The following is a 243,793-nucleotide window of genomic DNA, read 5'->3' on the forward strand; positions in this document are numbered from 1 at the left end:
TCCCGTTTAGAACGGGCTGCAGCAAGACACTTCTGCTGCTGGCCTTCCAGCCGACAGCCCGAGTGCCTCTGAGGGCCGAGGGCAGGGACTGAGCAAATGCTTTGCAAGGAGCCCAGCACTGGCTACACAGAGCGGCCACACTCTTCTTCTTCTCTTCAGCGCTTTCCTTGCGCTGCCATTTCCCCTCGGGCTCCCTACATCTTGACTCCCTTAGAACGAGCTCTGCCTTTGCAGCTGCCTTCAAGGCTTGCTAGTGCTCCCACAGGCCCCAAGGGGATGGAAAGGTGTCCCTAAAGGCAGTTGGGACTCAAACAGCCAGCCCCGAGTCCTCATTCCAGACCTAGGAATAGGCCTAGCAGGAACCAGATCCCAGCACTGAGCTTGCTCAATGCTGCTATTTGATCTTTAGAACCAGATCGGTTTTGGAAGACCTACCAAGCACATCACCTTTGTCACCAATGGATTGGTCAACAACCTCAACTCCTACGGAGCAACCATTGCCGCTATGTGCAGCGGACTCACCACCTACATGGCTTACGAAGTTCGTGGTGAGTGCAAGCATGGGCATTCTGAGTGTTACTGACCTGGCCTTTTCTCCTCCTGGTGAATGACCAAGGCACAATTGCTGCTCTTGCACCTTGAGGTGCACACAAACCAAGGGCTGCAGCAGTTGCACAAAGGGTTTGGCATCTCTGCAGATCAGGACTGCAACAGGGTGGTGTCACAGCCCCCAGAAATGACCCAAACCAAACCCTTACAGCTGCTTTCCACAAAGCTTAAGGGGGCTTAGATTTGGGCCCGGAGTGTTTCAACCCACGCTGAGCTCCCCTGTAATGCCCAGACAAGAAAATGGGTCATTCTAAGAACCGCTGTCCTTCAGGTCAGAGCTTGCTGACGAGGGTGATCCAGGCAGCCACCAAACCCCGGTGCTTCACAACACTAAGCCAAGGGGCTTCAATCCCTCGAGGTTTTTCTCAGTGGCAGCAGTTGCATTCCCCAGGGCTTTAATGACCTGCACTTGGTAGGATTCTTGCAGAACGTCACAGCCCATATGCCTGGGCCCGTGAACTGCCAGCAGCCTCACCGTGTAATGCCCAGCCATCGGCATTCCCAGGAGCGAGTGCCATAGAGCCCCGATTTCCGCACGGGAAATGCCAAAGGGGTTTCAAGAGCACGTCTTTGTGGGCATTCCTTGCTGAGCCACAGAGCTGGTGCTCTTTGGGCTCTCCAAGGGAATCTGTCCCTCATACAGCTCAAACATTCCTAGTGCAGCAATCCTTCAGAACCTGCCTGGCTCTGAGCAACACCAGCACCCTCCTGCAGAAAGGCAACCAAGGTCTTTCAGCTCATGGGGTTTTGTCTTTTCTTTTCTAGCTTTCCAAGGACCCCAGGTGAACTTGGCATCATGCATTACCCTCGATGTCCTGAGAGTTGTTGAGCTGAAGTACTGCAATGGCAATGGCAATGGCAATTGGAATGGTGGTTGGAATGACAATTGGACTGGCGGTTGGCAAGGCAATTGGACGGGCGGATGGAATGGCAATTGGACTGGACCTTTCCCGGTGAGAAAACCTTAGCCCTTACCTTTCTTGAATCAAATGGGGGGGCTCCAGAGCTGCTGCCCAAAGCCAAGCCTGATGGCCTTCTGGCCTGGCATCTCCTCTTTCGAGAGCTTCCTGCTCAAGGGTGCAGATGCTGAAACAGAGCCGTGGGTCAGCAGAGGCTTCCATCCAAGACCTTGAGCCAGGCTTTACTGCGGCCAGTGGTCTTGCATGCATCAACCTCCGAAGGAACCAGATGACAGCTGTCAGATGCAGCAATGATTCACTGAATGCTTGAAAAGAATTCTTAGGGCCTTTGCCCAACAGCACAGCCTTGATTCTGGCTCCTTTGGAAAAGAATGAGGGCAGTGCCGGCACTGTCCTGGGGCCAGCATTTCTTCTAGTGTAGCAGGGATTTTTCTAAAGCTTTGGGGACATCACCGTCTCCCTTCAAAGGCCAAACGTCTTCTTTCCCTTGGCTTTTCAGTCTCAGCAGATTCCCGGCATCCCAGGCAACAACACGCAAGTCATCATTGGTGGCCAGTCCCAAATTGTGATCATCAACAGGCAATGGCGTGTGGCAGTCATTGAACAAAACAGCATCAGCGGGTCCTGGAAAACCATCTGGAACTACAACACGGTGAGTGGCAGGGGGGCTGCTCGTTCACAAAGCGGACGAGGAGACTGGCTCCTGCTCCAGCTGGCCCAGGAACGGGACTTGTTTCTGTATTCTGAATGACTGGAGTCCACGATGTGGGGTAGAAACTCTCAGCATTTGTTACGGTTTCCATCCCGACTTCATCCCAATGATAACAGTTGGAAAATGTAAATTTTGAGTGCTCAATGACTTGATTTTACAGGGCGTCATTGCAACCAAAGTCACGCAACAGAACGCCTGCTACATTTCCGTCATGAACAGAAACCAGATGCCCCGCTTTGATAATCTGGCCCGCCTGGCACAAGAGAGCAGGGTAAGATTCCTAAGGAGTAGCAGCTTCCTGGCCCTGGGGATCAGCAGGCCGCTCCTTCATGTGCTTTTTCTTTATGGAAACGATTAGGTTGTCACTAGTGGCAGGGTTTCCTTTCTCTCAACAGTAGTGTAGATTGGAAATTTGTTGTAGGAATGCTTTGCTAAAAGAAGAAAGGGGCTGCATCGTTCCCTCCCCCAGCTCCGCTTTCTCTGAGAACCTTGAGAGGGCGTGTGAGGGAACACCGGCAGCCAGGGAATTGGGCCAGGCCACAAAGCACTCCAGGAGGAAAAGAGAGTGGCAATTCCTTTGAAACAACGCCGCGAGAGCCGTTCAGAAAGACTCGTCCCGCTAGAGCAGCCAGGGCTCTCAGAGAGGTCTTAAGCACCACCTGCAAATAGTCCGAGAGCAAATGGATCTGCCCGGGCTTGCTGCTGCCCTCTTTGGCTCCCGTTTAGAACGGGCTGCAGCAAGACACTTCTGCTGCTGGCCTTCCAGCCGACAGCCCGAGTGCCTCTGAGGGCCGAGGGCAGGGACTGAGCAAATGCTTTGCAAGGAGCCCAGCACTGGCTACACAGAGCGGCCACACTCCTCTTCTTCTCTTCAGCGCTTTCCTTGCGCTGCCACTTCCCCTCGGGCTCCCTGCACCTTGACTCCCTTAGAACGAGCTCTGCCTTTGCAGCTGCCTTCAAGGCTTGCTAGTGCTCCCACAGGCCCCAAGGGGATGGAAAGGTGTCCCTAAAGGCAGTTGGGACTCAAACAGCCAGCCTCGAGTCCTCATTCCAGACCTAGGAATAGGCCTAGCAGGAACCAGATCCCAGCACTGAGCTTGCTCAATGCTGCTATTTGATCTTTAGAACCTGATCGGTTTTGGAAGACCTACCAAGCACATCACCTTTGTCACCAATGGATTGGTCAACAACCTCAACTCCTACGGAGCAACCATTGCCGCTATGTGCAGCGGACTCACCACCTACATGGCTTACGAAGTTCGCGGTGAGTGCAAGCATGGGCATTCTGAGTGTTACTGACCTGGCCTTTTCTCCTCCTGGCGAATGACCAAGGCACAATTGCTGCTCTTGCACCTTGAGGTGCACACAAACCAAGGGCTGCAGCAGTTGCACAAAGGGTTTGGCATCTCTGCAGATCAGGACTGCAACAGGGTGGTGTCACAGCCCCCAGAAATGACCCAAACCAAACCCTTACAGCTGCTTTCCACAAAGCTTAAGGGGGCTTAGATTTGGGCCCGGAGTGTTTCAACCCACACTGAGCTCCCCTGTAATGCCCAGACAAGAAAATGGGTCATTCTAAGAACCGCTGTCCTTCAGGTCAGAGCTTGCTGACGAGGGTGATCCAGGCAGCCACCAAACCCCGGTGCTTCACAACACTAAGCCAAGGGGCTTCAATCCCTCGAGGTTTTTCTCAGTGGCAGCAGTTGCATTCCCCAGGGCTTTAATGACCTGCACTTGGTAGGATTCTTGCAGAACGTCACAGTCCATATGCCTGGGCCCGTGAACTGCCAGCAGCCTCACCGTGTAATGCCCAGCCATCGGCATTCCCAGGAGCGAGTGCCATAGAGCCCCGATTTCCGCACGGGAAATGCCAAAGGGGTTTCAAGAGCACGTCTTTGTGGGCATTCCTTGCTGAGCCACAGAGCTGGTGCTCTTTGGGCTCTCCAAGGGAAGCTGTCCCTCATACAGCTCAAACATTCCTAGTGCAGCAATCCTTCAGAACCTGCCTGGCTCTGAGCAACACCAGCACCCTCCTGCAGAAAGGCAACCAAGGTCTTTCAGCTCATGGGGTTTTGTCTTTTCTTTTCTAGCTTTCCAAGGACCCCAGGTGAACTTGGCATCATGCATTACCCTCGATGTCCTGAGAGTTGTTGAGCTGAAGTACTGCAATGGCAATGGCAATGGCAATTGGAATGGTGGTTGGAATGACAATTGGACTGGCGGTTGGCAAGGCAATTGGACTGGTGGATGGAATGGCAATTGGACTGGACCTTTCCCGGTGAGAAAACCTTAGCCCTTACCTTTCTTGAATCAAATGGGGGGGCTCCAGAGCTGCTGCCCAAAGCCAAGCCTGATGGCCTTCTGGCCTGGCATCTCCTCTTTCGAGAGCTTCCTGCTCAAGGGTGCAGATGCTGAAACAGAGCCGTGGGTCAGCAGAGGCTTCCATCCAAGACCTTGAGCCAGGCTTTACTGCGGCCAGTGGTCTTGCACGCATCAACCTCCGAAGGCACCAGATGACAGCTGTCAGATGCAGCAATGATTCACTGAATGCTTGAAAAGAATTCTTAGGGCCTTTGCCCAACAGCACAGCCTTGATTCTGGATCCTTTGGAAAAGAAAGAGGGCAGTGCCGGCACTGTCCTGGGGCCAGCACTTCTTCTAGTGTAGCAGGGATTTTTCTAAAGCTTTGGGGACATCACTGTCTCCCTTCAAAGGCCAAACATCTTCTTTCCCTTGGCTTTTCAGTCTCAGCAGATTCCCGGCATCCCAGGCAACATCCCAGGCAACAACACACAAGTCATCATTGGTGGCCAGTCCCAAATTGTGATCATCAACAGGCAATGGCGTGTGGCAGTCATTGAGCAAAACAGCATCAGCGGGTCCTGGAAAACCATCTGGAACTACAACACGGTGAGTGGCAGGGGGGCTGCTCGTTCACAAAGCGGACGAGGAGACTGGCTCCTGCTCCAGCTGGCCCAGGAACGGGACTTGTTTCTGTATTCTGAATGATTGGAGTCCACGATGTGGGGTAGAAACTCTCAGCATTTGTTACGGTTTCCATCCCGACTTCATCCCAATGATAACAGTTGGAAAATGTAAATTTTGAGTGCTCAATGACTTGATTTTACAGGGCGTCATTGCAACCAAAGTCACGCAACAGAACGCCTGCTACATTTCCGTCATGAACAGATACGAGATGCCCAGCTTTGATAATCTGGCCCGCCTGGCACAAGAGAGCAGGGTAAGATTCCTAAGGAGTAGCAGCTTCCTGACCCTGGGGATCAGCAGGCCGCTCCTTCATGTGCTTTTTCTTTATGGAAACGATTAGGTTGTCACTAGTGGCAGGGTTTCCTTTCTCTCAACAGTAGTGTAGATTGGAAATTTGTTGTAGGAATGCTTTGCCAAAAGAAGAAAGGGGCTGCATCGTTCCCTCCCCCAGCTCCGCTTTCTCTGAGAACCTTGAGAGGGCGTGTGAGGGAACACCAGCAGCCAGGGAATTGGGCCAGGCCACAAAGCACTCCAGGAGGAAAAGAGAGTGGCAATTCCTTTGAAACAACGCCGCGAGAGCCGTTCAGAAAGACTCGTCCCGCTAGAGCAGCCAGGGCTCTCAGAGAGGTCTTAAGCACCACCTGCAAATAGTCCGAGAGCAAATGGATCTGCCCGGGCTTGCTGCTGCCCTCTTTGGCTCCCGTTTAGAACGGGCTGCAGCAAGACACTTCTGCTGCTGGCCTTCCAGCCGACAGCCCGAGTGCCTCTGAGGGCCGAGGGCAGGGACTGAGCAAATGCTTTGCAAGGAGCCCAGCACTGGCTACACAGAGTGGCCACACTCCTCTTCTTCTCTTCAGCGCTTTCCTTGCGCTGCCATTTCCCCTCAGGCTCCCTACACCTTGACTCCCTTAGAACGAGCTCTGCCTTTGCAGCTGCCTTCAAGGCTTGCTAGTGCTACCACAGGCCCCAAGGGGATGGAAAGGTGTCCCTAAAGGCAGTTGGGACTCAAACAGCCAGCCCCGAGTCCTCATTCCAGACCTAGGAATAGGCCTAGCAGGAACCAGATCCCAGCACTGAGCTTGCTCAATGCTGCTATTTGATCTTTAGAACCTGATCGGTTTTGGAAGACCTACCAAGCACATCACCTTTGTCACCAATGGATTGGTCAACAACCTCAACTCCTACGGAGCAACCATTGCCACTATGTGCAGCGGACTCACCACCTACATGGCTTACGAAGTTCACGGTGAGTGAAAGCCTGGGCATTCTGAGTGTTACTGACCTGGCTTTTTCTCCTCCTGGTGAATGACCAAGGCACAATTGCTGCTCTTGCACCTTGAGGTGCACACAAACCAAGGGCTGCAGCAGTTGCACAAAGGGTTTGGCATCTCTGCAGATCAGGACTGCAACAGGGTGGTGTCACAGCCCCCAGAAATGACCCAAACCAAACCCTTACAGCTGCTTTCCACAAAGCTTAAGGGGGCTTAGATTTGGGCCCAGAGTGTTTCAACCCACACTGAGCTCCCCTGTAATGCCCAGACAAGAAAATGGGTCATTCTAAGAACCGCTGTCCTTCAGGTCAGAGCTTGCTGACGAGGGTGATCCAGGCAGCCACCAAACCCCGGTGCTTCACAACACTAAGCCAAGGGGCTTCAATCCCTCGAGGTTTTTCTCAGTGGCAGCAGTCGCATTCCCCAGGGCTTTAATGACCTGCACTTGGTAGGATTCTTGCAGAACGTCACAGCCCATATGCCTGGGCCCGTGAACTGCCAGCAGCCTCACCGTGTAATGCCCAGCCATCGGCATTCCCAGGAGCGAGTGCCATAGAGCCCCGATTTCCGCACGGGAAATGCCAAAGGGGTTTCAAGAGCACGTCTTTGTGGGCATTCCTTGCTGAGCCACAGAGCTGGTGCTCTTTGGGCTCTCCAAGGGAAGCTGTCCCTCATACAGCTCAAACATTCCTAGTGCAGCAATCCTTCAGAACCTGCCTGGCTCTGAGCAACACCAGCACCCTCCTGCAGAAAGGCAACCAAGGTCTTTCAGCTCATGGGGTTTTGTCTTTTCTTTTCTAGCTTTCCAAGGACCCCAGGTGAACTTGGCATCATGCATTACCCTCGATGTCCTGAGAGTTGTTGAGCTGAAGTACTGCAATGGCAATGGCAATGGCAATTGGAATGGTGGTTGGAATGACAATTGGACTGGCGGTTGGCAAGGCAATTGGACTGGCGGATGGAATGGCAATTGGACTGGACCTTTCCCGGTGAGAAAACCTTAGCCCTTACCTTTCTTGAATCAAATGGGGGGGCTCCAGAGCTGCTGCCCAAAGCCAAGCCTGATGGCCTTCTGGCCTGGCATCTCCTCTTTCGAGAGCTTCCTGCTCAAGGGTGCAGATGCTGAAACAGAGCCGTGGGTCAGCAGAGGCTTCCATCCAAGACCTTGAGCCAGGCTTTACTGCGGCCAGTGGTCTTGCACGCATCAACCTCCGAAGGCACCAGATGACAGCTGTCAGATGCAGCAATGATTCACTGAATGCTTGAAAAGAATTCTTAGGGCCTTTGCCCAACAGCACAGCCTTGATTCTGGCTCCTTTGGAAAAGAATGAGGGCAGTGCCGGCACTGTCCTGGGGCCAGCATTTCTTCTAGTGTAGCAGGGATTTTTCTAAAGCTTTGGGGACATCACCGTCTCCCTTCAAAGGCCAAACGTCTTCTTTCCCTTGGCTTTTCAGTCTCAGCAGATTCCCGGCATCCCAGGCAACAACACGCAAGTCATCATTGGTGGCCAGTCCCAAATTGTGATCATCAACAGGCAATGGCGTGTGGCAGTCATTGAACAAAACAGCATCAGCGGCTCCTGGAAAACCATCTGGAACTACAACACGGTGAGTGGCAGGGGGGCTGCTCGTTCACAAAGCGGACGAGGAGACTGGCTCCTGCTCCAGCTGGCCCAGGAACGGGACTTGTTTCTGTATTCTGAATGACTGGAGTCCACGATGTGGGGTAGAAACTCTCAGCATTTGTTACGGTTTCCATCCCGACTTCATCCCAATGATAACAGTTGGAAAATGTAAATTTTGAGTGCTCAATGACTTGATTTTACAGGGCGTCATTGCAACCAAAGTCACGCAACAGAACGCCTGCTACATTTCCGTCATGAACAGAAACCAGATGCCCCGCTTTGATAATCTGGCCCGCCTGGCACAAGAGAGCAGGGTAAGATTCCTAAGGAGTAGCAGCTTCCTGGCCCTGGGGATCAGCGGGCCGTTTCTTCATGTGCTTTTTCTTTATGGAAACGATTAGGTTGTCACTAGTGGCAGGGTTTCCTTTCTCTCAACAGTAGTGTGGATTGGAAATTTGTTGTAGGAATGCTTTGCTAAAAGAAGAAAGGGGCTGCATCGTTCCCTCCCCCAGCTCCGCTTTCTCTGAGAACCTTGAGAGGGCGTGCGAGGGAACACCGGCAGCCAGGGAATTGGGCCAGGCCACAAAGCACTCCAGGAGGAAAAGAGAGTGGCAATTCCTTTGAAACAACGCCGCGAGAGCCGTTCAGAAAGACTCGTCCCGCTAGAGCAGCCAGGGCTCTCAGAGAGGTCTTAAGCACCACCTGCAAATAGTCCGAGAGCAAATGGATCTGCCCGGGCTTGCTGCTGCCCTCTTTGGCTCCCGTTTAGAACGGGCTGCAGCAAGACACTTCTGCTGCTGGCCTTCCAGCCGACAGCCCGAGTGCCTCTGAGGGCCGAGGGCAGGGACTGAGCAAATGCTTTGCAAGGAGCCCAGCACTGGCTACACAGAGCGGCCACACTCCTCTTCTCCTCTTCAGCACTTTCCTTGCGCTGCCACTTCCCCTCGGGCTCCCTACATCTTGACTCCCTTAGAACGAGCTCTGCCTTTGCAGCTGCCTTCAAGGCTTGCTAGTGCTCCCACAGGCCCCAAGGGGATGGAAAGGTGTCCCTAAAGGCAGTTGGGACTCAAACAGCCAGCCCCGAGTCCTCATTCCAGACCTAGGAATAGGCCTAGCAGGAACCAGATCCCAGCACTGAGCTTGCTCAATGCTGCTATTTGATCTTTAGAACCTGATCGGTTTTGGAAGACCTACCAAGCACATCACCTTTGTCACCAATGGATTGGTCAACAACCTCAACTCCTACGGAGCAACCATTGCCGCTATGTGCAGCGGACTCACCACCTACATGGCTTACGAAGTTCACGGTGAGTGCAAGCATGGGCATTCTGAGTGTTACTGACCTGGCCTTTTCTCCTCCTGGCGAATGACCAAGGCACAATTGCTGCTCTTGCACCTTGAGGTGCACACAAACCAAAGGCTGCAGCAGTTGCACAAAGGGTTTGGCATCTCTGCAGATCAGGACTGCAACAGGGTGGTGTCACAGCCCCCAGAAATGACCCAAACCAAACCCTTACAGCTGCTTTCCACAAAGCTTAAGGGGGCTTAGATTTGGGCCCGGAGTGTTTCAACCCACACTGAGCTCCCCTGTAATGCCCAGTCAAGAAAATGGGTCATTCTAAGAACCGCTGTCCTTCAGGTCAGAGCTTGCTGACGAGGGTGATCCAGGCAGCCACCAAACCCGGTGCTTCACAACACTAAGCCAAGGGGCTTCAATCCCTCAAGGTTTTTCTCAGTGGCAGCAGTTGCATTCCCCAGGGCTTTAATGACCTGCACTTGGTAGGATTCTTGCAGAACGTCACAGCCCATATGCCTGGGCCCGTGAACTGCCAGCAGCCTCACCGTGTAATGCCCAGCCATCGGCATTCCCAGGAGCGAGTGCCATAGAGCCCCGATTTCCGCACGGGAAATGCCAAAGGGGTTTCAAGAGCACGTCTTTGTGGGCATTCCTTGCTGAGCCACAGAGCTGGTGCTCTTTGGGCTCTCCAAGGGAAGCTGTCCCTCATACAGCTCAAACATTCCTAGTGCAGCAATCCTTCAGAACCTGCCTGGCTCTGAGCAACACCAGCACCCTCCTGCAGAAAGGCAACCAAGGTCTTTCAGCTCATGGGGTTTTGTCTTTTCTTTTCTAGCTTTCCAAGGACCCCAGGTGAACTTGGCATCATGCATTACCCTCGATGTCCTGAGAGTTGTTGAGCTGAAGTACTGCAATGGCAATGGCAATGGCAATTGGAATGGTGGTTGGAATGACAATTGGACTGGCGGTTGGCAAGGCAATTGGACTGGTGGATGGAATGGCAATTGGACTGGACCTTTCCCGGTGAGAAAACCTTAGCCCTTACCTTTCTTGAATCAAATGGGGGGGCTCCAGAGCTGCTGCCCAAAGCCAAGCCTGATGGCCTTCTGGCCTGGCATCTCCTCTTTCGAGAGCTTCCTGCTCAAGGGTGCAGATGCTGAAACAGAGCCGTGGGTCAGCAGAGGCTTCCATCCAAGACCTTGAGCCAGGCTTTACTGCGGCCAGTGGTCTTGCACGCATCAACCTCCGAAGGCACCAGATGACAGCTGTCAGATGCAGCAATGATTCACTGAATGCTTGAAAAGAATTCTTAGGGCCTTTGCCCAACAGCACAGCCTTGATTCTGGATCCTTTGGAAAAGAAAGAGGGCAGTGCCGGCACTGTCCTGGGGCCAGCACTTCTATTGTAGCAGGGATTTTTCTAAAGCTTTGGGGACATCACTGTCTCCCTTCAAAGGCCAAACATCTTCTTTCCCTTGGCTTTTCAGTCTCAGCAGATTCCCGGCATCCCAGGCAACATCCCAGGCAACAACACACAAGTCATCATTGGTGGCCAGTCCCAAATTGTGATCATCAACAGGCAATGGCGTGTGGCAGTCATTGAGCAAAACAGCATCAGCGGGTCCTGGAAAACCATCTGGAACTACAACACGGTGAGTGGCAGGGGGGCTGCTCGTTCACAAAGCGGACGAGGAGACTGGCTCCTGCTCCAGCTGGCCCAGGAACGGGACTTGTTTCTGTATTCTGAATGATTGGAGTCCACGATGTGGGGTAGAAACTCTCAGCATTTGTTACGGTTTCCATCCCGACTTCATCCCAATGATAACAGTTGGAAAATGTAAATTTTGAGTGCTCAATGACTTGATTTTACAGGGCGTCATTGCAACCAAAGTCACGCAACAGAACGCCTGCTACATTTCCGTCATGAACAGATACGAGATGCCCAGCTTTGATAATCTGGCCCGCCTGGCACAAGAGAGCAGGGTAAGATTCCTAAGGAGTAGCAGCTTCCTGACCCTGGGGATCAGCAGGCCGCTCCTTCATGTGCTTTTTCTTTATGGAAACGATTAGGTTGTCACTAGTGGCAGGGTTTCCTTTCTCTCAACAGTAGTGTAGATTGGAAATTTGTTGTAGGAATGCTTTGCCAAAAGAAGAAAGGGGCTGCATCGTTCCCTCCCCCAGCTCCGCTTTCTCTGAGAACCTTGAGAGGGCGTGTGAGGGAACACCAGCAGCCAGGGAATTGGGCCAGGCCACAAAGCACTCCAGGAGGAAAAGAGAGTGGCAATTCCTTTGAAACAACGCCGCGAGAGCCGTTCAGAAAGACTCGTCCCGCTAGAGCAGCCAGGGCTCTCAGAGAGGTCTTAAGCACCACCTGCAAATAGTCCGAGAGCAAATGGATCTGCCCGGGCTTGCTGCTGCCCTCTTTGGCTCCCGTTTAGAACGGGCTGCAGCAAGACACTTCTGCTGCTGGCCTTCCAGCCGACAGCCCGAGTGCCTCTGAGGGCCGAGGGCAGGGACTGAGCAAATGCTTTGCAAGGAGCCCAGCACTGGCTACACAGAGTGGCCACACTCCTCTTCTTCTCTTCAGCGCTTTCCTTGCGCTGCCATTTCCCCTCAGGCTCCCTACACCTTGACTCCCTTAGAACGAGCTCTGCCTTTGCAGCTGCCTTCAAGGCTTGCTAGTGCTACCACAGGCCCCAAGGGGATGGAAAGGTGTCCCTAAAGGCAGTTGGGACTCAAACAGCCAGCCCCGAGTCCTCATTCCAGACCTAGGAATAGGCCTAGCAGGAACCAGATCCCAGCACTGAGCTTGCTCAATGCTGCTATTTGATCTTTAGAACCTGATCGGTTTTGGAAGACCTACCAAGCACATCACCTTTGTCACCAATGGATTGGTCAACAACCTCAACTCCTACGGAGCAACCATTGCCACTATGTGCAGCGGACTCACCACCTACATGGCTTACGAAGTTCACGGTGAGTGAAAGCCTGGGCATTCTGAGTGTTACTGACCTGGCTTTTTCTCCTCCTGGTGAATGACCAAGGCACAATTGCTGCTCTTGCACCTTGAGGTGCACACAAACCAAGGGCTGCAGCAGTTGCACAAAGGGTTTGGCATCTCTGCAGATCAGGACTGCAACAGGGTGGTGTCACAGCCCCCAGAAATGACCCAAACCAAACCCTTACAGCTGCTTTCCACAAAGCTTAAGGGGGCTTAGATTTGGGCCCAGAGTGTTTCAACCCACACTGAGCTCCCCTGTAATGCCCAGACAAGAAAATGGGTCATTCTAAGAACCGCTGTCCTTCAGGTCAGAGCTTGCTGACGAGGGTGATCCAGGCAGCCACCAAACCCCGGTGCTTCACAACACTAAGCCAAGGGGCTTCAATCCCTCGAGGTTTTTCTCAGTGGCAGCAGTCGCATTCCCCAGGGCTTTAATGACCTGCACTTGGTAGGATTCTTGCAGAACGTCACAGCCCATATGCCTGGGCCCGTGAACTGCCAGCAGCCTCACCGTGTAATGCCCAGCCATCGGCATTCCCAGGAGCGAGTGCCATAGAGCCCCGATTTCCGCACGGGAAATGCCAAAGGGGTTTCAAGAGCACGTCTTTGTGGGCATTCCTTGCTGAGCCACAGAGCTGGTGCTCTTTGGGCTCTCCAAGGGAAGCTGTCCCTCATACAGCTCAAACATTCCTAGTGCAGCAATCCTTCAGAACCTGCCTGGCTCTGAGCAACACCAGCACCCTCCTGCAGAAAGGCAACCAAGGTCTTTCAGCTCATGGGGTTTTGTCTTTTCTTTTCTAGCTTTCCAAGGACCCCAGGTGAACTTGGCATCATGCATTACCCTCGATGTCCTGAGAGTTGTTGAGCTGAAGTACTGCAATGGCAATGGCAATGGCAATTGGAATGGTGGTTGGAATGACAATTGGACTGGCGGTTGGCAAGGCAATTGGACTGGCGGATGGAATGGCAATTGGACTGGACCTTTCCCGGTGAGAAAACCTTAGCCCTTACCTTTCTTGAATCAAATGGGGGGGCTCCAGAGCTGCTGCCCAAAGCCAAGCCTGATGGCCTTCTGGCCTGGCATCTCCTCTTTCGAGAGCTTCCTGCTCAAGGGTGCAGATGCTGAAACAGAGCCGTGGGTCAGCAGAGGCTTCCATCCAAGACCTTGAGCCAGGCTTTACTGCGGCCAGTGGTCTTGCACGCATCAACCTCCGAAGGCACCAGATGACAGCTGTCAGATGCAGCAATGATTCACTGAATGCTTGAAAAGAATTCTTAGGGCCTTTGCCCAACAGCACAGCCTTGATTCTGGCTCCTTTGGAAAAGAATGAGGGCAGTGCCGGCACTGTCCTGGGGCCAGCATTTCTTCTAGTGTAGCAGGGATTTTTCTAAAGCTTTGGGGACATCACCGTCTCCCTTCAAAGGCCAAACGTCTTCTTTCCCTTGGCTTTTCAGTCTCAGCAGATTCCCGGCATCCCAGGCAACAACACGCAAGTCATCATTGGTGGCCAGTCCCAAATTGTGATCATCAACAGGCAATGGCGTGTGGCAGTCATTGAACAAAACAGCATCAGCGGCTCCTGGAAAACCATCTGGAACTACAACACGGTGAGTGGCAGGGGGGCTGCTCGTTCACAAAGCGGACGAGGAGACTGGCTCCTGCTCCAGCTGGCCCAGGAACGGGACTTGTTTCTGTATTCTGAATGACTGGAGTCCACGATGTGGGGTAGAAACTCTCAGCATTTGTTACGGTTTCCATCCCGACTTCATCCCAATGATAACAGTTGGAAAATGTAAATTTTGAGTGCTCAATGACTTGATTTTACAGGGCGTCATTGCAACCAAAGTCACGCAACAGAACGCCTGCTACATTTCCGTCATGAACAGAAACCAGATGCCCCGCTTTGATAATCTGGCCCGCCTGGCACAAGAGAGCAGGGTAAGATTCCTAAGGAGTAGCAGCTTCCTGGCCCTGGGGATCAGCGGGCCGTTTCTTCATGTGCTTTTTCTTTATGGAAACGATTAGGTTGTCACTAGTGGCAGGGTTTCCTTTCTCTCAACAGTAGTGTGGATTGGAAATTTGTTGTAGGAATGCTTTGCTAAAAGAAGAAAGGGGCTGCATCGTTCCCTCCCCCAGCTCCGCTTTCTCTGAGAACCTTGAGAGGGCGTGCGAGGGAACACCGGCAGCCAGGGAATTGGGCCAGGCCACAAAGCACTCCAGGAGGAAAAGAGAGTGGCAATTCCTTTGAAACAACGCCGCGAGAGCCGTTCAGAAAGACTCGTCCCGCTAGAGCAGCCAGGGCTCTCAGAGAGGTCTTAAGCACCACCTGCAAATAGTCCGAGAGCAAATGGATCTGCCCGGGCTTGCTGCTGCCCTCTTTGGCTCCCGTTTAGAACGGGCTGCAGCAAGACACTTCTGCTGCTGGCCTTCCAGCCGACAGCCCGAGTGCCTCTGAGGGCCGAGGGCAGGGACTGAGCAAATGCTTTGCAAGGAGCCCAGCACTGGCTACACAGAGCGGCCACACTCCTCTTCTCCTCTTCAGCACTTTCCTTGCGCTGCCACTTCCCCTCGGGCTCCCTACATCTTGACTCCCTTAGAACGAGCTCTGCCTTTGCAGCTGCCTTCAAGGCTTGCTAGTGCTCCCACAGGCCCCAAGGGGATGGAAAGGTGTCCCTAAAGGCAGTTGGGACTCAAACAGCCAGCCCCGAGTCCTCATTCCAGACCTAGGAATAGGCCTAGCAGGAACCAGATCCCAGCACTGAGCTTGCTCAATGCTGCTATTTGATCTTTAGAACCTGATCGGTTTTGGAAGACCTACCAAGCACATCACCTTTGTCACCAATGGATTGGTCAACAACCTCAACTCCTACGGAGCAACCATTGCCGCTATGTGCAGCGGACTCACCACCTACATGGCTTACGAAGTTCACGGTGAGTGCAAGCATGGGCATTCTGAGTGTTACTGACCTGGCCTTTTCTCCTCCTGGCGAATGACCAAGGCACAATTGCTGCTCTTGCACCTTGAGGTGCACACAAACCAAAGGCTGCAGCAGTTGCACAAAGGGTTTGGCATCTCTGCAGATCAGGACTGCAACAGGGTGGTGTCACAGCCCCCAGAAATGACCCAAACCAAACCCTTACAGCTGCTTTCCACAAAGCTTAAGGGGGCTTAGATTTGGGCCCGGAGTGTTTCAACCCACACTGAGCTCCCCTGTAATGCCCAGTCAAGAAAATGGGTCATTCTAAGAACCGCTGTCCTTCAGGTCAGAGCTTGCTGACGAGGGTGATCCAGGCAGCCACCAAACCCGGTGCTTCACAACACTAAGCCAAGGGGCTTCAATCCCTCAAGGTTTTTCTCAGTGGCAGCAGTTGCATTCCCCAGGGCTTTAATGACCTGCACTTGGTAGGATTCTTGCAGAACGTCACAGCCCATATGCCTGGGCCCGTGAACTGCCAGCAGCCTCACCGTGTAATGCCCAGCCATCGGCATTCCCAGGAGCGAGTGCCATAGAGCCCCGATTTCCGCACGGGAAATGCCAAAGGGGTTTCAAGAGCACGTCTTTGTGGGCATTCCTTGCTGAGCCACAGAGCTGGTGCTCTTTGGGCTCTCCAAGGGAAGCTGTCCCTCATACAGCTCAAACATTCCTAGTGCAGCAATCCTTCAGAACCTGCCTGGCTCTGAGCAACACCAGCACCCTCCTGCAGAAAGGCAACCAAGGTCTTTCAGCTCATGGGGTTTTGTCTTTTCTTTTCTAGCTTTCCAAGGACCCCAGGTGAACTTGGCATCATGCATTACCCTCGATGTCCTGAGAGTTGTTGAGCTGAAGTACTGCAATGGCAATGGCAATGGCAATTGGAATGGTGGTTGGAATGACAATTGGACTGGCGGTTGGCAAGGCAATTGGACTGGTGGATGGAATGGCAATTGGACTGGACCTTTCCCGGTGAGAAAACCTTAGCCCTTACCTTTCTTGAATCAAATGGGGGGGCTCCAGAGCTGCTGCCCAAAGCCAAGCCTGATGCCCTTCTGGCCTGGCATCTCCTCTTTCGAGAGCTTCCTGCTCAAGGGTGCAGATGCTGAAACAGAGCCGTGGGTCAGCAGAGGCTTCCATCCAAGACCTTGAGCCAGGCTTTACTGCGGCCAGTGGTCTTGCACGCATCAACCTCCGAAGGCACCAGATGACAGCTGTCAGATGCAGCAATGATTCACTGAATGCTTGAAAAGAATTCTTAGGGCCTTTGCCCAACAGCACAGCCTTGATTCTGGCTCCTTTGGAAAAGAAAGAGGGCAGTGCCGGCACTGTCCTGGGGCCAGCACTTCTTCTAGTGTAGCAGGGATTTTTCTAAAGCTTTGGGGACATCACTGTCTCCCTTCAAAGGCCAAACATCTTCTTTCCCTTGGCTTTTCAGTCTCAGCAGATTCCCGGCATCCCAGGCAACATCCCAGGCAACAACACACAAGTCATCATTGGTGGCCAGTCCCAAATTGTGATCATCAACAGGCAATGGCGTGTGGCAGTCATTGAGCAAAACAGCATCAGCGGGTCCTGGAAAACCATCTGGAACTACAACACGGTGAGTGGCAGGGGGGCTGCTCGTTCACAAAGCGGACGAGGAGACTGGCTCCTGCTCCAGCTGGCCCAGGAACGGGACTTGTTTCTGTATTCTGAATGATTGGAGTCCACGATGTGGGGTAGAAACTCTCAGCATTTGTTACGGTTTCCATCCCGACTTCATCCCAATGATAACAGTTGGAAAATGTAAATTTTGAGTGCTCAATGACTTGATTTTACAGGGCGTCATTGCAACCAAAGTCACGCAACAGAACGCCTGCTACATTTCCGTCATGAACAGATACGAGATGCCCAGCTTTGATAATCTGGCCCGCCTGGCACAAGAGAGCAGGGTAAGATTCCTAAGGAGTAGCAGCTTCCTGGCCCTGGGGATCAGCGGGCCGTTTCTTCATGTGCTTTTTCTTTATGGAAACGATTAGGTTGTCACTAGTGGCAGGGTTTCCTTTCTCTCAACAGTAGTGTAGATTGGAAATTTGTTGTAGGAATGCTTTGCCAAAAGAAGAAAGGGGCTGCATCGTTCCCTCCCCCAGCTCCGCTTTCTCTGAGAACCTTGAGAGGGCGTGTGAGGGAACACCAGCAGCCAGGGAATTGGGCCAGGCCACAAAGCACTCCAGGAGGAAAAGAGAGTGGCAATTCCTTTGAAACAACGCCGCGAGAGCCGTTCAGAAAGACTCGTCCCGCTAGAGCAGCCAGGGCTCTCAGAGAGGTCTTAAGCACCACCTGCAAATAGTCCGAGAGCAAATGGATCTGCCCGGGCTTGCTGCTGCCCTCTTTGGCTCCCGTTTAGAACGGGCTGCAGCAAGACACTTCTGCTGCTGGCCTTCCAGCCGACAGCCCGAGTGCCTCTGAGGGCCGAGGGCAGGGACTGAGCAAATGCTTTGCAAGGAGCCCAGCACTGGCTACACAGAGCGGCCACACTCTTCTTCTTCTCTTCAGCGCTTTCCTTGCGCTGCCATTTCCCCTCGGGCTCCCTACATCTTGACTCCCTTAGAACGAGCTCTGCCTTTGCAGCTGCCTTCAAGGCTTGCTAGTGCTCCCACAGGCCCCAAGGGGATGGAAAGGTGTCCCTAAAGGCAGTTGGGACTCAAACAGCCAGCCCCGAGTCCTCATTCCAGACCTAGGAATAGGCCTAGCAGGAACCAGATCCCAGCACTGAGCTTGCTCAATGCTGCTATTTGATCTTTAGAACCAGATCGGTTTTGGAAGACCTACCAAGCACATCACCTTTGTCACCAATGGATTGGTCAACAACCTCAACTCCTACGGAGCAACCATTGCCGCTATGTGCAGCGGACTCACCACCTACATGGCTTACGAAGTTCGTGGTGAGTGCAAGCATGGGCATTCTGAGTGTTACTGACCTGGCCTTTTCTCCTCCTGGTGAATGACCAAGGCACAATTGCTGCTCTTGCACCTTGAGGTGCACACAAACCAAGGGCTGCAGCAGTTGCACAAAGGGTTTGGCATCTCTGCAGATCAGGACTGCAACAGGGTGGTGTCACAGCCCCCAGAAATGACCCAAACCAAACCCTTACAGCTGCTTTCCACAAAGCTTAAGGGGGCTTAGATTTGGGCCCGGAGTGTTTCAACCCACGCTGAGCTCCCCTGTAATGCCCAGACAAGAAAATGGGTCATTCTAAGAACCGCTGTCCTTCAGGTCAGAGCTTGCTGACGAGGGTGATCCAGGCAGCCACCAAACCCCGGTGCTTCACAACACTAAGCCAAGGGGCTTCAATCCCTCGAGGTTTTTCTCAGTGGCAGCAGTTGCATTCCCCAGGGCTTTAATGACCTGCACTTGGTAGGATTCTTGCAGAACGTCACAGCCCATATGCCTGGGCCCGTGAACTGCCAGCAGCCTCACCGTGTAATGCCCAGCCATCGGCATTCCCAGGAGCGAGTGCCATAGAGCCCCGATTTCCGCACGGGAAATGCCAAAGGGGTTTCAAGAGCACGTCTTTGTGGGCATTCCTTGCTGAGCCACAGAGCTGGTGCTCTTTGGGCTCTCCAAGGGAATCTGTCCCTCATACAGCTCAAACATTCCTAGTGCAGCAATCCTTCAGAACCTGCCTGGCTCTGAGCAACACCAGCACCCTCCTGCAGAAAGGCAACCAAGGTCTTTCAGCTCATGGGGTTTTGTCTTTTCTTTTCTAGCTTTCCAAGGACCCCAGGTGAACTTGGCATCATGCATTACCCTCGATGTCCTGAGAGTTGTTGAGCTGAAGTACTGCAATGGCAATGGCAATGGCAATTGGAATGGTGGTTGGAATGACAATTGGACTGGCGGTTGGCAAGGCAATTGGACGGGCGGATGGAATGGCAATTGGACTGGACCTTTCCCGGTGAGAAAACCTTAGCCCTTACCTTTCTTGAATCAAATGGGGGGGCTCCAGAGCTGCTGCCCAAAGCCAAGCCTGATGGCCTTCTGGCCTGGCATCTCCTCTTTCGAGAGCTTCCTGCTCAAGGGTGCAGATGCTGAAACAGAGCCGTGGGTCAGCAGAGGCTTCCATCCAAGACCTTGAGCCAGGCTTTACTGCGGCCAGTGGTCTTGCATGCATCAACCTCCGAAGGAACCAGATGACAGCTGTCAGATGCAGCAATGATTCACTGAATGCTTGAAAAGAATTCTTAGGGCCTTTGCCCAACAGCACAGCCTTGATTCTGGCTCCTTTGGAAAAGAATGAGGGCAGTGCCGGCACTGTCCTGGGGCCAGCATTTCTTCTAGTGTAGCAGGGATTTTTCTAAAGCTTTGGGGACATCACCGTCTCCCTTCAAAGGCCAAACGTCTTCTTTCCCTTGGCTTTTCAGTCTCAGCAGATTCCCGGCATCCCAGGCAACAACACGCAAGTCATCATTGGTGGCCAGTCCCAAATTGTGATCATCAACAGGCAATGGCGTGTGGCAGTCATTGAACAAAACAGCATCAGCGGGTCCTGGAAAACCATCTGGAACTACAACACGGTGAGTGGCAGGGGGGCTGCTCGTTCACAAAGCGGACGAGGAGACTGGCTCCTGCTCCAGCTGGCCCAGGAACGGGACTTGTTTCTGTATTCTGAATGACTGGAGTCCACGATGTGGGGTAGAAACTCTCAGCATTTGTTACGGTTTCCATCCCGACTTCATCCCAATGATAACAGTTGGAAAATGTAAATTTTGAGTGCTCAATGACTTGATTTTACAGGGCGTCATTGCAACCAAAGTCACGCAACAGAACGCCTGCTACATTTCCGTCATGAACAGAAACCAGATGCCCCGCTTTGATAATCTGGCCCGCCTGGCACAAGAGAGCAGGGTAAGATTCCTAAGGAGTAGCAGCTTCCTGGCCCTGGGGATCAGCAGGCCGCTCCTTCATGTGCTTTTTCTTTATGGAAACGATTAGGTTGTCACTAGTGGCAGGGTTTCCTTTCTCTCAACAGTAGTGTAGATTGGAAATTTGTTGTAGGAATGCTTTGCTAAAAGAAGAAAGGGGCTGCATCGTTCCCTCCCCCAGCTCCGCTTTCTCTGAGAACCTTGAGAGGGCGTGTGAGGGAACACCGGCAGCCAGGGAATTGGGCCAGGCCACAAAGCACTCCAGGAGGAAAAGAGAGTGGCAATTCCTTTGAAACAACGCCGCGAGAGCCGTTCAGAAAGACTCGTCCCGCTAGAGCAGCCAGGGCTCTCAGAGAGGTCTTAAGCACCACCTGCAAATAGTCCGAGAGCAAATGGATCTGCCCGGGCTTGCTGCTGCCCTCTTTGGCTCCCGTTTAGAACGGGCTGCAGCAAGACACTTCTGCTGCTGGCCTTCCAGCCGACAGCCCGAGTGCCTCTGAGGGCCGAGGGCAGGGACTGAGCAAATGCTTTGCAAGGAGCCCAGCACTGGCTACACAGAGCGGCCACACTCTTCTTCTTCTCTTCAGCGCTTTCCTTGCGCTGCCATTTCCCCTCGGGCTCCCTACATCTTGACTCCCTTAGAACGAGCTCTGCCTTTGCAGCTGCCTTCAAGGCTTGCTAGTGCTCCCACAGGCCCCAAGGGGATGGAAAGGTGTCCCTAAAGGCAGTTGGGACTCAAACAGCCAGCCCCGAGTCCTCATTCCAGACCTAGGAATAGGCCTAGCAGGAACCAGATCCCAGCACTGAGCTTGCTCAATGCTGCTATTTGATCTTTAGAACCAGATCGGTTTTGGAAGACCTACCAAGCACATCACCTTTGTCACCAATGGATTGGTCAACAACCTCAACTCCTACGGAGCAACCATTGCCGCTATGTGCAGCGGACTCACCACCTACATGGCTTACGAAGTTCGTGGTGAGTGCAAGCATGGGCATTCTGAGTGTTACTGACCTGGCCTTTTCTCCTCCTGGTGAATGACCAAGGCACAATTGCTGCTCTTGCACCTTGAGGTGCACACAAACCAAGGGCTGCAGCAGTTGCACAAAGGGTTTGGCATCTCTGCAGATCAGGACTGCAACAGGGTGGTGTCACAGCCCCCAGAAATGACCCAAACCAAACCCTTACAGCTGCTTTCCACAAAGCTTAAGGGGGCTTAGATTTGGGCCCGGAGTGTTTCAACCCACGCTGAGCTCCCCTGTAATGCCCAGACAAGAAAATGGGTCATTCTAAGAACCGCTGTCCTTCAGGTCAGAGCTTGCTGACGAGGGTGATCCAGGCAGCCACCAAACCCCGGTGCTTCACAACACTAAGCCAAGGGGCTTCAATCCCTCGAGGTTTTTCTCAGTGGCAGCAGTTGCATTCCCCAGGGCTTTAATGACCTGCACTTGGTAGGATTCTTGCAGAACGTCACAGCCCATATGCCTGGGCCCGTGAACTGCCAGCAGCCTCACCGTGTAATGCCCAGCCATCGGCATTCCCAGGAGCGAGTGCCATAGAGCCCCGATTTCCGCACGGGAAATGCCAAAGGGGTTTCAAGAGCACGTCTTTGTGGGCATTCCTTGCTGAGCCACAGAGCTGGTGCTCTTTGGGCTCTCCAAGGGAATCTGTCCCTCATACAGCTCAAACATTCCTAGTGCAGCAATCCTTCAGAACCTGCCTGGCTCTGAGCAACACCAGCACCCTCCTGCAGAAAGGCAACCAAGGTCTTTCAGCTCATGGGGTTTTGTCTTTTCTTTTCTAGCTTTCCAAGGACCCCAGGTGAACTTGGCATCATGCATTACCCTCGATGTCCTGAGAGTTGTTGAGCTGAAGTACTGCAATGGCAATGGCAATGGCAATTGGAATGGTGGTTGGAATGACAATTGGACTGGCGGTTGGCAAGGCAATTGGACGGGCGGATGGAATGGCAATTGGACTGGACCTTTCCCGGTGAGAAAACCTTAGCCCTTACCTTTCTTGAATCAAATGGGGGGGCTCCAGAGCTGCTGCCCAAAGCCAAGCCTGATGGCCTTCTGGCCTGGCATCTCCTCTTTCGAGAGCTTCCTGCTCAAGGGTGCAGATGCTGAAACAGAGCCGTGGGTCAGCAGAGGCTTCCATCCAAGACCTTGAGCCAGGCTTTACTGCGGCCAGTGGTCTTGCATGCATCAACCTCCGAAGGAACCAGATGACAGCTGTCAGATGCAGCAATGATTCACTGAATGCTTGAAAAGAATTCTTAGGGCCTTTGCCCAACAGCACAGCCTTGATTCTGGCTCCTTTGGAAAAGAATGAGGGCAGTGCCGGCACTGTCCTGGGGCCAGCATTTCTTCTAGTGTAGCAGGGATTTTTCTAAAGCTTTGGGGACATCACCGTCTCCCTTCAAAGGCCAAACGTCTTCTTTCCCTTGGCTTTTCAGTCTCAGCAGATTCCCGGCATCCCAGGCAACAACACGCAAGTCATCATTGGTGGCCAGTCCCAAATTGTGATCATCAACAGGCAATGGCGTGTGGCAGTCATTGAACAAAACAGCATCAGCGGGTCCTGGAAAACCATCTGGAACTACAACACGGTGAGTGGCAGGGGGGCTGCTCGTTCACAAAGCGGACGAGGAGACTGGCTCCTGCTCCAGCTGGCCCAGGAACGGGACTTGTTTCTGTATTCTGAATGACTGGAGTCCACGATGTGGGGTAGAAACTCTCAGCATTTGTTACGGTTTCCATCCCGACTTCATCCCAATGATAACAGTTGGAAAATGTAAATTTTGAGTGCTCAATGACTTGATTTTACAGGGCGTCATTGCAACCAAAGTCACGCAACAGAACGCCTGCTACATTTCCGTCATGAACAGAAACCAGATGCCCCGCTTTGATAATCTGGCCCGCCTGGCACAAGAGAGCAGGGTAAGATTCCTAAGGAGTAGCAGCTTCCTGGCCCTGGGGATCAGCAGGCCGCTCCTTCATGTGCTTTTTCTTTATGGAAACGATTAGGTTGTCACTAGTGGCAGGGTTTCCTTTCTCTCAACAGTAGTGTAGATTGGAAATTTGTTGTAGGAATGCTTTGCTAAAAGAAGAAAGGGGCTGCATCGTTCCCTCCCCCAGCTCCGCTTTCTCTGAGAACCTTGAGAGGGCGTGTGAGGGAACACCGGCAGCCAGGGAATTGGGCCAGGCCACAAAGCACTCCAGGAGGAAAAGAGAGTGGCAATTCCTTTGAAACAACGCCGCGAGAGCCGTTCAGAAAGACTCGTCCCGCTAGAGCAGCCAGGGCTCTCAGAGAGGTCTTAAGCACCACCTGCAAATAGTCCGAGAGCAAATGGATCTGCCCGGGCTTGCTGCTGCCCTCTTTGGCTCCCGTTTAGAACGGGCTGCAGCAAGACACTTCTGCTGCTGGCCTTCCAGCCGACAGCCCGAGTGCCTCTGAGGGCCGAGGGCAGGGACTGAGCAAATGCTTTGCAAGGAGCCCAGCACTGGCTACACAGAGCGGCCACACTCCTCTTCTTCTCTTCAGCGCTTTCCTTGCGCTGCCACTTCCCCTCGGGCTCCCTGCACCTTGACTCCCTTAGAACGAGCTCTGCCTTTGCAGCTGCCTTCAAGGCTTGCTAGTGCTCCCACAGGCCCCAAGGGGATGGAAAGGTGTCCCTAAAGGCAGTTGGGACTCAAACAGCCAGCCTCGAGTCCTCATTCCAGACCTAGGAATAGGCCTAGCAGGAACCAGATCCCAGCACTGAGCTTGCTCAATGCTGCTATTTGATCTTTAGAACCTGATCGGTTTTGGAAGACCTACCAAGCACATCACCTTTGTCACCAATGGATTGGTCAACAACCTCAACTCCTACGGAGCAACCATTGCCGCTATGTGCAGCGGACTCACCACCTACATGGCTTACGAAGTTCGCGGTGAGTGCAAGCATGGGCATTCTGAGTGTTACTGACCTGGCCTTTTCTCCTCCTGGCGAATGACCAAGGCACAATTGCTGCTCTTGCACCTTGAGGTGCACACAAACCAAGGGCTGCAGCAGTTGCACAAAGGGTTTGGCATCTCTGCAGATCAGGACTGCAACAGGGTGGTGTCACAGCCCCCAGAAATGACCCAAACCAAACCCTTACAGCTGCTTTCCACAAAGCTTAAGGGGGCTTAGATTTGGGCCCGGAGTGTTTCAACCCACACTGAGCTCCCCTGTAATGCCCAGACAAGAAAATGGGTCATTCTAAGAACCGCTGTCCTTCAGGTCAGAGCTTGCTGACGAGGGTGATCCAGGCAGCCACCAAACCCCGGTGCTTCACAACACTAAGCCAAGGGGCTTCAATCCCTCGAGGTTTTTCTCAGTGGCAGCAGTTGCATTCCCCAGGGCTTTAATGACCTGCACTTGGTAGGATTCTTGCAGAACGTCACAGTCCATATGCCTGGGCCCGTGAACTGCCAGCAGCCTCACCGTGTAATGCCCAGCCATCGGCATTCCCAGGAGCGAGTGCCATAGAGCCCCGATTTCCGCACGGGAAATGCCAAAGGGGTTTCAAGAGCACGTCTTTGTGGGCATTCCTTGCTGAGCCACAGAGCTGGTGCTCTTTGGGCTCTCCAAGGGAAGCTGTCCCTCATACAGCTCAAACATTCCTAGTGCAGCAATCCTTCAGAACCTGCCTGGCTCTGAGCAACACCAGCACCCTCCTGCAGAAAGGCAACCAAGGTCTTTCAGCTCATGGGGTTTTGTCTTTTCTTTTCTAGCTTTCCAAGGACCCCAGGTGAACTTGGCATCATGCATTACCCTCGATGTCCTGAGAGTTGTTGAGCTGAAGTACTGCAATGGCAATGGCAATGGCAATTGGAATGGTGGTTGGAATGACAATTGGACTGGCGGTTGGCAAGGCAATTGGACTGGTGGATGGAATGGCAATTGGACTGGACCTTTCCCGGTGAGAAAACCTTAGCCCTTACCTTTCTTGAATCAAATGGGGGGGCTCCAGAGCTGCTGCCCAAAGCCAAGCCTGATGGCCTTCTGGCCTGGCATCTCCTCTTTCGAGAGCTTCCTGCTCAAGGGTGCAGATGCTGAAACAGAGCCGTGGGTCAGCAGAGGCTTCCATCCAAGACCTTGAGCCAGGCTTTACTGCGGCCAGTGGTCTTGCACGCATCAACCTCCGAAGGCACCAGATGACAGCTGTCAGATGCAGCAATGATTCACTGAATGCTTGAAAAGAATTCTTAGGGCCTTTGCCCAACAGCACAGCCTTGATTCTGGATCCTTTGGAAAAGAAAGAGGGCAGTGCCGGCACTGTCCTGGGGCCAGCACTTCTATTGTAGCAGGGATTTTTCTAAAGCTTTGGGGACATCACTGTCTCCCTTCAAAGGCCAAACATCTTCTTTCCCTTGGCTTTTCAGTCTCAGCAGATTCCCGGCATCCCAGGCAACATCCCAGGCAACAACACACAAGTCATCGTTGGTGGCCAGTCCCAAATTGTGATCATCAACAGGCAATGGCGTGTGGCAGTCATTGAGCAAAACAGCATCAGCGGGTCCTGGAAAACCATCTGGAACTACAACACGGTGAGTGGCAGGGGGGCTGCTCGTTCACAAAGCGGACGAGGAGACTGGCTCCTGCTCCAGCTGGCCCAGGAACGGGACTTGTTTCTGTATTCTGAATGATTGGAGTCCACGATGTGGGGTAGAAACTCTCAGCATTTGTTACGGTTTCCATCCCGACTTCATCCCAATGATAACAGTTGGAAAATGTAAATTTTGAGTGCTCAATGACTTGATTTTACAGGGCGTCATTGCAACCAAAGTCACGCAACAGAACGCCTGCTACATTTCCGTCATGAACAGATACGAGATGCCCAGCTTTGATAATCTGGCCCGCCTGGCACAAGAGAGCAGGGTAAGATTCCTAAGGAGTAGCAGCTTCCTGACCCTGGGGATCAGCAGGCCGCTCCTTCATGTGCTTTTTCTTTATGGAAACGATTAGGTTGTCACTAGTGGCAGGGTTTCCTTTCTCTCAACAGTAGTGTAGATTGGAAATTTGTTGTAGGAATGCTTTGCCAAAAGAAGAAAGGGGCTGCATCGTTCCCTCCCCCAGCTCCGCTTTCTCTGAGAACCTTGAGAGGGCGTGTGAGGGAACACCAGCAGCCAGGGAATTGGGCCAGGCCACAAAGCACTCCAGGAGGAAAAGAGAGTGGCAATTCCTTTGAAACAACGCCGCGAGAGCCGTTCAGAAAGACTCGTCCCGCTAGAGCAGCCAGGGCTCTCAGAGAGGTCTTAAGCACCACCTGCAAATAGTCCGAGAGCAAATGGATCTGCCCGGGCTTGCTGCTGCCCTCTTTGGCTCCCGTTTAGAACGGGCTGCAGCAAGACACTTCTGCTGCTGGCCTTCCAGCCGACAGCCCGAGTGCCTCTGAGGGCCGAGGGCAGGGACTGAGCAAATGCTTTGCAAGGAGCCCAGCACTGGCTACACAGAGTGGCCACACTCCTCTTCTTCTCTTCAGCGCTTTCCTTGCGCTGCCATTTCCCCTCAGGCTCCCTACACCTTGACTCCCTTAGAACGAGCTCTGCCTTTGCAGCTGCCTTCAAGGCTTGCTAGTGCTACCACAGGCCCCAAGGGGATGGAAAGGTGTCCCTAAAGGCAGTTGGGACTCAAACAGCCAGCCCCGAGTCCTCATTCCAGACCTAGGAATAGGCCTAGCAGGAACCAGATCCCAGCACTGAGCTTGCTCAATGCTGCTATTTGATCTTTAGAACCTGATCGGTTTTGGAAGACCTACCAAGCACATCACCTTTGTCACCAATGGATTGGTCAACAACCTCAACTCCTACGGAGCAACCATTGCCACTATGTGCAGCGGACTCACCACCTACATGGCTTACGAAGTTCACGGTGAGTGAAAGCCTGGGCATTCTGAGTGTTACTGACCTGGCTTTTTCTCCTCCTGGTGAATGACCAAGGCACAATTGCTGCTCTTGCACCTTGAGGTGCACACAAACCAAGGGCTGCAGCAGTTGCACAAAGGGTTTGGCATCTCTGCAGATCAGGACTGCAACAGGGTGGTGTCACAGCCCCCAGAAATGACCCAAACCAAACCCTTACAGCTGCTTTCCACAAAGCTTAAGGGGGCTTAGATTTGGGCCCAGAGTGTTTCAACCCACACTGAGCTCCCCTGTAATGCCCAGACAAGAAAATGGGTCATTCTAAGAACCGCTGTCCTTCAGGTCAGAGCTTGCTGACGAGGGTGATCCAGGCAGCCACCAAACCCCGGTGCTTCACAACACTAAGCCAAGGGGCTTCAATCCCTCGAGGTTTTTCTCAGTGGCAGCAGTCGCATTCCCCAGGGCTTTAATGACCTGCACTTGGTAGGATTCTTGCAGAACGTCACAGCCCATATGCCTGGGCCCGTGAACTGCCAGCAGCCTCACCGTGTAATGCCCAGCCATCGGCATTCCCAGGAGCGAGTGCCATAGAGCCCCGATTTCCGCACGGGAAATGCCAAAGGGGTTTCAAGAGCACGTCTTTGTGGGCATTCCTTGCTGAGCCACAGAGCTGGTGCTCTTTGGGCTCTCCAAGGGAAGCTGTCCCTCATACAGCTCAAACATTCCTAGTGCAGCAATCCTTCAGAACCTGCCTGGCTCTGAGCAACACCAGCACCCTCCTGCAGAAAGGCAACCAAGGTCTTTCAGCTCATGGGGTTTTGTCTTTTCTTTTCTAGCTTTCCAAGGACCCCAGGTGAACTTGGCATCATGCATTACCCTCGATGTCCTGAGAGTTGTTGAGCTGAAGTACTGCAATGGCAATGGCAATGGCAATTGGAATGGTGGTTGGAATGACAATTGGACTGGCGGTTGGCAAGGCAATTGGACTGGCGGATGGAATGGCAATTGGACTGGACCTTTCCCGGTGAGAAAACCTTAGCCCTTACCTTTCTTGAATCAAATGGGGGGGCTCCAGAGCTGCTGCCCAAAGCCAAGCCTGATGGCCTTCTGGCCTGGCATCTCCTCTTTCGAGAGCTTCCTGCTCAAGGGTGCAGATGCTGAAACAGAGCCGTGGGTCAGCAGAGGCTTCCATCCAAGACCTTGAGCCAGGCTTTACTGCGGCCAGTGGTCTTGCACGCATCAACCTCCGAAGGCACCAGATGACAGCTGTCAGATGCAGCAATGATTCACTGAATGCTTGAAAAGAATTCTTAGGGCCTTTGCCCAACAGCACAGCCTTGATTCTGGCTCCTTTGGAAAAGAATGAGGGCAGTGCCGGCACTGTCCTGGGGCCAGCATTTCTTCTAGTGTAGCAGGGATTTTTCTAAAGCTTTGGGGACATCACCGTCTCCCTTCAAAGGCCAAACGTCTTCTTTCCCTTGGCTTTTCAGTCTCAGCAGATTCCCGGCATCCCAGGCAACAACACGCAAGTCATCATTGGTGGCCAGTCCCAAATTGTGATCATCAACAGGCAATGGCGTGTGGCAGTCATTGAACAAAACAGCATCAGCGGCTCCTGGAAAACCATCTGGAACTACAACACGGTGAGTGGCAGGGGGGCTGCTCGTTCACAAAGCGGACGAGGAGACTGGCTCCTGCTCCAGCTGGCCCAGGAACGGGACTTGTTTCTGTATTCTGAATGACTGGAGTCCACGATGTGGGGTAGAAACTCTCAGCATTTGTTACGGTTTCCATCCCGACTTCATCCCAATGATAACAGTTGGAAAATGTAAATTTTGAGTGCTCAATGACTTGATTTTACAGGGCGTCATTGCAACCAAAGTCACGCAACAGAACGCCTGCTACATTTCCGTCATGAACAGAAACCAGATGCCCCGCTTTGATAATCTGGCCCGCCTGGCACAAGAGAGCAGGGTAAGATTCCTAAGGAGTAGCAGCTTCCTGGCCCTGGGGATCAGCGGGCCGTTTCTTCATGTGCTTTTTCTTTATGGAAACGATTAGGTTGTCACTAGTGGCAGGGTTTCCTTTCTCTCAACAGTAGTGTAGATTGGAAATTTGTTGTAGGAATGCTTTGCTAAAAGAAGAAAGGGGCTGCATCGTTCCCTCCCCCAGCTCCGCTTTCTCTGAGAACCTTGAGAGGGCGTGTGAGGGAACACCGGCAGCCAGGGAATTGGGCCAGGCCACAAAGCACTCCAGGAGGAAAAGAGAGTGGCAATTCCTTTGAAACAACGCCGCGAGAGCCGTTCAGAAAGACTCGTCCCGCTAGAGCAGCCAGGGCTCTCAGAGAGGTCTTAAGCACCACCTGCAAATAGTCCGAGAGCAAATGGATCTGCCCGGGCTTGCTGCTGCCCTCTTTGGCTCCCGTTTAGAACGGGCTGCAGCAAGACACTTCTGCTGCTGGCCTTCCAGCCGACAGCCCGAGTGCCTCTGAGGGCCGAGGGCAGGGACTGAGCAAATGCTTTGCAAGGAGCCCAGCACTGGCTACACAGAGCGGCCACACTCCTCTTCTTCTCTTCAGCGCTTTCCTTGCGCTGCCACTTCCCCTCGGGCTCCCTGCACCTTGACTCCCTTAGAACGAGCTCTGCCTTTGCAGCTGCCTTCAAGGCTTGCTAGTGCTCCCACAGGCCCCAAGGGGATGGAAAGGTGTCCCTAAAGGCAGTTGGGACTCAAACAGCCAGCCTCGAGTCCTCATTCCAGACCTAGGAATAGGCCTAGCAGGAACCAGATCCCAGCACTGAGCTTGCTCAATGCTGCTATTTGATCTTTAGAACCTGATCGGTTTTGGAAGACCTACCAAGCACATCACCTTTGTCACCAATGGATTGGTCAACAACCTCAACTCCTACGGAGCAACCATTGCCACTATGTGCAGCGGACTCACCACCTACATGGCTTACGAAGTTCGCGGTGAGTGCAAGCATGGGCATTCTGAGTGTTACTGACCTGGCCTTTTCTCCTCCTGGCGAATGACCAAGGCACAATTGCTGCTCTTGCACCTTGAGGTGCACACAAACCAAGGGCTGCAGCAGTTGCACAAAGGGTTTGGCATCTCTGCAGATCAGGACTGCAACAGGGTGGTGTCACAGCCCCCAGAAATGACCCAAACCAAACCCTTACAGCTGCTTTCCACAAAGCTTAAGGGGGCTTAGATTTGGGCCCGGAGTGTTTCAACCCACACTGAGCTCCCCTGTAATGCCCAGACAAGAAAATGGGTCATTCTAAGAACCGCTGTCCTTCAGGTCAGAGCTTGCTGACGAGGGTGATCCAGGCAGCCACCAAACCCCGGTGCTTCACAACACTAAGCCAAGGGGCTTCAATCCCTCGAGGTTTTTCTCAGTGGCAGCAGTTGCATTCCCCAGGGCTTTAATGACCTGCACTTGGTAGGATTCTTGCAGAACGTCACAGTCCATATGCCTGGGCCCGTGAACTGCCAGCAGCCTCACCGTGTAATGCCCAGCCATCGGCATTCCCAGGAGCGAGTGCCATAGAGCCCCGATTTCCGCACGGGAAATGCCAAAGGGGTTTCAAGAGCACGTCTTTGTGGGCATTCCTTGCTGAGCCACAGAGCTGGTGCTCTTTGGGCTCTCCAAGGGAATCTGTCCCTCATACAGCTCAAACATTCCTAGTGCAGCAATCCTTCAGAACCTGCCTGGCTCTGAGCAACACCAGCACCCTCCTGCAGAAAGGCAACCAAGGTCTTTCAGCTCATGGGGTTTTGTCTTTTCTTTTCTAGCTTTCCAAGGACCCCAGGTGAACTTGGCATCATGCATTACCCTCGATGTCCTGAGAGTTGTTGAGCTGAAGTACTGCAATGGCAATGGCAATGGCAATTGGAATGGTGGTTGGAATGACAATTGGACTGGCGGTTGGCAAGGCAATTGGACTGGTGGATGGAATGGCAATTGGACTGGACCTTTCCCGGTGAGAAAACCTTAGCCCTTACCTTTCTTGAATCAAATGGGGGGGCTCCAGAGCTGCTGCCCAAAGCCAAGCCTGATGGCCTTCTGGCCTGGCATCTCCTCTTTCGAGAGCTTCCTGCTCAAGGGTGCAGATGCTGAAACAGAGCCGTGGGTCAGCAGAGGCTTCCATCCAAGACCTTGAGCCAGGCTTTACTGCGGCCAGTGGTCTTGCACGCATCAACCTCCGAAGGCACCAGATGACAGCTGTCAGATGCAGCAATGATTCACTGAATGCTTGAAAAGAATTCTTAGGGCCTTTGCCCAACAGCACAGCCTTGATTCTGGATCCTTTGGAAAAGAAAGAGGGCAGTGCCGGCACTGTCCTGGGGCCAGCACTTCTATTGTAGCAGGGATTTTTCTAAAGCTTTGGGGACATCACTGTCTCCCTTCAAAGGCCAAACATCTTCTTTCCCTTGGCTTTTCAGTCTCAGCAGATTCCCGGCATCCCAGGCAACATCCCAGGCAACAACACACAAGTCATCATTGGTGGCCAGTCCCAAATTGTGATCATCAACAGGCAATGGCGTGTGGCAGTCATTGAGCAAAACAGCATCAGCGGGTCCTGGAAAACCATCTGGAACTACAACACGGTGAGTGGCAGGGGGGCTGCTCGTTCACAAAGCGGACGAGGAGACTGGCTCCTGCTCCAGCTGGCCCAGGAACGGGACTTGTTTCTGTATTCTGAATGATTGGAGTCCACGATGTGGGGTAGAAACTCTCAGCATTTGTTACGGTTTCCATCCCGACTTCATCCCAATGATAACAGTTGGAAAATGTAAATTTTGAGTGCTCAATGACTTGATTTTACAGGGCGTCATTGCAACCAAAGTCACGCAACAGAACGCCTGCTACATTTCCGTCATGAACAGATACGAGATGCCCAGCTTTGATAATCTGGCCCGCCTGGCACAAGAGAGCAGGGTAAGATTCCTAAGGAGTAGCAGCTTCCTGACCCTGGGGATCAGCAGGCCGCTCCTTCATGTGCTTTTTCTTTATGGAAACGATTAGGTTGTCACTAGTGGCAGGGTTTCCTTTCTCTCAACAGTAGTGTAGATTGGAAATTTGTTGTAGGAATGCTTTGCCAAAAGAAGAAAGGGGCTGCATCGTTCCCTCCCCCAGCTCCGCTTTCTCTGAGAACCTTGAGAGGGCGTGTGAGGGAACACCAGCAGCCAGGGAATTGGGCCAGGCCACAAAGCACTCCAGGAGGAAAAGAGAGTGGCAATTCCTTTGAAACAACGCCGCGAGAGCCGTTCAGAAAGACTCGTCCCGCTAGAGCAGCCAGGGCTCTCAGAGAGGTCTTAAGCACCACCTGCAAATAGTCCGAGAGCAAATGGATCTGCCCGGGCTTGCTGCTGCCCTCTTTGGCTCCCGTTTAGAACGGGCTGCAGCAAGACACTTCTGCTGCTGGCCTTCCAGCCGACAGCCCGAGTGCCTCTGAGGGCCGAGGGCAGGGACTGAGCAAATGCTTTGCAAGGAGCCCAGCACTGGCTACACAGAGTGGCCACACTCCTCTTCTTCTCTTCAGCGCTTTCCTTGCGCTGCCATTTCCCCTCAGGCTCCCTACACCTTGACTCCCTTAGAACGAGCTCTGCCTTTGCAGCTGCCTTCAAGGCTTGCTAGTGCTCCCACAGGCCCCAAGGGGATGGAAAGGTGTCCCTAAAGGCAGTTGGGACTCAAACAGCCAGCCCCGAGTCCTCATTCCAGACCTAGGAATAGGCCTAGCAGGAACCAGATCCCAGCACTGAGCTTGCTCAATGCTGCTATTTGATCTTTAGAACCTGATCGGTTTTGGAAGACCTACCAAGCACATCACCTTTGTCACCAATGGATTGGTCAACAACCTCAACTCCTACGGAGCAACCATTGCCACTATGTGCAGCGGACTCACCACCTACATGGCTTACGAAGTTCACGGTGAGTGAAAGCCTGGGCATTCTGAGTGTTACTGACCTGGCTTTTTCTCCTCCTGGTGAATGACCAAGGCACAATTGCTGCTCTTGCACCTTGAGGTGCACACAAACCAAGGGCTGCAGCAGTTGCACAAAGGGTTTGGCATCTCTGCAGATCAGGACTGCAACAGGGTGGTGTCACAGCCCCCAGAAATGACCCAAACCAAACCCTTACAGCTGCTTTCCACAAAGCTTAAGGGGGCTTAGATTTGGGCCCAGAGTGTTTCAACCCACACTGAGCTCCCCTGTAATGCCCAGACAAGAAAATGGGTCATTCTAAGAACCGCTGTCCTTCAGGTCAGAGCTTGCTGACGAGGGTGATCCAGGCAGCCACCAAACCCCGGTGCTTCACAACACTAAGCCAAGGGGCTTCAATCCCTCGAGGTTTTTCTCAGTGGCAGCAGTCGCATTCCCCAGGGCTTTAATGACCTGCACTTGGTAGGATTCTTGCAGAACGTCACAGCCCATATGCCTGGGCCCGTGAACTGCCAGCAGCCTCACCGTGTAATGCCCAGCCATCGGCATTCCCAGGAGCGAGTGCCATAGAGCCCCGATTTCCGCACGGGAAATGCCAAAGGGGTTTCAAGAGCACGTCTTTGTGGGCATTCCTTGCTGAGCCACAGAGCTGGTGCTCTTTGGGCTCTCCAAGGGAAGCTGTCCCTCATACAGCTCAAACATTCCTAGTGCAGCAATCCTTCAGAACCTGCCTGGCTCTGAGCAACACCAGCACCCTCCTGCAGAAAGGCAACCAAGGTCTTTCAGCTCATGGGGTTTTGTCTTTTCTTTTCTAGCTTTCCAAGGACCCCAGGTGAACTTGGCATCATGCATTACCCTCGATGTCCTGAGAGTTGTTGAGCTGAAGTACTGCAATGGCAATGGCAATGGCAATTGGAATGGTGGTTGGAATGACAATTGGACTGGCGGTTGGCAAGGCAATTGGACTGGCGGATGGAATGGCAATTGGACTGGACCTTTCCCGGTGAGAAAACCTTAGCCCTTACCTTTCTTGAATCAAATGGGGGGGCTCCAGAGCTGCTGCCCAAAGCCAAGCCTGATGGCCTTCTGGCCTGGCATCTCCTCTTTCGAGAGCTTCCTGCTCAAGGGTGCAGATGCTGAAACAGAGCCGTGGGTCAGCAGAGGCTTCCATCCAAGACCTTGAGCCAGGCTTTACTGCGGCCAGTGGTCTTGCACGCATCAACCTCCGAAGGCACCAGATGACAGCTGTCAGATGCAGCAATGATTCACTGAATGCTTGAAAAGAATTCTTAGGGCCTTTGCCCAACAGCACAGCCTTGATTCTGGATCCTTTGGAAAAGAAAGAGGGCAGTGCCGGCACTGTCCTGGGGCCAGCACTTCTTCTAGTGTAGCAGGGATTTTTCTAAAGCTTTGGGGACATCACTGTCTCCCTTCAAAGGCCAAACATCTTCTTTCCCTTGGCTTTTCAGTCTCAGCAGATTCCCGGCATCCCAGGCAACATCCCAGGCAACAACACACAAGTCATCATTGGTGGCCAGTCCCAAATTGTGATCATCAACAGGCAATGGCGTGTGGCAGTCATTGAGCAAAACAGCATCAGCGGGTCCTGGAAAACCATCTGGAACTACAACACGGTGAGTGGCAGGGGGGCTGCTCGTTCACAAAGCGGACGAGGAGACTGGCTCCTGCTCCAGCTGGCCCAGGAACGGGACTTGTTTCTGTATTCTGAATGATTGGAGTCCACGATGTGGGGTAGAAACTCTCAGCATTTGTTACGGTTTCCATCCCGGCTTCATCCCAATGATAACAGTTGGAAAATGTAAATTTTGAGTGCTCAATGACTTGATTTTACAGGGCGTCATTGCAACCAAAGTCACGCAACAGAACGCCTGCTACATTTCCGTCATGAACAGATACGAGATGCCCAGCTTTGATAATCTGGCCCGCCTGGCACAAGAGAGCAGGGTAAGATTCCTAAGGAGTAGCAGCTTCCTGGCCCTGGGGATCAGCGGGCCGTTTCTTCATGTGCTTTTTCTTTATGGAAACGATTAGGTTGTCACTAGTGGCAGGGTTTCCTTTCTCTCAACAGTAGTGTAGATTGGAAATTTGTTGTAGGAATGCTTTGCTAAAAGAAGAAAGGGGCTGCATCGTTCCCTCCCCCAGCTCCGCTTTCTCTGAGAACCTTGAGAGGGCGTGTGAGGGAACACCAGCAGCCAGGGAATTGGGCCAGGCCACAAAGCACTCCAGGAGGAAAAGAGAGTGGCAATTCCTTTGAAACAACGCCGCGAGAGCCGTTCAGAAAGACTCGTCCCGCTAGAGCAGCCAGGGCTCTCAGAGAGGTCTTAAGCACCACCTGCAAATAGTCCGAGAGCAAATGGATCTGCCCGGGCTTGCTGCTGCCCTCTTTGGCTCCCGTTTAGAACGGGCTGCAGCAAGACACTTCTGCTGCTGGCCTTCCAGCCGACAGCCCGAGTGCCTCTGAGGGCCGAGGGCAGGGACTGAGCAAATGCTTTGCAAGGAGCCCAGCACTGGCTACACAGAGCGGCCACACTCCTCTTCAGCGCTTTCCTTGCGCTGCCACTTCCCCTCGGGCTCCCTGCACCTTGACTCCCTTAGAACGAGCTCTGCCTTTGCAGCTGCCTTCAAGGCTTGCTAGTGCTCCCACAGGCCCCAAGGGGATGGAAAGGTGTCCCTAAAGGCAGTTGGGACTCAAACAGCCAGCCCCGAGTCCTCATTCCAGACCTAGGAATAGGCCTAGCAGGAACCAGATCCCAGCACTGAGCTTGCTCAATGCTGCTATTTGATCTTTAGAACCTGATCGGTTTTGGAAGACCTACCAAGCACATCACCTTTGTCACCAATGGATTGGTCAACAACCTCAACTCCTACGGAGCAACCATTGCCACTATGTGCAGCGGACTCACCACCTACATGGCTTACGAAGTTCACGGTGAGTGCAAGCATGGGCATTCTGAGTGTTACTGACCTGGCCTTTTCCCCTCTTGGCGAATGACCAAGGCACAATTGCTGCTCTTGCACCTTGAGGTGCACACAAACCAAGGGCTGCAGCAGTTGCACAAAGGGTTTGGCATCTCTGCAGATCAGGACTGCAACAGGGTGGTGTCACAGCCCCCAGAAATGACCCAAACCAAACCCTTACAGCTGCTTTCCATAAAGCTTAAGGGGGCTTAGATTTGGGCCCGGAGTGTTTCAACCCACACTGAGCTCCCCTGTAATGCCCAGACAAGAAAATGGGTCATTCTAAGAACCGCTGTCCTTCAGGTCAGAGCTTGCTGACGAGGGTGATCCAGGCAGCCACCAAACCCCGGTGCTTCACAACACTAAGCCAAGGGGCTTCAATCCCTCGAGGTTTTTCTCAGTGGCAGCAGTCGCATTCCCCAGGGCTTTAATGACCTGCACTTGGTAGGATTCTTGCAGAACGTCACAGCCCATATGCCTGGGCCCGTGAACTGCCAGCAGCCTCACCGTGTAATGCCCAGCCATCGGCATTCCCAGGAGCGAGTGCCATAGAGCCCCGATTTCCGCACGGGAAATGCCAAAGGGGTTTCAAGAGCACGTCTTTGTGGGCATTCCTTGCTGAGCCACAGAGCTGGTGCTCTTTGGGCTCTCCAAGGGAATCTGTCCCTCATACAGCTCAAACATTCCTAGTGCAGCAATCCTTCAGAACCTGCCTGGCTCTGAGCAACACCAGCACCCTCCTGCAGAAAGGCAACCAAGGTCTTTCAGCTCATGGGGTTTTGTCTTTTCTTTTCTAGCTTTCCAAGGACCCCAGGTGAACTTGGCATCATGCATTACCCTCGATGTCCTGAGAGTTGTTGAGCTGAAGTACTGCAATGGCAATGGCAATGGCAATTGGAATGGTGGTTGGAATGACAATTGGACTGGCGGTTGGCAAGGCAATTGGACTGGCGGATGGAATGGCAATTGGACTGGACCTTTCCCGGTGAGAAAACCTTAGCCCTTACCTTTCTTGAATCAAATGGGGGGGCTCCAGAGCTGCTGCCCAAAGCCAAGCCTGATGGCCTTCTGGCCTGGCATCTCCTCTTTTGAGAGCTTCCTGCTCAAGGGTGCAGATGCTGAAACAGAGCCGTGGGTCAGCAGAGGCTTCCATCCAAGACCTTGAGCCAGGCTTTACTGCGGCCAGTGGTCTTGCACGCATCAACCTCCGAAGGCACCAGATGACAGCTGTCAGATGCAGCAATGATTCACTGAATGCTTGAAAAGAATTCTTAGGGCCTTTGCCCAACAGCACAGCCTTGATTCTGGATCCTTTGGAAAAGAAAGAGGGCAGTGCCGGCACTGTCCTGGGGCCAGCACTTCTTCTATTGTAGCAGGGATTTTTCTGAAGCTTTGGGGACATCACCGTCTCCCTTCAAAGGCCAAACGTCTTCTTTCTCTTGGCTTTTCAGTCTCAGCAGATTCCCGGCATCCCAGGCAACAACACGCAAGTCATCCTTGGTGGCCAGTCCCAAATTGTGATCATCAACAGGCAATGGCGTGTGGCAGTCATTGAGCAAAACAGCATCAGCGGCTCCTGGAAAACCATCTGGAACTACAACACGGTGAGTGGCAGGGGGGCTGCTCGTTCACAAAGCGGACGAGGAGACTGGCTCCTGCTCCAGCTGGCCCAGGAACGGGACTTGTTTCTGTATTCTGAATGATTGGAGTCCACGATGTGGGGTAGAAACTCTCAGCATTTGTTACGGTTTCCATCCCGACTTCATCCCAATGATAACAGTTGGAAAATGTAAATTTTGAGTGCTCAATGACTTGATTTTACAGGGCGTCATTGCAACCAAAGTCACGCAACAGAACGCCTGCTACATTTCCGTCATGAACAGATACGAGATGCCCAGCTTTGATAATCTGGCCCGCCTGGCACAAGAGAGCAGGGTAAGATTCCTAAGGAGTAGCAGCTTCCTGACCCTGGGGATCAGCAGGCCGCTCCTTCATGTGCTTTTTCTTTATGGAAACGATTAGGTTGTCACTAGTGGCAGGGTTTCCTTTCTCTCAACAGTAGTGTAGATTGGAAATTTGTTGTAGGAATGCTTTGCCAAAAGAAGAAAGGGGCTGCATCGTTCCCTCCCCCAGCTCCGCTTTCTCTGAGAACCTTGAGAGGGCGTGTGAGGGAACACCAGCAGCCAGGGAATTGGGCCAGGCCACAAAGCACTCCAGGAGGAAAAGAGAGTGGCAATTCCTTTGAAACAACGCCGCGAGAGCCGTTCAGAAAGACTCGTCCCGCTAGAGCAGCCAGGGCTCTCAGAGAGGTCTTAAGCACCACCTGCAAATAGTCCGAGAGCAAATGGATCTGCCCGGGCTTGCTGCTGCCCTCTTTGGCTCCCGTTTAGAACGGGCTGCAGCAAGACACTTCTGCTGCTGGCCTTCCAGCCGACAGCCCGAGTGCCTCTGAGGGCCGAGGGCAGGGACTGAGCAAATGCTTTGCAAGGAGCCCAGCACTGGCTACACAGAGTGGCCACACTCCTCTTCTTCTCTTCAGCGCTTTCCTTGCGCTGCCATTTCCCCTCAGGCTCCCTACACCTTGACTCCCTTAGAACGAGCTCTGCCTTTGCAGCTGCCTTCAAGGCTTGCTAGTGCTCCCACAGGCCCCAAGGGGATGGAAAGGTGTCCCTAAAGGCAGTTGGGACTCAAACAGCCAGCCCCGAGTCCTCATTCCAGACCTAGGAATAGGCCTAGCAGGAACCAGATCCCAGCACTGAGCTTGCTCAATGCTGCTATTTGATCTTTAGAACCTGATCGGTTTTGGAAGACCTACCAAGCACATCACCTTTGTCACCAATGGATTGGTCAACAACCTCAACTCCTACGGAGCAACCATTGCCGCTATGTGCAGCGGACTCACCACCTACATGGCTTACGAAGTTCACGGTGAGTGAAAGCCTGGGCATTCTGAGTGTTACTGACCTGGCTTTTTCTCCTCCTGGTGAATGACCAAGGCACAATTGCTGCTCTTGCACCTTGAGGTGCACACAAACCAAGGGCTGCAGCAGTTGCACAAAGGGTTTGGCATCTCTGCAGATCAGGACTGCAACAGGGTGGTGTCACAGCCCCCAGAAATGACCCAAACCAAACCCTTACAGCTGCTTTCCATAAAGCTTAAGGGGGCTTAGATTTGGGCCCGGAGTGTTTCAACCCACACTGAGCTCCCCTGTAATGCCCAGACAAGAAAATGGGTCATTCTAAGAACCGCTGTCCTTCAGGTCAGAGCTTGCTGACGAGGGTGATCCAGGCAGCCACCAAACCCCGGTGCTTCACAACACTAAGCCAAGGGGCTTCAATCCCTCGAGGTTTTTCTCAGTGGCAGCAGTCGCATTCCCCAGGGCTTTAATGACCTGCACTTGGTAGGATTCTTGCAGAACGTCACAGCCCATATGCCTGGGCCCGTGAACTGCCAGCAGCCTCACCGTGTAATGCCCAGCCATCGGCATTCCCAGGAGCGAGTGCCATAGAGCCCCGATTTCCGCACGGGAAATGCCAAAGGGGTTTCAAGAGCACGTCTTTGTGGGCATTCCTTGCTGAGCCACAGAGCTGGTGCTCTTTGGGCTCTCCAAGGGAATCTGTCCCTCATACAGCTCAAACATTCCTAGTGCAGCAATCCTTCAGAACCTGCCTGGCTCTGAGCAACACCAGCACCCTCCTGCAGAAAGGCAACCAAGGTCTTTCAGCTCATGGGGTTTTGTCTTTTCTTTTCTAGCTTTCCAAGGACCCCAGGTGAACTTGGCATCATGCATTACCCTCGATGTCCTGAGAGTTGTTGAGCTGAAGTACTGCAATGGCAATGGCAATGGCAATTGGAATGGTGGTTGGAATGACAATTGGACTGGCGGTTGGCAAGGCAATTGGACTGGTGGATGGAATGGCAATTGGACTGGACCTTTCCCGGTGAGAAAACCTTAGCCCTTACCTTTCTTGAATCAAATGGGGGGGCTCCAGAGCTGCTGCCCAAAGCCAAGCCTGATGGCCTTCTGGCCTGGCATCTCCTCTTTCGAGAGCTTCCTGCTCAAGGGTGCAGATGCTGAAACAGAGCCGTGGGTCAGCAGAGGCTTCCATCCAAGACCTTGAGCCAGGCTTTACTGCGGCCAGTGGTCTTGCACGCATCAACCTCCGAAGGCACCAGATGACAGCTGTCAGATGCAGCAATGATTCACTGAATGCTTGAAAAGAATTCTTAGGGCCTTTGCCCAACAGCACAGCCTTGATTCTGGCTCCTTTGGAAAAGAAAGAGGGCAGTGCCGGCACTGTCCTGGGGCCAGCACTTCTATTGTAGCAGGGATTTTTCTAAAGCTTTGGGGACATCACTGTCTCCCTTCAAAGGCCAAACATCTTCTTTCCCTTGGCTTTTCAGTCTCAGCAGATTCCCGGCATCCCAGGCAACATCCCAGGCAACAACACACAAGTCATCATTGGTGGCCAGTCCCAAATTGTGATCATCAACAGGCAATGGCGTGTGGCAGTCATTGAGCAAAACAGCATCAGCGGGTCCTGGAAAACCATCTGGAACTACAACACGGTGAGTGGCAGGGGGGCTGCTCGTTCACAAAGCGGACGAGGAGACTGGCTCCTGCTCCAGCTGGCCCAGGAACGGGACTTGTTTCTGTATTCTGAATGATTGGAGTCCACGATGTGGGGTAGAAACTCTCAGCATTTGTTACGGTTTCCATCCCGACTTCATCCCAATGATAACAGTTGGAAAATGTAAATTTTGAGTGCTCAATGACTTGATTTTACAGGGCGTCATTGCAACCAAAGTCACGCAACAGAACGCCTGCTACATTTCCGTCATGAACAGATACGAGATGCCCAGCTTTGATAATCTGGCCCGCCTGGCACAAGAGAGCAGGGTAAGATTCCTAAGGAGTAGCAGCTTCCTGACCCTGGGGATCAGCAGGCCGCTCCTTCATGTGCTTTTTCTTTATGGAAACGATTAGGTTGTCACTAGTGGCAGGGTTTCCTTTCTCTCAACAGTAGTGTAGATTGGAAATTTGTTGTAGGAATGCTTTGCCAAAAGAAGAAAGGGGCTGCATCGTTCCCTCCCCCAGCTCCGCTTTCTCTGAGAACCTTGAGAGGGCGTGTGAGGGAACACCAGCAGCCAGGGAATTGGGCCAGGCCACAAAGCACTCCAGGAGGAAAAGAGAGTGGCAATTCCTTTGAAACAACGCCGCGAGAGCCGTTCAGAAAGACTCGTCCCGCTAGAGCAGCCAGGGCTCTCAGAGAGGTCTTAAGCACCACCTGCAAATAGTCCGAGAGCAAATGGATCTGCCCGGGCTTGCTGCTGCCCTCTTTGGCTCCCGTTTAGAACGGGCTGCAGCAAGACACTTCTGCTGCTGGCCTTCCAGCCGACAGCCCGAGTGCCTCTGAGGGCCGAGGGCAGGGACTGAGCAAATGCTTTGCAAGGAGCCCAGCACTGGCTACACAGAGTGGCCACACTCCTCTTCTTCTCTTCAGCGCTTTCCTTGCGCTGCCATTTCCCCTCAGGCTCCCTACACCTTGACTCCCTTAGAACGAGCTCTGCCTTTGCAGCTGCCTTCAAGGCTTGCTAGTGCTCCCACAGGCCCCAAGGGGATGGAAAGGTGTCCCTAAAGGCAGTTGGGACTCAAACAGCCAGCCCCGAGTCCTCATTCCAGACCTAGGAATAGGCCTAGCAGGAACCAGATCCCAGCACTGAGCTTGCTCAATGCTGCTATTTGATCTTTAGAACCTGATCGGTTTTGGAAGACCTACCAAGCACATCACCTTTGTCACCAATGGATTGGTCAACAACCTCAACTCCTACGGAGCAACCATTGCCACTATGTGCAGCGGACTCACCACCTACATGGCTTACGAAGTTCACGGTGAGTGAAAGCCTGGGCATTCTGAGTGTTACTGACCTGGCTTTTTCTCCTCCTGGTGAATGACCAAGGCACAATTGCTGCTCTTGCACCTTGAGGTGCACACAAACCAAGGGCTGCAGCAGTTGCACAAAGGGTTTGGCATCTCTGCAGATCAGGACTGCAACAGGGTGGTGTCACAGCCCCCAGAAATGACCCAAACCAAACCCTTACAGCTGCTTTCCACAAAGCTTAAGGGGGCTTAGATTTGGGCCCAGAGTGTTTCAACCCACACTGAGCTCCCCTGTAATGCCCAGACAAGAAAATGGGTCATTCTAAGAACCGCTGTCCTTCAGGTCAGAGCTTGCTGACGAGGGTGATCCAGGCAGCCACCAAACCCCGGTGCTTCACAACACTAAGCCAAGGGGCTTCAATCCCTCGAGGTTTTTCTCAGTGGCAGCAGTCGCATTCCCCAGGGCTTTAATGACCTGCACTTGGTAGGATTCTTGCAGAACGTCACAGCCCATATGCCTGGGCCCGTGAACTGCCAGCAGCCTCACCGTGTAATGCCCAGCCATCGGCATTCCCAGGAGCGAGTGCCATAGAGCCCCGATTTCCGCACGGGAAATGCCAAAGGGGTTTCAAGAGCACGTCTTTGTGGGCATTCCTTGCTGAGCCACAGAGCTGGTGCTCTTTGGGCTCTCCAAGGGAAGCTGTCCCTCATACAGCTCAAACATTCCTAGTGCAGCAATCCTTCAGAACCTGCCTGGCTCTGAGCAACACCAGCACCCTCCTGCAGAAAGGCAACCAAGGTCTTTCAGCTCATGGGGTTTTGTCTTTTCTTTTCTAGCTTTCCAAGGACCCCAGGTGAACTTGGCATCATGCATTACCCTCGATGTCCTGAGAGTTGTTGAGCTGAAGTACTGCAATGGCAATGGCAATGGCAATTGGAATGGTGGTTGGAATGACAATTGGACTGGCGGTTGGCAAGGCAATTGGACTGGCGGATGGAATGGCAATTGGACTGGACCTTTCCCGGTGAGAAAACCTTAGCCCTTACCTTTCTTGAATCAAATGGGGGGGCTCCAGAGCTGCTGCCCAAAGCCAAGCCTGATGGCCTTCTGGCCTGGCATCTCCTCTTTCGAGAGCTTCCTGCTCAAGGGTGCAGATGCTGAAACAGAGCCGTGGGTCAGCAGAGGCTTCCATCCAAGACCTTGAGCCAGGCTTTACTGCGGCCAGTGGTCTTGCACGCATCAACCTCCGAAGGCACCAGATGACAGCTGTCAGATGCAGCAATGATTCACTGAATGCTTGAAAAGAATTCTTAGGGCCTTTGCCCAACAGCACAGCCTTGATTCTGGATCCTTTGGAAAAGAAAGAGGGCAGTGCCGGCACTGTCCTGGGGCCAGCACTTCTTCTATTGTAGCAGGGATTTTTCTGAAGCTTTGGGGACATCACCGTCTCCCTTCAAAGGCCAAACGTCTTCTTTCTCTTGGCTTTTCAGTCTCAGCAGATTCCCGGCATCCCAGGCAACAACACGCAAGTCATCCTTGGTGGCCAGTCCCAAATTGTGATCATCAACAGGCAATGGCGTGTGGCAGTCATTGAGCAAAACAGCATCAGCGGGTCCTGGAAAACCATCTGGAACTACAACACGGTGAGTGGCAGGGGGGCTGCTCGTTCACAAAGCGGACGAGGAGACTGGCTCCTGCTCCAGCTGGCCCAGGAACGGGACTTGTTTCTGTATTCTGAATGATTGGAGTCCACGATGTGGGGTAGAAACTCTCAGCATTTGTTACGGTTTCCATCCCGACTTCATCCCAATGATAACAGTTGGAAAATGTAAATTTTGAGTGCTCAATGACTTGATTTTACAGGGCGTCATTGCAACCAAAGTCACGCAACAGAACGCCTGCTACATTTCCGTCATGAACAGATACGAGATGCCCAGCTTTGATAATCTGGCCCGCCTGGCACAAGAGAGCAGGGTAAGATTCCTAAGGAGTAGCAGCTTCCTGACCCTGGGGATCAGCAGGCCGCTCCTTCATGTGCTTTTTCTTTATGGAAACGATTAGGTTGTCACTAGTGGCAGGGTTTCCTTTCTCTCAACAGTAGTGTAGATTGGAAATTTGTTGTAGGAATGCTTTGCCAAAAGAAGAAAGGGGCTGCATCGTTCCCTCCCCCAGCTCCGCTTTCTCTGAGAACCTTGAGAGGGCGTGTGAGGGAACACCAGCAGCCAGGGAATTGGGCCAGGCCACAAAGCACTCCAGGAGGAAAAGAGAGTGGCAATTCCTTTGAAACAACGCCGCGAGAGCCGTTCAGAAAGACTCGTCCCGCTAGAGCAGCCAGGGCTCTCAGAGAGGTCTTAAGCACCACCTGCAAATAGTCCGAGAGCAAATGGATCTGCCCGGGCTTGCTGCTGCCCTCTTTGGCTCCCGTTTAGAACGGGCTGCAGCAAGACACTTCTGCTGCTGGCCTTCCAGCCGACAGCCCGAGTGCCTCTGAGGGCCGAGGGCAGGGACTGAGCAAATGCTTTGCAAGGAGCCCAGCACTGGCTACACAGAGTGGCCACACTCCTCTTCTTCTCTTCAGCGCTTTCCTTGCGCTGCCATTTCCCCTCAGGCTCCCTACACCTTGACTCCCTTAGAACGAGCTCTGCCTTTGCAGCTGCCTTCAAGGCTTGCTAGTGCTCCCACAGGCCCCAAGGGGATGGAAAGGTGTCCCTAAAGGCAGTTGGGACTCAAACAGCCAGCCCCGAGTCCTCATTCCAGACCTAGGAATAGGCCTAGCAGGAACCAGATCCCAGCACTGAGCTTGCTCAATGCTGCTATTTGATCTTTAGAACCTGATCGGTTTTGGAAGACCTACCAAGCACATCACCTTTGTCACCAATGGATTGGTCAACAACCTCAACTCCTACGGAGCAACCATTGCCGCTATGTGCAGCGGACTCACCACCTACATGGCTTACGAAGTTCACGGTGAGTGAAAGCCTGGGCATTCTGAGTGTTACTGACCTGGCTTTTTCTCCTCCTGGTGAATGACCAAGGCACAATTGCTGCTCTTGCACCTTGAGGTGCACACAAACCAAGGGCTGCAGCAGTTGCACAAAGGGTTTGGCATCTCTGCAGATCAGGACTGCAACAGGGTGGTGTCACAGCCCCCAGAAATGACCCAAACCAAACCCTTACAGCTGCTTTCCATAAAGCTTAAGGGGGCTTAGATTTGGGCCCGGAGTGTTTCAACCCACACTGAGCTCCCCTGTAATGCCCAGACAAGAAAATGGGTCATTCTAAGAACCGCTGTCCTTCAGGTCAGAGCTTGCTGACGAGGGTGATCCAGGCAGCCACCAAACCCCGGTGCTTCACAACACTAAGCCAAGGGGCTTCAATCCCTCGAGGTTTTTCTCAGTGGCAGCAGTCGCATTCCCCAGGGCTTTAATGACCTGCACTTGGTAGGATTCTTGCAGAACGTCACAGCCCATATGCCTGGGCCCGTGAACTGCCAGCAGCCTCACCGTGTAATGCCCAGCCATCGGCATTCCCAGGAGCGAGTGCCATAGAGCCCCGATTTCCGCACGGGAAATGCCAAAGGGGTTTCAAGAGCACGTCTTTGTGGGCATTCCTTGCTGAGCCACAGAGCTGGTGCTCTTTGGGCTCTCCAAGGGAATCTGTCCCTCATACAGCTCAAACATTCCTAGTGCAGCAATCCTTCAGAACCTGCCTGGCTCTGAGCAACACCAGCACCCTCCTGCAGAAAGGCAACCAAGGTCTTTCAGCTCATGGGGTTTTGTCTTTTCTTTTCTAGCTTTCCAAGGACCCCAGGTGAACTTGGCATCATGCATTACCCTCGATGTCCTGAGAGTTGTTGAGCTGAAGTACTGCAATGGCAATGGCAATGGCAATTGGAATGGTGGTTGGAATGACAATTGGACTGGCGGTTGGCAAGGCAATTGGACTGGCGGATGGAATGGCAATTGGACTGGACCTTTCCCGGTGAGAAAACCTTAGCCCTTACCTTTCTTGAATCAAATGGGGGGGCTCCAGAGCTGCTGCCCAAAGCCAAGCCTGATGGCCTTCTGGCCTGGCATCTCCTCTTTCGAGAGCTTCCTGCTCAAGGGTGCAGATGCTGAAACAGAGCCGTGGGTCAGCAGAGGCTTCCATCCAAGACCTTGAGCCAGGCTTTACTGCGGCCAGTGGTCTTGCACGCATCAACCTCCGAAGGCACCAGATGACAGCTGTCAGATGCAGCAATGATTCACTGAATGCTTGAAAAGAATTCTTAGGGCCTTTGCCCAACAGCACAGCCTTGATTCTGGCTCCTTTGGAAAAGAAAGAGGGCAGTGCCGGCACTGTCCTGGGGCAGCACTTCTATTGTAGCAGGGATTTTTCTAAAGCTTTGGGGACATCACTGTCTCCCTTCAAAGGCCAAACATCTTCTTTCCCTTGGCTTTTCAGTCTCAGCAGATTCCCGGCATCCCAGGCAACATCCCAGGCAACAACACACAAGTCATCATTGGTGGCCAGTCCCAAATTGTGATCATCAACAGGCAATGGCGTGTGGCAGTCATTGAGCAAAACAGCATCAGCGGGTCCTGGAAAACCATCTGGAACTACAACACGGTGAGTGGCAGGGGGGCTGCTCGTTCACAAAGCGGACGAGGAGACTGGCTCCTGCTCCAGCTGGCCCAGGAACGGGACTTGTTTCTGTATTCTGAATGATTGGAGTCCACGATGTGGGGTAGAAACTCTCAGCATTTGTTACAGTTTCCATCCCGACTTCATCCCAATGATAACAGTTGGAAAATGTAAATTTTGAGTGCTCAATGACTTGATTTTACAGGGCGTCATTGCAACCAAAGTCACGCAACAGAACGCCTGCTACATTTCCGTCATGAACAGATACGAGATGCCCAGCTTTGATAATCTGGCCCGCCTGGCACAAGAGAGCAGGGTAAGATTCCTAAGGAGTAGCAGCTTCCTGGCCCTGGGGATCAGTGGGCCGTTTCTTCATGTGCTTTTTCTTTATGGAAACGATTAGGTTGTCACTAGTGGCAGGGTTTCCTTTCTCTCAACAGTAGTGTAGATTGGAAATTTGTTGTAGGAATGCTTTGCTAAAAGAAGAAAGGGGCTGCATCGTTCCCTCCCCCAGCTCCGCTTTCTCTGAGAACCTTGAGAGGGCGTGTGAGGGAACACCAGCAGCCAGGGAATTGGGCCAGGCCACAAAGCACTCCAGGAGGAAAAGAGAGTGGCAATTCCTTTGAAACAACGCCGCGAGAGCCGTTCAGAAAGACTCATCCCGCTAGAGCAGCCAGGGCTCTCAGAGAGGTCTTAAGCACCACCTGCAAATAGTCCGAGAGCAAATGGATCTGCCCAGGCTTGCTGCTGCCCTCTTTGGCTCCCGTTTAGAACGGGCTGCAGCAAGACACTTCTGCTGCTGGCCTTCCAGCCGACAGCCCGAGTGCCTCTGAGGGCCGAGGGCAGGGACTGAGCAAATGCTTTGCAAGGAGCCCAGCACTGGCTACACAGAGCGGCCACACTCCTCTTCTCCTCTTCAGCGCTTTCCTTGCGCTGCCACTTCCCCTCGGGCTCCCTGCATCTTGACTCCCTTAGAACGAGCTCTGCCTTTGCAGCTGCCTTCAAGGCTTGCTAGTGCTCCCACAGGCCCCAAGGGGATGGAAAGGTGTCCCTAAAGGCAGTTGGGACTCAAACAGCCAGCCCCGAGTCCTCATTCCAGACCTAGGAATAGGCCTAGCAGGAACCAGATCCCAGCACTGAGCTTGCTCAATGCTGCTATTTGATCTTTAGAACCTGATCGGTTTTGGAAGACCTACCAAGCACATCACCTTTGTCACCAATGGATTGGTCAACAACCTCAACTCCTACGGAGCAACCATTGCCGCTATGTGCAGCGGACTCACCACCTACATGGCTTACGAAGTTCGCGGTGAGTGCAAGCATGGGCATTCTGAGTGTTACTGACCTGGCCTTTTCTCCTCCTGGTGAATGACCAAGGCACAATTGCTGCTCTTGCACCTTGAGGTGCACACAAACCAAGGGCTGCAGCAGTTGCACAAAGGGTTTGGCATCTCTGCAGATCAGGACTGCAACAGGGTGGTGTCACAGCCCCCAGAAATGACCCAAACCAAACCCTTACAGCTGCTTTCCACAAAGCTTAAGGGGGCTTAGATTTGGGCCCAGAGTGTTTCAACCCACACTGAGCTCCCCTGTAATGCCCAGACAAGAAAATGGGTCATTCTAAGAACCGCTGTCCTTCAGGTCAGAGCTTGCTGGTGAGGGTGATCCAGGCAGCCACCAAACCCCGGTGCTTCACAACACTAAGCCAAGGGGCTTCAATCCCTCGAGGTTTTTCTCAGTGGCAGCAGTTGCATTCCCCAGGGCTTTAATGACCTGCACTTGGTAGGATTCTTGCAGAACGTCACAGCCCATATGCCTGGGCCCGTGAACTGCCAGCAGCCTCACCGTGTAATGCCCAGCCATCGGCATTCCCAGGAGCGAGTGCCATAGAGCCCCGATTTCCGCACGGGAAATGCCAAAGGGGTTTCAAGAGCACGTCTTTGTGGGCATTCCTTGCTGAGCCACAGAGCTGGTGCTCTTTGGGCTCTCCAAGGGAAGCTGTCCCTCATACAGCTCAAACATTCCTAGTGCAGCAATCCTTCAGAACCTGCCTGGCTCTGAGCAACACCAGCACCCTCCTGCAGAAAGGCAACCAAGGTCTTTCAGCTCATGGGGTTTTGTCTTTTCTAGCTTTCCAAGGACCCCAGGTGAACTTGGCATCATGCATTACCCTCGATGTCCTGAGAGTTGTTGAGCTGAAGTACTGCAATGGCAATGGCAATGGCAATTGGAATGGTGGTTGGAATGACAATTGGACTGGCGATTGGCAAGGCAATTGGACTGGCGGATGGAATGGCAATTGGACTGGACCTTTCCCGGTGAGAAAACCTTAGCCCTTACCTTTCTTGAATCAAATGGGGGGGCTCCAGAGCTGCTGCCCAAAGCCAAGCCTGATGCCCTTCTGGCCTGGCATCTCCTCTTTCGAGAGCTTCCTGCTCAAGGGTGCAGATGCTGAAACAGAGCCGTGGGTCAGCAGAGGTTTCCATCCAAGACCTTGAGCCAGGCTTTACTGCGGCCAGTGGTCTTGCACGCATCAACCTCCGAAGGCACCAGATGACAGCTGTCAGATGCAGCAATGATTCACTGAATGCTTGAAAAGAATTCTTAGGGCCTTTGCCCAACAGCACAGCCTTGATTCTGGGTCCTTTGGAAAAGAAAGAGGGCAGTGCCGGCACTGTCCTGGGGCCAGCACTTCTTCTATTGTAGCAGGGATTTTTCTAAAGCTTTGGGGACATCACCGTCTCCCTTCAAAGGCCAAACGTCTTCTTTCCCTTGGCTTTTCAGTCTCAGCAGATTCCCGGCATCCCAGGCAACAACACGCAAGTCATCCTTGGTGGCCAGTCCCAAATTGTGATCATCAACAGGCAATGGCGTGTGGCAGTCATTGAGCAAAACAGCATCAGCGGCTCCTGGAAAACCATCTGGAACTACAACACGGTGAGTGGCAGGGGGGCTGCTCGTTCACAAAGCGGACGAGGAGACTGGCTCCTGCTCCAGCTGGCCCAGGAACGGGACTTGTTTCTGTATTCTGAATGATTGGAGTCCACGATGTGGGGTAGAAACTCTCAGCATTTGTTACAGTTTCCATCCCGACTTCATCCCAATGATAACAGTTGGAAAATGTAAATTTTGAGTGCTCAATGACTTGATTTTACAGGGCGTCATTGCAACCAAAGTCACGCAACAGAACGCCTGCTACATTTCCGTCATGAACAGATACGAGATGCCCAGCTTTGATAATCTGGCCCGCCTGGCACAAGAGAGCAGGGTAAGATTCCTAAGGAGTAGCAGCTTCCTGGCCCTGGGGATCAGCGGGCCGTTTCTTCATGTGCTTTTTCTTTATGGAAACGATTAGGTTGTCACTAGTGGCAGGGTTTCCTTTCTCTCAACAGTAGTGTAGATTGGAAATTTGTTGTAGGAATGCTTTGCTAAAAGAAGAAAGGGGCTGCATCGTTCCCTCCCCCAGCTCCGCTTTCTCTGAGAACCTTGAGAGGGCGTGTGAGGGAACACCAGCAGCCAGGGAATTGGGCCAGGCCACAAAGCACTCCAGGAGGAAAAGAGAGTGGCAATTCCTTTGAAACAACGCCGCGAGAGCCGTTCAGAAAGACTCGTCCCGCTAGAGCAGCCAGGGCTCTCAGAGAGGTCTTAAGCACCACCTGCAAATAGTCCGAGAGCAAATGGATCTGCCCGGGCTTGCTGCTGCCCTCTTTGGCTCCCGTTTAGAACGGGCTGCAGCAAGACACTTCTGCCGCCGGCCTTCCAGCCGACAGCCCGAGTGCCTCTGAGGGCCGAGGGCAGGGACTGAGCAAATGCTTTGCAAGGAGCCCAGCACTGGCTACACAGAGTGGCCACACTCCTCTTCTCCTCTTCAGCGCTTTCCTTGCGCTGCCACTTCCCCTCGGGCTCCCTGCACCTTGACTCCCTTAGAACGAGCTCTGCCTTTGCAGCTGCCTTCAAGGCTTGCTAGTGCTCCCACAGGCCCCAAGGGGATGGAAAGGTGTCCCTAAAGGCAGTTGGGACTCAAACAGCCAGCCCCGAGTCCTCATTCCAGACCTAGGAATAGGCCTAGCAGGAACCAGATCCCAGCACTGAGCTTGCTCAATGCTGCTATTTGATCTTTAGAACCTGATCGGTTTTGGAAGACCTACCAAGCACATCACCTTTGTCACCAATGGATTGGTCAACAACCTCAACTCCTACGGAGCAACCATTGCCACTATGTGCAGCGGACTCACCACCTACATGGCTTACGAAGTTCACGGTGAGTGCAAGCATGGGCATTCTGAGTGTTACTGACCTGGCCTTTTCTCCTCTTGGCGAATGACCAAGGCACAATTGCTGCTCTTGCACCTTGAGGTGCACACAAACCAAGGGCTGCAGCAGTTGCACAAAGGGTTTGGCATCTCTGCAGATCAGGACTGCAACAGGGTGGTGTCACAGCCCCCAGAAATGACCCAAACCAAACCCTTACAGCTGCTTTCCACAAAGCTTAAGGGGGCTTAGATTTGGGCCCGGAGTGTTTCAACCCACACTGAGCTCCCCTGTAATGCCCAGTCAAGAAAATGGGTCATTCTAAGAACCGCTGTCCTTCAGGTCAGAGCTTGCTGACAAGGGTGATCCAGGCAGCCACCAAACCCCGGTGCTTCACAACACTAAGCCAAGGGGCTTCAATCCCTCGAGGTTTTTCTCAGTGGCAGCAGTTGCATTCCCCAGGGCTTTAATGACCTGCACTTGGTAGGATTCTTGCAGAACATCACAGCCCATATGCCTGGGCCCGTGAACTGCCAGCAGCCTCACCGTGTAATGCCCAGCCATCGGCATTCCCAGGAGCGAGTGCCATAGAGCCCCGATTTCCGCACAGGAAATGCCAAAGGGGTTTCAAGAGCACGTCTTTGTGGGCATTCCTTGCTGAGCCACAGAGCTGGTGCTCTTTGGGCTCTCCAAGGGAAGCTGTCCCTCATACAGCTCAAACATTCCTAGTGCAGCAATCCTTCAGAACCTGCCTGGCTCTGAGCAACACCAGCACCCTCCTGCAGAAAGGCAACCAAGGTCTTTCAGCTCATGGGGTTTTGTCTTTTCTTTTCTAGCTTTCCAAGGACCCCAGGTGAACTTGGCATCATGCATTACCCTCGATGTCCTGAGAGTTGTTGAGCTGAAGTACTGCAATGGCAATGGCAATGGCAATTGGAATGGTGGTTGGAATGACAATTGGACTGGCGGTTGGCAAGGCAATTGGACTGGCGGATGGAATGGCAATTGGACTGGACCTTTCCCGGTGAGAAAACCTTAGCCCTTACCTTTCTTGAATCAAATGGGGGGGCTCCAGAGCTGCTGCCCAAAGCCAAGCCTGATGCCCTTCTGGCCTGGCATCTCCTCTTTTGAGAGCTTCCTGCTCGAGGGTGCAGATGCTGAAACAGAGCCGTGGGTCAGCAGAGGTTTCCATCCAAGACCTTGAGCCAAGCTTTACTGCGGCCAGTGGTCTTGCACGCATCAACCTCCGAAGGCACCAGATGACAGCTGTCAGATGCAGCAATGATTCACTGAATGCTTGAAAAGAATTCTTAGGGCCTTTGCCCAACACCACAGGTTTTATTTTGGTTTTTTTTGAAAATGTTTGTCCATCATTTGAAAATATATCTCCACTGCCATCTCTCCCTGGACTCTAGCACTTGTTATTTTTTTGCAGGGATTTAAAGTAAATATTTGGTCTTTGAACTAGCTACTTTCATGGTCTTAAAATATTTTATGTGGTTTTCTAATCTCAGCAGACGGATAACAACCAGCAAATCATTACTGGCGGAGATTCCCAAATCTCCATCTCTGGTGGGAGCTCTCACATCTCCATCTCTGGTGTCTCACAAAGCATGAATATCAACAGTCAAACACAAGAGGCAATTTTTGAGCAAAAGAGCAACCATTTGTCCTGGAAAACCATCTGGAACTACAACACGGTGAGTGGCAGGGAGGGTGCTTGTTCAAAAAGTATATGAGGAGACTGGCTCCTGGTACAGCTGACTTAGGGACAGGGCTTGCTCTCCTTATCCTAAAGTGTGGAGTCCATGATATGGGGTAGAAACTGTTGGCGTTTGTTATTGTTTCAATCCAAACTTTATTCCAGTGTTAACAGGTGGAAAAAATTGAATTGTGAGTGCTCAATAATTTTATTTTTCAGGGTGTCATTGCAACAAAAGTGATGCAAGAGAGAACCTGCTACATTTCCATCATGAACAGGAGTGAGATGCCCACCTTTGCTGCAGTTGTCAGAGTGGCTGCAGAGAAGAGGGTAAGAATTTAATGGAGGAATTATTAGGAATGTTGCACAGTATTTGAAAGGAAACAGGTGTGGAAGACTGTTCTTTTCAAAGCCTTTTAAACTATCAGGTGTTTAGAGGTGATTGAGATCACACTGTTTATATGCACTTCAATTTATTTTGAATTATATTCTATTTTAAAAGTTTCAAAAATAAGAATATTTTCTTTAAGATGCTTTTAGTGAAGGTTTCTCATGTTTAATTAATGTTGTAGATATCCTGGGTAATTTTTATGTTGTTTGCAATGAGTATTTATACTGATCTCTTGTTAATACTCTCTGATGACCCAAGAGTGCAGATTTGTCCTTGCATGCTAAAAAAATTAATTTCTTTGGGTGAGGTGTATTTGATTAAGAACAAATATGCCAATAACCTGGAAAATTTACAATCATCTCTCAAAACCTTTTCAAATAACTAAGTACCATGTTAACATGAACTCTGCCCACTAAATTAGCACAGACATTTTAAAAATTATATCATCATTTAGCATACTCACCATTGGTAGGCACTGGCTTCCACTGAAGACTCAGAACTGAGTCCTTAAAAAAATCAAGGCTTTAAAGAGCAAGAACACCGAGAAGGGAGAAGAAAACCATTAGTCTTATCAGTGAAAGCATAAGCAAAAATATTCAGCTTTAGCTGTAGTTCGTGGCTTCCAAGTCCTAAAGTGCATCCTCCTGAAGCTAACCTCAACTCCTTGCTCCCCAGTGAGAAGGAAGCACTGTGCACTCAGCTTTCAAAAACCCTTTCATCACAGTCTACGATTCTGAAAGCCTATATAAGTAACAATCACAGCCTCACTGCCAACCCTGTCCAAACACTGGAGATCAGCGGGCCGTTTCTTCATGTGCTTTTTCTTTATGGAAACGATTAGGTTGTCACTAGTGGCAGGGTTTCCTTTCTCTCAACAGTAGTGTAGATTGGAAATTTGTTGTAGGAATGCTTTGCCAAAAGAAGAAAGGGGCTGCATCGTTCCCTCCCCCAGCTCCGCTTTCTCTGAGAACCTTGAGCTCTGCAGCTTGCTGGACAAACCCTTGCTCTGAGGAGCCCTTCCCAGGGCCCTAATTCTCTTGGCATGCCAAGATCTCTAAATCCTTTGCAGACTTTTCAGTACCAAACTGCATTGGTCAGCTCAGAACTTGGCCTTGCAGCTGCGCTTGGCCAGACTCCCTTTTCTTTGGGGCGCGAGAGAGCGTCTCCCTATTCCACAGCCTTTCTCCCACATTCCTGCGAGGAGCCACAACAGGAGGCCTGTGGCCCTAGCTGAGGAAGGAGCTAGAGATCAGAGGGAAGCTGAGGGCGTGCGAGGGAACACCAGCAGCCAGGGAATTGGGCCAGGCCACAAAGCACTCCAGGAGGAAAAGAGAGTGGCAATTCCTTTGAAACAACGCCGCGAGAGCCGTTCAGAAAGACTCGTCCCGCTAGAGCAGCCAGGGCTCTCAGAGAGGTCTTAAGCACCACCTGCAAATAGTCCGAGAGCAAATGGATCTGCCCGGGCTTGCTGCTGCCCTCTTTGGCTCCCGTTTAGAACGGGCTGCAGCAAGACACTTCTGCTGCTGGCCTTCCAGCCAACAGCCCGAGTGCCTCTGAGGGCCGAGGGCAGGGACTGAGCAAATGCTTTGCAAGGAGCCCAGCACTGGCTACACAGAGCGGCCACACTCCTCTTCTCCTCTTCAGCGCTTTCCTTGTGCTGCCACTTCCCCTCAGGCTCCCTGCATCTTGACTCCCTTAGAACGAGCTCTGCCTTTGCAGCTGCCTTCAAGGCTTGCTAGTGCTCCCACAGGCCCCAAGGGGATGGAAAGGTGTCCCTAAAGGCAGTTGGGACTCAAACAGCCAGCCCCGAGTCCTCATTCCAGACCTAGGAATAGGCCTAGCAGGAACCAGATCCCAGCACTGAGCTTGCTCAATGCTGCTATTTGATCTTTAGAACCTGATCGGTTTTGGAAGACCTACCAAGCACATCACCTTTGTCACCAATGGATTGGTCAACAACCTCAACTCCTACGGAGCAACCATTGCCACTATGTGCAGCGGACTCACCACCTACATGGCTTACGAAGTTCACGGTGAGTGCAAGCATGGGCATTCTGAGTGTTACTGACCTGGCTTTTTCTCCTCTTGGCTAATGACCAAGGCACAATTGCTGCTCTTGCACCTTGAGGTGCACACAAACCAAGGGCTGCAGCAGTTGCACAAAGGGTTTGGTATCTCTGCAGATCAGGACTGAAACAACATTGAGACACAGCCGCCAAAAATTACCTGATCTATATCGTTACTACCTCTTTCTGTGAAATTTAAGGTGGCTTAACTCAATGCCTAGGATTTTACACACTGACATCCTCTGCAATGTCTACGCTAAGAGAAAGAGTAGCTCTAAGCACCATTGTTCTCTCATTTCTGTATTATAGACCCAGTGTTGTCTCATGACTTCAATAATATCCTTCGTCTATTAAATTATTTCTATACAGCAATTATGGACAACCTAGTTCACTTCAAGTAACAAAAATGAGCTCCTCTCGATACCTAAGAATATCTTACCCATGAACTAATTGTAATTTTTTTGTTTGTTTTTTTAAAGGACCCCAATACAATCAACAATCATGCATTGCACTTGATGTCTTGAGACTTGTAGAGCTGAAGTACTGCCGTGGCAATGGACAGGTCTGAAAACTTTACCTTTCTTGAACCAAGATCCAGCCGTCTGAGCTGCCGCCCAAAGCCAACCCTCATGCCATTCCTCCCTGACATCTTCTCTTTCAAGAGTTTTGTTCTTCATGGTTCTGATGCTGAAACAAATAATTCGTTGACTAGAGCGTTCAATTAAAAACCTTTTGCATAGATCATCTCTGGCTTGTTTCTCATTACTATACCCCTCAATCATCTTTGAAACTTCCATGGCAATATTTTGATTGTCTCCCTTCTGCCCCATTTGAGCCCTTCAAAAGCTCTTTTCATCACCAGTTCTCAACACAGGGCACACCCAGAGAGCTGCACGAGCCCCAGGGTGCTTTGCAAACAAGGCATTCACAGTTGGGACCTTCCTTCCTCGTTCAGGGGAAGATGCCTCACATTAAAAATCTTGATTCAGGGGGCACAAAAGGCAGAGGGAAAGAAGTGCAAAGCAGTGAATTTGCCTTTTTTAGGGGAAGGAGAGTCTGTAGAATTTACCATGACGTTCTTAGAGAGCCCTCTATTTTCCAGTGCATAGCAAGGACTGGCTACAGGGCATCACGTTGAACACTGAAGTGGATGAAAATGTGCTCCAAAGATGCATACACAGTATAAACACAACTGTTGATCCCTTGAGACAGTGCAAGATTCCAAGTCATCTCCTCCCAAATGCCTCTAGTTCAGCCATGAACATGAAAAATCAAAAGATTTCTTCCATTTTTGCTGCCAGGAACATGTCTCTTTCCTGACAGCATAGTCCAGATTCTCTCTTATCAGAATCTCCCAATGTCCAGGTACATGAATTGGACACAAATCAATCTAGGAATACACTCGTGTTTCTGCTGAGCTAACAAGAGCACTTGGCAAAATGTCAATCCCCATCTACTGTGACCCAATACCTAACTTGTATTCACTTTTTGTGAATTTGTGAATTTTATTCACAAAACTCACTTTTTGGGGGTTTTTTTGAGTTTGTTCGGTGGTTTTGTTTTTGGTTTTTTTTGGTTGTTGTTGTTTCTGTTGATTTTTTGAGCAAGTGGGACTTGAGGGATGCAATTATCTTGGACTCTTGCCACCCAAGAAGAATTTTCTCCTCCTCAATCATTCCGTAGATTCCTGAACTCAAATTTTTAAAATTGTCAAGCCATTGTCATAGAGAAAAATCAAGGAGACTGAGAATTAATCCCAAACAATTGACAGTTGAGAATTTTACAGGGAAATTAGAATATAATTTTATTTTTTAGCAAGGCATGGTCCCTGTTTCTCAGAATTTTAGAATCAAGATTATTTCCTCTTCTCTAACAAAAATGGAAGGATGCCCCAGGTTATTGAGGTGAATAAAAATCTGTCTTTAGTACCAATACTAGCCACACAACATCCCTCAGTTTCTGATACCCTCTCACTGGCCCCACAGGCTTTATTCTATAGCAGGTTGCAAGGATGCAGAGTTCACTAAGGCACCTCTCAGGCAAAGGTATCTGAATTCTCAAAGTGGGCCTTGTGCTTTCCATCCTTTAGATCTCTCAAACCTCCTGAAGCCTCTCCATCCTTTCCTCAAATAAAATCACTTTTTCCTCAGCTGTTACACTTGCAGGCAGGTTGATTGTATCAGGGAAGTCAGCATGAAATGGAATGTTAGAAATGTGCAGAACAATTAATATGGTGTTCCAGTTAGAGCAAAGCAATGTTTATTTCCACACAAAATGAAATTTCTCAGGTTTTTTTAAAAGGTCAAACATTTTTAAATACATCCTAGGTTATCCTGATGAAACATTATTAAGCTACAGAAGTACTCTTAACTTATAAAATTGCCAGAAGAATTTGACCCATTATTTGACACTGTCATCCACTAAAAACCAGGTAAACAGGAGAACCCTGAGCATCAAGTGAAAAGTAAAATTGCAGCATTTCAGTTCAAGTCTGATTAACAAACAGAAATTTAAACATGTAAAGGAGAAGGATTCAATCAAGTCACGTTGAGATGGTATGATCACAATAAAGTCTCATGGTGGCTCATGGGTTTCTTCTCCAGATACTTTTCATAAATATTTACTTTATCAGGGAGTCAGCAAGTAGTGGGGAGAAAAGGTAAAGAGTGAAGCAACACCTCTAAAAACCAACATAACTCTCCATGCTCCCACTTGCACTTGGGTGGCCATGCCATGCTCTAGATAAAGGCAGGGTGACATAGCCTAGAAAACTGTGGCTCAAGGGCAGAATGAATCACATTCCACGGTTAAAAAACCCCCTCAAGCTCCAGCTTCAAGGATGCAACCAGAAATAATTTCATCAGGTTTACTCTTGCTAGACAGCAAGGAAAAGCACATGAACATGTGTGTGCACAGAACAAAACAGTAATTTGAGGGAAGGTGAAATCTGCAATGTTTCTTACCCTTGGGAGGTTGCTGCACAGTGCTACAAGAATTTACTATGGAAACAGAATGCCTTGAGCAGAGCTTTAAAGAGGACACAGAGACAAACTTGTACTGGAAAGAAAACAGGGTCTTATGCAGACAAAGCCCCATTCCCTGCCCTTTTCCCTGGCTATTCTACTGCTGTCACTAGTTCCGTAAGCTGTGCTCAATGTCAAGTGCCTGAGCTGGGCGTTCGCCACACAAACTGCTCAAGCGCTCAGCAGCTGATGGAAGATGTGGAGGTTCAGGGTTCCCAGAGTGATGCATTTCTGTAATGGCCAAGTTGGCTCTAACTGGTGCAAGACAGGGACAAAACTGCTTTCCAACTCATTGCTAATGACACTGCAGGGAGGAGGATTGTACAGCTTGGTTTCTCTTGCCTTTCTTGAGGAGGGCTCAATCAATGGAATTTCCAGAGGCTATAAGAAGATTTTCTAACATAAGACTTTCATGTGTATTTGGCATCTTGGAGGCTAAGGATGTAACCAGTCTCCATTTGGCATCCACAAATCAGTCCCATTAGAAGAACTGTAAATCTTTCCCCTTGGTAATTTATCACTTTCATTCACCGTATTTGACACCTTGAGCAAAGTACGAAGTGGATGTGAAACAGATGAAAAGCCGAGTGCTCCGCTCACAGTGCTGGCAGACTGCTGCACCTCCTCAGCACTCACGGAGCCCCAGCAAGGCCCCAGGCAGGAGCAGAAGGACACAGTGTGGCCCTGAGCAGCACAAGTGAGAACTGGGCCTCCCCTTCCCAAAGAAAGCAAGATCCCCTGGCTTTTGCAGGAACAGCTGCAGCAATGATCCTCAGCAGTGGATGGCACAGGAGAAGAGTGTTCAGAGACATCAGCTCCGAGCGACACCGAGTCCCCGTCGCGCCGTTCTGGCAAGGCAGAGGAAGCTTTAGTGTGCAAACCCACCCTGACCTGCAGCCAAGGGCACAGTCAGCACACGGGGACTGGCAGAACTGCTCTCAAATACAAAGCGCTTTGGGAGTTGGCAAGTGAGCTCCTCTGGGAGTGCTGCTCCTGGAACCTGGAGCAGGCACAGGGAAAAAGCAAATCCAAATTACCACAGGCTCCTGGGCCATGGCTCTGTGTAGCACTGTCAAAGTCAGAGAAAGATTAAAATCGACTTCCTAAGAGGCAGGTGACAGAAAGTGCCCCATGTCACTGCTCCTCCCTCACACGTGTTTTGCTACCTCTAGTTTATGGGCCCTTTCTCAAATCAGCCCTTAGTCCATAATCAGCTGCTACTCTCCTGAAGGAGCTCTGGGAAGATTCTGAAGATTCTCAGGGCCATGTCTGACAACCAGAAAGCAGATGCTGAATGAGCTCGGAAAGGAAGGTCAGCAGAAGAACTCAGCAATTCCTACGGTTTAGAGCCAACCTTGTGATCTCCCAGGACTCACTGAACATTTTTAACACAGCAAGATTAGCACCTCCCTTGGTCTGAACAGTGGTTTTGGTTATAGGTACGGCTTCAGGCTGAGTCCTTTGCCACATCGGCACAAAGCGTCACTACAAGTTTACTGGCAATCTGTGCTCTGCTTCTGGTGATCATTTTGTTCCATGTAAAAGTTACTGTTAAATACATTGAGCTTAGCATGACCAGTTTTCTTTCAGTTCCCTGTATGCAATGAATTCAATCAGGCTGGTATCAAAGCCTGCTCTTATCAGAGCACTTCCCCAGGAAACTCGTCATGCTTCTGTGAACACAGGGCACCTGCCAATAAGGTAAACCCATTTTCAGGTTTAACTTTGGGATATTATGTATAAAAAGTAAGAGTACACATCAATTACCAGCAGAGCTGGCCTGGCCTACCATCCAAATGGAGTTCCCTGTAAGTACACCTATCACTTTCCCACAAAACTCTTAAGGCTGGGCAGCTTTTAAACGGTTTTGAGCTTTTCCTGGCACTGAGTGAACTCTTCGGGATTTCTGTAGGGCTCGCAGAGTGAAAATGCCAAAGGGGTGGGGACTGCAGGGGTGGAATCTCCCTTTTGGCAGGGATGGAACTCCACATGCCTACTCAAACGGGAAAGAGAGAAGTGCTCTGTTCCAGGGGTGGCACACACACGGGAGGCGTCCACAGGACAATATTCTCTCCTTCACGACTCAGAGGCAAATCAGCAGTCTCAGCAAGTCACATAAAGTTAGGGCTCAGCTGTTTGCTGAGAGCATAGGAGAACCGTGAGACATGAGAGACTCAGGTGCAGGATGGTGACACCGGGATATTTACAGCAGCCTGAAACTGGTGCAGGAAAAATTCCCAAGCATTACTTTCAAATACTCTGAGTTGGATTGGGACCTTTTCCATAAAAATCCTCCTTTGCAGCAGGTGAAATTTGGGACTGATTCAATGTACAAGGGATTCAAAAGAATAATTGTTCACAATAGCTATCCCAAAAGAATTTTTCCTCATAACAATTGGAAATCTCTCCAAAAGGTATCACCGGTAGTTCAGACAAACATGAGCAACAGCAAGCTCATGAGCTGCTGAAGCTCTGTAAAGGGGTAACAAATGTTTGGTGTCCCAATTTTCTGAACAGAAGTGCTTGTGCCTCCCCTTAGACTCAGTCCTGTGTTCGGAGGATGAGATCACTATGAGGATGCTGAGGTTCCTCTGCTGCTGTGTTCCAAGTACAGAGCTGGACTGTGCACCCATGTTCTAACTCCTCACAACAGGTGTACATGGACATTTCTCAGACCTGCTCCCTGTCTGAAATCAAAAGCTCGGCATGAAAAGCTCACTCTCAAAAGCAAATACTTCAGAGTACCTTCTTCCAAGGAGTTACTGAATTGGGGCTGGGCAAGTTTTAGAACCCACTGTTTCAACAACCTTCTTGCCTGAGCAAGGTGCACTGCTGGGGCTAAGAGCCATTTCTATGCATGTGTTCTCTAAGCTCATCAACAAATAATTCTCCCGCATATTTAAATCCTCTTCAGCTGGACCCCACTGCAGAAAGTGCTGAGCCTCTACACAAAGTAAATGGGAAGTCAAAATTATTTTAAGACAGCAAATAATTTGATGCAAGATAAGCAGCATGATGTTCAAGTGTTTTGAATTTCCAATGTTCATTTCAGATTGTGATTGCTTCTCTTCTTGGAGTTTTCCTGGCTCCTGCTCTTGCTGACCACGTAAGTATAGAGCTACACACAGCTACTCACTGCTGCCACAAGAACTACTGGCTTTAGCTCTCACCTCTGAGAAATCTATTTCTGGAAGTGAAGCTGCGTTTTTAAGTTTGATATTTAGAAGAAAACTTCTTTTTAATTTTTCTATGATAATGAAGAAATTATTTCCATGCTTGATGTATCAAGGGAAAAAGACAGTTACCATACATGGAATCAGGAAAGTCTGTCCTGAGATGAGCATAAACACTGAAAATAATGATGTGGAGAGAAACAAATATTAACGTGATCGATCTGACCACAAAATACAGTAGAATACTGTAAGTAATCTGGCACCAGCAAGATCCTGCTGGGGAAAGAACAGTAAGGGATTATTTTGATTACTTAAAAAGTAAAGGCTTCCCAGTCTTCATTCTGAGCCAAGAAATTTTCTCCCCTTTAATCTGATCTCCAAGAGCAATAATTTCCCAAAACATGGCTACTAGAGCTAATGCTTTATTGAGTGAAACGCTACTGGGAATCCAGGAAGCCAAATCCTTACCTCTTTTCATCTTTTCCAAAAATCAGAACATGGAGGAAAACTTTAATGGGCAGCCCAGTGAAAACTCAAACCACTCTGACACCAGGGTCAGCACCAACCCAAAGGAGGGGTCTGAGGCCTGGAAAACCATCTGGGACTTCAAGACTGTAAGTAACTGCCACCATGGCACAAGAAAAACGGCAAAAGGGACACAAGTTTTCTAAAAACCACCAAAGCAGCAACAAAACTGCATCATATTTTAGAGGAGATGCTTGAAAACGTGCTCCTTCAGCCTCAGGACTGCTTCTGCTGTCCTGCGTGCTGCGCTGAGCTTTTCAGCAGCAAATTCCTTCACCTGCCCTCAGCAGGAGGACACATCATACACGTGGCATTCCTGGAGGAGGCAATTTACCTTTTAACAAAGTCTCTCGTCAGCCTCCATGACACATTTACCTAAACAATATAATTGAAAGGACAATATTTCTCTTTCCCTAGGACTATTTGCACTGTAGAAAGCCTTTCTTTTAACCAGTGCCTCTCTCCAGCAACCACTTCTCTTTCCCTGTGTACTGTTTGCAACAAAAAGGGTTCTTTGTTTAATTTTAATAGGGCTACGTTGCAACCAAAGTGTTCTCAAAGAACACCTGCATCATTGCTACAACCAGCAAGAGATTTTGGTTTGGCAAACGCTTTCCTACACCACCTCAAGGAGACAAGGTAGGATGGTGGTTGAAAGTGGGGCAAAAGCTGACTGTCAGTGAAAAGCACTTGTTCCTACACACACAGGAGAAAAGGCTCCAAGAACTGAAGAGAACCTTCTCAGCAGGGCTGAGTTCCTGTAAAAGTTCCTTCTAAAGTTGCACTGCCCAGGAATAACCCCTTCCCCGTTTCCAAAGAAGTGTGTACGAGTTCTGAACTCCAGTTTTGGTTTTCCTAAATGCTGCTTTCTGCGTTTGTTTCTTTGATGCTCAGGGACTTGGGCCTTACCAATTGCCACCCAGAGAGAATCGCTTCATTATCTCGAGGAACAGACTCCAAAGCTTGCGCCCATATGGAAAACGCATCCAAGCCCTGTGCAGAGGAATTCCCTCCTACCTGGCTTATCCAGCTCCTGGTGAGTCTGCTACTGACAGCCTCTGTGTTCCAAAATAAACAAGTGCTCGCAGCACGCGTTTAGAATGATGCAGCTCAGTGTTTAAGTGACTTTTTCTGGTACATTTCCAACACTAAGTTGAAAAAATTTCCGCTACAATGTTCTCCTATTTTCTCAGTCTAAATCTAATCAGTTCTTCTTTCAAGATCAAACTTCTTATCAGGCTCAAACTTCTTAGAGCAAGATATTTCATGCTTGAAAGTTAAGATAAAGTAACTGCCTATTACTGTGCTGTAGCCTCTAGATTAACCATTTTAAATAAGGTGAACTTAAGTCTGGATTTACAGAGATCGGCATAACTGAGCTATTTTTATATTAATGTCTTACCAACACACTAAGAATTGCAATGTTTTACTTTAAAAATAAGCATTGCCATGCAATATGGCAAACTGCACATGGACAGATGTACTATTTACTCCGACCAACCCAGAAATCAAGCTGAAAATAACAGAATTGAGAAGGGTATTAAATACAGTCTTGAGCTGAAAACAGATGCTATTTAAGAATGTTTCATAAAGATTTAACACAGGAAGCAAAGAAGCATACCCTAAACAACTGCAAGTTGGAAATTTGAAAGAGCCAAATTATAGTTAGGCTGAAAGTAAAGCAAAAAAAGTCTGAGCCTACTTTCTTCATCTAACTCGCTTTCTTCAGTAACTCGCTCTGTCTGGAAAACACCACATCTTCACCTTCCCTCCTCGCTCAGGGGCCCTTTCCTTGCTGTTTGAAAGGAGTTACTCTAAGAGACACTTTACCCACTCAGGAACACCCCAGGGTTACTCTAAGGAAAGGACATAGCAGCCTGCTCTCTTCAGGAAAAGCCTTTTGGGGACTCTAGGGGTCAACTGACATAAAAACCAAAAGCAAAACTGCACCCAAGAAATTTTTAGCGCCTCCAAAGAAAAGCAACCGTAGGGTTGCAGTATTTAAACAAAAGTTCCCATCTGACTTGCCTGGGGTTTCTGGAGAGACTCTCCTCTCCTTTTCCAACTTGACATTGCATTTTCCCTGAGACCACACAGGCGCAGCCCTCTTCCCTGATCCTGTTGGGAGGCACTGGGAATGTCTGTCTGGGGGCTGTGGAGCCCTGTCACAGATGATGATCCCACGCGCCCCCAGGCAGCCGGGATGTGACCTGAGCAGAGCCTGTGGTGCAGATCTCGCAGCCCCGCGGTCACTGCACAGCACAAGAGCCCGGCAGCCTCGCAAACAAACAGGGACAGCCGCTGTCCACTCCAACCAGAGCCTCCCTGGCCTCCATGCAGGGCACAGCAGGGCACAGCTGCTCCTGGCAAGGGACAATGCCTGCTGCAATACGGTCCCGCTCAAAGCCAGAATTCCAACAGGAGAGCAAAATACCGTCTGCAAGGTCCAGCTGCTTGCAAAACTGCTATAACGTCACAGATACAGATTCCTGTTTTTATTAAAATATTACACATTGTAATGCTTAATACATCTCCAACCTTTATTTCATGAAAAGCCTTAATTCACCAAGTGTCCTACAGAAACATTTCAAACTTTACACAAAACGTGGAAATAGCACTGAACCAATGAAGCAAAGTAGTTGCTCTTTCCAGACCCAGGGAATGCACTTGCAATATGACAGCCTGGAAGGTTGCTTGCTCTAACTGGGATGTCGTTACATTTAACAGTGTTCAGTAGTCAAATTGAAATTGATTCAGGTTTTGATTGATCAAGAAGAAAACCAGATTGAAAAAGAGATTTCTAAATAGGGACACGAAAGCAAAGACTCCTGTGAACCTCAGAAGACATCAACACTGTAACTCTCAAAATATCCATTTAAGGACAGAGGTATAGAAGTATTCGTAACAGTGCAGAAGATTGGAATTGCTTACCTTGCCAGAAAAGATCTTTCTCAACAACGAGGGTGAGGCCTGAGCTTCATTTAATTTTAAATTGTGAGCACAACCCATAAGCATTCCATATCAGTATAAGAAAGTGGCAGGATTTTATTCAAAGTCCTGTTTTTCTGCTCATCCTACAGCAGACAGAATATGAAGAGAAAAAACACCTGAAAAACATAAGTGCAAGAGGGACTTCAGTATAATTAAAATGCCATCACACAATCTAATGTGTTTGAATACCGTCATGTATTTTAAGACAAATTCGAGATGTTGAAAGAACCTGATTTTGGAGGGAATTTTTTTTTTTACACAAAATAGATATTCTGATTGAAGACATCACTAGCAGGCCTAATACCGGTCTTGAGGGTAAAAACTGCCTCAAGAACTGTAAATTAATCAAGCTGCAATGGCATAAATGTGCCAGGGCTGCTCTGCCGAGACCGCTGAGGCACCTTCGCCTCAGCGGGGCTTTCCCGCCCTTTTTCCGCCCGTCCGTGTTCCCCCCCTCCCCCGCCGCCTCAGCGGGGCTTTCCCGCTCTTTTCCGCTCCCCTCACGGCCCGGCGGCACCTCGCCCTCGCTCCCTCCGGCCCTTGCAAGCCGTCACACACCTCAGCAAAAGCACGATCGTTTATTCCTTCAGCAAAGGGCGAATTCCTCCCGGGCAGCACAGGAGCTTTCTCGGTGTTTCTCGTCAGGCACCAGTGAGGGAGGGAGAGCGCCGTCCGCCCCTCACAAATCCACAGCGGTGCTGCTGCTCGTAAAGCAACCAGGAATGTAATGCCCGTTTGGTGTAGCGGGACGTATCAAAAATGTCGCTTCGGGCTTGCAGTTTCAAAAAGTGAAACTGATACTAGAATTCAATGTCATATTGCACGTGCAACAACGTTTAGACCTTAATTTTATCTATAAACCCCCACACCTAGCCATACTGCCTTTTAAAACAAGCTGCTGGATTGCAGCTGAAAAGTAGTTTCCATGCCATAAAGCCAGGTTGCTCACAGAATGAAACTGAAAATTTGGCATTGGGCTGTGAAGACAGTCTCAAGGAGAAGCCAGGAGGAACAGCTGAGGGCATTTGGTGTGTTCAGCTGGAGGAGACTGGGGGGAGACCTCACTGGGCTCTTCAACATCCTCCCAAAACACAGCAAAGAAGCAGTTCTGATCTCTGCTCTCTGTGACCAGTGACAGGACCTGAGGGAATGGCTGGAGCTGTGTCAGGGGAGGGTTAGGCTGGATATCAGGGTGGTCCCTGAGGGTGGTCAGGTACTGACCAGGCTCCCCAGGGAATGGGCATGGCCCTAAGGCTGCCAGAGCTCCAGGAGCATTTGGACAGTGCTCCCAGGCATAGTGTGGGATTGTTGGGGTGTCTGTGCAGGGCCCAGAGTCGGACTGGATGATCCTTGTGGGTCCCTTCCCACTTAGAAGATTCCAATATTCAATGACATTAAAAAAAGTATTCAAAACCTCCCTCTTAAGTATTTCCTGTGTCAATAAGTATTTATATCACTTCAGAAAATAAACTGTTGCTACCTAAAATAACAAAGAGACCTCCACAGACTTACCCATATGTATGCAACATTTCAGCTTGAACTGGAGTTAAAGCTGGCCAGAACTGTGGGGGACGATAATTTTTTTTTTTTTTTCAAATGTATCAGTGGCAAAATGTCCAGCCCACTGTTGGATAAACACATCACACAATAGGTGAACAACTGGCTCAGTGGCTAGGCACAAAGGTCTGTAGTGAATGGGGTGATATCATGCTGGCACTGGTCCCTAGTGGGGTTCCACAGGGCTCCATCCTCGGTGTCATGCTTTTCAAGACCTTAATAAATTACTTGGGTGCAGGACTGGAAGGGATGCTGAGCACGTTTGCAGATGATACAAAATGGGGAGGAGCAGTTGACTCCCTCAAAGTCAGGGAGGCCCTGCAGAGGGACCTCAATAAATTAGAGGGGTGGTCCATCACCAACCATATGAAGTTCAACAGGACAAAGTGCCCGATTTTGCACCTGGGGTGGGGTAACCCTGGATATACATGCAGAATGAAGAAATGAGATGCTGGAAAGCAGTGCTGCACCAGGGGACCTGGGTGTCCTGGTCAACGCAAAGTTGAATATGAGTCAGCACTGCCCTGGCAGGCAGGAGGGACATCTGTGTCCTGGGGGGCATCAGGCACAGCATCGCCAACCGGTCAAGGCAGGGGATTGTCCCGCTCTGCTCTGCACTGGGGTGGCCTCACCTTGAACATTTTGTGCAGTTTTGATCACTGCAATATAAGGGAGATATTAAGCTATTAGAGAACCTCCAAAGGAGCGCAGCAGAGATGGTGAAAGGTCTTGAGGGGAAGCCATGTGAGGAGCGGCTGAGGGCACTTGGTGTGTTCAGCAGGAAGAGACTGAGGGGAGATGTCATTGCAGTTAAAACTTTTTTGTGAGGGAAAGAGGAGGGGCAGACACTGATCTCTTGTCTTGGTGACCAGTGACAGGACCCGAGAAAATAATGTGAAATTGTGTCAGGGGTGGTTTAGGTTGGATATAAAAAAAAGGTTCTTCACCCAAAGGGTGGTTGGGAGCTGGAACAGGTTCCCCAGAAAAGTGGTCACAGCACCAATCCTGATGGAGCTCAAGGAGTGTTTGGACAATGCTCCCAGGTACAGGGCAGGACTCCTGGGGATTGTTCTTGTGCAGGCCCAGGAGTTGGACTCGATCCTCTTGGGTCCTCTGTGATTCTGTGATTCTTGTAAAACAGTTTTCAGTGGCCGTGTTGTACATGGAGCATGTATTTTGGTGGGTGCTATGGTTACAAAGAACATAGAGTGCATTTTGGAAAGTGCAGAGGTTTTTATTTATTCAGACTAATTAAAAGTGGGGGTTTTTGTTTGTTTAAAGCCAAGGCTATATCTGATTGTAAGTTTGATGTGAAGTTTCAGAAGTAATTAGTACACGTCAGAAAGTTACTATAAAGCACATTTAATTTTTTATTAGAAATGGAGCCTTATCTGATAATTATTAGGTCAAAATTTGCAGAAGTACAATCCCCATATTTATCAAGTAGCTACAGCAGGAAATAATTTTCAGTGACATGCAGCAGGGATACAAATGGCAAAATAATTTTATTGCAACATTCAGCCCTTCCACACCTAATTCTGAAAACATATAAAAGGTGGGAGGTTCACATTGCTCTTTCTACCTGCAGGAGCGTCAGCTCTGCAGTCAGGATGAATCTCCCTGTAAGTATGCATGCTTTTCTTCCTTATAAACTGAAACTTTGATCCAAACCCATTCCTTTATCCCTCAGAAGTGCTTCTGCCTCTCTAGAGCACAAAGGCTTTCTCTGGGGACATTTTGCTCCTCCAGAATGAGAGCTCAGCCCCTGTTCCCCAAAGGAGCTGAGGAGGTAAGGATCTTTTCACAGCTTGCCTGTACATGATTCAGAAAGCAGGAAGCCTAATCCATGTCCATCATTGTCAACGCTTTTGCACAACTGGAGCACTGCACTAGTGGATCAACCCCTTCCCTGTAATGCCAGAGCACAAGAAATGGAAAAGCTTTCTCCTCACTCTTGTAAAATACCTGTGTGTGCCTGCACAGGTCTGAGAAAAAACTGCAGATTCAGCTCTTGAAAGAGCAAGTGGGAAATGTGTCTCCTGTGCAGCACCCTGGGGTAAAGCAAGGGTGACTCCCTTTTAGGGCACTGTTGCAATGCCAGGATGAAAGGAGGACCCTTAAACATCAGATTAGGAAAAGGGAAGGAGGATTCTCATGACCGGATTTGTCAGCCAGAGCTGCAGGTACACTTTTGTATTTGATTTTCATTCCAGATTTTGACTGCAGTCCTTCTTGGACTTGTCCTGACTCCAGCCCTTGCTGATTACGTGAGTACAGTGACCAATTTCCACATGAATGGCTGCTCTTTCTATGTTCCCCGCTTCATGAGATGTCCTTTTTCTTTCTCCAACCCTTTGGAGGAAACATATTAAAATCTTCTTTGACAGATGAAACTCTGGCACTCTCTGTGGGGTAGAACTTATTCTAGCCTAGCAAAAATTTTTATAAAAATTTTAGGAGATCACTGACTAGTTTGAAATCTAAAAACGTCTTATTTTTTAATTGATTCTCAGCAAAAAATTGAAAGCCAGCAACTCATACTTGGGGTAACAACCAAGTTCCCCATCACTAGTGGCTAATCCCAGATTGTGATGGCACTTACCAGAGAGGAGCACTTCCACTGTAGCAGGGATTTTCTAAAACTTTGGGGACATCACTGACTCCCTTCAAACACTAAACATCTTCTTTCCCTTGGCTTTTCAGTCTCAGCAGAAGGGTAACAACTGCCATGTCTCTGGCGGTTGTGTTTTCCAAAATCTGACCCTCAGCAGTCAAACACGTGTGGTGGTTATCGAGCAAAGGAGTGAACAATTTTCATGGAAAACCATCTGGAACTACAACACGGTGAGTGGCAGGGGGGCTGCTCGTTCACAAAGTGGACGAGGAGACTGGCTGCTGGTAGAGCTGGGACCAGGAACGGGGCTTGTTTCCTTGTTCTGACCATCCTGAGTCCACGATTTTTGGTAGCAACGCTTGACCATTCATTCCTGTTTGAAAAAAGAGTTTTCTCCAATCCGAATGGTTGGAAAACTGAAATGCAAATGGTCAATAACTTGATTTTACAGGGCATCATTGCAACCAAATTGATGCAAGAGAGAACTTGCTACATTTCCATCATGAACAGAAATGAGATGCCTAGCTTTGAAAATCTAGCCCAGCTGGCTTCAAAGAAAACGGTAAGATACAAAATCAGAAGTAGCCGAAAATATTTTACCGTAGTTGATGTTAATTCTGTGCCTGAGATAGTGCTATTTTCCAAAATTTCTTAACTGATAGGTAAAGGGAAAAAAAAATTAGTGGTGACATTTTGATTATATTTCAGGTACACCATTTCAAACCTTTAAAAAAGTACAAAATCCTCATTCACATGCCTTACGTGCAGGTTCAGCATGTTGACTCAAAGGGCCCCCAGGGAATTAAAGGGTGTCCCTGAAGGCAGTTGGGACTCAAACACCCAACAACGAGTCCTCATTCCAGACCTAGGAATAGGCCTAGCAGGAACCAGATCCCGGTACTGAGCTTGCTCAATGCTGCTATTTGATCTTTAGAACCAGGTCGGTTTTGGAAGACCTACCAAGCACATCACCTTTGTCACCAATGGATTGGTCAACAACCTCAGGTCTTATGGAGCAGACGTCTTCTCTATGTGCAGCGGACTCACCACCTACATGGCTTACGAAGTTCACGGTGAGTGCAAGCATGGGAATTGTGTCTCTAAGTGAGCAGGTATTTGTTTCCCTTAGGGAACGACCAAGGCACAATTGCTGTTCTTGCACCTTGAGTGGGAAAGAAACCAAGGGCCGCAGCAGTTGCACAAAGGGTTCAGCATCGCCGCAGATCAGGACTGGAACCGGGTGGTTTCACAGCTGCCGTATCAGACCTGAAACAAGCTCTTACAGGTCCTTTTCGGGAACCTTAAGGAGGTTTAAATTTGGACCCAGAGTTTTGGCCCACATTGAGCTCCTCTGTATTGCCCAGGCAGAGAAAAAGTGTTGCCCTAAGAACCGCTGTCCTTCAGGTCAGAGCTTGCTGACGAGTGTGATCCAGGCAGCCACCAAACCCCGGTGCTTCACAACACTAAGCCAAGGGGCTTCAATCCCTTCAGGTTTCTCTCAGTGGCAGCAGTCGCATTTCCCAGGGCTTTAATGACCTGCACTTGGTAGGATTCTTGCAGAACGTCACAGCCCATATGCCTGGGCCCATGAACTGCCAGCAGCCTCACCGTGTAATGCCCAGCCATCGGCATTCCCAGGAGCGAGTGCCATAGAGCCCCGATTTCCGCACGGGAAATGCCAAAGGGGTTTCAAGAGCACGTCTTTGTGGGCATTCCTTGCTGAGCCACAGAGCTGGTGCTCTTTGGGCTCTCCAAGGGAAGCTGTCCCTCATACAGCTCAAACATTCCTAGTGCAGCAATCCTTCAGAACCTGCCTGGCTCTGAGCAACACCAGCACCCTCCTGTAGAAAGGCAACCACGGTCTTTCAGCTCATGGGGTTTTGTCTTTTCTTTTCTAGCTTTCCAAGGACCCCAGGTGAACTTGGGATCATGCATTACCCTCCATGTCCTTAGTGTTGTGGATCTGAAGTACTGCAATGGCAATGGGCAGGTGAGAAAACCTTAGCCCTTACCTTTCTTGAACCAAATGGGGGGGCTCCAGAGCTGCTGCCCAAAGCCAAGCCTGATGCCCTTCTGGCCTGGCATCTCCTCTTTTGAGAGCTTCCTGCTCGAGGGTGCAGATGCTGAAACAGAGCTGTGGGTCAGCAGAGGTTTCCATCCAAGACCTTGAGCCAGGCTTTACTGCGGCCAGTGGTCTTGCACGCATCAACCTCCGAAAGAACCAGATGACAGCTGTCAGATGCAGCAATGATTCACTGAATGCTTGAAAAGAATTCTTAGGGCCTTTGCCCAACAGCACAGCCTTGATTCTGGCTCCTTTGGAAAAGAATGAGGGCAGTGCCGGCACTGTCCTGGGGCCAGCACTTCTTCTATTGTAGCAGGGATTTTTCTAAAGCTTTGGGGACATCACTGTCTCCCTTCAAAGGCCAAACGTCTTCTTTCCCTTGGCTTTTCAGTCTCAGCAGATTCCCGGCATCCCAGGCAACATCCCAGGCAACAACACACAAGTCATCATTGGTGGCCAGTCCCAAATTGTGACCATCAACAGGCAATGGCATGTGGCAATCATTGAGCAAAACAGCATCAGCGGGTCCTGGAAAACCATCTGGAACTACAACACGGTGAGTGGCAGGAGGGCTGCTCGTTCACAAAGCGGACGAGGAGACTGGCTCCTGCTCCAGCTGGCCCAGGAACGGGACTTGTTTCTGTATTCTGACCGTCTTGAGTCCATGATTTTTGGTAGAAACTCTGGGCATTCGTTCCTGTTTGAATAATGGGTTTTGTCCAATCCCAAGGGTTGAAAGAGTGAAGTGCGAGTTCTCAATAACTTGATTTTACAGGGCGTCATTGCAACCAAAGTCACGCAACAGAACGCCTGCTACATTTCCATCATGAACAGAAGTGAGATGCCCAGCTTCAATAATCTGGCCCGCCTGGCACAAGAGAGCAGGGTAAGATTCCCAAGGAATAGCAGTGTCTTGACCCTGAAGTTCATTGGGCTGTTTCTTCATGTGGTTTTATCTTCTGGAGAGAATGAGGTTTTCACAAGTGGCAGGATTTTCTTTCTCTCAACAGTAGTGGGGCTAGAGAATTCTTCATAGGAATCCTTTGCTGAAAGAAAACAGGGGCTGCACCATTCCTTCCCTCAGCTCCGCTTTTTCTGAGAACCTTGAGCTCCGCAGGTTTCTGACAAACCCTTTCTCTGAGAAGCCCTTCAAGGGCCCTAATTCTCTTACATGCCAAGACCTCAAAGTCCCTCACAGACTATTCAGTACCAAACTGCATTGGTCAGCTCAGAACTTTGCATTGCTGCTGCACTTGGCCCGACTCAGTTTCCCTATGGGGCACAGGAGAGCGTCTCCCTCTTCCCCAGCCTTTCCCCTAGGGAATAGGCCTAGCAGGAACCAGATCCCGGTACTGAGCTTGCTCAATGCTGCTATTTGATCTTTAGAACCAGATCGGTTTTGGAAGACCTACCAAGCACATCACCTTTGTCACCAATGGATTGGTCAACAACCTCAGGTCTTATGGAGCAGACGTCTTCTCTATGTGCAGCGGACTCACCACCTACATGGCTTACGAGGTTCACGGTGAGTGCAAGCATGGGAATTGTGTCTCTAAGTGAGCAGGTATTTGTTTCCCTTAGGGAACGACCAAGGCACAATTGCTGTTCTTGCACCTTGAGTGGGAAAGAAACCAAGGGCCGCAGCAGTTGCACAAAGGGTTCGGCATCGCCGCAGATCAGGACTGGAACCGGGTGGTGTCACAGCTGCCGTATCTGACCTGAAACAAGCTCTTACAGGTCCTTTCCGGGAACCTTAAGGAGGTTTAAATTTGGACCCAGAGTTTTGGCCCACATTGAGCTCCTCTGTATTGCCCAGGCAGAGAAAAAGGGTTGCCCTAAGAACTGCTGTCCTTCAGGTCAGAGCTTGCTGACGAGGGTGATCCAGGCAGCCACCAAACCCCAGTGCTTCACAACACTAAGTCAAGGGGCTTCAATCCCTTCAGGTTTCTCTCAGGGGCAACTGTTGCATTCCCCAGGGCTTTAATGACCAGCACGTGGTAGGATTCTTGCAGAACATCACAGCCCATATGCCTGGGCCCATGAACTGCCAGCAGCCTCACCGTGTAATGCCCAGCCATCGGCATTCCCAGGAGCGAGTGCCATAGAGCCCCGATTTCCGCACGGGAAATGCCAAAGGGGTTTCAAGAGCACGTCTTTGTGGGCATTCCTTGCTGAGCCACAGAGCTGGTGCTCTTTGGGCTCTCCAAGGGAAGCTGTCCCTCATACAGCTCAAACATTCCTTGTGCAGCAATCCTTCAGAACCTGCCTGGCTCTGAGCAACACCAGCACCCTCCTGTAGAAAGGCAACCAAGGTCTTTCAGCTCATGGGGTTTTGTCTTTTCTTTTCTAGCTTTCCAAGGACCCCAGGTGAACTTGGGATCATGCATTACCCTCCATGTCCTTAGTGTTGTGGATCTGAAGTACTGCAATGGCAATGGGCAGGTGAGAAAACCTTAGCCCTTACCTTTCTTGAACCAAATGGGGGGGCTCCAGAGCTGCTGCCCAAAGCCAAGCCTGATGGCCTTCTGGCCTGGCATCTCCTCTTTTGAGAGCTTCCTGCTCGAGGGTGCAGATGCTGAAACAGAGCTGTGGGTCAGCAGAGGTTTCATCCAAGACCTTGAGCCAGGCTTTACTGTGACCAGTGGTCTTGCACGCATCAACCTCCGAAGGCACCAGATGACAGCTGTCAGATGCAGCAATGATTCACTGAATGCTTGAAAAGAATTCTTAGGGCCTTTGCCCAACAGCACAGCCTTGATTCTGGCTCCTTTGGAAAAGAATGAGGGCAGTGCCGGCACTGTCCTGGGGCCAGCACTTCTTCTATTGTAGCAGGGATTTTTCTAAAGCTTTGGGGACATCACTGTCTCTCTTTCAAACACTAAACATCTTCTTTCCCTTGGCTTTTCAGTCTCAGCAGATTCCCGGCATCCCAGGCAACATCCCAGGCAACAACACACAAGTCATCATTGGTGGCCAGTCCCAAATTGTGACCATCAACAGGCAATGGCATGTGGCAATCATTGAGCAAAACAGCATCAGCGGCTCCTGGAAAACCATCTGGAACTACAACACGGTGAGTGGCAGGGGGGCTGCTCGTTCACAAAGCGGACGAGGAGACTGGCTCCTGCTCCAGCTGGCCCAGGAACGGGACTTGTTTCTGTATTCTGACCGTCTTGAGTCCATGATTTTTGGTAGAAACTCTGGGCATTCGTTCCTGTTTGAATAATGGGTTTTGTCCAATCCCAAGGGTTGAAAGAGTGAAGTGCGAGTTCTCAATAACTTGATTTTACAGGGCGTCATTGCAACCAAAGTCACGCAACAGAACGCCTGCTACATTTCCATCATGAACAGAAGTGAGATGCCCAGCTTCAATAATCTGGCCCGCCTGGCACAAGAGAGCAGGGTAAGATTCCCAAGGAATAGCAGTGTCTTGACCCTGAAGTTCATTGGGCTGTTTCTTCATGTGGTTTTATCTTCTGGAGAGAATGAGGTTTTCACAAGTGGCAGGATTTTCTTTCTCTCAACAGTAGTGGGGCTAGAGAATTCTTCATAGGAATCCTTTGCTGAAAGAAAACAGGGGCTGCACCATTCCTTCCCTCAGCTCCGCTTTTTCTGAGAACCTTGAGCTCCGCAGGTTTCTGACAAACCCTTTCTCTGAGAAGCCCTTCAAGGGCCCTAATTCTCTTACATGCCAAGACCTCAAAGTCCCTCACAGACTATTCAGTACCAAACTGCATTGGTCAGCTCAGAACTTTGCATTGCTGCTGCACTTGGCCCGACTCAGTTTCCCTATGGGGCACAGGAGAGCGTCTCCCTCTTCCCCAGCCTTTCCCCTAGGGAATAGGCCTAGCAGGAACCAGATCCCGGTACTGAGCTTGCTCAATGCTGCTATTTGATCTTTAGAACCAGATCGGTTTTGGAAGACCTACCAAGCACATCACCTTTGTCACCAATGGATTGGTCAACAACCTCAGGTCTTATGGAGCAGACGTCTTCTCTATGTGCAGCGGACTCACCACCTACATGGCTTACGAAGTTCACGGTGAGTGCAAGCATGGGAATTGTGTCTCTAAGTGAGCAGGTATTTGTTTCCCTTAGGGAATGACCAAGGCACAATTGCTGTTCTTGCACCTTGAGTGGGAAAGAAACCAAGGGCCGCAGCAGTTGCACAAAGGGTTCGGCATCGCCGCAGATCAGGACTGGAACCGGGTGGTGTCACAGCTGCCGTATCTGACCTGAAACAAGCTCTTACAGGTCCTTTCCGGGAACCTTAAGGAGGTTTAAATTTGGACCCAGAGTTTTGGCCCACATTGAGCTCCTCTGTATTGCCCAGGCAGAGAAAAAGGGTTGCCCTAAGAACTGCTGTCCTTCAGGTCAGAGCTTGCTGACGAGGGTGATCCAGGCAGCCACCAAACCCCGGTGCTTCACAACACTAAGCCAAGGGGCTTCAATCCCTCGAGGCTTCTCTCAGGGGCAACTGTTGCATTCCCCAGGGCTTTAATGACCTGCACTTGGTAGGATTCTTGCAGAACATCACAGCCCATATGCCTGGGCCCGTGAACTGCCAGCAGCCTCACCGTGTAATGCCCAGCCATCGGCATTCCCAGGAGCGAGTGCCATAGAGCCCTGATTTCCGCACGGGAAATGCCAAAGGGGTTTCAAGAGCACGTCTTTGTGGGCATTCCTTGCTGAGCCACAGAGCTGGTGCTCTTTGGGCTCTCCAAGGGAAGCTGTCCCTCATACAGCTCAAACATTCCTTGTGCAGCAATCCTTCAGAACCTGCCTGGCTCTGAGCAACACCAGCACCCTCCTGCAGAAAGGCAACCAAGGTCTTTCAGCTCATGGGATTTTGTCTTTTCTTTTCTAGCTTTCCAAGGACCCCAGGTGAACTTGGGATCATGCATTACCCTCCATGTCCTTAGTGTTGTGGATCTGAAGTACTGCAATGGCAATGGGCAGGTGAGAAAACCTTAGCCCTTACCTTTCTTGAACCAAATGGGGGGGCTCCAGAGCTGCTGCCCAAAGCCAAGCCTGATGCCCTTCTGGCCTGGCATCTCCTCTTTTGAGAGCTTCCTGCTCGAGGGTGCAGATGCTGAAACAGAGCCGTGGGTCAGCAGAGGTTTCCATCCAAGACCTTGAGCCAGGCTTTACTGCGGCCAGTGGTCTCGCACGCATCAACCTCCGAAGGCACCAGATGACAGCTGTCAGATGCAGCAATGATTCACTGAATGCTTGAAAAGAATTCTTAGGGCCTTTGCCCAACAGCACAGCCTTGATTCTGGCTCCTTTGGAAAAGAATGAGGGCAGTGCCGGCACTGTCCTGGGGCCAGCACTTCTTCTATTGTAGCAGGGATTTTTCTAAAGCTTTGGGGACATCACTGTCTCTCTTTCAAACACTAAACATCTTCTTTCCCTTGGCTTTTCAGTCTCAGCAGATTCCCGGCATCCCAGGCAACATCCCAGGCAACAACACACAAGTCATCATTGGTGGCCAGTCCCAAATTGTGACCATCAACAGGCAATGGCATGTGGCAATCATTGAGCAAAACAGCATCAGCGGCTCCTGGAAAACCATCTGGAACTACAACACGGTGAGTGGCAGGGGGGCTGCTCGTTCACAAAGCGGACGAGGAGACTGGCTCCTGCTCCAGCTGGCCCAGGAACGGGACTTGTTTCTGTATTCTGACCGTCTTGAGTCCATGATTTTTGGTAGAAACTCTGGGCATTCGTTCCTGTTTGAATAATGGGTTTTGTCCAATCCCAAGGGTTGAAAGAGTGAAGTGCGAGTTCTCAATAACTTGATTTTACAGGGCGTCATTGCAACCAAAGTCACGCAACAGAACGCCTGCTACATTTCCATCATGAACAGAAGTGAGATGCCCAGCTTCAATAATCTGGCCCGCCTGGCACAAGAGAGCAGGGTAAGATTCCCAAGGAATAGCAGTGTCTTGACCCTGAAGTTCATTGGGCTGTTTCTTCATGTGGTTTTATCTTCTGGAGAGAATGAGGTTTTCACAAGTGGCAGGATTTTCTTTCTCTCAACAGTAGTGGGGCTAGAGAATTCTTCATAGGAATCCTTTGCTGAAAGAAAACAGGGGCTGCACCATTCCTTCCCTCAGCTCCGCTTTTTCTGAGAACCTTGAGCTCCGCAGGTTTCTGACAAACCCTTTCTCTGAGAAGCCCTTCAAGGGCCCTAATTCTCTTACATGCCAAGACCTCAAAGTCCCTCACAGACTATTCAGTACCAAACTGCATTGGTCAGCTCAGAACTTTGCATTGCTGCTGCACTTGGCCCGACTCAGTTTCCCTATGGGGCACAGGAGAGCGTCTCCCTCTTCCCCAGCCTTTCCCCTAGGGAATAGGCCTAGCAGGAACCAGATCCCGGTACTGAGCTTGCTCAATGCTGCTATTTGATCTTTAGAACCAGATCGGTTTTGGAAGACCTACCAAGCACATCACCTTTGTCACCAATGGATTGGTCAACAACCTCAGGTCTTATGGAGCAGACGTCTTCTCTATGTGCAGCGGACTCACCACCTACATGGCTTACGAAGTTCACGGTGAGTGCAAGCATGGGAATTGTGTCTCTAAGTGAGCAGGTATTTGTTTCCCTTAGGGAATGACCAAGGCACAATTGCTGTTCTTGCACCTTGAGTGGGAAAGAAACCAAGGGCCGCAGCAGTTGCACAAAGGGTTCGGCATCGCCGCAGATCAGGACTGGAACCGGGTGGTGTCACAGCTGCCGTATCTGACCTGAAACAAGCTCTTACAGGTCCTTTCCGGGAACCTTAAGGAGGTTTAAATTTGGACCCAGAGTTTTGGCCCACATTGAGCTCCTCTGTATTGCCCAGGCAGAGAAAAAGGGTTGCCCTAAGAACTGCTGTCCTTCAGGTCAGAGCTTGCTGACGAGTGTGATCCAGGCAGCCACCAAACCCCGGTGCTTCACAACACTAAGTCAAGGGGCTTCAATCCCTTCAGGTTTCTCTCAGGGGCAACGATTGCATTCCCCAGGGCTTTAATGACCTGCACTTGGTAGGATTCTTGCAGAACATCACAGCCCATATGCCTGGGCCCGTGAACTGCCAGCAGCCTCACCGTGTAATGCCCAGCCATCGGCATTCCCAGGAGCGAGTGCCATAGAGCCCCGATTTCCGCACGGGAAATGCCAAAGGGGTTTCAAGAGCACGTCTTTGTGGGCATTCCTTGCTGAGCCACAGAGCTGGTGCTCTTTGGGCTCTCCAAGGGAAGCTGTCCCTCATACAGCTCAAACATTCCTTGTGCAGCAATCCTTCAGAACCTGCCTGGCTCTGAGCAACACCAGCACCCTCCTATAGAAAGGCAACCACGGTCTTTCAGCTCATGGGGTTTTGTCTTTTCTTTTCTAGCTTTCCAAGGACCCCAGGTGAACTTGGGATCATGCATTACCCTCCATGTCCTTAGTGTTGTGGATCTGAAGTACTGCAATGGCAATGGGCAGGTGAGAAAACCTTAGCCCTTACCTTTCTTGAACCAAATGGGGGGGCTCCAGAGCTGCTGCCCAAAGCCAAGCCTGATGCCCTTCTGGCCTGGCATCTCCTCTTTTGAGAGCTTCCTGCTCGAGGGTGCAGATGCTGAAACAGAGCTGTGGGTCAGCAGAGGTTTCCATCCAAGACCTTGAGCCAAGCTTTACTGTGACCAGTGGTCTCGCACGCATCAACCTCCGAAGGCACCAGATGACAGCTGTCAGATGCAGCAATGATTCACTGAATGCTTGAAAAGAATTCTTAGGGCCTTTGCCCAACAGCACAGCCTTGATTCTGGGTCCTTTGGAAAAGAATGAGGGCAGTGCCGGCACTGTCCTGGGGCCAGCACTTCTTCTATTGTAGCAGGGATTTTTCTAAAGCTTTGGGGACATCACTGTCTCCCTTCAAAGGCCAAACGTCTTCTTTCCCTTGGCTTTTCAGTCTCAGCAGATTCCCGGCATCCCAGGCAACATCCCAGGCAACAACACACAAGTCATCATTGGTGGCCAGTCCCAAATTGTGACCATCAACAGGCAATGGCATGTGGCAATCATTGAGCAAAACAGCATCAGCGGGTCCTGGAAAACCATCTGGAACTACAACACGGTGAGTGGCAGGAGGGCTGCTCGTTCACAAAGCGGACGAGGAGACTGGCTCCTGCTCCAGCTGGCCCAGGAACGGGACTTGTTTCTGTATTCTGACCGTCTTGAGTCCATGATTTTTGGTAGAAACTCTGGGCATTCGTTCCTGTTTGAATAATGGGTTTTGTCCAATCCCAAGGGTTGAAAGAGTGAAGTGCGAGTTCTCAATAACTTGATTTTACAGGGCGTCATTGCAACCAAAGTCACGCAACAGAACGCCTGCTACATTTCCATCATGAACAGAAGTGAGATGCCCGGCTTCAATAATCTGGCCCGCCTGGCACAAGAGAGCAGGGTAAGATTCCCAAGGAATAGCAGTGTCTTGACCCTGAAGTTCATTGGGCTGTTTCTTCATGTGGTTTTATCTTCTGGAGAGAATGAGGTTTTCACAAGTGGCAGGATTTTCTTTCTCTCAACAGTAGTGGGGCTAGAGAATTCTTCATAGGAATCCTTTGCTGAAAGAAAACAGGGGCTGCACCATTCCTTCCCTCAGCTCCGCTTTTTCTGAGAACCTTGAGCTCCGCAGGTTTCTGACAAACCCTTTCTCTGAGAAGCCCTTCAAGGGCCCTAATTCTCTTACATGCCAAGACCTCAAAGTCCCTCACAGACTATTCAGTACCAAACTGCATTGGTCAGCTCAGAACTTTGCATTGCTGCTGCACTTGGCCCGACTCAGTTTCCCTATGGGGCACAGGAGAGCGTCTCCCTCTTCCCCAGCCTTTCCCCTAGGGAATAGGCCTAGCAGGAACCAGATCCCGGTACTGAGCTTGCTCAATGCTGCTATTTGATCTTTAGAACCAGATCGGTTTTGGAAGACCTACCAAGCACATCACCTTTGTCACCAATGGATTGGTCAACAACCTCAGGTCTTATGGAGCAGACGTCTTCTCTATGTGCAGCGGACTCACCACCTACATGGCTTACGAGGTTCACGGTGAGTGCAAGCATGGGAATTGTGTCTCTAAGTGAGCAGGTATTTGTTTCCCTTAGGGAACGACCAAGGCACAATTGCTGTTCTTGCACCTTGAGTGGGAAAGAAACCAAGGGCCGCAGCAGTTGCACAAAGGGTTCGGCATCGCCGCAGATCAGGACTGGAACCGGGTGGTGTCACAGCTGCCGTATCTGACCTGAAACAAGCTCTTACAGGTCCTTTCCGGGAACCTTAAGGAGGTTTAAATTTGGACCCAGAGTTTTGGCCCACATTGAGCTCCTCTGTATTGCCCAGGCAGAGAAAAAGGGTTGCCCTAAGAACCGCTGTCCTTCAGGTCAGAGCTTGCTGACGAGTGTGATCCAGGCAGCCACCAAACCCCGGTGCTTCACAACACTAAGTCAAGGGGCTTCAATCCCTTCAGGTTTCTCTCAGGGGCAACGATTGCATTCCCCAGGGCTTTAATGACCTGCACTTGGTAGGATTCTTGCAGAACATCACAGCCCATATGCCTGGGCCCGTGAACTGCCAGCAGCCTCACCGTGTAATGCCCAGCCATCGGCATTCCCAGGAGCGAGTGCCATAGAGCCCCGATTTCCGCACGGGAAATGCCAAAGGGGTTTCAAGAGCACGTCTTTGTGGGCATTCCTTGCTGAGCCACAGAGCTGGTGCTCTTTGGGCTCTCCAAGGGAAGCTGTCCCTCATACAGCTCAAACATTCCTTGTGCAGCAATCCTTCAGAACCTGCCTGGCTCTGAGCAACACCAGCACCCTCCTATAGAAAGGCAACCACGGTCTTTCAGCTCATGGGGTTTTGTCTTTTCTTTTCTAGCTTTCCAAGGACCCCAGGTGAACTTGGGATCATGCATTACCCTCCATGTCCTTAGTGTTGTGGATCTGAAGTACTGCAATGGCAATGGGCAGGTGAGAAAACCTTAGCCCTTACCTTTCTTGAACCAAATGGGGGGGCTCCAGAGCTGCTGCCCAAAGCCAAGCCTGATGCCCTTCTGGCCTGGCATCTCCTCTTTTGAGAGCTTCCTGCTCGAGGGTGCAGATGCTGAAACAGAGCTGTGGGTCAGCAGAGGTTTCCATCCAAGACCTTGAGCCAAGCTTTACTGTGACCAGTGGTCTCGCACGCATCAACCTCCGAAGGCACCAGATGACAGCTGTCAGATGCAGCAATGATTCACTGAATGCTTGAAAAGAATTCTTAGGGCCTTTGCCCAACAGCACAGCCTTGATTCTGGCTCCTTTGGAAAAGAATGAGGGCAGTGCCGGCACTGTCCTGGGGCCAGCACTTCTTCTATTGTAGCAGGGATTTTTCTAAAGCTTTGGGGACATCACTGTCTCCCTTCAAAGGCCAAACGTCTTCTTTCCCTTGGCTTTTCAGTCTCAGCAGATTCCCGGCATCCCAGGCAACATCCCAGGCAACAACACACAAGTCATCATTGGTGGCCAGTCCCAAATTGTGACCATCAACAGGCAATGGCATGTGGCAATCATTGAGCAAAACAGCATCAGCGGGTCCTGGAAAACCATCTGGAACTACAACACGGTGAGTGGCAGGAGGGCTGCTCGTTCACAAAGCGGACGAGGAGACTGGCTCCTGCTCCAGCTGGCCCAGGAACGGGACTTGTTTCTGTATTCTGACCGTCTTGAGTCCATGATTTTTGGTAGAAACTCTGGGCATTCGTTCCTGTTTGAATAATGGGTTTTGTCCAATCCCAAGGGTTGAAAGAGTGAAGTGCGAGTTCTCAATAACTTGATTTTACAGGGCGTCATTGCAACCAAAGTCACGCAACAGAACGCCTGCTACATTTCCATCATGAACAGAAGTGAGATGCCCGGCTTCAATAATCTGGCCCGCCTGGCACAAGAGAGCAGGGTAAGATTCCCAAGGAATAGCAGTGTCTTGACCCTGAAGTTCATTGGGCTGTTTCTTCATGTGGTTTTATCTTCTGGAGAGAATGAGGTTTTCACAAGTGGCAGGATTTTCTTTCTCTCAACAGTAGTGGGGCTAGAGAATTCTTCATAGGAATCCTTTGCTGAAAGAAAACAGGGGCTGCACCATTCCTTCCCTCAGCTCCGCTTTTTCTGAGAACCTTGAGCTCCGCAGGTTTCTGACAAACCCTTTCTCTGAGAAGCCCTTCAAGGGCCCTAATTCTCTTACATGCCAAGACCTCAAAGTCCCTCACAGACTATTCAGTACCAAACTGCATTGGTCAGCTCAGAACTTTGCATTGCTGCTGCACTTGGCCCGACTCAGTTTCCCTATGGGGCACAGGAGAGCGTCTCCCTCTTCCCCAGCCTTTCCCCTAGGGAATAGGCCTAGCAGGAACCAGATCCCGGTACTGAGCTTGCTCAATGCTGCTATTTGATCTTTAGAACCAGATCGGTTTTGGAAGACCTACCAAGCACATCACCTTTGTCACCAATGGATTGGTCAACAACCTCAGGTCTTATGGAGCAGACGTCTTCTCTATGTGCAGCGGACTCACCACCTACATGGCTTACGAGGTTCACGGTGAGTGCAAGCATGGGAATTGTGTCTCTAAGTGAGCAGGTATTTGTTTCCCTTAGGGAACGACCAAGGCACAATTGCTGTTCTTGCACCTTGAGTGGGAAAGAAACCAAGGGCCGCAGCAGTTGCACAAAGGGTTCGGCATCGCCGCAGATCAGGACTGGAACCGGGTGGTGTCACAGCTGCCGTATCTGACCTGAAACAAGCTCTTACAGGTCCTTTCCGGGAACCTTAAGGAGGTTTAAATTTGGACCCAGAGTTCTGGCCCACATTGAGCTCCTCTGTATTGCCCAGGCAGAGAAAAAGGGTTGCCCTAAGAACCGCTGTCCTTCAGGTCAGAGCTTGCTGACGAGTGTGATCCAGGCAGCCACCAAACCCCGGTGCTTCACAACACTAAGCCAAGGGCTTCGATCCCTTCAGGTTTCTCTCAGGGGCAACGATCGCATTCCCCAGGGCTTTAATGACCTGCACTTGGTAGGATTCTTGCAGAACGTCACAGCCCATATGCCTGGGCCTGTGAACTGCCAGCAGCCTCACCGTGTAATGCCCAGCCATCGGCATTCCCAGGAGCGAGTGCCATAGAGCCCCGATTTCCGCACGGGAAATGCCAAAGGGGTTTCAAGAGCACGTCTTTGTGGGCATTCCTTGCTGAGCCACAGAGCTGGTGCTCTTTGGGCTCTCCAAGGGAAGCTGTCCCTCATACAGCTCAAACATTCCTAGTGCAGCAATCCTTCAGAACCTGCCTGGCTCTGAGCAACACCAGCACCCTCCTGTAGAAAGGCAACCACGGTCTTTCAGCTCATGGGGTTTTGTCTTTTCTTTTCTAGCTTTCCAAGGACCCCAGGTGAACTTGGGATCATGCATTACCCTCCATGTCCTTAGTGTTGTGGATCTGAAGTACTGCAATGGCAATGGGCAGGTGAGAAAACCTTAGCCCTTACCTTTCTTGAACCAAATGGTGGGGCTCCAGAGCTGCTGCCCAAAGCCAAGCCTGATGCCCTTCTGGCCTGGCATCTCCTCTTTTGAGAGCTTCCTGCTCGAGGGTGCAGATGCTGAAACAGAGCTGTGGGTCAGCAGAGGTTTCCATCCAAGACCTTGAGCCAAGCTTTACTGTGACCAGTGGTCTCGCACGCATCAACCTCCGAAGGCACCAGATGACAGCTGTCAGATGCAGCAATGATTCACTGAATGCTTGAAAAGAATTCTTAGGGCCTTTGCCCAACAGCACAGCCTTGATTCTGGGTCCTTTGGAAAAGAATGAGGGCAGTGCCGGCACTGTCCTGGGGCCAGCACTTCTTCTATTGTAGCAGGGATTTTTCTAAAGCTTTGGGGACATCACTGTCTCCCTTCAAAGGCCAAACGTCTTCTTTCCCTTGGCTTTTCAGTCTCAGCAGATTCCCGGCATCCCAGGCAACATCCCAGGCAACAACACACAAGTCATCATTGGTGGCCAGTCCCAAATTGTGACCATCAACAGGCAATGGCATGTGGCAATCATTGAGCAAAACAGCATCAGCGGGTCCTGGAAAACCATCTGGAACTACAACACGGTGAGTGGCAGGGGGGCTGCTCATTCACAAAGCGGACGAGGAGACTGGCTCCTGCTCCAGCTGGCCCAGGAACGGGGCTTGTTTCTGTATTCTGACCGTCTTGAGTCCATGATTTTTGGTAGAAACTCTGGGCATTCGTTCCTGTTTGAATAATGGGTTTTGTCCAATCCCAAGGGTTGAAAGAGTGAAGTGCGAGTTCTCAATAACTTGATTTTACAGGGCGTCATTGCAACCAAAGTCACGCAACAGAACGCCTGCTACATTTCCATCATGAACAGAAGTGAGATGCCCGGCTTCAATAATCTGGCCCGCCTGGCACAAGAGAGCAGGGTAAGATTCCCAAGGAATAGCAGTGTCTTGACCCTGAAGTTCATTGGGCTGTTTCTTCATGTGGTTTTATCTTCTGGAGAGAATGAGGTTTTCACAAGTGGCAGGATTTTCTTTCTCTCAACAGTAGTGGGGCTAGAGAATTCTTCATAGGAATCCTTTGCTGAAAGAAAACAGGGGCTGCACCATTCCTTCCCTCAGCTCCGCTTTTTCTGAGAACCTTGAGCTCCGCAGGTTTCTGACAAACCCTTTCTCTGAGAAGCCCTTCAAGGGCCCTAATTCTCTTACATGCCAAGACCTCAAAGTCCCTCACAGACTATTCAGTACCAAACTGCATTGGTCAGCTCAGAACTTTGCATTGCTGCTGCACTTGGCCCGACTCAGTTTCCCTATGGGGCACAGGAGAGCGTCTCCCTCTTCCCCAGCCTTTCCCCTAGGGAATAGGCCTAGCAGGAACCAGATCCCGGTACTGAGCTTGCTCAATGCTGCTATTTGATCTTTAGAACCAGGTCGGTTTTGGAAGACCTACCAAGCACATCACCTTTGTCACCAATGGATTGGTCAACAACCTCAGGTCTTATGGAGCAGACGTCTTCTCTATGTGCAGCGGACTCACCACCTACATGGCTTACGAAGTTCACGGTGAGTGCAAGCATGGGAATTGTGTCTCTAAGTGAGCAGGTATTTGTTTCCCTTAGGGAACGACCAAGGCACAATTGCTGTTCTTGCACCTTGAGTGGGAAAGAAACCAAGGGCCGCAGCAGTTGCACAAAGGGTTCGGCATCGCCGCAGATCAGGACTGGAACCGGGTGGTGTCACAGCTGCCGTATCTGACCTGAAACAAGCTCTTACAGGTCCTTTCCGGGAACCTTAAGGAGGTTTAAATTTGGACCCAGAGTTCTGGCCCACATTGAGCTCCTCTGTATTGCCCAGGCAGAGAAAAAGGGTTGCCCTAAGAACCGCTGTCCTTCAGGTCAGAGCTTGCTGACGAGTGTGATCCAGGCAGCCACCAAACCCCGGTGCTTCAGAACACTAAGCCAAGGGCTTCGATCCCTTCAGGTTTCTCTCAGGGGCAACGATCGCATTCCCCAGGGCTTTAATGACCTGCACTTGGTAGGATTCTTGCAGAACGTCACAGCCCATATGCCTGGGCCTGTGAACTGCCAGCAGCCTCACCGTGTAATGCCCAGCCATCGGCATTCCCAGGAGCGAGTGCCATAGAGCCCCGATTTCCGCACGGGAAATGCCAAAGGGGTTTCAAGAGCACATCTTTGTGGGCATTCCTTGCTGAGCCACAGAGCTGGTGCTCTTTGGGCTCTCCAAGGGAAGCTGTCCCTCATACAGCTCAAACATTCCTAGTGCAGCAATCCTTCAGAACCTGCCTGGCTCTGAGCAACACCAGCACCCTCCTGTAGAAAGGCAACCACGGTCTTTCAGCTCATGGGGTTTTGTCTTTTCTTTTCTAGCTTTCCAAGGACCCCAGGTGAACTTGGGATCATGCATTACCCTCCATGTCCTTAGTGTTGTGGATCTGAAGTACTGCAATGGCAATGGGCAGGTGAGAAAACCTTAGCCCTTACCTTTCTTGAACCAAATGGGGGGGCTCCAGAGCTGCTGCCCAAAGCCAAGCCTGATGCCCTTCTGGCCTGGCATCTCCTCTTTTGAGAGCTTCCTGCTCGAGGGTGCAGATGCTGAAACAGAGCTGTGGGTCAGCAGAGGTTTCCATCCAAGACCTTGAGCCAAGCTTTACTGCGACCAGTGGTCTCGCACGCATCAACCTCCGAAGGCACCAGATGACAGCTGTCAGATGCAGCAATGATTCACTGAATGCTTGAAAAGAATTCTTAGGGCCTTTGCCCAACAGCACAGCCTTGATTCTGGCTCCTTTGGAAAAGAATGAGGGCAGTGCCAGCACTGTCCTGGGGCCAGCACTTCTTCTATTGTAGCAGGGATTTTTCTAAAGCTTTGGGGACATCACTGTCTCCCTTCAAAGGCCAAACGTCTTCTTTCCCTTGGCTTTTCAGTCTCAGCAGATTCCCGGCATCCCAGGCAACATCCCAGGCAACAACACACAAGTCATCATTGGTGGCCAGTCCCAAATTGTGACCATCAACAGGCAATGGCATGTGGCAATCATTGAGCAAAACAGCATCAGCGGCTCCTGGAAAACCATCTGGAACTACAACACGGTGAGTGGCAGGAGGGCTGCTCGTTCACAAAGCGGACGAGGAGACTGGCTCCTGCTCCAGCTGGCCCAGGAACGGGACTTGTTTCTGTATTCTGACCGTCTTGAGTCCATGATTTTTGGTAGAAACTCTGGGCATTCGTTCCTGTTTGAATAATGGGTTTTGTCCAATCCCAAGGGTTGAAAGAGTGAAGTGCGAGTTCTCAATAACTTGATTTTACAGGGCGTCATTGCAACCAAAGTCACGCAACAGAACGCCTGCTACATTTCCATCATGAACAGAAGTGAGATGCCCAGCTTCAATAATCTGGCCCGCCTGGCACAAGAGAGCAGGGTAAGATTCCCAAGGAATAGCAGTGTCTTGACCCTGAAGTTCATTGGGCTGTTTCTTCATGTGGTTTTATCTTCTGGAGAGAATGAGGTTTTCACAAGTGGCAGGATTTTCTTTCTCTCAACAGTAGTGGGGCTAGAGAATTCTTCATAGGAATCCTTTGCTGAAAGAAAACAGGGGCTGCACCATTCCTTCCCTCAGCTCCGCTTTTTCTGAGAACCTTGAGCTCCGCAGGTTTCTGACAAACCCTTTCTCTGAGAAGCCCTTCAAGGGCCCTAATTCTCTTACATGCCAAGACCTCAAAGTCCCTCACAGACTATTCAGTACCAAACTGCATTGGTCAGCTCAGAACTTTGCATTGCTGCTGCACTTGGCCCGACTCAGTTTCCCTATGGGGCACAGGAGAGCGTCTCCCTCTTCCCCAGCCTTTCCCCTAGGGAATAGGCCTAGCAGGAACCAGATCCCGGTACTGAGCTTGCTCAATGCTGCTATTTGATCTTTAGAACCAGGTCGGTTTTGGAAGACCTACCAAGCACATCACCTTTGTCACCAATGGATTGGTCAACAACCTCAGGTCTTATGGAGCAGACGTCTTCTCTATGTGCAGCGGACTCACCACCTACATGGCTTACGAAGTTCACGGTGAGTGCAAGCATGGGAATTGTGTCTCTAAGTGAGCAGGTATTTGTTTCCCTTAGGGAACGACCAAGGCACAATTGCTGTTCTTGCACCTTGAGTGGGAAAGAAACCAAGGGCCGCAGCAGTTGCACAAAGGGTTCGGCATCGCCGCAGATCAGGACTGGAACCGGGTGGTGTCACAGCTGCCGTATCTGACCTGAAACAAGCTCTTACAGGTCCTTTCCGGGAACCTTAAGGAGGTTTAAATTTGGACCCAGAGTTCTGGCCCACATTGAGCTCCTCTGTATTGCCCAGGCAGAGAAAAAGGGTTGCCCTAAGAACCGCTGTCCTTCAGGTCAGAGCTTGCTGACGAGTGTGATCCAGGCAGCCACCAAACCCCGGTGCTTCACAACACTAAGCCAAGGGCTTCGATCCCTTCAGGTTTCTCTCAGGGGCAACGATCGCATTCCCCAGGGCTTTAATGACCTGCACTTGGTAGGATTCTTGCAGAACGTCACAGCCCATATGCCTGGGCCTGTGAACTGCCAGCAGCCTCACCGTGTAATGCCCAGCCATCGGCATTCCCAGGAGCGAGTGCCATAGAGCCCCGATTTCCGCACGGGAAATGCCAAAGGGGTTTCAAGAGCACGTCTTTGTGGGCATTCCTTGCTGAGCCACAGAGCTGGTGCTCTTTGGGCTCTCCAAGGGAAGCTGTCCCTCATACAGCTCAAACATTCCTAGTGCAGCAATCCTTCAGAACCTGCCTGGCTCTGAGCAACACCAGCACCCTCCTGTAGAAAGGCAACCACGGTCTTTCAGCTCATGGGGTTTTGTCTTTTCTTTTCTAGCTTTCCAAGGACCCCAGGTGAACTTGGGATCATGCATTACCCTCCATGTCCTTAGTGTTGTGGATCTGAAGTACTGCAATGGCAATGGGCAGGTGAGAAAACCTTAGCCCTTACCTTTCTTGAACCAAATGGTGGGGCTCCAGAGCTGCTGCCCAAAGCCAAGCCTGATGCCCTTCTGGCCTGGCATCTCCTCTTTTGAGAGCTTCCTGCTCGAGGGTGCAGATGCTGAAACAGAGCTGTGGGTCAGCAGAGGTTTCCATCCAAGACCTTGAGCCAAGCTTTACTGTGACCAGTGGTCTCGCACGCATCAACCTCCGAAGGCACCAGATGACAGCTGTCAGATGCAGCAATGATTCACTGAATGCTTGAAAAGAATTCTTAGGGCCTTTGCCCAACAGCACAGCCTTGATTCTGGCTCCTTTGGAAAAGAATGAGGGCAGTGCCGGCACTGTCCTGGGGCCAGCACTTCTTCTATTGTAGCAGGGATTTTTCTAAAGCTTTGGGGACATCACTGTCTCCCTTCAAAGGCCAAACGTCTTCTTTCCCTTGGCTTTTCAGTCTCAGCAGATTCCCGGCATCCCAGGCAACATCCCAGGCAACAACACACAAGTCATCATTGGTGGCCAGTCCCAAATTGTGACCATCAACAGGCAATGGCATGTGGCAATCATTGAGCAAAACAGCATCAGCGGGTCCTGGAAAACCATCTGGAACTACAACACGGTGAGTGGCAGGGGGGCTGCTCATTCACAAAGCGGACGAGGAGACTGGCTCCTGCTCCAGCTGGCCCAGGAACGGGGCTTGTTTCTGTATTCTGACCGTCTTGAGTCCATGATTTTTGGTAGAAACTCTGGGCATTCGTTCCTGTTTGAATAATGGGTTTTGTCCAATCCCAAGGGTTGAAAGAGTGAAGTGCGAGTTCTCAATAACTTGATTTTACAGGGCGTCATTGCAACCAAAGTCACGCAACAGAACGCCTGCTACATTTCCATCATGAACAGAAGTGAGATGCCCGGCTTCAATAATCTGGCCCGCCTGGCACAAGAGAGCAGGGTAAGATTCCCAAGGAATAGCAGTGTCTTGACCCTGAAGTTCATTGGGCTGTTTCTTCATGTGGTTTTATCTTCTGGAGAGAATGAGGTTTTCACAAGTGGCAGGATTTTCTTTCTCTCAACAGTAGTGGGGCTAGAGAATTCTTCATAGGAATCCTTTGCTGAAAGAAAACAGGGGCTGCACCATTCCTTCCCTCAGCTCCGCTTTTTCTGAGAACCTTGAGCTCCGCAGGTTTCTGACAAACCCTTTCTCTGAGAAGCCCTTCAAGGGCCCTAATTCTCTTACATGCCAAGACCTCAAAGTCCCTCACAGACTATTCAGTACCAAACTGCATTGGTCAGCTCAGAACTTTGCATTGCTGCTGCACTTGGCCCGACTCAGTTTCCCTATGGGGCACAGGAGAGCGTCTCCCTCTTCCCCAGCCTTTCCCCTAGGGAATAGGCCTAGCAGGAACCAGATCCCGGTACTGAGCTTGCTCAATGCTGCTATTTGATCTTTAGAACCAGGTCGGTTTTGGAAGACCTACCAAGCACATCACCTTTGTCACCAATGGATTGGTCAACAACCTCAGGTCTTATGGAGCAGACGTCTTCTCTATGTGCAGCGGACTCACCACCTACATGGCTTACGAAGTTCACGGTGAGTGCAAGCATGGGAATTGTGTCTCTAAGTGAGCAGGTATTTGTTTCCCTTAGGGAACGACCAAGGCACAATTGCTGTTCTTGCACCTTGAGTGGGAAAGAAACCAAGGGCCGCAGCAGTTGCACAAAGGGTTCAGCATCGCCGCAGATCAGGACTGGAACCGGGTGGTGTCACAGCTGCCGTATCTGACCTGAAACAAGCTCTTACAGGTCCTTTCCGGGAACCTTAAGGAGGTTTAAATTTGGACCCAGAGTTTTGGCCCACATTGAGCTCCTCTGTATTGCCCAGGCAGAGAAAAAGGGTTGCCCTAAGAACCGCTGTCCTTCAGGTCAGAGCTTGCTGACGAGGGTGATCCAGGCAGCCACCAAACCCCGGTGCTTCACAACACTAAGCCAAGGGCTTCGATCTCTTCAGGTTTCTCTCAGGGGCAACGATCGCATTCCCCAGGGCTTTAATGACCTGCACTTGGTAGGATTCTTGCAGAACGTCACAGCCCATATGCCTGGGCCCGTGAACTGCCAGCAGCCTCACCGTGTAATGCCCAGCCATCGGCATTCCCAGGAGCGAGTGCCATAGAGCCCCGATTTCCACACGGGAAATGCCAAAGGGGTTTCAAGAGCACGTCTTTGTGGGCATTCCTTGCTGAGCCACAGAGCTGGTGCTCTTTGGGCTCTCCAAGGGAAGCTGTCCCTCATACAGCTCAAACATTCCTAGTGCAGCAATCCTTCAGAACCTGCCTGGCTCTGAGCAACACCAGCACCCTCCTGCAGAAAGGCAACCAAGGTCTTTCAGCTCATGGGATTTTGTCTTTTCTTTTCTAGCTTTCCAAGGACCCCAGGTGAACTTGGGATCATGCATTACCCTCCATGTCCTTAGTGTTGTGGATCTGAAGTACTGCAATGGCAATGGGCAGGTGAGAAAACCTTAGCCCTTACCTTTCTTGAACCAAATGGGGGGGCTCCAGAGCTGCTGCCCAAAGCCAAGCCTGATGCCCTTCTGGCCTGGCATCTCCTCTTTTGAGAGCTTCCTGCTCGAGGGTGCAGATGCTGAAACAGAGCTGTGGGTCAGCAGAGGTTTCCATCCAAGACCTTGAGCCAAGCTTTACTGTGACCAGTGGTCTTGCACGCATCAACCTCCGAAGGCACCAGATGACAGCTGTCAGATGCAGCAATGATTCACTGAATGCTTGAAAAGAATTCTTAGGGCCTTTGCCCAACAGCACAGCCTTGATTCTGGCTCCTTTGGAAAAGAATGAGGGCAGTGCCAGCACTGTCCTGGGGCCAGCACTTCTTCTATTGTAGCAGGGATTTTTCTAAAGCTTTGGGGACATCACTGTCTCTCTTTCAAACACTAAACATCTTCTTTCCCTTGGCTTTTCAGTCTCAGCAGATTCCCGGCATCCCAGGCAACATCCCAGGCAACAACACACAAGTCATCATTGGTGGCCAGTCCCAAATTGTGACCATCAACAGGCAATGGCATGTGGCAATCATTGAGCAAAACAGCATCAGCGGCTCCTGGAAAACCATCTGGAACTACAACACGGTGAGTGGCAGGGGGGCTGCTCGTTCACAAAGCGGACGAGGAGACTGGCTCCTGCTCCAGCTGGCCCAGGAACGGGGCTTGTTTCTGTATTCTGACCGTCTTGAGTCCATGATTTTTGGTAGAAACTCTGGGCATTCGTTCCTGTTTGAATAATGGGTTTTGTCCAATCCCAAGGGTTGAAAGAGTGAAGTGCGAGTTCTCAATAACTTGATTTTACAGGGCGTCATTGCAACCAAAGTCACGCAACAGAACGCCTGCTACATTTCCATCATGAACAGAAGTGAGATGCCCAGCTTCAATAATCTGGCCCGCCTGGCACAAGAGAGCAGGGTAAGATTCCCAAGGAATAGCAGTGTCTTGACCCTGAAGTTCATTGGGCTGTTTCTTCATGTGGTTTTATCTTCTGGAGAGAATGAGGTTTTCACAAGTGGCAGGATTTTCTTTCTCTCAACAGTAGTGGGGCTAGAGAATTCTTCATAGGAATCCTTTGCTGAAAGAAAACAGGGGCTGCACCATTCCTTCCCTCAGCTCCGCTTTTTCTGAGAACCTTGAGCTCCGCAGGTTTCTGACAAACCCTTTCTCTGAGAAGCCCTTCAAGGGCCCTAATTCTCTTACATGCCAAGACCTCAAAGTCCCTCACAGACTATTCAGTACCAAACTGCATTGGTCAGCTCAGAACTTTGCATTGCTGCTGCACTTGGCCCGACTCAGTTTCCCTATGGGGCACAGGAGAGCGTCTCCCTCTTCCCCAGCCTTTCCCCTAGGGAATAGGCCTAGCAGGAACCAGATCCCGGTACTGAGCTTGCTCAATGCTGCTATTTGATCTTTAGAACCAGGTCGGTTTTGGAAGACCTACCAAGCACATCACCTTTGTCACCAATGGATTGGTCAACAACCTCAGGTCTTATGGAGCAGACGTCTTCTCTATGTGCAGCGGACTCACCACCTACATGGCTTACGAAGTTCACGGTGAGTGCAAGCATGGGAATTGTGTCTCTAAGTGAGCAGGTATTTGTTTCCCTTAGGGAATGATCAAGGCACAATTGCTGTTCTTGCACCTTGAGTGGGAAAGAAACCAAGGGCCGCAGCAGTTGCACAAAGGGTTCAGCATCGCCGCAGATCAAGACTGGAACCGGGTGGTGTCACAGCTGCCGTATCTGACCTGAAACAAGCTCTTACAGGTGCTTTCCAGGAACCTTAAGGAGGTTTAAATTTGGACCCAGAGTTTTGGCCCACATTGAGCTCCTCTGTATTGCCCAGTCAAGAAAATGGGTCATTCTAAGAACCGCTGTCCTTCAGGTCAGAGCTTGCTGACGAGTGTGATCCAGGCAGCCACCAAACCCCGGTGCTTCACAACACTAAGCCAAGGGCTTCGATCCCTTCAGGTTTCTCTCAGGGGCAACGATCGCATTCCCCAGGGCTTTAATGACCTGCACTTGGTAGGATTCTTGCAGAACGTCACAGCCCATATGCCTGGGCCTGTGAACTGCCAGCAGCCTCACCGTGTAATGCCCAGCCATCGGCATTCCCAGGAGCGAGTGCCATAGAGCCCCGATTTCCGCACGGGAAATGCCAAAGGGGTTTCAAGAGCACGTCTTTGTGGGCATTCCTTGCTGAGCCACAGAGCTGGTGCTCTTTGGGCTCTCCAAGGGAATCTGTCCCTCATACAGCTCAAACATTCCTAGTGCAGCAATCCTTCAGAACCTGCCTGGCTCTGAGCAACACCAGCACCCTCCTGCAGAAAGGCAACCACGGTCTTTCAGCTCATGGGGTTTTGTCTTTTCTTTTCTAGCTTTCCAAGGACCCCAGGTGAACTTGGGATCATGCATTACCCTCGATGTCCTGAGAGTTGTTGAGCTGAAGTACTGCAATGGCAATGGGCAGGTGAGAAAACCTTAGCCCTTACCTTTCTTGAACCAAATGGGGGGGCTCCAGAGCTGCTGCCCAAAGCCAAGCCTGATGCCCTTCTGGCCTGGCATCTCCTCTTTTGAGAGCTTCCTGCTCGAGGGTGCAGATGCTGAAACAGAGCCGTGGGTCAGCAGAGGTTTCCATCCAAGACCTTGAGCCAGGCTTTACTGTGACCAGTGGTCTTGCACGCATCAACCTCCGAAGGCACCAGATGACAGCTGTCAGATGCAGCAATGATTCACTGAATGCTTGAAAAGAATTCTTAGGGCCTTTGCCCAACAGCACAGCCTTGATTCTGGCTCCTTTGGAAAAGAATGAGGGCAGTGCCAGCACTGTCCTGGGGCCAGCACTTCTTCTATTGTAGCAGGGATTTTTCTAAAGCTTTGGGGACATCACTGTCTCTCTTTCAAACACTAAACATCTTCTTTCCCTTGGCTTTTCAGTCTCAGCAGACGGATAACAACTGCCATGTCTCTGGCGGTGGTATTTTCCAAAATCTGACCCTCAGCAGTCAAACACGTGTGGTGGTTATCGAGCAAAGGAGCGAACAATTTTCATGGAAAACCATCTGGAACTACAACACGGTGAGTGGCAGGGGGGCTGCTCGTTCACAAAGTGAATGAAGAGACTGGCTGCTGGTAGAGCTGGGACAAGGAACGGGGCTTGTTTCTGTATTCTTACCATTCTGAGTCCATGATTTGAGGTCAAAACTCTCAGCATTTGTTACTCTTTTTATCCAGATTTTATCCCGTCTTTTTAGGTGAAAATCCGAACTGTGTGCTTTAATAACTTTATTTTACAGGGCATCATTGCAACCAAAGTGGTGCAAGAGAGAACTTGCTACATTTCTACCATGAACAAAAATGAGATGCCAAGCTTTGATGCTCTCGTCAGATTGGCTTCAGAGAATAGGGTAAGAGTCACAGTCAGCAGTTGCTTGGAATATTGTACTGTATTTGATATTCATTTTTTTGTCTGAAACACTTCTATTTTCAAAACCCTCTTAATCAACTGCTTAATTAAAAGCCTTTTTAATGGCCATTTCCATTGATATTTTCAGTGATATTTTTCAGTTACATCATTGGACAGCTTTCAAAACTTACCATATCCTCGTTGGGATGCCTTTAGTGCAGGTTAATCATGTGAATCCAAGTCCCAGATTACCTAGATTATTTTCACAATGATTTACATCATTATTTCGATTGACTTTTTATACTAACTTAGTAACCAAGAGTTTAGATTCTGTGCTCAGTACATTTCATAAAGTCCCATTCTCAAAGTCTAGAAAATCTAATAAGGGAAGAAAAAGTGTTTCAGTTTTCTTGAATAATATTTTAGTAAGCTTTCAATCTTTTTGAAGAAAACTATGCATCATGTTTCTTTAGTTCAGCCCACCAAATTAGCACAGACATCATAAAAATGATCTCAGCATTCAGCATATTCACCTTTGCTAAACACCGGCTTCCCTTGAAATCTGAGAACTGAGTCCTTAAAAAAATCCAAAGTTTAAATAGCAGGAAGACCTGTAGGGCAGAAAGAAATCAGCAAGACACTTCTGCTGCTGGCCTTCCAGCCGACAGCCCGAGTGCCTCTGAGGGCCGAGGGCAGGGACTGAGCAAATGCTTTGCAAGGAGCCCAGCACTGGCTACACAGAGCGGCCACACTCCTCTTCTCCTCTTCAGCGCTTTCCTTGCGCTGCCACTTCCCCTCGGGCTCCCTGCACCTTGACTCCCTTAGAACGAGCTCTGCCTTTGCAGCTGCCTTCAAGGCTTGCTAGTGCTCCCACAGGCCCCAAGGGGATGGAAAGGTGTCCCTAAAGGCAGTTGGGACTCAAACAGTCAGCCCTGAGTCCTCATTCCAGACCTAGGAATAGGCCTAGCAGGAACCAGATCCCGGTACTGAGCTTGCTCAATGCTGCTATTTGATCTTTAGAACCAGATCGGTTTTGGAAGACCTACCAAGCACATCACCTTTGTCACCAATGGATTGGTCAACAACCTCAGGTCTTATGGAGCAGACGTCTTCTCTATGTGCAGTGGACTCACCACCTACATGGCTTACGAAGTTCACAGTGAGTGCAAGCAAAGGAATTGTGTCTCTAAGTGACCTGGCATTCGTTTCTCTTGGAGCATGATTAAAGTACAATTGCTGTTCTTGCACCTTGAGATTGACAGAAACTAAGCAACAGACATGCATCCTTGTAGAAGAGCAGGCACTGTTATGGAGATGTGTATAAATCTGCTGAGATGCTGCCAGTTTCTTAATCATAGAAGTTCTTTTATTCAGCTCAAAAACTATATTTGTTTGAAATATATTCAAATAATTCCTTTACTCTGAGGAGTTAATCCTGAAGCACCATCAAAGTATTCTGAGCCTTTCTCCAAGCTGATTGTCTCCTACCCTCTTTGGGAAAACGCTCTACAGCTGAGGCTCCAAATGTTGCATTCTGGCATAGCAGCATTTCCACCTCACTGCTTGCTTTGCTTTAAACTTGCTTTTAAGGTGAAAGGGCTCAATGTGATTGAAAAGGCGAGTGCAATGTGCCAGGTATTAAGGGCTGTCAACAGACAGCTGCACAGAGCACTCAACAGCATCTAAGCCAGTGCCTTTCTTTTTTTTCTTCTTTTTTTTTCTTTTTTCTTTTTAATGTTGTTTGTATAGGACCCCAACTGAATCAGGGATCATGTGTTTCACTTGATGTCCTCAAACTCGTGGACCTGAATTATTGTGGTGGCAGTATCAAGGCCTGAAAACCTTACCTTTCTTCAATCAAGTACAGAGGCTCCAGAGCTGCTCCCAAGGCAAACCCTGATACCATTCTTCCCTCACATCTCCATTTAGAGATGTTCTTGGGGATTTAGATGCTGACACAGATGAACTGGTAACCATATCTTTCAAATAAAGTCCTTCATTATGGATTAACTCCAGCTTGTTGGTTGTTATTCTACCCTTTTTCATCTATGAACATCTCCAGAAAAATATTTTTATTATCTCCCTTCTGCCCCATTTAAGCCCTTCAAATGCCAGCTCTCAATACAGGGCACACCCAGAGAGCTGGGCAAGTCCCAGGGTGTGTGCAGTACAAACAAGGCATTCACAGTTGGGACCTTCCTTCCGCATTCAGGGGAAGATGCCTCACATTAAAAATCTTGATTCAGGGGGCACAAAAGGCAGAAGGAAAGAAGTGCAAAGCAGTGAATTTGCCTTTTTTAGGGGAAGAGGAGCCTCCTTTGTGGGATTTACAGAGTTGTTCTGTTCCTAAAATAGGACAAGGTGGGGATTCCTGTTGCTCAAATCTTTACAATCAAGACTGAGTATTCCCTCTTCTCTAACAAAAATGGAAGGATGCCCCAGGTTATCCAGGTGAATACAAATCTGTCTTTAGTACCAATACCAGCCATACAACATCCCTCAGTTTCTGGCATACTCTGACTGGCCCCACAGGCTTTATTCTATAGCAGGTTGCAAGGATGCAGAGCTCACTGAGGCACCTCCCAGGCAAAGGTATCTGAACTACCTGGCTGAGCCCACATCAGTCCCAGAAGTGAAGAGACAAGCAGGAGTTTGTTGCTGCCAATCTCCTTCCTTCCTCATGTTACACAAGTTATTTTAATTCCCCCAGTCCATCAGCAATTTATCACTTTCATTCACCGTATTTGACACCTTGAGCAAAGTACGAAGTGGATGTGAAACAGATGAAAAGCCGAGTGCTCCGCTCACAGTGCTGGCAGACTGCTGCACCTCCTCAGCACTCACGGAGCCCCAGCAAGGCCCCAGGCAGGAGCAGAAGGACACAGTGTGGCCCTGAGCAGCACAAGTGAGAACTGGGCCTCCCCTTCCCAAAGAAAGCAAGATCCCCTGGCTTTTGCAGGAACAGCTGCAGCAATGATCCTCAGCAGTGGATGGCACAGGAGAAGAGTGTTCAGAGACATCAGCTCCGAGCGACACCGAGTCCCCGTCGCGCCGTTCTGGCAAGGCAGAGGAAGCTTTAGTGTGCAAACCCACCCTGACCTGCAGCCAAGGGCACAGTCAGCACACGGGGACTGGCAGAACTGCTCTCAAATACAAAGCGCTTTGGGAGTTGGCAAGTGAGCTCCTCTGGGAGTGCTGCTCCTGGAACCTGGAGCAGGCACAGGGAAAAAGCAAATCCAAATTACCACAGGCTCCTGGGCCATGGCTCTGTGTAGCACTGTCAAAGTCAGAGAAAGATTAAAATCGACTTCCTAAGAGGCAGGTGACAGAAAGTGCCCCATGTCACTGCTCCTCCCTCACACGTGTTTTGCTACCTCTAGTTTATGGGCCCTTTCTCAAATCAGCCCTTAGTCCATAATCAGCTGCTACTCTCCTGAAGGAGCTCTGGGAAGATTCTGAAGATTCTCAGGGCCATGTCTGACAACCAGAAAGCAGATGCTGAATGAGCTCGGAAAGGAAGGTCAGCAGAAGAACTCAGCAATTCCTACGGTTTAGAGCCAACCTTGTGATCTCCCAGGACTCACTGAACATTTTTAACACAGCAAGATTAGCACCTCCCTTGGTCTGAACAGTGGTTTTGGTTATAGGTACGGCTTCAGGCTGAGTCCTTTGCCACATCGGCACAAAGCGTCACTACAAGTTTACTGGCAATCTGTGCTCTGCTTCTGGTGATCATTTTGTTCCATGTAAAAGTTACTGTTAAATACATTGAGCTTAGCATGACCAGTTTTCTTTCAGTTCCCTGTATGCAATGAATTCAATCAGGCTGGTATCAAAGCCTGCTCTTATCAGAGCACTTCCCCAGGAAACTCGTCATGCTTCTGTGAACACAGGGCACCTGCCAATAAGGTAAACCCATTTTCAGGTTTAACTTTGGGATATTATGTATAAAAAGTAAGAGTACACATCAATTACCAGCAGAGCTGGCCTGACCTACCATCCAAATGGAGTTCCCTGTAAGTACACCTATCACTTTCCCACAAAACTCTTAAGGCTGGGCAGCTTTTAAACGGTTTTGAGCTTTTCCTGGCACTGAGTGAACTCTTCGGGATTTCTGTAGGGCTCGCAGAGTGAAAATGCCAAAGGGGTGGGGACTGCAGGGGTGGAATCTCCCTTTTGGCAGGGATGGAACTCCACATGCCTACTCAAACGGGAAAGAGAGAAGTGCTCTGTTCCAGGGGTGGCACACACACGGGAGGCGTCCACAGGACAATATTCTCTCCTTCACGACTCAGAGGCAAATCAGCAGTCTCAGCAAGTCACATAAAGTTAGGGCTCAGCTGTTTGCTGAGAGCATAGGAGAACCGTGAGACATGAGAGACTCAGGTGCACTCAGATCTTTTTCATCAAAATCCTTTAAAATGAAAGTTTGGACCAATTCTATGTTCATGGAAATGCATCCAAGATAATAATTTTTCACAATAGTTATCACAAATGAATTTTTCATCATAACAAATAATTCTCCTGCACATTTAAATCCTCTTCAGCTGCATCCCACTGCAGAAAGTGCTGAGCCTGTACACAAAGTAAACTGGAAGTCAGAATTACTTTAAGACAGAGAATAACTTGATGGAAGATAAGCAGTCACGATGTTAAAACGTTGTGAATTTCAAATACTCCTTTCAGATTGTGATTGCTTCTCGGTGGTTTCCTGGCTCCAGCTCTTGCTAACAGGGTGTTGTGAATGAGTGGTTTCAGTCACTTAAAGAATCACCATGAAAGGTATTGGTAAAAGAAGGTTTTAACATGAATTTGTGAAAGTACAGGTTAACAGAGTTCAATGGCAAGGTTTAGTCTATTGTTTACTGCAGGGATGAAACCTGCAGGGGAAAGTCAAATTAAAGTCACTTTAGAATGGCATACACAGAGTCCAGGGGTACAAAGGGTGAGGGTGCAAAGGGTTTAAGAGTATTTAATCATTGACTCATTTACAAGGTGATTCAATAGGGTTTACTACAGTTACAACAAAGACTAAAATATAGATCCAAGATAGCAACATTCATACCCTAATCACTCCTCATGTACACACAGAGGCCCAGAGCTGTCTATATCATTATTTATGTGTGCAAAAGTACCTGTTAAAAATTTCCCTTGAGTTCACTCAAACAGGTCAAATGCCTTTGCATTTCTCAACGGGTGAGGGTTGAGCCTCGAGGAGTGGGGGATATCAGCCCAGTCTTCAGAGACAGTCTGCAAGCTCCAGGAGACATCCCACTCCAAGGGAAGTGCTTGTGGAGCCCACTGCAGTCCAGGAGAGCTCAAAGGCCTCACTTAGCACTGCTGGTTGTAGAGGCAAGAGATGATTGTCCTTAGTCCCCAGGAGATTTCCGCCCTGGCCGTATCCCAGGTTGGTAACAATGGCACCGTTCCACTCAGGCTATGACACAGGTAGATAATGTTCCAAGGCTGTCAGGGGAAAGTGATTATGCCTTGTTCCCTGCCTTGGCCAGGCAACCAATGTTCCTGATACAATCAGTGTCACTCCCACAAGTCCCACTAAGAGCTCCGGGTAGGTCATGGACACCAGCTCGGGATAAAGCCTGAATGTAGGTCTGACACTAATGGCTTCCCAGCCTCCTCCCTGAGGCCAGAAATTATCTCCCCTTTAATCTGGTTTCCAAGAGCAATAATTCCCCAAAACATGGCTACTAGAGGTAATGCTTTATTGAGTGAAACACTGCTGGGAATCCAGGAAGCTAAATCCTTACCTCCTTTAATCTTTTCCAAAAATTGGAACATCGAAGAAAACTCCAAGGAGCACCACAATGACAGTTCACACCACTCTGGCACCGGGGTTGTGCTTAAGCTGGAGAACACGTCATACATGAGACATTGCTGGAGGAGGCAATTTACCTTTTACCAAAGTCCCTTGTCAACTTCCATGACACATTTACCTGAACAATATCATTGAAAGGATCGGTATTTTCTTTGCCAATGATTATTTGTTTTGTATAAAGCCTTTTTTTAAAATTGTTTATCTTTGGTAATCCACTTCTTTCTTTCATCGTATATTGTTTGCAACAAGAACTCGTTTTTCTTTTTCAATAAGGCTGCATTACACTCAAGATGGTTTTAAAAAAAACAAAACATCATTGCTACAATGTGCAAGAGGTTTTGGCTTGACAAACAGTTTCCTGCACCACCTCAAGGAGACAAGGTAGGAGGGTAAATGCAGATGGTGTGAAAGCCAATTGACTGAGCAAAGGCTCCAAGAACTGAAGAGAACCTTCTCAGCAGGGCTGAGTCCCTGTAAAAGTTCCTTCTAAAGTTGCACTGCCCAGGAATAACCCCTTCCCCGTTTCCAAAGAAGTGTGTACGAGTTCTGAACTCCAGTTTTGGTTTTCCTAAATGCTGCTTTCTGCGTTTGTTTCTTTGATGCTCAGGGACTTGGGCCTTACCAATTGCCACCCAGAGAGAATCGCTTCATTATCTCGAGGAACAGACTCCAAAGCTTGCGCCCATATGGAAAACGCATCCAAGCCCTGTGCAGAGGAATTCCCTCCTACCTGGCTTATCCAGCTCCTGGTGAGTCTGCCACTGACAGCCTCTGTGTTCCAAAATAAAGACAGGTCAACAAGGTTGCAGATTACTTCCTCACCTCCAAGTGAAGCTGAGTAAATCTCTTGTTGAAATCCTGTTGTTTTCCATGATTTTTAATACATGGAAATGAATTAAATTAATTCATTATTAATTAAATGAGTGGGTGAATGCATTTGCAGGAAGGTCTGGGCTCCGGCTCTTGACACAATTCTGAATGTTTTAGGTAAGCTCAGGCCTACACAACACCTGGCTCCCAGGGATCCTGCATGGTTCCTCTCTCCAGCAGTGCCAGACAGGGCTGGGGGAGAGAGTGATTCACCCCAGAGCCCATGCAGAAACCCAGTGTTTTCTCACAGAAATCCACACAAGCTCTGCTGCTCCTAAAGAACCAGGAATGTGATGCCCCCTTTGGTGTAGCAGTACATATAAAAATGTCCCTTTGGACTTCAGAGTTGCCTCAGTGAAACCAGGACCAGAATTTTATTTAATACTGCAAAAGCAGCACTGGTTACAAGTATTTTTGCCTATACATACTTAAAAACCACCTTTTTTACAATAAGGGAAGATTGCAGTTGAAAAGAAATTTTGGAATCTTTACAGTGATAGCTGTAAGCTGCTCACAGAATGAAACTTGAAACTAATATCATATATTCAAAAACCTCCCCAACTGAATGACTGCCACTGCCAATAAGTATTTACATCACCACAGAAAATAAGCTGAGACAAGCTGAAGAAAAAATATTGTTGTCACCTAAAAATCACAACGAAACCACTACAGACCTGCACATATGTGGGATATTTCAGCTTGAAATGCCCATTTATTGAAAAACAGGTTTTTTTCAGTGGCCATGTTCTATTTGGGTCACATTTGGTGGGTGCTATGGTTACAGGGAACATACAGTGCATTTTGGAAGGTACAAAGGCTTTTCCTTATTTTGTTGAATGCAAGATTTTTAGGGTTTTTCTATTTTTATTTCTCTAAGCTATATCTGGTGTTAAATTTCATGAGAATTTTCAAAAGTAATCAGTACATATCAGAAAAACACTATAAAACCTATTTATTTTTTGCCTACAATTGGATTCCTATCTCATAATCATCAGACTCCAGCAGGTAAAAATTTGCAGAAGTACAATCCCCATATTTATCAAGTAGCTACAGCAGGAAATAATTTTCAGTGACATGCAGCAGGGATACAAATGGCAAAATAATTTTATTGCAACATTCAGCCCTTCCACACCTAATTCTGAAAACATATAAAAGGTGGGAGGTTCACATTGCTCTTTCTACCTGCAGGAGCGTCAGCTCTGCAGTCAGGATGAATCTCCCTGTAAGTATGCATGCTTTTCTTCCTTATAAACTGAAACTTTGATCCAAACCCATTCCTTTATCCCTCAGAAGTGCTTCTGCCTCTCTAGAGCACAAAGGCTTTCTCTGGGGACATTTTGCTCCTCCAGAATGAGAGCTCAGCCCCTGTTCCCCAAAGGAGCTGAGGAGGTAAGGATCTTTTCACAGCTTGCCTGTACATGATTCAGAAAGCAGGAAGCCTAATCCATGTCCATCATTGTCAACGCTTTTGCACAACTGGAGCACTGCACTAGTGGATCAACCCCTTCCCTGTAATGCCAGAGCACAAGAAATGGAAAAGCTTTCTCCTCACTCTTGTAAAATACCTGTGTGTGCCTGCACAGGTCTGAGAAACAACTGCAGATTCAGCTCTTGAAAGAGCAAGTGGGAAATGTGTCTCCTGTGCAGCACCCTGGGGTAAAGCAAGGGTGACTCCCTTTTAGGGCACTGTTGCAATGCCAGGATGAAAGGAGGACCCTTAAACATCAGATTAGGAAAAGGGAAGGAGGATTCTCATGACCAGATTTGTCAGCCAGAGCTGCAGGTACACTTTTGTATTTGATTTTCATTCCAGATTTTGACTGCAGTCCTTCTTGGACTTGTCCTGACTCCAGCCCTTGCTGATTACGTGAGTACAGTGACCAATTTCCACATGAATGGCTGCTCTTTCTATGTTCCCCGCTTCATGAGATGTCCTTGAACCTTTCATTTTCCTAAAGGCTTGGGGAGATAAGCACTTGAAAGCCTAAGTGTTCTTTCATTTGTTTTTCTAGCATCAACAGACAGACATAAGCAAGAAAATCTCCATTGGTGGAGGCTACCAAATTATGACCATCAATAGGAAATGGCTTGTGGCAAGTATTGAGCAAAAGACCAACCACGGGTCCTGGAAAACCATCTGGAACTACGACACGGTGAGTGCAGGGAGCAGGCTTGTTCAGAGCCTGGATGAGGAGACTGCTCACACATTCAGTAAAAACTGGTTTATTACTTTTTTTGATATGTACATAACTCCAATATTAATGACTGAAAGAATAAATTCCAAGTGGTCAGTAACTTTCTTTTACAGGGCTTTATGGCAACCAAAGTGCTGCCAGAGAAAGCTTGCTACATTTCCATAATGAACAGAACAGAGATGCCCAGCTTTGATGCACTTCCCCAGCTGGCTGCACACATCAGGGTAAGATTGAAAAGGAGCAGTTACTTGGAAAGTTATAATTAAGGCAAAGTAAACAGATATGCAAGACCTTGCTATTTTCAAAACAAACAGGTACTTTAAAGACCAGATTCATCACACCTTTAATTAGATATTTTTATCAATTTCAATGACATTTTACAACACTGTAACTTTAAACATTTGAAAAATTGGAATACTCTCATTCAGATGCTTCCAGTGGAGGGTTTACATGTTTTGCCAATGTTGTAGCTCACTTAGGTTACTCTTAAAACCTTTATAACAACTAAAACTAGGAGTACGCCTGGAATTAAAGGGATTGGGGCACTGATCTTGCTCAATGCTGTTATGTGATGTTTAAAACCAGAATCATCAGAGATCCCCTACGAAGGAGATCACATTCACCCTTGTCAAGACAATTATTCGTGACCTTGAATCATATGGACCAGACACCTTCTCTATGTGCATCGGACTCACAACTTACGTGGCCTATGAAGTTCATGGTGAGTGCAAGCATGGGAATTGTGTCTCTAAGTGAGCAGGTATTTGTTTCCCTTAGGGAATGACCAAGGCACAATTGCTGCTCTTGCACCTTGAGGTGCACACAAACCAAGGGCTGCAGCAGTTGCACAAAGGGTTTGGCATCTCTGCAGATCAGGACTGCAACAGGGTGGTGTCACAGCCCCCAGAAATGACCCAAACCAAACCCTTACAGCTGCTTTCCACAAAGCTTAAGGGGGCTTAGATTTGGGCCCGGAGTGTTTCAACCCACACTGAGCTCCCCTGTAATGCCCAGACAAGAAAATGGGTCATTCTAAGAACCGCTGTCCTCCAGGTCAGAGCTTGCTGACGAGGGTGATCCAGGCAGCCACCAAACCCCGGTGCTTCACAACACTAAGCCAAGGGGCTTCAATCCCTCGAGGTTTTTCTCAGTGGCAGCAGTCGCATTCCCCAGGGCTTTAATGACCTGCACTTGGTAGGATTCTTGCAGAACGTCACAGCCCATATGCCTGGGCCCGTGAACTGCCAGCAGCCTCACCGTGTAATGCCCAGCCATCGGCATTCCCAGGAGCGAGTGCCATAGAGCCCCGATTTCCGCACGGGAAATGCCAAAGGGGTTTCAAGAGCACGTCTTTGTGGGCATTCCTTGCTGAGCCACAGAGCTGGTGCTCTTTGGGCTCTCCAAGGGAAGCTGTCCCTCATACAGCTCAAACATTCCTAGTGCAGCAATCCTTCAGAACCTGCCTGGCTCTGAGCAACACCAGCACCCTCCTGCAGAAGGGCAGCCATTGCTATGGAGATGGGCATAAATCAGCTGAGCTGCTGTGGGTACCTTAATTGTAATTTGATCACTTCCAATACAATTTCTTGTACCAATGGGAAAAAAATATATTTGTTTTACATATATCCAAGGAAACTAAGTTTTGCTCAGAGGAGTTAATACTGAAGCACCATGGAAGTATTCTGAGCCTTCCTGCCAGCTCATTGTCTCCAGCCCATTCATGGAAAGATGTTTTTCAGCTCAGGCTCAGGATGGTGCATTCTGGCATAGCAGGAATGCACCTCCTCACTGCTTGCTTTGCTTTAAGCATTGACTCTGTCACCTGGGAGGGCTCAATGGGATTGAAAAGGAACTGCAATGTGCCAGGTCTTAAGGGCTGTCAGTGAATGCACAGAGCACTTAACAGCATCTTAGTCTATATCTCATGGTAATTGTTTTTCTTTTCTTGTTTTTAAAGGACCACAATTCAATCTCGGGTCATGCATCAAACTTGACGTCCTCCAGTACCTGGCCCTCACATACTGCCATAACAATAACTATGTGTGAAAATCATACCTTTTTTGAACCTTGTGTGGATGCTCCAGCTGCAGCTTTGCAGCTGCTGTCCAAAGCCAGCCCTGATGGAGTTATTCCCTGGCATCTCCTCTTTCAAGAGGTTCCTTCATGAGGATTGAGTACTGAAACAGATCAATTGGTGAGCAGAGCTATCAATTAAATTCCTTTATCATGGATTAACTCCTTGTTTGTCATTACTCTACCCTTTTTCATCTAAGAACACCTCCACAAAAATATTTTGCCCCATTTGAGCCCTTCAAATGCTCTTTTCATTGCCAGCTCTCAATTCACAATGCACACCCAGAGATCTGGGCAAGCCCTTTCCTTCATCTCCAAGGCAGCCATACCAAAAACCCACTGGTACCACTTTGGGTGCTTGAAATAATCTGAGGTAGCCCGTGCCAAGGATGAATGGAGCCTCCTGGCCAGGCACAGTGGGGTGCTTTTGCCACTCATTCCCAGTCAGGCTGATTTCTGAAACCAGGACACCTTCTTAGACTATGGTGGCACTATTCCCTGTGACATTTTCTTCTATTTTATTTACTATATTACAAGTAATATATTTTCATCTGTGTGCTTAGTGTAACACTCTGCAGGGAAGAGTTCCATCCGTGCACAGAGTTAGCAGCCCCTGTTTAAAAAGCTGGTGGAACAAACTTGAATCACCAAAAAAATTACGCATTGCAAACTTACATGTTACAGCAGAGGCAAATAAAATCACAGAGGGAAAAGTCAGATAAAAGCAAGAGACAAGGGAGCTCTTGATCCCTTGAAAAATTAGAGCAGTCCAGGGACGTAAAGAATCCTCTTGGCCACTGAGTGTCAGCCTCGAGTTGCACAACTGAGTTGGAAAAGTCACCCAACTCCCATCCAGAGGAGTCTGCTATCCCACAGCACCGGGAGAGTGTCGTGGTGCCAGGATCAGCACAGCTGTGCTGAATTGCAGCACTCAGAGATACAGCCAGTGCCTAAGGACGTGTCTACACGGGGCAGGAATTCCTGTGCAGCGATAATTTAATTGTGAGAATAACACTGGGTGGTGTAGGGAGCTTCCACACGGTGCTGAAACAGCTTCCTGATGCCCCCTGAAAAACAGGGAACGTGATTTTTAGATCTTGACAAAAGCCATTACCCACCGTGTAGGTGGTCAGACCTTTGGGAGCCAAAGGGAACCAGCCCCAGAACCACCCAAAGGTGCTCCCAAACCCCAGGGCACCAGCTGGGGCTTAATTACCCTTTGCACAGCTGTGTGCAATTAAAACACCTCGTTACTGGCTCCCACACAAAGACTAGAATGCACTCAGTCTTCCCAAGCACTGGTAGGTCTCTCACACACAACCTGCAATCTTCACATTTTTGTTTCTGGCATTTTTAGTGGGGGGGGAGGGCAGACAAATTCCAATGCCCCTCCTCTGTCCCACATGAGCTTGAGTGTTGATGCTGCTCTTACCATATCATAAACAAAAATACACACTCGTAAGGCAGGCATATGAAGAGGATCAGTCCTCAAGAAATTCAGAACTGCAGCATAAAGCTCGGTGTTCCACTTTGTCAGCAGCTCCCTCCATCTCAGGGTGCTCCCAGCTTCATCTGATGCTTCATTCCTTGGCTTTTCCCCGAGCTTTCCTGGGCCTTCTGTCAGTCTGAACCCACAGCTACACAAAGAATCTGATCTCCTCCTTCATTCCCTCTTCTTTCCCTCTGCTAACTCCATGCCAAAGTTATTTTCCTGAGGTACAGCTTTTTCTTTGTTTTGTTTGGGGTTTTTTTTAACTTGAAGTATTTGTTCATCTCAGAGCCAGTGAGAAACAAATGGAAGAGATTATCACTCTGCTTTTAACCTCTAGGCAGACAGAGATCCCAAGCCGATGACAACAAGACATATCTGGCTGTGGCCAGGAGTCTTAGCCATACCTCAGATCTGAAGCTGGCCTTAGTACTTTTCCAAAATTTCTTCAAACCAGCACATCAGTCTCTAAAGGGGAAGCTTTTGTTCTACCCTTCCGTATTTTACATCCTTCATTGAGCTCATTTTCTTTTAAAATATACACACACACAAAAAAAGAGAATCCACAGACCGCTCTCATCCCCTTCCTTAGGGCAGCACAACGTTCAAATACACACACAAAACTCTCCATGCCCAGCCCCAGGATTTGGGTAACTCCACTTTGTAACTACAAACTGATTTGGCCCAGAATAGCTGTATAAAACTTTAAAATCCCCAAACCTTACTCGCTCACCTTGCACCCTTGCTGGCCACAGGAGCTACAGCTCTGCGCTTTGGCATCTCCAGCAGCCTCCCCTGGGAGGGTTTGAGCACCCAGATCCCCTGGATCTGCAGACCAGCAGGTAACTGCTCCATCTTTTTCACAGCTACCCATAAAACATCTGTTTCTGCTCCTGTCTAGCCCTGTACAAGCTTTGCTTCCAAGGGATCTCCAAGGGACCAGAGCTGCAGCTTTGACCAGGATTTGACAGCAGGACTGAGGAGGTGCCATCTGCCCGCGTCTCTGTTACCCATACTGGGGGTGATGGAGCCGGGGCACTGCTGAGCATGGCCAGGTGCGGGAGGGAGAACACTCCCAAAGTTTGGATGATCAGTGCACCGAGGTGGCTGACACGTGTGGCACTCAGACATTTTCACTTCTGTCACAGTCTGTTATCACAGTTTGTCGCTTTCCCTTGCACCCCACCCTGCTGCTTTCTCTGGTCTTCCTTCAGATTGTTTGCTTTCGTGAAGGATGTTTTAAAGGCAAATTCAATGCTTTAAGCGGGGCAGGGCAGCTGGAAAGCTTGAGCCAGGTGTATTGCATCCCCTGAACCCCCCACTGAAGCTGCTCCACTCACCAGGTGTTGGCACTTAGGCAGATGGGTTTGCTGGTCTGGCCTGAGGGTCTGTGAGGGAAGTTTGGGAGCTCCTACTCCTGGTACCTCCAGTTTAGCTTTTACTGGCACAGGGGTTCCTTTTGAGCTGTCCTGCTCTGGTTTTAGATCCTGTGGTGTGCTTGTGGAAGGAGGTAAGAGAGGTGAGTGTAGATTAATTTACATTTTCCATTGAGTTTTCTTGGAGGAGGAAGAGTTTAGGCTTTAGAGGTTGAAATGAGTTTGGTGAGGATGGTGAGTTGGGGCAGACTGCTTCATAAGCACAGGCACTGCTGAGTATTCCTCAGGACTGAGAAAATGCAAGGCATGATGCCTGGCATGGCTTTTCACTCTTGTGAAGCTGCCCTGGGTTTTTAAAGGTCTTTAAGCTCAGGGGGTGCCTATGTGGAAAACAAAGATGTAGGGACAGGACAAGGGTGAGTAGCCTTAAGCTGGGAGAGGGCAGGGTTAGATGGGATAGTGGGAAGGAATTCCTCCCTGTGAAGGTGGGGAGGGGCTGGGATGGAATTCCCAGAGCAGCTGTGGCTGCCCCTGGATCCCTGGAAGTGCCCAAGGCCAGGTTGGACGGGGCTTGGAGCACCCTGGGACAGTGGAAGCTGTCCCTGCCATGGCAGGGGTGGGCTGGGATGAACTTTAGGTCCCTCCCAGCCCAGGCCAGGCTGTGATTTCCTGCACGGAGCTGGGTGCCTGCTGTGAGCACTCGGCCTCTGTCCGGCTACCTGCAGCTGCTGTGGGGTGTTAACGTGCTCAGTGCACAAATATGCTGAAAAGCAGACTCTGCTCGGCCCGAGCTTTGGCCACGAGATGGCATTCTCTGAGCTTCTTTTGCTAAGGAAAAGTAGAGCTTGCCATCTTTAATAATAACAATAATAATTAAGGGGGGGGAAGCCACAAACCCTCCCTGTATTTTCTGAAGTCTGTGACAAAGCAAGATTTGTGAGGAGGCTGCTCCTGCTCTTGCCAAACAATGGTGCTGCGTTCCGAGAGCTGCAAGGGAGACTGAGGGTCAAGTCCCTTTAAAAAAAAAAAGTGAAATACAGTATTGTGCATCTTGAAATCTGAAACCAAGAAACAGAAGTGCAAGGGAAACAAGGGGGAAAGTCTTGCAATTCCTGTGGACAACTGTTGCAAGTGGAGTTTTGAGGAATATAACATACATATATATATTTAAAGGTCATTGAATGGCTTTTGTGGAGAAACCTGTGAAATAAAGGAGCCTCGGAAGAAGAGATTTCTTTTTCTCCTCCTCTCTGGATATAATGGCCATTGCAAAGCAAAGCATCTTGAGATTTGGCTTCAAATGTGTCTTCCTAGCAATTTTTACACTCACCTGTGATGGACACGGCGGAAAGAGAGAGAATGGTGGTCCTGCCTGCTACGGAGGATTTGATTTGTATTTCATTCTGGACAAGTAAGTCAGTCCTACTTTGTTCTTTTTCACAGAGTTCTTTCACTAGGCAGGAACCGGAACGGCACATGCTGATATCGAGGAGGTTTTATTTGGATTTTGGTTTTGTAGAAGTCACTGCGTCCCCGAGGGACCTCTGAAACTCCCGACTGCTTGCTTTGTTATTGTTGTGGTAACTTCTTCGATAGGTCCAGTGCCTAAACCCCGTTGTGCTCTGTAAATCACATCCTTATAAATTTTCCCGACGCGGGAGCTTTGTGTGTACTCGAACTCGAGTGCGCACTCGAGTTTCTTCAAACAGCGCCTGGGAGCGGGGCAGCCCCAGGTCCGCTCCGGTTTCCCCGTGAGCCGGGGAGCTCGAGGCTCTCAGGACAGCGGGGCGTGCGGGGTTATTCCTGCAGCCCCGGCTGCAGGGCTGAGAACGTGGAGCAAGCGCTCGCCAGCCTGGAGCCGTGCCCGGGCCCCCTCTGCCCCCCGAACCCCCTCTGCCCCCAGGGCCGTGCCCTCTGCCCCCCGAGCCCCCTCTGCCCCCTCTGCCCCCCGAGCCCCCTCTGCCCCCCGAGCCCCCTCTGCCCCCTCTGCCCCCCGAGCCCCCTCTGCCCCCCGGGCCCCCTCTGCCCCGAGCAGCGATCGCAGGTAAAACCCAGCCCGGAGCGGGGCTGCTCCCTTCGGAAGGGGCTGAATTCAGCTGCCGGGATGGAGAATAGCTAGAGTGCCTCATTTAAAGAGAGCTTTATTTTCTGTCGCTGAGTCACACTTTCTTTGTTTCCTCTGTTAATCAAATGCATATTTACTGTTTAGCTGTTTGTACTGAAGGTAACTTCCCACCCCGCTTTTTCATCGCTAATTGTGACACTGTCATCTCCTTGGCACTGTCAGAGTGCTGCTTTTTTTCAGATGTGGATGGAGCAATGTGGAATCATTTTGTGCTGAGCTTTGGAAAGCTTCATACTAAAGCAATACAACAATTTAAAAAAAACCTCCAAACTTAAAAAATACTAGCTGAAATGATTGTCCTGATTTTCTTGATCAAGAATAGTTATTTGGAACCAAAGGCTTGGAAATACTGGAGATTATGCCTGCCAGAGCCATGGCACTGACATTAATAACCATAAATTTCACAGACAGGAAAGTATTTGCAAGTTGCCAAAAGTGCTCACAGACGAAGTTTCTGACTGATCCTCTTGAGTGTTTTGCAGTAGCTCCCACATTCCATTAGTATAAATGACTTGGAATTACATAACCCTTTATTACAAAATACTGGGTAAAAATCTAAGACCGAGACAGTGGCTGCTTCAGTGTGCCAGTTGTCCTGATGCTCTAGGGGGAAGGATTTATTTATTTTATTCAGTGGAAAGATCTACCTGGCTTATTCATTTTGCTGGTCTTCAGTTATTAGTTGGAATAACTCTATTGCTACAAATGGAAAAATCCCAAACCTAAACAAACCCAGAGCATGATTTGTACTGCAGAGAGCTTTTGTCAACTGCATTTCCCTGGAAGCTGAAGCAGGATTGAAGGTTTTCTCAAATCTCATGGATGTGCTGTGTTAATGTAACTTTGGCAGACCCTTAATTCAAATTCTGTGCTGTTCCCTCACTAAAATCCATGACTTCTGAGCCTCGCTCACGGGATTATGGATTTGGGTGGAAACACAAGCCTTGGCACAAACTTTAAAGCAGGCAGGCTGGCCCCAGTGTATGTATCAAGGTATCCAACAAAAATCCTGCTTTGACAGTTGCAGAATTCCTGTTCCTGGGATTTTTCTGCTGCAGAAATGAACAGGATCTGATGTAAAAATTTCCTTGGTCTCCAGTGGAATTTGGAGGAGCATTGTGGTTTTTCAGCTGTTCCTGAGTACAATACACCATGGGGCCTGGTTGTTTAACCTCTGAGGAGAGATTTACTGTGGTGGAGTTGGTTATCCCGCAGCCTTTAACACTTCCATGGAATCATAGAATGGTTTGAGTTGGAAAGGTCTTTACAGATCATCTGGTTCCACCTCATGCCATGGACAGGGAACCTTCCACAGACCATGGCTCTTGTCCTTGGATTGCAAAATCTCAAACTGCATCTATTTTCTCAATTTAGTCTCAAGCTGTGTGTTATTTAGAGTAGCTATTTGATGTTTGGAGTAGCTATTTGATGTTTGGAGTAGCTATTTGTTGTTTCAGGTACCGTTGTGTGCCCTTTGCTGTTTGGGTTCTGAAGGAATTCTGCAGGAGTAACACCTGAGTCTTCTCAGCAGCCTTCTGCTGCAGCCTGTGTGTGTCACAGGGATCATTCCTGTGGTGGGCAGATCATGGGGGGTTCCTGCCCACGTGCAGAAAACACGCAAGGAACTGTACGTGTGTGAAAGAAATCTTGGCTCTGAGAGGTCCTTGGCAAAATGAAGCAAGGAATCCAAGCTGTTTCCTGTGATCCCTTCCTCATCCAGCCAGGTAGTGGATCTGTTTTTAACCAGTTGCACTGAAGTGAAGCTCCTGCTCTGGAGAGGCTGATGTTTGTTCCTTTGAGAGTAGCTTGAGTAGCTGTAGTTACTGCCACTTAAGCAGGATTCCAAGTCCAGATTTGCACTCAGAGTGTGGAAGACACAGGGCCCCGATGGGATGGGAACAGGCAGACCCCAGGCAGGGAGCCTGAGCCTCAGGATCTGCTCCTTTCCCTGGGGAAGTGAGCCCTGGAGCAGAGCTCCCCACAGCACTCACAGAGCTGCAGAATGCTCCAGCTGCTCTCAGAGGAACAAACACAGGGAATGGTGACACTCAGTGTCTGCAGAAAGAGATTCGAAACCATCTCTGCTCTTCTTTGACCTAGCGAGTGATTCCCTGGGTTTCTTTCCAGGATCACAGGCCTGCATCCAGAGCGAGGTGTGCAGTTTGTTGGGATGGCAGGGGCTTGCAAGATGTGGAGAGATGGTTTTCCTCTGTGTTACCATGAGGGCTGAGGGATGCCAGCAAGGCAGGGTGGAGAAATTTGTGCATTTTTGTGTCTTTTTGCTTGTTGCCTGAAGGAATGTAATTAACTCCCAAGTCTGCCAAGGGCAGGCAATTGCAGCGAGCTGAGCTCATGTGTGAAATCCTTGCCAGTCAGGACCTGTGGATGTGTTTTTTACCCAGTGATGCATCTTAGATAACCATTCCTTGGTAAAAGGAATGGGCAGGAGCTTCCTTCCAGCCAGGATCCAGTGTGTGCCTGCAGCACTCTGTGCCTTATCTGCTGACTGATGTAAATGAAGTCCACAGCTACTTGTTTATTAGTTGGTTTGTTGCATACCCCCTACCAGCCAGGAGGAGAAGGATGTAAGGATGTTCTTGGACTGAGACTGGGCTTAGAGGCTTGTCCTGCCCTGAACTGAGCCTCTGTGGACCCTGTGATCTCCAGTGTTTGGCAGTGTCCTCGGTGAGTTGTCTCCTGTGAAGTGTGGCACGCGATAACAGTGTTTCCTCAAAGAATTGCATCATCTCTCAGACATCTCTGTGCTATGGAGGGCTTTCAGAATTGCTCCTGAAGTATTTGGAAAAACAAAGTACACTTTTTGGCTCATTTGTGTTATTTTTGAAGAGCTCAATAAAGAGATGCTGCACAACTTCTGAGCTAAATGTCATCTCTGAGAGCCGAGAGACTTCCTGGAGTTAGTCCAAAGCCATGAAAGCTTAAGGAGATTTTTCGATCAATATCAGCCTCTGAGCCAAGTGTCTTTATGTCCTTTGGTCAGCTGCAGAGCACATAAGACATGTGAGGCCTCAGTACAAGAGTGTGGCCTTGGTTCTGTGACTCTCCTAGTTTGTGAACTGAATAAACCCCCGGGTATTCTGAGAAGGTGCAACAGCAGAAATGGAAAAGTGGAGTCTAAAACATGCAAAAAAGACCAAGTCTAGGGAGGTTTGAGTTGCTGCAGCTTTGGGTTCTGGAGCATCTTGTCCCAGTGAGAAGGGGGAAGGCACCTGCTGAAGGCAGGGCTTGGCCAGAGCGTGGCTGGAGCCACTGCAGTGTCTCTCTCTACACTTGCATTCCCTTTGGATGTGCAGAATGCCAGTGGAGCTGACCACAGAATGGATCACTCTCTTGTTAAAGAGAACAGTTTACTTAGGTTTAATTTCCATTTATTGGGCCCTCTCCAGAAGAGATTTTGGCATCCTCACGATGAGCCTTTTCTTAATTTGCAAGTTTATAGCATCAACCATTCAGCTGCAAAGCATTGGCTCACTGATCTTCTTGTTTCTTTTGGGAATATGAAGAGAGAACTATTTGAAAATTGGCTTTTCTTATCTTACAGTTAGACTCTAGAAATGCTTGTCCTACTCAGAGTTCTTGGCCTGCCTCACTGTACAAGGGAAGTCTTTCACAGTGTGGCTGCGGAATGATGCAGCTCGAGGAGGTGGACACCGCGGGCTAATGCTGATTTTGTAAACGTTGCACTGACTGCAGAAAGGTTGGTGGTATTGGGTTTGTCCATTTTATGCCAAGTGAAGAATGTAAGAAGTCTGAAGTGTGTTTCAGAAAATGCATTTTATGTACAAGGAGTGCTTTTTTCAAGTGCAGACCTGGGCATTTCTGGCCCCTGACACCAGAGGGAGAAATGAACTCCAGGCAGACGGAGCTGTCTGGCTCAGGTGGGAATTGCTGTGCAGGAAGGAATGATGTGTGGTCAGCAAAAGTGTGAACACTGTTTTTGTTAGAGCTGTTACAGCTTGCTCTGGTAGAGATGGGGAAAAACTGGACTGCAGGCTATTCCAATGATCCCACTCCAGGGCCTTGGGAACTGAGCAGAAATCATCCTCCCTTTATGGATAGAGTGGATTTGGTTTTATGATTGCAGCAGTGGTAAGAAGTTTCATTAAAATAGGCATTTAACTTCTGCTGCTCCTGAACTTGAGGTGTGTTAATGGATACCTGGGAAGATCTCATGGAAAAAGAGCTGTAACTGGTGGTGTTCCAGAGGGCAGGAAGATGGGACTGCTGGTGGGACAGCACAGTGAGGACGATGAAGTGGAGGAGGTGCAGCAGCAGCTGAATTTGTATCTGTGTGAAGAACTAAAAAGCACTGCTCACCTGTAGAAACTGCCCAAGCCACCTCAGACCAGCAGAATGAGAGCTGGAAAAGCAAACGCTTCCCAGGACGTGCTGTGGACTCATTGACTGGCACATCTCTGGTGGGAATTGAGCCACTGGGTTTTGAGCTTTATTCTTGCAAGCACTCTTCAGAAATGCAGGACTCCAGAGCCATGGGAAGTGTCAGGGCTCGGTGTGACAACCTGTACACCTGATGTGGCTGGGTGTCCTTCCCAGCTGCAAGAGTCATTTGAGGGGATGATCAGCTTTTGCTCAGGGGGGAAGAAACAACCCAAGGCTAAGGGGGCTTCCAGGGCAGTGTCCTGCTGCCAGAGTTTTCCCTTAACGTGGAGAGTGGTGTGGTCACTTTACCTGATGGCTGGGAGGAGGTTGGGCAGGGGCTGCTGGTCCCAGCTCCACGTGTCTGCTACCAGAAGGGTCCAGAGACGTGGGAAACTTCACTGAGGTGTGTTTTTTGGGAGGTGGATGTACGGTCTAAAGTGACATTTGTTTAATTGAAGCAAGGACAAATTGGTTTATGATTATCAAAGCTGTGGCTTTCCATGTCTTCTGGAGACTGACGCGACCCTCGCTATAAAGTCAAGTGTTTCTTTTATGCCTCACATAAGGACAATCAATACTGATTTTCCAGGCCAGTTCTAGGAAATTATTTGGGCTATTTGGCATTGCTGGGACTGGAGTGCCTATGGTGTCCAAGGTCTCAGAGTTATCCCATACATCCAAGGGGAATTTGCACCTGGGGCTGAGCTTTGTGTGTCTCTGTTCTATCAATTTACAGTTTGGATGGGGCAGGAGCTCAGTTTCCTGTCTGAGAGCGAGTCCTGTTGTACCTCACCCCTCATCTCTTATGACGCCAGTTTTCCCACTGTCTGGGGTTTAATTGGTTCGTCAAGACCTTTGCTACTGGTGCTCCCTTAGCCCTCTTTGGCACACGTTTGTGTGGAGAACAAGCCATGGTGTCATGTCCTGGTCTGACGAAAAAGAGCCAAGAAATAATTCAGCACTAGGAGCACTCATGATCACGCCTGCTCTGCCATCTGTCCCACCCTGAGCAGGGTGTCTGTAAGGCCATCCTCAAACTGATGCTTTTGGGATCTTTGTGCAGCAGGAGCTGGCAGGGTCACAGTTTTTGCACGCTTTTGTACGTGAGCAAAGGTCCTCAGTGCATGGACAGATTGGGGTCATACAGAGAAAGAACAGCTCCAGGAATCGTGGAGCAGGAGGGAAAGGCCAAGGCTCTTCCTGCATGGCTGTGAATGCAAAGCAGGTGTGGGGAAAGGGGGCAGGAAGTGTCTGTGACCCACACAATGAACTCTGCGTGCTTCTCATGCTTCGGCAAGGGCAGCAAGGCCCTGAGCGGCCAGACTGGGGTGGCTGCCCCAGGCTGGGGGAACCTGCTCTGGCTCTGCACTGGCATTGCCAGAGCTGAGGTAGAACAGAACAGCTCAGATGCCTTTTCTTCCTGTGAAGTGAAAAACCATCTCAAATGTTCATCTTTCTTCCTCAGGCTGCAGATCAATGAAGTTTCTGTTAAAGCTGGAATGGTTATTTCCCCAATAAATATTTCTAATTGTACTCAATGAATTAAATAAGTGATGACACATTTATTTTCCAACTCTAGGAAGGAAATTTTTTCCAATATTAATATTCCAGTGTTCATAGAAGTGTTTATGCCAGAAGGGGCATTTTGTGCTGAAAGATTCTGATTAACCTAATTTTTAACTCGTTCTTACAACATAATGAAGAATAATCCAATCCCATTATAGCCTATGGTTTATTCTCCTGAGGAGCAAAATTAGTTTGTTTTGTCTTTAACTGAGGTGTGAAAGAATTAACCAGAGCAGCTGAGATGTGGACTAAGGTGTTTTACTTTTCATAGTCTCTGGCACAGTGGAAACACTGGAGAAGTTCAATAATCTGTTCCTCCAACTGCATGCAATTCTCAGAATACACTTGAGCTAAAAGCTCTGTGTAATGGTTTGGAAGTGAGTGGGTGGAATTAATCTGAAACATTGTGCAGAGAGACAGCTCTTCTCTCACATCAGGTTTATTTGGTTAAGGCTGTGTTAAGGTCCAGCCTAGCTGCCATAAGCTACTGCCAAGGGTAGCCTCAAACATTTGCATGGAGTGGGAATTGTTCTTGCTTTTTAAAGTTAAGTGAGAAATGTCAATTACAGTTTGATCTCTCTTTAAAGGAAGAGTATGGGCAGTGAGTGTTGGACAAAATAGAAGCAAATGCCTCACTGAGCAATGTGTGACAGAGCATATGGCTGGGGATACGTCAACTAATGTGTCCTGTAATCACTGTGTCCCTAGATCGGGAAGCGTCCTGCACCACTGGAATGAGATCTATCATTTTGTGGAACACTTGGCCCGCAAGTTCATAAGGTAAGGAGGGCTGCAGGTCCCCGGGTGGCATCTGAGGGGGTGCCTGGGGCTCCCAGTCTCAGCATGTGCTGCTTCCCTCTGGGGGCTGTGGTGGAGAAAGGGCTCTTGATGCTTTTCTCAGATCTCCCATTGACTGCTCTTCCCCAAGTTTCTGTTCTGTGGGAAGTGGGGGGAGATGAGCCAATTCCTTTTATTCCTGCCTGCTTTCCACGGATCAAACCTTGTTTCTGTGAGGGAGGGATCCTCCTGTCTCCGAGCTGCTGCCCGAGGTACAGACGTTTGGGGCTGCAGGGAGAGCCTGTGGCTGCAGCTTTCAGGCTCTGCATGAGAATCCCTCGGGATAGGGGATGGAATGAGTTGTGACAAACATAACGAGCCTTCCCTCATCTCCGTGGGGACACCAGGGTGCCTTTAAGCCTTTCTTGCTTTAGCAGTCCCAAGGTTGTGATGCAAGTGTTCTTCACGTCTTTTACAAGGATTCCCCAAGGTTTCCCTCGACTAAGAAGGCCCAGGGCAAAGTACATTTTCCTGACCTGCTCGTGTCTTCCATCCTGTTGAGTTGTAACTGGGATGGCAGAGTGTCCTGTGTGGTTGTGTTACACACACAGCAAGCTCTGCACCACCAAATTAATTCACTGTTTTTTCTCTCCTCCAGCCCTCAGCTGAGGATGTCCTTCATTGTTTTTTCAACTAGAGGGACAATTCTAATGAGGTTAACAGAAGACAGGTAAGAAGAGGTTTAAAGGTCAACAGCAGCTTTTGTGTCCTTGTAGTTTCCTTCACCTTCCTTTCCCAGTGATTTCCAGCCCACTGGGAATGGTGTTGTGGCACCTCTGTGCTTCTCCATTTAATTGGTAGAGTCGCATGCCCGTGCTCACACACTGGAATGCACTAAGGCCTCTCAGGGCAGAAGTTGCCTTCTTAATTTCTGCTTCTAAATGTCCTTCTGTCAGCTGTCAGGATTTTAGCTCACACTGGTTTCGTTGAGGGAGTCTGCACTCCCCAGAGATTCAGGCTTTTGTCAGAGAATCAGAGACTCAGTGCTTGTGAAACATCTTCTGGGAGCTGCTTCTGCAAACAAATAGGTGAAGCTCCCTTCCCATTAAAGCAGGCTTGGAAGCCAGAGGTGACACCCACACTCCTGGGATAGAGGGGGATGTGATTGCCTTGAAGGGCTGAAGGTATGTCACAGACAAACAGCGTTTGGGATGGAGTGCAAGGGTGTGGATTTTTTGGCAATAATAGTTTGATTGCCTTGTTTGTGGAGTGTGTTCCTGCCACCCCCTTCTAGACCCCCAAGTTAATCCCAGTAAAATCCATGGGATGGATTTTTTTTAAATTTTATTCTGACTTCCAAGGAGAGCTGGATGAGGTCCTTAAATCGCTCTCGCTTCCTCTGTTAACTTCATTGCCACGTGGAGCAAAAATATATGTACCACATGTGTAGGGTGTATAAGTCAGCATGTGTTTTACATATTGGATGTCTGAAATCGCATACCAGAGCAGCTGCCATGGGGAGGAAGCTGGCAGCTGTCCTACAGAGCACTGCACACACACACCAGCCTTGAAAACGTCCTTAAACCCAGCCAGCCTCAGCACCTCCTGCCACTTACTGCAGCAACAGGGATAAAGAGAATGAGCCATATTTATTTAACTGGGTGCCAGAGGAAAACCTGTTCCCTGCCTCTTGCTGTGTCCCACCCTATGAGCAAACCCCATCGCAGAGATCTCCTTTCTGCTCAGGCTCTGAACTGCGAGACTGAAATGCTTCCCATGTGGAAATGTATTCCATATTTACCCAGCTGTCCCAGAAATGTTGGCTGGGAGCAGGATATTGATATGGCATTAGTCTCAGAGCCAGCTGAGTGCAGAGCTGCTGGGTTTTACTGGGCACTGACAAACAAGGGGTGTGCTCTGATTTAGTTCACACTGGCCTCCCTCACCTGGGAAAGTGGAGCAGTGAGAGAACCTTCCCTGCCTTGTCCCTGCCTCTGTGTGGTGTTTCACATCTGAATGTGAGGGTTGAGGGTGCTGAGCATTCCTTTTGGGAATACTGTGCATGTAAGGGGACTGGACTGACAGATTTTAGAGACTTTTGCTGCATATTTTAAAATTTCAGTGTTTACCTCTGAAAAATAGTTTTGATCACAGGAAATGCTCCATTTTATATCCAGCCTTGGTTTGGTATGTGCATGGGTGCCTGAGAAGAGGAACCTTGTAACAGTGTCTAACTAGTTTGGGATATCACAGGTACAAAATGGGTTCTTAAAAGTTTGGTAATTCATCTCTTGGTAAAAGCAGACAGTCTTTGCTCCCCAGTCTTTGCTGTGCAGACTGAGCAATGTCAATGCCCTGCTGCATTCAGCCTCACAATGTGAGCTCCGAGGATGGGATGACACAAACTGGGCTTTCTGAAGGGGTTAAAAAATGTAGAGACAAAGCTGGCTTCTGGCATGCCTTTGTGGCCCTGCCTGCAGTGACTTCATCCCTTTCCCATGGAGATTGTGCCGTTTGCTCAGATACACCCCACACACTGCAGGGTTTTATCTTGCATTAAACACTCCTGGCCTGTGCTTGGCTTCCAGACTTTGGTGTCTGCCCCTCAGTGGAACAACAAATGACCATCCATCCCACAGAGCCCGCAGCTGAGCTGTCACTGTGCCTGGCACTCCTAAAAAGAATTAAAATACATACCCTGACTCACAAAAAGCCTTTGGGAAAGGCTTCAGTCTTCAAGTCAGTTTGACCAGGAACTGAAGATGCAGCATCCACATAAACTGGAGCTGCCAGGACGGTCTGAGAGTGACATTTCTTGTGGCTGTTTGGTTATGTTCGTATACTCAAGTCAGCAAACATGTGAGGAAAGTGAGCCAGGTGCAAGTCAGCTGCTGAGGTTTGACCAGGGAATATTTATTTAGGAAGAAATGTATGAAATGTGTGGATATTGACCTCGGAGGTGGTGCTGTTGTGATGCCTTCCCCAGGCTGTGGGAACACTGGGAGCACAGCTACTCTGTTCCACATCCTTAGAGAGGCATCTAGCCCATGTAAACACTGGGTTAACTCTTCCTCCCACCCCTCTGTCTGGCTCTGCCTTCACCTGGCTGTCAGGATATCCCAGTGGCTTTGCTCCTGGATCTAACAGAGTGCCTGCCTTCATTCCAGGGAGCAGATCCGCCAGGGCCTGGAGGAGCTGCAGAAGGTGCTGCCAGGAGGGGACACGTACATGCACGAAGGATTTGAGAGGGTAACTGGTGCAGGCTCAGTGCCTGAGCAGTGTCTACTGCTCCTCAGGAGCTGTAGAACACAGGGGGCTGGTTAAAAACTCTCTGCTGGGTGGGAAGCTGTCAGTCCTACCTGGGCCTGCAGTCCTGTGACAGTGAGGTGAGGCCACAGCTCACACCTGGGGTGGCCAAATAAATGCAGATGTTATTGCCTGCTCTGACCTTCTCCTTCTGGGTGCATTTTTTACATGTTTTACAAGCTCATGAGTTTTTCTAAACCTGAGCTCCTGCACTCCCTTCCATCTCTGTCCTACGTGGGTTTTGGGGAGGATTTTGAGCTGTCTGCCTATTGAAAGTGCTGCCCCATCATTGAGATGTGAACACACAGCAGACACTCAGCTGACAGAGCTGCTGGTTTATTTGCAGTTGGAGTAGTTGATCTGGAGGTGCTGGGGAATATTTAGCATTGGGCCCAGGATGTTTCTCGAGGATGGAAGTGGATGGGATTTCCAGAGAGAAGAATAGAGGGAGACAACACTGGGGTTGGTTTGACTGATAAGACCTTGCAGGAATGCAGGCAGAACCTGGGCAGGAGCCCTGCTCTGTGAATCAGAGGTCTGAAAGCAGAGCTCATGTGTAAACTGCCAGTGTGGCATCCTCACTGCTGCTCTCCCTTCCGTTCTGGTGCACGAGTAGATGTTCACAAGGTCTCATTATTGATTTATTGCTAATAATCTTCTGATTTAATTTCAGGCAAGTGAACAGATTTACTACGAAAATGTTCACGGTGAGAGACTTTCTCAATCCATTAAATGTTTTTTTTCCTCTTTCTTTTTGACTGATAACTTTAACAGATTTGAAATGTAGCTTTGCTGTGGGAAGGCTGGGGGTGGCTTCTATTCTTGCAGGAATGTGGTGCTAGTCAGGGTAGTATTCCTGAGAGGGAAAAAGAACAAGTGGAGCTTTAAGGAGCTGGAATTGAAGTGTTTCAGGCCAAAAGTGAGAAGCCAGGCTGGCTGCAGGTGCCCACCCTCACCAAAACTGTCTGGTACCTTACTTTTGCTGGAGGGTAACCATTTCTTCTTCCTTCTGAAGCACAAGTACATGGAGAAGCTGTTAGGTAAAAGATTTTTTAACCAGCAATTATTAAAACCAGCAGTAAGTGCAGACAACTGGGAAAATGTTTGTCCTTTCCTTCCCTGTCATTGATGTGAAAACTTTCTGGTTAGGAAGGGAAGGCTGCAAAGTTTAATGATGTTCCTGAAATGTTACTAAGGAATCTTGAAGATTTTAGGCCCTTTTCCCACCATCTCTGTCTAAATCCCCATTGAGCTTTTTATCACAAGCTGGAAAAACCCCTCTGGATTTCTTGAATTGACAGCATTCATAAAATCAGGAGCTAACCAGGAACAAATTGCATTGGGTTTTTGATGGCTGCAGTCTCATTTATTGGTCTGAAACACCACCAAGTTATGCCCTTTAAGTGTGCTACTGGCAGGGTGTGTTCGGAGGTGGTTTAACAAACACAACCCAAGCCAAGGGACTGAAGAGGTTTGTGTGTGCAGGTTACAGAACTGCCAGTGTCATCATTGCATTGACAGATGGAGAACTCCACGAAGATCTATTTTTCTACTCGGAGAGGGAGGTAAGTGACTTACACATTTGTAGTCAGGGAGACAGTGCAGTGTCTGGGCTTGCTGCTGTGAATGTAAAAGGAAACTCCACTTTGGTGCTCTGCAGACATGAATCTGAAGGATAACCATTGACAGCAGCAGCCTCTGACTCATCACAGCTGAGCCAGTTCGCGGGAGAGGGGTTAAAACTTCCAGTTAAAAATAAACACCAGAAGAAGGGATTGTTCACAGCTGAAAAGTTTCAGTATTTACTGGGTTGCTCTGGGAAATGCTGAATATTCTCACTTTCACTTTTTTTCTCCCACAAAAAGTAATGACTGCAGAAAGAGGATGGCTTCTGTCACATCAGAAGATCTTTCAGATCATCCAATCTGACGTTTCCACAAACACCTCCAAGATTCGAGCACATATTCTCAACATCCCCATTAAATTAGTGAGCTATGCAGAATGCCAGCTAAGCAGTGGTGTGAGCACTGCCAGCTTTGCTGTAGAACACTCCTGTTGCTGTCCTCTGGACAGTCCTCCCTGAAGAGATGAGCAATTGGCACTTGTCAGTCAAACAAACCAGGATGACCTAAACTTGGAAGTTGGTATTTCTGCATGAATTTGCTATGGGCAGAATTTTTCCTCTCAGTCTGTCCAAAGTGCAGCATTAAATCCAATAACAACAAAAAGAATGGGTTTGTAGAGTAAAACCAATATTGCTCCAGCAAACCTCCTGAATCTCCAGTTCCCCTCCTTACGGTTCGTCTCTTTTTATTTCCCCTCTGAAATAAAAAATCCACAAGAAAAACAAGTTTGTTTTTAGAGGTGAATGAACAAGTTGAAAGGTCAGAAGTGTTATATTTGTTTTGGTTTGGGGAGGAGCAGTTATGGGCTGGTAGAAGGGGATCCTGAACTCGGCACTCACACTGTGAGTTGCTGCAGTTGTTTGAGTTGAAGCTTCCCAGGGTAAAACTGGAATGGTGCTTTTCTGCTAAAAAAGCACTTTGCTGGTGAACAACCTGCATTGCTACAGTCTTCCCATACAATCTGACTTGCCACCATCTCTTCTGGGAAGGAGATTTCAGTCAGGTTGGGTGTTCTTGTTCCACTGAAATACAATTAAATGGCTGAATTCACACTTAGGCATTTGGAGCAGTTGCCTTTGGAATGGTAAATGCAACTTCAATGAAACAGCCTGGGAAAATCAAACCTGGGGATGCTCTCCCTTCATTTCAGGATGCTGTGTAAGCACTGGGAGTGATGCAGTTTTAGTGCAGGTGGAATGGGGTCTGTCTCTCACCTCTGGATATCACGAGGCCAGGCACACCTGTCTGAAACAGAAAACACAAAAGCATTTTAGGTTACTGTTATACTGTGTGCCCTAAATGATGAAAAGAAAATTGATTTAGCCTGTCTGACGTCTTTTTTGGGAAGCTGGAGGAGCTATAAATGTGAAGTAATTAGGTTTAAAAATCCACCAAATACCTTGGGAGTTGCTTTACTAAACAACAGCAACTCTAGCAGCAGATAAAACCTGATTTTACAGAATCAGGGAGGAAAACTTTTCGAGTCCTCTTTTGATAAGCTCCCCCTCTGCTCATTTTACAGAGAAAGAGTAGATTTATGACTGAGAGCTTTCAGGAAGCTGCATCCCATCCCATTGGTAACCTTGTCCTGCCTCCTCTCCCCGTTCCAGGCGAATCGCTCGCGGGACCTGGGAGCCACCGTGTACTGTGTGGGTGTGAAAGACTTCAACGAGACCCAGGTGAGGGAGGCCTTGTGGTCCCTGAGTGCTTGGCAAAGCTGGGACAGGGGCACACACCCCTGAATCCCCTGCTCAAGGCTCTTCAAGGGCTTTTCCTCTCCTTCCATTCTCTGTCTGAAGTGACCTCCTGACATGGCTGGGTCTGGGTCTTTGTTGGCTTTGGGTCCCTTTTTGTCTGAACCTCCAGATGTGCAGAGCTGCCCCTCTGCCTGCCCCAGCTACTCTTGCTAATGCTGGAGAACAGCAGGGGAAAAGACAGGAAGGACAGCAAATTGTCTGGCCTGAGCTGGAGGCAGGAAGACATTGTGGGGGTGTTTTTCCCCATAAAACTGAAGTATGGCCATATAACATTTCAGTTTCAGCGCAGCTTTTCTTTCAGGGGAAAACTGTGCCGTAAAAAGCAAACAGCTTCATTAGTGATGAGTATTTCACAGTGTTTTGTCTGACTTATAAATTTATATCATATGAATGTTGGTATGTCCATGAAGTATATTTCACATGGTGACATTTCGCTAACATGAGTGAAGCACTTGCACAGCCCCATTGCACTGAAGAGGAGGCTGAAAGACTTTTCCCAGGTTTTCAGCTTTCAGAAAAGGAGTCAAACCACACTTAGTTTAGAAAAATCTCCCTTGAATCAAATGCAGAGACTGGTATAACCCAGAGTAAGTCATAGAAGAAGCAAAGAGAGAATAAAAATGGCACAGAGACCAGATCTAAAGCAGCAGACCTCAGGCAGCTGCTCCTTGAAGGCATTTAGATGGTGAAAAAAATTAATTGGCATTAGATGGCTGTGCTTGAAGCCCCAGAATGGATGAGGAGGAGGAATGAAGTGAGGGAGCTGTAAACATCCAGCTTTTTACAGCAGCTTCTGCAGCTCACAGCCAGCAATGAGCTGGTTTCCTGCCCTTCCTGCAGCAGCAGGGGAAAGCTGCCCCAGGATGGCTCTGGGTGCAGGGCAGGGGTTGGAGGGCTGGGAGTTGGAGTGACAGGAGCTGGACTGGGGCAGCCCGTGGGGTTTGGGGAGGAATGTGAGGCTGCTCTGCTGCCTCCAGCCTGCAGAGCTCCAGGAAGCTCCAGAGAGACCTGCTGGGCTGGGGGTACCTCTGCCAGGGGAGATTTCCTGGAACGAGCCTTGGCCTTGCAGCACTCAAACTGAGCCTGCTCCAGCAGATGCATGGAGAGCTCATTACTGCCGAGCTGGGCTTGTGTTTCTGCCTTAACCCTTGGCGTGCTCTTGGCAACTGAACCTGCAGGCAGCTCTTTGCAGGTGCTGTCCTGGCTCCCCTTAACTCACCACCTCCTCAGGAAGGCCCCTCGTCCTCATCAGGGAGTTTTCTGAATGCTCCTCTGAGACCTTCCAACCTCCACTCACAAAACGTCTCCTGTTACCTCCCTGCTTCCTTCTTTTTGGCTCTCTGATGGTTGAACGTGGGACCAGTAGACAAAGCTCTGTCCTGACAGGAAAGGTGAATCAGGCCTGTATCTCCATGTGAGATACAATTTCAAGGAATCGTGGAAGAATTAAGGTTGGAAAAGACCTCCATGATTATAGGGTCCAACCTTTTTTGGGTGCAACCTTTGCCCTAGAGATCATTAGACCAGAGAAAGCCACGTTCTCTGTCTTGTCTCCAAGTCTTTTCTGAACCCTGATACAGAGCTTTATAAAGTCAATCAGGCTGACAAGATAAACTTTTTACTGCTTAATAAACCATAATACAGTGGCAATCCAGAGAGAGGAGTTGAGTATTTGAGGGTTTTATTTGCAAGTGAATTAATGTGGAGAAGTCTTAATTTGCTGCCTGCTGGCTGACTGATCTCGTGCTTTGCATTTCTGTTTTATTTCCTCTCCCCACTGCGTCAGCTGGCCCGGATTGCTGACAGCAGAGATCACGTCTTCCCAGTGAACGATGGGTTTGAAGCCCTGCAGGGGATCATAGACTCTGTGAGTATTTTCATTCGGGTGTTTGCACTTGTGCACGTTGGTGTTACCCTGCACAGCTCAAGGTTTGGTTTTCCTGTGTTCACAAGAACCTGCTGAAAAATCACTGAATCCTTTAGCCCAAAGGAAGCAGCCTTGGTTTGTACTAAAATGCTACTTCAAGGCTGAGTTTATCAGTAGGTCCCTAGGTTTCCCTATTCCCAGCTCCTGGAATTTCCTGCAGGGATTGGGTGCAGCATAGAAGAGCTGGCCCACTTCAGTGGCTGGGCTGATTCGATTGCTTCCTGTGGCTACAAAGGATGGGAAATCCGTCTGGGGCCCCGCGTGTTCTCATTTTGGTGCAGGCTGCTTGGGGGATAAAACCCAGATGAAAGCTACAACGTGGAGCTGGGGAGGGGGGATTCACTGGGGGGCTCAGATTTCTCTGTTTACAGTGGTTACACACTATTTGGACAATGCAATTCCAAGCAAAACCATTCCCTCAGCACAGGCTCAATTTTCCCTGGTGCTCTTGCATGGACGTGGAATACAATCCCTGGCTTATTGGTTTTCCTGGCGCTGTCTGAGCGTGGATCTACTGCCTCAGCTCTCTTGGACCATCAGGTGTTGCATGTCATTTCAGAAAGCAACAAAACAACAAAAAAGCAATAGTTTGCTTCCCAGCCTTGCATTCCCTTTGCAGCTGTTTTTAATGAATTCCAGCAGCAGCTCTGACTCCCCTTCCAGTTGCACTGAACAGAGTGGGAAGACTTCAGCCTCCAGGCAGCCAGTCAAGAACTGCTCCAGCTGACTGGTGCAAGGTTTCCCAGCTTGGGAAGGAGGGTCACAGGGAAGTGCAATTGTACAGTGATGATCTGTGACCTGAGCACTTGCACTGGAGTGGAGTCATTGCCATAGCCTGGGGAGAAGGGAAGTGGTTTTGTGAGTGAAAGGAATGACAAGGAGGACATTCATCACTCCAGAGAATAACAATCAATCTGTAGATTCCTGTTCCAGCTGGAAAATCAGGTCCCTCTTTCCTACTTTTCTCATGCTTGCCAAAAGCACCCCTGTGCTGGAGCAGACGAAGCCTCTGTGGTCACAGGGAGTGTTAATGGTGAAAGGGTCCTGGCATCTGGAGACTCCTTTCAGTTCCTGTGTAAGGGCTGGCACGGCAAGGATGCTCAGCCATGGGGAGAGGGGACTGATCAGGCTACAACTGCTGGCTGGTGTCACAGGGGAAGGAGAGATCCAGTGATGAGCCTGGGGAGATGAGTGCTTGAATTAATTCTGGAGATGTGAACACCTGGGTTGGTGTGGGTCTGCAGGGGTTTAGTGTGAGCTGCCCTGACTTTCCCCTCCTGCCCTGTCCTGAGTGGGTCTTTCTCAACCCTCTGAGTGTGCAGAGGTGGTGGACTTGGAAGTCCCTCTGGAACAGGGAAGAGGGTGGGAGCTGGGAGTGGTGGAGCTCGGGGCTGGCCTCAGCTGGGCCTCTGGATCTGCTGAGCAAAGATATTCGGGGTGGTGGGGCTGGGAATGTTTCTGAGCACCTGCCCTTCCTTTCTGTGGCAGCCAGAGAGCTGGGAGTGAGCAGCTGCAGGGAGATCTGCTCCCAGGGTTCCAGGAGGGATTGTCTCCTCCAAGCACCACCAAGCCCAGGCGATGGTGCTGAATTGAGAGGAGACTCCAATCCCACACTGAGGTCATGCTCAAAAACCTGATTCCTAAACTGGGAGCTGAGGGTGTTCAGTGCACTGTGGGGTATGGTCCTTTCTCTCCCATGAGTTCCAATGTGACCTTTTTATTAAGCAAACCAATTTCTTTTTTTGCCTCATTGTGCAAAAGCCACTGCTAAAACTCCAGCTTCCCCCTGGTAATGACTGAGTGATTTGAGTTTGTCAGGAGGGAACAATGTGGAGCAGAAGCAGATTTGATTGATTGCTGCAGGCTGGGAAGTTAATGGAAGGGACTGAATTATTTTATTAAATTTTCCTTTGCTATGAAAAATTTCTGCTGATCAACCTGTCAATTTAAAGCAAATGAAGCAAGTCTTAGAAGAAAACCTGAAATTCAACTTTGTCTCCTGCCCAGTACGGCTTTGGTAGGAGTGCTGGAGGCAAGGAACATGAAGCAACATGAAAGTCAGGATGGGATCCTGTCATCACCTTGCTTTAAGCCTGTAACAGGAGCTGACTGAGGAGCAGTTCTTGGAACAGGAGCACTCCCTGATCCTTGCCATGTGTTAAACCATGGCACCAGCCTGGAGCTTATCTCAGAGCTGTAATCGTGGGTCCCTTAGCAAGAGGTCTGAGAGCTGCAGGAAGCATTTGTGTTGGATAAGAAATGAAGTAGCATCAAGTAGCCTGTGGCACTGTCTCCCATCTGTATGAATTGCACAAATGGTCCATCCTTTCAAGTTTAATGTCTGTGTGCTCCTTTTGGATCCTCTTGCAGTGGTGTTCAGCTACTCTCAGCGTTTTTCAGGTCCTGCCTCAGCTCTTAGGATTGATGCAGCAGCTCAGAACTGATGTGGCAGTTCAAGGTGCCCCTTCACCCTAGGAAGTTCTAGCTTGGCAATACACTAAATACTTCTGTTATACCAGTGTTTCCTGGGGCAAACTGCAGTGCTGGAAATGTGCAGTGTGGGGACTTTGCAGAGCACTCGGTGTGAGCATGAGTGAGGCACTGTGAGGAATGTGGTGATGGCTTTGTGTGCCCATCCTGAACTGTCTGTTCAAGCTTCACTGGCAGGTGAGAAACTGCAGATTGCCTGGTGCAGGGAGAGGGGTGAGACCCCCTGAGTGGGGACAGGGATGAGAGAAAGTTAATTCCAAACAAGTCCTGTAAGTGCAGATTCCATAATGGACACGGAACATGTGTATCAGCTGATAAGCCCCAGCCTCAGCTGCACAGTGTTTCTTGTTAATTTTAATGGTATATGATCAACTTTCTACTTCTTTCTTCCCCCAAATGCACGTTTAAGAAGGACTTAAATGCATTTATTTTACTTAGCTCATGTAAATATTATTGGACAGGAAACACTTCCTAAATAAATGGCTGTTTTGTAATTGGCAACAGACTTTGGTGTTCAGTAATTGGACAGAGCTTGCTAACGAGCACTGGGCACCAGGCTGCAGGTCATTCTCAATAACACTAATTAGGCAGTAACCTTCTATCACACTTCAGCATCCTGCTTGCTAATTAGAATTCCCAAATTTGGTGAAAAGAATGTATAAGGAATATGCAGCTGCTGTGGTGAAGGGATCTGGCTGTGTGCTCAACGTGAGCAGAATATATCAAGCGAAAGCTGCAGAATTTCACTCCCCTTCTTCCCTTTGTCCCCAGAAGGGCCCAGTGACCTGCTGGGCCTCTCCTGGCTCGTGGCCCTGAGTGGCTCCCCTGGCAGAAAGGTAAAAGAGTCAGGAGGTTGCACCACCACCCTTCCATGGGATTTGCTTCCCTGGGAAGCCAGACCTCAGGGATGAGCTGCACCTCCAGCCCACCAAGGCTGTGCATTCAGAAAAGGACAGATCTGATGAAATCCACAATGAAGACATTGAATGCTTTTTGAATGTGTTTTTTAATGAGGAAGAGCCATAAAGGAATTTTTTTGTAATAGTTCTTCTGCCTTTTGCAATAATTCTGCCTGATGTTCACTTTAAGTTAGGGTGTGTGCTTGGAGCATTGGAAACTTAATCTAAATCAAAATAAATATTGCAATTGGCACTGTAAAAGTGTTTAAGGCCAGTTTTTTATAGTCATGTAAAGGGATTAGACTGGACTGGGAGATCTGCATCATCTAACTGAGACACCTGCTATTTCTCCATCCGAGCTGCCTTACAGCAGAATGTTTGCAAATATCTGAGTAGAAATTGTGAATCTCAAATTTAACCATGTGAGGTTTTACTTGGTTAAAAAAAGAAAAGTATTGATTGTATTTTACATTCTTTGTGGCTTTCCTTATTCTGTCTTTTAAATTCTTCTAGTCCTTCTCAGTTCTGTTCTCAACTGTTGACTTTCTCTTTTTTTCCACTTGACAGTTCCTGTAAAACCTTGTTCCTGCAAATCTCTCTCCTCACCTGTCAGCCTCCCACCAGCTCAGACCGTCCGGCTTCCTTCAGCCCCTTGGTACTTTCAGCCCTGCCTCCTGAGTAACTCAAACTTCTGTTTAAATGTTTTAAAAAGCAAAGCCTGGCTCTCTGAGCAGCTCTGGCAATCAGGTATTTGAGGCAGGGAGCTGTGACTGTGGAGAAAAAAAAAATTATCTTTTTCTTACAGAATTTATTGTATTGGTTGCTCTTCCCTCCTTACAGATGTTTCAATTTAAAGTTGGGAAAATAGTTTTCATGTTGGATTTGAGTCATCAAATGATGCTTGGCTGACATTTACTTGCCTCTCGGAGCTGACCTGAATTTTGATCGGTGTTGCCTCGTGCAGGGGCTCTCGGAGCTGCTGTCCCGGGGTCACGGGCACTGGCACAGCTCTGGCTGTGCACTGAGGAGCTGGAGCTGCTGCATGCAGACAACAACAGCCCGAGGAGCTGCAGCGCCGCGGGGACAGAGCCCAGCCCTGCGAGCGCTCGGCAGAGCCTCAGGCCGAAGGGTTTGTGTAAATCCCTGCACACAAAGGGCTTAAAGCCGGGGACAGCCCTCCCAGGGACACGCTGCTTCCTTTAAGCCTGGGTTAAATGGAGAATTGTCTGGTCTGAAGTCACAGAGCAGCTCTGGGGATGCCCTCGGGGGAGCTCGCGTAAATCAGGTTAAAAACAGAAGTTGTAGCCCCTCGGGACAGAGCTGAGAAGTGGCTCTGTAGGCATTTCTGGGCTGGTTTAGTGCAAAGCTGAACAGTTTAGCTGAAACTCGTGATGTTTTATTTGGAGTTTCGGGTCCAGAATAACTCTGGAGAGGGAGGTGTGGCTGCAAAGAGAGGGCAGCGCCGGTGCCCCCCCTGCGCTGCAGGGCTGCGGGTCAGGGGTGCAGAGCCCCTCTGTGCCCTGGGACACGGCAGAGCCTGGCATCCCTCCCCTTCCAGCCCAGCCGCAGCTCAGGGAGGGCAGGGATGCCCGGCTGGCTGGTTGGGAGTGGAAAGCTGAGAGCCGTAAGTGCGCCACGAATGCAGAACGCTCGGATGGGTTAAATGCTCCCAGCAGTGCGCTCCCTCATCTCTCACGTCGCTGTTTCTGTGGAAACAAGGCTGAGGCACTTCACGACATTTTGTCTCTTTTAGATTTTGAAGAAGTCCTGTATAGAAATCCTGGCAGCAGAGCCTTCCAGTATCTGTGCAGGGGGTAAGTATGAACGAGGCCACGGTTCTTCATGTTGCCTAAAATACAATTTTCGGTTCACCTCTAATTGCTGGAGAGTGCAAAATTCGCCAATTACTTGGGGCTAAATACTTCACCTTTTTTGGGGGGGTGAATTTCTTTTTCACCTTAGGGTAGTGTGCACATGTCCCACTTCTGCCAAGTGATCAAATGGGATTTTCTTACAGAAAAGGCCTGAGTTCTGAAGTTTTTCTTAAATATTCTTCTGCCAAACCAGTCTGTCTTACTCGGGCTGGGGCAGACACGAAGTAGATGCACTGCACTTAAAAGTAGATTTACATACTTATTCAAGTGATAAACAATGATGCTTACAGAATGTCATGGGCCAAAAGATGACTTATAATCATCATTTATAACCATCTTTAACACTTCCTGAATGCTTTGATCTTATCACTGCCATTCATTGTGCCTTAATGGGAAGACAGGGATAGGAACAGCTGTGCCCAGCAGAGCAGCTGAGAGGAAATGCAGAGGGGTTTATAAAAACTGTATCAGAATTTGGCCAAGACTTCACAAGAGGAGCAATCCTTGGAAAATGCCAGCAGTTATTTGGATCCTCAATTCAGGGCCTCATCTCCAAGCTTGGGCAAATAGTCCCTTGCTCTTGGACTGCAGTAATTTAATCACTTAGGGCTTTGAGACCAGTGAGAAAGTGCCATTGACTGCACGAATTATGTGCATTGGTGTCCTTAAAATCAATGTTTGCAGGTCTGGCTGTGACACCTCATGTTTTCATGTTTCTCTGCACATCCTCGAGCAATGGTGGCAGTTTTTTTCCTTTCTTTTTGTTTGCAAGGAGCAAATCTGGGGGCTCCTGAGGCCACTCTTGCACTGCTGACGTGTCCAGGACACTGCAGGGACGAATTTCAGCCGTGACATAGTTCTGAAATGGCAGGGTTTGGATGATTTGGCTGTGCAGGGGGCACTGGGCTGTTCAGTCCAGCCCCAAGCAGAGCCAGGCTCCCCGTGGTATCACTGATACTCTGTTCTTTGTTCTTGAACTCACATCCCCCAGAGCTTGAGAATTCTGTGATTTCTCTTGAATATTCACCAGAACAGAGCTCTTGTGCACTTCCCAAGTGCTCTCCCACAGCACTCAGTGGGCCTGGAGCAGCTTCCCTGGATGTGCTGGGATGATTTGCAACTTGGCTGTAAACGAGTGGGACCTGGAAGGGAGCCCAGATTCCAGAGCAAATCTGCTTTTCTTGACAAGTACAGTGTGCGGGTCCTCAAGGGAGATGAGAGAAGATGGGGACTGTAAAATGCAAAGGGGAAAGATCTGAACCTGCAAAAACAAGGTTCCCTGCTGCTCCTGGGGATTTAAAATCCGGGGTGGTGTCACTGAGATTGCTCCTGTGTTGTCTTGGACAATTTCATGTTCAAATCACATTCCCCAGCCAAACTCCAGTGGGGATGAGCTGAGTGCCTCTCCCAGAGAGTTACCGGAGTTGTGGGGGCTGCTTCCTTGCAGTTACCTGGGAAAGGAACACCTAAACTTCTCCCAGTTGTGTCACTAGAAGATTTTTTTGCCTTTCCATGGAAAGATACTTCTGCCTTTCTTCACCCAAAACTTTCTGCCATTTAAAATGGACGCTTGGAGAGGGGAAAGCTCAGTGTCCTTGAAGCTTCATGTTTCTACTGCAGGCCAGTCAAAGTGTGTCTGTGGTGAATTGTTTCCTGCTTCTAAAAATTCAAGTTGAAATTGGGTAGGGAGAGTGTGGAAGTTGCATTTTTAACAATTTTTAACCTAAATTGTTAAACTGCCAATTTTAGCAGTTAAAAACCTGTGAGATGTGCCTTGGCTAAGTGGCCATTCCCTGCCTGGCTCTGCATCAATAATAACCCAGTGCCTGTTTTTGCAGAGTCCTTCCAGGTTGTGGTGAGGGGAAATGGCTTTCGCCACGCCCGCAACGTTGACCGGGTTCTCTGCAGCTTCAGGATCAACGACACGGTCACCCTCAGTAAGCTCCTTGGATTTGCTTTGTTTTCTTTTCTGACTCTGCACTGGCAGGTATTTGGATCTTCAAATACGTTGGTTGTGAAAGCAATAATTACGGGATGAGGAGCTTTTAATTTGCAGCATGCAGAAGGGATTATTTTTTAAGAGGCAAATAGCTGGTGGCACTGTGTGCTGTGACTGACGGCCAGCGTGTGAGCAGAGGAGCTTAGGGGGATGAAAATGCAGAAGGCAAGAACCTTGCTGCAAAGAGCATCCCTCAGTGTCCTGCTGGGCTGTGAGCAGGGGGATCGGGGTGTTTCTCCCCTCAGTTTTGGGGTGCTCAGTGGGGCTGCTCGTGCAGCTCTACACTCCCTGCTGGTGGAGGCTGTGCTGCAGCAGCGGCTCAGGCACTGCTGTGCTGCTGGGGGAGCTTGGAAAGTTCCCTCTGCAGTTCCCCCGGCAGAAGAACTGAGGTAAGAGAAGCAAATGGTCCCCTGAGAGTCTGGTCTGTTTGTGACGTGCACTGGGAGCCACTGAGCTGGCAGGGCTGAGGACCCCACTGCTTTCCTCTGACCCTTATGGGAAACCACATAACTCACAGCTGACACCAGCAGTGACAGCAGAATTCATCCATCCTAACATGGGATTTGTTCAGAAAATGCCTGGTTGTTTTGGAGGCAGTCCTGACCCTGCTCAGTATAAAATAAATGCATTAATTAGCTCTAAAAAGTGGAAATCTAAAGGCTCAGTGTGTTCTGAACATCTGTGTGACTTGTTCTTTGGAGCAGGGGGGGTTTGCTGGGGCTGCTTGCCCCGTGTGGGATGTCACTGAGCCCTGGGGCAGGTGTGGGACAGTTGTGCTCTTGCAGTGCCTCCTCCAACAGGCAGGTTCTGGACTTGCCAACTCCTGAGTCACCGAGCAGAAAGTTTGGCTGGCCCTGGTTCCCATTTGCTTAATTCAGATGTGGTCAGTGCTCAGGATGTGAGGAGCAGAAGCTGGAGGGCTGTGGAGCAGGGCACTCATTCCTGGAAGGCTTTCACGGAGCTGGGAATGCCACCCACCAGCTTCCCACTGCTCAGGGTCCTGTCTGTGGAGACACCAGCACAGGGAACCTGCATGAGGCTGCCCTCATCCCAAACACTGTGACCTGCTGCTGAGGGGGGAGGAGGAGGAGGAATCCTTCCTCCCTCTGTGCTGGTCCAGCCCAGTCATCTTTTATGGTGTCTGTCATCACAGTCTCATCGTAGCTTTCAGGAAAGATCAGCTTATCTTAATGCAGCCCCTGGGCTTTCTGAATTTGAAGCTGCCTTCCTGTGTCCACAGAATGGCTGTGGAAAATGAGGATAAAGGGCAAATACATTTCCTGTCCTCTGACCTGGTGTGTTCATGGTGTCCTGAATGGATGCAGAGGTGAAGAGTGAGCTCACTCCCCTGGCACTGCACCAAGCCCTCTCCGGCTGTTCTGCACAGCCTGGGGTTGTTTGAAGCTGTGACGTGGCAGGAAAAGGACACAAACCCAAATTCTGGGTTCAGCTCCTCCCTGACTGAGGGAGCTCAGCAGTTCCCAAATCCAGGTCTCTCCAGGTGGGAACTGGCACAGCTCTGTTGGGTTTGAGTTGCTCTGTGGGAGATCCCAGAGCTGCAGCCCCTGCCTGCTGCTCCCAACTCAAACAGCCCTGAGAGAACTGAACCAGGATTTTATGGAAACCTCATGGAGGTTGGATAGCTCAGCTGCCTTTGTTTGCTTGAAACCTCACTGCCTCTGATTGTATCAGGGAGGGAGGTATTTTTAAAAGATAACACTAAGCCAACAGTTCCTGAAACCCTAAATTATCCCAGATGAGATGTAGCTGGGACGTGCTGAGGTTAAAGGCATGAGCTAATGGGGTTTTATTGGGATTATTGGCAGGGAAAAGTGGCAGGTGAAGAGAGCATCGACTCATAATGTTCATAGTTATGGGATAAAAAAAAAAAAGGAACATCTGTAGAAACCATGAGGAATATTTGGCTGAGCAGAGCTGTAATGAGATGCATGTTCAGCAGCAGGGTGTTCCTGCCAGCAGCAGGACCTGGGAGAACTGGGTTCAGCCTGCACAGAGTTAAAAGTAATTATCCAGTGCAGTGACTTATGGCTGCTCTGTGGTGCTAAAATGTCTGTGTCTGCCCAGATTGTGCAGGAGCCAGCAAAGATAGCTCTGGGCAGAGAGGCTGAGCTCTGTCCTAAGCAATTCACAGCTGAATAGAGATGAAAGGCTGGTGAAGGAGCAGGCACCACAGCAGAGCTGGGGCTGGATCTGCTGCACTCAGTGAATGCTCTGGATGCTTGGCCAAACCCCCTCCTTTGCACAAACTGGCCTGGATTTTTTATTCAAAGACACTGGGAGCAGGACAGTGCCAGGTATCAGCAGAGAGTGGGATGATGGGGACTGGATCCCCAGCCTGCCCAACAAATATCTCCTAAAAATTGTCTTCTGTTTTTAAAGCCTAGCAGATTGCTCCATTTCCCCCATCTCTCATTTCTCCTGGCAGCACAGCACTTTTCTTGTGATATCCTCTCACTTTCTTGCAGCTTTGTCACTCGTAGCACAGGAATGTTTTGCTTTGCAGTTCCACTCTCTAACCCCTGATTTCCCTGCCTGATCCTGTCACTGCAACCCACCTCTGAGTCTTTTTATTTTCTAACAGCAGCTTTTCTCCTCCCACTCTGCTATTAGAGAATGTCCCTCTCTGTACCAACCTTTGTGAGGGACACAATCCGTGCCTCCAATCTTTCCGAGGTGAGAACATGCACCAAGGGGAGCTTGGCCTCTGCTTTTGAAGGGTGGCTGAAGTCACTGCTTGTCAAAGAACACAAAGAAGGAAGAAATGGTTGTGCTTCCCTCAAATGCTGCCCCGGCCTCCAACAAATTGCAGTGTCAGAACTTTTAACCCAGACTCCTGTGCCTTTGCTTCCAGCAGCATTCCCTGCAGTGGGGATTTGTGCTGAGGGAGGAGCAGCCCCCATGTGCAGGGTGGGAGCTCTGCCGGGCTCCCCCAGTGCTCTGGGTGACAGTGGTCTCTGTGTGGCACCAGTGAAGAGCTGATGGGGACAGCCCTGGGGCTGGGGCCGTGCTGGCCCAGGGCTCCTGCCCGAGGGACCCTGTGATGGTGCAGCACGTGAGCAGATCAACACTGGGGTGCTCTGCCAGCTTCCCTTGTAGCCCCCTTGAACAGTTTGCTCAGCACATGAACCCCTCAGAGCAAATCCCTGCCCTCCATCCAGAGGCTGCTGGGAATGTGATATCACTGCTCTGTGCTTATCTGTTCCCTATCCCCTCACCCTGCTCTGGAAGGCTTTTGCGCTCAGGGCTCGTGAGTCCCTGCACAAAGCAGAGCAATTACAGCTGATCTCAATGTGGTTTTCATTACAGCATTAACAAAACATTTTTTATTTATGGGTCTTTCTTGTAGGCAGTTTCTGTAGCTCAGAGAGAGTTCCAGTGTCTTCCTGCATTCCCGTCTCCCACAAAGTGGGTTTGAAACACAAATTTTGCTGGCAGAGTTGTCACAAGAGTGGCATGAGAGGGGGAGTCAGACAGGGGGAACAGAGACCCAGCTTTGGTAGGTGGGGGCAGAGAATTAGGGAGGTGTTTTGGCTCATCTGAGGCAACAAAGGGACAACGGAAGTGCTCAGGATGACTGGAAGCTGCCATCTCAGGTGGGATGAGGTGCAGAGCCCTCTTAGAGCAGCAGCCTCCACACCAGCCAGGCTGGACTGGAGTCTCCCCTCCTGCAGGAATAGCAGACCAGGGCAAAGCATCTCTGAGATGTACTTCAGCTGAATGCAAATCATAAGTACAGGGAGAGCAGAAGGAAACTGTTAGTGTGTGATATATGGGAAGTTTGGCAGCCAGCTTTTGCAGCCTTTTCTGGACCAAAATACTGCTGACCCTGCGAGTCCTGCAATCAGCACTGCAGTGTTGCAGTGGCAGTTTGGAATGTTGGGCTCTCCTAAACCCTCCTGTAATGGATCCTTGCAGTCCGATTTCAGTGCACCAGTGGGATGAGCAATGGGATGAACCATTAACCAGAGGGAAGGCTGTTAATTCTGGCATGGTTATATGGCTACAAGAAAGTGCTGCTATCTGTCACCTTCCTTGGGTTCTTGTAAGCTCTCTTTTTTTTTTTTTTTTTTTTTTTTTTAAGTTTGCTCTTTTGTGTTAAAGCATCCTGCATATATTGAAGCTTTTATTATTATGGTTGGGAAATATTCCAAGTCCTGACTTGCCAGAAGGTTACACCCTGCTAATGGCATAAGAAATTATTCACTGTTGCTGGGAATAATAGATTTTCCAGGCTCCATTTAGCTGTTCAGGTGTAGGAACTCTGGGTATAGAATGGCAGGAGTCTGAGCAGTATCAGGTACCTGGTTGAAATGGCATCCAGATGTGTTTTTGTGGGAGGTTTGACCCTCATCCATTCCTGCTCTGAAGGGCTCAGGCCTCAGGACTGGCCAGTTTGGGTAGTCTGGGGGGTTTATACAGCATGACCTTATTTTGCTTGAAGGAGGGATGCACAAGTAGGAGGAAGTTGTGCCCATTACTGTGGTGGAATGCCAACTCAGAAGTGAGGCATTGGGCTGTTTCCTGGAGGTGTCCAAGCCCTGTCCGTGGTCGGTGCCTGGGAGGGGATCAAGGGCATCCCTTCTGTAAAACTGTCCAAGGAGGCAAAGTGATTCCCACCCCATTCCCTGGCCAGCCCCGAGCAGGGACTGAAATGACGTTCAGGGCAGCAAACTCAGCAGTGAGCCGAGCGCTCCACCCTCCCTCCCCAGCCCTTCCACCACATCCAAACCACAGATCCCAGGCTCTGGCAGCTCTGGAGCTGGGGAGCGTTCAGCGCACCTCCCGCAGCACTGGGACACGGCAGCTCTGTCCTGCAGCAGCTCCAATGCGTCCCCAGCTCCATCCCCAGCTCCATCCCCAGCTCCGGTGTGAGAGCAGATGAGAAGTGTTGTTCTGTTTGCTTTCCCTGGGTCAGTTTTCCAGGAAGGAGTCAGATGGGCCAGAGTTATGCAAACCAAATGGATCCTCTTTTGTTTAGAGCAGAGGGAAACAGTCACTCATTTTTGCGGTGAAACACAAACATTCTCCAAACAAACTAATCTCTGCCTGCAGCCAGCCTGGCCAGCCAGGAGCTCCCCCGGGGCACTCCGGGCTGATAAACTTTCTAGAGAGGCATGGACTGATGGGAGTTGGGAGTGGGAAGGGACAGAAAGAGAAACAAAAACCTAATGAGAACTAAGGGAAAGGCCCTGCAAGATGAAGCAGCTTTTGTTTCAGTGAATGCTGGCATGGAGAAGCCTTTGGCCTTGGCTGCCAGAGCTAGCAAAGGAGAAAACAAGACACTGATCTTCATTTTCTTGGCATGTGTGCGCTGAGACAATGTCATAAATTCATGGGAGTTAATGATACAGTCATAAATCAGGGTGAGAACAGCACTGTGGGACCAGATGTGCCACCACTGCACATCTGCCTTGTGCAGAGTGGGAAATGCTCCTTGGTTTGGTAGCTCCATTGCAAAACTGAGGGCCTGGATGTGCTGCAAGGAGAACTTCAGGGAAGGTTACAACTTTTCATTGCCATTTCTTTTTTTCTTTTTTTTTTTTTTTTTTTTCCCTTTTTTTAATGGAGTGTAAAAAATAAACAGTTCCTAGCCTGCATGAGGAAATATCCTTTTATATTGCTTCCAAAGCAAAGAAATACACTGGTATGAGACAGGGGCTCTAATGTGTGACAGGAATTACCAGAGCAATACTACTGCTTTCTAAAACTTTGTACCCAGCAGAAACCTCTTCTAGGAATGTCTGGGAAGGGATGCTTGGCTTTGTGAGTCCTGCTCCTGCATGACGGGATAGATTCTTGTAGTCAGTACCTCTTTATGACTCATAAATGCAGCAAAATGAGCTGTGAGACCCTGCTCTTGAGAGCTGAGAACAGAGCAGGATCAGGAGTGCTCTGCTGCTGGTGCCCTGAGCATCATTTCCCACCACCCATGTGAGCAAACTCATCTCAGTGGCCCAGGGGAGATGTTTCTGCCTTGAAATGCAAAATTTTCCATAATGTACCGTTTCTTTACTTGGGTATCTCCACTTTTGTATAACCTGTTGCAGCTCCAGCTGGGCTCCTGCACAGAGTGATCCTGTACTCTGTCCTCCCAAAAAGCTCCACACCTTCAGCTGTGCTGTGGCTCAGATATGTGAGGCAGCTCTTTATCCCCCATCTTGTTTATGTATCAAGAGTGAGGAAAACCAATTATTTAAACTTGCTCTCTAAGGCCTGTAGTACTGATTTGTCAGTAATCCCACTCTTTCTCTTTTCCAGATGAGAAGCCTTTTGTGGTGGAGGACACCTACCTGCTGTGCCCAGCACCTGTGCTGAGAGAAGTTGGCATGTACGTTTTTCCTACCCCAATATTCACTCTGCCTGTGGGGAGATGGGTCTGGGTCACCTCCCTGTGCTCTGCTGCTCCTGTTGGGGTCCCAGGCTGACATTCCCTCACGATCACTGGCAGTTGTGCACTGGAGCACAGGGACCAGGGCACCACCAGTGGGAATTATCTGCACAAGAGGCTTTTCTGAGCACCAGCAGCCCAGGGCCCGGGATGGTATCAGACTGAGGGCTGTGGATGAGCTGCTCCAACTTGTTTCTTGGATTTTTTCAGGGAAGCAGCTCTTCAAGTCAGTATGAACGATGGTCTGAGCTTCATCTCCAGCTCTGTCATCATCTCCAGCACGCACTGTGTAAGTTTTGACTCCTAAAATGCTTCTGTGGGGTGGTGGGACTCAGCAGCAGGTGTGTGTTATGTCGGTAGTAGGGCTGCCAGGTTGGGTAAGCCTGGTGTGAAGGATGTGTTCCCCCCTCTAAGGTGAGTTTGAAGGTGTGACAATGTGACATTTAGTGTGTCTTGTGTGCCACGATGTGGCCAAGCTCTTCAGCCTTCAGTAAATGCCTCAGGCTGTGTCTGTGGTGGGACAGGGACCAGATCTGTGCTGGCAGTGCCCTGGAGGTGTCTGTGCCTGCCTGGCCACTGCCCAGGGAACAAGGAGCAGCTCTGCTGCCTTCCTTACCTGGCCTGATCCCTCTGCATGGAAACCAGCAGGGAGCCAAAAATGTGCTGGGCTCTCCCCTGGAGTGGGTGGTTTGTGGCTGCAGCCCCTGTCGTCAGCGGGGAATTGCTGCACCCAGGCTCTGCTGGAACTGGGATGATGAAATTTGTAACTCCCAGTAATGCTGAAGATGCTGCTTCTGCTGAGTCCTGGCTGTTGGGAACAGGGCATGAAATGAGTCATGCTGCAGGGGGTAGTGAAGGAATTCATTTGGAATTCCTTTGGAATTCCCAGCAGTCCTTCATGTTTCAGTGTGTTCGGCTTTATTCATCTGTGGGCAGACCTGTCACTGTACAGGCCATGGGTGAGGCCCTGCTTTAATTTTCCTGTGAACTGACCTAAAGCAATTTTTGGGAAGCCAGAGCAGTGTTGCCAGAAAGACTTAAAAATGTGTCCCCAGCCTGCTTTTGTCCCTGTGCAGCAAAGGCCACTGGGTTTCTGTGCAGAATAAGGGAGAGGCCAAGATGTACAACATCAGTTACCAGAAGGGTTCTGTGGCCCACAAAGGCTGAGGCACCAGCTGAGAAAAGGCTTTTGTGTCACTTGAACTCGATCCTTGTTCAACAAGGACAAGATTGTATGGAGAGAGTTTTCAGAGCTTACATGAGAGGTTGTATTCCAAAACTGACAAAGGTTTCCTTATGCCTTAAAAGAAGGGAATTTGTTTTATTAGTCAAGTTTCAGTTCTAGTTCATTGATCACTGGCAAAAATGTATTTGCCCGTTGTCAGCACATAGGGGTTTGCTGTGTTTTACTCACGTGAGGCAGGACCTGGGAAACAATTCTTAGAGAAAAATTATTCCTTCCTCATACGCTTTCTCCCAGGGATAGAATTATTATTTGTGGGTTATAGGAGATGAAATACCTGTTGGTCTTCTGTTGTTTAATAGCTGTAAGGACGCTTTTGAAAATGCCTGTGCTCCATGGCACTGCCTGTAACTCCGATGCCTCCAGACTGGGAACCTGGATTTGCAGTGCAGCTGAGCAGCCAGAACTCAAACCCAGATCCTGCATCTAAAGCTGGATGCAGAGACATTCAGTGGCTGCTTTGCAAATTGTATCTCAGGCTTCACTAATCGAGGACATTCCTCCTGGGCAAACACACATTTTGTCTTTGTAGCAGTGTTTTATGTTTTCAAATCCTTTTTAAAGATAAAACTGTTTACTGAGACTACAATGCTCTCTTTAGTTAAGGTTACAAGGGCTGCAGTCCTGGAAATACCCCTGTTCAAAATGGGCACCAAATTGTTCAACTGACTTCAGATCAGGGAATTGGGTCTGTTGGACCATCTGCAGCTCGGGTGGGAGAGTGAGAGCTAGGAAATGAAATGATAGTAGCACACAGGGAAACAGCAAAGGTTATCTTCCCTGTGTGCAAACCAGCAATCAGCACTTTGGGCTCCCCTCTGTGCTGTGTTTCTGGAATAGTCAGGTTAGGAGAGAGGTCTGGAATGCCCTCTCCAAAATCTTCCCCTATGGCAGCAGTGCCACGCTCACCTTGGTGCCAATGCCCTGAACCCCAACCCCATCTGCTCCCCAGGAATGGGTGTTCAGTGGGAGAAGGAACAAAGCCAGCAGCTCCATGGCCTGAAAAGCTCTGCCATTCACACTCTGATGCAGCTCCACAACAAAGCCTTCCTATGCAACGTGTAAATAATCTGTACAAATCCCATTTTCCCTGCAAGCAGTGGCTGTCATTTTCTATCAACTGTCCATTTTCAAGGACTCTCTGGAGTTAATCCAGGGAAGCAAAAATTCAATTAAGAGCATAGCTGAAGCAGACAGCTGCTTTCCTGGCAAGAAAAGACCAAAAATGAACAGTCAGAAAAATCAGTTGGTCTTTGACTCCCTGTTGGAAGAATTCGCAAGTGGTGCTGGTGGAATTGGGGAGCTCTTAGAAAAGGAATTACTCCTGTTGCTGTGTGAGGAGTTTGGAGAACTGGAAGAGAGAGAAATTGTTAAATGCTGTGTTGTGAATGTGCAGGTGTGCCCAGGCACTGCATACCAGGCAAGGTCAGGAAAGGGAATGTACAAGAGAGGAAAGAATTGCCAAGGCCATGTTTGGGGGCAGGAAGTCAGGGCCAAGTTCTGCAGTGCACAAAGAGCATCTCGGAGGAAAGCCAGGATGGGAATTGAAATAAGCCTTTGTTCATTTTCTAAAATGCTCCCAGAAGAGGAAAAACCACTCATGACCTCTTGCACTGGTATCTCTCAGACCCAAAACTGGAAGGGAGGTGAAAACTGCTGGGACAGCATAACCCAGCTCTTCCTGGGCAGCTCTTGGCTGGGAGCAGGGAATGTCACCAGGTCAATAAATGGCTTGGGATGTTGGCTGAGGTGTCAGGCGGGGGGCAGACTCACAATTTGGGATAGAAACAGCCCCTCTGGTCTGACAGTTCCAGCTGAAAGGGTGTAGGAACCATCAGAGTCAGGTAAAACTTTGATCTCTTAACCTGGAGAGGTTTTGCAGCTGCCAAAAGGAGGTGGGGACTGGCACAGCCTCACTACAGCTGGGTGTCCCGGCTTTCTCCCTGGGGCAGTTTGAAAGGCTGAAGGAATTTGCGCCCTTGTGTTAATCAATAGTGGATGGATTTAACCTTTAAATTAGAAAATCAAGCAAGAACTGCAGCCTGGTAGTAAAAACCAATGACCTTTCCCTGCAGGCTTGTTTTTGTTGGGTTTATTGTTTTTTGCTTTTAATTCAAAGGAAGTGTAATTGGGTGTTAGTGCAATGTAATTCAGCGTGGGGGTTTTCAAGCTGATGTTGTTCTGGGGGGCACAATTAGGGCTGTGCCAGTGATCAGTGCCCCTGGGTCTGCAGGCAGCCAAAGGCCCTCCCTGGGGAGTCAGTAGAGGCTTTTTGAAGCTGCAGAGTCCATTTGATGAGATTTTCCTGGGCCCTTGACCCGGGTGTTTGTTATTAACTGAGGCATTGCTCGCTGGGAGCTCCAGGGCATGAGATTTTGGGTTTGCCTCTACAAGAAATTGCTCTTAAATGCTACAAGTATTGTAGGCAGGGAACGTTTTTGCTGCCACAGGTCACCCAAAGAGTTAAACGTGCAGAGATTATTTCACTCCAGTATTGCTCCATGGGCTGGTTTGTAACACCCCGAAGTGTGGTTGTCATGTTGCAAAACCCATGTTCCTATGGGTTGGGAAGAAGAGACCAATAAATTGGAGGTGGGGGCAGGACAGGATGGAAGTTTTGAAAAGCTTTAATTTGAAAACATCAGAATAGTTTGTGGCTGTGCAGCCTGTGCTCCTGTGACAGTGCTGAGGTTAAAGAGGAAATGCAGTCCAGGATCTCTGCACACATGTGCACCTCCAAGGGTGAAACCCCACTTAATAATGAGGTTGAAACAGAGCACGCTGAAACGAAATGTTTAATTTTATTGAAATGTTTTTCTGTTGAAAATGTGATTTCAATTTAAACTGAGTTTCAGAAGGAAACTTATCCCAAAGCTGTCGTGTGTGTCCAGGTCATGCTGGCAGGTTCTTACCCCATCAGAGTCGTGGGGAGCTGCCTGTGAGGAGCCTCCCTTGCTCAGCCCGGGGGGCTGATGGAAAAGTTCCGTGATTTTCATAAGGATAAACACAGCAATCGAGGGTTGGAGAATTTTCCCCGACCAAAGATTTTCCCTTGTAACAGAGGGCACAATGATCACTCCTCCTTCCCACCGTGTGTTTGCCTGCTCTGTTTGGAGGGTGAGCTCCTCAAGACAAAGGCGTCTCTCTCTCGGGGTTTGTCCAGCCTGTGGGGAAGGGAGGCTGCTCTGGTGTTTGCACTGGCTTGTAAAGCAAATAATGGGATGCTGGAAAAGTGTTTGCAGCTCTCATCTCCTTTCAGCTCTGGAAGGAGAGGAGGGAAACAGATCATTGCCAGAGGGGCATTTCCTGTCACAGCACAGAAAACAGGGGAAAGGAGCTGAGAACACCTTTGCTGGGTGACCTCAAGCAGGTGCTTTGTGCTCACATCCCCTGCTGAGCTTGGCTCCTGCTCAAGCAGCTCCACAGACACGGACCAGAGGCTGACCCTGCAGAGCAGTGAGTTTTCATTTCCTTTTAGAAATTAGGCCACATTGTTTCTGTTATATTAAAAAAATTCCTGTATGTGATAAATGGTAGGCATTGGTTTCTGTTGCTGTGTGCAGCAAAGGCCAGCACAGTAAAGCGAGAAACTAGGAAATAAAATCTTAAAAATAAGATTAAAAAACCAAAACAAACCCAAATGCAACCAAAAATGCCCATCTGCTGTGTAGCAGCATTTTTTGGAAAACCCTCAGGATTATGCCATAGTTCCATTGAAATTCCAATGGACTGATTTACGTTTTTCTATGAATGGATTTATTTTTGTTTCCGTGTTAGAAGCATCGAGGATGCGTAAGACGAAAGAGGGGCCTTCGTGCCACAGATTCTGCCTTAGCTTTGTCTTGCCTCATGATTGCATCCACACTTCCTGGGGCAGAATTTTGGGAGCCTGGTCTTGAGCAGCAACCTCAGCAGGGAGCAGCAAAAGAATGAATGCTGAGGAGGAGTCATTTCCTGTGTGGCCCAGCCATGGAGGGGCCATCCCTCTGCCCTGGCTGCTAAAGGAACGTGCACCTCGTTCATACTGAGCCTTGGGGTCGGCTCTTCCCGGGATCTGTGTGTGCCTCCAGGGAGCCGTTCCCTTGTGGGACGTACCCCAGGGTTTGTGGGTCAGTGGTTGGCAGGAAACACCCCAGGGCAGTTTCTGGATCAGACTTTGCCATCCCTTCCCTCCTTTCTTGAGGAGAACCTGCAATCCAAGAGGAGGGGCAGGCTGGTGTCTCCTGGCCAGGGAATTCCCCCAGTCCCAGCCTGGCTTCTCACGTCCCCGACAGCTCCGCAGCTGAGGGGAGGCTGGATGGGGTTGGAGCAGCCTGCTCTGGGGGAAGGTGTCCCTGCCCGTGGCACTGGATGAGCTTTAAGGTCCCTCCCAACCCAAAGCACTCTGTGATTCTGAGATTCTCTCTCTATGTATCTGTACACCCCCCTAGGTATGACAAAATGCCTCTTACATGTCCTGCTCCAGATCTCCTGCTTTTTCTCTATTGTACAGCATCTTCCAGGGGTTCTTTTCCACTGTACTCCCACTGCCAGCGATACTTGCCACCTTTTCTGGACTCTGGCAGGGCAAAGGAGTCTTCAAGGCACAGCTGCCTCTCTTTCCCCACAGCTTGTTTCAGAGCCTGTGTGGGAGAGTTTTAGCACTTCAGATGTGGAGCACCTTGAGAGGCCATGGAAAGAGCCCACTGTTTTTTTCTCTTACTGTTTCTTGGTAAGATAAGGTGTTTCAAAAGAACAAGTCCAGGTATTGTCCAGCTCTCCAACAGTTCTCAGGAAGCAAAGTGCCAAAGTTTTACAGTAATTTGGCACAAGCTCTGAGATTACCTTTGCTGTCTGGCTTTTTGTCAGCTGGTCAGGAGCTGTGGAGTTTTAGGTTGTTGATCTCACTGTGGGTCCCAGCCCCACATTTACCTGTGTAAGGTGAATCCCTGTGACAGTAGCACCCATCACAGATAACTGTGTGTATTCAGGGGCTAGCCAGGCTTTTCTCCATTGATCTTTTCTTATGAAACAGCTTCTAGTTGGCTGTAAAAATTCCCTTTTTAAAATGAAAGTTGTTTTCCTGGTCTGAATTTCCAGCCTGTATTCAATAAGTATTAAACACACTCATTGCATTATTCCATGGTTCAGTGTTTCCATGAGCGTTTGCATTGTTCTTCCAAATTTTGATTTAAAAAAATAGAATGAGAACAGACATTTGAAATGCTTCAGCCCTCTTTCACCAGCTATATAAGACTGGGAGAGAGATCTCCAAGTGCCAGTGGAACTTTTGCATACTCTTGAGCAGGCAGATTTTTGTTCCTGTTTATCATTCAGCTTGGCTGAGTGGCAGCTTCTATCTCAGCCCAGTTCTGGCTGTATAAAACCATAGACATTACACAGAGTGACAGCTCAATGCTGAGTGAGACTGGGAAGATCTGGCACCTCCAACCCTGCCCAGTCTTCTGGACTGGTTTGCTGCAAAACCCCAGCTGGCCAGACCAGCTGCATTGCAGAGGAACAGATGTGTTGGGGTATCAAAAATTGGTCTTTACAGGTTGTTCTTGGGGGAAAGTAAAAACAAATTATATTTTTAAAAACAAACCAAAAAATCCCCAGGAAACAGTTTAAAAGCCACTTTAATTTGTTTTGCATTTTTGCAAATTGATTTTAGAATACTCTTAATGAGCAAATATTTGTTTTAATGTGGGGCTGAGGGGGCAGATAACGATTAGACATAGCCTGATTTCTTCTAGTTTTGTGGCAGTAAAGAGCTGAGATCACATTTTATAAAGCTTTGAATGCCAGCATGTTGCATTTTGCAGATGATGGATGTGCCTTTTTGCTGTTTGTCTGGAGCAACAGCCCCAAATGTACAGCTCTGTCTTCTCAACAGAGCTTTTTTTGTGTGTGTTGGGGTCCAAGTTCCATTTCCAGACATGCCTTGGGTGAATTCTTCTCCTGTGTGGATTGCCTTCTCTTGCTTCCAAGTGTCAAAGATCAGGTTGTCTTGATCCAAGTTCTCCAGAAATTCTTTCTGCACCAGCAGAGAGTTTGGAAAATGCTCTCAACCTGGTTGTTCTTCCATGACTCTCCCATTCTGGAATGATGGGAGGTCATCTGGCCCTTGGGTTGCAGTGATTTAAGCAGGCACCCATTTCTTGCACCCCTCGGGTCAGTCCGTCCTGGACGTGTCCTCAGTCTGGCACCGTGGCCTTGACATTGGATGGGGGGGTTTAAATGTCTGGCTCTTGCAGCAAGAACCTCTCAAAGAGCCTTAGGTCAGGCCTTGCTGGTCTGGGAATAGCACAGTCCCGGGGAGGAGTGGTACAGGGAGGCTGGCACACCTCAGGGAGACAGGGACATCTGGTTTGGCTTAAATCTGAGCAGCAAGAAGTGGTGCACATTTGGGGCTTGACAGCTGAATTGAGCTGGCTTGTGCAGCAGTTTGCAGTGCTGATCAATACTGGAGAATTGCAAACGTGTTTTAACTGGGAGAAGTGTTCCAGCCAGAGAGGAGGGGATCTTCTGGAGTTAATGATGGGGATACTCCCTGTGTGTCCTTGTGACGGATGTTTAGATCTCTTGGAAAGCTCATGGCAGAGCTGCTCTGAGTCAGCACAGCTGAGAGGAGGAGGAGGACCTGGGTCATGGTGCTCTGGAGATCTCACTGCAAGTTTTCTGTCTGGAGTCAGCTGTAACACCAACGTCGCTGTCAAGTTTGTGCTGCAGGAGGGAAAGAGCTGCAAAGAAGTTGCTTGAACTGCAGTGAAACATTGCCAATATTGTGGCTGCCTCACCCCTGGAAGTGTCCAAGGCCAGGTTGGATGGGCTTGGAGCAATCTGGGACAGTGGAAGGTGTCCCTGCCCATGGAAGGGGTGGTGGCACTGGATGGGCTTTAAGGTCCCTTCCAACCCAAGCCACTCTATGATTCCATCACACTGGTGGGAGCTCTCCTTAAAATCTTTTTCTAAGTCTTCACTTAAATAGTCTGAGGAATGTTACATTAATTTTAATCTGTGTTTTATGTAACTGTGAGGGTCAGAAAACTGATGGAAAACCTGTGAAGTGAATGAGAGGTCTCGGCCTCTCTCTGCAGTGAGGTGTGTGGGGGAGGGCAGGTGCCACATCTGCATGTGTAAGGAGAGGAAAGCTGCATCTTGTCTGAAAATTAAATGGAGTGTGACCTGATTGATCATTATCATTAATGTGGCAATAAATGGAGAAGGGCCTTTGGGACACAGCTGGGGCAGGGTGCACAGGGGAGGATCTGTGTGAGGACACTTCTGTGTCACAGGTGTCACACGCTCTCTGTGCTTCTCCTCCAGTCCGACGGGACCATCCTGGCCATCGCCTTGTTGATCCTCTTCCTCCTGCTGGCCTTGGCTCTGCTCTGGTGGTTCTGGCCCCTCTGCTGCACTGTGGTAAGTGACAGAAATCATCAGCACAAAGCAGCATTTCAGTGCTGCCTGAAAGCAAGAACTGAGGGGGAGGGAGGCAGAGTTTTCCACAGGACTGATCCCAGAACGGGGCAGCATTTCTGCCACTGCTGCCTCTGCTTTGGGCTTCTGTTTCATCTGCCCAGCCTGGGATTAGACCCGTGGAACAGCAATGTTGCCAACATCCAAACCTTGTCAGGAGCCTTTAAGTCTTGTGTTTTGGTCACAAAATGGAAATAGTTTGCAGAAATGTGTTCCTTGCCATGCCTGTTCTGGATTTTCTAACCCCAGTGTCAGCATGCCCATGCTGGAGGGCTCCTGTAGAAAGGCAGGGCTCATCAACCCACACTGGAGTCCTGGTTCTGCCTCAGGTGCAAGGAAAAGACATTTCTAGGTGTGCAAATTTTTGCAAGATGAACTTTGTTTCCTGGATCACGTCTGAAAAGCACTTTGAAACATCCCAGTGACAGTGCTTCACTGAGCATTGTCTTTCCTCCAGGCCCTTTCACAAAAGTTCAAAAGCACAATCACAGAGTTAATGCTTTAAAAGAGTAGAGGGAAATGAGGAGAAAACAGGGGAGAAGGAAGAGGTCAAAGGAGGCAAGAAGGAAATCACAGGACTCGAGAGGAGCTTTCATCTCACGTGACTCTGCTGTTTGCACAGACCTGTCACACCCCGAGCATCCCTGCTGAGCCCTGGCACTGCCTTTCCCAGTGAGGATCCGGGCAAGGGCTCATCACTGTGGAACACACAATGCAGTGAAGCTCTGCTCTTGGTTTGGATCTTGTTTGTGCTGCAAATATAGAACAAGAATTAGGGACGCACAAATGTCAGCAGAATTGGAGCCTGGGTTTGGTGACTGGCTGCGTGCAACGTTTCAGAAGCTGCTTTTAAGGCTGCCCAAACCAGCTCCAGTTTCTGGGTCACCATCATTTTTCCTGATTTTAAATCACAGACCCAGTGTTGTAAATTCGCACCAAGTTGTACCAAACCAACAGTGCAGAGCTTTGGAGCCACACACTGCAGGAGCCACTTGCTGGAGGATGAGTCTCTGTGCTGAGATGTATTATCCAGAACAAGGATGGAAATCTTGCAGGAAAAATCTTAGTTGTCTATTTCTGTTCCTGGCTGAAAATGGGGATAAAACGCTTCTCTTCACAGTAGTTTGGCACCTCTGTACCAAGATGAAAACCAAAATGGAAAAAATATTTATTTGGACTTTCAGAACAATAAAAAAAAAAAATGGTTCTAAAATTGGCCAAAGGATTAGCAGCGTGGTAGGTTGCTCAGAGTTATTTGTCTGAACTAGATGACACATTCCCAGAGGAGCTGGGCCAACTTTTTGTTGGCGCATCTGCATGGAAGTCAGTGGAGATGTGCCCTGTGGGGATGTTGGCACTGGCACCTGGGGGAGAATTGAGGGGACAGAGGGAAAATGCTCTCAGTGATGCTGCTGGTTTAAGGTGCTGTTAGAGCAGAAAGATGAAGCTGATGAGAAAAAGGCACAAATAAAAGCAGCAGGGTGTGGAGGGGATATGGAGTTGTCATTGTGAGGGTTCTGTGACTCTGCTGCAGTGGAATCATGTGAGGACAGTGGTCATGTAACAGCCCTGAGTGTGAAAAACAGTCCAGATAAGCAAGGTGGGTGCAGCAGAGAGAGGGAGTCTCTGGTCCACATAAAACTTTATAAGCTTAATATTTTCCAGATTTAAATTCTCTACTTAAAACATTTGTTGTAGATAAAAGCTTTTCCTCACTCTCCTCCTTTACCTCCCACGTTCCCTCCTAGCAAGGTCTGCGAGTGGGGACTATCTCGCTGATATTTTTCCAATGTAGTCAAACACTTCCCTGTAGTTGTTGGAAAGATTTTATTCCAAGAAGCCTGTATGAAATCCCTTCCACCTCTCTGGGAGGGCATCCGGTGTGTTTGGCAGAGGATCAGCAGCCAGGACACCCCACTGAGCACTGCTCACCCAAAAATTCTGTGAAATTAAAGATAAATCCGTGGAGGAGTGCCCAGCCTGTCAGGGGATGGGGAAAGGGAGCCGAGCAGAGCTTAGTGACTGGCTTGGAAGTGGCACGGGGAGGAATGCAGTGTTGTCAGAAGTGAATTAAGGGCAGAGGAACTGCCTTGCACAACAGACCAGAGCTCCAACCTCGAATAACCAAACCGCAGACCCGGAGACATCGCCGTGGATTCCAGCCCAGGGATGTTTCAGAGATAATTGTGGATGTGTCCAGGGGAAAAAGGAAAAAAACATAGCAAGCTCTTCTCTTACCAAGTATAAATTTGTTTCTGAGTGACAAGCACATTTCTAAACCCTGAAATTCCTCTTGGCATGCTTTTTAATTAAATAGGAGTCATTACCATCCAGCAGTTCTTCAGGAAAGACACCAAGCCAGCTTTGTCCCTGGAGTAAATGGACTGGAGTCAATAGACTCCCTCTGGAGGTTTATCTGGAACCCGGTATCTCCTTGGCGTGCGCCCATGAAGGAATGCTGCTTCCAAATGGATCCAAGTTTATTGGTCTCAGAAGTATTCTGGGATGAAGTCTGGAATTTACCACTCGGTTTACAGTAGAGGCAATTGTTGCTCAGTAGATCAGAACAATAATAACTCTTTGCTGTGCCTGAGACCAGCACAGGCAAAATTTCCCTGGATACCTGTGGAGGATATTACAAAAGCATAGGAGGCAGGCACCGACCTCTCCAAAGGTTGTAGGAGGTTTATTTAATAACAGAAAACAAAGAAACAATTCTGCTCTGCTGAACTCCCCAACACTGTGCTTGTAACAAGAATGATGGCAAGTACACAGACACCTCTAACAGGGTGACCTCACCTTTCCTGAGCTGAGCAGATCTGCAGAGCAGCAGATCCCAGCTTCTGGCTTCCCCCAGTTACTGCTTGTCTTCCCATTCATCCTCTTTCCTGAGCACAGCGCAGCCTGGAGCAGGGCAGACATCCACAGCAGGAACTGTGCGGGCAAGAGGCTGTTCAGGTGTCCAAGGGTGAAATTGTTCTGGCTAGGAGGCCAACATGAGCCTCAGGTTTAATGTTGATATAAATCAAATAGGTTTTAATGCAGATGTAAGCCGAAGAGATAATAAACCTCCAGAACTGTCTTGAGGAGGACTTTGCAGGCACCGTGTTAGATTGGCTTGGAAATGGAGCTGCTTAAAGTGTTTGGATGCACAGTGAAGGCATAATTAATGTAATAGCTGGAAGGCTTGGCTGTGCTGGGATGGTCTCCCTCGCTGGGACGGTTCCCCTGTGCCCACGTGCTGCACAGACACTGACCCTGGCAGCATGAGGGAGCTGTGCTTGGGCCACGCTTTGCCCCAGAGCGGGACCTGCACGAAGGTTTGCCCTGGAATATCTGAGGGGATGGCCCCACCCAGCCTGCCCAAGCCTTGGGCTGGAGCTCAGCGAGGGCACTCCAGGGCTGGGAGTGGAATTCTGTCCCTGGGGCAGCTGAGCCTGAGCCTTTTCCCCACGTGCTCGTACATCACACCTCCTCCCAGGTTTATGAAGTAAACACGAGTCTCTGCCTCCCTTCTGCAGCTATCCAGGGTGGCCTGAGAGGCTGGGCTGGCTCATTTGCCCACGTAGAAAATCTGCCCCACCTCACTCATTTTCATACTACAGTGATTTTAAATACAGGGGTGTGGCTGGCATATGAACGAGGTGTTGGTATTTAAGCATCTAACACCAGTTTTAACTTTAAAGCTGTTTTCTGGAAGTAAGCATGGAAGAACCCAGCAATCTGTTTGGCTCTCAGTCTGTACTGCAGATGACCAGAAGTTTTGGAAACAAAAAGCTGGATGGAGAAAATACAGAAAATATAGATTAAAACCACATGGCTAAACTGGTGGAAGAGAAGGGGAGGAAATGCATCGGCTCTGCAGCAACCCTGAAGAGCCTAAAACTAATGGCATCATAAAATGGCAGGGTCCCTGTTGGCTGGATGGAGATTCCTTACAAAGGTCCATGGATTCCGATTCCCACCCACTCACATGGGGCACACGGGCACAGCTCTTCTGCAGTTGTGCTGATCTGGGGAGAAGGGAGCACAGGATCATGAATCATCTGGAACATTGTGGAGACAACCCAGGAAAGAGAGAGAAAGCAGGAAGAAGATTGTATTATACTGCAGGTGAAGAAATTGGGACAGGCCTCTGCTTGTGTTAGCTTTGAAGTGTAGACCGGATCTCCAAGGATTTTATGGGTACTGAGAAGAGACAGGAGATATGACAGAAATAAAAAGGAAATGTTCCTTTACCCAACTCATACCTCAACTATGAAACTGTCACAGGACTGAGAGGACAAAACTATAAATATGTAAGGGAAAAAAAATAGGAAATTAGTCAGACGGATCACAGTTAATGCTATTTAAAACCCTTGTTTGTTAAGATAGCAAGAATATATATTCTGTGTTTTCCAGAAGAGTGAAGGTAATTAAGGACAAAAATAATCCGCTCAGTTAACTGCATGCTTCCAAACTGTAGTCCTAATTAGAGGCAAAGTCCTTTACTTCTTATTTTGTACTGTTTGCTTCATTTTAAATGATGATCTGTCCCATCCTAAAGTAGATAGACTCCTCTGACAAGAAACATATTGCCCCTATTTATCATCTAAAACTCCAGGGATACTTACTGTGTGATTGCTGGACACTGAGAGCTGGTGGAGATTTCTGGGCTCCTAAGATGGAAAATATCCTAGACACATTCCTGGAATATGCAAAATTTGGATTCAACTTGTGCTTTCTTATGCCTGAGTGGCTATAGAAATTTCAGGGCAACAGAAAATTCATCCTTCCCAATGCTTTTAACCTTCCAGGAGGTGGCTAATAGCATTCCTCTGCTTTGCCACTGGGTTATCCATCAGAAACAGCTGCTGCTCCATGGGTCTGCGACACAGAGTGGCTCAGCTAACAGAGACCTGCCCTTCACGTGCTTGTTGGGATCTGTGGTGAAAGGCAAAGAATTACTTCACTGTCCTGAATTTTCACAGCTGAGTGTGTGGAAGTGCTGACAACTGCTCTCAAAGTTCCTTCCTGCGCCAAGGAAGGCCAGTGGCCACCTCTCCATCCCAGGGGCCTTTACCCTTGGAAAAAAGCCCTGCCAGGTTTTTGTAGCACGGTGATGGTGTGGAACCACTCAGGTATTCCGCACCTGGAGAGCAAACCTGGGGCCGAACCATCGTGTTCTTCTCCCAAACACAGGGACAGGAGACCCAGCTACACAGCAATCCCAGGGATGGCTTGGGGTTATCCAAACATTGCAGCACACATGGACAAACACGGCGGCCTTGCCAAGCCAAACTCGCCGGAGCGCTGTGCTGGGCCTGGCCTGCTCCCAGCTGATCCCTTCAGCAGGTCCTGGGTGTCATCTGGCCAGGCCAGAGGTGCAGCTAGGGCAAAAACGAGGTGGCCACGTGGGCTGTGTCCTCACAGGGTCCCTGCGATGGCAGTTTCACTCTTGTCCTTGAGTTGTTTCTGCCTGTGCCAGGCGAGCGGCTGTGGGGCCTTTGGGCCCTTGGCCTTGCCCCCGGCTCTTGCTGTGCCCACTGCTGTGGGATGGCACCAAGGCAGCTTGGTGGATGCTTGGGATGCCTTCAGTGCCCAGAGTAAGGGTCTCAAATGCCCCAAAACAAGGGTCTCAGTGCCCCAGAATAAGGATTTCATGCACTCAGAGCTGTAAATGTAAGAATCCAAAAGGGAGAAGGAAAAGATTTGTGCTGTTTGAAGACCCGGGCAGAGAGTCAGAAATTAGATTTTTTTTGTAAGACTTGAACTTCGAAAGGTCGTAGAGGCTCAAAGGCACAGGAGACTGAACTCCCCCATCTCTAGACTTGTCCAAATTAACCAGTCCATGCTGCCAATTTATGGGGAGTTCAGTTGCTCTTAGAAGTGCAAAGCACTCAAAAATGGAAGGAATGTCTTTTTTCCCCCCTCTCGGCCCGTGATAGAAAACACTTGATCTGTTTACAGAAGTCAGTCAGTTTGTGTGTACGTGTGTGCATATGTTATGGGGAGGAATGCAAATGTGTGGAAAACAGCCATCTCCTCACTGCCAAGTGTGCAATCTGCAGAGCTGCCAGTGATACTGGCTGAGAAGTTGTGTTTGGATACTTTGCTGGACCAAATTTGGATGGCTTATCCTGATGTTTTCGTGCCAATGCAAATGAGAGGAACTCCACTGGAACCCATGATGTTCCACCAGAACAGGGGATGCTCCAGGAGGGAACCAGGCCTCTTCCAGCAGGTACATTTTGGATCACATATCTGAAATTTCTCAGTGTCTGATGGGTTTGTGTTCAGGCATTTGGTTCTAAAGGAGGTCTGTTGACAAATGCCACCCCCTCTCACTGACCAAAATTAATCTGAAAAAGTCTCCTGTGTTTTTTGGTGCATTGCACACTCTGTCAGTATTTAGTGTGTCAGGAGACACAGAAGAGATGGTGCTGTCTCCTTCTTACACCTCTGAGTAAACCATGCTGATAGCCAGAATTTCCTTTCCACAGAGTAGTACTGGGATGCAGACAACTTTTCATCCACTTTTCACAGAATCCCAGAATTATTCAGGTTGTAAAAGATCTCTGAGATCACCAAGTCCAGCCTGTGCCCGATCCCCACCTTGTCCCCAGCCCAGAGCACTGAGTGCCACATCCAGGCCTTCCTGGGACACCTCCAGGGGTAGGGACTCCAAACCTCCCTGAGCAGCCCCTGGGACGTATCACCCACTTCTCATCTACTTTTCATCATTTTTTGAAAATGACAAAGTTTTCATCGTTTCTACCCGGCCCAAGCTGGGAATCCCAGGATGGGCAGGGAGATGGGTGCTGTTTTATTCACTGCCCAGCTCTGCTGGTCAGCTCAAGCTCCTCAGGGCCATCCCCCCTCCTTCCTCCCTAACGGGGACTGTCAGCCACACCTGACCCACACTCCTGCTGTGCCAGAACAGGGGATGAGCAAGTCTCCACCACACTCCTCCTCATGAGTGATTTTGTGTTTCCACGAGAGCTCTGGGCTGCTGTGCATGCCCACATTCAGTGCTGATTGAATGCACAAAGTCTCTTTAGCTGGGGTTCCCTGAAGTGCTGCAGGCCACCAAAACAGAAGCCCTGTGGCCCAGGAGCAGGTAATGGCAGAGCCCAGCACTCATCACTGCCCTGGGCTGGGACACAAACTGCTCCAGCCCTGTCTCCTCCCCAGCCAGAGGCACATGCTCCTCATTAATGGCCACATTGCATGACTCGGGCTTTGCAGAGGAAAATAAAAACAGTGAGCTCATCACAGGGGGAAAAACACGAGTGAGAGGAATTGCTGTAAATATTTATATCTTCAGGGCCTTTAATGTGATTGCAATTTTCCCTTTCTGCATTTAAACAGCCAAGCCGTTGCTGTTTGGGACTGTATTTTTTGTTTGCAGGGTGATTTTGAAGCCCACGCGTGTGTCCCCCGTGCCAGGGCAGCCTCTTCCCCCGACACCCAGCTCTGAGCAGAGCTCAGGACTCTCAGTGTCACCTCCACTGGTGCTCAGACAGCCTCTGACTCTTGGCCTGGTGTGCACAGAAAGAGCTGCCTTGTCCAGAGGCACTGGAAACTGCTGGAGCAAACCCATCCTGGGGCGCGGCACTGCCATGCCAGGGCTGGGGCTGTGCAGGGGCTCTGCTCTGGCTGTGAGGGACAGGGTCTGACGTGCCTGCTGTCGCTGCCCTCCCCCTGGAAACCTCTCTGTTGCTCTTGGATGCAGGGCTCTGGTAGCAGCCAACTGCCTGCCGAGCCCTGGATGCAAACTTTCTGCATGAAATAATGGCCTCACACCCACATAAACTGAAATGGTTCCTATGGAGAATATCCTGGACCAGGCTGCAACCTCACCCTGCTTGCTTTATTACAAACCTCCGTGAGCCATATATATATATTTATATTTTTTGAAGTTTATGACAGTGAACTATATTAAACTGCTAATATGAAAAGCATTGATGTGAAGAGCATGCGCTGGCACAGCCTTCTGGAATGAAAAAGGAAGAATGGTCTGGGAGACAGGCTGGGGGTTATCACTGCTTTGCAATGTCCCCAGGGCCTTTTGCTTCACACTGGTTTTGCTTTCCAGCCTTTGTTCAGACTGTGAATTATCTGAGGCAGGATTTGTACACATGTGCAGAGGGCAGGAGGAGGAGATGCTGATTTTAGTGTGGTTGTTCAGGTGAAGCCTCAATGCTCAGAGCCAGCACTGACTGTGGCAACTGCAGGGATTAGGAGAATCAGGGATATCAGACTTTGAATTTTCTGTTGCCTCACACAGGGCAGGGGTGACCTAATGAGCAGTGTGAGTGTGGAGCTGTCATTAGGAGTGTCCCTGTGGCAGGGCTCTGGGACACCTTCTGCTGCCCCTCGGCGACAGTGGCACCCACAGGCACCCCATGATCACAGCGTGTGGTAACAGAGGGTTCCAGCAGCACATCCTGTTGTTTTCTCCTTTGGAATTTTTTTTTTTTTTTTGGTGACATTTGAGTTGTGCTAAAGAACAAAGTGTGAATTTATGATTCTCTTTCTCTTTAATCCTTCTAGATCATCAAAGAGCCTCCCCCACCTCCTGCAGAAGACAGCGAGGTGAGTGACACTGACCCCTGGTCTCCTCGGTGTTTAGGACAAGGTTTTGTTCAGTCTCCTCACAAAAGATGATTAAATCTGTGAGTTCAGTGCCTCCACTGAGCAGGTGGGGAAGGAGGACAGCTCAGACAATGCCTCACTTGGTCAGAACAGCACTGCAGAGTTAGACTGTGGTTCACACAAGGGACAACCCTTAAGCCTGTGTTTAACTCTGAAGTTAGTGGAACCTAAACATGTGCTTAGCTGCCTCCCTGGAATGGCATGGTAATGATTTTGGTGGTTTGGGATACATAACTACCCCTGGCAGGAGCTCCCGGTGCTGAGCCCTCAGAGCACAGTTGCTGTGAGAAAAGGAAGCTCACGGTCCTTGCACTGTCTGAGGCACATTGTGAGCAGATGTAAAACCCCAGCAAAACCCTCTTGACATCAGCAGAGCTACACAAGCCAGGGAAGTTTTAGTGGAGAATAATCAACAAATGGTAAATCAACATTAAAACTTCCATCTTAACTCTGCTTACAAGCTTTAGATGAATCTTGTCACAAATGGTTAAAGCTCTGCCACCATTATTTAACAGGCTGTGCCCAGAAACATGCCCAGTTTTCCATCTGCCTCTTTCTCTGTGCTCCTGCTTTCAGCACACAATGAGTCTCTGCTTTGCTCCCAGTGTTTTCCACATGGGATTTCACTGCAGGCCCTGGGCTCTGTGCAGGGCACTCTGATGGCAATGGGAGTTTTTCCATTGACTTCACTGGGGTTTGGATCAGTTCCTCTGAAATATGCAAGTAAAATTAGATTTAGGTCTGTGCTCAGAGTGATTTGCTTGGGTAGTGTGCCTTGCTTTCTGCTTCTGGAGACAAATTCATTGCCTGCTTCAGCGTGCAAGTGGAAAAGCTTGTGAAATGGTGCTGTCTGCTCTCCATGAAGCCTGGCACAGGGAGTGTGGGCTGAGCCAAGGCTCAGGAAAGCTCAGGCCTCTGCAAGGAGCAGGGATCTGGCCTCGGTTCTCCCTGCCCTGTGCAGAGCAGCAGGACCCAAGGCCAGCCCTGGAATCTCCACCTTGGGGCACTTGTCCCCTTCAAAACAGGCCTTAAGCAAAGTCCAAATGAGACCATTCCCAGACCCAAGGGGGGTCTGCATTTGGATCCAGTGCTCCCTGTGCCTCCCTCTGCAGGTACCTGGCCCGTTTCCCTAAGCAGATATTTGTTTGGGCTGTGTGAAAATCCACCAGCTTTGTCAGCTTCTGTCCTCTGAATGAAAAGGAAAATATTAACCTCAGATTGCACGTGCTTTGTTCTGCATCACACATGCCTCCAAGCCAAGGGATTCAATTGCTGAAATTAATTAAAATACATCATTCTGGAATGCTGGCTCCCTGGCCAAGAGCTGCAGGGGGAAATTACATCCCCTAAGAGGGAAGACGTGCGTCACCTATAAGGAAGTCTTTTGTCAACCCAGTAAGTGCTGCAAAAACAGAGCAGTTACTGCAAAACCACAGCTGCAGCTTGAAATTCAGCTTGTCCAGGCTTTGGTTGTACCCTGAGAGGGCTCTGCACAGTGATTGAAAATTGGCATTCATTAGGACCTGTGCTTTACCTGCTGCCTCGTCAGTCCAAGAGGGGATCTGAACAGTCTTTTGGGTGTTATTCTCCTCTTTGGGGACCTTGGGATGGCAGGGTTTGGTTACAATAATCATGGATTGGTTTGGGTTGGAAGGGACCTTACAGATCCTCCCATTCCACCCCTGCCATGGGCAGGGACACCTCCCACTATCCCAGGGTGCTCCAAGCCCCGTCCAGCCTGGCCTGGGACACTGCCAGGGATGGGGCATCCATCTCTTCAGTGTGCCAGCTGCTCTAATGGTATCATTTCACCTGTGCTTCCCACCAGAGCACGTCCCCTAAGCTCAGTTATCCCAGAGCCAATGCGCACATTTAGCAGCCAAAGGATTTTTAAAAAGGAAAATATAGTCCATACTATTTTAGTAGCTGTACAGCATCAGGGCAGTGCTCAGAAATCAGTAAGGCTTGAAGCTGTGACTTGCACTGGTTTTTCCCAGACAGAAGAGCTTCCCACTAGGGGAAAAAATAGCAGAAGCTCTGACAAGATGCATTTTGTTGGTGCATTTACTCCTAGAGAGGGCTGGTCCACAGAGTGGGGCTGGCAGTAGTGTGATGTGTTCTCAGAAGGTTGAAGCCTCCAGATTTTCTTCTTTGCTCTAAACAAGTAGAAGATGGAGTTGATTTTCTACAATCCAGGTATTCGGGTGTTGCAGATATCCCCCTCCCCTGCAGGAAACCAGCAGCTGCTCCTCTCCAGCAGGAGGGATTGCTGGTCCCTTCAGCAGCAGGGTTACAGTTGGATTTTTTTCTTCTCACGAAAGTCTTGGCCAAAATAAAAAAAAAGTCAAGGAATTCTTGCATCAGCAGGTTTGGGAGCTGAGGCCCACAGGAGGAAGGAGAACGCATTACACTGGAACAACGAGGGGGAAGCAGCCTTTGCTGTCGGACCCGCCAAAGGTTTTATTGAACTCTGTTTCAGAGGCCCTTTGAGACATGTTGGAGACACTTCACTGTTGGTGAAGGAAATCATTATTGGCCAGAAACTCCCAATTAATTCATTCAGAAATTGCAAATGTTGTCAGCTCCTGCTGTGCTGCTCAGGGAGCTCAGGATGCTGAGGGTGAAGCCCAGGGAAGGACAGATGGTTTCACTTAGGAAGGATTGAGTTAATGCCAAACGGAAGAGGTGGGTGCCTGGAGGAGCCAGGAGCACCTTTCTGGCCTGTGATTAGTCACTGAAGGTGGATTGAAACCACATTCTTCTACCTCCAGTGAACAGGAAGGCTTCTTCTAGTCCTGCTGGAGGAAGACACAGCTGCTTTTACTCCTGTGCCCCAGCACTTTTGGGCTGGGTTTATTGGAACAGCTCTGCCCAGCTCAGAGCAGAAACTCACCCAAGGCTGAAGCTGGTTCTACTATAGCAACCTATGCTCAAAATACACCAAAAAACCCCAACTGCAGGGCTCTGCATCTTCCAGCAATTTGCTATTCACTCCCTGGCCCAGGCCAGAATTCTGCTGCTGTCAGTCCTGGACAGACTGGCTGCAGTCAGAGGGTGCTAAACTGGAGCCCCTCCAAGCACCCCAAGAGACACACACTGCCCTCACTGGGTTTTAGGCCCTGCCCTGTAAGCAGAGCCTAAAACCCACAGCTGAATCTATGCAGGTGCCACTTGTTCCCACAGCAGGGATCCAGGGACACAAAGCTCCCTGGAGTCTGGCAAAGCCAGGCAGGAGATCACCCAGATGCCCAGAGCTTGCCCTTTCCTCATCACTCAGTCCCTTCCTTTCCCTGCTGCTCTGTCACCCAACATCCACGCACATCCCTACTGTGGCACCGGAGCCAAGCCACCAACCAGCCTGTAATGGGATAATTCTTAGGTCTCTTGTCCTCTTACCCACACACAGCACAGCAAACACACACAGGGAGGTGCTGGACAGAAAGGGCCATTCAGCAGCTCTGGCACCAGACCCTGAAGGTCGTTGTCACTGTCCTGGGAGGCAGCATGGACAGGAGGGACTTAACTCCCTGCTCGGCAGCTGCTGTTCAGCCAAGGGATGAAAGCCCTGTTCAGCTGGATCCACGCTGACTGTTGGGATCTGATCTCTCCCACAACATCCCTGAAGCCAGAGAATGACTAAAGGAGATTCAGCTGCTTGGAGAGCTGCTTGAACTCTCACTTATTATCATGGAATCACAGAATGGTTTGGGTTGGGAGGGTCCTTAGAGATCATTTTGTTCCACTCCCCTGCCATGGGCAGGGGACACCTTCCACTAGACCAGGTTGTTCAATTATTGCTGATCATTATTCCTTTCCAAATTGTTTTCCTTGCTCCGTCTGGAAAGCCTTGCTGGGGAGACAGCAAAACAAGCTCCAGAGAAAGGATCTGATAGGAATTTTTTGTAGACACCAAGGCAGGAAATTTATTCTGCTATTCCTGAAATGAAGCCAGGTCCCAGTGGTGTTCCAGTGCTCCTCCTTCCCTTTTACAGTGAGTTGTGGAAATATGGGAGGAGGAGAAAAGAACCTTTCAAGAGAGAGCATCTAAAAGAAAAAAGATGGGGCTGTTACTGGCAATAGATGAGGTGCAGGTATTACACCATGAGGGTGTGGAGTTTCATAGCCAATTTCATGTGGAATATCCAGGCAGGCCCAGTGCAGTGCAGAGGCTGTGGGAGTTGGGTTTAATCCCATCCTGGTGTGGATTCCCATGACCTTACAGGATCTCCACCTTCCTGCAGCTCGGTGTCTGAGCTCTGGAGTGGGAACAGCTCAGCATCCTTCTCTCACCAAACCCAGACCTCCCTCTCATCTGTGCACACGCAGTGCTTTGTTCTTGGAGGACTTCAGGCAGGATCTGGACCACAGATAAATGGGGAGTTTCTGTGATGATCAAGGCTGGTTTGATAAACCTTTGTGCCTCAAGGATGAGCTTGTATGAAGCTGAAGTTGTTCAAGCTGGAGAAGAGAAGATACTGGGGAACCTTTAGAGATACCAAGGTAGCAAGCAAAACCTTCCACAGTAGGAGGAAATGTTCTCTGAGAACAGAGCAAGGTGTCCTCAAAGTGTAACAAAGCAGCTGAGAGGTGGTCATGGGATTTGGGAATGACTCCAGTGTTGGGAGAAGGGGTAGAAAGGAGTCTTGAGGACAGCTGGGTTTGCCTCTGTGTTCTCTCAACTGTAGAATTCGATGACAACATCTCTCACAGAGAAATGATTGTCGTGTCGTGGCTCAGCCCTTGGTGCAGGCAGAGCTCTCTATAAATGCTGAATTCTGACAAAATTCAGGCATTGCAGAGACAACTGGGAAAATAATTATAAGGGTGGGGAGAGGGGTAAGTTGTCCAAACTTTTTTTTTTAATATCTGGCCAAATTTAGTTTGAATTCTTACCCTGAGTGCTTCAGATGTCCCTTGTGGAGCCTGAATTATCCTTGTGTTACCCACAGATGAGGTTCTCTCAGGTCAGGGTCAAAGTATCCAGAGCCTGGCCTGGCCTCTGAGATAAACACAGATCTTTGTTTTCTGCAATCCAGCACTTATGAATCTGGATCCCTGACTGTGAAATGCAGTTCTGTCCTGCTTCTTCTTATTTGTTAAAAGAAACTCTAGCTCCATCTAAAGCAGATTTTGGGGGTGGAAAGTTGCCAAGTGCTGTACAGTCAGTTTCCAGCATCCTTAAATGCACTTGAATTTTCCGGGGCTGTTTTTGAGGCTGCAGCTGGGTCAGAGCTGAAGCTCCTCAGGTACAAACCCTGGTGCAGCCACGTGTAGAAAAATACAGGTGAAGCAGGCAGGATGTGAGAATTCAGCCCTGGCTCACGGGGCAGTGAGTTGGGGATGGTGGGGACTGGGTGCCTCTTCCTTCCCATTTCCCTGCTGCCTCCCTGCCCTGACCCCCCGTTTCCAGTTCCTGCAGTTCCTCACGTGTGTGGTGAGCACATTGGCCAGGAGTGTAGGACATCCCTGGTGGGGGCTTTCTGCTTGTATTGCAAAACCTCCCCTGCCCTTCCAAACATGTAAACAGACTCATTCTGCAAAAAACTTGTGACTCCTTTGTTTTTCAAGGTCCGTGTTGCCTTTCTGTGCGTGTGCTGTTGTCCTGGCTCCCAACTTGCAGTGAGGGGACTCGCAGGGCTTTTAAGGGCTTGTGGGGAAGATTTCCTAAACCTTGGTATTTCCTGTTGTGAGAAGTCCAGTCTGTGCTAAACTGAAGAGAGAGAAAGAGAATTGCTGAAGGAAAATATTTAGATGGCTTCGCTTCCAATTTGTTTTTCGTTTTTTTTTTTCTTTCCTTTTAACAAAAAAAATAGTCCTCATGGAAAACTTCATGCAGAGATATTGAGTTCTTGGGTTGCAGCAAAGAGCCTCAGCAGCTCTGCCTGGGGCCAGAGAGAGAGGGCATTTCTGAAGAGAAGAACCTGGTAGTTGTAACCAATTCCCTTAGATTAGTTGTTACCCTTCCCTTAGATCAGGACACGTTTTGCAGCCCAATTTCTGTGTGTTTTGATAAACTGAAATGCTTTTGGTTGCCATGAAAACCATAGTTTTTATTGGATTCCCCCCCCCAGATTTTCAGTTTTCCTGATGGGGAGTTTCAATTTCAAAGTATTTTTGGCTTTCCCCGTTTTGGAAAGCTCCTAAGTTTTGGAGTTTAGCCAAATCTCTGTGAAAAATTAAAGAAAGAAGAAGAAAAAGGAGAGAGGGACCACTTTTCTTTTCTCTCCACGTTTTTCACAGGAAATACTTCACGTTTTTGATGAACTCTGCTTTTCTGCTTTGCCAGTTCACAGCCTGAACTGTAGAAATTAAAGGGAAAAGCACTATAAGAGCTCCACATACACTCTGACCCTACTAAGTGCAACAGAGAATTTAAAATACCTTGACTCTCACTAGAGCTTTAGCAGACTCATTTTAAATACACTTAAGGAAATGTTCTTGATCTGTTAATTTGCCCGTATCTGAATGTCACCATGAGGCGTTGAGCACGTTTGGCTCTGTGGTTGGGGATGTGCCTGCAACGAGCAAGGGCAGGACACAGAATTGAAATCTCATTTTTCACACAGGGCCTGACTTTCTCTGGCAGGAGAAAGGACTCCCTGAAGCCACATGGACTTCCATGGGCAGCTGCCCCAGCCGAGGCACAGGTTCATTACAGGAGCTAATTCCATTCCTGTGATTTTTCCATGAGACTTTTCCATCCTATTCCTCTTGGCCAGCTCCTGTCAATAAACCTGGGCATTCCCAGTGGGGTTGTTTCCGAAGGTACCCCGAGTTTGCCATCACTCAGGAGAAAATTTACTCATTTTTTCACTCTTTCCCTCCATCTTGTGAGGCCTGAACTCCAATATGGGGATTTACCTGGGCTCTGGAGGGTCCCTGCAGCACAGGGAGCCACGAGCAGCAGCTGCCTCTCCCAGTCCCAGGTGAAGGGAAGGGGTGGCAGAGGTGAAAAATACCAAAGTCTCATTCTTGCTGGAGCTGGATGGTACCTTTCAAGTGGTTGTGTTTATATCACGAAACATTGTCCTTTCATGAGAGTACATCCTCTGGAAAGCAACAGGGAGAGACCAGAACCTTGCCTGCCCTGCAGGCTCAGAGGACAATGCTGCCTGGGACTGTTAATTCTTCTCCATCCCTGTCATTTTCCCTGACAGTGCCACCCCTTGTTTTGCAGGAGGAAGATGATGATGGTCTGCCAAAGAAGAAGTGGCCAACAGTCGATGCCTCTTACTATGGTGGGCGAGGAGTGGGCGGCATCAAACGGATGGAGGTGAGGAGATCCCAGCTCAGGGGTCAGATCTGGGCTGGGGACTGGGCTGCGACGTCCCCCTGCAATCTACCCAGGAGGAAACCCAGGAGACAGGCACAAACTTCTTTAGGCTTTTTTGGTACATCTGAGTCCAGATCATTTTTGTATGGGAATATTTGAGAGCCAAACACAGATTTCTGAAGTTTGGGAGTATCTTTTTCCTCTAATCCAGCAATGTCCTGGCCCATGCCTGGGATACAGGGGCAGCCCTGCCACACAAATTACAATGACATGGGTTTAGTTTTTCTGAAAACCTTCCCCATTCTCACGTTTCTCATAAACCACCACAAAGGACAAGTTCAAAATTTGGGCTGCAGTCTAGAAACAAACCTCACAGCCTGTGCATTGCTCTTCAGCTTGGATCTGGGCACTGGGAAAACACAGGCAGAGCTCTGTTCTTGCAGCAGGGGTGTGATTGCAGCAGGTGACAGCGCCTGATCCCTCCTTCCAGGTGCGCTGGGGAGAAAAGGGCTCCACGGAGGAAGGTGCTAAGTTAGAGAAGGCCAAGAACGCCAGGGTGAAGATGCCAGAGCAGGAATACGAATTCCCTGAGCCCAGGAACCTCGGGAGCAACATGCGCCAGCCCTCGTCCCCTCGGAAGTGGTACTCCCCCATCAAGGTGAGTCCAGCCCTGCCTGGTGCTGCCGGGGATGTGTGCAGGAGATCTTTTTGTCATGATGTGTGTTCACATCCAAGGCTCAGCTCTGCCCACAAACCCCTGATCCCAAGTGCTGCTGGAGTGGCTGTGCCTGAGGGAGCCCCCTGAACGTGTGCCTGGGGAGGTGCTGTGGGAAGGAGCCACGTGGGGCAATGGGAGTTTCCCACCTGGTTCGTCAGGTTTGGGAGTTGTGTTGCTTTCTTAGACCAGAACAGGATCCTGATCTCTTCCTGAATGGCAGCTTCTGGGAAGTGCTCACAGGGTGCAAAGGTCTACACTGCACATTCCCTGAGGTGTCAGGAATAAACAGGATCTTCTCCAAAAATGATTAAGGGATTGAAGCGTCTCTTGTGTGAGGAAAACCTGTGGGAGCTGGACCTGTTCAGTCTGGAGAAGACTGGAGGGACTCTCATTAACGCATACAAATGTCTCAAAGGGGTGTCAGGATGGTGCCAGACTCTTTCCATTGGTGCCCAGTGACAGGACAAGGAAATAACCTAAACCACAAGATTTTCAACTCAACGGGAGGAAGAACTTCTTTCCATGGAGGGTGGCAGAGCCCTGGAACAGCTGCCCAGGGAGGAGTCTCCCTGTCTGCAGACATTCCAAACCTACCTGGATGTGTCCCTGTGTCACCTGCTCCAGGTGACCCTGTCTGGCAGGGGGTTGGACTGGATGCTTTCCAGAGGTCCCTTCCAACCCAACAATTCTCTGATTCTTTCCTTAGAAAGAGGGGAGAAAGTAGGAAGAAAATTCCTGCTGGATGTGTCCAGGACAGGTTGAATCTTGTGGATAAGAGGAGCAGAGCACACAGATCATGGACTGCATCACCCAGGCATAGTATGAGGGCATTCCAGTGTCAGAGAGCTGATCTCTTGCCTCCAGGACAAATTCAGCTGTTCTCAGGAAAGGAGGGCAGTTTAACGACTGTGTGACTTCTCTAATGAACAGGAAAAAAATAATTCCACATTCCTGTTTCTCAGGTTTAACTCTTTTGGGAAATGCTGACACTTCTCTTCAGTCCAGGGTATTTGTAGTTATCAGGCCCAGAAAAGACTGAGAACACCCAATTCATATCCAAGTACAAACCTTGCACCTCTGGAGCTTGGATCTGAAGAGCAGAGGTGCTGGTTTAGGGCCTTCAAATCCCTCCACGGGCAATTAACCTGCAGCGAGGGTGTGTGTAGCACACGCAGTAAATAAACCTTTCAGTGTACAGAGCTTGCCTTAAACTTGATGCTGGGGAATGAGAAAGTGCCTCTCTGATGGAAAACAGAGGCTTCACTGTCCTGTTTCCTTCCTGCCCAGCAGCAGCCAGTGGGGTCAGACAAAAGCTGTGAGCCAGGCTGGAGATGTCCCACCCTGCAGAGCACTCGGGGCTCCCTGCACTGCCTCTGGTTACTGACCTGCTCCAGGTGGTGCCCACAGGAGCCAGGGCAGTGTCTGGGCTCTCCTCAGTCCCTGATCTTGCAGCTGGTTCAAATCCAGCAGTAGGAATGGCAGGGATGCTCAGGGGAGCCAGGGTGCTTTCTGGAGGATGCAGAAACGTGAACTTCCTTGAAAACTCGGTGCAGCACCTTCTCTCTTTCCCCCCTGGAAGATTATCGTCTCATAAACAGAGCCTCCCAGCAAGTCACTTGCAGTTGTGTTGTAATGACTTCAGCATGTGTCGGTGAAGGTTGTTCCTTCCCACAGTGGGACAGGTTGGAGGCAGCGGTGCCAGCTCCGCGTGGGGAGCGCAGCACGCCCCAGCTGCGTGGTCACGGTGCTTCAGCGCGCCTGGGAAACGCACCAGCCCCACCTGGGAGCTTCTCCCTGCTCCTGGAAATCACCTCCTCCAGCCAAGACACAGCGCCGTCGGATTTTGTAACTGAGCTGCCAGAAACACTGATTTTAGGACAAAGAGCCCCAAATACTTGCTCAGGCAGCTGGAACCATGTGGGTGCAACTACCTGAGCTCATTCCTTGAGAGCTGGGTCCTTTCCCACAGAAGATTCTGCTGAGCTTCTGCCCTTGCCCAGTTGATGCTGTTGGATCACAGCCCCAGGAGACTTCCAGTGAATTTTCAGGTTTGTTGCAGGTCTGTGTCCAGGACAGAAATTCTCCAAAGTTCAAGAGAGGCTTGGAGAGAAGATTCAATGTATATAGGGCTGAGGTTCAGTGCTGACTCTGGAATAGCTTTTGCTTCATAACAACAAGAATTCAGTTATAAGGGTGCCTGCAAATGTTAGGAGCATCTCATGGGTGATATATATTCTTAATTCCTTTAGAAATAGCTCTCTTATCTACCATTCCAATTGTATACAGGATAGAGACAGTTCCAATCCAAAACCCTGTATTCAAATACTCCCAAAACTTTGGAGTGTTCCACATCTGGATAGTATTTAGCAGCCTGGACCAGAATTTACCTAATTATTAATTGCCACCACACCCCTCACTGAGCTGCACCCAAAAAATGTATGGAGACAGGATAGCTGTCTCCAACACTTTCCTCATGGACAATCATCAGCACTCAACAAACCCAGGAAGGATCATTCCTATGAAGCAGAGTCCTGCTGTTGCTCTCCCTGGGCAGTAAGGAATTAGCAAAATTGGCAAAATTCATCAGCAGTCTTGGCAGAAAGTCGTGTCCTGGAGGTGTGAGCACAGGAGATGGATTTGCAGGGAAGCTCTCCTGGAGCCGTGGCAGGCAGGGAAGGTGGGAACAGCCCCTGAGCTGCCTGGGGCTGGACCCTCAGCCAGGGCAGCACTGGCTGGGATCCATCCTGCTTTGTCCAGTCTGGGTTTTAAAATAACAGAGAAGCTCCCACCACTTCTGGGGGGAACGTTTCACAGATGCCCAGACCTCACCCATAGGAAATGTCTCAGCTTGAATTTTCCCTCATCCCCATGCTCCAAAGTGCACTGTGGTTAAAGAGGTGTTAAATTTCCACCCCCTCCACTGGGCTGGTTGAAGCAGCCCTTTGGGAAGCAGATAAACATGCCTGTAACAACCTGCTTTAAAAAAATCATGGTAAAGGAGAAGGGCAAGGAATTAAACTTCAGGAACAGCGAACCAAGGGTGCCTGAATCTGATACAGAGCCAGGAAATTCACATCGTCGGACCAGTCATCTTGCTGGCCACAGGCCTTCCTCAGCTGCACAAGTACCAGCCCCTGCTCAGAATGTTCTGCCTTTTATGAAGGAGTTCTTCTTCCCTCTGTTTTTCAGTCTTCCCAGAGTCATGTCTGTAAGTAGGTAGACAGCTGAGAGTGGATAGATTGGGGTTTTTTTAATGCTCCAGAGATTTATTTGCTACCAGATGTGGCTACTGACACTTAACAGATTGGGGTTATTATTGTTGTTATTCTGATTTGCTGCTCTTACTTCTCAGCACAGTGCCAACTGGATTATCCTGCTTTTAAAATGTCATTTCAACTGTTTGAAAAGTCAGTGCAGATAATCCAAGGGGAATGACAAATCCGAAAACTTCTTAAGAAACTTGCCAAACCCGCGGTTCATCTGACAGGGAGGGGCAGCACAAAACATAGATGGAAGTGAATCAGAGAGTCATGGAATCATTAAGTTTGGAAAGATCCTCAAGTCCAGCCATCCATCCAGCACCACCACCATGTTCACCACGAAACCACGTCCCTGAGTGCCACATTCACACGTTTTTTGAATGCTCCCAGGAATGGGGACTCCACCACTGCCCTGGGCAGCCTGGGCCAGGCCTTTCCAACCCTTGCAGTGAAGAAATTTTTCCCACCATCCAACCTGAACCTCCCTGGGCACAACCCAAGGCCATTTCCCCTCATCCTGTCACTTGTTACCCAGAACAAGAGACTGATCCCCACCTGGCTACAACCTAAGGCTGAAGCAACAAGTGGTGCTCTCCAAAGGAAACCTCAGGTGAATCCCACGTGGAGGCCACTCCAGCATTTCCTGGGCCACGTGTCCCTGGTGGTTCTCCAGCCTTTGTCCCTCCTGTCTCCATCACACAAAGCTGCCATGGCACAGCAGCCTGGCCAGAGAGGCCCAAGTGCAGCTTGGGTTTACAGACAGCTCCAAAAGAGCCTCTGCCTGACACCAGCAGGTCTGAGGAGCACCGAGGTAACTCAGAGTCAATGCAGTGTTGAATTAACTGTGAATGCAGAGGAAATTCCATGGCTGGAACTGTGCCCTCCTTCATTTTTCATCTGTTCCGACTGTTTCTTCTCTCTGGGCTTCAGATCTAGCAGGACTCAAGGCTTTATTTGCCTTCAGACCTTTCTTTTTTCTCCAAGTGACCTCGTGCTTCAACTGCAGAGGAGTTCCAGACACGGAGACACGGCCCATCCATGGAGAGCACAGGAGGGTTTTTGTTTCCAAGTGAAAGCATTGCCGTTTCATTTCTTCAGCCATCATCCTTTCCATGATGCACACTCCCTCTCTTCCACCCAGATGTCTCAGGCAGACCCTGAGGCTCCCAAAGATGGAGCTCTTGGCTTTTCCCAAGAAATCTTGGTAGGCTCTTGGAAATTGGGACTGCAGAGTAAAAAGGAATTTTTTTTGTTCCATGGAAAGTTGTCGCTTTGCCTCTGGTTTCCTAAAGGAGAAATGGAGGAAAAAGGTACTTATTTCTTAAGCTGTCAGAGTGGACAGGAGATCAAGAGCTTCAACCAGCTCTGCTGTAGAGGAAAGATGGATTGGAACAGAAGGAAGGGATGGGTTCCCTCAGGTCTAAGGAGTTCTGCTGTCCAAATGCAGAAGAATCTGACAGAGAAGCTTCTTGCTTATTCTCCTTTGAGAATAACAGACTTTCCTGGCTCTCACCTTAGGAAGTCTTTTCTCCATATCCTATGGAAACAAGTTCTATGCAGTCATTCTACGTGTCTGCCTCCACCCATGTGTCCCTCCAACTCCCAAAAAAGCTTTGAACCATTGGCTGAACACACTGGTTGAGGAGCAGAGATCCCAGAGAGGATTATGGCCCTGATGGTTCCTTGGAAAGGGAAGAGAAGGACTCTGCCCCCATGAAAGGGAGTTTTTAGTTCAACACCAGAGACCTGGGGTCACAAAGGACCTTCCAAACACCCTGAGTGCCAAGTCTGGCCCTCACAGACCCCAAAGTTGACACAGCCAGACCAGGCCCTCAGGAAAATCTGCTGCCTTACTCCAAATTAAGATCCTCATTCTTTCCCCACTCCCTCTGCAACATCCAGCTCATATTTCCATTTGTTAATCCTGTCCCACAATAGTTACACAAGGCATTTCTGCTAGCACAAGAGTTCTGTAGTCTTTATTTCTGGGAAAGATTTATCAGACAGGAATTCCTAGATCCAGTCAGGAGTTGGTCTTTGGGTTTGATGGTCTTACCTGCAGAAAACAGTTTTGTACCGAGGGACAGCTTTGTACATTCTCAGAGCAGCTTATCTCTGCAGGTACAGTGAAGTTTGCTAGTAGGGGTTTTGCTCCTGGTTCCTGCTCTAATATCACAGCACTCAGAGCATTTGGACCAGTACTCATGGAAACATTAATAAATACTGTCTGCTGTTAACCCTCTCCAAAAATGCCTACAAATCTCAGGGTACTGAGTTCTTCACAGACCGGGGGTCAAATGAAGTGAGTGTGAAGAGAGTTCGATCAAATAATCTTGACTCGTGACCTGTCTGGAGCCTTGCCCTGAGGCAGCCGAGGTGTGCCCCCATGCAAACCCTCCCGAAGCTCTCCCAGGAGCCGAGTCCAGTTAGGAAAGGAAACCCTGGCTGGTTGGAGTGGGGATAGAGCAGGAATCCTTCAGCAGCAGAGGGATGTTTCAGAGCAGATGATTTGGTGAATATTTCTGCATTGCAGAGCCCTGGGCTGCTCGTTCTGGCCTCATTCAGCTCATTTGGGGAGTACCCTCAGGCTTGGCTGCTGAATTCCAGTCAGGGATAAATGCTTGGGCTGCACTGCAGGGAATGGCAGGGAGGGTCTGACCACACATGAGCCAAACTCTGTCTGCAAGAGGTTTTCAACACGTTGGGTTTTGAGCAGACCTCACCCAGGTCTGTGCCGGTGCACACGTGTGTGTCTGGGTGTGTGGGGTGTGAGACCACCCAGCGAGGGGACAGCTGCTGCCTCTGAGCTCAGCGTGGGGCTGGAGGGCTTGGAAAGAGAGGTGCTACTGCCTGGAAAAGGTGCAAACGTGGGCTGCCACATGGGGAGGGTCTGGGAGCCTGGGTGAGCCCTCTCTTGGTGGCTACCAGGAAGGATGACCTGGCCACCACACTGCCCCTGGCTGGGGCTCAGCTCTCCTGGCAGGTGGGGTTTCACTCCGTTCTCCCCAGCAGACTGTTTCAAGACATAAGTGAGATTTCTTTCTCACATGTCACAGGGGTCACCTAGGGCTGGAGAGAAGCTGCTCATCCAGAGCAGGAGGCGCAGCAGTTTGGAAAGGCATCGCATGAGTTCACTGCTCGCTTGCTGCACTGATTTAACATTTTGCTGGCTGTGATGCCTGGAGCTGAGTCGGCATCAGTCTCCCTCTGAGCCCAGAAGGTGTCAGAGTCACACATTATCTTTGGAAAGGTCAGACACTGTTATCTGTCAGACATCTGAGTGCTCTTCCTTTGCACTCGCAGCGAGTTCACAGCAAGTGTCTGTGAGAGAAAACATCGTTCTCCAGCATTTCTACAGGCACTGGAAATGATGGGGTAAAACCTGTTGGGTCCAAGTGCTGGTCCCTGCACTACACTTTGCCCAGAGCATAACAAACACCCTGTTTCCTTTCATTCCAGGGGAAGCTGGACGCCCTCTGGGTCCTGCTGCGGAAAGGATACGACCGCGTGTCCGTGATGCGTCCCCAGCCAGGAGACAAGGTACCAGCGCCTCCAAACCCTTCCTTCCAGCAGGGAACAGCAAAACCCTCTGCCTGCCTTCACCTGTGGGGCTGAAGGCAGACACTGCTGATAGCTTAGAAGCAAACTCTCAGTCACATCTGTCAGCTTTGTTTGCAAACAGTTCGTGGGGTTTGGCTGATGTGGTTTCAAGCCTGAACTGTCGAGGTGCAGGGACAGAAATACCCCTGGAAGAGCCCAGCACAGTCTGCTCTTAGAGCACAGAGCTGCTCTCCACCAGTTACAGGAGAAATTGTAATGAGTAGCAAGGGATATTTTGACAGGACTGAGGGAATGGCTGCAGCAGTGTCAGGGGAGGTTTGGGTTGGATATCAGGATATTCTGTGATTTTCATTCGTTAAATTCCCCTCATGGTGGAAAATGTCAGTTAGATTAATGTCTTATGCAGTCAGTCACACACCCCTGACATGAATCAACAAAGAGCTTGGAGCTGTTTCAGGAATATATTTGTCCCAAAGTGTAAGTAACTGCAGCACTGTGGAGGCTTCAAGAAACTCAACTGCACATGAAACAACAGTGTAATTTTCTGGTGGAGAATCATAGGCCTGTAGCATTTGGTTCCCTGTGGGCATTTTTATTGAATACAGGACCTTTTTGTGAATTAAAAAGTTTAATATTTTATTCCTTCCCGGGGAAGATTTGCTAAAATGTCTTCACTGATTCTGATTTCTGGGAGAAAAGTCGGAAACGTAGAGGTTGCTGGTGCCAGGCATTTCTCCCTCAGAAACCAGGGCCTGAAGAATGCCTGTTCTGTGAATCCATTTTTTGACTCAATAAGCTAAAATGACAGATGCCACTTCCATTTATGCTGGGGAGAATCCAGAGCAGTGCAACCCTCACAGTTTGCAGCAATTTCTCCTGGTGCAGCTGACAGAGGCTGCAGCCTCTGCAGTGACACATCCTTGGACTCGCCCTCCTGTCCTGGAGCACGAGTACCAGCAGAATCAGCCCACACAGGTGTGATGTGACCCAGCCTTGAAGTCAGTCAAGCCCTTTATGACTGATTTGTGCTGTAAAGGACCTCTGACCTGGGCACAATCTAATTTAGTGTGAAAGAGGAGCTGGCTGAAAATGCACCCAGGCTTAGAGCTGCTAAATACCAGCTCCTCTCCGGGTGACTCCTTTGTTTGGGCACTTCCCTGGGTAGATATGAAGCACTTCCAGGCCCTTCTGCAGGGTGTTCCTCTGTGTCAGCAAAATGTGAGCTTGAGTGTTTGGCTTCTGTGAATAATGGTGTGTTAGGGAACATCAAACTCCCTGCTGCTAAGCACTGTCAGGTTTAAGGGAGCAGTTTGTGTTTGTCCCCTCACAGCAGTGACACAGCTCCCAGGTGATGTCCCCCCAACAGCACAGGCAAAACCAGTCTGAGAACTCACTGTAAAACACTGAAATGGCTTTCATTGGTTCACACAGCTGAAATGGCAGAATTAGTTCGGGTTTTCCCCTTTCCTGTTCAGCAAAGGTGTGTGGGTTTTGTTTCCCTGCTTCAGATTCAGACTGAGGAGAAGCATCCTCAGTTCAGCTGCACGATTTCTGAGTCATCTCCCATCTTGATACAGACATTCCCATGATTTGGATGCCAATTTTAGTCTGCCCTACTTCACTTTCTCCTAGAAAGGGATTTTACTGGGCATGAGGAAGGTTGGCTTTACAAAAGCAGAGGCTTCAGTTCAAGGGACCAAGAAGGGATGAGGCAATATTGCTGTTAACTGAACTGCCAAAAACTACAGCTGTGCCTTGGGAGCCAAATTAGGCAAAAGGAAAAGCAAAAGGTTGCAAAAATAGTTGCAAAATTTGCACCTCACAGGATAAGAAGACTCTCAGCTCTCCTGGATCCCTGCCACATGCCTTTGTTCTCCTCTGTGCCACTGTTCCTCTAAGAGAAATTTAAATGCATGTCCAACCTTAGGATACAAAGGCTGCCTGACTCAGGCTGTTTCAGGGCTTGTGGTTTCTCCCAGGTCAGCAAACATCAAATATTATCTCATAAAACACGTTCCTGCTTTGGTGAGCTTGGAAATCCGGGGGGAAGGTCAGTGCTGAGTTGATGGGAATGGCAGCACAGAAACATCTGCTGGTGCTGGCTGCAGCTGTCAGTGCCCTCAGAGCAGAGCCCTGGGGCACCACGAGGAGTCTGCTCTCCTTGCAAGGGAAAAAAATACCAAGGAAAAGGGGCAATTCCACAGAAAATCTTTTTAAAATTGAATCCTGTGTCTGTAGGGCTGCATTGCAGAAGAAAACGATCAGATGTTGCACTGAAATGATGGGAAATTCCTACCTGTGCAAAGAGCTGTGTGGCCAGAATCCTCCTGGAGCAGGAGCTGCTGAGGGACAGGAGGCTGCACCCAGCAGGTTTAGATGTTCCTGGAGCTGCTGAGGGACAGGAGGCTGCACCCAGCAGGTTTAGATGTTCCTGGAGCAGGAGATGCTGCGGGAGGACAGCCCCAGGCAGGCAGCCCTGCACATGAGCACGCAGACGCCTGGATCTCTCCCAGCCCGCTGTTCCCAGGGCAGGCTTTGCCAGGGCAGAGCTGCGAGAGGGGATTTGGCAGTGGTGAGCCCACGTGTGCATTCCTGTGGCCTCTCCCTCCAGGACCAGGAGCACAAGGACAGACTTGGTCCTCTCCAGGCTGCAGAATGCCCAGTGGCGAGCCCGGGCTCTCCGAGTGTCCAGGGGCAGGATTTGGTCCTGTTCTGTTGGGAAGCAGAGCTGGAGGAGTGCCCTCCCCAGCCTGGCAGCAAAGGGGCCCCTCAGGGCTGCTCCTGGCAGCTCCAGGCCATGGTGTGGGGACTCAGATGGTTTGGAACTCCAGCCCTGCTGCCCAGTTCAAACCCAGCCTCGCTGGGCAGGGGCTCCAGGAAGCTCCAGCAGCTGCAGCTTTGAGGTCTTGCTGCTCAGGACAGGGCAGCTGCAGCTTTCCAGCTTTTCCCTGACTGCCCAGCTTCATCCCGATGCTGCAGGGGACCAGGTCACCCATCCCTCCCATCCCAGGTGCTCCCAGCAATGCTGGGCTCTGCTTTGTCTCCCTGGCAGGCGCCCAGAGCAGTTCCAGAGGAATCAGCTCCATTTCAGTGCAGCTGCTCCGGGTGGATTCCACAAGCTGAATAAACACCTCCGAGTTATTCAGCAACACCCCAGCAAGTCCACGCTGCCAGCCCTGAACAAGCTGCCAGTGGTGGGCATGCCCTGAGAGCAAGAGAAGCAGGGGTTAGCAGAGCATCCCACAGCAACCAGCAGCCTCAAAGGGAGCCACCAGATCAAACACGGAGCCTTCTCAGGCTGGACAAATACTCAAACCCTTGCAGGCAACGTGAATGGCTAGTAAAGAGAAGCTCGAATTTGCACACAGGAGCCTTTGACCATATGATATTCCTGAGAGCTACAAGGAGGAGCTGTTTTGATAGCAGTTTGTGCCTTCTTTCCCCTCTCTTTCCTGAAGAAAGGGAAGCAGATTTCAGACCCAGTGCTGTCGAATGGGCTCCTTAATTCACCCACCGATCGAGACTAAAAAGTGAAGCCAGATAAAAAATAACTGAAAGGCATCTCTGTTTGCTTTGGAGCCTGGAAAGGAGTTGGACTGAGTCCCAGGGTTACATCATTTTCATATATAAGCAATCCCTTGCTATAATCAGTGACTTTATCCCCCGCCAGCGCAGGAGCTGAGCTGTTCTGAAGATTCCTTGCATAGAACAAAACACGGGTTCCACCTCAAGCCCTGCGTTGAGTAATTGCTGCTGTTTATCTGCTGCAGCCCACGCAGCTTCCAGGGATCCATGAAATTGTCAGGAAAGATGTCCCCTGCCCCGAGGGTCACATCAGGCTGGGACCAGACACTGCTGCAAGGGCAGTGACTAACGCAGTTCATGCACGTGGCAGAGATATTGTGGGCCTGAGGATTCCCGTCCTCCCCTGCTCCCTGTGACCTCAGACAGTCCCTTGTCTTTGCCTCTTGCCTGGTCATGTCCTGGGCCCTTTAGTGAAGGTGGGGATGCCTTGTCCTGGGGCTGTTCCCTCACTGCAGCAGGTACAGCCCTCACTGGGCAGGGAGCGTGGGATCCAGGGTTGGATGGGTTTGGAGGCAGAGCTGAGACCTCTCCAAGGAGAACGGCTCCAAGGGAAGGGATCCCTGCCCACAGCAGGACCCCAGCCCCCTGCAAAGCTCCAGTGTCCCCAGCAGCAGCAGGACACTGTCATTGCTCCTGCAGCCCCTGCCAGCCCCTGGCTGCCCCAGCAGGAGCAAACCAGGGAGCAAACCTTGATCTGGTGTGCAGGGGGCTTTTAACAACTCATCTCTGAGCCCAGAACAAAAGGAAAAGACAGGGATGCTCAGGACCTGTTTTGAAGTGCACCCAGAGAGGCTGAGATGCACGAAGAGATAATGAAATTCTGGGTTTTGGAGTCAGACCTGGGGATAGAGGGTCTGAGGTTACCAACAGACACAGATGGTTCCAATAAGGCAAGGAAGTGAGATCACATGGGATTCCTGTGGTCTTCTCACATTTTCAAGAGACTAGGTTTGCATTCTTGTCAGCATTAATGAGGTTATTTTTACATTGGAAACATCATCAGAGAGAGGTGATGTAAAAATATATACATTTTTTAGAGAACTTTATCACTTTTGTAATGGAATACAGAAATGCTTATTTGTGCAAATTGCTCACAGGCCCCAAACAATTCGTGCTTCTCTGGAATGCCAGTTGCACTTCCTTGATAAATGTTGTTCTGTCAGGAATTTATGAGATTATCAAAATGTGTTTCAAGCTCAGACTTGGCCAGGAACTCTTCAATCAGGGAACAAACTGTGTTTTAAATTGTTCTTGCATTGCATTAGTTGTGGTTTTGTTTTGTGCTTGAATAGGTGAATATAGATCTAGAAGGGTATAAATAGAGGAAAAATGTAATGAAGCCATGTGTAATTATGTGTAAAGATGTATCCTACCTGAATTAATGAAGATTGAGGGAGAAGAGGTTTTTTTTGGAAGTTTACTGGTGGAATCACACCACGGTGGGTCCCAGTGCCAGGGCTCTGGTACAGATTGTGGTTGGTTGTGATGAGAGTGTGAGGCCACCAAATACATGAAAATGTCCCCATTAAAGTAATGACAATTGTTCTTTTCTGTAGGAAAGGAAAATGTGTGTGTGCATGTGCTGACATAAAAACTGGTCTTTATATAAACAGAGCAGTCAGAGTAAGAAATCAGACATTTACAGCCAAACTTCCTGAACCTTCACCACGGAAAAGCACCGTGGAGAAGGAGAGCTCTGCTAATTGCACAGTAACATTTCCTTCTTCTCTGTCCTTTCTTATGTCTTTGAATGACCCTTAATCTGCTGCAATAATGGGGTGTTTCAGAGAGGGATTAGCACTGGCTGCTGCACCACCTGAGGAATTTGGGTGTCTCTATTTCTGGCAAATTCAACCCCTTGGAAAATCAGGTCTGCCTTCCTTGACTTTCCCTGTCTGATGGAGAATGCTGTGTGCTTGCAAAGACCAGTCTGGGAAATAACTCGTTGTCTCTCACTTCCCACACAGAGCTGAAATGCAGGGAAATTAAATCTGAGCTGAAAGGATTGGGGCAGTGCTGCCACACACCCTGGGGCCCCGTTCACTGTGGTGGTGTGTTCCTGTGCTCCATCGTGCCAGGAGCTGTCCAGGTGTAAATTAAACCAGGAATTCAGCCTTATCCGAGGCAAGGGAGAAGAGAAAGTATAGGCAGCTACAGGGAGAACCACTGGGACACTGTGGTGGTACTAATTCATCCGAACTCTAAACAGGGGATCTGTGAGAGCAGCTGGAATATTCTGTTAATGTAGTTCAAATCCTCTCCTAACCACAAGGAACAGTTTTTCTTGCTGGTTCATTTTCCCATGCACAGCTCCCATGCAGCATCCAAAGAGGAAATTAGGAGGAAATTCTTCCCTGTGAGGGTGGGGAGGCCCTGGGACAGGTTTCCCAGAGCAGCTGTGGCTGCCCCTGCATCCCTGGAAGTGTCCCAGGCCAGGTTGGACGGGGCTTGGAGCAGCCTGGCACAGTGGAAGGTGTCCCTGCCCGTGGCAGGGGTGGCACTGGGCCTTAAGGTCTTTGCAGCCCATCCCATGGCTCTGTGAAGTGAGTTCTCTGAAACCATGAAATGTGTTTTATTATCGAGTAGCCACAGTGAAGGGTGATGTATGGCCAGGTATTCCTGATTAATGAGGAACATCACAAAGCACACAAGCAAAATCTGTCACCCTGGAAAATCCCCTGGATCCTGCCTTATTTTGAATTAGGAGCCTATTTTAGAGATTAAATTCAGATATAAGGTAATTGTCTGACTTCAGTGTCATGAATGGAAACCTCCTCCCAAAACAAAGAGCAGAAACCAGGAGATAGGATTACAAATCCCCCTGGTTTAAACACCAGACACGGTCCCTTTGCAGCCCTGAGAGTAAAACCAGCTGTGCAGCCCCCCAGGTCACCCCTGCACATGTCCATGTGGCCATTGCTGTCCCTGCAGACCCAAAGCCACCCAGGCACTAACAAGGAGCTGCTGTTTAACCCATCCTTAGGTCCCAGCTGACAGATTTCTCCTGACAGGCAGCAGAGCCTGAGAACCAAACCGTAACCTTTCCACACGTTCTGTTGCAGTGTGGTTTTCCATTAACAGCCATGGAAAAGTTAACCTAAACATTAGCTCTTTTTCCTGGAACTAACAGCTCCAAAGCCAAAAGCCTGGGATCTGCTGCTCAGCCTGCAGAGTGCTCAGGGCTGGGGGAATGAGGCAGAGCTGGCCCTTGAGCTCCTGAGGCAGCTCCTGAAGGGTGCAGTCAAACCTGACCCAGGGCAGGATTTATCCCAGACAGAAGTAAAAGTTATGCCTTTAATATTGATGTCAGAAGCCAAGGCAAGCCCAGCACCAGGGACTGTGGGGATGGGAATTTTTCCTCACTAAAGCTGTAGGACAACATTCAGTGGACAGCAGTTCCCACTTCCTCGAACCATTAGCACCGCTCAGGGTGATTGTCCTGAGTCGTGGAAGGTGAAAGCAGCCATCAAGCTGTGTTGTCACATTCACATCATGGAAAATCCTGTCCTGAATCCTGCCCTGTCCTCTTTGCCCAAGCTGCAGGCACGGAGATCCTGCTCAGGTCACTGGTTTCTGGAGGCTGAGGCTCGCTCCTCCTCTCCAGAGGGGTGTTTACCACTGCCCTCGATGAGTTGTTCCAGTTGTTGCTGCCAAAAGAATGCACTTCATTTTTCATTTGAGTTTTTCTCTCTCCTCCTCATACCCAGTAGATTTTGTTATTCAGCCCCCAGATGAAAGGTTCCAGGCAGGCTGAGGTGTGCCCCTGGTGTGTCACTCAGTTTCTCCAAGCCTGAACTACCTCTTTCCAGCAAGGCAGCGGGAAGAGCAACCAGATCTTCCTGGAAATGACACCCATCCCACTGCAGGAATGAGCCAAGAGCAGCTCCTGCAAAAGCCATCAGGGCTGCTGCTGACATTCCCATGCCCACTCATCCCTGGGAGAGCCACGCTCCTGAACTCTGGCACGAGCCAGAGTCTGGGACCATTAAGCTCATTCCCACGCTCGAGTTTGGCAAGGCAGCAGCCTGTATCGTCTTGTTTCACTTCTCTTTTTGCTCCGATTGTTTCCTCTTCAGTAGTTCTCCCAGCTGGGTCAGTCCTTCATGGTGTGGTCAGAGGTGTCAAGCCCCAGCAGCTGGCAGAGCAGGGGGTGTTATCAGGGTGTTATCGGGGTTGTGGTGGGTCTGGAGAGCTGGGCACAGATGAGAAGTGATGAGTAAACTCATGAGTGAGATTTCACTGGAGGCTGAACGGGCAGAACCACTCTGTGCTGTGGGGCCTGAGATGCAGAGTCCCATATGCATAGCTATGGACATTGCAAACACACACACACATATATATACATGCTCTAAATAAGCTCTTATATATTTAATGATTTTAAATTCTTCAATGTGGTTAGTTTCCTCTTTTCTTCAATAAGTCCGTCTTTTGGGTTGTTTGAAGAGAACAGGATTGTATAAGTACAAATATAAACCATTGCTTTAACATCTGTATAGACCCAACCATGTCAAGGCATCAAAGAAAGTTAGGTGGGTTTTCTGCTGACTTTTCCTGCTGAATTTAGGCAGGATGCTTGTCTGCAGTGGAGGAAACTGCCCCTGGTAAAGCTGGAGTTTGGTGTAATGGCACTTGTCACTAGTTATGATGTTTATCCTTCTCCTTTGGGGTAAATCCCACCTCCTCACTGGCTTCATTTTGTACCAGTCTGTTCCTGGGAATTAAAAAGTCAGATCTAGGATGGTTTGTAGTACTGACACCTGACTGGGTCTTGCTCCAAACTTTCTCACCCTGCAGTGCTTTTCACAAAATCTTTTAAGGCAAACCATAAGAGGTCACAGTTCTCAGTGCTGCCTCTGCAATGAGAGACCAGGTCCTTAGAACCCCGTTGGAGTGATGATCTTATCAATGCAAGTCTTCCTCTTAATTTGGGAGAAAAGAGCTCAAGTCTCCAATTTTTTATTTATTGAGTGGCCAAGGTGGCAGGACTGCCTTGGGAATGGCAGGTTCTGTGAGCAAGGCTGAGATCCAGGCTCTGGCCTTAGGAATGAGCCACAGATGGGAATGGTTTCGGTGTGGTGATGTTTTATCACGAAATGAGACAGATTTAATGCTGGTTTGGTGAGTAAGAGGCACGGAGGTGGCCGGGTGATCACCGAGCTTTGCTGCAGCATTCCTGGCTGTACCAGGCACGCTCAGGCTGAGCCCAGGCTGCCTAACAAAGCCCAGAAGAGAGTTTAACAGCTTCCTAAAACTGTCTCCAGACCCCTCCATGTGTTCAGAAGGCAGCAGGCTGCCAGCTCAGGTTTGCAAGCAGGGATATTTCAAGCTCACAGGATCCCACCCTGTCACAGAATCCGCCTGGGAACTGGGGGTTACCTTGGCAGGGGCTCAGAGCAGCAAAACCCTCTGGGAGCACCAGAACCAGCGCTGACCCCAAATGACAAAAGGCTGGTGGGAAGGTTACTCATCTTCCAGTACCTCCTGCAAGTTTTTGTGCATGCTTGAGTGACAATTAGGTATCACATCACAAGTTGCTTATTAAATTTCCTTTTCTCCCCCTCTCTCTCTTTTCCTTCTTCTCTTTCTTTCTCTTTTCTCTATTTCTATATTTCTTTTTATTTCTCTCTTCTCCTTCTCATAACAACAGGGTAAACTGGGATTTTGTTTATGGAAAGTCTGAATTACTAATGACCCATACAAAACAACATTAAGGATCATATCTTTTCCAGAGCCTCTCTTTAAACCAGGCAAAAGAAGCCAGTCCCAGTGTTTTATGATCTTAAAATGTTGATATTTTTCCAGGTATTAATTCCAGCTTGATAGGAAACCAAGAGAAACAGAAACATTTTTCATCTTTGCTTCAGAAAAATGCTGTCCATTTTCCTATGCTAAAGAGAGATCTCCTGGGTCCTCTGGAGGGCATGCACTGCCCTGGGACCCCTTCCCTGCCCTGAATTCCCTCTTGGCTGTGCCGTGTGCGAGCTTCTCCCTGAGAAGCTGGAACCACAGAGAGCAGGGCTGGAATGGAACTGAGGAAAAAGCTTCCTCCTGGTCGGAGTCCTGCTGGGATGGGGGCTGGAGAGTGAGCTGGTCAGAGAAAAGAGAAATGCTGCAGTGTCCCAGGGGAAGGGTCCATCCTTCCCGAGGCTGGATTCAGCTGGACACTGGCAGAGGGTCCATTCCCAGGGCTGGATTCAGCTGGACACTGCTGAATCCCAGTCATGTCTGGCGGGGCAGGTGCTGGTGCAGTGCTCTGAGGCACAGCCCATCTTCCCTATCAGTTTGCAGACCCAGGTGAAAGCAGAAAGAGAGGCAGGAGGGGGGGGGGAAGTGGCTTGGACAAGGCTGTGGAATCCCTAGGAAATGCCACAGCTTGGCTGAGGCAGCTGCTGCTCCGTGTCCCTCTCATGCCAGATCCCTGTCCCAGCACAGACGCTCCCATTGCTCTCCTGAGCACTCAGCCCCCTCACCCACATCCCACCCTTCCCCTCCAGCCCTGGCAGCACTCCTGCCTCAGCCAGATGTGGAGAACAAAAGGAAAAGCTTGGATCAAGTGAGCAGCCCTACGGCACTGACGGGGCAAGGGCGGCCAGAGGAGAGGAGAGAGGGGAAACAGCCCCACGGCCGAGTGTCCATGGCCACAGACTGTCCCCATGGCTCAGTGTCCATGGCCACAGACTGTCCCCATGGCTCAGTGTCCGTGGCCACAGACTGTCCCATGGGTGAGTGTCCATGGCCACAGACTGTCCCCATGGCTCAGTGTCCATGGCCACAGACTGTCCCCATGGCTCAGTGTCCGTGGCCACAGACTGTCCCATGGGTGAGTGTCCATGGCCACAGACTGTCCCCATGGCTCAGTGTCCATGGCCACAGACTGTCCCCATGGCTCAGTGTCCGTGGCCACAGACTGTCCCATGGCTCAGTGTCCGTGGCCACAGACTGTCCCATGGCTCAGTGTCCATGGCCACAGACTGTCCCATGGCTCAGTGTCCATGGCCACAGACTGTCCCCATGGGTCAGTGTCCATGGCCACAGACTGTCCCCGTGGCTCGGTGTCCATGGCCACAGACTGTCCCCATGGGTGAGTGTCCATGGCCACAGACTGTCCCCATGGCTCAGTGTCCATGGCCACAGACTGTCCCCATGGGTCAGTGTCCATGGCCACAGACTGTCCCCATGGGTGAGTGTCCATGGCCACAGACTGTCCCATGGCTCAGTGTCCATGGCCACAGACTGTCCCATGGCTCAGTGTCCATGGCCACAGACTGTCCCCATGGGTGAGTGTCCATGGCCACAGACTGTCCCATGGCTCAGTGTCCATGGCCACAGACTGTCCCCATGGGTCAGTGTCCATGGCCACAGACTGTCCCATGGGTGAGTGTCCGTGGCCACAGACTGTCCCATGGGTGAGTGTCCGTGGCCACAGACTGTCCCATGGGTGAGTGTCCATGGCCACAGACTGTCCCCATGGCTGAACACTGAGTTTTCCCAGGCGCTGCTGCCCCATCCCTAAATCAGCTGTTGGAGGTGCAAGAGGGAGGCCAGTAACTCCTGGTTCCTGTGCCTGCCAGTGCTGCTCTCTAGAAAAACAAGGGAAGATGCGAGACTGGACTGCCCTCACTGGTTTTGCTGAATCCACTGCATTTCAGATCTAATAATGTCTCCATGTTGCTTCAATTGTCTCTTCTGAGGCACAGCTGTGACTCTCCCCCCAGAGCTCTGTGGCTGCAGAAAGGGAAATAAAACCTCGCCAAGGCCTTCGACACAGCAGCCTTTTAACACCCAGCCTGTTCCCTACGTTCATACATCCTGTATCTCCAGCTACTGCCTCCCTGCTAGAGAGACTCCTGGAACTGGATCCTTATCTCAAGCTCTGGTATAATCTGGTTAAGGAGTTTTTTTCTCCTGGGATGAAGGTGATGTTTCTGTTTAAGGCTGCAAAGTAGCATTTAGTAGAAATGGGTTCATTTCCTGCCTCCTGGATGTTCTGCCACCATCTTCCACATCCACCCCACCTTTATTTGGATGCTAAGTGAGGTGATAAATCTTGGTGGACAGCCAGAAGGAGCTGGTAACTGGTGGCCATGGACACACATGAAATCAGTCATGAGAAGGTCCCTGACTGGAGAGATCCTGCACTCCTCTTGCCTGCAGTACCTCAGATTTCGGTAAAAGACCAAACTCAGACTTTCCTGTTTGGCATCCAGACCCCAAAGCTGGTCAAGGCATTTGGGCCCATTTGTTTAGAGGGTCTGTTACTGTGCTCTCAGCTTCTGTTGCCTGTGGGATGAACAGAACTGCCCTGGCAGCGGGGAGCCCTGTACAACCCAGCACGGGTGGGTGACGAGCCAAGCACCCTGCTCCTCCTCCAGAGCGTGCTCCAGGTCAAACAGGGCTGGCCATGGAGCAGCTCAGTGATGCTGATGTTTTATATTCCTGCTGCAGTCAGGGGTGCAAAGCCCAGCTGTGACTCAGGGTCCCCTTTGCGTGAGTGCAGGTGGGAAAACAGCTCTGGCCACGAGTCCAGGGCAAGCCAGGTTCTCCAGAGCTCCAGGGTTACTGTTTGTGCTCACACTCTGCCAGAGCACAACCTCTGCACCTTTGCATCGTGGTTTAATATCCAGCTTTTTGCCTGAAGGGGCTCTCTCCCTCCTGGGCCTGCTTTGCATTTGCACTCAGGGCACCAGTTAGACATTTTCTGCCCCTCATGTGCAAGGGAACAGTAATTTGTTTCCTGGATATCCCCTTGTCATTCCTCTGACAGTTCCCCTCCCCAAGGAGCTGTTGGCTTCCCCATCTCCTCTGAGGCAGTGGAGCTGCCAAAGTCCATCTCAGCCCATCTGGACTGAAAACTCCTCTCTGGCACTCTGCCCCCATCTGCTCGGGTGAGAGGAATGTGGAGCCGTCAAACACAAGAACTCCCTCAATCTGGCAGCGCACGTGAAGGGAGGAGGAAGCCTGGGCTGTGTCTGTGCCTTCCATACGTGCTGGATGCCCTGCACTGACCACTGCCCAGGAGGAGAAGGTGCTGCCAGGCAGGGCACTGCCTGCTCAGGGCAGCACAGCTGCCTCGGGAGCAGAGGAGGAGACAGGGAATGGCAGTGTGAGCTGAGGGAAGGGCACACTGCATCCAGCGTGAAGGAGCTTTGAACTCTAAATTAGAGCAGTGGAGAGCACAGGGGAGTGGGCCAGAGGGATCTGATGGTCGGTGGCTGCTGGGCCAGCTCTGAGCCAGGTCTGGCTGTCACATCTGTGCTCCCGGGTTGTCTCTGCATCTGTGAGCTCTAGAGGGCTCTTAGTCCTCAAGCCCTGCCCCAGCCCCAAATTCGAGGATTTCTGAGCCTCACTGCATCCTCCTGAATGCTCTCAGGGCAGTGCTCAGTTCCATTTGGATCAGCAGCTCCATAACCTCATTCTTGGAGCATTCAGACAGAGCATCTCTCCACACAAAAACAACTGCAGCTATTTGTTCTCTGGCCGAGATTTCTGACTGCTGCCTTTTGTTCGGGTTTATTTTATTCTCAACATACATAAAGAAAACAAAACCAGTGCAAATAATAGTCTGAAGCAGCTAGAGTTGCGTGGCAGGAGATGTGGCACTGGAACAAGGAAAATATTCTTATGGTGTTTTTTTCTGAGTAGAACTGGTTAATCTCAGGTTCAGACTTTCCCTCACCCAGCAGGCCTGTCCCACAGTATTTACTTAAAATCTCAGCAGAGTGCATTAAAACAACGTTAGGGGTGAGGCAGGAGCTCGTGAGAGCAAACGGGGCCGGGTGCTGTGGGACGGGGCAGGGTGTGGGCTCACTGCAGGCTCTGCCCTGCCTGCCCACAGCCCCTGCCAGCTCACTCTGCGCTGCACTTTGTGTTGGCATTTTGCCCCCTGCGAGGGACAGCTCAGGGAACAGAGGTGCCATAGCTCTGTGTGGGAGCTGGGCACTCCCCGTCCCCCCTGCGATGTCCTGCTGTGGGGACAGGCCGGACAAGGGACACCGCTGACCCCGGGGAGGGCATTGCCACTGCCACGGCCACTGCCATGTTCATGACCCCCCTTGTTCCCAGCGAGGGCATGGGAGGGCTCAGCCGCCCCTGGCCAGAGCTGGCCGGGTCATCTTGAACCCGGTGCAGTTCAAGGCGCTGCGAAATCTTTGTTTTCCTTAAAGGACCTTGCTTGTCCAAGCCAGGCTGAGCTCAGCTGGGGCCGCTCCACAGCTGCCCTCAGCCAGGAACCCTTTTCCCTCTGCTGAACGGGGCTCAGGCAGATGTTTCTCCACATCCACGGCTGGCAGAGCTCTTGAAGAGGAGCTGTCTGTGCACCTCTGTCCCGTCCACAGCAGCTCCTCCCATCCCTGTCAAATCCTTCCAGGACCGTCCTCCCTGCAGAGCGTTTGTGCCTGGGCTGGGGACAGCAGGGAGGAGATGCAGAGCTGTGCAGGGGATTAAAACTGGCTCATGTTGTTACCCCAACAAATCTACTCCAGCCTGCAGGGGCTCAGTGCTCCATTTGGCATTTTTTCACCAGGAAAAACATTTACTTTGGGAGAGGAAAGAGTAAAACAGAAAATAAGCTCACCAATCCAAAAATAAAGAATGGATTCAGAAATCCTCTAGTGCCTTTTTGGATGATTTCATATCTAAAGGAATGAATCCATAATACAGTAATGCTGATTCTGACATTTGAGTATTTACAGTGGGATCTTTTGCAGGTGGAACTTAGAAGAAAAAAAAAAAAAGAATAGCTCAGAGGGCAAAGGTTTTGTTTAAAACTGTACAACAGACTGTAACTTAGCACCAAAGAGCAAGAAAAGCAGTTTATTGGCTTCTCACGAGCACTGGGGTATCAAGACATCCTGATGAGGAATGGATGCATTTCAGGAAAAATTCTGAGCAAGAAACCATCTTAGTTACACAAACCTTCCCTTGTTGCCTGCTTGGTAAAAGGCTGGAATGGGACGCAAATCCAGGTGTTTGAAGGAGAGAGAGGCTCCAAAGGGGCAAATCCCCGATTTCGTGCTGCTGGAAGTTTAAGAATGAAGTGTGGGAAGAGACATCTGTGGAGGCAGGAACCACAGGTCGTGCTCTGAGACACAGGAATGAGGGACAGGACATGGGGAACGGCCTCAGGCCGATCAGGGCAGGTTTATGTGAGGTATTAAGAGGGAATTCTTTACTCAGAGGGTGGGCAGGCCCTGGCACACGGTGCCCAGAGCAGCTGCGGCTGCCCCTGGATCCCAAGGCCGGGCTGGCCGGGGCTGGGAGCAGCGTGGGGCAGTGGAAGGTGTCCCTGCCCAGGGCAGGGGTGGCACGGGGTGGTCTGCAAGGTCCAACCCCTCCTGAGAACGCGTCTCTCAGTTAACTCCGCTCCTCCTCTTGTCCCCCCCCCCCTCTGTTGCAGGGCCGCTGCATCAACTTCACCCGGGTGAAGAACACGGAGACCCCCCCCAAATACCCCCTCAACAACTCGTACCCCTCCGCGCCGCCCCCGGCGCCCATCTACACCCCGCCGCCCCCCGCCCCCATCTACAGCCCGCCGCCCCCCAGCTCCCCTCACGCCCCCTCGCCCTCCTCCACGCTGCCCCCGCTGCCGCCGCCGCCGCCCCAGGCTCCCCCCCCCGGCCGGGCGCCGCCGCCGTCCCGGCCGCCCCCCCGCCCCACGGCCTGAGGGCCGCCCCCGCCGCGCCCCTGCCCAGCGCCCTCCCAGCAGGACTGCGCCTCACCCCGCTGGGGCCCGGGCCCGCCGCGCTCGGGGATGGGCGAGCCCAGCCCCGGCCACCCCGCAGCCGCCTTCTCCTCTCGTTTTCTGTCGTTTCTCGAACCCCCCCCCCCCTCACCCCTCCGCCCCGAGCATCAGTGCCGCCAAACTCTCGGCGCAAGGAAAGCCCAGAGACTGCGGGGACGCGGTGAAGAACTCCAGTGCCGTCCCAGCAAGGCCGCGCCGCCGCCCGGTCCCCGACACCTCCCTGTGCCTTACCACGGTGAGCCCTGGATTCATTGGGAAAAAGGAACGGGTAACTAGAGCAAGCTCTGTGCAAAGGAAATTTCTCTCCGGGGAAGGACTGCAAAGGACTCTTGCCGGTGCGGAATCCCAGCCAGCGACCTGGGGCTGACAGGGACACACGGGACAGCGACCGCCCCTCGCTGCCAGCGAGGAGCGACAGCAGCAGCTCTGCAGGTGCAGGAACGCAGAAACCTGGGCAGAACTGGGGACAGGCAGCTGTTCCCACGGACCAGGAACTGCAGACGGGAAGGTGTTGTCACCTCCGAGGGTCTGGAAAGGAGAAGGGGGTGTGGATTGGAGGATGTTGGTTTGTGGAAGTGCAGGTGAATGGAAACAGAGTCACTAAGAAAACGGATTGCATGGGAAAATGAACCCCATCCCTGAGGACAAGGAATAATTGAGGACAGGTCAGCCTTCAGTGTTCCCAGTGGGACAGAGCAGGTCATAACCATTGAGGAATTTGGGAAAGGTGTGGTCAACTGAAGAGTCTTTGCATTCATTTTAGGCAATTCTGTCCATCTAGTCCGTCACTCCACAGTTCTGCAGTGTGATTTAATGCTGGTTTCCTCTTAGAAGGGAAGGACTCTGGATGTAAACCAGAGGTTTGGTGTCTCGAGTTCCCTAAATCCAGCCCTGCTTGGGCTCCTTGTTGCCGTCAGTTTGAAATGGTTGCCACTGATGCGTCCCTGTTTTTCTGTAAATTGAATTCTTTCACCTTAAAAATGTTTCCACGTGGATTGTTTTGTTTTGTTTTCCTTTCCTAAATAAGTAGCAGATGCCTCCCAGCTCGGAGTGAAGAAGAGCCAGTGTGCTTACTCACTCTTGTCAGCTCTCACCAGCATCACTCCTATTAGCGGTTGTTGACTAAGGCAAACCCCCTGGGACAGGCCAGATGGGAATCAGTCTGCCAAGAAATGCACTGGCTGCATTTCTCCTGCTTCCTCCTCACCTTCAGGGGACCCCCAGCACATCCCACAGCACCTCCTGCACACTCCTGTATCCTACAGCCATCCTGAGCACCTGCCTGCAGCCCAGGGCAAGAGCCAGGGGAGGTCCCTCAGCCCTTCAGACAGAGCTCCCTGATTGCCCCTCGGGATCAGTTCTCACAAAACCCTCTGTGGAAATCTCACAGGAGAGAAACCACCTTTGTAGCTGCAGTTCTGTGAGTAGCGAAGGGGTCTCATCTCATTTTTTACCAGATAAAGAAATGCTTTGCCAAGTACTTCCTTCAGTGCTTTTGGAAATATCAATTCTAGCTTTTCTAGCAAAACAAGAAAAAAAAAAAAAATCTCAAGTAGGAAAGGGGACAGAGGAAAGAGACTCAGTGGAGACCTACCCTGGACTCCTTTGGGTAAGGACAGCAGGGAACCCTTGGCACGAGGCTCTGGGTCTCTCCCTCCCTCTGCTAGGTCAGGGTCAGCTCTTAGGTGAGGTAAATCCATCAGTCCTGAGGTCCTGGGACTGAATCCCAGGCCGGGGCTGTGCTCCCCAAGGCCCTTTGATCCCCCCACTGTTCTGTCTGCGGGCAGCACGGAGCAGTCCCCGACCCGGAGCAAATTCCCCTTGTGCTGCTCCCACAGGATGATGCTGGCGGTGGGAGGGGAAGCTTTAACACCCCCTCTCAGACTGGGATGGGCTCCCTCGTGGATGGACGGGACCTGGTCAGGCAAAGAGCTGCTTGCTTCGGTTTGCTTTGGTTTCACGGTGGAAGGTGTGAAAACTGGGAGTAGTGTAACACAGGATCCATGTCCCCAACACATCCTCAGCATTTCAAAAGCGTTTGGGAAGGAAATTGGTTTTCAACAATACAGCATTGAGAATTTTATTTTTTTAAGCGTCAATTAGCCAGTAAGTTGGTTAATTAACCAATTAACCAGTAAACCTCCTGCTAGGGGAAATAGGAGTGTATTCTCCATGACTTCTTTGTAGATATACGTAGAAATTCTCATTCTCCCCAAACTAAGGGGGAAAAAAACCCCCACCGATTTAAAGAAGCAAAATAATGCCTAGATCAGGCTAGAAAAATCAGGATTTTCAAGTGCTCCCTTTGTAATCATCCAGTTTAAGAAAAAAATCAAGCTCCAAATTTTTGTTGTACATATTGTTGCTGCATGCTTACCATATGTTAGATGGAAGCATTTCCTATCCGTTGTGGATAAAAGAACATTTTTCAAGTTGTAGTAAATTATTATAAAGCCAATGACATTTCATGGCATGTTATCGTATCAAGCTGTGCTTGTTGTATTTTTTCTTTATGGTTGTATTGCTTTTTTTTTTTATAAATGTACAAATATTTCCTGTAGTGACGAGCACCTGTTTTACATGGCATTAATTGGGGCACTGCAGCTCCCGGCTACTCAGGCCCTCGATCCATCGGCGCAGGGTTTTTTGCACGTGGATCTGGGTGGGATCTGGCTGGAGCTCCTGAAGAAAACCCACACGACTCTGCAGAGGATTGGCCTTGGTGACCCTTCCTAACGTTCCCAGAAAAATTAGAGCACGTCTGGTGGTGAATTTTGTACCTGGTTTGTATTTGGGAAGGAATTCTTCCCTGTGAGGGTGGGGAGGCCCCAGAGCAGCTGTGGCTGCCCCTGGATCCCTGGCAGTGCCCAAGGCCAGGCTGGATGGGGCTTGGAGCAGCCTGGGACAGTGGGAGGTGTCCCTGCCCATGGCAGGGGTGGCACTGGATGGGATTTAAGGTCCCTTCCAACCCAAACGAGTCTGGGGTTCTGTGATTTAGGATCAACCTAAATCTGGCTGCAGAAATGGCTCCCAAAAGTACCTCACATGCCTTTAAAAGCCACTCTCCCCTTATGCTGCACCCTAAAGATTAATTTAGGAACTTAATGGAAGAGTAAAAACTTGGTCCTGAATTCAAACCAGCTTCCAGTGACAATTAATGCTATGTAAATGAGGTCGAATTAGCTGGAGCATCCTCCACTGCACTGTGGTGCCCTATGTACTCTCTGTCTATAAACCTTTCCCAGTCCACACCAGCCAACCTTTAATTAAATGTTCATTCCAGACCAAAAGGAGCTGAGTGGTGCCACAGCCAGCTCAGGGACCCCAGCAGGTCTCACCAGCTGCACGTGCTCCAGTGAGGGCTGGTGTGAGCAGCAGTTCCCAGATGTCTGATGGCACTGAACAAACAAGCAGTTGTTTCATTTGCTCCTTGATTCCTCCCCTTGTTTCTCATTCATTCAAAACTTTCTGTCAGTGCCTGGCAGCCTCCAAGGGCTGAGCAGCAGCGCTGGACAAAGGTTCAGACCTTTGTTATTCAGACCTTATTTTATTTTACTTGCCCAGTGTTACCAAGTGTTGCTGGCTGTACTTTGAAGCGCTCACCCACACGAACTCTGTGGTCACCTGAATTCTCTCTCTGCTCCCTGGTGTGTGAAGGCATCTTCTGTGACTGTTTATTCTGGGGAAGGGGCATGTCTGGCTCTGAGGGCTCTGGCAGGATTTGGGAACGTTGCCTTGTTTGTGGTGCTGGTGCAGGGGAGGAGGAGAACGGTCCCTGTTTGGATGCTGAATTTCGCGTTGCCAGGGCTGTGCAGTGATGTTTTACTCCCTCTGTTTGTTGCATGTGTCACTTGTTAAATTCAGTCATTACTCTTGCTGACCTTGATGTTATTATTAAAGAACTACACAAATCTCTGCTGGGCTCTGAACAATTCCTTGCCAAGGCAAAGCAAATCCTGGGCAACAGATTCTCATAAACTGGTTTTTCATTACCCTGGGGAACTCGAGCTTGGTGATTTTCTTCCCAACAGCCCAGAGCACTTCTGACACAAAAGCTGTTTTCTTTGGGATGTGACAGGAACCTTCACCAGAGGTGCCTCTAACAGGGCACAGCCACTACCAGGAATAACCAAGCTTAGCTACCCCAGCTCATCCGGATTTTGATATGGTTGTTCTGATATTCCATGGAGCGTGAAGAAGTTCAGCCTCTGGCTCTGGGTCCAGCCAACACCTGCCCAAGCTCACAGGCTTTACCTTCCTCTGCAAAGGTGAGCTGGCCGTTCCCTCAGCACATCAGACCCTGCATGTCTGGACTCAGCCTGCTTTTTCCTTCCCGTGTTTGGTTTAAACCAAACTTGTACCTGGAGAATGCCAGAGGGAAGTCGCAGTGCTCAGCAGGTCCTGCTGTCACTCAGACAAAAGGTGTTTTTTAAATGGAGACTCCAAGAAAATCTCAGTTGCTTTGCTCGGAAGGGGTCAGGTGAAAAAACCCAAGAAAGTTACACCTGAGCTTAGCCCAAGCTCAGAAGGGACGATGCAGACCCGCTCTGATGGCAGCTCTGGGTCAGTCAGGGCAGGGAAATACACAGAAGTGGCTGCCCAGCTCTGCTTAAAGAACCATTGCTGGTCTGGGGAGACAAAACCGGGAGAACACGGGGACCGGGGCAGGCTGGATTGCCTTTCCCTCAGCTCCAGGAACCCCTCGGCCCCCAGGGAGCCCCACTGCGCTGCCACCACGGCACCAGACCAGGACAGGGCAGATGTCCCCAGGCAGAAGGTTTATTTTGGAGCCAAGTGTCCCCACAGCATCACAGGGACACGGCCGGTCCGTGGGCACCCCGAGCCTGGGTCGTGGCCGGCAGCTGGACCCAGTGGGAGCAGGGCTGGGCTCCCAGTCCGGTGCTGAGGGCACTGGGGGGCTCGGGGAGGGGTCTGGGGGAGACTGGGATGGGGCTGGAGCAGCTGCAAGGAGCCAAATGGTGGGTCCTGGCTGGGCCATTTGCAGGGATTCCTCTTTTTTTGTGCTGAGGCTGCAAGGGAGAGGCCACTCGGCCACACAGTTACAGCTCAGGGGGCCCAGGTGGGCTCAGGAAACAGCCCCCGGCCCTGGTTGTGTCTGGGGGGCTGTTCCCAGGGCTCTCCCTGCCAGTGAATCCTGCTTGTTCTTCCAAAGGCTCATCTGCCCTGGGAAAGCTGAGGAGCTCCTCACTTGGCAGGGAAAGAAATTGCTTTTTTCTCCCTAAATTTGGCAGAGAAAGCCCCATCTGAGTCATAGATAAGGGTTTGTGTGCGGCTGATGGAAACGCCAGGGGGACTCAGACACAGCATCCTCTGCTGTGGTGCTGCTGGAGGGTGTAATGCATCTTTTTATTTCAGAAACAGCTATAAAATGACTTGTAAAAATAACACGAGCTATAAAATAAATCACCCTGGATGCAGACTGTGGCTGAAAGTCTGTAGCACATTGCCAGAACTTTTAGATTATTTAAGTATTTTTTAATACTTAAATGTTTTGAAGGGTCCTTCCTGGTAGTGTGGGAAGGAAAAATATCTTGGAAAGGTGCAGAGCACGAGGGAAAATGTTTTCTCATGCCACAAGGTCAGTGCAGTTGTCCCCCAAGGTGAGGTGTCCCTGATGGTGAAGGACTTGTCCCCTCCACCCAGGGGACATCCTGGCTTGTGCTGATGTGGCCAGAGCTGCAGCCCGAGCAGGGAATTCTGTGGCTCTTCACAGACATTAAATAGTGGGGCCTTTTCCAGAGCTGGAGGAATTAACAGGGATGGAGAAACCATAGCGTGCAAAAATACCACAGGGAGTGGAAAACTGAACTTAGCAATGAGGTAACTCCTACTCGCAGGAAAGCTGGGGATTTCTAAATTCCACTTTCCATTCCCATCTCAAATCCTCTCTGGCATCCCCTCTGGGTGTGTGAGTCTTCAGCTGCCTCCAGGAGATGCTTTGTGCTTCTCCCCTGCTGCCTGTGAGACCCTGTGGTCAGTGTGGGCTCACCAGGGAGCAGGGGTGTCGGGATCCTTTCTCGAGGTATTTCTTACTCAATGGAAAGTCTCTGGGAAAGGAAAAGCCGGGCAGGAATAGGGAATGTCTGCATTCCTTCAGTCTGTTCCTGGTGACATGTGAAACGTGAGCACCTCTGGCCTTGACAAGCTCTGCCTGCCAGTCAGCATTCCCATGGAATATCCCATCTTGCCATGGCTGTGACCTGTGGGGGCAAATCTGGAGCTGTTTGAAAGAAAAGCTGGGAAAATCCTCTGGGAAAGTGAGATTTTTTGGCTCTGCAGTGCCTGGGTTCAGACAGGATGAAAATTTCTGTACATTGCAGATGCTCCTGACTGAAGGGGAGGAGGCTGGGATTGAGTCCCAGGTTTTATTTAAGGTGTGGGCACTTGTGAGCCTCTGAATACCTTAAATAAAAGGATGAAAGGATGAAACACCTGGAAATGCCCTCCCCGTGTGCAGGCCCCACCCTCCCTGCTCTGAAGGGCTGCAGTAACCACAGCAGCGGCAGATGTGGAAAAACAACACTGGGAATGAGTGGGGGGTATTTTCAGCTGTGTCTAAGGCAGGGCAGGGAGGGAGCCAGCCTGGGCTGCAGGGGCAGCATTCCACAGACTGCCAGAGCTGGTGCCACGGGACAGAACTGGGGAGCTTCTGCTTTGGTGTGAGCTTGACAGTTGTTAACTTTTTGGGGGTAGGGTGAGTGGGGGCGTGCGATGCTGAAAGTAAAAGTGATCCCAGCCGCCTGTCCCACAGCCTGTCGTGGAAACTGGAGAGGTTTCCAGTTGCTAAAAATGTATTGAAATAACTGCAGCAGCATCAGACAGCTTCTTGTTTGTTTTTTCAAACAGCCCAGCTCAGAAGGTCAAATTCTGAAGTCATCATCACTTGTCTGCCTCTGCCTGTCCCTGTCTGGGGAGGGATTGGGGTGGCTTGGGCCAGGCTGCTCCTCCAGCCTGAGATAATCCAGCAAAAATAATCGACTTGCAAAATAAAATAAGTCTGGTTTTTCATTAAGGAAGGACGGGGAGGCACATAACCTGTCAAGGGTGAGAGTTGTTGGCAGAGCTGTGACTTGTGTCCTGGGTGCTCTGAGACATTCCTGTGACAACAACTCCTCCTCCAGACATGACAGCAAACCCTTGTTCTCTCCTTTGCAGATGTAGGAGAATCTCATAAGATGCTTTTTGGGAGACTGAGGAAATTTGCATTGACCCAGATAAGGCAGAGAAATGCAGTTTTAATTCCTGGCTGTGGCAATGGGCGACCTGAGGGTACATGGGACACCCTCAGCCTTCAGAGGCAAAAAAAAACCCAGAAAAAGTGTTCAGCAGTTTTGTTCCTGGGACAGTGGGAGGTGTCCCTGCCCATGGCAGGGGTGGCACTGGATGGGCTTTAAAGTTCCTTCCCACCCAAACCATCCCAGGGTCCCATGATTTGCATCATCCCCCAGGTTCCTGCAGCTGTGCTGGGTTAAACCCCCTCAGTGCCTGGTGGCATCAGCCACAGGGGTCCTGGTCCCCACCTGTGCCTTCTTCCAGCCTGGATGTTCCTGTTTGGTTGATTTGCCCCTCTCCAGGATGGGCTGTGGGGGGGGGGTCTGTCCCTCACTGACAGCGTCTGCCTGCCCTGAGGAACAGAGGGAGCTGTGTCTGGGGACAGCTGCTGGTGCTGGAGGTGCTGGGGCATCCTGGGGATGTTTTATGGAACAAGGACTGCAGGGTTTGGCCTTCACTTTATACCCCTTCCAAAGGATTCTTTCCTGCAACGGCTTGGCTGACTCAGGCACCAGCTGGGCCAAGTGTGGGACCACCCAGGCCAGCAGCCCCATCCACTGTGGCACATTTCTACATTCCCACAACATAAAATTAAATAAGTAAGAAACAGACCCAAATGTGAGGGAGAAAAAAGAAGGCACAAACTGCTGGACAACAGCCAGAGAATCCATTGATTCAGTAGGATAAACACAGATCTTTGTGGGGAACAGCAGGTAGGGATCCTGTTGGCTTAAGGGGTCTTTGATTATTCAGGGTTAGCAGGCAGAGGTCGGGAGCACCATGAATAATTCACAGTGAATCCAAATGTAGGTTTGGAGAAGGAACTCTGACACCTCTGAGCTCCCACAGCAGAACAGCTCTGGAACCAGTGTGAACAGGGGAAATCACAGAAATCCCTGCGTGGGATTGCCGGGGGGGAGGAAACTTCCCACTGGCTCCGGGGGTGGGCACGGGGCAGGACATGAGGGACACGAGGGACACGGGTGGCACCACCGGGGGTGTGCAGGGCAGAGCTCCTGAGCTTCTTCTGGGAGATCTTCACCTCTCCATGTTTGCTGCAGTACTTAGGGGAGGAGAATGCTGAGTCCCCAGAGGAAACGTTTGCGTTTCTCTACAGAGTAATTCAGATCAAGGCTTTAAACAAGGGAGATTTATTTGTTGTATTTGTCTGTAAACAACAGCAGCAAATTATTTATCTGAAAAAAAATATTTACTGCAAACTGTAGTCGGGAAAAACTGAAAAATAAACAATTTTTTCCCCCTTCTCTCTGCCCCCCCTTTTTTTTCCTTTCTTTTTACCAGAGGCATTTTTGAGGTCTAATGCATTTTTCAAGCTGACAATGGTTACTTTATGCTCTGCTGCAGACATCTAAAGCATCTTGGCAGAGTCACATTTACAGACAGCCTTATGGATCCCTTCTCCAGAGGCCTGATCCGATGGGTGCTCATGGCTGGAGGCTGTGGCATGGTTTCTCTGAGTGTTTCCTCCCCAGTTATCCCAGTGACAGCTGGGAACAGCCGTGGTCCTGCAGTGATGGGCTCCTCCTGCTCAGGAGCTCTGCTGCCACCACGAATGGTCCTGGTCCTGGTCCTTGGTTCATCCCTGCTGCAGACAAACCACTGCAGGAGCTAAAGGAGTTCAGTGCAATCCTCTTGAATAACTCTGAGCTGAAGCACCAGAGAAGGGGTTTGAGTTCATTTGGGGCGGTTGCAGCCGGCGGAGCCTGTCAGGGAATTCTCTGAGATGTTCCTTTCCCTGTGGTCCCCGCTGTGCTTGGAGAAAATGCCTTTGGATTCAAGTGATGCCAACTCCTTCTGGGCTCAGCTCGGCTCCGCTGAGCTTGCACAGACCTCGGAGAGAGGGATGCCACCACCATGGGGACAGGAGCCCGTGGGAATGGGGACCCCGGCCCTGGGGGTTCCTCCCCCTGTGGCTGCAGGAAAGGACAGAGCAGTGAACTGCTCGTGTCCCTCACACTCCCCTCCTCTTCCCATCTATTTCCTGTCCAAAAATTCCTGACCGCTTTTCCCCTGCCTCTCTGCTGTTGTTGGAACATGATTTAATCACAGTGAGGTCCGCGGGGAGACAGCGAGGCAGCATCAGCTGCACTGGGGCTGTCTGTCTGTCTGTCTGTGTCTGTGTGTCCGTCTGTGTGCCTGTCTGCAGCCAGCTCGGTGATAAATCACTGCACTGGAACCTCAGGATGTTGGTTTGGGTTGGGTTTTTTCCCTCCTCCTCCTCCTCCCTCTCTGCAGCCGGGAAGGGATGAGCTGTGGGATGCTCCGTGTGCCGAGCCCAGAGCGCTGCAGTTTGTGATGCACGAACGCTGAGGGATCCCAGAGGGATCCCAGAGCTGCTTCCCGTGCTCCAGGGAGCGGGGAGGAGGCTGCTGGAGGAGCTCAGGGATCTCTGGCCCCGGCAGGAAGGGGGATGCTGCCTCGAGCAGCAATGCCTTGCAGAGCTGCACCAGTTTGCAGCAGGAGGGGAGCTGCTGGTGCTGCTGCAGGAGCAGGAGGGGCTGGGCCTGCCCTTGGACACGCTCTGCGCTGTCGGGGCTTTGGTTTTGTGCAAAAGCATCAAAGCTTTTCCCAGCTTTGCTTTGTCAGTCCAGTTGGGGCTGGTGCAGCCTGGAACATTTTTGCACTGTATTAATTTTTAAATGCACCCCCGTCAGAGGAGCTGATTCCCGCTGGGCTCCCCGTGGACACCAAACCTCTGCTCCTCTGCCTCCCTCGTGGGCTTGGAGTTTCCTGAGCTAGTCCTGTGGGAGGTGCTGGGTTTTCTCTACTCCCAGCAGCTCGCTCTGGACACCTCAGCGGGTTTTGGGGTTGGGTTGGGGTATTTTTGACGAACTGTCCTTGTCCCCATGGGTCTGGTGTGTTGAGCAAAGTGCAGGACTGTCCAGCCAGGTTCTTGTGGCAAAGCCACCACCAGGACTGAAGGCCCAGCCCTCAAGCTTTGTCTGAAGGAGACACAAGGGGGGAAATCTGAGTCAAAGCCCTCAGAACTGTCACTGAACAGGGAAAGAAGGGGGAGCAGGGAGGAGCTGTGAATTTGGCTTTGTTTCCTGGGCTGCAGAAGCCAAGAAGGGAAGGAACCATCCAAGAACAGACAAACTGGCATTTCTAAAGCAGAGCACTCCGCTTTTGGCATTTGCTCTAAAAATCAAGACAATCTTTGGAGCTTTTTATTGTTTAAAACCTACAAACAAGACAAGAACTTCAGTGCAAAACACAAGCAGTGAGCAGAGCAACCTCTGTGTCACCCACCCAGGGGTGGCTCCGGGCTTTGTTCAGTGCTACTCACACTCAGGGTGCTGGGCTGGGCTGTGGAGCAGAGGGGACCAAGACTGGAGCCTCGGTGGGACCAGGGCTGGTGTCACCCTTGGGATGGCATCATCCTTGGCATAGTGCCACCCTTGGGATGGCATCACCTCTGTGCCAATGTCACCTTTGGGCTGGTGTCACCCTTGGGATGGTGTCACCCCAGGGCCAGTGTCACCACAGGTCTGGTGTCATATGAGGGACGGTGTCACCCCAGGGACGGTGTCACCCCAGGGCGCTCTCTGGCTGTCCCCGCTCACCCCTGGCTCCTGCTCCTCGAGGCCCTCGGGCGCTGCAGCAGCTCCGGGGGCAATGCTGGTGCTCAGTCTCTGGAGGCAGCGATGCGATCGACCTGCAAAAGGGACAGGAGCCATAAAAACAACAGCCCTGGGACAGGGAATGATCCCCCTGCAACAGGTGCAGGAGCCATGAAAACAACAGCCCTGGGACAGGGAATGATCCCCCTGCAACAGGGGCAGGCAGCCATAAAAACAACAGCCCTGGGACGGGGTCTTTGGCTGCTCGTGGCATCGATCCAGCACCACTGCGGTGTGGGGAATGAAAACCCCTGGATTTGAGGGGCCTTAGACACGTGGTAACACAAACGGGAGGGGTGTGACATCCAGAGCGCTCCTTGGGGAGATGGGGCAGATTCCAAAGTGCAAAGGATTTAGGAGCAGGTTTGAGCTCTTGCTTTGTCTCTCCTGCTCAGCAGGAGCTGTGCCCTCAGTGGCACCTTGCACTGCACAAAGTGGCATCTGGTGGCTGAGCAGTGGCCTTTCCAGCAGGGGAAAGGTCAGATGTCTTTCTCTGGGAGAGATGATTGCCCCCAAATGTCTGCCTCCTTCCCCTTTCACTGTGCTGGGCTTCACCCAGGTGAGACCCAGCCTGCAGGTGCTTCCTGAGCCCATTCCTGCCCCTTTCAGCTGAGCCAGCAAAGCCTGGGACAAACCTTGGGGTTGTGATCAACCCTTGTTCCTGGCTGGCAGCACCTGGAGCAGAATGAGAAGCAGATGACTTCAGCCCCTGCTGATCCCTGTCCCAGCTCCTGTGTCCATACAGCAAAAATTCCTCCCTAATCCAGCTGCTCCACTGCATGCAGGTGCCTCTGGACCCCCTCAGCCCCTGTCTGGCTTGGCTGGGGTCCTGCAGAGACATCCTCAAGCCACTTCATTCATCCACAGAGGCACTGGATTCATCCAACACTTCAGGCTCTGTCTGAGCCTTCCTGAGGGCCCGAGGGAGGGGACGTGGCTGTGCCAGGCTCAGGTGGAGAGGGGGAGGATGAGAACTGCCATCCTCTGTCAGCAAGGGCTGGCACACACCTTCACTGGGTCTCAGAAACCTGTCTCTCCTCATGGTGTGGTTCAGTGGGAGTTTCCTGCGTGCGTCATGCCCAGCTTTGTGCAGGTCTGAAATCCCCCCTAAACTCCAGCAGGTGAGGGCCGGAGGCTCAGGCTCGGTGTTGTGTCACCAGGGAGGCTGGAGGTCACCTCTGAGAGTGACCATCCTGCCCTGGTGTGGGGCCCGTGTGCCTGGGCTCTCCTCAGGCAGGGCCAGCTGGGGCTGTCCGGGCAGAATTTTCCTTGTCAGCAGTTCCAGGGCTGGGCTGGGCAAAGCCTGGGGAAAGGAGCTGCTGCAAGGAATGCCAGCAGGGATGAGAGTCCCTGCCATGGCCCCGAGTGGCCCCCGAGTGGCCAGTGGCCACAGGGGCCATTCTGTCTGTGCTGGGCTCATGCTGGAGAGGTTTGGTGGCTGCAGCTGGCTTTTCCCACCCACCCCCTGTACTGGAGGGTGGCTCTGGTTACACAGCCAGCTTCAGGTACCTCGTGGGGTTTGTGTCCCCCTGTGCAGGCCCTGAGTTCGGCCCAGCCCCCCCAGCCTTTCAGGGCTGCTTCTTGTACAGGAAAGGTCTTTGACAGGAGAAGCCTGAGCTGCTCCCTTTGTCTAAGAAAGTCAACGCTGGAGTTTGATGCTGCGCCCCTGGAGAAGCAAAGGGCCCTGAGGAAACCAATCCCTGAATGGCCCAGCTGGAGGGGGGGGGGTTTCAGCGTTTTGTCACCGTGGGATTCCCTTACAAAGCCACCCAGGTGTGTTTGAGCCCTGACCAAGCCCTGAGCCCCCAGCGTTGGTCTGACGTGACCCCCACGGTCCCAGCTCAGCCTTACCCACGCAGGGCTCTTCCTGGGAAAAGAAGCCACGAATTTTCAGCAGTTGTGGAATGTGAGAAACGCTCACCGAGCACGGGGCAGGTATGGGCTGTGCTGACTGCAACCTTCTCAGTGATAGAAAAGGGGTCATTAAATAAGAATTAAGGAACAGAAGGTTGCAGGAACTGTTCTGCCTTAGGGGGATTTGATAGGCTTTCCACAGAGTGGAAAAAATCGGTTAGGAGAGGGCAGGTGAAATGCAAAAAATGAAATACAGGCTGAATCTCTGACCTGAAAAGAGCCTGGCTGGTCAGGAGAGGGGCAAGTTAAGCCCCGAGGTTTTCCGCTTTGTACATCCAGCCCTTAACTTCCACAGGGGCTACACCTGTTCTTAATGGATTTAACTGAAGACCAGTAATTCCGTTTGTTTCATGTAGGGCACTTGATTTTATTCAAAGGGTGAGATACAAAAAAAGTAAGCAAAGAGACAAAACCCAAATTATAAAACACTACAGACAAAAGTAAGACATCTTCTGCATACAGCACACGACAGGAAACACGGTACAGTCTGGTCCCCACAACCCAAGCCAGCTGGATATGTACAGCAGAGGCAGAGAATCTACAAGGGAGGAAATGTGGGTTTGCCACTCAAATGTCTATTTACAGAAACTGAATTGAAGGCAAATAGTTTTGTTTTTTTTTCAACCCAAATACTTCTGTTTCTTCTTCTTCCTGTTTCTGATGAAGAGGAGGGACTCCATGCTTTGAGGCAAGTTTGGTACATTCAGGTAGGATCCAAAATTAGCCACAGCTAAACACCGATGTGCCACTGAAGCCACTTAATTTTAGTCCCTCCCTCCATCCAACACGGCCACCAGGCACCTGCTTGTGGCATCAAGGACTCCTAGGGACAGCCAGGAAGGGGAAAGGCCCAATTCTGCACTGGTGTGGGTTTGACTTGTGCCTTTGGATGCTTCACTCTGCAGCTCAACCAGCCCCCCGTGCCTGGGCTGGGCTTAAGGCTCCACACTGAGGTTTTGCATGAGGCCCACGAGCTCCATCCCAGGTGGCTGGGAAAGGCTCTGGGTGAAGCTTTTGGCTCTCTCAGCACAGGGGGCTGAGCCTGACCCAACACAGGGAGTCCAGGCAGCTTTTGGGACAGAAGGGCCACAGCAGACGGCCCTGCCCAGGGCCAGCCACCCAGGCACTGCTGGGGGCTCTTGGTGAGAATGTGCACAGACAGTGCTGACTGTGACAAATCTGGGAAAAAACTGTCCACAGCCCTTCTGCAGCAGGGCTGGGGGAAAAAAACCTTTCTGGCTACAGCATATTCCATGTGCAGCTCAATTTGTGTGTGTGTGGAATCTTCCCAGCAGTGTGAAATCTGTCTGAGAACTACTGGGCAGAAACATATGCTGAGCTGGGAGCTCTCTGGTCTTTGGAAATTAAAACCCCCCAAGACCTCAGGGCTTCCCTTGAGTCTCTGCAGGTGAGGAACAGAGTTATTTATACCAAAATAAACTGTGACCAAAGCAGGCAGAAATAGGAGCTGCTATTCCAGATGGCAAAAGCCTTTCTCTGTATTTACCTGTGGCTCAATTTTAGAGACAGGGCTACTGAATTTTTCAACATCTCAGTGAGGAAGGAGAGAATTTTACTGGCTCAGTAAGCAAAACATTCATTTGGGAGAGCAGAAGACTGGCTGTTAATAAATACCACGAGACATCCTAAAAGTTTTCTACGGAAAAGAGAAACATCATCTGTTCATCGAAATGCAACACGTGGACAAAATGAGGTAAGGAAAGCTAAAAAGAGTCCTTTGTACATTCTCACTTCACACTGCATGGCAACAACAACAACGAGATGCTTTAACAGGTTCCCTGCTACGCTCAGCAGAGAAATTCTTCACACAGGTGTGCTCCAGAGCATCCTTTGAGACCGAGCCTACAACATCCATCAGCCTCACTGCAACAGCTCCGAGCCCTCAGATTTGGCAGACAAGAGTTTGACACTCCAGGCAGTTTGCTGGCAGAGGTGGGGGTGGGCACTACCTGTTCCCCTGACCCATCAGTACCCCCAGCTACACGGAACAAGGATTTGTCTGGCACAGCACAAACCCAGAGAGCTCAGCACGAGCTCTGCAGCTCCACCGACACGGCCGTGTCACAGCGGACATTTCTGACTCAGACTCCTGTTCTTTGGTCCTCTTTGTACACAACTTTCACAAATGTCTAACAGCCTGCACTAACAAACTTCTGCTGAGCAGCAGCTTGTGTTCACAGGGGTGTCTGCCCCCCCTGCCCACAGGCAGCCCTCTGTGCAAGGCAGGGTAAAAGCAATGCTGGCTGCAGGCGGGGAAAAAGGGCATCGGTTCCAAAATAATTCCCTTGTGGGGCTGTTTCAGAACAAAGGATGGGGACACTGCACATCCCTGTGCCAGGAGGATCCAGGGGGAGCCCGGCCTGGATCCAGCCCTGCACAGTTTCTCTTAAGCAAGCTGGAGGGAAGAGGAAGAGGAGGAGGAGCAGGAGGAGGAAGAGGAGGACCTGTCTTCCACCTGTTAGCACTGAACGTGCCTTGTTTTTTCCTTAAGGACAATTATCATCCTCCAGTGAAGCAGGGAGGGCTCCTGGTCATGTTTAGGCAGAGGCACAGCTGCCACAGGGCAGTGCCTCACACACACAGCATTTGCTGAACTAAAATGCAGCATTTACTACTTTGTTCTTAAACAGACACTGGCAGCACAATGTGTTCATAAATTAATAATCTGAATATGATAATAAACACATACACTGGCTTTGAGAAGCTGTTTCCAGGCACGCAGCATTTCATTCTCATAATGAAACTGAGCCTTGAGCTGACACTGAACTGCAGTGAAATAGTCCCTGTGGGTTTATACATTGCAGAATTGCTGCAGAGTCTTTGGGAATGCCTTGCTCGGAGCAGCCATGGACCAGCCTGGGTCGTGGCTGTGCAGCACTGGCCCCCTGTGCCAGGGGAACCAGGGTTTGCAGGGTGCTGGGCAGTCCCCAGGCACTGCATCTGCTAAAGCCATTTTTCAGGGCAGTAAATGACCTGGAATATTCACCAGCACCACTTTATACCTGGTAGCATGTTTTTACGATGCCTGTGTAAGGTTAATTCAAAACCCAGCAAGGTGGGAGGAAATTCACCTTTTTGCATTAGGAAATACATAATAACTGCCCTTTGATGACTCGGAAAAAGCCAACTTTTCCTCAGAAAAGTTTTGAGTCCTGAAGGTATATTTTCTGTGTCATTTCTGATTCTCTTCAAGCTTGTTATAGAAATATTACCAAGGTATTTATTTGTGTCATGTTTATGGAGCCTTTTTATCCCCTTCAATTTGAAATCAGCTTAATTTGACACAAGTCACACAAGAACTGCTGCTAAATAAACCTGAGCCCTCGCTGTCATCAGGGGACTTTGGCTAAACAAGCTTCAGGAAGGAGCTTTAGAGCCCTCTCTGCTGGGGAGACACAAGGCAGAAACACACCCAGACCAGAGAGTGACCTGCAGCAAAAAGCCCTGCACAGAGCTGGGACACTCAGGTGTGTTCACAGAGCTGGGACACTCAGGTGTGTTACAATGCCCCAGTGCCCCTTAGTTTGGGGAGAAAACCCTCAGCACTTGTTTTAAAAAACCCCAACCAACCATCAGCAGCAACAGCCACCAGCTCAGGGCAAGCACTGGTCACTCCTCTCTGCCCTCACCCCCACTGGCCAGCCAGTGCTCCCAGTCCCAGCTAGGGCGGGTCCCACTGGCCACACTGGGGTCACACCATGCCGTGGCCACCATGGCTACGAGATTGTCACTTGCTATGTTTTTGGCATAGATAAAATCCTTCTGGAGCAGCGTTCTCTCCTTGGCACATTCACCACGTGCCCAGGAGCGAGGAGGCTGTGACAGCTCAGCTGAATTCCCTCGTGTAGCTGAGGCAGGAATTTACCCAAAGGCTTGTCTGCAGTCTCCTTCACTGGTAGAATATCTGCACAAGCATGACCAGTACCAGCTCTTGTTCCAGGTGTGTATTCTGGTGTCCTGCTTCACTGCCTGAGAGCATGACAGCTGACTGATTAATTCCTTCAGTGGTTTCTCATCAATGACTGGAATGAGCCACATGGGGTAAGAGACAATGACATCAGCTCAAAGTAAAATGGAGGGCCCCTTACCTAGAAGACTCAGCAATCTTTAAGGAAAACCATTTAACATCTTTCATGGAAGTCTGTTGTTCAAAAAAACCCAGAGCTATTGACATAGCATGTGGAATCAATTGGACAATCACTAATGTAATGGAATTATGGTGATCTTACACACAAACAATGATTTAGCAAAATAAGATTTACCTAGGGGGCTTTAAAATCAAGTTATTTTGGTACCAAAAAAAGTCTTTCATTTAATTCCCCTTTGCCCCTATGATTCAGATGATCTTTCACTCTACAGTTACGGACTTGGCCAGATTTCTTGGAAAATCAACCTGCAGAGGGAGGAGAAAGAACAGGCTTGTGAGTATGTACACACTGTTTGTTTGTGTATAACTTTGTAACGTGTGGAATGTCTGTTCTGTGTTTCAACTGAAAACAATTCAACATATTCTCATGTTAATTTAGGATAATCAGTGCAGAAAAAAGTCCACAACCTTAATTGTTACAACTCCTCTCAAAACTAAGGAGGGAGTCCCTTTAGTCCACGTAGTTCCAGTGCTCAAATGATAAGAGGTCACTGATAACAGGTAGAGGCCAGTGTCTGTATTAAGATCAAATACCTAACACCGAACTGTTTGCCAAGCACCCTTGTGAGGGTTGTTGCCTTCCTCTGAGCTCCCTGCCAGCCCTCCAGAACCTGTGAGCTCCTACCACACCAGACACACGTCCCAGCTCAGCTGCACCAGACTCGGCCGCGTGTACTGGGCCTCCTCCCAGTTCTGTACTGGCCAGGACAGTCCTTGGACCTGGGCATTCCAGCAGCTCGAGCAGTCACACAGACACCCCCCGAGCCCTGCAGCATCGCCCAGCACATGGCAGCACACAGAGTGCAGGAGGAAGCAGTGCTGTACTCACATCATAGCCCCTGAGCACGGCGAGGTGGAACGCCAGCAGCTGGAGAGGGATCACACTCAGGATCCCCTGCAGACAGTCCACTGAGTGGGGAACTTTGATTGTTCTTTTGTTGTTCTTAATGGTCTCGATGTCCTCCTTGTCACAAATCACCACAGGTCGTCCCTGCAACAGAGGGGAATGCTGAAGGAAAGCAGGTCTCTGGAAGGTTCTTTCCTCACTTCTCTGCAGAGTGTCAGTGGCAAAATTTATTACTCAATTTAGAACCAAACAGCATCACATCCCCTGGGCAGCCCTGTGGGGTATTTAAGGGTTAAGCAGACCATGCCAGGCTTCTGCAGTTGTTGCAAAACTTGCTCTTGAAATGCCCACAGTACTTACTGAACTCACATGTGGGCAATGACACCGAAGTGAACAGTCTGGGTGTCTGTGAACTGCTCTTCTATTAAAAGCATCACTTCTGATGCACTGCAGACCTTACCAGGCCCTTACCTGCCGTGCAATGACCTGCTGGAGAGCGTTCTGGCACTTGGCATAGGTGTGGTCTCTCATGATGATCATGATCACAGGCATGAGCTTGTCCACCAGGGCCAGCGGGCCGTGCTTCAGCTCCCCGGCCAGGATCCCTTCCGAGTGCATGTAGGTGATTTCTTTTATTTTCTACAGGGGGAAAAAATTCATAAAACTTTGAGCAACATGCTACTTTATTTTTTTTAATCATCTCTGTGAATTCTTGCACTTTGTGAAACTCAGTTCTGGCTCTCCTCAGATCCAAGCAAGTCAGGCCAAAAAACCCAGATCCGAGCAGTGCCCCTGGGCTGGGCTGTTCAGGCCACCAACACTTCCAGCTGTACCACCAAAGCACCACAGCCCTTATGACTTGCCATCAGCCACCACAGCCATCCTCCCAGCCTGACTGGGCAAAGAGGACACGACTGCTTGGCAGTGGGGACAGCACTGACAACAGGAATCTCCTCAAATGTAGAAGCTGCAGTGTATGGGTTTGGAAAGTACACGCTCAGTTTTCAATTTATTGGGGTGCCCAGTTTGTGCAGTAAAGCATTCCCAGCGTGAACATGGAAAACATACCCTTCCAACCCAGTGTAGCCTGTGACATGGGAATCTTCCAGCAGCAGCCTCAGCAATGTCACAGTGACTTTTAGTTACTTGTAATCATGGCACGGTTTGGGTTGGAGGGACCTCAAAGCCCATCCAGTGCCACCCCTGCCATGGGCAGGGACACCTCCCACTGTCCCAGGCTGCTCCCAGCCCCAGTGTCCAGCCTGGCCTGGGACACTGCCAGGGATCCAGGGGCAGCCACAGCTGCTCTGGGCACCCTGTGCCAGGGCCCTCCATTTAACCCAGTGTTGGCCAACACAGCAGAGCCATGGCTGCATTTACAACTGCACTTGCAGCCAGATGTTGCTCCCTGTGCAGAGGTCTGAAGTCTGTGGCTGTGTTTGAGCCAGCTTTAAATAAAGAAATCTCACCAAGGCTCCCTCCAGACACGTGGCGTAGTGGTAGCCACGTCCCATGATGAGGACAGACTTCTGATGGTACAGCTCTGTGGCCAGCTTCTGGATCTCATCATCCATGCTCAGCACTTCTTTAATCAAGTCTAGAGGGAAGGGGAAGAGTCCAGACTGAGTGTGCTCATGTGTGTGCCTCACACTACACACCCCACTCACCCTTCACTCACACAGCCAGCAGTGACCTGTAAAATCCCCGGGCTCAGAGTTTTACTGGTCCAGTTTGGTGGCCTGGAGACACCAGAGAGAACAAGGAATTGTGACAGCCCTGCTGCCCTCCCGATCCCCCCAGCCCCTCTCTGCGGGGTCCAGCTCTGCCCGGGGTCCTACCTGGCAGCCCCTTCAGCCCCCGCATGATCTCCTTGCGCCGCTCCTGCATGGAGATCCTGTCATCGCACATCATCAGGGCAAACATCACCAGGGACACGAACTGGCTGGTGTAGGCCTGGGGTGGGGCACGAGAGAAACGTCACTGCTGCACCAGCCAGGTGATTGTCACCCAGCAGGTGAAATCCTCAGACCAAGTGGCAGCTTTTATTCCAAGTCAGCAGCAAAAACAAACGTGAGTTCACAAGGCAAATCTCACCTGAGCAGATCTCAACAGAGGCACACGATGATCTCCTCATACTCCAGAAGATTCAGACACAACAACCAAGACTTTATATTCTAAGATTCCCTGGTGACTACTAAACCCTATTTTGTGACCGTACCCGTGTCCTCCTTTACTGCAAGTGACTCCTGAGAACACTGGACAAGAGCAGGCCGCTGACTGGAGATGTTTGTTGGAAGCCCACGACAACCAGCCGAGATCTTTTTGGACCACACTCAAGGAACACAAAGGCAGCTGTGATTTCCCACCTCCCTTCTCTAAGAACAGACTCTCCTGAACCTCTCCCCTGAGTAAGGCTCCACTGTCTGCAAGAGCACCCAGCAGCCACATTAACATGCCTGGGCTGTTTAGAATATTCCCAAAAGGAAGTTCTGGGCAACCTGAGGGCAGAAACTTTTCAAGACCCTATTTCATACATGCACAACTTTGGTAACTCCCCACAGCATCAGAGAAAAAATGCCATTTATCTCCAAACTGTAACTGTTGGCCATGTGAAAACAACAGGGACAAACAGCTCGTTCAAGAGTTTCTTGTAAGAGACTCATGAATTTTCCATGATCAAATTCCCCAATGAACTATTAAACTCAAATGTGGTTTTTGGCTGAATTTATGTAACAGATTGACATCATCTCGCCTCTAAATATAACTAAACCAAAGCAGATTTCACCATGCACAAGCACTTCATCAAAATGAAATGCAGCAAAGTAAGTTATTTCATACTGTATCACACATAGCCAGAATAATCCTGTTATCTGGACACAAATAGTAGCTTTCTGTAAAAGACCATTCTCCCATTTGTTAAAAGTATAGTTCTAATATCCCATTTTCTTTGGTAAAGCAGAGCCAGTGAGGGAGTTAGATGCAGACAAAGTTTCCATTATCTTGTCTATTAATTTCCTTTTTCATCTCTGACCTTAGTTTAAACTGAATCTGCACCTCGAGACAAACAATGGCAAAGGGAATTCTGACCTCTTAAGGAATCATTCCCTCTGAGACCCATTTGTTTTCAATGTTTAATGCAGTTTCCTTATATTATTTCATTTTAAAAAGGGACCAAAAAAAAGCCCTTTGCAAGCTCCAGGACAGAGAACACACAGGGTGCTGCTGGTCTGTAACTGCACAACCATCAGCAGCAACAGGTACAGAGGGAACAGGAAGCATTTAACGGGGCCAAGCCCTTCCAGGAGGGGTTCTGGTGGCAGGAACACCAAATAAAATCAGGGAGGGGTGTGGGTTGTGCCCCACCTTGGTGCTGGCCACGCCGATCTCGGGGCCCGCGTTGATGTGCACCCCGCAGTCGGTCTCGCGGGAGATGGAGCTGCCCACGGTGTTGGTGATGCCCACGGTCAGGGCTCCCCTCTCCTTGCAGTACCGAAGGCACATCAGGGTGTCTGCTGTCTCCCCTGGAACACAGGGAAGCACAGGGAAGCACAGGGATGGGGGCTCAGTGCTGCTGCTCTGCTGCCACTGCAGGTGGGAAATGCACCAAGTCCCCAAACGCAGCCCCAGAGGTTTGTGCTCCCTGCAAGCTAAGGAGGTGGCAGCAGCCACTTCAGCCCCAGCACGCTGTGTCTGAACCCTGAACACAGGGCAGTGACACCCAGAAAACACAAAACCTATCCGCAGCATTTGGTGTAAGGAAAAGCCAAGTGTTCTGCTATGGTTTAAAAAAAATGTGTCTTCAAAAAGCCCAGGGAGAACCTGACCATCAGCCCCCCATAGAGAGGATATTCTGAGACATTTGGTACTGAGAAGAAAGAAATTGCTACAGAGGAGAAAAAAATTGCTCCCAAAAGGGTATTTTAACCTGTGGAGATAAAGTAATGACTGGTTTTAGTGTCGCAGCTGAAGATCAGTCATGAAAACCTGAAATGGTAAATGCAACTAAGGGAAAAAAAACGTTTTGTATCGCAGTTGTCCTTGAAAATATGAAGTACTTCATATAAATTCTTTTATGCCTCGGTGTGCCTTTTATCTCCTACTCCATTCCAAGTTAGTTGGATTTTCTGATATTCATGTCTAAGAGTTTCCTTTCTTCTGTGGCTCCAATCCACCATATGGTGGTGCTTTAACTAGAGAACTAAAACTATTCCAAAGGAGCTGTGGAGCTGCCTTCACCCCGAGCTCAGCAGCACTTCCAGTCTGTTGACTGGTGCAGAGAAAGGAAACAAAACTCCTGTTCCACCTGTCAGCCACAGGAGCCCTGCAGCAGCTGCAGCTGGAGGGAGCAGAACCTCCCAGCCCTGGAATCTGAGCGTCCTCCCTCCCATCACCACACACAATCCTGCAGACAGGCACCAGACCTGGCCCTGCTGCCTTCTCCCTCCATTCTGGGCAGGAGGGAGCGAGGCTGGGGAAGGGAGCCCATACCTGACTGGCTGAGGAAGAAGCAGACGTCGTCCCTGAACACGGGGGTGTTCCTGTCCAGGAAGTCGCTGGCCAGCTCCACCATGACAGGTAACTCCGTCAGCTCTTCCAGCACCTGGCGGGTCTGGCACAAGGAGGGGCAGGAAGTCAGGTATTACATCATGTTTATAAAACCAAGTGTTTGCACAAAAAAAGCTTTCTAGCTGCCACACACTGGAAAATATTACTGTTAAAGTCCCACGTGAAAATCAGTGCTGGATTATACTTTAATTACTCAGTAGTGCCCACACTCAAGTCACCAACAACCCCTGTGAGAAGCGACCTTGCTTTGGCACCACCACCAGCCTGTGAGGCCAACCCCTCCCTCAAACGGAGAATTCTCTTAAGGAAGGCTCACAATTATGTAACCCTCCATACAGATTATGCAATACTGGGTGTCCTGAGTGTGTATCAGACTGCAGCTTGAAGACCTCAGAAACCACCACCTACATCCAGGCCAACCAAAAATCCCACCTGGCTCCTGGCAGCCCCTGCCTTGCTGCATTCTGCTCCTGCATCATCCCTCCCCTGCCAGCTGCTTTTTACAACAGAGCAGCCTTTGTTTTCCAAAGCCTTCCACAGCCATGGAAGTCACAGGAACCACTTCCCTAAGTTCAGGTTCATCAGCTTTTATTTCCTTCTGCTGTTGCTGTTAGCTGGAAGTCTGGTATTTGCAGCTTTCACAAGGGTCCTCCTTCATTCACCTGTGTGCACCTGCTTACTCTTAACCTGATTAAGGTTAAGAATCAATCCCTAACCTGAAATCAATCCTTAATCTGCCTGGCACACTCCACACACTCTCCGGGGAGAGCTCAGAGCCTCTTCCAGGGCCTAAAGGGGCTCCAGGAGAGCTGGAGAGGGACTGGGGACAAGAGCCTGGAGTGGCAGGACAAAGGAGAATGGGTTTAAACTGAAAAAGGGTAGACTTAAACTTGATCATTAGGAGGAAATTCTTCCCTGTGAGGGTGGGCAGGCCCTGGCACAGGGTGCCCAGAGCAGCTGTGGCTGCCCCTGGATTCCTGGCAGTGTCCAAGGCCAGGCTGGACGGGGCTTGGAGCAGCCTGGGACAGTGAAAAGTGTCCCTGCCCACGGCAGGGGTGGCACTGGATGGGCTTTAAGGTCCCTGAAACCCACCCCAGCCTGTGATTCTGGCACTGAGGCCAGCCCAGGTCCCAGAGCCCAGCACTCACAGCCACTCCTGCGTGGTAACTCGTGCCACAGGCAATGAGGATCAAACGCCGACACCTCTGGATCTCCTTGATGTGATCCTTCAGCCCACCCAGGTTCACTGTGAGCAACATTGGAGAGGAAAATCAGGGTGGCCAGGTAGGAGAAATTCTCAAGATCACTGATGCTAACAGGGTGTTACCATCTCCATCATCCACTCAGCAAAACACCATCATAAAATGGGATCTTGCCACCAGCACATGGAATTCTGGAGGCACTCTGTGACACACACTTCATCTCACACCAGCAGGGTTTCCATCTCCCACTGCATCACCCACTTCCTCCCCTGTGACTACCATGAGTAACTGCTAGATACAGAGCTGTTGGGAATGAGGGAGGCTCAAGCTCAATTACCAGTGTAGTCATCGAAGTTGACCCTTCCTCTCATCGTATTAACAACAGATTCTGGCTGTTCAAATATTTCCTTCTGCATAAATGAGCTGAAGTTACCTATGAAGAAAGAAAGAAAACAAATTAGAACACTTTACCTCCTGGTAATTGCCATTTTTCCTGTGTATGTAGGGAAAAGCTTGGACCAGGCCAGTTACCAGCTAGAGATTATGAAACTGATACTTATTTTTCTGCCAAAACATCAGCTCATGATGAGAGCTTGATTCAGGTTTCTGGAAGGTGTCAGTGAAGGGCAGATCCAGGCTGGCAAGTTCGTGAGGGATCAGTCTTGGAAAAACCAGATGGCTCCAAGCAGGAGGCAAAATCCTCAGCCCCACAATTCTCCCCAGTAAGGTGTCAGCAACTAGAGGGAAAGTCCCGTTACACGTGGGGACTTTTTTGCCCATGAGGGTGACACAGCACTGGACCAGGCTGTGGGACCTCTGCCCTTGGAGGGCCGGGCATCCCTCGGGGCAGGGATGGCACCGGGTGACTCCAGTCCCTCCCGCCGTGCCACAGCAGCCGTGCCCCTCCCCGCTGCCAGCCAGCAGCTCTCACCCTTCATGATCTGCTGCAGCTCCATCTGCAGGGTCTGCACGGCCCGGCCCGGGTGGTCGCCGGCCGTGCGCTTGATGCGGTGGATGGACAGACGCCCGTCCACCACGGCCGCCACGTCGTCATCCTCCAGGAAGATCACGCGGTTGGTGTGCTCGATGACAGCACTGCGGGGGCACAGAGCACATCAGCCCCTGCTCTGGGAGCTCAGGGCTCAGCCCTTCCTAGCACACCCCACGCCTGTTAAAATCGGGCCACTCCTGTACAGGGCATTTCCACCCTGCCAATGGAACGGGATTTTTTTCCACCCGGCTCATTATTAATTTCAGTGCCTGCTTTAAGGAGAAGCTCTGAACTGCTCAGACAAAGCAGCGTGTGCAGCAATGGGATCTGTCTGGAGCTATGAGGTCAGGAGGGCAGGGATTTCCCCTGGCACACAGGCTGCTCAAACACAGCCTGTTCCTTCCTTGGTTTTTCCAGGGATAAGCCACTGCCCCTCCCTGTATGTCACTTTGCCCATCTGTAAAACCAGGGACAGCTTTGTCCCCTGTGGAGGCACCTGGGATCTGCTCAGCAGCACTCCCTGGAGTGTCACTGAGAAGCTCTAAAACCAGAACACATCGGGCTGTCCTAAGAGTCTCCACAATTCTCTGATGGAAAGAGCTGCAGAAATCAACCACAGCAGTATTTTTACATTCCTGGAGCAAGCACTCATTTCTCTTGGACCAGAGAATCCCAAAAACTCTGCTAAAGCTGCTGCCAAGTTAGTCTCTCTCACTCCTCTGGGACTGCAACATGCCACCTTTGATGATGAAGGAATTGCATGTGTGCAGAGATCCCTGGAGAATCAACACAATTCTGCTCATAATTAGCATGTGTCCTGCTAATTTAGGTCAGTACTCCCTCAGGTTTCCTGTCACTGGGAAATCCTACCAACAGGTGAGCCTGAAGCAGGGTAACACCCTATTCCAAGGTCAGTGTTCATTCCTTTAACAGCAACTCTGTTTTGGCATTTGTGAAGTAATGGCCACATGCACACAATTTACTTTATTCACCAAGAACCCACAGCCTCCCCATCTCTTGTTCAAGAGAGCTTTAAACAGGATATTGCTACACACGCCAGAGATGCTGGAAAACCCTACCTGGCATCAGAAGCAAAGTAATATTCCACAGCTTTCTCCTCCACGGGGAAGAGGCAGGTGGTGCTGTCCACTCGGGACAGGCTGCAGCTCCCCTTCTTGTCTTTCCCTAGGAGACAGGAGGGTCAGGGGCTGCCCAGGTGCCACACCCAGAGAGGCCCCAAGGCACGGTACCAACATGAAGCACTATTTTCACGCCTGCAGGTGGTCACAGCAAAGGAACTTGTACTGTTGTGCCCATTTCTCAGTTTGCTTGCAAGAGATTTCTGTGTTTTTTAATAAGTCTGCAAGTGTATTACCAGTGCACTTTTACGTTTAGAGGAATTTATCAGGAAAAAATCCAAATTAAAGTTTTGTGTGGCTCCACTAGCAGAGAATTCAAAATGCTTTATGAGCAGCCACATTTCCCTGCCCTGTTGATCAGTTTAAGCTTCTCCCATGTTCCTGTCTGGTGAGACTCTCCTGAGCCCCCAGAAACGGACCAGCATTGCTCCTTCATGGTCTGTTACTCTCAGCACTGGGGAAATTCTTTCAGAGCTGCCACCTGTGTGACCACACAGCTCCCCTGAGCACCGCAGGTGGAACCCAAACCTGTTTCTGTCTGGCTGAGCTCACAGCTCAGGAAGTCTGGGATTAAGAGCTCTGCATTGCTCCTGCACTATCAACCAACCACCTCATCCTAATCAGAAAATCAGACCTGTGCTGTTGGCCAGGGAGGCATCCAGAACTGCGAATCAGCTCTGGAAAAATCTGTCCTAAAAGCTCAGTGTTTCACCAAGGATCCTTTCTGGAGTACTCTGGCAATTCCCAATACCATCTCATCCTCCTCCTCCACACTGCTTCTCAGTGGTGAAGCTCATCAGGGATGCAGATGAGGCACCCAACACCTACTGCTCAGCACCAGCCTCGAGCAAAATTATTTGCCAGTCACTGTGCAGGGTATGGGGAGGGTGGGGGTGGATTAATCAGCTTATCCACCAAAATGGGACCATTGCTGAAGAACAATAACACTGAAGTTACTCCATTCTATATTTATTCCATAATCTTGATGTTGTTTCACCTACTAGACACTGATCTGATTCAGTGATGCAAGCAGAGCTCGTGGTGTTCTAATCTACACTTCTGCAGATGAAAATGTGAAGGAAAAATACTGCTTTCATGTTGATACTCAGTAAAAAAGGTCCACTCAGCCAGTGATTTAGAGCCTTCCAGTTCAGTTATGAAGTCAGTAAAGGAGGAAAACAACGCCTTTGTTGTTGAGACAGGACAGAGCAGAGCTGTTAGTGGCCACTCCCCCACAGAAGCACCCCAGACCTGATCAGAACATGCAAATTTGGTGTCTCGAAATAGATCATTTCCCTGCATTGACTTTATTATGTTGCATTGCTTTCCTCGTTACAGGCTGTGCACTGGGGGGTGCTTATTGTGCACACACGTGCACTGTGTGTGCCATCACCAAGGCTGGGTTAGGGAGTTACAGTGAGTATTTTCAGCCAGTTATGAGTTTTATTTTATCTGTGGATTTGTCCATTTATCTATAGATAATCTGATTGTTACTCCACTGCACCAACCCCTCATCTACTACAATTTAGAAGCAACACAGAAGAAATTTTTAAATCTCTTCCCTTCTGTACCCAAGAATGGAGAATTAACCCAGGTACAGTAAAAAGGGGCAGGGGGGCAATTACTCAGAAAAGCCTCAGTGCCTCTGAGAGCTGAGGGATTTGGGTTCTCAGAGCTCCTGGGAACTCACCTGGCTACAGAATTTTACTTCAAACACTGAGAGATACACTGGCTAAAGAGAAATAAAACCTCACCTGATGTTTGGAGTCAGGCAAACCAGCTCCTGGTTCACCTCTCAACAAACCTAGGTCTGCTTCTCCTCCAGCAAGAGAGATGTCAGATATTTTACCCAGGGAGTGCCTGAGGCCACTGAGCCTCTGCTGAGGGTGGAATCCCAATTATTTACAGTCACCAAGGATCAGATCCTCCCCCTCTCAGAAAAGGGTTCTCCTGCTTCAGATGTGAACTCGGTTCATCCCATCATGGGACGGGCTGGCCTTTAAAGCACTTCAAGTGAACAACAGATGGTTCCCCCGATAAATGAACAGCCTCAGGCCAACCTTAGTGCTGCCACCAGAGGCTGCAGCTCAGATTCACACCGTGGTCAGGGGCAGGACACAGCTCCAGAAGGAATTTGGAGCAATGCTTGCATTAGGATTATCAGCAGCCTTCTGCTTTAGTGGGGTTCATTTTTAAGGTAATTCACTGTTTCCTTCTGCAGCCAGAGCTGCAGGAACACTCAGTACAACCTGCACTGTCATCACTTTTCCACATATGCTGGGCATTATGTCCCAATATTTGAAATGGGATGGGTGGATTTTCCCATGTGTTGCTCGTGGTGTTTCTGATCAAGAAGGAATTTGGACTCTCCCACTTGTTTCACTACACTGCATGGAAAGCAATAACCACATATTAAAAAGACAATGCATCTTGGTCTCATTTGATTCCTTTCCAAAGGAACTGGAGGATTTGTCTGAAATTTCAAGTACTAGCTTTTCTCTGGTAGGCACCTTCCTCCATTTTTATGGATATTCCATCAAAAGAATGATCCATAGATTGTACAGCTGAAAGTGCAATTGGAAAAAAAAAAAAAAACAAACTTCAGATAATCAGTAAAAATATATAGTGTTACATAAATGCATTAATATTACTGCTAATTATCCAATCAAAAGGCAAAGCTCCTGGGGCTGGTTCTTGCAGCAGGGGATCAGCAGCTACACTGCTAGGAGGCAGCAGGGCAGGAGAGCAATTCCTTTGGATCCCTGCACTGCTCAGAACACAAGCCCAGGGACTGGACAGGTTCAGACCCCTCTGACAGCAGTGAGTTACAGAGTAATTCTAAGTCACTCTTCATTTTCAAGGGTGTCTGTGGTGGTAGAACACATGGGAGAGCAGGATGGACAGACAACATAAACACACATTGTCCCACAAAGGGGAACAGCTTCTAAAAATGGCGTGGGGTGGCAGGGGCAAGGTGACAGTGCCAAGCTCCAGCCTGCAAAGCTCTCTCCTCTTTGTTCTTGAAAACTACCAGGCTCACAAATGCCAACATGCCACACACAGAATACAGACTTCAGTTTAACTGTACTGTTTAATTTATTATACATTATATATATATATTATACATATATATATTATATATATATATAATTATATATTCCAACATCCCTGGAAGTGTCCAAGGCCAGGCTGGGCAGGGCTTGGAGCAACCTGGGATAATGGAAGGTGTCCCTGCCCATGGAACAAGATGGGCTTTAAGCTCCCTCCCAACCCAAACCATTCCATGACTATACTTTATTCTACTACAGTAAGATGAATTTTCCTTGTAATAACTGGACATTAAATCTTTGATTACAACACTAGAGGCCAACCTGAGGTAACTAACACCTATAACCTGAGCTATATGGTGGGTAGAACATGTGGTTAAAAACTTGCTTTTAAAAAAACGTCTCCAGTAACGTTTTCATTTCCAAAGTACAGCTGAAGTCTGTATTTCAGAGCCCACAGCTGTGTGTGCCCGTGCCCTGCAGCGAGGGGAGGAGCTCCCCACTCACCTGTGCGGTACAGGATGGGGATGTGGTCGGTGGAGAGCTTGTGCTCGCTGCGCACGCCGATGAGCAGGGGGCTGCCTCGCCTGCAGGGACACAGGGACAGCCTCAGCACCCCGGGGACACCCCCACACCCCACGCTGGGGCTCTGCTCCCCAGCAGCAGCTCAGGTGCACCAGGGCACAGCCAGAGGCTCCCAGAGCAGCTGCTGCTGCAAACACGGGGTGCAAACACAAAGAATAAAGAACCCAGGGATGCGAGCAACCTGCATCAGGGTTAGACAAAATTCCCAAGAGTCACTGCACACCTGAAGCAGGGACTGCTCCTCACTGGACATGCCTACAAACAGGCTTTGGCACTTAAGTTCAACCCCTGTGGAGGCACACACACAGTGAAACCACCCCAGCTGATGCTGGTGTTTAAAAGTGGGATAGAAAACCTGAACACAAGGCTGGCCCAAATTCCAGGCCAAATGCAGGACTTGTCCAAGTGCTGCCACAAGGGCAAGCACAAAGGAAAAGGTAAAATCATCTCCCTTCAGATCATAACCAGAGGATACCAAAACCAAGCTGTTCCAGACCAGGAAATAAGAAATTTCCAAAGTATTTCTGGGAACTTTCTGTTATGAGAGATGGAGAACAAGAGAAAGGAAATTAAAAACAGTCACCCTCTCACCTGCATATGCAGTGTGGTAAGAATGATCTCTGCTCTGTCTTCTGACGTGGGGGTACAAAAACAAGTGACAGACAGGGTGCAAGAATGTTCCTCACATGGCAACACTCACCTGGTACCAACCGCCTGCCCAGGGTAATGAACACTCTTGAACACAAGGGCAAAAGCTCCTTCCTGGAACAAGAGAAACAAACTGTTCATCCCTTCTGTTATCTGAGGGCTGGGCACCATTTCAGTGTTCCCAGCACAGAAACTGCTCCTGTGTTTCTGTGGACATGGAAGAGACACCAGAGAGGTTTCACAGATGTTTTCAGAACCTCCTGTAGCTCCAGCCCCCCATCCTGGAAGGGTGTCCCTCCCCTGAGCCTGGCAGCACATCCTCCACCACTGAATGAGTCCTGAACCCCCAGAGAGACACTCAGACTCCCTTGGTTATCCAAGTGACTCCTGCTTTAGCTCAGGGTGCGGTGAGGGGACCCAAAGGCAAAGCTCTGATAAAAGAAGCACCAGAACCAAAAGAAGCAACAAGTGTTTGCTCAGATGAGGTGCCACAACCTGCCAGCAACACAAGTTCTTGGCCTGTTGCTGCAACAGCTCCTGGCAGGTAAAGCAGTGAGGAACTCAGCGGAACCAGGTGCTGGGGGGTGAGAGGTGAACTGTGGTGGATCCTGTTCCTGCACATCACCAGGCAGTGGAAGCAGAGGCTCCGCGGAGCAGCTCCCACCAGGGGTCAGCAGCAATCCCGGACCGAGCTTCAGGAAGGATTGGAAGCAGCACAGGCTCTCCCAGGCCGGCTCCCTCCCCGCTCTCACCACCCCAGCCAAGGGCTGGAGGCCTCCAGGTGCTGCCGTGCCCCAAAATTTATTCATTACCCAGACGAATACTGACAAATGCTCAAGAAAACCGAATGTACACCTGAGATGAACTGTCAGAGGTTCATGCCTTAGCACGTGCCCCAGAGCATCCTGCAGCAGTGGCACGGGCTGGTGCTGCAGTGCCCTGGCAGCGCTGGAGGGCAGGGGTTGTTTTTTAGGGGGGGGTAGGGGTGTCTGTCCCACTGTGTCCGTCCCACAGCTGCCCTCCCTGCCCGCAGCATTACCAGCTGCTGGATGACCCTCTCCACCAGCGTGGTGAAGCTGATGTCGTCGCTCTCGCGGTTGTCGTACATGTACTTGACCAGCTTGGCGATGCTCTCCGTGTCCGTCTCCGACTCGAAGTCGTAGCCCTTGCTCTCCTGCAGGGACAGCCCGTGTGGGTGACCAGCCCTCTGCCTTCCCTTCCACCTGCCTTTGCCTTCCTTCCCACCTGCCTTCCTTTGTTTTGACTACTCCCTTCACCTTGCCTTTAACTTTTTTCTTTTTCTTATGTTTTTCCTTTTCTTTGCTCCTACCTTCCTCCCTCATATTGACTTTTCCTTCCCTTTTTCTTGCCTTTCCTTTTTCCTGCTCTTCCTTTTCTTTCCACCCATTCTTCTTTCCTTTCTTTTTACCCTTCCATACTGCAGTTGTTCCTCCTTTTTTCCTCTCTTTTTTCCCCATTCTTTGCTCTGCTTTTCCTCTTTTACTTTTCTGCCTTTCGTTTTTCCTTCTTTTTCTCCTCTTCTCACAATTTCCTTCCATCCTTCCTTCCCACCTTTCAAATTGCAATACAAGGAGAGGAGAAGAGGGCAGTGAGTGGGAGTGTGAGGGGAGTGGAGGACTGTGAGAATGTGAGGGGGAGAGTCGGGGTGGGGGGACCCAGGGAGAGGGTTTGGGTGGGGAAGTCTCAGTGGGAGAATGAGTGGGGGATGAGGAGGGAGTGGAAGTTGGGGGGTGTGAGCAGGACAGTGTGTGAATGTCAGAATATGAGTGGGGGAATGTGGGGAGTGGGAGTGACGTAGGGAGGGAAGGGGGGATGTAAATGTGAGAACGCACCCACAGAGTAGGAGAGTCTGTGAGTGTAAGGGGAGGAGTGAGTGAAAATATGGGTGGGAGTGCAAAAATATGAGTGGGGGAACATGAATGGAGGTGGGAGTGAATGTGAGTGGGGGAATGACTGAGAGATGAGTGAGCAGTGAGTGGAGCAATGTGAGTGAAGGAACGGGGCGAGTGGGGAGTGCAAATGGGAGAGTGAGAGTGAGAATACAAGAGGGGGAGTGAGCTGGGAAGGGTGAGAGAGAAGAGGGGAGTGGGAAAGAAGGGAGGGTCTCACCCCCCAGGGGTCACTCACCAGGAACTTCCGCAGGTCCTTGTAGTTGGTGATGATGCCGTTGTGGATGACGATGAACTCTGAGGACAGAGGAAAGGCCCTGCTCAGCCCCGTGCCAGCCCCAGCCTGGCAGCAGAGCCCACACACATTCCAGTGGGACAGGCCCTCGGCAGAATAAAGCACATTTCACCTCCTGGTGCCATTCCCTGCTCTGCCCCATTGGCACAGCTGGGATAGGGGGGATAGCAGTGACCTGGGTGGCACCAGGGCTACCCAGACCCTGCAAAGCCCCTGCAGGCACCTGAGCACTTGGCAGCTCCCATCCTGTTGGGAGCAGTGAACTCCGTGCTGCTGCTGCTGCCAGCTGAGCACTGCTGTCCCCTGGGCAGCCACAGCCAGCACAGCCCACGCTGTGACAGCCCCGAGCACACCAACCCCATTCCCTACAGGGGGGAATTAGGGGGAAAAAAGTTTACGAAATTCCATTCCAAAGAACAGCCACGAAAATTCCCACCATCCCATTTCCTTCCGTCTGCCCCTCCTTGCCCTGTGCCCACGCACCCACCCAAGCCCTGGGCACCCACCCCAACCCTTCCTAGGATCCCTCACTGCTGGGAACACTCCCCGTGGCCAGAACCCGAGTCCAAGCCCAGTGGGCTCAGCACCACGGCCTGAATGAACCCACTGCCGGTGCCCAGCCACCCCTCCCGGGACATGGAGGGGCAGGCAGCTCTCCCAGAGGCTCCAGGAGCTGCTGAGGAGCCAAGGGTCCGGGGAGGGCACTGACCATTGTTCTTGTCAGAGCGCTGAGGGTGGCTGTTGATGGGGTTGGGCTCCCCGTGCGTGGCCCAGCGCGTGTGGGCGATCCCCAGGTGAACGTCAAACTCGATGTCCAGGTCCATGTCCTGTTGCTCTGCAGCAGAAAGTTTTAGTCCTGAGGGGTTGTCCACACCCCAGGTCAAGCTGGGAGTCTCACCAGGCCTTGGGGACTACAGGGCAGCAATGCTGACAGGGCCAGCAAATCCCACAGGACAGAATCACAGAGTTGTCAAGGTTGGAAAAGACCTTTAGGATCATCAAAGTCCAACCAAAACCTCAAGGGGTTTCAGGGCAAGGCAGATGTACGCAGAAAACAGCCCTGCATTCCTCACTCTGCCAGAACAAAAAGCAACCTTTAAGGAAGAATCCAACCCTGAGCTGTCCCTCAGGAGTGCTCCTTGCCATCCTGTCACCTGTGGCTGAGCCAGCCCTGCACACCACCATGGTTATTCATGCATCCCTAACCCCGCTCTCTCCAAAGTCTACCATGAGCATGAATATTTCTTTTGGGAAAAAAAATACTCCTCTCGCTGCACAAGTGTTTCCACAATCTTTTTAAAACTGTATATCCTGACATTTTCTTGAGCAGGAAAACCTCCCTTCAGGAATCCTCTGTCCATCTCCTATTTCTGTACCACACACCCCACCTCGTCTGGGCTTTCTGGCTCCTGGTTTACCCTAAGATTAGACTGACCCACCTCCCTCTGGGACACTCAGCACTCTGCACCTCAGGTGAACACAAGAATGGGTTAAAAAGACCTGAATTACAACACAGCACCTTCTGAATGTGAAGTTGAGATTCTGACTGCTCTGAAAAGCACCTCCCCACCCTCACACAGCCTGTATTCCACTCCCAGCGACTTTGTGCATCTTTGCACTGAGCGCAGATTTAATGAATTTAAGGTTTAATCAAGGGAACACAAAGAGGCAGAAGGAGATGCAGAAGCCCTCGGTCTCTGCAGTCCAATCAACGTGACAGTGACACACACCAGTGCCCTCTGCAGCCACTGCAGAGCCCGGCCCCACGGGACAGACGGCTCGAGCTGGGACAAGTCTTCCATGGGAACATTTAACACCCAGCTGGGGAGGTCCTTACAGCATTTCTCCTTCTGCCCAAGATCTAGGTCTTGATAATTATCTCCTGCTAATTCCTCTACTCTCAGTTCAAGGCGTTTTTTGGGTGCTTGTTTATGAGTTTTTCTTGTCTGTTTTCCATGATGCATTTCAGGTCTATCTTACTTTAGTAGGAGGCAACTCATTTGTCTTGAAAAAATCAGGACTTCTCTGTAGCTTCACACCAACGACCACAGAATCACCAGGCTCTTCACAGCTCATCCCTGAGCGTTTACATCTCTGGCTCTTTACACACAAGTTACTTGGAAATACGGTGTTTGTGGGTAAAACAGGTGATATTTAAAATAAAACGAGGTGAGAGGACATGTCAAGGGAAGAGGGCAGGCAAAGGAGGAAAGGGAGATACCTACTGTGAACCTCTTCATCCAGAGCCTTCACTTTCCCCTTCTGCTTGATAATGTGGATTTTGCAAGCATTGGCTTCCCAGTCTTTGTCATTTCCGCCATCCAGTCCCACACCTAAACCCCACCATGGAACACGAAGAACGAGGGTCAAGTTGAAAAGTTATTACAGTATTTTATGTAAACAAATTCTGCCCTTTTTGATTCTTCCAGAGCCCTTTCTCCAATAGCTGGCCCTCCACATAAAGGCTAGATACCCCTTAGATTAGAACTCAGTTTTCTCTTTGTCACCTTGTCAGTATTTTGAAAGCGTTAGGAGGAAAAAACAAAAGCCCTCAAGAATGTTTATAGAAATCTGTATATTGAAGTTAATCCAAACCTCTGACCACAGGCACATCCAGTTTGTGTTCCAGCTTTCTTCAAAAGCAGAAGGTGGTAGAAACCATTCACAATCACACCATAAAAACCATCACTTAGAGCCCAAGTTCCCAGCAGAGCCAGTGCAGCTCAGACAGGTACCTGCGGAGTCGTAGCCCCGGTACTCCAGGCGCTGCAGCCCTTTGATGAGGGTCTCCAGGATCTCCCGCCTCGTCCGGGGAACATGGTAGTTCAGGTAAGCAAAGATGCCTGTGGGGGGGGAAAGAGACTCATTTTACACCAAAATCCCAGCTGGGGAAGCTCTCTGTGAGCACCAGGTTCCCACTCCAGCAGCCTCTGTGCCTGCGGGAAGCTCCCACTGCACTCCCAGCTCTGCCTGCCCCAACCAAGGCTCAACAGAGACATCACTGACAGTCAAGAGATCAAAACTACCCAAAACCACTGAAAGCAGCTGAGCAGGACAGGCCTGGGCATGATGGGAGAAGGAATTTCCCTGTAAGGTGGACGTACACAACAGGATGAGCTGTCAGGAGACAACACAGGGCACAGGAAACTCATCCCTGCAGGTGAACAAATCGAGGTTCCCTCACGTGGAGCTGAAGAACCGTCAGAGAAAGGAATTCTTCCTCCAATAGCTTCTTCCAAGTTCCTCCCACAGACTCACTAAGAAAAACAATTATTTCACTCATGCAAACTAAGACTCCCAAACTAATGGAGCTCTCCTTCCTGTAGGTTGCAAAGGAAGAGGAATTGTTGCTTCTATTTTTACACAAATTCCTCAATCTCTAATGCCAGCTCCGGCTCGGAACAATTCCCCTTGGTGCCACCACGAAGCAGCAGGATGAGAAGACATTTACTGGATGCTACAAATATCCCTACTTGAAACCTACAGCTTCACCCTGTGACATTTGAAAGGAGAAAATATCTGTGTGGAGTAAAAGCAAGACCAGTTTCACACAAACATCCATCTGTGTAAGTGACTGGGAATGCCAGGTTTGCAATTCGAGAAACTTTATCAAAACCTCTTGAGGAGAACGGAATTCAGTCCCCCACACACAAAGACATAAAGTCCTTCTTAAGGCATCCCAATCTTTGATATTTTCCTGAGGGTGCTGCCATGCAGATCCTAAACTTTTATTCATGAGTTTTACTCCCAAGGTGGCTTTTGGAACATAAATTCTTACATTTACCCACAGAACATTTGAAAAAATGCAGTCTTAAGCTGTTTGTGTTTTGGACTTAAACTAAATAATTCAAAGCCTTTCAATGTCTTTATTTTAGAAGCAGAAGTATGGACTACTCAATGCTGAGGGACCATGGACAGGTCTCAGGATAAGTTTATCCCAAGCTTCTTCCCATTCCCTTTAGAAGTTACACCTCCCTGCACCTCTGCTGCCAGCAGAGCACACCACACCTCACTGATTTTCTTCCACACCGCACATTCAAGCATTCCTCTTTCTTAATCCTAGTCAGATGAAGGGGAAAAAATGGAAAAGGAGCTTTTCACTTTGCTTCTTAAGCTTCTGCCTTCATTTCCCCAAACCACCTGCAAGATTATCAGGACCACGTTTATAAAAATTCCGTTCCATTTCCATTGCTCCTGACATCCCAAACCAACAGGGCACACAGGGCTGCTGCTACCTGGTCAACCTGAGTGTTGGATCCAGTAACTCCACGGACAGGGTGAGCTCCTCCTGCACAAACCTCCCTATCCACAGCTCAAAGCTCAGCAGACAAACCCCTGAGGGCAGTGAACCACCTCTGCTGCGCTCCAAACCTCTGGCGGATGCTTTGCCCCACGCTCTCCCATGTCCAAACCCTCATCCCCACCCTCCTGACAAAAAAAAACAGTTTTTCAATTTGAGATACTTTGTTCACTCTGTTTCTAAAAACTGCCAACTTCAGGCAAACAGCAGCTTCCCTGTTGCAAGTGAGCTGACTCCAAACAGCTGAAGGATGGCACGTTTCAGCTATGTCCTGGATGCCTAAAATCCTTAAATGACTCGCAGGCCTTACAGCAGGAAGGAGCACAGAGCAGATTGCTTTGTTAGCAGGAGCTGGAGCAGCCCCTTTCCTCGTACAAACACGCAGAGCACTGGCAGAGTTACACATAAGACAAGTGTGCACAAAGCAAAGAGAACCAGCACATCTGAACTCTTCTGGAGGCAGCTGGGCTGCAGCAGCCTGTCCCTGACACCGCCCTGCACACCAAACACCTCCCGGGACACCATCCAAAGTACAGCTGCTCCACAACAATCAAGGCCAACATAAGGAACTATGGGCTCATGAACGCTGCCTGCATTTTTCCAAATTACCTAAATCATTTGCATTGAAACCTCTCCGTGTTTTATGTACCTTGAATCCCATTCCCACCCAATCCCTGGAGCCTCACACCCCCTTCTGATGGTGCTGGGGCCTTCACGGAGCTCTCCAGAAGCACCTTCAACCCTTGCAGCCCTCGGTGGCATTTCAGCTCCCCTGCCACGGCACAGCCCAGCCCCACTCAGGCACAGCCGCCCGGGAAGTCATTCCAGGGCACAGCACCGAAGCCCACCCCGGTGGGATACACAGCCAGGGCCGAGGAGAGGTGCTGAGGTGCTCTGGGATCTGAGCACTGAATTCCTGCTGTGGCCAGCCTGGCTCCCGGACGTGCTTCCCAGAGAACAGCACCAGTGTGAAAGCACAAGGGCCCCATTGATGGAGCACAGAGGGGGCCCTTCTTCCCAGCAGGGCACGGGCAGGATGGGCTGCAGGGAAAGGGTGGGGAAGGAGCAGTGGGACACCTATGGAGAGTGCCAAGAGGGGAGAGAAGAACTGTAGGGAAGGTGGAGGGGAAGCAGAGAACAGCAAACTCGCTCTGTGTGCTCTGCCACCTCACACCCGGCTCAGCCCGGCCGTGTCGCCGGCCTGGGCAGGGAGCGGCGTGTCCGAGGGGTGCCAGGGAATGGACTGGGACCGAGGGATGGCAGGGATGAGGGGTGCCAGGGAATGCTCCAGGACCCAAAGGATGGCAGGGATGAGGGGTGCCAGGGAATGGACTGGGACCGAGGGATGGCAGGGATGAGGGGTGCCAGGGAATGGACTGGGACCGAGGGATGGCAGGGATGAGGGGTGCCAGGGAATGGACTGGGACCGAGGGATGGCAGGGATGAGGGGTGCCAGGGAATGGACTGGGACCGAGGGATGGCAGGGATGAGGGGTGCCAGGGAATGCTCCAGGACCCAAAGGATGGCAGGGATGAGGGGTGCCAGGGAATGCTCCAGGACCCAAAGGATGGCAGGGATGAGGGGTGCCAGGGAATGCTCCAGGACCCAAAGGATGGCAGGGATGAAGGGTGCCAGGGAATGCTCCAGGACCCAAAGGATGGCAGGGATGAGGGGTGCCAGGGAATGCTCCAGGACCCAAAGGATGGCTTCTGGCACAAGGATTGCAGCTTATTCTGAATCTGGTTCCCTCCAGAAGGGTTGACTTTGGACACCTTCATTAAATCTGAACCCAAAACAGACAGTGACCTGAGAAGTTGTTTTCCCTGCAGATTACAGCAAGTTCAGTCATACCTACAGTAAAAAACTCCAGCCAGCAGCCCAAACCCTGACTGCTTGCCCCAGATCCCAGCTGCTGGCAGGGCACGACGAAACGGGCACAAAGTGGCAGCGGCCTCCCCACAGGGAGGGGTGGCTCAGCTGAGAGGAGAGGGAAAGCTGGAGTGTTTATCCCTGCCTGTACTGCAAACAAACACAAAACACCCGTCCAGAAAGGAGCCAGCTTGGCATTTGTCTCAGGCATTGAAAACAGCTATTAATTACAGCACAATTATATGAAGATTATTCATGAGGCCTGTGAAAAAAACTGAATCCAAGACTAAGAATGCCACAAAAAAAACCCAACCCTCCCAAAAAAAACCAACCCAAGGAATTCAGTGCTTCTTCTCAGAAAGCACAGAGACTATGAAAACTAAGGAAACCAGAAGAAACACAAACGCAGTGTTAGCGCTGCGAAATACAGACACACTCTCCAAAAAAACAGAACCTGGGAGAGACAGTTTTGATTCAGCTCAGCTTTTAGATCCTAAGAGGAAAATAGCTGGAATGATAGTGGAGATGCCACTGGGAAAATCAAATTCTAAGAACTCATCTGTGAGCAACACATCTGTCCTGGGTTGCAGTGTGTTCTATGCCCATCCCCAGGAGCTGCTGGAACCAGGTGGGGCAGGGTTTCCTTGCTTCCTCCCTCCGGACCATCTTCTGTTAATGAGCCCATCAACGCCCGGCCTCACAACTCATCATCCCATTGTGAGATGCTCCACCCAGAGGGAGGAACCAAGCATCCCATCCTGGATATCATCTGAGATTCCCAACACCACAGACACCCTTTCCACGGGATTCCCAGAGCACAGGAGCTACACAGCCACCACTGGACCTTCTGAGGAGGAGCAGCCCCTTCTACAGGATCACTGCTCCGACAGAACCACATCCAGCACTTCAGGAGGATGGCAGCCCCCATCTCATCGGACTGCTGCTGCTACCCTGACTAACAGGGTGTCAGGTTGCATCCTGACACTGTCACTTTGAACCAGTGTTTTCTGCCTTTTTTTTAAATTTTCCCATTAAATTGTTATTCTGACTTGGTGCCTCCCACTGGTTTGTTTGCAAACTAGTACAACATTTTACAAATGAGAAGGCAAGTGAGACAGGGAGGTTTAAAACTCACCTTGGAGAAAACAGGAAAAAATTAAATAAAAATAGAATATGCATAAATGACACACCATAAAAGTAAAAAATGAGGCAAGAAGGCTCCTGTAAAAGAACACAAGTCTTCCTAAATGCATGACTTACTAGTCTACGGGCTAAAATCCAATATTTGAAGGCTTATCTCCCATTTGTGTTACTTATCATAATGAACTATGTGTAAATAAACTTCATTTTTGGAAATATTTACAAATGTGTTTCATTTTCCCTTTTACAAACATCCTGTAATGATGTAATTCTTCATAGCTGGGGAAAGTTTGAATCCCCATTTAGCAAACAGCATTTTTCCTGTCTCTTAACTACTGGATCGTTCAGGAATGTCTGAGCAGTCACACCTTGTAACCATTCCCGCTTTCATGTACAGTTCCACTGCCCTCGACAGAAACACTGATGAGGAAAAAAAAGATGCAAAGTGCTCTTTATACTTCACTGACCTAAGAGTATTTCTGAAAAATGTTTCCTTCTCCCAGCAGCCACCAACAGGGCTCTGAAGAGAGAAGCCTCCTCTGGAATCAGACCTCGAGCCATGGGTGCCACCTGTGTCACTGTGCAGTGGGGATCCCCACGGTGCCCGGGTGTCACAATGTCCCTTCACCAAAAACCCTCCTTTCACTCCAAGTGAACAAAGGGTCACTTCATGCAGCCACAGAACACCCAACTCCACCTCCCAGCCCAGCAAAGGCCTTTGTCACACACCAGAGACACGTTTTCCCCGAGTCACAATGCCCTGCTCAAGCCTTGCTCCCTCCCTCCCTGAGCTTAGACTGAAATCAATCGACACAGCTCGAGACATGAGAAGACATCAAGTGCACAAAGCTTTGTTAGGAGCCCTCTCAGAAGTGACAATTTCTCCATCAAAGTGACAGTTCATTGAAATCACTCAATGGAAACGTTGGTTTGGATGGAATTCCACGGCAAATCCACGGAGTCCCATCAGGGTCCCACACGGTGCACCCCTAGCCTGGATGCCAGGTGCTGAGAATGCACAAGCTTTGAGCAGAATGTTCCCCAAACCAGCCCACCGCGAGTTTCAGGGCCCCGGCAGACCCAAACAAGGAGTTTTGGTTTCAGTACACATTTAGACGCCCTTCCACACAAGTGCTTTCAGCAAGAACGTCACGCCTGCCCTCTAACACTGCAGAACGAGCCAGCAAGAGGAAGCACTCCAGAAAACCAGGATATACCGTGACACTCAATCACTCTGCCTTGATGAGAGCCCCGAGCTGGCATTGTTTGAGGCAAAATACACATGAAACAAAAAACACAACCCTGGGAACTTCCTTCTCGTGCTGCACTGTTTGCAATTGTGAAGTCCCAGCTACAAGAGGAGAGCAGCAAGGATACCGCAGGAATCCCTACCTGACAGCCTCAGAAAACACAACACCCCTGTCTGGAACATACTGACACACCTCAGGACTGACACGAAAGCACTTCAGAATCAGCATAATAAAACGTTTCAACTACTAACCTGACACAGGACCTTCCTTGCACGTGTGGACTGGAAAGATAAATCCAGGCATGTCAGCTTATCAGACAACTCTTGAATCATGCTAAGATCCACAGTAGTAAATTCTGCATATATTTCTTTCAAGTGAAATATCTCGAGCAATATAATCTAGAATATAAACCATTTCCTTTCCTGCAGGTTTGCCTTAAACACTTTACCTGGGGAACCACCAGAACAGGCATTCAGCTGCTTCTGACACTCAACTCTCTCACAGAGCTGATTTCTAAAACTCAAGCACAAATCCTAGGCCTTCTTACCACCAGCTGCATAAAGAATTTCCCATAAACAGTTGGTAATTTTAACAGAATAACATTTTCAACAAATGGACATTGTTGATTTCTAAAGCTGACAGTCACAATACTTTTTCTGAGAACTTTATTTTCCTGTGAGCTTTTTCGGAGCTCAGGTTCTTTTATTTCATGGGACATTCACAGGCAAATGAAATGAATCACCACTTCCAGGTAAATGACCTTCTCCAGAGCCATGAAGTTACTCAGGAATTGCTTCTCATAATCCTTTCCCTACTAAAGTAGAAAAGCCTTCAGGCAGGGTTTACTTCCAAATTCCTTTACCCTATTACTGTTAACTCATTTCCATGGACCTTGTTATCAGTACATCCACCTGGCCATTCCAAGGAATCCCTTATCCCAGAACTGCTGCTCAGCCCCACTGGAGGAGCTCCTGTTGCTGCTGCCTGGCCGTTCAGGGAGGCGCCAACCCCTGAACCAAAACATCCCTTTTTCTGCCCAGTCTGAGGAGCACAAGGTCAGGCCCAAGCTCACTGTCATTGTTATGTCTGGGAGCTGCACAGGGGAGAGCTGACACTCAATTCATCACCTCCAGGCTGGGAAAAAAGCAAAACACAAAAACATCCACTCCGTGGGGATCCACATTTGTCCACTGGACACTTCTCTCGCTGCCCACGCACACAGCTCCCTCTCCAGCTAAAAAGGGCAGGATATTTCTCCTGTCGAGAGTAAACAACCAGAGCAGCAATTCCAGGGGCTCACTCTGGGCCACAGCCACTGCTCCATGCTCCACTCCAAGGCAGACACCAGGTACACCCAGGTGTCACAGATGTGGGAGGCCTGAATGTCCCCACTGACGTACACGTAACCCCAGAACTAGAAACTCAAGTCTTTCCTAAGCCCATTTTTATCTTCAGTAATCACTAGTAAAACAAGACTGAAATTCTACAATCCAAGACCTAAATTCTACAATCCCTTTTTGTCATTAAAAAATCAGCCATGGCATATGACAGGTTTACTGATTTACAGAACAGTCTATCGAGCCTGGCTACCTTGAAAAACCTGTTTCCTGAACTGTTTGTAGATGCCATTAAACTGGTTTGGTGCACTTGGACCAAAGCACATCCAATTCATACCTGGCCAGGTGTTCAAACTGCAAGTTTCTGATACACACCAAGGACAAACCCTATTTTTCACTAACACTATCAGAAACAACCCCCCTAGCACATCTAAACAGCATTTATAGCTGCACTTTGAGGCTCCTTTCCTTTACCTGTCCAGCGGCACAAGCCCGTCAGATCTTGGGATTTCGTAAGGTCACAAACCTGAACATCGGGCTGAAAACACTGCGTTGATAATTCCAGTCTGGAAGTTGCTGATGAAGTGAACTGAAGCTCTCCCTTCAGTGTGACAAACTGAGGTATCTGAGAATTCAGGTAACAGCAGCAGCATTGTCATACTTATTTCTTTTAAAACTCATCTTAATCACTGCCTTTCTACGTGAAGTGAATTGGGTAAGACTCTGAACGTGGATGGGCACCCACCAGGCAGCATGGCAGGATAAAGCAATGTTTATTCATCCCCACTTACAACTCCATCACAGAAATGTTGTGTCTGAGGGCTCAAACACGACACCAGGCCCGTGCAGCTGCCACAGCCTGAGAAATCAGGGCCCTCTGCTCCAGGCAAACCAGCAGCCCTTCAGTGAGGAGAGACAAGTCACTCTCACTCCGGGATACATCCCCGACTCTCCAGAGACAATAATCCCTAATACTTTTCTCACTCTTTCCACAAAATGTTTCAATATCCAAGAAGAACTTCACTTGTATCAAAAAGGGGAGAAACACATTAAATCCTGAACACAACTAATTAACTGCCCGGTATTTTCAGGGCTTATCACGACCAAAAAGACAAAGAGCAGCATGTTAATATTGCACATTTCAAAGGCCGGATCTCAAATAAGGCAAGCACGAGGCACCAAAACCATCCCCTACTCTTGCAGCAAGCTATTTATAATAATAATTATCCTTTCTATTCTTAGCTTTGCTCCGCTTTGTACTTTTAACACAAATTAACACGGTGTTAAATGTGAGCTGAGGTATGAGTCTCTGATTGATTCTCTACAGCACTCCACAACTTGACAGCTTGAAGGCAATGCCGGTTCCATCCCACAAAAACAATGAGAGAAATGGCAACTTGCACATTAAGTGTAAAACCCACAGTCTCGCTTAGAGCATAAATTTTCACACAAAAATACCGGAAAAAAAAAGAAGGCAGTGTGGAAAGAAAATAGGAAAATCCAATAGATCGCTGCTGCATAAATTTCCATGGAAAAACATGAAGACGACGGGATAGGAAGAGGAAGAGAAAGGATAAATGATATTCCTGTGTGTAAAGGATGAGGCAGGGTGGCTGTACTGCCATGGGAAGCGCAGTGGAAGGCACAGCGGCCACAGGAGAACCAGAACCAGCCCCGGCGGCCCGAGCTCACCCCGGGCTTGTGCCGAGCTCGGGGCACGGTTCCGGCACAGCCGGGCCAGGCCGGACCCACGGCCCCTCTGCCCCCCAGCCCACACCGAGCCAACCCAAACCGACCTGTGGAAAACAAATTATCACGAGTTGTAACGCCTAAACAAAAACACCACCACCAGCACTTGGCACCCGGAGTGGGAGTGGTGACTCCGACAGGACCAGAGCCACGTCTGGAAACGCCACCGGAGCGCCCCTTCCCACCCGTACGTGCCGTGCACCGGGGCTCCCGTGTCACCCGGGGCTTTCGGAGCCACGGCTGGAAGCCCCGGCCGCGGGCAGGGTGTCCCCAGCGGCACAGGGCGCAAGCCGCCCGTGCTCGGGGCTGCGGGGCTCGCACAGCCCGGGGCACCGGCCCTTTGTCCATTGCCGCCACATCCGCTACAGCCTGGCGACAATTCGCCCTTTAGGTCACTGACACGGCGCGAGCCGCCTCCCCGCGGCGCCGGCATTCGGGATAACGGGGCCGGGGCTCCTCTCGCCACAGCCGGGGTGGCGGCAGCGGCCGCTGCCCTCCTTCTCCGCCCGGCCGGAGCCGCGCCGCGGCCTCACAGCGCCCGCCCGGGCGGCTCCTCCCGCCGGCTCGGGGCCGGCCCGGGCCCCGCGGTCCCCCCGGCCCGGTGCTTACCGCACATGGTGCTCCCCGGTCCGCGGCCGCGCTGTCTGTGGCGCCGGGGCCGCGCCCCCCGCGCCGGGCCCAGCGCAGGCCCGAGCCCGCCCCGCCCCGGCCGCGCCCGCCATTGGCCGCGCCGCCGCCGCCCCGCCCGCCCGGCCCGGGACGTGGCAGCCGCTGCCGGAGCCGCGTCCGCCGCGGGCGGGGGGCCGGGCGGACAAAGGGGTTCCGCCTGCCCCGAGGGACCGGCACCGGGCATGGGGCAGCGGAAGCACCACCCGGGACATGGGGATGGGCCCGTTCCCTGAGCGCCCCCGGTGATTCCCAGCCCTGGGGCGGGGGGGGGGAGCCCGTTCCCAGACCCTTCCCCGTAATTCCCAGATACCGGGGGGGGGGGCGGATAGGCCCGTTCCCTGAGCCTCCCCGGCAATTCCCAGCCCCCAGACCCTCGGGGGTGTTGCCCTTTTCCGGACCCTTCCCCAGAATTCCCAGCCCCCAGATCCGAGGCGGGGGGTGCTCGTTCCCAGACCCTTCCCGGTAATTCTCAACCCCAGACAGCCGAGGGGAGATGTTCCCCCCCCCGGTAATTCCCACTGACGCCAGGCAGGAGCAGCACCCACGGGATCATCCCCAGGCCTTTCCGCAGCAGTCAGCGTTTGGAGATCACCGAGTTACGACCCTGAGCGCCCAAGGGCTGCTCCGGGCTCGGGCAGAGAACAAGCGGCCCCGTCAGGCTCCCGGACCCCCCTGGCACGGGGTGCATCCCTCCCCAATCCACGTGGCCTGGCCTCTGGTTTCTTACTCTGTTCTATAACAGCACCTATTCAGAAGCAATAGAAAGAAACCATTAAGATGAATCTGCAAAGCAAACTGGGACAGGCGTAACTGACCAAGGAGTGACATCCGTGCAGCTGGAGAGCTCAGTGATGCTGTCTGTCTGCAACCACCACCGTCAAACCCTGCTTGGAAACTTATTAAAAGCCTAAGGCTACAAAAGAGAGCAATGCCTTAAGAAAAATGACATTCATTCAACTTTGTATTACACCAAAAAGTCAATAAAGAAATATTTCCTTAAAAAGCACAGAAAACAACCACAATGTCAGGACACATAAAAGAACCGGGATGGGGAGTATTTTGAAGTTGCTGCCAGAACCTGGCTGAACACAGAGCAGTGAGAAGGTCACCGGATCTCAGAAACATTAGAAGCCTGCAGCCAGCACACAGCCATCTCCCGGCCTTTCTTCCCCAGTGAGGACACACCGGGACAAGCCAAGGGAGGTATCTCGGGACTGGAGCGTGCAGAGCAGCGCTCTCCCATCCTGCTCTCAGTGCTTCTCTCCCCCGTCACTTGGGAAGGGCTGACTTCACACCCTGATTTTTCTTCCATTTCCCCATCTTCCAGTAGGAACAGAATTCCTGGTCACAAAGCCATCTGCTGAAGCCAGGCACCAGGAAGAAATCATTCCTACCCACAAAAGTAAACACAGCTCCTTGCAAAGCCCCATTTATGTATTTCAATGTCAGAACAACAAATATTTCTCTTCCATAGTGTGCAGGACTGGAAGGAGCCCTGCTCTGCCACGTTGCCCTGCAGACGCAGCCAAGGTACGAGGCCGGAGAGCAAACAGGATGTGGCAGGAGCAGACACAAACACAGTCCCTCCCTCCCTCTGCCATCCTGCACAGGCAGTCCGTGCCCTCCAGCACTGCACCTTCCCCCCATGGTGGAGAATTACACCGAGAAATCAGCTGCTGCATGTTTAAACACACCACTAATGGTGGCTGAACAATTTTACTTCTAAATGAGCTAATTAGTCTCTGTACTTACTGAAGCTGATAAGAATCATTCTTTTCTAACATTTACTTTAGAAGATACGATTTTTATAACAAACGTTTTTTGTTTCTGTTGCTATTGTTTGCACAGTGGTAACTTTCCACAGCCATGGCAGTGTTACATCCTCCAAAATGAACAGTTGATGTTACAGGTTATCTTTCACACACAAAAATTTGATAGGAATCAGCAGCTTTTTAACAAGACTTGATAAAATTAACATTCCTGAAGCTCCCATTTACAGAGTAAGGGCAGAGAGTCCTGTCAGTCCCAGAGTTGGGGGAATAAATATTTAATATTGCTATTGCACAAAAAAAGTCAAGAAACTTATGCCTTTTTTTTTTTCAGTATTGAAGTTTCTGTATGAAAAAACAATACAGAAACACATCACTGTTTTCCGAGCCCACCATTTCTTTGTAAAGACATAGCACAAAGTAGAGCAAAAGATTTTTTTTGTAATACAGGGCATTTAATAAATTAATGGATGAACTGCTTAAACTGGTGGTACATTCTCACTGTAAGTACAACTGTTTTTCTGACAAGGCAGATTTGGTTGTTCCTCAGCACAAAGATGGTTTACATACATGAGGAGGTAAATGCTTATATGGCCACAGATGATGAAGCTCAAGTAGAATTTGCTTCTTTCTCCACGTCATCATCGTCGTCAACAACCTGAAATCAAATCCAGAAGTGGTTTAGATAAACAGTTTAAGCTCTCAGTCCTGCAGGATTTATTACATTAAATCCCTGCTGGGCCCAAGGAGAACAGCAGTTATTCCACACCACTGAACGACAATGGGCTCATGAGGAAGGTAAGAAAAACTGGCAATCCAAAATGCCAGGAGGAAACGTGCTTTAATTATAGGAGCTGGTCAAGTTACCATAAAGGCCATGAAAACAATCACTCCAGAGATCAGGTATTTCATGAGAAAGCCAAAGAATCTGCATTTCAAGGGACAAAGCTCGTTGCTTTTTATGACATCAAGTCACCAAAGCACAAAGGTAACAGCAAACAACTGTGTCCAGCTCTGGGCTCCTCAGTAGAGGAGGGGTGTGGCAGCGAGGGGTCTGTGGGGGGAGTCCAGCGAGGGGTCTCCTCGCTCTCCCACTGCCAATGCAATCAGCCAGCCCTGCCCCAGGGCCACTGCTGCTGCTCAGGCCAGCCTGGCACCCACAGCACCCAGGGCTGCTCCCCAGCCAGGCAGTCCCAGCCCACGGGCTGGTACAGGACCTTGCAGAGCTCTCCATCTTCGCCAAGATACAGCTTCTGACTTGGAAAACCTGCATCTCTACATCCCTGGTTTTCCCTAATTGCCAACCTGTTCCTGCTGGAAAGGGATAAAGGGCTCCTTTTCCACTGAAAAGAAAACATCTGTGATCTCTCCCCAGCCCACCTGTTCGACGCCTTCGACCTCAGGGATGTAGAACTGGAGCATGTTCTGTATCCCGTTCTTGAGGGTGATGACGGAACTGGGGCAGCTGGTGCACGAACCCTGCAGCTTCAGCTGCACAATCCCATCCTCAAAGCCTTTGTAAATAACATCGCCACCATCTTCTTGCACTGTGGGCCTGACGGAACACAATATTCAGCCTAAGGCATGTAGAGCTGAAACATGGATCCTTCCAAAACCCCTCAGTAAAGCAACACTCAATACTCACAAAAACTGTCAAGATAGAGGGATTTAGTCAGTATTTCTCTACAACTACCTGATTCACATTTCCAACAACTCCTACTGTGTTGGACTATCTAACATAGAAACTTTCTCTGTAGGACAGTAGGCAAAACATTATTGCAATGAATGCAGCAGTGTATGAAGGAATCACTGAAATTTTAGGGTGGAGAGTGAATACCCTGGAGCAGAGCTCGATCCAGCCTGCACAGGCACCCTGGCTTGCCTGGAGGCCCTCTCCACATGCAATAATTGCCTCAGTTACTGCCAATACAACAGGGGCATGTACCCCCAACAGGATGCAGCGCAGCTGTCACCTGTGATAAGAAGCCCTGCTTCCATAAATAAATATGCAGTTCTCCACAATTTACGCAGGACAGAAAATAGCTCCAACTATAAAAGCTTAATCCTGCTCAGGGGTGAAGGAACCAGCTCCTGATAAGCTCACCCCAGTGCCGTGAGCATTTCTGCAGCCTGCTCTCCCTTTGCCAGCCACAAATGCCCAGCACTGTAGCTCTGTCCCCATAGCAACATTTTTCCAGACCAAGTTAAAACCATCAAGTTACTCTTAACAGAAGCTCTTTATACTGATTTCCAAAATAACTCTCTGAGAACTACAGTCCTAACAGAAAAATCTGTGAACCTGACACATTTATTAACTCACCACAGCAAATTATCTCCATTCCAGAAGGCCAAGGATCATGATTTAAAATTCCATTTTTCTTACTTGAATTAACTTTCTGACACACTACAGGACCTTTCAGATGTACATTCCCCCCATCCTGCACCTTCTGACAACTTCTCTGCATTTAATTCTGATTTGCTGGACAATAAATGCTCTATGTGTAGCCTGGTTTATGTATAACTTCTGAGAACTACCCTGCTGTAAAATGAAGGAAGATACATCACTGCTGGTATTCTCATCAACAGCTTCTTGGTCCATTGATTGGTACTGGGGGAGGAAATGAAAGAAATGAAAAGGTGGGAAAACCAGAATTTTGGGCAGAAATTCTGTGCCTGTTATGAAAGGCCCCTCGGAAATCAAGGACTGACACACTCCAGCGAGCTTAAACAACCAGGTACCTGGCAGGAGCATGAACATTACTGTCACAGCTTTATACAACTTTATACTTGGCTTCTGGCTTCAACACTTAGCACAGATGTTTGGGAAAATGTTACAGCTTATTTCTACTTTTCTTCCTTTCTCAGGAAAATCAGCCAGCACCATGTGTCAGCTCTGAGATAAACAAATTTTTAAATTAAATGATATCACTTTAAATGCGGCAACTAAAAAAAAAAAGAAATACAAAGGCCCAAGTTCATCATAACTGCTATGATTCTGACCCACAAACAAGTTTCTGGTTCCTGCAGTTTGTGAGCTGGGGAAGATGTCACCATCAGATATCACAAACACATCACACATCTTCCCCTGCATCTCCAATGTCAAGTCACTTATTGCTTTCAGTTTGCTTTGGAAGGCAATTAACGAGCACAGAAATATTCTTCAGGTAAACAACACAATCCACAGCCACTCTTGAGACTTCATTAGTTACCACCAGCTTCTGAATTCAAGCTGTGGTAAAGCACCACTAAAATCACAACGGAATGCAACGACAAAATCCATGGAAGCCCAGCATTTTCCACTAGGAAATTTTCCTTTGGAGTATAAACTGCTTTGGAATACTTGGAAGGGAAGGACAAGAACAATTAAGACAGACATTAATACAGAGGGAAAAAAGTGCCTGTAAAAGCAAAGCCTGTGCTGTTTCCAGCACTTAAAAGCAGCCAGATTAAAACCATGGACCTGTCAAAGGCAGTGTGGAGAGCAAGCCCAGGTCTTGCTCTGAAGTCACTCAGCAAAGAGGACTCTGCTCAGCACAGGAGCTTCAACAGGAAAACCAGAGAGAGTTTTCAACTGAACAGCATTCCCAACTCTGGCCAGTTCTGCGCTCGAACCCCTCCACACCAGGTGCCGAACCATGAAATCACATTCCCAAAGAAAATTGTTCCCTAAATAAACCCAAACCCCAAGACTAACTCACTCATCCAGCAGCAATGCTCCCTGTTCACCTGATTCTTGTATCCAGCAGCTCCTTAATCATCAGTACAACTTCATCATCTTCTTCTGAGGCAGCTTGGGAAAAGAAAAATGTGCAAGTCAGAACACAGAGAATTCCAGGCTGCAAATTCCTGCCTGAGTTCATCTTAACAGGTTTTTTATTTAAATTCTCCTGCATGCTTTTCTGAGGGAGAAGTGGAGGCTCTTCTGGATGGCACAAAAGCTAAACCCAAAGGCAGACCTTGGCCTCTCCCTGAAGATTTGATTTACCTGTGTCTGTCCTAGGTGCCTCATCAGTAACCACAGGTAAGCCAGAGGCAAAGAAATCCATTATAGTTGCATAAATATCTGGTTTCAGTAAGTTCCAGTCCAGGTCTTCACTCTCCTGTGAGAATCAAAAGAGGGGAAAAAAAACCAATGAAAAAGAGTACCTGCCTGCTGCTGCTGAGTTACACAGAGATTCTGATGTTAAAAATACCCTCATGGACTCTCACATTTGATGCACGGGTCGGACTTCATAGTTCTGTCAAGTCCAGCTTTGCCAAAGAAGCTTAGTCAGACTCAATTTGTGACAGTCAAAAGAAAGGTCTCCTTGTCTGCAAGCCAAGCAAGTGCTTTTAAAGCATTAGCTAAAAAGGTGTGGAAGTCTCTAAAATAAGTTATTATTGGACACATATTTTTACCAACTGTTTCAGAGACTCAAGATTATCAATTTACCAATTTATCATTCTCTGAATTGCCCTGCACTCTCACTGCCCAGCTCCTACGTAACCCCTTATCTCTGGTGCCACAGGCCCCACACCTTGTGCAAACACACCTCATCCTGGTCCTACAGCGACTCTGGGACGTGTCCACAGCTCACCCAGCCCCAGTCCTGCTCCACACAGAGCCAACTTCCGAGCTGACCACAGGCACAGGGCCTCAGCCAGTCCAATGCTGAGCATTTCCAAGACCAAAGAATCTACAGCTTCACTGGGAAGCCCCCTCCAGTGCTCAGCCACACACTGCAGTTATTTATTTTCTTTTCTATTAAAGGTAGCTCCCTTCAGTCACTTGTGGACACAGCCTCTGGACCTTGCACCGTGCCTGTCCAAGAGCCTGGCTGGATCTGCTCGATGGCCATTTCCAGACAGCTCATCTTCTAGCACAGCCAAACCTCTGCTCTGCTTACCTTGGTGATTGTGATGAAGTCTGGTCCAAAGAAAACACTTTTAACTCCTTCAACCCGGAATAACTGTCTGTTAAGGAAACAAGAAAAAAAAAAAAAAAGGCAAAAATGCACCCAATCTAATAAATTGAGTTTTAATTTTAACGATTAACAATAAGGTTAATGAAAACACAACAATTGCATCAAAAGAAAAAAAATAATTAAAACTGATGCAGGTAAATACAGTGTAAGGCTGTGGTTTTTGTAATTACGGGGGGAAAAAGGATGTTCTCTTGAAAGACTGGAAAACATCAAAAATGCAATGAATGAAGGAATCAGAAGTCTTACCACAAAAGTATGTGTCCTGGAAAATGATAAAAGTGATTTCACAATACCCACTCGAAAGAATTTCTGCACATGAAACAGCTGTATGTGCACTGAGTGTTTACATCACTAAATCAACTGGATTCTGAAATTACTTAAACTACGGAATTATGCAAGTGCACCAAACCACCTGAAATAAATTAAATTATTCTCTTCCCTCCCTCTCCTCCAGGGAGCTTTTGTTAAATCTTTGGAAAACTAATATTCGCTTTTAAAACAAACAGTCATCCCATTTACAGAAACTGTAACCGGGGTTTAGTGATGCACAGAGCAGGCAGTTTTTCCCATGAACCTGCACAATACACACAACCAAGCTGGTCTGCCCTGCACACACGGCAGCACATACATCATCTTGGATGGAAATGTCTATTTGCAGACAGATGACAACAAAAAGCCACTTTCTGACAGTCGATTTCACTCTGCAACCCGATGCACCTTGGCACAATGAGATCCTACAGCTTCAGCACTCTGCTAACATGCTGTGATGTCCTCAGAAACCTTTCACATTGGATTTATTACTGCAAGTCACGGAGCTCTGCCTGCAAAAATCCTGTTTGCTCTCAAACAGCCCTGCAAGAGACCTCTGCAAACATCAGAACTGCGTGTTTGATAACCCCCCAGCTCCTGGAGGGAATGCCACGGCCAACAGCTTCTGCTTTTGCACAGAATTCTGCCAAGGTGCATAAAGCTGCCTTGGCCTGGCATCTCCAGGGGTAACCCACTGCAGCATTCCTGGGTATCACCCCTGGCCTGAAGCCCTTCCACCCACAGAACACACAGAGTTTGTTTTCAGAGACTGATGTGAAAGCAGTGACACACATGCAAAATGGGTGCTTCCAACTTGTGATGGTGCTCCAAGCCCCTTCTATGCCACAACATATGAACTGATTCTTACTCCAGGTTGTGCATTTGGGTTACTGAAAGCTGCACTCCCAAGACCTGTTACAGATCCAGCCCAAAACAGGGGCCTTTCTTTGAGCAAAGCACGAATCTTCACTGAAGGAAAAATCCACTGGCTTTGAAGTTCAGCCCCAGCACCTGCCAAAGTGAGCTACTGCATTTATTTGAGAGTATTTGGAGGCTATTCACTGACTGTTTCCCAGTTTTGAAGTTACATGATTTCCAAGTAACTACTTGAATGAAGAGTGTTCTGAGGGGAATGAATTTGAGAAATCAGGGCCAGAGGTCTCGCTGACGATGCAACAACTGCTCACAAATACTGACTTGTAACCTCTCTCAATCCAACTGCATGAACCCGACCATGGTGCCTTCTGCCATGCCAGAGCTGTAGGGAATACAGACAACCAACCTTCCCAGCTTTTATCTCAGGCAGCATTAAATCTCAAATCCAAGCAAGCTGCTCCTAAGGAGGAGCAGAATGATCCCAAGCTGTGCTTAAAAGCATCAGTTGTAGACACAGAGCCCAGACCAACCCCCAAACCAATGATGATGTGTTTAATAATACCTTGCTAAAGGTGAGCAATATGCTGCAGCTGGTGTAGAAAACTCCATAGTCCTCGATTCCAGCACTTCCCTTCCTGGAATAAACTTCAAGCTATTTGGATTTGGTGTGTCCTGAGTTTGAATAAACATGCCTCTTACTGGAAAGACAAAAACAAAGAAGAGAAGTAATACAATCAAACCTAAGGAGCTTAAATGAAAGTCAAGTCCTGATTACTCAGCAAGCCCAGGGTGATCCCTCTGCTCCAGAGAACTGCAGCCCGGGCAGCCGTGAGGCTCTAAAACACAACACAAGAGCCTTCAGAGCCACAGAACACTGGCAAACACGGGCACATCATCTCACAGGAGACAGCATGATAAAAGGAACCTTGTCTTAGCTGCTTTTGTTAGCTTTTATTCACTAAAAAGCATCGAGCCGCATGAGACTCTGAAACTAAAATTAAGAAGAAACTTCTGCCTGAGTAGAATCATTTAAATGATATTTCCATCTGTGACTAATTCCATGCAATAGCACCTACAGAATCTTTTTGTCTTAGACTCTTTCTTCTCCAGCATTGAGGGGCAGTTGTTAAATCTGCAAAAGCACAAAGTTTTCTGTGGTACCAAGTTTCACAGGGGTTTTTTTATTTTTCTTCCTTTCCTGAGCACTGCAGCCTATCAAACATGTGGCAGGTACAACAAACTCAATCTCAAATTCAGGGTAACACCAAATTATGGATAATATTAATGGAGAATCCTGTCAATGCACCACACATGGATGCATGTTCAAGAGCAGGAAAATTCAAAAGAGAAAATATTGAAGCTCTGAGAATGAAAAGCTTCACTTGCAGCCTTCCTGGGCTCTATCTGGATGGTCAGCACTGCATTACAACCCACCCAGGAATTGTTACCACTCAGAATGAACAGCAAACTTTCAGCATTGCCATGGGACATAAAAACCCACAACATGCTCATCTGTTAATTTTTAACTGCAGGTATTTACCTGCACGATGCCACACAGCAGATGGAAGAGATGGCTTCTTTTGCAGAAGTTGGTGGAAAGGCTGTCGAGTTGTCAGATTATGATCTTTTAACAGCATATGACAGAACCTAGAGAAAAATAACTTTACTAACAATTTCCAAATTCCACATTTGCACTGTCCCAAAGAAAGAGTACGGCAGATGCTTTTAGCAGCCCTGGGGACTCAGCAAGACACACCTGGGGTGGTGTCATTGGCTCAGACAAAAGTAAAGGGGGGAGAGCAGTGAGGAAAAAGGAAAAAAACATTAAAAGGAAAAGCAAGACAGAGTGATGGGACTAACAGGTTTCAGTTTCACAGCTGTGAATACCTGATTTCTGTAACTGTATGCACAGCCAACAGCATCCGGGTATTTCAAAGCAAAGCGAACATCAGAAAATGAAAACAAAACCCACTTCATGTCACAGACTAATTATTACATACTAAGGATCAATTATTATCTGGTTCCTCTCCTCCTTACCAACTATGAGGGGGGAAAGCTGGTAAACTAAGTGAATACCATCTGCAGGGGCTGTTCTGTAAGAGGCTGGTTCTCTCTGGGGTCATGGGGCAGAACACAAGCACTGCACAGAGGCCCAGAAGCCTCAAGCATGGAACAGGAGAGAAGCTTTGTCTCCTGAAATGAACATCCCTGCCGTGAGGGCAGGACACATGAACACAGAAACGGTCTAAATCGTGTTATTTGTTTGCTTTTGTGGGTTTGGGAGCAGGTAGAAACCACAACAGGATGGGTAAGGAAGGTTCCCCAGAAGTTCGCTTTTCTCCCTTTAGCTAATAATGATTATATCCCATTTTACAGTGCTCAGCACAGAGCAGGTGTGCCCAGTGGCACAGCGTCCCCCTTACTGATTGATCTTGTGCAAATTATGGGGGAGGAATTTCCTCTTATTTCGTGGCCCTGAAGATACAGGAGTGGGGGGGTGTAACAGCTCCTCATTGCCTGATCTTGTGCACACGTGGGGGTGCAGAATTACCCCTCACTGCAGGGTCCTGAGCGGGTGTGTGGGGAATTACCCCTCACTGCAGGGTCCTGAGCGGGTGTGTGGGGAATTACCCCTCACTGCAGGGTCCTGAGCCGGCTACGTGGGGAATTACCCCTCACTGCAGGGTCCTGAGCGGGTGTGTGGGGAATTACCCCTCATTGAAGGATCCTGAGCCGGCTTTGTGGGGCATTACCCCTCACGGCTCTCCCCGGGTGTGCAGGGCTGAGCACTCCTCAGGAGCTGCGTGTCGGGAGGAACTACCAGCTCGGGGCTGGAAAGAGCTGAGAAGGAGAAACCGCCTCTCGCTGCCCGCCATGAAGAAGCGTCACCCCCGTCCGCGGTGGAGAAAGGAAGGGGAAGAGCAAGGAGCACCCGGGGCGGCCCTGGAGGTCGCGGTGCCGCTAACTGCGACACGGCCCCCTTTCAGTCGCGCGGGGAAGGGGCGAGAGGGGCCCCCTCCAGGAATAAGCCGAGCTCCCTCCGGGAGAAAGCCGTGCCGGGGCAGCGGGAGCCGCGGGCCCCGCGGTCACCTACCGCCCGCCCAGCCCCGCCGCCGCGCAGAGCCGCCGCGCCGCCGCCATCTTGGCGCTCCTCGGGGCCGCTCCTTGCCGGCCCGGGCACGGCGGCGCCCCCTGGCGGCAGCGCCTGAGGGGGACAGCGGCCATGGCGGAGGCGGTCGGGACGGAACGGCCACCGGGGCCACCGAGTCCACCGGGGCCAACGAGCCCACCGGGGCCACCGGGCCCACCGGGGCCACCGGGGCCAACGAGCCCGCCGAGCCCACCGGGGCCAACGAGCCCACCGGGGCCACCGAGCCCACCGAGCCCACCGGGGCCACCGAGCCCACCGGGGCCACCGAGCCCAGCCGCTGCCGGCACTGCCAGGGCCGCCACTGCTCCCGGTGTGTTCCCGAGGGTCACATCCACGCGGCCGGTAAATCCCCCCAGGGACGGCCCTGGGCAGCTGTGCCAGGGCTGGGCAGCCCTTTCCAGGAAGGAATTTCCTCACTGTCCACCCTGAGCGTCCCCCGGCCCAGCCTGAGGCCGTTCCCTCTCCTCCTGTGCCCGGGAGCACAGCCCGACCCTCCCTGGCTGCCCCTTCCAATCAGGGAGTTGTGCAGAGCCACAAGGCAGCACAAAGTCTCTCTCAATGGACACTTACACCAAGACAGAAATGAAATTAGGAAGTGCAGCAAAGCCCAAATAATATTTTACACTAACAAAGTCTTGGCAGCTGAATGCTACAGAAAAACACGTTTAATTAGCACACAGTGAGCCTCCACGTCTCCCCGTGGCCCAGATGTCCAGCTGCACCAGCACTGCATTAACACCACTGAGGCTTTGCAGGGAGGGCTCAGGGCTTTGTGCTGCCTGCAGCTGCAGCGCTGCCCTGGATGGGAAGGATTCTCTCTGGAATATAAACTGGATATAAACCGAAATATCCTCTGCTTAAAGCAGCAAGATCAGTTTGACTTTACAGCTGCCAGATAAAAGAGCAGGGCCAGACTCAGTTCAGCACTTAGGTAGGAAGAACTCATTAAAACCCAGATTCCCTGTATGCAGCAGAAGTATTTTCCACGGGGAGGGGAGAAGGAAGGCACAATGGAGACGGTGGTTGTCATCAGATACAGTTTTAATAAAATATACATAAGTTTACAAGTGGAACATTTCTTCATGATTACCAGGAACAGATGATCCCAACCGGAGTGCAAAACTTGAGCCAGGATCTGCCAGGCAGAGGTGCCAGGGGGACAGGGAGAACGCAGCCCTTGGGACACAAGTCACTGTGGGGCAC

The 243,793-nt window shown here is 50.0% G+C and overlaps 3 protein-coding genes across 5 annotated transcripts; 1 reads left to right on the forward strand and 2 right to left on the reverse strand.

The window, feature by feature from the left end:
- Positions 1-109,587: 109,587 nt before the first annotated feature.
- On the forward strand, positions 109,588-186,883 carry ANTXR1 (ANTXR cell adhesion molecule 1; the record flags this gene model as incomplete). The annotated part of the gene is made up of 18 exons (XM_082298386.1): positions 109,588-109,739; positions 117,129-117,200; positions 117,856-117,927; positions 120,365-120,446; positions 121,177-121,210; positions 121,989-122,068; positions 123,739-123,807; positions 125,672-125,752; positions 130,955-131,015; positions 132,914-133,012; positions 139,354-139,423; positions 139,694-139,772; positions 148,035-148,130; positions 156,723-156,764; positions 164,002-164,097; positions 164,588-164,755; positions 171,535-171,615; positions 186,617-186,883. 18 exons carry the CDS (start codon positions 109,588-109,590, stop codon positions 186,881-186,883), a joined length of 1,701 nt encoding a protein of 566 aa, XP_082154512.1.
- A 10,560-nt stretch (positions 186,884-197,443) lies between these two features.
- Positions 197,444-231,521, reverse strand: GFPT1 (glutamine--fructose-6-phosphate transaminase 1). 3 transcript variants are annotated; one of them, XM_082298146.1, is made up of 20 exons: positions 231,462-231,521; positions 221,943-222,050; positions 221,433-221,540; positions 219,917-220,042; positions 219,151-219,209; positions 218,042-218,176; positions 217,055-217,116; positions 216,277-216,356; positions 212,663-212,768; positions 211,524-211,687; positions 210,930-211,025; positions 210,539-210,636; positions 209,313-209,433; positions 208,188-208,345; positions 206,663-206,777; positions 206,503-206,517; positions 206,294-206,421; positions 205,296-205,463; positions 204,807-204,968; positions 197,444-197,930 (listed from the first exon to the last, which is right to left on the reverse strand). In XM_082298146.1, exons 1-20 carry the CDS (start codon positions 231,466-231,468, stop codon positions 197,901-197,903), a joined length of 2,046 nt encoding a protein of 681 aa, XP_082154272.1. In that variant the 5' UTR covers positions 231,469-231,521; the 3' UTR covers positions 197,444-197,900. The 3 variants fall into 3 exon arrangements, with proteins under 3 accessions (XP_082154272.1, XP_082154270.1, XP_082154271.1); XM_082298144.1 differs by lacking the exon at positions 197,444-197,930 and adding an exon at positions 200,945-204,223; XM_082298145.1 differs by lacking the exons at positions 197,444-197,930; positions 206,503-206,517 and adding an exon at positions 200,945-204,223.
- A 1,683-nt stretch (positions 231,522-233,204) lies between these two features.
- NFU1 (NFU1 iron-sulfur cluster scaffold) lies at positions 233,205-242,595 on the reverse strand. The gene is made up of 8 exons (XM_082298181.1): positions 242,534-242,595; positions 240,980-241,086; positions 240,002-240,137; positions 238,177-238,243; positions 237,276-237,390; positions 237,017-237,080; positions 234,671-234,845; positions 233,205-233,948 (listed from the first exon to the last, which is right to left on the reverse strand). Exons 1-8 carry the CDS (start codon positions 242,578-242,580, stop codon positions 233,901-233,903), a joined length of 759 nt encoding a protein of 252 aa, XP_082154307.1. The 5' UTR covers positions 242,581-242,595; the 3' UTR covers positions 233,205-233,900.
- Between the last annotated feature and the right edge of the window lie 1,198 nt (positions 242,596-243,793).

This window comes from Coloeus monedula (genome assembly GCF_965178545.1).
Source record: "Coloeus monedula genome assembly, chromosome: 28".
Taxonomy (NCBI): Eukaryota; Metazoa; Chordata; class Aves; order Passeriformes; family Corvidae; genus Coloeus; species Coloeus monedula.

What these genes read in the sequence shown, in the direction of transcription:
- GFPT1 (XM_082298144.1), bottom strand. An exon ending in CCGGGGCTACGACTCCGCAG is followed by an intron (nt 221,541 to 221,942) that starts GTACCTGTCTGA and finishes GGTGGGGTTTAG; the next exon opens with GTGTGGGACTGGATGGCGGA. An exon ending in CCGTGCTCAGGGGCTATGAT is followed by an intron (nt 204,224 to 204,806) that starts GTGAGTACAGCA and finishes CTCCCTCTGCAG; the next exon opens with GTTGATTTTCCAAGAAATCT.
- NFU1 (XM_082298181.1), bottom strand. Translation starts at nt 242,580, where the DNA reads ATGGCGGCGGCGCGGCGGCTCTGCGCGGCGGCGGGGCTGGGCGGGCG. An exon ending in GCGGCGGGGCTGGGCGGGCG is followed by an intron (nt 241,087 to 242,533) that starts GTAGGTGACCGC and finishes ATTTTTCTCTAG; the next exon opens with GTTCTGTCATATGCTGTTAA. An exon ending in ACTTCATCACAATCACCAAG is followed by an intron (nt 237,391 to 238,176) that starts GTAAGCAGAGCA and finishes TGATTCTCACAG; the next exon opens with GAGAGTGAAGACCTGGACTG.